The sequence below is a fragment of the Pholis gunnellus genome, assembly GCF_910591455.1.
Source record: "Pholis gunnellus genome assembly, chromosome: 22".
NCBI lineage: Eukaryota > Metazoa > Chordata > Actinopteri > Perciformes > Pholidae > Pholis > Pholis gunnellus.
In genome coordinates this window covers 13,230,088-13,473,401 of record NC_136549.1, presented here as the reverse complement: position 1 = coordinate 13,473,401, position 243,314 = coordinate 13,230,088, and the positions used below count along the sequence as shown (strand labels likewise).

General features: G+C 42.3%; 29 protein-coding genes across 48 annotated transcripts in view; 21 read left to right on the top strand and 8 right to left on the bottom strand.

Moving 5' to 3' along the window:
* The first annotated feature begins 767 nt into the window (after positions 1–767).
* On the top strand, positions 768–13,174 carry LOC306713818 (G1/S-specific cyclin-D2-like). Of its 2 annotated transcripts, none has more exons than XM_079183659.1 (5): positions 768–1,169; positions 2,057–2,272; positions 5,133–5,292; positions 7,696–7,841; positions 10,065–13,174. In XM_079183659.1, exons 1-5 carry the CDS (start codon positions 975–977, stop codon positions 10,227–10,229), a joined length of 882 nt encoding a protein of 293 aa, XP_079039785.1. In that variant the 5' UTR covers positions 768–974; the 3' UTR covers positions 10,230–13,174. The 2 variants fall into 2 exon arrangements, with proteins under 2 accessions (XP_079039785.1, XP_079039784.1); XM_079183658.1 differs by having other exon boundaries at positions 7,696–7,844.
* Positions 13,175–13,820: 646 nt separating this feature from the next.
* Positions 13,821–16,970, top strand: tigarb (TP53 induced glycolysis regulatory phosphatase b). Of its 2 annotated transcripts, none has more exons than XM_079183777.1 (6): positions 13,821–13,889; positions 14,207–14,244; positions 14,380–14,501; positions 14,897–14,974; positions 15,082–15,192; positions 15,785–16,970. In XM_079183777.1, exons 1-6 carry the CDS (start codon positions 13,858–13,860, stop codon positions 16,217–16,219), a joined length of 816 nt encoding a protein of 271 aa, XP_079039903.1. In that variant the 5' UTR covers positions 13,821–13,857; the 3' UTR covers positions 16,220–16,970. The 2 variants fall into 2 exon arrangements, with proteins under 2 accessions (XP_079039903.1, XP_079039902.1); XM_079183776.1 differs by having other exon boundaries at positions 13,866–13,889; positions 14,207–14,284.
* A 2,508-nt stretch (positions 16,971–19,478) lies between these two features.
* On the bottom strand, positions 19,479–21,129 carry fgf23 (fibroblast growth factor 23; the record flags this gene model as incomplete). The annotated part of the gene is made up of 3 exons (XM_079183783.1): positions 19,479–19,943; positions 20,693–20,796; positions 20,895–21,129. The coding sequence occupies 3 exons, from the start codon at positions 21,127–21,129 to the stop codon at positions 19,479–19,481; spliced, it is 804 nt and encodes a 267-aa protein (XP_079039909.1).
* A 4,227-nt stretch (positions 21,130–25,356) lies between these two features.
* Positions 25,357–29,382, bottom strand: LOC306714154 (fibroblast growth factor 6-like). The gene is made up of 3 exons (XM_079184108.1): positions 28,664–29,382; positions 28,068–28,171; positions 25,357–26,094 (listed from the first exon to the last, which is right to left on the bottom strand). Exons 1-3 carry the CDS (start codon positions 29,004–29,006, stop codon positions 25,918–25,920), a joined length of 624 nt encoding a protein of 207 aa, XP_079040234.1. The 5' UTR covers positions 29,007–29,382; the 3' UTR covers positions 25,357–25,917.
* Positions 29,383–41,813: 12,431 nt separating this feature from the next.
* Positions 41,814–45,004, top strand: rad51ap1 (RAD51 associated protein 1). 2 transcript variants are annotated; one of them, XM_079183423.1, is made up of 9 exons: positions 41,814–42,088; positions 42,179–42,225; positions 42,673–42,808; positions 43,226–43,317; positions 43,399–43,485; positions 43,615–43,749; positions 43,840–44,025; positions 44,206–44,343; positions 44,443–45,004. In XM_079183423.1, exons 1-9 carry the CDS (start codon positions 42,072–42,074, stop codon positions 44,565–44,567), a joined length of 963 nt encoding a protein of 320 aa, XP_079039549.1. In that variant the 5' UTR covers positions 41,814–42,071; the 3' UTR covers positions 44,568–45,004. The 2 variants fall into 2 exon arrangements, with proteins under 2 accessions (XP_079039549.1, XP_079039548.1); XM_079183422.1 differs by having other exon boundaries at positions 44,203–44,343.
* A 2,738-nt stretch (positions 45,005–47,742) lies between these two features.
* LOC306713635 (putative polypeptide N-acetylgalactosaminyltransferase 8) lies at positions 47,743–54,532 on the top strand (the record flags this gene model as incomplete). Its single annotated transcript, XM_079183404.1, has 11 exons — positions 47,743–48,097; positions 49,943–50,183; positions 50,952–51,118; positions 51,305–51,488; positions 51,580–51,777; positions 52,312–52,426; positions 53,167–53,352; positions 53,517–53,654; positions 53,937–54,032; positions 54,111–54,278; positions 54,368–54,532. The coding sequence occupies exons 1-11, from the start codon at positions 47,905–47,907 to the stop codon at positions 54,530–54,532; spliced, it is 1,851 nt and encodes a 616-aa protein (XP_079039530.1). The 5' UTR covers positions 47,743–47,904.
* A 475-nt stretch (positions 54,533–55,007) lies between these two features.
* ada2b (adenosine deaminase 2b) lies at positions 55,008–59,654 on the bottom strand (the record flags this gene model as incomplete). The annotated part of the gene is made up of 9 exons (XM_079183405.1): positions 55,008–55,095; positions 56,015–56,217; positions 56,333–56,490; positions 56,607–56,715; positions 56,818–56,908; positions 57,747–57,874; positions 57,970–58,180; positions 58,283–58,502; positions 59,354–59,654. The coding sequence occupies 9 exons, from the start codon at positions 59,652–59,654 to the stop codon at positions 55,008–55,010; spliced, it is 1,509 nt and encodes a 502-aa protein (XP_079039531.1).
* Positions 59,655–60,230: 576 nt separating this feature from the next.
* On the bottom strand, positions 60,231–65,453 carry atp6v1e1b (ATPase H+ transporting V1 subunit E1b). Its single transcript, XM_079183946.1, has 10 exons — positions 65,360–65,453; positions 65,176–65,238; positions 64,010–64,075; positions 63,174–63,283; positions 62,904–62,970; positions 62,705–62,794; positions 62,305–62,373; positions 62,081–62,175; positions 61,898–61,985; positions 60,231–60,975 (listed from the first exon to the last, which is right to left on the bottom strand). The coding sequence occupies exons 2-10, from the start codon at positions 65,206–65,208 to the stop codon at positions 60,913–60,915; spliced, it is 681 nt and encodes a 226-aa protein (XP_079040072.1). The 5' UTR covers positions 65,209–65,238; positions 65,360–65,453; the 3' UTR covers positions 60,231–60,912.
* An 887-nt stretch (positions 65,454–66,340) lies between these two features.
* LOC306713728 (uncharacterized protein) lies at positions 66,341–70,483 on the top strand. Of its 2 annotated transcripts, none has more exons than XM_079183540.1 (2): positions 66,341–66,463; positions 69,333–70,483. In XM_079183540.1, exon 2 carries the CDS (start codon positions 69,498–69,500, stop codon positions 70,224–70,226), a length of 729 nt encoding a protein of 242 aa, XP_079039666.1. In that variant the 5' UTR covers positions 66,341–66,463; positions 69,333–69,497; the 3' UTR covers positions 70,227–70,483. The 2 variants fall into 2 exon arrangements, with proteins under 2 accessions (XP_079039666.1, XP_079039665.1); XM_079183539.1 differs by lacking the exon at positions 66,341–66,463 and adding an exon at positions 66,692–66,842.
* Positions 70,484–76,464: 5,981 nt separating this feature from the next.
* Positions 76,465–77,904, top strand: spic (Spi-C transcription factor (Spi-1/PU.1 related)). Of its 2 annotated transcripts, none has more exons than XM_079184264.1 (5): positions 76,465–76,513; positions 76,668–76,755; positions 76,991–77,115; positions 77,230–77,332; positions 77,419–77,904. In XM_079184264.1, the coding sequence occupies exons 1-5, from the start codon at positions 76,475–76,477 to the stop codon at positions 77,898–77,900; spliced, it is 837 nt and encodes a 278-aa protein (XP_079040390.1). In that variant the 5' UTR covers positions 76,465–76,474; the 3' UTR covers positions 77,901–77,904. The 2 variants fall into 2 exon arrangements, with proteins under 2 accessions (XP_079040390.1, XP_079040389.1); XM_079184263.1 differs by having other exon boundaries at positions 77,227–77,332.
* A 1,998-nt stretch (positions 77,905–79,902) lies between these two features.
* On the top strand, positions 79,903–80,599 carry spi2 (Spi-2 proto-oncogene). Its single transcript, XM_079183436.1, has 2 exons — positions 79,903–79,913; positions 80,277–80,599. Exon 2 carries the CDS (start codon positions 80,330–80,332, stop codon positions 80,564–80,566), a length of 237 nt encoding a protein of 78 aa, XP_079039562.1. The 5' UTR covers positions 79,903–79,913; positions 80,277–80,329; the 3' UTR covers positions 80,567–80,599.
* A 2,092-nt stretch (positions 80,600–82,691) lies between these two features.
* On the top strand, positions 82,692–112,245 carry mybpc1 (myosin binding protein C1). Of its 7 annotated transcripts, XM_079183439.1 has the most exons (33): positions 82,692–82,959; positions 87,084–87,110; positions 88,719–88,790; positions 89,986–90,201; positions 91,268–91,315; positions 93,092–93,133; positions 93,647–93,682; positions 94,439–94,549; positions 94,878–95,026; positions 95,126–95,243; positions 95,329–95,377; positions 95,969–96,025; positions 98,879–99,042; positions 99,150–99,282; positions 101,345–101,469; positions 101,593–101,698; positions 102,484–102,650; positions 102,766–102,931; positions 103,011–103,117; positions 103,224–103,360; positions 103,939–104,098; positions 104,180–104,284; positions 104,369–104,557; positions 105,117–105,251; positions 106,027–106,194; positions 106,327–106,415; positions 106,493–106,688; positions 107,098–107,237; positions 107,330–107,489; positions 107,883–108,019; positions 108,195–108,381; positions 109,518–109,556; positions 111,366–112,245. In XM_079183439.1, exons 1-32 carry the CDS (start codon positions 82,938–82,940, stop codon positions 109,535–109,537), a joined length of 3,738 nt encoding a protein of 1,245 aa, XP_079039565.1. In that variant the 5' UTR covers positions 82,692–82,937; the 3' UTR covers positions 109,538–109,556; positions 111,366–112,245. The 7 variants fall into 7 exon arrangements, with proteins under 7 accessions (XP_079039565.1, XP_079039564.1, XP_079039566.1 ...); XM_079183438.1 differs by lacking the exon at positions 109,518–109,556; XM_079183440.1 differs by lacking the exons at positions 89,986–90,201; positions 109,518–109,556.
* An 832-nt stretch (positions 112,246–113,077) lies between these two features.
* On the top strand, positions 113,078–118,621 carry chpt1 (choline phosphotransferase 1). The gene is made up of 8 exons (XM_079184014.1): positions 113,078–113,519; positions 115,071–115,218; positions 115,343–115,484; positions 115,590–115,674; positions 116,148–116,279; positions 116,378–116,536; positions 117,000–117,125; positions 118,251–118,621. Exons 1-8 carry the CDS (start codon positions 113,280–113,282, stop codon positions 118,365–118,367), a joined length of 1,149 nt encoding a protein of 382 aa, XP_079040140.1. The 5' UTR covers positions 113,078–113,279; the 3' UTR covers positions 118,368–118,621.
* A 2,187-nt stretch (positions 118,622–120,808) lies between these two features.
* On the bottom strand, positions 120,809–134,479 carry gnptab (N-acetylglucosamine-1-phosphate transferase subunits alpha and beta; the record flags this gene model as incomplete). The annotated part of the gene is made up of 21 exons (XM_079183510.1): positions 120,809–122,354; positions 123,339–123,429; positions 124,001–124,168; positions 124,259–124,357; positions 124,449–124,534; positions 124,626–124,739; positions 124,832–125,051; positions 125,133–125,332; positions 125,416–126,473; positions 126,577–126,792; positions 126,882–127,005; positions 127,117–127,287; positions 127,574–127,753; positions 127,837–127,998; positions 131,338–131,472; positions 131,637–131,701; positions 131,968–132,170; positions 132,833–132,883; positions 133,166–133,285; positions 133,663–133,748; positions 134,318–134,479. The coding sequence occupies 21 exons, from the start codon at positions 134,477–134,479 to the stop codon at positions 122,289–122,291; spliced, it is 3,777 nt and encodes a 1,258-aa protein (XP_079039636.1). The 3' UTR covers positions 120,809–122,288.
* Positions 134,480–137,705: 3,226 nt separating this feature from the next.
* dram1 (DNA-damage regulated autophagy modulator 1) lies at positions 137,706–141,470 on the top strand. Of its 2 annotated transcripts, none has more exons than XM_079184018.1 (7): positions 137,706–138,069; positions 138,471–138,538; positions 138,743–138,885; positions 139,053–139,152; positions 139,370–139,428; positions 139,535–139,627; positions 139,723–141,470. In XM_079184018.1, exons 1-7 carry the CDS (start codon positions 137,939–137,941, stop codon positions 139,759–139,761), a joined length of 633 nt encoding a protein of 210 aa, XP_079040144.1. In that variant the 5' UTR covers positions 137,706–137,938; the 3' UTR covers positions 139,762–141,470. The 2 variants fall into 2 exon arrangements, with proteins under 2 accessions (XP_079040144.1, XP_079040143.1); XM_079184017.1 differs by having other exon boundaries at positions 138,975–139,152.
* On the bottom strand, positions 141,463–144,703 carry washc3 (WASH complex subunit 3). The gene is made up of 7 exons (XM_079184019.1): positions 144,526–144,703; positions 143,998–144,096; positions 143,821–143,886; positions 143,572–143,709; positions 143,125–143,241; positions 142,949–143,013; positions 141,463–142,851 (listed from the first exon to the last, which is right to left on the bottom strand). Exons 1-7 carry the CDS (start codon positions 144,574–144,576, stop codon positions 142,752–142,754), a joined length of 636 nt encoding a protein of 211 aa, XP_079040145.1. The 5' UTR covers positions 144,577–144,703; the 3' UTR covers positions 141,463–142,751.
* Positions 144,704–145,319: 616 nt separating this feature from the next.
* Positions 145,320–147,193, top strand: LOC306713866 (TERF1-interacting nuclear factor 2-like; the record flags this gene model as incomplete). Its single annotated transcript, XM_079183705.1, has 8 exons — positions 145,320–145,455; positions 145,889–146,091; positions 146,169–146,270; positions 146,348–146,443; positions 146,528–146,638; positions 146,718–146,835; positions 146,992–147,136; positions 147,187–147,193. Exons 1-8 carry the CDS (start codon positions 145,347–145,349, stop codon positions 147,191–147,193), a joined length of 891 nt encoding a protein of 296 aa, XP_079039831.1. The 5' UTR covers positions 145,320–145,346.
* On the top strand, positions 147,171–149,843 carry LOC306714134 (uncharacterized protein). Its single transcript, XM_079184085.1, has 3 exons — positions 147,171–147,784; positions 148,161–148,219; positions 148,314–149,843. The coding sequence occupies exons 1-3, from the start codon at positions 147,198–147,200 to the stop codon at positions 149,834–149,836; spliced, it is 2,169 nt and encodes a 722-aa protein (XP_079040211.1). The 5' UTR covers positions 147,171–147,197; the 3' UTR covers positions 149,837–149,843.
* Positions 149,844–152,494: 2,651 nt separating this feature from the next.
* Positions 152,495–153,583, top strand: LOC306714130 (tetraspanin-7-like; the record flags this gene model as incomplete). The annotated part of the gene is made up of 1 exon (XM_079184081.1): positions 152,495–153,583. The coding sequence occupies one exon, from the start codon at positions 152,495–152,497 to the stop codon at positions 153,581–153,583; it is 1,089 nt and encodes a 362-aa protein (XP_079040207.1).
* A 3,905-nt stretch (positions 153,584–157,488) lies between these two features.
* def6c (DEF6 guanine nucleotide exchange factor c) lies at positions 157,489–164,224 on the top strand. Its single transcript, XM_079183516.1, has 12 exons — positions 157,489–157,706; positions 158,382–158,522; positions 158,976–159,158; positions 159,815–160,045; positions 160,131–160,277; positions 160,403–160,511; positions 161,329–161,558; positions 161,637–161,744; positions 161,986–162,152; positions 162,939–163,137; positions 163,237–163,327; positions 163,596–164,224. Exons 1-12 carry the CDS (start codon positions 157,611–157,613, stop codon positions 163,805–163,807), a joined length of 1,914 nt encoding a protein of 637 aa, XP_079039642.1. The 5' UTR covers positions 157,489–157,610; the 3' UTR covers positions 163,808–164,224.
* Positions 164,225–164,494: 270 nt separating this feature from the next.
* Positions 164,495–166,278, top strand: mcat (malonyl CoA:ACP acyltransferase (mitochondrial)). The gene is made up of 5 exons (XM_079184070.1): positions 164,495–165,002; positions 165,154–165,241; positions 165,331–165,548; positions 165,667–165,804; positions 165,950–166,278. Exons 1-5 carry the CDS (start codon positions 164,604–164,606, stop codon positions 166,223–166,225), a joined length of 1,119 nt encoding a protein of 372 aa, XP_079040196.1. The 5' UTR covers positions 164,495–164,603; the 3' UTR covers positions 166,226–166,278.
* Positions 166,279–166,402: 124 nt separating this feature from the next.
* On the bottom strand, positions 166,403–168,883 carry bik (BCL2 interacting killer). Its single transcript, XM_079184072.1, has 6 exons — positions 168,847–168,883; positions 168,734–168,762; positions 167,617–167,719; positions 167,267–167,419; positions 167,071–167,185; positions 166,403–166,970 (listed from the first exon to the last, which is right to left on the bottom strand). Exons 3-6 carry the CDS (start codon positions 167,709–167,711, stop codon positions 166,854–166,856), a joined length of 480 nt encoding a protein of 159 aa, XP_079040198.1. The 5' UTR covers positions 167,712–167,719; positions 168,734–168,762; positions 168,847–168,883; the 3' UTR covers positions 166,403–166,853.
* A 1,290-nt stretch (positions 168,884–170,173) lies between these two features.
* ttll1 (tubulin tyrosine ligase-like family, member 1) lies at positions 170,174–176,046 on the top strand. The gene is made up of 9 exons (XM_079183474.1): positions 170,174–170,297; positions 170,624–170,832; positions 170,920–171,100; positions 171,251–171,388; positions 171,781–171,889; positions 172,013–172,156; positions 173,149–173,235; positions 174,015–174,178; positions 175,788–176,046. The coding sequence occupies exons 1-9, from the start codon at positions 170,185–170,187 to the stop codon at positions 175,915–175,917; spliced, it is 1,275 nt and encodes a 424-aa protein (XP_079039600.1). The 5' UTR covers positions 170,174–170,184; the 3' UTR covers positions 175,918–176,046.
* A 2,068-nt stretch (positions 176,047–178,114) lies between these two features.
* Positions 178,115–193,495, top strand: pacsin2 (protein kinase C and casein kinase substrate in neurons 2). 3 transcript variants are annotated; one of them, XM_079183564.1, is made up of 12 exons: positions 178,115–178,250; positions 183,895–183,986; positions 184,256–184,412; positions 184,497–184,732; positions 185,921–186,076; positions 186,170–186,345; positions 186,456–186,576; positions 187,395–187,442; positions 188,257–188,387; positions 190,334–190,501; positions 191,558–191,739; positions 191,851–193,495. In XM_079183564.1, the coding sequence occupies exons 2-12, from the start codon at positions 183,930–183,932 to the stop codon at positions 191,961–191,963; spliced, it is 1,545 nt and encodes a 514-aa protein (XP_079039690.1). In that variant the 5' UTR covers positions 178,115–178,250; positions 183,895–183,929; the 3' UTR covers positions 191,964–193,495. The 3 variants fall into 3 exon arrangements, with proteins under 3 accessions (XP_079039690.1, XP_079039691.1, XP_079039692.1); XM_079183565.1 differs by lacking the exon at positions 187,395–187,442; XM_079183566.1 differs by lacking the exon at positions 190,334–190,501.
* A 783-nt stretch (positions 193,496–194,278) lies between these two features.
* arfgap3 (ADP-ribosylation factor GTPase activating protein 3) lies at positions 194,279–200,926 on the top strand. The gene is made up of 16 exons (XM_079184029.1): positions 194,279–194,415; positions 195,057–195,175; positions 195,307–195,379; positions 195,498–195,629; positions 195,839–195,919; positions 196,010–196,103; positions 196,191–196,250; positions 196,357–196,403; positions 196,495–196,643; positions 196,761–196,892; positions 197,058–197,183; positions 197,294–197,446; positions 197,594–197,714; positions 197,806–197,893; positions 198,187–198,311; positions 198,409–200,926. Exons 1-16 carry the CDS (start codon positions 194,347–194,349, stop codon positions 198,424–198,426), a joined length of 1,587 nt encoding a protein of 528 aa, XP_079040155.1. The 5' UTR covers positions 194,279–194,346; the 3' UTR covers positions 198,427–200,926.
* A 639-nt stretch (positions 200,927–201,565) lies between these two features.
* ikbip (IKBKB interacting protein) lies at positions 201,566–205,652 on the top strand. Of its 2 annotated transcripts, XM_079183975.1 has the most exons (4): positions 201,566–201,851; positions 201,936–202,053; positions 204,473–204,694; positions 205,083–205,652. In XM_079183975.1, the coding sequence occupies exons 1-4, from the start codon at positions 201,667–201,669 to the stop codon at positions 205,647–205,649; spliced, it is 1,092 nt and encodes a 363-aa protein (XP_079040101.1). In that variant the 5' UTR covers positions 201,566–201,666; the 3' UTR covers positions 205,650–205,652. The 2 variants fall into 2 exon arrangements, with proteins under 2 accessions (XP_079040101.1, XP_079040100.1); XM_079183974.1 differs by lacking the exons at positions 204,473–204,694; positions 205,083–205,652 and adding an exon at positions 202,866–204,277.
* Positions 205,653–207,006: 1,354 nt separating this feature from the next.
* On the bottom strand, positions 207,007–210,404 carry ckap4 (cytoskeleton associated protein 4). Its single transcript, XM_079183780.1, has 2 exons — positions 209,993–210,404; positions 207,007–208,556 (listed from the first exon to the last, which is right to left on the bottom strand). Exons 1-2 carry the CDS (start codon positions 210,311–210,313, stop codon positions 207,360–207,362), a joined length of 1,518 nt encoding a protein of 505 aa, XP_079039906.1. The 5' UTR covers positions 210,314–210,404; the 3' UTR covers positions 207,007–207,359.
* Positions 210,405–212,233: 1,829 nt separating this feature from the next.
* On the top strand, positions 212,234–236,900 carry bltp3b (bridge-like lipid transfer protein family member 3B). Of its 2 annotated transcripts, XM_079184267.1 has the most exons (23): positions 212,234–212,539; positions 218,828–218,990; positions 220,515–220,553; positions 222,305–222,396; positions 222,519–222,708; positions 222,802–222,942; positions 223,225–223,392; positions 223,802–223,982; positions 224,150–224,233; positions 224,392–224,553; positions 224,962–225,077; positions 225,197–225,338; positions 225,771–225,964; positions 226,044–226,757; positions 226,973–227,622; positions 229,071–229,219; positions 229,529–229,686; positions 230,021–230,171; positions 231,511–231,552; positions 233,353–233,612; positions 234,060–234,168; positions 234,310–234,482; positions 235,014–236,900. In XM_079184267.1, exons 1-23 carry the CDS (start codon positions 212,496–212,498, stop codon positions 235,140–235,142), a joined length of 4,251 nt encoding a protein of 1,416 aa, XP_079040393.1. In that variant the 5' UTR covers positions 212,234–212,495; the 3' UTR covers positions 235,143–236,900. The 2 variants fall into 2 exon arrangements, with proteins under 2 accessions (XP_079040393.1, XP_079040392.1); XM_079184266.1 differs by lacking the exon at positions 231,511–231,552.
* A 3,438-nt stretch (positions 236,901–240,338) lies between these two features.
* Positions 240,339–243,314, top strand: part of anks1b (ankyrin repeat and sterile alpha motif domain containing 1B) — a gene marked incomplete at its 5' end in the record, with an annotated part of 172,808 nt that continues 169,832 nt past the window's right edge. For all 4 annotated transcript variants that reach the window (XM_079183999.1, XM_079183996.1, XM_079183998.1 and 1 more), the window contains one exon: positions 240,339–240,469. In XM_079183999.1, the coding sequence (XP_079040125.1) occupies positions 240,339–240,469 (131 nt within the window). The remainder of the gene's footprint in view (positions 240,470–243,314) is intronic.

Genomic DNA, 243,314 nt, shown 5'->3' with positions numbered 1-243,314 from the left:
GTCTATGATTTCCATACAGCAATGCTCTTGTTGATATTCATTGCTATGCTGCCTTTTTACAATAACCTAAACACAAGTTTTGCCATTAATATTGCATGATGTATATAGTGATTTAACCCACTAAATCTGGTACAATGGTCTCTTCTTTTTTTGTACATTCCCTGGCAAATAAATGTCATCAACTAAACTAAGTTTTAATTGTCAATGTTTTATTTCCTTTGTCGGCAAAATGACAACAAACTGGGTTTTTCAATTTTACCGGCACAGGATTAGGATTTATGTTGTATTTTTCTATCACTTAAATAAAAACACAACAAAAGAAATCAGAAATTAAATTAAAGTAATCTAATCTAACATTAGTTGTTACTTTTCTATTATGATGATAATGCTGCACAAACTTGCTATTGAATTTGATTTCTATAATAAGCAACTACCTAATACTCTCTAACATCTTGACTATATTTATCTACTCTGTCGTTAAACTATATTTCATGCAGAGGCATCTAAAGGCACCACAGAAGTAGGTTGTAGGAAGTAGGGAAGCAGATGAGACCTACGTCACAGTCCGCGTGTCTGCCTCTTTCAAAGTATTGTTAAGACTCTAAAGCGAGACCGGAAACCAAGCGAGCAGTTCCAAGAAGAGCAGCAGTTAGAAAGGAAGGGTTGGTTCCGCCGCTGCTTTTATTTTGAAAGCCGTCTCCGGATGTTGTCTTCCTCGTTGCGTCCGGTTTGACTCCGAGCAGGCAGCCGCAGAAGAAGAAGCAAAACTCAGAGGCAGCAGGACTGGAGCAAACCCAGCAGTCTCAGCCTCATGCTTCACTCTGGGCACTTCTCCTCCTCCTCCTCCTCCTCCTCCTCCTGCTGCTGCTGTCCGCTATCGTCAACATTGTGACAATATTTATTTTTTATTTGTATTATTTAGCCAAAAAAAAAGCAACAAAAAAAGTGGAGGGGGGGAGAAGGGGCGCCGAGTCATGGAGCTGTATTGCCTGGAGTCGGACATAGTCGTGAGAGCCCAGCCTGACCCAAACATCCTCTATGATGACAGAGTTTTGCAAAGTTTATTAACAATTGAGGACAGGTTTTTACCTCAATGCTCTTACTTCCAGCGGGTCCAGAAGGATATTCAGCCTTATATGAGACGAATGGTTGCAGGTTGGATGCACGAGGTTTGTGGGCATTTTATGCATTGATGTGCTAACCTAACTGCTTCCGCTAATGTATGCTTTTTATTTGTTTTGCATGTTGACACACATATTCTCGGCTCATAAACTGAGAGTTTTAGTCTGTAGAGAGTTGTCAGGGGACGGTAACCTATTTGACAATTGAATGAGAATGACTCACGAAAGGCGTGGGAGAGTCGGAAATTCCACGAAGAAAATTCAGCTTCAAAGAAATAGTTTAGCTAGATATTTACTTTGCTTAACAGCTCCAAATATGCGGTTTTTTGCTAACTAGCTAGCTCAGGCGCGAGAGGGGAAGTTAATCTTAATTTACATAGTCGAAAAACCGACAGTTCCCCTTTTTGAATAATTATTATTAATTTTTTGAAATGGCTCGTGCTCTTAGGCTTTGGGCTGGCAACGTGCATGCAGAACCACTTTCTCGTTTGAAGGTGAAATAACCAAATGTCCGCAAAATATATATGTTTTTCAACCGTCGGAAACTATTTTAACATCATTTCTTAACATTGTGCACACGTTTTAAAGTACCTAGATGGTACATTTTTATTTTTAAATATTTTTTAAAGACATCGAGCCTCAACAAGGAAGAGGAGTTTAATGGCGACGTTTTGCTGAACGACTTCCTATTGAACTAATTTGTTTCTGCCTTGCCCTGACTTTGCTATGTGCTATGAAAATTAGTGATTTAACCTTTAACCTTAAGACAAGACTGGCATGGAAAAATCACATTCTTCAGCAAAAACAACCCCCACCATTAACTGCTCCTCTGCTGCAAAGCAAAAATACTACCTCTACAGGCTACTTTTCTTTTATATTCTTTATTATTTTACTAACAACCTATTTTTTTCTGTTTCATTTTTGTCTCATTTTAGGTGTGTGAAGAGGAGAAGAGTAATGAAGATGTCTTCCCTTTAGCCATTAATTATTTGGACCGATTTTTAGCGGTGATGCCCACAAGAAAGAGTTATTTGCAGCTTCTGGGAGCTGTGTGCATATTCCTGGCCTCCAAGTTAAAGGACTGCAGGCCGCTGTCAGCAGAAAAACTCTGCATGTACACAGACAACTCCATCACGCCACGGGAACTGCTGGTAAGCACCGGACGTTTCAAAGGCCCCATTCATTCATGAGTACATAACAAATGCAGTGTCATATTTTTTGGGATGATTTTGTAACGCTAATGGCTCTATTGGTTTCACAGGAAGTATCCCATTTGCCTTATATTTGCCAGATCCTTTCTTTGGATCCACTGTGGGCTGAAGAGACCAGTGATGCCATCTAGTGCTAGTTATGCAGTATAGAATTTAAATATCTTGCAGTTCATGGACTTGCTCTGTATTTCAAATAGATACTGTATGAGGGTTTATACTAAAGAATCAGCCAAAGTGCTCTTTAGTCTTACCTCCACACTTCGATAGGAGTGTTAAACAAGAAGAGTATATTTCTTTATGTTTACAGGAATACTTTTAATTCTTTCTTACCAACTTGAGGCTGATTTAATGAACCAGAGTGTTCAACACAAACTTGCTGAGCTGTTGTTTGTACAGTAAAGTAGCCAGCACATTAGTGCTGAAACTATCATTTTCATTATCAATGGTTTTATTGATTCATCAATTGTTCTATAAAATGTAAGAACATTGTGTAAAATAGCCATCAGCGTTTTCAAACGCCCAGGTTGACTTCTTAAAATTGCTTGTTTTGCCCGATCAATAGTTCATAAACCAAAGATATTAAGTTGACTAAACAATTTGCACTCAAGGTCCACGTACAACCTTGTTCTGGAGCTTTCTACCGTAACACATGGTCCTCATCAGCAGGTTAAATTTGCTCAGTTGCAATGGACCTGTACAGTAGGTGTTTCCATGATTCTGAAATCAGTTTACTGTCACAGAGCTAAGACGAAAAGAAACAGAGCTGAGATCATTAGTCGACCAAAATAAGAAACAATTTTAAGATAAAAAATGATGGATTAAAAACGTACAATAGTCGTTTTTCACTTTATCGCCATTAACTACGTTAAAACAGTTGAGAAAGTGATCATTAGTTGCAGCCTTAAAGAAAAGCGGCATATCCTCTCATTTGAGAAGCTTTGACCAGGTCATGTTTGGCATTTTACAGTTAGCTTCTTTAATTTAAACCAAACGGCTCCACATGCTGTCGATACCTCCTCCTGTGTGGCCTGCGGCTATTGAGGGAAATGACATTCGTCCCATTTGATGCTCCATATTGTCGTTAGGCTCCAGATTCCTGGATATCCTGACAGGATGTGCAGAGAAGGCCTTAAGAGTCGGTCAAAGACGTTGCAGCTCTTCCTTGTAATGAACAGTCTGCTACTGGGGCTTCAGCTGGAGGAGACAAGCTCAAGGGGGTGGAGGGGTGGTTGTGTCGGGGGGGGGGAAGTGCACGCTCCGACAGCAAACCTCCGCCTCGTTCATCTCACAGTCAACAATCTCCGCAAGGGCTAAAATAGGTTAAATGCAAGCGTGTGTGTGGCAGGTTATGTGCAGGAAACCCACCTAAATGTGAATGATGGCTGACATTTCAGATGACAAATACGCGTTTGGTGAAGGGGGGGACTGTCCCTGTCGGCTTTGGGGTTTCAGTGTTTACTACGTTTGCTTTTTCGGGGAAACTTCTCTGTAGAGCAAGTGAGGAGTGGAATTCATCAGTGTGAAAATGTCCCATTAGTACAGTCAACCAGTTTAGCTGCTTTTACTGCACAGTTTCACTGTTCATAGATGTAATCATAACTTTTTATACACTTCAATTAGTCTTTTAATCAGCCTCGTCTTTCCCTTAATTGCTGGCACATATAGGTGTGAAAGTATGTGATGAGCTGTCGTGTTCTTATGGGTAACAGATAATCTGAAATCATAATGAATGACTGATAAGTCCTCTGCATGTGTCCGACACCATTGTCTTCAAACTGTGAAGTGACAATACATGACATCATGGCGGAGCAAAGGAGGAACTAAACCTTTACAGGCCGACTTTGATGCTTCACTGCAGCAGGACCGTTACTTTGTAATTTGATTTAAAGAGAGATAGAATCAGGACTTTACATTCTTTCTGTAGAAATTGTTTGAAACTGTGTATGGCAGTTTGCGAATGCATTACTTCACAATGCTTAGCAAGATTTAATAGTGTGTCTCTCGTCTTTACTTGTGGAGGTTTGAAGAAAAATCCCATAAATATATTGGCATAGCAAGACTTATGGAAACCCTGGAGAGGCCATTTGATTGGCTGGTGTCCCTGGTTTTTGTTGCTTGGGTGCAAATATGTTCCTCATGTAGAGTTTCATTCATTCTGATATGATTGCTCATTCTGTCTGTGCTTTTCTAACCAACGTTTGTGCTTACATTTCTTCAGGCCTGTGGTTTTGTGGTCATAAAACGCAAACTGCATGTGGTCAGTTACGCCTTTTATCATAAATACTTAAGTTGCATCCTCCTTCTAAATAAAATACTGGAACAGGGAAACATTAAGACAGTAAATGCGGAATTGTGAAAGTTGACTCAACACACAGGAAATTCAATCATGAAACACCTTTCTTGCTGCTGCAAAAGCCGACTGTATGAAGAGTCTGTGCTGCTGCCTGTGCAGAGCGAACTCATTGTAGCTGTTTGAGGCTTGTGACAGGAAGGAAGGGGCTAGCTGTCTCATTGGCAGGGCAAAGCTTGTCACATGCCGGCTTTATGAACACAAAGGATGTGAGGAATGAGAAAGGCACGCAGATAATAAGATACAGCGAGGAGAGATAAAGTGAAGAAATGTTACTCTTCTTACAGAGCCATTTCCTCTGGGAAAAGGGACGGGCTCTGATCTCTCTTCACGGTCAATGGAGGCATGGCAGCACGCCATTTAACCCTCAGACTGAGGAGACTCTGCCAAGAGACTGAACTGACTGACACTTTTTTTTTTTAATCAACTTCTATCTTCTCTGTCTTTTAGGACTGGGAGCTGGTCGTGCTGGGGAAGTTGAAGTGGAACATGGCCTCGGTCATCCCCAATGATTTTATAGAGCACATCATACGCAGGCTCCCCCTCCCCAAAGACAAGCTGGCGATGGTCCGCAAACACACGCAGACATTCATCGCCCTCTGTGCCACAGGTAACACAGCTGCAGATCATCTCATGAGCCTTTTTCCGATTTTGTTTGCTCACTCTCACGCTTACTTTGCTGCCTTGTGATTCCCACATCCAGCAGAATATTCCCACACACACAAACATTCTCCCATCGTGAGTCATCCGTGACCTCTTTTTCTTTTCTCGGCGTACTCTACTGGCTGCCTTATCCACGTTCTAGTCTCCGCCTGTAGCGGGGCTTTTACCTCACAGCTGCTTAAAGTGGTCATTTCCACATTTCTCTGCCAAGTGGCAAAAATCATATCAATGCACTGCTTGGATAAGCCATGTACATGATTCACGATAGCGATTGTATCATACTGTACTCTAGCGCTGTGTGACTCAGGTGCAGCTGAACTCAGCCTGTGTTGTTTGTTGACAGGGAAGCTTCCAGGTTTAAAAAGTCGGGGCTGTGATCCTTTCTTCCTCCTCCCACCCCGGCCTCATGTCCAAAATAAACTCTGGAGAGAAACTCAGATGTCCCCCTTAGGCCTCTCCCTGGGGGAATTTTCACGGTATTTCTTTGCCTATATGAGGAATCCCTCTAATATTTTCATATCCTGGACAAAAACACTACTGCGGGATCACCTAATGCACATAATATATGTGTATTAGGTGCAGTGTATAGCACTGCTCTGTCACAAAGCTGCCTTTCATTTGCTACCTACTTTTCATCTAATGCAATGAAGGAAAAGGGAGGTCACATTAGTGCAGTCACTTTTAAGGGTGGTCAGATCTGGACAATAAGCTCTTGTTTACTAGAAACTAGTTATTGGAACCATAAGCTCTTTCAATGAGTGTTATGCACCGTTTAGCACATTTTTAGTGTCACACTTTTTTTATATTTGGGTGTGTTTCAGTGGTCGCCTCTGCTATTCATAAGCAGCTGGTTATATCCAAGCACAAAGCAGCCGCAGTGGAAAAAAGAGAGAGGCCTGCTGTGGTCATGCAGTAATGTAAATGTTTGGAGTTTTATATGGAGTTGAGATGTTATTCTTATGATGGAGGAGCTCCTCCTATGGACAGCTGGCCCCTGGAGGAGAAGCTGGGCCACCACGACTGGCTCGCTCCGGGCTAGGTCTATGTGCTGGGCTGGACTCGTGCAGCTTTTAACGATTGTGTGAGCCAAGTCTCTGCCTTTTTTTAAGATCGGTCATGTCCGTGTGCTGAGACCAGAGGAAAGCTGTGCGTTGTAATAGCTTTGTTGGCGTGTTAGTCCTAACTTTACCGAGTCCGCTTGAAGAAGCATACAAAGTAAATAGACTTTTAAAAGCATATTTTGATGGTGTGCAAGGTAGTAAGCTCACCAACGAATAGAAACGATCCAGTAAGAGTTTGGTTACGCTGTGATGTTTAGTCTGTCTTGAGTGTTGACAGTTGCTCCGAAGAGCCACTTTCAAAGGCGAATGCAAAATGATTTTAATGAGGATAAGGGTGCACATTTGACCGTAATAATTGTCACAAGAAGAGAGCTAGAGAAAGCTGTGGAGGAAGGAGGTATCCGAGGCTATTTGACGATCGAACTAACAGAAGCCGGAGTTCATTGCAATTCATATTGAATGAACTTTGACTTTCTCCGTTGAGTTATCCATCAAACCATAAATAAGTAGATTAGGCCGATTTGTTAGGTTAGCTAGAAAAGAAAAAAATCACACTCGCAGCCTCTGTTCTATCTGTTTCTCACACTCCTATGTGGTGGACAGTGATTGGTCAAACATCGATCACATAGTGAATAAGTTCATTCATGAAACATGTCAGCCATAGAAACGGGGTCAGCCCCGCCCCTTCCCTAAACTCTGGACTTCTCTCGGTTCCTCTGGAAAAATGTTCTCTCAGCAGCTTTGTGAAAACGTTTTAAGAGGAACTTTCAGACTCCTTATGGTCCGATAAGATACTTGCAGGTTTTCCCATGAAATGAAAATAACTGAGGTGTTCCAAAGCAGCTTCAGCTCAGTATTTGCGTAGGTGTAGTCTCTATGGCTGCCTCCGCTTCCGCCTCCTCCATCCAGGCCTGTTGTCGCTTAAGCCTTTAGACTCGGATACGCACCGGAGGGAGTCGTTCCTGAAACTCATTGCGCAGCGAGTGGGAGGATTCCTACTCTGCTTTTCTAATCAGAGCTGAAGTTTCTATGAAGGAAACCACACAGGTTACACCGTGCGGCTACGTCTGTTGAAATTCACACTGTGGGAAAGTCGGGTTCAGCTGAGGAGCGTGAATACTGGGGGATGATTCAGACGTTTGCACCTCTCTAGCATCGCTCATACTTCCTCTGGATTGAATCAAGTGCTGCAGCTCTTTGCGTCACGGTTACAAATGTGATTTCCGTACGTCACTGTAGCCTGAAGCTGCTGCCTGACTAATTGCACATTAATCCTCTTTCCTCGCCAGATGACCGCCTCGCCATGAACCCTCCTTCCATGATCGCCACTGGCAGCATGGGGGCTGCGGTCTGTGGCCTGCAGCTGGACCACAGTGACCAGAGGCTGAGTCGAGACAACCTGACAGACCTGCTGGCCAAGATCACCAACACAGAGGTGGTGAGTGCAACGGGGAAGGAAATGTATACCTGCCAGAAGCAATAACATAGTTTTAGTGCTGCACAATAATGCATCGTTAATAATAATCATTGCAACATCGCACGACAGCAGCATAAAAGGCCCTTTAGTAAACAGAGATGAATTTAGTAGTGGCAGATTGAAGCTATTTACTTTTCATGGAGAGCGAGAGAGGGAGAGCCAGAGCTCTTGGCTGTGGAGCCAGACTGCTGCTATAAAGAGCAGCGGCAGAGGGAATGTCTTCTTAAAACTCAGAGCCCGCATTCTTGTGGTAGGACACATGCAATTTCTCGGCACGGCTCCCCCTTTAGCTGCGTGCCCCTCCTGGTGGAGGAATATGTTCGCGAGTGAAGTCAAGAGCAAAATCCCGATGAAGAAACAGAAAGTTATCCAAGTCGTCCTCACAACAACACTTTAGAACATTGTCAGATGACTTTATTTATTACTTCATTACTTTAATGTAATATATTAAGTCATAAACTGTACTTGCCATCTTAATGAGCTTGTTGTACAGTTTGTCAGTTTGCAATCATTAGCTTATGGAAGTTGTACATCATACAGTGTCTTTAAAACAATAAATGTAACGCGTAAGTCATAATAAACTATAAATGCCGTCGTAATGAGATTATGTACAGTTGATCAGTGTACACTAATAAACATAATGAATTAGTGTGTGTACTGCATACACTGGCTGAGATTTAGATACAATGGATCTCTATGGTGATTTGAATTAAACAATTTAAAGTATAATAAATATAAATCCAAGTATAAAATAATGCCCGATTCGACATATCAATCGCTTTTGCTGCCGTACAACAATCGCTTGTTCTTATACCATATTTCCATACCATAATACTTAAACCATATCTATCCCAGTGTGTGTGCTTTCATGGCCACAGTGGGTCATTGTTACAGCAGAGGAGCAGTTCAGAACCATAGAAATCCAAAAGGACCACAGCCAACGGGCCACAGGAACGACACGGTTTGCCTCTTAGCTTGTGGTTACGTTGCCCCAGCGACGCGGGCCCCGCAAAAAACCCAGCCGTCACAACAGGCGCCCCGACTGCAGCCCATCGGGTTCCAATTATCCGTACATTTCAAAGGAATGTTGGCCTCTTTGCGAGCCTCGGCTCATTCTTTTAAGAGTCCTGCAGCCGGCTCAGAGAGCCAGACCTCCCACATCTCCCACACAGACCTGCAGACGGACAGACCGAGGATCCCATTTCACTAGAGAAGTTGTCCAAAAACATCCGGTCTCACTGTCCTATATTCTGTTTTACACCAAACTCAGAGGTTCAGGGTGCAGTAGGTCAAAGCCATTTCCTCTAGACCTCCACATGGGACTGACCGTGCTGTAAACCCAAAGGGGGGGGGTAGGAGGAAGGGAGTCCAGATCACAGAGGTCATTTAGAAACCGTGCCCCCACACATTCCCCTTGTATTCACACCTCAGACATGCACAGGTCTCGTGTCAGAGAGGGTTCCTGTGCCCACCATGTAGCTCGCTGCCCTGTGTTGTTGGTATTGGAGCCTGCTGGTACCCATTGTTCTGGTCATGATGCAGACAGGACCACCAACCTCAACGCACATAATTCCCCGCTGGTATGCCGTGCATGTGACCAAAGCTGTTAAACAACTTTCACATCAAACGTCATAAAATACCAGTTCTTTGCACGCTACTGTCTGCGTACAGGTGCACAGATTAAACACTCTATACAGCGGGCATGTTGCATTTTTAGGAACAAAACGTTATTTGTGAAAAATTGAGAAATTAAGTTGAAAGTGTTTCTCATTTGTCTGTAGATCATACTTTTTTTTTTTTTTAGTTGGGATAAAATTCTCTTAATTTCACATGTAAAAAGACTGGATTCTAGTTTTATTTCATATATTTTTTTAATTTATTCTTAAAATAAACTATTTTTACAGCCTTTTCACATTTTTGTTTTTATAGGAGCCTGTTTAAACTTCATACTTTGTAAAAATGTCAGACGTAAAGCTGTATTTATGCTGACAAATGCTTGTAGAGTAAGAATAGTTAAAAAAGACAAATATAAAGAAAATAAGCCTGGAGTCTAGAGGATTGTTCGGTTGGTGTGCAAAAGACTACCAGGTCCTAAAAGCATTTAAACAATAGCATAGGTGTAATGTGTGTGTGTGTGTGTGTGTGTGTGTGTGTAACAACGTCTGCCCCGCTTTGTTCCAGGATTGTTTGAAGGCGTGCCAGGAGCAAATAGAGCGTGTGCTGGCCACCAGCCTGCAGCAGGGCCAGCAGTACCGGCAGGAGACCGGCATCAGAGCTGGCAACAAGGCGAGGGAGCAGCAAGACCAGTCCAGCACCCCCACAGATGTACGTGACGTCAACTTATGAACTCGCACACATCACTCACGCCTGTTTACCAATGAACTTACTGGAGCGAGGGAGGCGTGAGCTGCCAGTATCTGCGCCACATCGGCGAAGGTGTGACAATCGATGAACTTTTAGAAAATAAGAAATTTCTAGTTTTTTCTCCTTTTTATGCCCCATTCATACCCGGTTGGGTGTACTGTCACCTTTTGTACGGGCCACATGTAATCAAACAACTATTTAAAAAGAAAAAAAAAACATCTTGAGAACTTGATAGTGCCTTAGGTTTCCCAGAATGGAAACTTGAATATATTTTCATACTTGAAAAAAAAAAAACACAGCATAATTCTATGAAATATACATATTTCTTTTGATAAAACATAGTAAAAATAAATAATGTATATTTAGCTAGCATTTAGTTATGTTACTCTTTTATCATCTTTAGTGAGCAGTTATCAATTCACCTGTGCAGGAAAACTCCTATAATAGTAATGCTGATTGAGTAGATGGCATCCAAACCAAGCTGATATCCAGTCAGAGCTAGCGAGCTAGCTGCTCTCTAGCGCTATCTATCAAACTGTGCACCTGTAGCACTGCTTACTATTTATGCTGGCCAGGAGTGGGCTGGGCCTGCTCACAGAGGAAGGACATGAGGGGCTTTGAGTGGTTCGGAGCAGTGGCTTCTGTTAAAAGTCAACAGAGGACAAGGTCGGTTATTACGGTCTTGAATTCACTGCCAAATCCAGTACAGTATGCTAACTGAACGACATGTACATGTATTATAATTCAGCGAGGCGACATTATTATAATTATTCTGTTCTTGTTCTAGCTCCTACGTGTTAGCGAGTGTTTGGGAGATGGTTTGCAGGCGATTTTATGCCTCAGCTAGGTAGATGTCATGTTACCAGAGGAAAAGGATATTTGGCAAGTTTGTGAGAGGAAATGGAAGCAGGTTGAAGGTTTTCTTGTGAGAAACGCATGTGGAAAGTGTGTGGGGGTGGGATGCTAGAAGCGTAGATTGATGAATGACAGCGATTTGGCGAGGAAGTTAACTTAAGCTATGTAATGTTTCTGCAGTTGCACGTTACTTGAGTGACACACAGGAGGAGGAGGAATCCCTGGTGATGTCCGGAGGGGATCAGATTAGTTGTGCTGCAGTTTCTCCGGTTATCAATTTCCATTTCTTGGAACAATATTGATGCACTTTTAAAAACACACTCCTTAAGAACGGTAAGGGGATGGTGGTTGTGGAGAGTTCAGTGGGTTGTTAGGACCTTTTACTTTTTTTTTTTTCTGTAAGTTATTTGATTTGATTTTTTTTTTCTGGGCTGGATTCCCATGGGGTAACGCACATTGTCTTGAAAGCTACGCCCCGACAGGTGAGAAGACATAGAATAATCGGTGTTGTGGTATAATAGAATATAAACTAATGCTGTGTTCACGCCAAACGCAAAAGTTTGATTGCGGGATAGCAACTGCAGCTTCATTGGCTGGTTTACTACGGCTGTAGGAACAAAAGAAACCCAGCAGATTGTGCTGTAATTCAATGGCAGAAAGCATGCAGAGTTAACTACGTATTAATGCCCACAAACGGCTTTTTACCACCATGTCGGATTCAACAAAGTCTGAAGGTCGGTGACAGCAGGAGGAGAATCTCGACTCTTTCTCGCTCTATTCGTGTCTTTGCATTGACTTTGCGTGTTTGTGGCGTGAACACAGCAAATGGAAAACCAAGTCACTTGTAGACTTTCTTTTTTGATTCAGTGCGTTTATTTAACCTTACTTGAATTTTTGTGAATCCATAACCAAAGCCTTCCAACAGTTCTTTCAAAGAGTTACACACATACCGTGTCCATGTTTTTGCTCTTTTTATGTAAACTGCTCTCTGAACTGAAGTTTTAAAATGAGTTTTCTCCATTTGTAGACGTGGGTAAGTAGGAGTTTACATTGTGTCAACGTTTTTGACTGTATGTAACCAAATTCCCCTTGCTAAAAAATATCGTAACTACATTTTAGAACAGAAATGTAGTTTCTAAATTGTATTCTTGCATGTTCTGTTGTGCAAAAAGCCAAATGTTTTCTTCCAAAAAAAGTGCTTCAAACAGAAAAAATGTTTAAGCTTTTAAAGGTTTTGTGTATAATTTGAAAGAGATAATTCCAAAGTGAGACAATTGGATCATACACATCATTCTTTTGCTGCTATGAAGCTTTTGTTTTTCCAGTCTTACACAAAGATGCCTTATATTGATTCACTTGTGTGCTGCTATATTATGAAATGTTGTATATGTAACAAGTCTTTGCTTTTCTGTTTTGTGTGTACTGGAGGGAACGTAACCGTTTGGTGCGGGACTGGAAGTACTTGTTTTTGCCGATCTTTTTGATTAGCATGTTTTATTCTTTTTATTGTTTCATTTGTATCTTTTATATTCTACCATATTCTTGCTGCTTCTTTGTAATGTTTGTGTACCTCAGGTTAATTTGGATGGATAGAGCGAGAGCTCATCTCGCATTACCTCATCAAACTTCACATCACTCACACATTGTTTTCATTCTGAATTTGTTGGACGGGTTTCACTTTTTTTTTTTTCTTCAGTCTGGATGAGAGGAAGAACGATGCTTTAAACGATGCTTCAAATCAAGAAATGTCTGCCGCCAGATTCCACTGAGCAGTTATAAGTGCCTATACATTAAAATAGGTTGTTTCATATATCTAGGTAAAAAAAAAAACAGCCCATACTGTACGTTATACATGTATTTGAAAGACAAAAAAAAATATTTGTAATTTCATTGGCATGTTTAGATCGGTTCATTGGAATAAAGTGGAATATTGTTGATTTTTGAGGTACCCATTTAGTCAAAGTTTAAACCATGAGGATGTTTTATCATTGTTCAGTGTGGTTGGTTTTCTAAACTCCTCTCCCACTATCCCCATGTGCAACCACACAGTGTACCTCAATTTCTCCTCAATAAATTGGCTAAAATCACATGACTGGTTTGTTTGTCTTCCTGTGTACAGACTGAGGTCTGCCCATCTGGATAAATGTTATTTCTGCTGGATTGTTGTTTTAAGGGAGACCTTACCTTTATGATGCCACTAGAGGACGACTACACAACTAAAAACATAGACAAGTGAATGAAAGAGCAAGTGGTAATGCCCTCAAAATTATATATAGATCGGTGCACAGGCTGGCATCTGAAAAACACATTTTAAAACACACAGTATTTGATTTTACTAATATTTCTGTTTATTAGAGTTTGTCCAAGCTTTAGATACCATTGAATATGAAGAGCTGTTGACAGTGAAACACTCTAAATCATCTAAAACGAGCACAACTATTAACATGGGACGGACTAATTTGTACACATAAACCCAATGCCAAGAAATGCTTAGGAAAGCAGACTTTTTTTTGCAAATAACCTTAATTTTACTTGCCCAATGAATAACAAAGAAGTTAGATGTAAGATTTACTAAAAAGTTAAAATGTGTACCAAATGTATACCAATTTTACTACATAGCTTTGTTTGTAATGTTAGGTTTAATCTTTACGCAGCCCTGCAATGCGATTTGATTTGCGTCATGACGCAGAAGGCCACGTGACATATTGCGGCTGAACCAACCCGGAAGAACGTAGCACAGAAGCAGCCGTGGAGAATGTTTACGTTCAGTTTAACGCTTGTCCGACAGTAAGTGATCGTTTTTAAGGGTTCATTTCCCTTTTATATTCCCGGAGGACACGGACATGAATGAACTGATAATGTGACTGTGTTCTACAGAGTAGTAGCGTTATGTCCTGACATTTGGGTATTAAAGCAATGGCGGCTGAAGTGAGCAGCTAGTTAACAGTAAAACGAGTTCAATAACGTAGCTAACGTGTGCGTTGTGTTTCAGTCTTCTTAACTAACCTCGCTTTGTATTTAAACACATGATTACTATCTTGTCACCGGTGAAATACCGTAATGTGGTTCATCTAATTCAATGACATTGCTATGTTTTCACACAGTGGGGAAACACAGTACAACAGGGACAAGCTGCTGCAAGGTATGTTGTCTCAGATCTGACTACACGGATCTGATCACACGTGGGTGTTAGAGCATCAGCTGTTAGACGCATTCATACAAACTAACACGTTAATACGCTTGATTAACACTAACTGAGATGGTGTCTGTCTTCCAGGTCAAGGTGTGGACACACCCTTGTCAGAGACGGGTCTTGTGCAGGGTGACGCCGTAGGAAGATACCTCAGAGACATCACGTTCAACAATGTGTTTGCCAGTAACCTCCAACGAGCTGTACAGGTAAATCCGACTTCACACGCAGATTGAGGGACAAATCACTGCACCCCTCCCCTGTCACCTACATAGAGGCTATACACAGACCATAATACACTGAGATGGGATCAGATCATTCCCACAATTATGTAGCGTTGTCGGCACGTTAAAAGGAGTAGTCTTACGATATTGTATCGTCCTGTTAAACCAGTAAAATGTCACTATTGTTTTCTCCTGATTGTGAAGGAAAAGGGAAAAACAGGATGCATATAAAGAACTTTGTGAAATAGTTGTGTGAACATGCACATCTCTGTGGTCTTTGACTCACAGATGCTGACGGTGTATTGATGAACATTTTGGGTTTTTTTGGCACTTTTAAATGTGTTGAGTCAGTCATTTCCAGATTGTGTTTCCTCCAACAGACAGCTGAAATAATTCTGAAGAACAACACTCACTGTTCTGGCACGGCGATGGTTTTGGAGCCGTTACTCAGAGAGAGGGTACGATCGGTTGTCTTTATACTGCGTCCAAATATTCAAGTTTTTAAATGTATGACTACAGCAGTGTCTTTACTGAGCTCTGATTTGTGGTTTTCTTGTTAATGCAGGGTTTTGGCGTCGCTGAGGGACGTCACAAAGATAATCTGAAGAACATGGCCAACGCCGCTGGCCAGTCATGCCGTGACTACACCCCTCCAGGAGGAGAGACTTTAGACCAGGTGAGTCAGACACGTCAGGAGTTATCATTTGGAAACTGATTGTTAAGAAGTTGAAAACAGCCACGTCAAGAGAGTATTGCTTGTGCAACAGTGCCACGTAGTGCCCATTTTGAATATTGCATTTAAAACTCAGTCTGAGGACAGATAAGTGTTGCAAAAGTTAATGTAGTTGACTTTTTAAACTATTGTGTGTTTAATATTTGGAAAACACAAGGCTAATTGATGCGAACCAGATGATCTGGGTAGCGTTGTGTGGGTAATTATATTTAGTGCTTCTTAAATACATGGACCGATTTCTTTTTAAATATTTAGTTTTTTCCTTTTTAATGATAGAAAACATAAAAAAGGTAAATCCTCACACCGAGGAGCTGCGACCAGAAGATTTTGAGCACTTGTGCTTGAAAACTTCCTGAAAGCAATTATCAAAATAGTTGCAGATTTTGTTCATACATTTTTATTTATTTATATACAGTATGTACAAGGACAGAATGATTTAAAGAAAACCGTAGCTGGCAAAAGGAGACTCTGTCATTGGCTGACCGTTGATTCACGCTCTCAAACCTGCTCTGGCTCACTGTCACCTTGCTTGTAGGTGAAGCTGCGATTCAAAAAATTCCTCAAAGTCCTTTTCAAGCAAATGTCGGACGAACACTGCTGGTCAGGACCGGATGCCTCTGCGGGAGCATCAGATGCCGGAGACGCAGCAAACGGGACCGAAGCTGCTGCCTCGGGCGTCGCCGCCGTTGGCTCGGCTGACGATGGCCTCCAGGGAGTGTCGGTCCACGCTCTGGTCGTGACCCACGGCGCTTACATCCGTGTGGCCGTCAAGCACCTTGTAGAGGACTTGATGAGCTCTCTGCCTGCGGGGGTGAAGATGTCCCAGCTGTTTTCACCCTCTCCGAACACGGGCGTCAGCCGCTTCATTTTCACCCTGAGCCAGTCCGAGTGCGGCCCGGTCCTCTCTGATTGTCGCTGCGTCTTTACCAACAGGAAGGACCACCTGGCAAACCTCTCGGTGGCCGTGTAGTGCAAAGGGAACGAAATGAAGAAGAAAAAGGGTTTTATGTATTGTTTGTGTGCACATGTACACAGTCTCTAATGGATGTAATCATAAGGACTAAAGGGGAAATAAGAGGCAAAGACCTCAAAGTTATCACAGGGAGCTGAATGCACCTGGTAAATTATGTTTGCTCAATAATCAATAGTGTTTTACTGTGGACTAAGTCTAAATAAGTGCAGTACTGTATATTCAAACTGTTTCATCATCCTCCCAACTGTAGGCCAGTGAGGACTTGTGTTATTACCTCTTCTATCGTGTCATACCAAAGTCCGAACTATTTAATGTGTTATTGAACGTGTCAATATGTCCGTGCGTGTGGCATTTGATGCGTCTCCTGAGATGCTGCTCATTTTACTTGTGCAATACAACGTGTTTACACTGAATCTTTGAGTTTTATACACGGATATATATATATAACTGAAAATAATACAGGATGCTATTTACACAAATGCTGTGAAACCGTCCAACTCCTTATTGTTCAATGTGTTTTTCTTCTTCCTATTTTTAGAGTCACTTTTTAAATCTCCACTGAGCCTCTCAGCCCATCATGGCCTCATTATCTCAAGCACCATATGATCTATTTATGTTAATACCGCGACGTAAAATTTAAAAACTGTAGGCTTCCTGTTGAAAATACATTCACTTCAAATACACAACAGAATATATCAGGACACAGTGGAAGGAGAGCTTGATATGTAGCAGTGGTGGGAAAAGTATTCAGACCTTTTACTTAAGTAGTAGTAATACTACTGTGTAGAGAGAAGTAAATTCAAAATCTTACTATTGTCTTATTGATGCATTAATAAGTTAAGAATTAGCCTTCAATGTTGCAGGTAAAGGTGGTGCTAATTTAAATTTCGTTATATACTGCTGGGTGGCTTACAATTAAAAGAATATATAATAATTTATTAGTAAGTGAAACTGTCAAATGTAGAGTAGAAGTGTAAAGTACCATAAACTGGAAATACCCGATTAAAGTACCTTAAAATTCTACTACAGTACTTTAGTAAATGTACTTAGTTACATACTAACACTGCGATTTACACATTATTTGTAAAGTGTTTGTGTCATCCCTACAAACTGCATGTATAGTGCATATTGTGCTCATAGCCACATATTGATATACAAGTGAAATATATTTGTTGTAACCAGTGGTTGGGTAAAAACAACACGTGTATCTCTACTGCAATTCAGAAACCATATTGTACTCCACTACATTTGACAGCTTTACTTGTTACTTTATGGATTCTGAGTAATAATACATAATAAATTATAACAAATGTGTTAAGATAAAGATAAGACTTTATACTATTGCTACTTTTACTTAAGTCAAAAACGTGAGTACAGCGTTACCAGCTCACCATGAAGGAAGGGGTCGACATTTTGGGATGTATTAGCGCAGCCTATAGCACAAAGACTTTAAACAAGGCTCTGCCTGAGGGCAACTGAATCCGGTTACCAGCTCTTCTAAAGCAAACTGATGAACACGTTGTATATCGTTGGTTTAATATGTAACAAAACCAAGTGTAAAAACGTCTATTTTACAATTTTACGGTGGGACTATTTCTTGGCTGGGAGCAGTAACTTCCTGGAATTTCCTATGCCCCAAAATGTCGAACACTTCCGTTAACGGGTCAAAGGTTAATGGGTGACAAATTGAACAGTTTGTTCGGGTAAAAATGTCACCAAGTGTATTTTTAGAGTGAAGTGTACCTGTTTCCTAATTAAGCAGAGGAGGTGTGAAAGTGCAAGATATTCAGCTAATGAGTGGAACTGCTCAAAGTTAAACCTGCTGACTCATTCATGACTTCCTTTCAGACAGCTTGTCTTTACCAAATTAGAACACCAAAGCTATAAAAAATAAAAGAAATCACAGCTGTATGAATTTACATAAATAACACACACCACTACACCGGTTTCCTTTATAGTTTATTTGGTCCCAAACACTCCACAACTCCAACTCATACATTCAAAGACAAACCATGTTTTTTTTAATATATACATTTTAACTGTAAAGCCTCCTTATAAATACCATAAATAACAATAAAGGAATGGAATTAAATAAATAAATACTCTTTGGGACTGGTTTTAGTGTTTGCCGGTGGTGCCCAGCACCTGTAAATATCACATAGCAAGAGTTCCAATTTCATATCAAGATTGCTCTAAAAGGTCGTTTACCCTGAAGTTATATTCATTCAAGTCATGAATTAGGCTAGTTTGTACAAATACAGATACATTAACACAGAAAATGCTGTGCTTTTAGTGATCTGTAGTTTTGAAAGGTTTTTGGAATTGCTGTTATAGGTTCAGAACAATAAACAAATGTCAAAACTTCTATATCCAACTCAGAAAACGTAGGGCTTTAAAATATAGGCTAACCTTAACTCTACTAAATGCAACTAAGTATATTCATGTATATATATATATTTTGTGTAAAGTCATGCCTGCCTATAGTTTCACATCAGTAGACAGGGCCTTCAGCCCTCCAGAGGTAGGCTTCTGTCTTGAGATAACATCAACTTCACTTTGAAATGTGGGTTTCTCAGACCAGCTGTTCAAACCTCAATGAGAAGAGAAAAACTAAATAGAAACGTGCTGACTTCTCCGGAGTGTTGGGATTATTAGTTTCTAAAGCTTTGTTTGCATTTGCTAAGCAATTGAATCCTCACTGACATGAATCATGTAGTTCTTCGGGGAAACTAAAGCGTGTTTATGAATAATTGAATGATCTTTCACTGCCATTTCTCATCTAAGCAATAGCTCGGTGTGAGCAAGTGCCACTAACTGTAATGGATGGGGATGGGAAATGGATTCGGATCACTCAGCTTGGCACAAAACCAAGATTTTCTTTTTCTGTAATCTGTTTCTGAGGAGAAAATAGTCAGATGGGACATGAAACTACATTTTTAAATTCCTATACGCTCTATTTGTCACCAAACCGGCTTAGGAACGTTCTGAATAGTCATTTTTGATGAGATGAATTCAGGTAAAACTCGCATCCCTTGTTGATTTATGTTATATCTGCAGTGATCTAAAAGAAACACTAATTTTGCAAAAAGGGGCTGCAGGTCAAGTCTCATTTTTTTTTGTGAATGAGTGATGACTGAAAAGACATTATTTAACCCAGCCACTTGAAAAGCCTCTTATCAGTTTTTTTCTGATATCATGACAAACTACAACGCTAAACTCGCTTTGAGGAAAGTAAATGTATCCTAATCAGTGAAAATCAGCCCATGGTCCCGGTGCTCCGGGGGCTGGCCGGGTTGGACGAGTGCACGTTCCACGGGTCGTGGGTGGACGGAGCCAGCGGCGTCTCCCGGGACACGTTGCGCACGTCATCCCCGATCTCCACCTCCACCTCCACCTCTACCTCCACCTCTAGATCAGCGTCGTCCTCCGGAACGGCCCGAGAGTCCGAGCCCTCCTCGGTCTGACCAAAGTAGACGTTGTGCGGGTCGGAGGGATCCACCACCTGGTTCCTCTTCTCCCTGTGGAGCAGGAGGCGCTCCAGCGGCACCGTGTTCTTCTTGGGCAGGAAGAGGGAGGTCTGCGGGACGTTCTGGCCCGCTGAGAACACCTGCCGGGAGCCCTCCAGGTTGAACAGGATGCCGGTCCGGCTGGAGAAGTACACGTCCCGGTTGTTCTCCAGAAGCCTGTGGTTGAACAGACAGTCGTCTCTGAGGCAGATGGGCTGAAAGACAGAAGGAGAGAGGGAGACAATTAAACTACAGGGAAGGAATATCACATTTTCTTTACAGGAGGAAAGATAATACGTTGTTGTCATTTCCTCAGCTTTTATTTGAAATAATCTCCAAATAGGCTAATGCACTGAATGCTCGAAGTAGATAATGCAGCCATCTGATCCAATGCTATTATTTTGCAAAAACACCAGAATGTTAGAAGAAATCACGAAGGTTGGGATAATGTCCTTTTAGTTCTAGTTCAATGCAGTTTTAATTCCCTACATATCAGTGTGTAGCCTTATTCTATCTTTGTTTGGTATTAACTTTAAATATAACTTCGCTACCATTTGAAGTTTGTTCCCTTAATATCAGTGCATGCATTAAACCAAATCCAATGAATATATTCACGTGTAGACAACAGTCAACTTTGTGCGTAAAAGGATAGAAAGCTGTGTTAAAAACTATGAGTAAAACCCCACAGTGGTTCCAAATATGAAACGTGTATTGTATCTATTTAGGTCAAAGTAGAAATTAGTCAAACAAAGTGTTTTAAAATAATACAATGAATTGATGTTAAGACATTCCATATTTGCGGTACGTTTGTGCGTAAAAGGATGGCTCTTTAAATGTTATAACCGATGCGTAAAACCTCACAAGGGGTTCCAAGATAGATCAACTCAAAAGTAAAAGTTCAGTATGATGGATCGATTGAAATAATAGTAACAAACATCAGAACTGAAAGCAAGCATTGGCTTACCGAGCTGAATGGGTTGCCCTCCAAATCCATACACAAGTAACGGCTACTTTTGACGCCGAGGATGGCGATGCGCTCCCTTGTTTCAGCTTTCAGTAAAATCACACCTGTCAGGAAGAAAGGGCAATGAGCATTGGAGTGTTAAAGATAATACATCATATTGCCACAACCAAAAAAAAAATGTAACGACTAAAAGACGTCTTACTATATGAACTCCTGACTGTCGTTCTGCGCACAGTGCCATCTAATCTGATCTCCAAGTAGAAGTTGTTGAGGTCTGTGGATGTCTGCAGGTGGACATATCTCCTCGGGTTCCCCCAGTTGGATCCAACCAGCGGCGACGGGTTCGGGGCCGTTTCCCCGAGAGGAAATTCCTGGAGTACGGCGAGTAAGATCGCCAGCACAGTGTCCCTCATCCTCAGTCTCCTGTTGACGTCCATCCTGGAGCAAACCGGTGCTTTCCACTGAGAGAGCTGCTGGGAGTTTTCAGATGCTCTGTTGTCCCAAAGTTTGGAGACAGTTCCTATTTAAAGCCCCCTGAATGCCACTCCTGCTCACATCCTTTGCGTCAAAAAAAAAAGAAACTCGCCCCCAAAGCAGATGTGCGGGTTTGCTGCAGCGGAAGGGCCACTTCCACCTCTGCCTGTTTATCCCGATGCTCTTGGTCAGACTGGACTCTTATTTTTGGTGACACGTCTTGAGTCATCCACCTTGGACATTATTCTAAGACTATTTCCTGATGGTCCAACGTTTTGGTTCAGAGGGGAAACATGGTGCAATGGGCAATATGAAAAAAAAAGAAAATAATAAAGACAACAAAAAGAAAGGACATAATGCAGAATCGTTAAAAATTATGTGAATATAAATCAGTAATAAAATATACTGTTAATTAGTTGTGTTTTAGTGAAATTAGTCCTAACTCCAGAATTCTTGATGAAGGAATTAATCAGTGATTAATTGAGCGTCATGTAAAATGTTTTACAGTGTAGTTCAATGGACTGGACGTTAAGTCACAGTTTGAAGTTACTTAGGTTTTCTGTTTTTACGCACCTGCCCAACTTAACATTTTCACCATTTCACCAGCAGAGGGAACCACTGCCTTATTTAGTATAGTTTTACTGGGAAGTCGCATTTAACTGGCTAAACTATTTTTGGATGCTGGAGTTTCAGCATGAAACCCTTTAAACTATATTTCGGTGAAGAACTATCCTTCTTGCTGCACACAACAACTTTTAAACAGCTTCTCTTAAAAAGAAAATCCAGGAAATTAAACCCACTTTCAAATGTCGACAATTAAAATAATCTTCAAGTTTAATTTGCACACAACAGTGATTTTACATGATATCAAGTACTACACTTAAGTACAATTATTTTTCATTTTATGTTACTTTATACTTCTATTCTACGACAATTCAGAGACAAATATTGCATGTTTTACTCCATTACATTTATTTGATAACCGGTTACTTATCAGATTAATAATACAAAATATAATTGACAAATGAAATATGATGTATTAGTATAGATACAAATTAGACTTTTTCGATCCCTTGGTGAAATTCACAAGATACTTTGCAGTAGTAAAACATATGCCTTAAGCATTAAAGTAATTTACACATTAATGCATCAATAATTATAATTCAATGATATAATACATTATTCTGAAATGGGCCATTCTGGATTATGAGTATTGTTTGTATATTTTGATACTAATACTTTAGTAACCTTTTGAATGCAGGACTTTTACTTTTACTTGTATTTCTACACTGTAGTATTGCTACTTTTACCGATAAAACACACATTCACATCAGAGATCAGCTGATCCGACAGAGAGAACAACAACACTTTACCAGCAACCAGTTAAAAAAAAACTTTTATTGTTATCTCAGGAATACAGTGGACTGCTGTGCACAGCACATACGTACAAAAATAAAAGAAAAAACTTTAATATCCTTACTTAGCATTGTCTGTTTTCAGAAACAAATGACTGAAGTTTGTTTCGTCGTAATTTACAGTCATCAGCAAACCAAAACTAAGGCAGAGGGTGAGGTATATGAGAACAGAGATGAGAGGAATAGAGTGGAGACTCACTCCCTTTTAAAGCAGGAGTTTAAAAAAACAAACACATGAAGCACACACCCCTAATTAAGCTTCGGGGCTCAGGCATGCTAGTACATTAAACATGATTTAAAAAAGATATTCCTCCCCTTGAATTAATTCAAATTTGATCTATGATAAGCTGTGGACAGAAAAAAAAAAAAAAAAGACGACAAGAAATCTGGATAACATTTTTTGGTCAAAGCTGAAGGGTGAGCTTTTTGTTTCAGACACAGACCTTCACTCTTTTCGGGATCCAGCTCTATTTCTTGACAGAAAAATGCGAGAAAACTTGTTTACGCTAGTTTATAATCAAGTAAGGTGCCGCCTGCTACAGATGTCAGACATCTTTGATTGTGAGGTTGGCAAGAGAAGTGCTCATTGCTGTGCATGCGCAAAGTTCACTTCCACAGCTTCCTCAGCTGAAAATGCTGAAACAAGTACTGTTTTTTTTTTTTTTGTCGACTACTTCAGCCAAAAAACAAAAGATGGATATTTACTCCCAACAATAAATGTACATCAGTGTGTTTCATGCAGCCTCATCTACAGCAGCAACAAGTCCGTTTGTTTTTTGAAGCTCCCGATAAAATTTGAATCAAAACAAAAAAAGAGAGCAAGAGATTTATCTGTTAGAAAAATACTGTCATGAATCGATCTGTGCTTCATAGACAGTTGAGCAGCAGGTGATACTGATGATGAGAGGTGTTTGGGGTCGGGCAGCGTCCAGCAGCAGCAGCAGCAGCAGCAGCAGAGGGCAGGTCCTGCAGCAGGAGAGGTGAGGCCCTGCGTGACTGTGCGCTCTGCCTGCTCCTCCTCACTGCATTAACTCTGCAGATGTCCCCTCCCCAGAAATTTACCAACACAAGTTCTTGGAAAGGGGAGGGGACAGCATGTTGTGGAGCTGCATTTTAAAAGGGGCGGGGCTCTATACGTTCAGAAAAGGGAAGTAGGGTTGTTTTGCAAAATATCGCAGATTGTGACGCAGAGAACTATAAGAGCTAGCTGTGGTTTTAAGTCGGAGAGCTACTCTCGAGTCATCCGTTCACCAAATCATATTCTGTTTAGGCATAAAATGAAGTGTTTCTTGCGGGGAAAAACTATTTCAAATTCCTATTTCATGGCAACAGTACGACCCATATAGCCGACCACCCTGGCCACTGGGGTTGGGGCCAAGGCTGGTCCGTGACTCTGACCTTGAACTAAAAAAGGCTGAAAGGAGAGGAGGAAGCTCCTGGGTTACAGCTGGAATCCCAAGGTCCCTGCCTGCAGCGGGTGAGGGGGGTAAGGGACGAGCAGAGGTGGGTGGCGAGGGGGTGACAGAGCTCAATGGGGGGGGGGGGGCGCTCAGGTATGTGGAAGGCTGCCTGTCATCCTGGCAGATCCACATTCCTGCAGGGGGTCTGACGAACAACAAAGACAGCAGGGCGGCTTCCTCGCATTCGTCTTTCCTGGATTTAAATAGTCCGGCTACCTCTCCAAACACAAGAACGGATGGAGGCAGCGAGATTCAGGTTTTTCTGGTTAACAGCTGCAGAAACGAGGCGGGTAGATGCACGCTATAAGACTCTCCAACTGAGTGAAGCAAGAAAAACACACTTTGAATATGTAACAAACTATATACTGATCCACGTGATAGCATTGAGGGTATGAAGCATGGCACATCTTCAGCTTTGTAAACAATCTGCCACTATGCATACCAATTCTTAAATGAATACGGCCTTCTATGCCAACGTTCTACCCCTCGAATTGATGAAATCATCCTAAAAATCAACAGAAATGACAACATTTTCTATAGCGTGCATCCAGTCCATCAACTGTCTTTTAGTCCTTCGGGGTGAAACATGATTGGCTCATCCATAATTGCATTTAAAACTCTCTGCCTCCAGCTCCCAACGCCTCGCTGCCACTGCAGTGCTGCTGCAGAGCACACAGACAAGCGGGGGGGGAAGCGGCCCAGGGCACGCACCTACTCCACCAAACACACAAAGATCAATTAAAAGGAACAAAGGTGGGAACGATTCACGACAAAACATTCAGGCACCATCGTCGATGGCTAACTGTGCAACCTGAACTCTTTTTGCCTCGTTCAGGCAACTGCGACAAAAGCAGCGTAAAAAGCTCCTGAATTCTTCTTTTACATTTGCAACTATTTACATTGTTTTTCATTGGTTTCATGGACACCAGACATCATTTTCAGCAGCAGCTAAAGCTTTGCGATTCAAAAACGGCAACCTGCTTCGCTGTAGGAGCTCTGTCCAAGACAACGTGTATATTTCTACTGTGCGCTCAGTCGTTCCTTATGCAAACCGGGTCCAAAAAAAAAAAGTCCTCCATGCTCAGATAGATCAGTATTCCACCCTGTTTATTAGCTGGCGATGCCACACAGTCAAACCTATGGCCTCGTTCCACCGTCTATGGCTGACCGCGCTCTGGTCTCAACCACAGATTGTACATTACTTAATCGATCTAATTATGGAAAAGAAAATAAACCAGAGATAGTCAACCCTCCCACCCCCCACCCCTCTGAGGCCCTCTCCGGAGTGTCAGCCCTATTTCTGACTCCAGCAGGTGTCTCTTACATGCAAGTTTAAGTGGGCCACAAGTGGGAACACCAAGGCACCTTTCATTTCGTGCAGCAAAGGTAGTGCATTTAAGTTTCCCCCACTGCAGGACATTGATAATCGAGCAGGGAGCCATCAAGCGCTCAAAAGGTTTGAAAGAAATCATAAACTTAGCAGATATTTGAGCAGAAGTCCATGCATCCCTTAATCTAGTAGAGTGGTTCTTTGAGGTAATAAAAAGTATTCATTTCACTCTTTAAAAGCACAGGATATAGCTCATCCTCCATCTCAAAAAAGGAAGTGACACGTAGTTCAGTTACAGCAAGCACCAAGGTAAAGTGAGACAGGCAAAGGCTTCAACTCTCCCCATCCATAAAAACAACAAGCAGCACAGTACATATACAAAGATAGCTATCCAAATATACATATGTATATATATATATATATAAACAGAATAAATATTTGTGTTTTCTTTCGCAGTCCATCGGTGTGTTTATCATGACGATGCATTTCTATATTACCTGGAAGAACATCCACATGTGCAAATTACTGAGTTATTGCCAGTTTCTCTCATAGTCGCGGGAGGAAATGTGTGACGGTCATGGCGGTGGTGGCCTTGTTGCCTCTCTTTGCGCGGCCATGCTTGCTGAGGGCGATGTAGAAGCCCTTGTAAACAAAAGACTCATAGGCGTTGTAGTTGTTGGGCAGCATAGTCTCCTTGAACTTGCACTCGTCCACGAAGACTCTCTAAAAATGCCAAAGAGAGCGAGAGAGAGAGAGGGTCAAAACATCTCATGGCAGACACAGGAGGAACATCACAACGTGTGCATGGGTTCAGCGTGACCTTTTGTTTGGAAAACATTCTGCCTAGACACATTATAGAATAGAAGTTAACACATTGTAGTTCATAAAATGCATATTTCGAACCATATTTGGACCAAATAAATACACTTTTATATCATTTATTACAATCATAAGGCTAGGGCAGGGTATAGTTTGATTGAAGTTTCAATACCAACTTCAAAACAATGATTTATATACCTCAAAGTAAGACATTGAGTTTCTACAAAAACCCTTTTTGTAATTTAACGAAAGCAGCTCAACTTATCAAATGTTAAATATTGATTAAACACAAGCAAACACAACAAGTTAAACACGCACAAACAACCGAAATAAAAAGCCCAAAACTGGCAAAAATCGTATTTAAATGAGACGCTGTCTTATCAAAGAGTAAGAAGAAATGGCTAGATTTTGTTGCCAAAAAGGTATTGAGCTTTGATGACCAGACCTACATAACGTTCTTGTATCGTTCATTGTGAAATTAAAATCCAATATTGACTGATTACGTTTATTAAGGTGTTTCACGTGTGTTTGAAAAGACCCACTGCATGATTTGATGTTGATTGCTCCTAAATACACATGTACTGTGTATTTGTGAATATCACATACAAACCGTTGCCCTTTTTTGTAATCAAAGACATTAACTGGCCTACTTTTAAAGACAGGCCGTCGCTAAGCTAAACGTTTTTCCTGCTGTTGGTTTAAATCATGAAATGTTGACTTATTGTTTGACTATTGTCAGATTAATGTTCACTGGAGGGTTACGTTTATTATCTGCTTTGATGAACTTGGTGAGGAATAAACTAAATATATATATATTTTAAAAAGTACAGATACTCAAGTAGAGTACTTTACTTAATTATCTCCAGTTTGTGATACTTTATACTTCAGTTCCACTACATCTCAAAGAAAATATGTACTCTTTTACTCCATTACATTTATCTGTTATTTTGCATGAAAACATATTAGTTATTAAAATATGATGCATTCAAAATCAAACTACACATATGTGTGTAAATTAATTACATTTTGCATAAACATTTAAATAATATCGACTATTATTCACTGACTGGGGTCACTCCACTGCAGTACTTTCGATATTTAAATCACAATTTGTTGATAATACTTCTGTACTTTTACGGAAGTGTTGAGTACTGGATCTTTACTTGTAATTGAGTACTTATACTGTATATTGTGGTATTGTTACTTTTACTCAATGGTGGAAAGTTACTAAGTACATGTACTCAAGTACTGTACTTAGGTAGTTTTTTTATTTGTGCTACTGTAAACATCTACTACACTAGAATTCAGAGGCAACTATTGTCATGTCTTACTCCTTTACATTCATTTTACAATTTCACTTATGCTGCACATTGAGATTAATAATTCAAAAAGTAATCAACAAATGCATTATGATGTATTATTCTAGGTAAATATAAGACTCAATTGCTCCTGGGGGGGTAAATTCACAAGCTACAGCAGAATATAAAGTAATCAAATGTAAATATTATTTATTGTGAAATTAGCCAATGAGTACTTTCAGTATTTTTATGCTAATACGTTTGTACTTCGACTAAAGTAAAAATGCAGGACCTTTACTTGTAACTGAATATTTTCACACTGTAGTATTATTAAATAAAAGATCTGAGTTCCTCTTCCCCCACTGACAGATTCCGACACAGAAACCCTCCTATCATCAGAGCATATTAATAACACAACAGTGCCCATAAACCCACGGATGCAGCAGCTACATGAACTCATCTTACACTGAGCAGGATGTGTGTATGTGAGTGTGTGTGTGTGTGTGTGTGTGTGTGTGTGTGTGTGTGTGTGTGTGTGTGTGTGTGTGTGTGTGTGGAGAGAGTTGCGCACAAGCGTACCGTTCCGTATAACCTTCCCCTGCTGTTCATTGCGACAAACAGCTCACTGCTCACCCCGAACATGCTGATCACTCCTCGGTCCACGGTGGAGATCTCTATTAGACCTAAAGGAAACACAACGTTAGGGGAAAGCAAAGACAGTGTCACACTGCGACTGGGGGACAAACTCGAGTAAACTGGCCTATGCAGCAGCGATGGGTGTAACCTTGCAGGTGCATTGCGACTGGATGATGCTCTCTCTGCTCAATTAGCCCTTTGGAGCAGTCACCCCACTTGCAGTTTAAACAGTATGAAGAGTGTGTAGTTTACAGTGTGCTGAGGTGGGCTCCGTGTGCGTGTCCTGCTGCAGCGGGACGCGGGGTAAAAATAAGTTGGCGTCTAAACTGGGTCCAAGCATTCATGTCATGTTTTTGGCTTGGGAGGATATTTCGCACTGCACGGATGTAGGGCTAGGCGCACTGTTTTTGCCTTCGGAAACTTTCAACCATGCCGACACCTCTTATTAAATATCATGCAATCAAGACAAGTGACCCGCTTTAACTTTTTTTTTTTTGCGCATAGGGTTACGCTCCAGTGCTTTGCCGGATGCAACTCACTGTATTGGTTCTCATTGTGTGCACCGCTTATCCTGCCATCCGGGAGCACCTGCAGGTGAAACCCAATGCCCACGTTGCAGTACAGTCGCCGCACTCTTTTGATGCCCTGCAAATAGTCACTCTCCCAGTTCAGCTCCGATTTCCCCCCAGTTATACCCAGATAGGAGCGGGAGAAGAGTGTCTCCCACTTCTTTTCCAATAAAGTCGCATTAGTCCTGCTCGGAATCGGATATGATGAAACGATCCCCCAGATAGAAGTCCACAGTACAAGAACTGCTGGCAGCGTCCAGTGCGTCCTGGCCCCGCTGGACATGCTGTAGAGGCACCTTTGCGCAATGGCCATCCAGTTTACCTTTGGGGCACGTGGTCAAAGTTACCTGCCCTATAAATGCAACTCTTCTTATGTTTTGTCCTTTGGCATGGTGGTGGTAAAGGCTTGTTTTGGGATCAAGGCAGATCAGGGCCCCATAGCCCGAGATCTGAGCAGGAGGAGAGAGACGGAGTTCGTCGGAGCTTGAATTGGTGCCGTTGACGATGATCATCTTTCGCCGCTCCGCGCCTCTGTACAGGCAACGCGCTGGTCGTGGAGGGGACACCACTCACCGCAAAACCAGCTCACCTAGCCAACGACTCTCACATCCTAGTATGACATCACTGTGACTTCACGGCTACACCCCCCCATCAAAAGTAGGAGATGGGAGGAGGAGGAGGAGAGAGAGTTACAGGACCCCAGCAGCAGCAGCACTTCTGATAGCAATGATGGGGGGTGCTGCACCTTCACACCAGCGTCGAACAAGCCAGAGGGAATCAGAAGAAGCGTTTCCCGTGGTGATTTTCAAAATAAAACCCGTATCTCGCACAAGACTCTTGCACAAGTGCTCTGCATCATCTCGTCTCCCAAAACTATCAACCCTAAATAAATAAACTACACATTTAAGGAGAAACCTAAATAAATGCTTACATACAAAGCAGGATCAGTCATTGAATGGTTTAATGAGCATGACAATTATGTGAATTATAAGCTATGGCTTCCACAATTTAAAGTTTAAGTTACATCTTATTAATAATTAGTTTGTCATCGAACAGGACATTTAAAAGAAAAATTGAGTAATACAAATACAATAAGCTAAAAATAATAGTCATGAATAAATGACCTTAAATAGCATTTAAGCAAAGTTCAAGCTAAATACTCGGGGGTAGAACAAAATTGTAGTTAAAAGTTTATCAAATGAGCTGAAAAAAAGCAAATAAACGCAATGGCTGCGACTAACTTAGATTTATCTATTGATTCTTATTCCGTTAAATGAGTGATTTGTTTATATTTTATAATGTCATGAGATAGTAAAAAATAACATACGAGGCTGATGCGGCGTCTTAAAACTGCTTTTATATTGTAGCCTACAACGAGCAATTCAAAGTACAGCTTAAAAGTCAATTGACAGAAAAAGCAAAAATGACAAACCGCTGCAGGTTCTAGCTTCTCACATGTGAGGATTTGCTGCTTTTTCGCTGTTTTATAAAATTGTAAAATTAATCTCTGAGGATTGGACTGTTGGGAGCAAAAAACAAGACATTAGAAGACTTTAGGAATGTGGACATTTTATTTAATTTTTTGGACTCTTTGTAGACAAAAATAATTACAGATTGTTAATGAAAAATTGTTAGTTAGTAGCATCAAATCTCATCTCAAAGGAATTCATGGTCTCTAATATTTTCCCAGGGTGCTTTTATTTTGAAAGTAATTTAACCTACTCTCAGTTTTCCTGTGGCTAATTGTGACTGACCTGACGCTGCTCTTCCTCACATGGGAGACCTGCAGGAGGGGAGGGTGTGTGCGTGTGTGTGTGACGTTCATTGGCGTTGAGCAATCATGGGATGGATGGATGGATACTGTGTCCAGAGACCAAATCGGGACGGTGGTCATATGTCCTGGCAGCCTGCTGCCTTATTTAGAAGGAAGGTGTAAAAACAGTTACAGCCAGTCACAGGAGAGCAAGCAAATGTCAATCCTGTCTGACACTCCCTTAGCTGTTTGTTCAGGAAGTTTACACAACCAGATATTTTGCCTGGTCAGATTGCGCGTTATTATTGTAAGTAACACACCGCAACAAACAAAATAATATCGTAAATCAAATGCATGGCGTTGTTTTGAGTTCAGTGGTCATAAAGTGGTCAAGAAAATGTGTAAAAGACCTGCAGTCGATGATAAAGAAAAGGCAAAAATCACCATTTTACATAAGAACATTTTTTGTCAGTCTAAAATGTGGATCAATCAAAATTAAGTCGAAGCTGAGTGCACTGGGTTCACCCTCCTTTACATTTCTGCTAGCATCCCGTCCTGCAGGGTGCTGGTAGCAGATGAAGTCTCGGGGGAATTCCCACCGCGTCACAGAGCACCAGGCTCTGGGCCCCCGAGGTGCTCTTGGCTGCCAGGGAGCCTAAAGCCCACCGTAGCAACCAGAGAGGCCATGTTGCTGATAAACAACAGGGGCAAGACAACCGATAATGGAAAAACAACAAACAAACAAAACATTAATATATCCTACAATGTGGAGATACGTTAATGGAAAAATGCTAAATCTATACTTACATGTTGACGGTCATTAAACTACATTTGAAGCCGCGGGTACATGTTTTGATGTACTTTAAGATTCGCTGTATGTTGTCAACATTACTGCGTGTAAAAGTAGTTCATATATAAAGAATGTATGTGTGAAGCTAAAGAGACTAAGATGACTTCTTAGTCCCACTGGACCAGCAAATTAATGATTTGCTGTGTCAGCACATGACTTTGCAATCCAAGGCAACCTGAATAGACAAAACTATCGGGTTATTGACAGAGTGTAACTTCAATCAATGGCGAGTGGGCACCGTTAATGAGACGGTGCTGAGCTCTTGAGATTAATTCAGCTAATACTGTACTGGCTGAGGCTGCTTTTTCTTTTATAAAACCTGAAGCAAAATGCACAACAATATATCGCTTATCCATAAATATTAGTAAACATATTACATGAATAAATGCTAATGTGATATGGTGGCATAAGACGTAATCAACCACTGTCCACCTGAAACTCAATAAAGCTCTTGCTTTTCCACAAAGACTAGCGTACGGCTGCAACCAACTATTATAATTTAATTAGTGATTAATTAGTATTATTATTTTCTTGATTGATTGTTTGGTCTATAAAATGTCAGAAAGTCCTGAAAAAATGTTTGACCAGCAGTTCAAAACCCAAATATATAAAATGTTCTATATTTGAAGATAAAACAAAGCAACACGTTTCCACATTTTAGAAGCTGAAGCCATCACGTGCATAACATAAATAACTCTAAAGGAGACTCAAGCAATTTAGTCTCCCAAGAGACGGAATAAAACAATGCTAACATTTAAGCAGTAGAGGTCAAAAACACTGGATCCTACATTCCCCATAATGCAATAGTGTCTTCTTTACGCCCCCTTGCCTCCTAAATGCTCGCTCCTTTTAAACTCCACACCTGCAGTTTGTATAGCACAGTTATTATACAACAATACAAGTTTCCATTTAACCGACAATCCAAATAGTTGCAGATTTCTTTTTATTCTTCTGTTGATCATATTATCGATTAATCAACTAATGGTTGCAGCTTTAGACCAGAGCGAAAGAGAGTCAAGCTATGAAGACTGTACAACCCCAACAACTGAGTCACAGTGGAAACAAGAGGACAGAGGGAGTCAGATGGAAACTTGCCCGCATAACACAGCAAATTGATTTTGCCAATAGCCTCGCCTGGACTGAATATATTAGAGCTAACGTAGAAGACCAGAAACTAGAGCCCAAAGCCAGAGAAAAGTCTCTGCAGTTAACTATCGTCAGGTCAGCTGTCTTTGTTGCAATTATAGGATCTATTTAGTGCACACACACACATCAATCGGAACGTAGACCAGAGGGAATAGCCATACAAACAGCTTTTGTGCATATTACTGAAGTGTAAGTAACTGGATACAGGAGGATACAAAGCTCTTCCAATTACTGTTTTATTAACGTGGGGTTTAAAAGACGAGATTGAAACAACAGCTGGGGAGACCCGAAGATGGAGGGTGGTGGGGGGGATTTCCCTGGAATGACATAGACGGCATAGACGGGCAATAATACTCAGTCCACTGTGTATGTATGTACGACGTACCCAAGGCTGCACATGCCTTCACATTAAGATTACTGGAGAACATTTACATTATTCATAAACCATATTTATTAAAAGCAGGGGACAAAACTTTACATAATCGAGCAGCTCGCAGCGATGTCGGAATCGATCACAAACAATTGGATTTCATTTTGGACCCAATGGAGCGGGGGATTGTAAAATTAGTAACGGTACCACCCTGAAAGGAGCTCAGATTTTTGCTGAACAAGCTGATGTATAATTCAGCAGCCAAAAACTGCACCGCCCTTCTCCTACGCTGCTTTGTAAATTCGGGACACAGTGGAGAAGCAGCAAATCCACTGGGAACCTGATACTAACTGACATGCCTTGTTACAAGAACGTATGCAGTGGCTGAGATATATTAGGACATATATTCTGCTTTCTTTCCTTATTATTGTGTCAAGCTTTGAGCTGCACAGTGGAGACAAAGAGCAGCCTGTCAGAAGTTCCCAGTAAAAATACCGTTTCAAGGGTACAGCTTGTGCAGAGAAAGATGTGCCTGCTGCTAAATTGGGCGTAGAGTGACTAAGGGGAAAAGAAGCAAGGCAGAGGTGACTTTTACGCAGGTTACAAATCCCAACCAATGACACAGCAGTTTCTATGCTCATGTCGGTAAGATATGCTGTATGTTCTAAAACAAAAAGACCCTTCTATTGGTTGGATGACTGTTGGCAAAGCATTCAGCATAACATCCAAGGTAGTTAGAGTGAGGAAATATAGAAGCATACTACCTCTAAATGGCAAAATCCCAACATTTAGCTCACGGAAGCCATGTAACACCAAGACTTTGAACAACGATTAGTGAATTCATCTTTAGTCAAATGACAGAAAATGAATCTGCATCTACTTTTTAATCATCAGTTTATCAGTTGAGCAAAAATGCAAACATTTTATGTTCGGATTTTCTAAACTTCTTCGTCATATATGTTAGTAAATTAAATATCTGTTGGGGTTCTGGACTGTTTTGGACATCTTAATATATCTTCTTGGCCATTTCCACTATTTTATAGACCAATTTCCTTTCCTGCAAACCAAAGCCTAACTCTTTGTGAAGGGCTCGCAAATCAAAATGTTGTTTCGGTTTAAAACTCTTTCATCAGCAAATGAAGATGACAAAACATGCTCGACCTTGCGGCTAACCGCGTGAAAGCGATCGGGAGCCATGCAGGTCTGTATGATGGTGAATGCCTCACATCATGGCCATCGATCCCCCATTAAAGCTCAGTAATCACATTGCATCCCAAGAGAGCTGAAAGACGCGAAAACGTCTGTTTAACAAGATATGATCAAATGGTTTTGTGAGCTGTGTTGCCCCGAAGTGTGCGAGCTCAGCAAGGTTGTCAATTCACAAAACCCTGAGTCCTAAAAACTAATTGCAGTATGTTTACAAAGCAGATTTAAGGCCCGTTGATTCAGGCTCCATGAAGACCATTAGTGTAATATCACCTGCCAACAAACCAATTATTTCACATACATTTCTGTTGACATGTACAGCAAAAACGGAAGTTTAAGACTCATAGATTTAAGGGAAAAGTCATCCTGAAAGCAATGAAGCAATTTCCCATCTAGATGCCGTGTTTCTTTTCCTCTCCACTGAACCAAATATGAGATTCAGGAACATTGAGGCTGAGGTTTGGCCAGTGTCACATCCTCGCCATAACCAACCGCTCCATCGAGGCAAAGTCTGGCAGCCCTACTTGAGGCCACAGGGAAAGCTCTGTTTACGTGGCTGCCATGCCGAAAAGTCGGACAGTTTGGTTTATGGCTGTAGGAAGAGATAGAGATCAGAGGAGGTGTCAGCTGCTGAGTCGGCAGCCGAGTCCCCCCTGGCTCCTCTTCCCTCTCTCCCAGGAACCCAACACCGAGCCAGGCCACCAGGACCGAGCAGGAGAATGTGAGGAATTCTCTCGACACATTTGCTCACTGCTTTGCACGTTCTCACCCCTACGGGATGTAAAGGGTGCCGCCGGCCCCCGAGGATGCGACCACCTTGCTCCACAATGACGCCGGGCGAGAGGCGGCAATGAGCGGAGGATCAAGGCAATTTGGCTGGATGGGTTTGGAGAGCGTCAGGAATGGCACACTGCTGAGAGAGTGAGTCATCCTGGACTGAGCTGCTGTCATTCGGCCAGCACAACAAAGATCAGATCATTTATTTTTGTCACGGCCCCTGCTGGATGAAATCTAAACCCACAAGGAGTTGATCAAAGGTTCTGCCTCTCCTGGAGAGCAGCTAATACGCAATCGTGTTCAAGAAGAATCCGGAAGAATCAGTGACAAGATGTGGTTTACCCAGAACAGCTTTCTTCTGCCCTACTAGCTTGAGCTTCATATTAATAATTAATTTTACAGATTAATGATTTATTCTACAAAATGTCAGCTAATACTTAAAAATACACATCATTCACTTCCAGGAGCCCAGGGACATGTCTTTGTACCAACAGTCCAAAATTTCCATCTACTATAACCGTTTTTGCAACGCTCACAGGCCACAGAAGCAGGTCACTAGAGGCCAAACAGGGGTGGTAATAACTCTCTATTACTGGGTCAAAAGGCAAGTAGGCAGAGCTCAGAAGACGAGCAGGTACAGGCCATTTTTCATGTCACACATTTTGACCTGTCCTTGTAGGAAAAGAACAGGTGGAAATAATACAAGTAGTAACGGCTGAATTCCATTAAGCTGCTTCAGTTTCAGGGTCCTATTTATTTTTAATGGTCATGTTGATTTGTAAATAAGTCTAATTTGTCTAGCTTGTAAATAATCTGATCAATGAACTGTGTATCAGGAAACAACACCAGACACCATATCATGATAACAAGACAGCATTTCTTTGATAAAGCACGGCGCGTCGGAGAAGGGTTGTGCAACATGTTTACATTTTGAATGAACCAAAATGAAAAGTCTAGGTTGTACAACAATACTCCTGCTGCACCTGACCCCATCACTCTCACACGTGGACGTCGCCCTCTGGTGTCAAACAGATGTCATGACATCCAGTGCTGCCTTGTCTGACTGACGATAACTCACTGCATTGCAGCACTGGCATGTGGTTTGACTGGGACCAATGTTCCTTTTACTCTGAATAAAACTTACGAGAAGTACAGATTTTTGCAGTGGGAGTTACATGTGTTCACAAAACCACATTAGCTTCATCTGATGATGAAGTGCTGGACAGATGAAGTGCTGGACAGATGGTCAGCTAAACATAGTAAAGAAAACTGTGTCATCCCCTGCATTGCAGGTAGTTTGTCTCGGTGGAATATCAAAATAAAATAACCTCAGGGCCCTTTTGATTACTAATGGACTGAGCCAGACCTGTAGACTATCATGAGTTTCTTCAGTTATGATTTGTCTCACTGACTGAGCACTTCCTGATCTTACAGTGAAAAGTTGTGACAAAGATTGCATGTTCACTGAGCAGTATGAGTCCATGTGGGAAAACTATGAGTTGCAAAAAGAAAGTGCACTGAGAGCATGCTGCTTGTTGGTCGTCAAAGATGGCCGTGTGTTTTGTGCAGAGTACTTTGTGGAAAGTGCACAACAGAGAATCTGATACAGCTGATCCATGAGCAAATGAGGCAGCCAGTGAGCGCAGTGCATCCCAGGCATGACGAGACAGAAGTCGCTGAGGTCTCATGTGCTTATGTCCTTCTGCCAGTGATCTCCCCGTTAAAAGGTCGTCCTAATGAGACTGCTCCTCGTGTGCCCTTCAAGTGCCACGCTGGAGCGCAGGAAACAATGCTGCGTTACAGATGCTATTTTAAATAGTGTCACAGTGTAAAACTGGCAGCGTTGAATTATTGCCCGGCCCTTTGATGCTGTTTATATCCCTGCCGTCTTGTCAACACATATAATCATACTACAGATTCCCAATTTCGGGCCTGATTTTGTTTTATTTTTTTGTTTTGTCATGATGATTCAGCACTCAGGCATTCATAAATGTCACAATGTTGTTACTCTTTTGCAGTAAAAGTCGTTTTGTTTTACTCGAGCCCAGCAGTTTGCCAAAGGGGTCCCAAGATAAATCTAAGAAGTCACAACCGACTCACAATGGAACATTTTTGTGTTGATGTTGCAGAAGAGGAGATAGCGTCTTTTTTATTCCATGCATTCTTCTTGTCAAATCCTGGCACCTCGATTACCCACAATGCATCTCAGCCACTGATTGTTTGGTCAGGGATTTGGGTGTGTTATGCTTGTGACGGCTAATGGAGCTACAAAAGGCCTTATACAACTTTAGTCACAGTATAGACCTTGATGTGTTGAATTGGTGGAGTTCCCCTTTAAAGTGATATGAAAGAAAATAAATCTCAACATCAAATTACTTGTTTTTCTCTTTTTTTCCCCTCTTTTCCTGTGAAATACAGACAAAATCCCCCCTGCAGACATCTAAAAACCATTCAAATGAAACAAATTCAGGAAGGATAGGCAATTAATAATATAAAAATGTCTGAAAAAGAAACAATTATGACCTCTCACATCAGCCAAAAAAACACAATTCAATATTATCAAACCTATATTTCATGGACATGATTTTACATTGTAAGTATTTTAATCCAACCATCTTGATGAGGGGAATGCTCGCATGTCGTTCACATGGCAATCTTTCCCATCTCTACCATCCATCCCTTATATGACATGAACACAGCCGCACAAGGCACTAACCTGTGATGAGGGATCACAAGTGGACTGCTTAGTTTTAAGAGGTCACAAGCCAAAAAAGGTCGTGAACCACTGCTCTTGCATACTCTAAATACCTTTACATGTGACAGACTCCCTATGACTGTCACCTGCAGAATGTTAAACAATCACTTGAGCTAAAGTCAGATTTGTAACGTGAATCACATTTCGTATTACTGTGGGTTTTGCTGTGTCCTCCATGAATGCACTTGTCAACCTAAGTTTGTGCAGTCACAAGCCCACACTCTCCGGTCTCTCATCTCCCTTGCAATTAGCTTCGTGGCTGCCGCGTGTGTACTCCCAAAAAAAAAAGAAAAAGAAAGTCAGCGAAAGCATGCACTTAAGAAGACATGGTCCTGAAAAACAAACTCCGGAAGCCACTGATTGACAGATCTGTCTGCCCACTCTGGTTCGCTGGCTAAGGCCGTGGCTGTGCTGTGGCTGTGCTGTGGTTGCCACTGGTCCATGCCTCAAGACATCAGACGCAAGGCCATTTCTAGGTTACAATAACAACACCACATTGACACTGCAACGTCGCCGGATATCCGAGAAAACTCAGGAACCCATCAAGTCAGATTTAGATTGAGGCTTATAAATAACTGGTACAGAACACAAATGTATTTCCTTATTGACAGAGCATTCTGTCTTCCTGAAGAGCTAAAAATACTGCAGCATAATAACAGAGTTTATGAGTAGAAGAATGGAACAAACCACCTCTTTTGGAGTGTTTTTTTTAATTACATTACCTTTGCATTTTATTCATGCAAAACAAGGCAATCCTTTGCATCTTAACTAAAATGTCTCACTACTAAAGAACCATTCTATTTTTTTCTTTGCGCTGCATGGAATGTAAATAACAACACTGCAGTCTCCACCTGCGGAACACCCATACAAGGACAGCGGCGCTGAACTGAGAGAGCCCCACACAAACTACCACTCTGAGATGCTATACAGTACATAATGATGGCATTCACATCAGTGGTTGAGGGGGAAAACTGCCTCCTGACCACTTCCAACTAACAAGCTCAAATTAAGACCACCGATGACCTCACGACTGCCAAATAGGCCAGTAAATCCAGCTGGATGTCCGATTCCAAAATAGTCTGGTAATACTGCCTGCTGGTGCCACGGATACAAATCACAGTTATGGTTTTGTTAAATATCTGGAAACACAACAGGTGCATATAATGTAATATTTTGATCTGACAATACGAATTAAATATGTGGCAGGCCAGTTAGTTATAAAAAGACTAGCTTGTATGACGTAATTGTCGTGTGCAAATATATATAATTTATGTACTGTATGACATAAATCAAATATGTATAAATCATATGTGTACTTCAACTAATCCAGACTATTTCCTGTACGTTGCACTAATTGTCAACTCAACATTTGTTGATTGTCTACTGGATATGTTGTTGGTTATTGTATTTATGATATATAATCTTTTCATTGCAGTTGATATACATGTCCCACCACATGTGAGATCGCTTGTGTGCCGAGTTATGTTCAGGTGATCCTAAACCTCACCTTGTAGAAACAAGGTGAGGTTTAGGAAGTGTGTTTTATTGCTCATTATATGGTGATTTACAGGATACTCACTCTTGAAAAATGTCCTTTATTTCTTATTAGCAACCCAGATAAGAATACAATTGGTAAACCCAACTCCTGTAATATAATCTAAAATAAATAAAGAGATGATTCAATTAAAATGAAAAATTAAAAGTTAAAAAACATCCCCAGTAAAAGTATGGTTAATAAGAACATATTTAAAAGAGGATGTTGCAGAAATTTCAGTCCCAACAGAAATAAAAAGTACCTCATTGTTTTCCTAATATGGTCATTTCAGGCATCCAAAGGGAATAATCTGTGCACCACTGAGTACAAATGTATAAGAGCTAAACGTACAATACCCACTTCAGTTATTTTGAACATTTAACATCGCATACCTAAATATTTTTAACTCGGGACAATTTTCAGTACCTATTTTTTACCAGTCATAAACAAGGAGGGTGTTTCTACTTTTAGTTTAGTGAAACATATATTGTTTTACATTCTGTTCTCCACGTGCCTTTGTTTGGGAACATACACTATAAGAGAGGAGGCGGTGCCATTTTAACTCCAGCAACATAAATCTAAATAATTTCCTGTACCAAGTTAAAAAGAGATGTATACACGGAGCAGTGCCAGATAAATGACATCTCGTGTGTACCTTTAGTTTATGATTTCTCAGGTGGTTACGACAACAACATTGTCTGGAGGACAACATAAACATCTATATGTGTGAATGGAAGCGTGATGTTGTGACCGCGGTGTTGGCATGACTGGATCTGATATTTTGGTCATGGCTGTGGGCAGCGCTGGAGGAGTTTAGGAATGTGTGACCACAGGGCCTTTTGGCCCCACGGCTGCATGTCTTCCTCCCTTGTCTGGGTCCGAAGACACGGACCATCACTGAACGTCTCAGTCCAGGTCCACTGTGTGACAAACCACAGCCGACAGCCACCCACTCTCAAACTCTCTTAGACGGGCAGTAAAAACGGAGCGATTACTCTTTTCCTGCACTTCAGAGGAAGCCGGGATTGCTTCCGCCCTGAGAGTGGGCGGCTGGGTGGCTGTAGACATGTCATGTTCATGTCAATCAGCAGGTCAGCGTCTGTACCTCTGTGTTCTGAGACCCTGAAGCATCAGCCTCCTACTGCCATCTGCTGGATTGCTGGCTGAACTCATGCATGGGCATAAATAACACGGCCATGGCCTGCAGATGGAGAGACAGACATGTCCTCACAAAGTCAACACTTTCATTATTTTACAAGTTTGGTACATTTAAAATATGCATGTTAAGATGATGGATAAAATGTGACATGCAATCCAATGAACAAATCTGGTTTGAAGCCGTTGTGTGTACACATTGAAGAAAAAAAATTATTGAAAATACTACAACAAGACCAGAAAAGGATGTATTTCTGTGTTTATAATACTGATTTTTAAATATATTTGATACAGTTGATAGACAGTATCTGCAAGTACATCCATAATATATAGTTTATACTGTAGTTTGAATAATGAATATGAGTTCTTTCCTTTTTTATTTTTATCTCCAAACATATTTTTAAGTAAGAGATGTTTGTTTTTTCAGTCTGTGCCCCCACACACCTACATGTTCACTCATGTGAACTTAGGTTTGGCAGCCTGGTACTGCGGGTGTGGGATGAGTAACTACTTTAGACTCCATTTGGCATGCACTGTCTCAAAATGTCCCTTTTTTTTTACTGGTAAAAATATTTACTCAGAAGAACCGGAAGCACAGAGACAGGTAGCATATGTTGTCCTCGCCATTCATTTACTTGAATAAATACTGATTTTATTTTGATACTTGTAATTAAAGGTCATTTTGTATGTTAAGTAGAGCTTCACCAATAATAGATTACTGAGGAGGCAGATACTGATATTTGATTAGGTTTAATAATGATAAATCAGTTGATAGAAAATAAACTGTGCTCTCTGCTGGACAGACTGTGTAATGAAGACACTGCTAGTAAATTACCTCAAACATGCAGTATATCTGCCCTTTAATGACTGAAATGTATTGTTACTCAACATATATATACAATACAAATTGATCTGCAACAATTTCATAATCAAATAAAAGTCGGTTCCACTGAAATACAACAATATATCTTTTTTTTTTGTATTGTTCTTTGGACAAAATAAACAATTATGATAGGCATATTTCAATACTCTCATAATAGTATTTTGATGTATTGAGAAGATAATAAAAGTTCCTCTATATTTTATACATTTTAAGCTAGTGCTTAGCTGTTTACAGACACACAGCATAACAAAATTCATGAGGACCAATATACATAATGTTTACATATATTTATACTTTCTTAAAAACGTATCTAGTGTCCAAAAACACAAATTACTGACCAGATAGAGCACAGCTCTTAAGGTTTAGTCCAGTCCATTCACCTAGCTAGCGATAAATCCAAGGTATTTAACAGAACCGGATTCGACACAATTTCTTTTGCAGAAAAATATAAAACAATTGGTATTTAAGTTATTTTCATGGTGATTATATTTTTGCCTGCAAAGAAGTTCTATCAGTAACTATTTTACGCTTTAGTCTTACATTACTTTTTAAAAGCCACAAATAGTTATTTTTTTGTAATGAAACGAATCTGCTCCCAATGTGCGCATAGGTTTATACGTGATACTCGTCCGCAATACGTCACTTCCGCCCGTTTCCGCTCGGTTCAGGCGGGCTGGTTGAACGCGTAGAAGAAGCGCTCCAGCTGACTGTTGTGTAACAAAAAAACAATACAACGAAACAAACATTGATTAATATCACAGTTAAACATGTCGGAGACACATTCCTCGGTGAATGATCGGACGCAAGATAGCATTTGAAACAACTAGGCTAGCTTCTCCTGGTAACAAACATTAGCTCGTGTCTTTTTAGTGTTTAACGCTAATTTACAGCTAACCTCACGTTGCTGTGGTTAATGTTAGCTAATTAAAAGTTCTTGATCCTACAAGTAATGGACCGACCACCAAGGTTTGTAAAGTACTTTTTAAACCTCTATTCGTGTTCTTTTTGCCTGATATTGTCTGTCGAATGCTAACATGTTGTTTACTGTTGACACAGGAAGACGAAGGTCGTGAATTACTCTGAAGCGAAATACTTTGACGATGGTGAGAAACTATTGCCTCTATCAATGTTACTTATACAGCAGTATTATATATGTATTATTGGTGCGTATATATTTGTATATATAAGCATAGTGTGTAATGTGTATATATATATATATATATATATATATAGCACAATGACATTCTATACTATGACTTTATGGCATTTTTATGATGTACCTAACTGACTTTTATGACCTAGTAGTCTATGACTATTTATGACTTACTCTGCCATGACTTTGTTTACAACGACAATATAGTATTTCATGTTGCCTGCGCAAATACTTCATTCCTTACTTTATATTAAAATGTTATGCTGGCACCATTAGTTACAACACATTTGTACCGTTCTTGAGATTTCCATGAGTGTACACAAACGGTATACACTAACAGACTCGGTCTTCTTACAGCACCAACATATCTCCATGTTCTGGCTTTATGTTGTGACAGATGACGATTTTGTCTGCGTGAAGGCTCCGCCCAGCAAAAGGACCAGGGAAGATGTGAAACAGGAGCACAGTAAATCATCGAGCATGTCCTCCAAACTGGAGTCCAACTCACAATCCGCAACGAGCCAGAAGAGCAGGTACATTAGTAGACAAGATAATGCAACATAGTATGGACCAAGTAAAAGCACAGAAAATAAGTAATCAGAGTTGGTTGATTGTCAGCCAGCTATAACAAATTCAGTTTCAATCAAGATTGGTCATGCAACAGAAAACTTTGTTGCCAATAAAAAACAAAATACACAATATGTAAATAATTTTATGTTCAACAAGGCAATAGGTGACTTGAGGGAACTTGGATGGGTGTTTGTTTGGATTAAAGTCTCAGTTTGGCCTCTCATCTCTCTCTAGTACATAGACAGTAGTGCGTAGTTATAAGATCTTATTTCTATTTCCAGTTGTTAGTTCTTTTCTTAAAGTATTTGAGGAGTAAAGTAAAATTTCTAAATCTTTAAACGGCCAGACATTAATCATGGCTTGAAACTTGTATTTCACAGAAGACCATTAGAAAGAGAACTAGAAGCAGCCATTACACTATCCTTGCTCAATAATGGAGGTGGGATAAAGGACCAGTCTTCAACCCGTAACGGTATGATATATCTTTGAAAACATACATTTTTTTTCTATTTTTAAAGAGTTGTCAACTTAAATCAATGTGACATTTCTCTAGATGTCACGATTCAAGTTCCGGTAGATGAAAACACAGATCCAACTTCTGCGCACCTGTCCAACTGCAGTGTGGATTTGACAGTTTTGGGTAAATCCCCCTTATTTTTGCTCACTGTACATCTATTATTGCACATTTAATTAGTCTTCCATCTTGTTTGATAAGGATAGAAATGATATCAACATTTTCTGCAGCTGTTAATTTCCTTGTTTTCTTTAGGCCTGGATGAAATCACATCAGAAAAGGAGTCCCATTCCAGACAAAGAAAAGCTGCCAGCAGAGCCCCTGAGGAGCAGAAGAACAAGCCTCTGGATGAAGATGAAGATGAAGACTATGAGCCCAAACTGACACCAGGTTGCCATTCTGTCATCACTCCCTAAACATCTGCTTTCTGTTTAATTACCTATTTTCTGCATCAGTGCGATAACATTGACATCTTTCCAGATTCAGAAAGTGATGAAGATTTCAGTGAACCAGCCGAGAGTGAAGATGAAGAATTCACAGTGAAGAAAGTCAGCAAAACAAAAAAGAAGGAGAAAGTTGCCAAGAACGAGAAGACCAAACCTCCTCCTGCCTCTAAAGAAGAGAAGCAAGCATCAAAACCATCAAAGTCTAAATCACAGGCAGCAGGTAGCTTCTTGAAGTTCCTCAAAGAAGGTTGTATTTTTTTTGGAGGCTGTGGCTCAGGAGTGACAAATGTGTATTTGTGTATTTATACTGTATTTGTGTATAAATATATGTGGCAATAGAAATACATTTTAAGTTTTTGACCGTAACTGTAATTTAATTTCATCATTTGTCTAACAGCAGCTTCCACACCGGTGAGAAGTCCTCCAACGGCCAAACTTGCACCCAAAAAACCTGCTTCATCGTCCACAGTTTCCTCCCCGAAACCTGTATTACCTCTGAGCCCAACAGGGGGCAGAATACCCAAGTGGAACCCACCAGGTGAACACCAGCAGTGATGTTAACCTTTAGAGACATTAATGGTATATTTCAGTAAGTTGAATGCTAATTTTACTCTCTTTTTTTTTTTTTCCTCCTCAGCTCAAGTTGGTAGGAGTCCCACTTCATCCAGTCCAGCTGTGAAGTCTCCAGGTCAGGGTCTGCGCCTCGGGCTGTCCCGTCTCGTTCGAGTCAAACCTCTTCACCCCGGTGTTTCGAGTCACTGACCTGTTAATGCCCCTGCATGTGTCGGTTTGTGTTGTCCTTTTAGCTTTATTTAAAAAAAAATGTTAAAAAAAAGATGTTTGTAAATATTCAATTCTGTTTTCACAGCTATACATATAAAGTGACTCCAAGGATGTATCTTTCCATGAGGCCACTTGCATCTCCCGCTATTATTTCACCATACATTGTTAACAGGCCGAAGAGCTGGTGGCTATAATTACTTATTAATGTCAATCTTAATAACAGTGCAGCAGTTGTGTCCGTAGATTTCTTTGATGATTCCAATGGGAGTTCACTAAACTGTTGTTGGTATTACTTGAATGTGGAAAAGTAGAAATCATCCCTTTTTTAAAGTCTCATAATCTCCCTTTTTCCTATTCTGTGCAAACACTGTATATTGTGTACATATATCTATTAAATACAATTTAAAACAAGTTTAATTTTGTATGCTGTGTCTCCAGGGGGTATTACATCCATTTTAAGATGACCTTGATCTGCGGATGAGACAGTATTGGCAGCTATGCTGTATTCAATAAAGTGTTTGGCTTGCTTGACTTATTTGTCTGCTAAGATCTATTTCACACATTATTATTATTCATAGATGACTGATCGGTTCAGGAAAAGGCCATAATATAATTTGAAGTCCCCCGGTAACAACATCTGCCTTTGTTTTTGTACGGACCAAACAAAAGAGATACAATTGTTTAGAGGAGCTGGTGTGCAGATTTTATCTAGTTTAAGAGCAGCAGGAGTAAAGTTAAAGGACTGTAAGGTCTACGTTAATCTACTCTCCTTATTTTCGATAAATGTAAGAAAAGATTATGTTCTTAGATTACAAAAATTCAGCCCAGATCGTCCATTGTTGGCGTTTGATGGGGTCACTTCAGTGCTGAGCCCGAGATCAAAGTTTGATTGATATTCTGGACACTGAAGTGCTTCCTGTAAGCAGATGAAGGGGTTGGAACCTTTTACTCTTACATCATCAATCTGCAGATTCGATAAGAATGTCAAAGTAAGAATAAAGAGATATGGCTTACATGCTACTCAACCACCAAATGCAAACATTAGGTGGACAGATGGTTGGTGGTGTGTCAGAACAAGGATGCAGTGTCCTGTTTGTGGTTCAACAGCTGGTAAATGGACAACATTAACATGGGTAGGGATTAAAAAAATGGAAAAACTCAACATGATGAAATAAGACAACCACACGCTTTAATGAATAGTTTTAATGCTTTTGATTTCATTCTGTCACAAAAAAAACTAAATATTTGTAAAATTATGAAAGTAACACCAAAGAAATATGAAAAATAAACAAAAACTGATTTAATCCAACATGGAATCTGGACATGCAAAGACTATACATATGAAATTAAATTCATGTCAGGTCCTTTTATGAGAAATGAAAAATATGTAAATTCCACAAGTAATGAACACAATATTACATGTGACTGAGTGTAAAATAGATTATGTAATGACATACAATACAATTACTTTTTTTATGACATACTTTAATATGACGTGCTATATGTCATTGTTATGATATGCTATACTATGACTTTTTAAATAAGATTATTTATGACACTATAATACATTTTTTTATTGACCTACTATATTCTAACTTTTTTCGACATACAATATTATGACATTTTTTGCGACATGCTATACTACGACTTTTTATGACTTCTTTCGATATGCTATACTAAGACTTTTTCATGACAATTTGTGACGTACTATATTATTACATTTTTATGCCATACTATACTATGACTTTTGAAGTAGTGAAGTATACTATCACTTTTTTCTACATACTATACTGTACCTTTTTTTTAACGATATCTTATACTATTACTTTTTTCACGGCACACTATAATATGGTATTTTTTATACTATACTATACCATGATCTTTTTTACGATATTATGTAACTGATTTTTTTTTCACCACATACTATTCAATGATTTTTCTGAGCTATTATACTGCAACTTTTGTATGACTTCTTCATACATACTTCACTCTGAAGTTTTTACAACATATCATACTTTGACTTTTGATATTTTATGGCATACTATACATCACATTTTTTAAGATATATTACACCATGACTTTTAATGACGTAATATAATATAATATTTCACTGAATTTTTACATTACATTTTATATGACATGCTATACTATGAAGTTCTTGATAAAAACATACTACACTATTTCTATTTACATAACATTTTCTATAGCATACCACGCAATGTTTTCTTATGACCTTTTTTATGACATCCTATACTATGACTTCTTATATGACATCATCAAAACATAAATTGTCTTTTTAATTATGATGGCGGAGTTTAATTATATGTGTGAATGATTACAAAACAGAGCTATTACATTTCTTTGGGTGCACCAAGGTTGGGTGTAGTTCAGTAGGAGAAAGCAGGCTGAAAGGAAAGATAATAACATTTATTATCTGTAGACAATAATAATATGGACCTTGGTCGAGGGCGTGTGCATTTCGTTTTTCAGTTTTGTGTTTCGTGAGTAACTTTGTCAGAATGAAAGATCGACATTCGGCTGTTTGTTAACTGTGATTGCTGAGTGGTGCTATGAAAATAAGACCATACCACACCTGCGTTCATTTAGGATGGTCAAAAAATACAACTGTACAGACAATTATGTTGTATATGATTTATAAGACTATTATATGTAATATTTTTAATATGATATAACCTTTTAAAGGAGAGTGGACACTACCAACCAACAAGCCGGGAGATAAAACAGAAATAAAACTAAATAACTTACTTACTAAATATGTCATTTCTTGTGTTGTGTTGATGTGTTCCCCCCACTTTTTTTTTTGTAGATGGGAGCATCATAGGATACAAGAGAAACATGATATGGATTCGATTTTTAATATAAAAAAAAAACCTGGTTCTTAGCATTATCAAACCTAAAAAACAGTCAGCTTGTCAGCTTGATTATCTGCTGTTAGCGGAGTGGATGAACAAGGTTGTTGTTCGAGCAAAAGTAATGTTGTACTCGATTTGTCCGTTGGTCCTGTTCCTGTTACCTGCAGAGTACTGCTGGTTTTCTCTCCTTCCCAGTTAACAGCTGATTATATACACCTGGTGTAATGCAAATCTTATGTGACCCTCAGACTCAGACTATCAGGTAACAGTTACACAGCGGTTCAATGTGCTTGACTTAATGCATGTAAGAGTGTGAGTATCTGTGTAAAAAGGGTGGGGAGAAAGAGAGAGCACCTGGAATTAAAGGCAAGGAAGAACTCTCTCCTCCTTTTTCTTTTAATGCAAGAAGAAACAAAGCACATGACTTGCAGAGAAGCACCAGGATGAGATCGGGCTGGATTAAAGGATCGCTTCTGGCCTTTGCCGTGGCTGCTACTCTGTTATACCTCGGCTCCATTAAGCGGGAGGTTCATACCCATTCGGAGGGACTCCAGAAGGCTCACTACAATGACTCCATCAGGGGTAATGGAATGCTCAAAAGGATGGACAAGATGGAAACCAACATCAACAAGCTGCGTGAGTCTCAGGACAACAGCTGGTTCTGTTCTGCTTCTTTTTTTTTCAGTACAAAATCTGATTTCAACTAAATAAACTTGTTGTGTTTCAAATACTTAGGCACTGAAGTGGTGATTTGCAAGTCTATAGATGTCGATGTCGAGATTAAATCAGTATTAAATTCGTTTTTTTTAAAGTTAAGTATAACCTAATAGCGACAAATTAAGTTTCTGTTAATCGATTTATAGATGAAGTAACTTTAACTTTTCAACCAATGACTTACCTGCAAATCATCAAATCAATTATTAGGGCAATTTCAGAAAAAAAAAACAGTATGTTGAACTAGAAAATTTCGCAAGACATTTTGACAATGTGGCTTCTACTGCCCGAAGACGTCGCAATATATAGCTACACACGCCGATGTTACCGGTAGTATCGTTGAGGTTCGATTGAGATATCGCTTCTCTCTTTTCTGCATTTTAGATTCATACTCTTGGATTGAATCTTGTATTCGTGATGGACAGTCCACAAATGGCTCCCATCATTTCTGTACAAACTTCATTCTGAGCTTCATGTTAAGATATAATTACTCTATGGGGCTATTATTTTGAAAGGGTGGGACTGGGTGGGTGAGAGAGGGGGAGAGGAGACATATTCATAATGTTTGACACAAACACAGAGGTTATTAAATGACAGGCTTCATCACAAGTATTCAAGTTAGAATTCACTCTGTGGGGCTTTTATTTTGAAATGGGAGGGGGGGGGGTCTTGAAAAAAAAAAAATATAAGACCCAAATGACTGTATGATAGAGAGAGACACCGAGAGATAGATAGAGTAGAGAGAGACAGAGTGAGTGAGTGAGTGAGACAGACAGACAGACGGTCTAACAATGGCTTTGACTGAATATCTCCAAGTCGTGTGCATGTGCGTGTGTGTGTGTAGTGAGCAGTTGGTTGGAGTTCATGTCGCTCTGTGGCTCCCTGAGCCAAATGTGTAAGTCTGTTGGATTCCACAGTCACTTTTCTATGACAAGGACAAGACTAGCTACTTTAAAATCGAAAAATTATGCATGAAGAGTGAAAATTGTGGAGTCAGTGGCAAAAGACATATATCTTTTCACAAGAATCTCAAGCTCTTCTTCACTCTAGCGGTGACATCACGCACTTTAAACTGCGCAATACACACCGATTATAAAGTCAGAAACAGACCCAAATATTCCTGAAACTTAATCTGTGACTTCATGAAGACTGTGCTAGCTATCAAAATGTCCATTTGGCTCAATAACGTCCAGCGTTTTGTCTAACATAGAAAAATGATTTAAAGTTTAAAACGTAAAGTATGGCTTGTCAATATGGGTCCAAAGTTTAGTGTTTGTTTTGCTCTCTTCACGCCGAAACCCCATTCAAGTCAATGGGGCGATTTTGCTCCGTTTTTCAGGATTTTCGGGAAAACCGCTGGGCGAATCTCTTATAAAAGTCATAGCACACGATTCCCGATCGGGCCGCATGTTTGGATATATTTTTCTCGCCGCTCTTGGCAACGCTGTGTGAGGTGTGCCAAACTTTTCTGGATAAATACATATTAAGCCCGCAGGATTACAGTCGGTGTGCTTTGGCACAGGCAGTTTTACTGCCTTTGTGCCACAAAGCCACTCTGAATGAATTGACAAAAACATATGTTGCATGTTTTTGGACTGCACATATTAAACCACACCAGTGCAAAGATGATTTCTGGACACAAGGCTCATCCTCTATTTATGTTTCAGGGTGGGACACCTGTTAAACCATCTGCTAGTTATACACTTGGCAAACAAAGCAGAATAATAATGGTAAAACAAATACTCAGATTTTTTGTTTTGTCAACAGTCGATCTGATGAATAAACTTGAAAAGGAACCGGTGAACCAGAACAACGCAGAGGTGAAGAAGGAGAAGAAAGTGGTGAGGAAGTTGTACCCAAACTCGTATCTGTTCACCAAGTGGGGCGATGAGCTGTCAGAGGAGGAGCAGAAGGAGGCCGAGACGTTGTTTCAGAGTTACGGCTACAACGCCTTCCTCAGTGACCGGCTGCCCCTCAACAGAGAGATCCCTGACACCAGGCCACGCAGGTGAATGTAACTTCCTGTAATAAACTACTGATAAAACACACACACACACTGCTTTATGGGCTGCTTTATGATGCCTCATTATATGAGACACAAATAACATTACTTTTTAAAACCGTTCTCAATGGCCCAAATTAATTTGCTCTAAAAAAATATGTTTTCTGAGAGAATATTAATTCCGTTTTACTATTAAAAAAAAAAGAACATTATTTGTGACATGATAAATTAATTTGTTTTGTTGTCATAAAAACATCTGACAAACCTTTAATGCATTTAGGTGCACTTAACATGTTTAGGCTGAATGCATGTGAGGTTAGTGGACATTCTTTTTCAGTCTGTATATCTTGAATATCCTAAATGATCAGTGGTTGGTTAAATGATCAAAAAATTAATTGTCAACAATTTGATAATCAGTTAATTGTTTAAGTATTTTTAAGCAAAAATGGCAAAACTACACTTTTAGAAACGTTTCAAATTTGAATTGGCTGGTTTTCTTATTTTTTTATGATAGTAAACTAAATAGCATGTCAGAGAAAACCAGCAACAAGAAAACTTGGTTTTAACGATGGTTGCATTTGTTTGACTGATTTAATTCATCATAAAACGAATTGTTAGTTGTAGCCCTAACTCAGACAAGCTTTTTAATTTAGTTATACAAATTTATCGATTTAACATTTGAACATGCATCAAAAAAGTTAATACCTACGTTTCCCACTGAAATTTCATTGGTTTGTACAAACACAAAAACGACCACTTTTTCTCCTCTCACAGTTGTGCTGAGAAAAAGTACCCCGAGGAGCTGCCTTCCATCAGCATCGTGTTAATTTACCTGGATGAAGCTCTTTCTATCATCAAAAGGGCCGTCCGCAGCCTCATAGACAAAACACCAGCTCGGCTGCTGAAAGAAATCATACTGGTGGACGACCACAGCAGCAATGGTACGTCAACCTGCTACATCGTGTCTCTGGCTCTGTTTTCCATCCTACAGTAGATTACTCAATGGGGTATTTGGGCTTTTAAAGGGTCAGTTCACCCAAATTACACAAGATATTTACCATGGGCATTTAATGTGAATCTACAGCTTAGACTAATGTTGGATTACTCTTTACTTTTACTTTCTGCAGAGGATTTAAAGGAGAAACTGGATGACTACATTTCCTCTATCCACGAGGAGCGTCCAGGCCTGGTGAAGAAAGTCAGGCACTCGGAGCAGCTCGGCCTCACCCAGGCCAGACTGTCGGGATGGCAGATTGCTACGGGGGACGTCGTGGCCATCTTGGACGCTCACATAGAAGTCCATATACAATGGTTGGTTTAAGGGATCTGAGTTTTTACATCAGTTTCATTTGCTGGGCTTTTTCAGTATGAAGCTTAAGTCAAACTGTCATTGTGTGTCCAGGGCAGAGCCGCTGTTAGCTCGGATTAAAGAGGACCGCACCGTGATATTGACACCAGTGTTCGACAAAGTCAATTATGATGACTTGACACTGACTCCCTACATGGCTGCAGCAGATGCCTTCGACTGGGCTCTGTGGTGCATGTACGAGTCCTTCAGACCCGAGTGGTACGCTTTAAAGGACGACTCACAACCTGGAAAGTAAGTTTAAGAATTCATTCTCCCAAATCACACACAAAAAGACTTTCTCACTTAAAGGAATAGTTTGGCGTTTTGGGAAATGTGATTCTCTGAGAGTTAGATCACGACCATTCACATCTGTTCCTTTAATGGAAACCCAGTCACCAAAAAAAACGTCTTGGCATTTTACATTCCTGCAAACCACTTATCTTCTAGTGAAGATATAAAAAAAATTAGAAATCTGTGGGTTATTCTATAAAACTGGGACATTAGTTCTGAGAGCAGACAGTTATTTTATAGAACAGCAATCAAAGCCTCAATCAATTGTATTTGCCAGCATGTAAGCAACCTATTTTACTGTTTAAAAAAAAAAAAGCAGCTTTTATTTGTTTATCTGCTTGGACCTGGTGGAAGACGATATCGGCTATCTCAATCTTTGAGGAAGTGACCTGTTAACCACACTAATTACTCTCATATGCAGAATGCATTGACAATGCATGAAGTACGGTTGCTGTTTACAACTCTGGCTCTTTCTGTGTGTAATTCTGTCCTCAGAAGCCCCTCCATCATGGGGATTCTTGTAGCTGATCGTAAGTTCTTTGGAGAGATCGGAAGCCTTGATGGTGGAATGAAAATATACGGCGGCGAGAATGTGGAGCTCGGCATCCGGGTGAGATTTACAGGGTGTTTCCAAAGTGACTTAAAACGCTATCGTTAGAGTCTGAAAAACACACTTCATCTTCCATCAAGCTTGCTGTAGAGGTGCAATGGTTGTTCAGAGGGTACCTGATTTTAGCCACGCTAACGTCAACTACTTCATGGTTATACCAAATATTCATGGTCTCCAGATGATGTCTCTTTATACATCCATGCTCTAAATGACTTTGGTGATCTTCTGACTTTCCATTTAGCACCATCATTAGGTCAAAACTTTGTCAAATACTTTGCTTTCTGATCAAATCCCTGCAAAACTGACAACGTTCCCCTCAGCCTCAGGTGTGCTTTGTCTTAAGTGCTGACAGGTGAACAAAACCTGCTTTACATAATTGTGTTAGCATTGCCCTTGGGTCATTGAGGTCATCTGTGTAGCGGTTTGTTCTCTTGGTGTTTGCATGGATTTATTTCAACAATTCCTATCATACATGATAGTTGGAGGGTCTATGATGGACCTTTTGTTGGTTATTTAGAGGATGTTTACCTTTTGTCTAATGTATGCTGGGATAGGTTCAAATCAAATTGGCATAAAAGTATATTTGAGCATTAGAGAGTAGCATTTTGCTGTGAACTCTGTACAGTATGTTTACTTGTTCAGAAAATAGAAATAAGATAATCGCATACAGTATAATGCATAGTGTGTTGAATGCCCTGAAAAACCTTCATTTTAAATATTTGACCTTTGTTTTTTGGCAGGTGTGGCTGTGTGGAGGAAGCATAGAGGTTATACCTTGCTCTAAAATTGCCCACATTGAGCGGGCCAAAAAGCCTTACCTCTTAGACTTTAGTAAAATGGTGAAGCGTAATGCACTGAGGGTGGCGGAGGTCTGGATGGACGAATATAAATACAATGTCAACATTGCCTGGAACCTTCCCCTAGAGGTGAGGCATGACACAGACTTAATCACATAAATTCTGACTAATTACATGAATTTGGCTTCATAAAATAATGCTGTGGAGGATGTGACTTGTGGTAAAAGCATTGCTGTTTCTCTTACTTTCCGTGGACCTTTTCTTTGTCCCGGTTTTAATTATTTCCCCCACAGAACCATGGCATAGACATTGGGGATGTGTCCGAGAGGAAAAAGCTGAGAGAGAGGCTGAATTGCAAGCCCTTTAAGTGGTATCTGGATAATATTTACCCCCAGCTGGACCCTCTGCACAACCTGCTCGGTTATGGAGCGGTGAGTAGAAACGATATCAGATGTTGCTGCATTTGAAGTCTGAATCTGAAGGTGTCAAGTCATCCTTCGTAGGCCTCGTTTAGGTTTACTTGGAACACATTTGAGATATTTTCCACTATGGATTCTTGTTGAAGACTCAATTTTCCACGACATTAGGATATTTAAAGCAAGTCAAATGTATTCGGAAGTTACATGGCTAGATGATTATGTTTATTTTATGCCACTATTTCTAATGTTTTGCTTCAATGTGTTACTTTCTTTTCTATCTGCTTCTGTTGGCAGCTGATGAATAATGTGAAGTCAGATCTCTGCATTGACCAAGGCCCAACGCCTGGGAACACCCCCATTATATATGGCTGCCACTTCTACGGCCCTCAGGTATGTTCAGAGAGTCACTGCATGCACACAGACTGCTGTTTATGTCCGTTTGCGGATAATTATTGTTCTTTGGTTTAGCACTGTTATTATCGCAACGATGGACAACTCTACATTGGTGGAATCAAATCTCACAAGTACAACAGCAACCGCTGTCTGGTGGACTCCGGCACCGGAGTCTACCCGGGACTCTACGAGTGCAAAACGGCCAAGCAGAAGAAATTCAACATGTTGTGGGATTTTAAACAGGTTAATATTGTAGTTTTAAATATAAATATACACCAAAGGGGTTGGTCTGTTTTGGAGAAAAATAAATGTTTTATTGTTGTTATTCCCAGGATGGGCCTATCCAGAACAGAGCAACAAAGAGATGCCTGGAAATTGTGATGGCTGACCACGGCTATTACACTCTTGTTGTTCAGCAGTGCACTGGTCAGACCTGGAAGATACAATACGTCATCAAAGACCAAAGCATGCTGGGCAGGGCAGAGACGGCAAGATAACAAACGTGCCATTGTGGCACAAAACTGCATCTCAGAGAAAGATCTGGGATGAGTTTATATTTTGCACTGGGCGACATGGGTGCACGAGTCAAACTGAGCCAGAAAAGTTGTGAAATATTTTCATTTAATTCTTGTTTTTGTCTAAAATATGAGCTGCAATTGAGTGGCAAGTTCCTTTTTCTTGGTTTTGAATACAAAATGTCAACATTTGCTATGAAAGAAAATCGTTTTTTATGACGAAAAAAGATTGCATGTGGACCGCTTTGAACTACACAGACTGAATGTATGTGGATCGCATTTCTCACCAGCAAGCTACTCTAGCGTTACGTTTCTTTGTAGCTGTTTCAAGACCAGAAAAACAGTTCAGAAACTCCTATGAGAGTTTATCAATTACAAAGAAACAGTAGTTCCAATGAAGCCTGTAGATGTTTGCTTTATATTATCATTCAAGTGGGAGAAGAACTCAGTTCGGTTGTCATGAATGATTAAAGATGAAGGCGTCCCATTTTTTCTGCCACATGACGAGACCTTTGTCCTTCAGATGAGCTGGCAAGGAGCTGTACCTGCAGGCAGACGACACCATCATTGAACTACGATATGACATCTTTTGTAAAAGGTTAATTGTTGGATAAAAATAAAAAGGATTTCCACCACACACTAGAAATCACATCCTTTAATGCTATTAAAGTATACTATACGTTTTCCAACTTCCTACAGCCCTTGATTACCATTAATTTATGATGTGATAATTTGCTGAGATTTAAAATGTGCTTAAGGGAGGCAATTAATCACAAAATCAACATTTTGTCACCTATGGTTCTTCTGGAAGTTACAATATTCTTGTGCTTCTACAATTTCAAACAAGAATCCGTTTGAATTTCTCAAACATCCAATGACAAATAGTAAGCAAATATGTGTAAAAGATAATGAGAATTTGATTGTTTCTTGGAATTCAAAATGTTGCCGTTCAGGGCCCCCTTTTCACAAAAGCAATTTGAGAGCACTGCTTTTACAGAAATCGCAAATTGTGGAAGCATCACATCTCCAAATTGATGCTCTTGCATGGGTCACAAGTATGTCGCTTGTTTTCAATATGTTAAACTGAAAGCAAATGTGTAACGTTGCAAACTTGGTGAAATGGGCTCAAGGACGGAGCTCTAAATGACACTAAATTATTTTGCATTAAATTGGCAATTTCCTAAAACACCTAGTTTTTAGAGTAAATAGTGCATTTGGTTGTGACTATTTTTTGGCTGTTAAGTTTATTCTATCTCAAATTATCCTAACACATGCTCATCGTAATTAGGAACAGGTCAATTTTAGTAGGATTAATTCTTTGTTTCATGGGATTTGTTGACAAGAAAAAATATATAATATTACCTTTGATCATATGGCTGCCTGAAAAGTAGACAATACATCTGAAAACAATGCTTAATACATTAAAACACGGACATGAAAGGGATCAAATCAACTGATTGTCACCTGATGGAGTTAAGAGCCAGCTCTTTCAAAGTGCCCAGGTTTGCTTTTAATCCTCCGATGCCAACAAAGGCCTGATAGAAGTCGTAGGAGAGGCCCGTGGTGCCGAACAGAGACGGGTCATCGGAGCTGATCACCATCGGGTGACCCTCAGACATCAGCACAGCTGCAGGGTGGTTCCGAAGGTCCGATACCAGCTTCAGCACCTGGAGGTCAGAGGTCAAACACACTCAGGTACTTTATATACATGAAGACAGGCACGCCGGTGCTGAATCCAAAGGTCCAGACTTCATCGCACTTGCAGACTTAAGGTTGTCTCACCTGGTTTGAGATGGGGCACAGCTCCACAGCCACGTTTCTTTTTCTAGAAAGCTCTTTGGCAAGCGGATGATGCGCCAAAGCGTAGCCGTGCCCGATGCGCGTGGTGTTGAACAGAAGGGCGTCAAGAATGTTTTGATCCACGTCGGTGCCTTCATCATCTACAAGCAAGCATACAAAGTGGAATCAAAGTATATTTCAAAAGATGTATGTATAAGAAGTGTGCTCCGTTTTGTTTTTGTAACAATGATGTATGCTGTGCTTTTGGTCCAACCACCTGTTTCCCCTGCGTGAAAGAAATACGGCAGCGTGACACCCAGTTCAGCTGGCAGAGAAAGTGCCTCCCTGAAGTACCAAAGAGTCCTCCCGCTGTCCTCCCTGCCAACCTGCAAAACCGCAATGTTAGCTCGCAGACAAGCTAACTAAACTATCCCAGCAAATAATGTTTTAGTCCAATAAGTGGTTCAATAAGACAGATTACTTCTTACCATGTCAAATCCTACTACAACATCTGGGAAGTCCTTTTGCAGCTGAATGGCCTCTTTCACAGCTGCTTTGACCTCAGATACACTCAGAGCCCTGAAGAAAGCAGCAACAATTACAGACACAGAAATCAGGACCCTATATGACTCACAAACCAAAAACAATGTGTGTAATTTCACATTAACATTTACATTATGAGATGCCTATCTTCTTATGTGGAAGTTCAGCAGATTTCTGAATAACTACTCTGGTGCTTCTTTTTTGTATTTCTAGCTACTTGTGCCTTGCTCAAAAGTAGCTTGACAAAATAATACCAGCTGGCGAATCGGTTTGTCAAACAGAAAAACATCTTACCAACACCAACATAAAGACATTTAATGGGAGACGTTATACAACTGCTCTCAGATGTTCAGTGGTACTAAACTAGTGGAGAGGCCTGGTAATAATTCCAGAGCTCTGTTTCCAAAAAACAGGAAATGGAAGTCATTAAGAGATGATATAATTTATTATAGTTACAGAATTAGTTTTGTCCCTACGGGGACATAGTCAGAGCATTAAAATTATGGCACACGGTCCCCACTTTGTTCATTAATTAAGCAACCCACTTATTCTGTAACTGAATGTGAAAATCGGTGACATTACATCAACAATCATGCGAGTCACGGGCGGCATTTTTCTTCATAATGAGTACTTGTAATACTTTAGATACATTTAGCTGACAACACTGGTAATGAAAGAGGCTCTGAGTACTTCTTCCATTGTTGCAATTATGCCTACTGAATTGGACTTTAACTTTAATTGTTTTAGAAATATTAAATCATGACTAAAAGTAAACCATCTGTGTACATATCTATGTACAATACTGTGATGTCCGTATCAAATAAACTAAACTACTCAAACACAGAGACATGTCTTGTTGAAACCTCATCAGTACCTGTGCACAGAAACGATGACACGAGCCCCAAGAAAGTCCGGATGATCTGCTACAAATGTCCTTGTAACTTCTTGAAACGTTTTCAGAGTCCAGACCTTATCGTGAACGGATCCATCAAGCTCATACGTCTGAAACACGCAAAGGAAAAGCAGAAATGTCAGATCGACCATTGCTGCAGAGAGAAGCTGTAGATCAGGTGTGAAGAAACAAAACAATCGCAAACCCTTGAGAGACCGCTCCTAAGTTCCAGATACATGATGTTGTCACGGAGGAGCTCCTCTAGACCCCGATAGAAGTAGTCCCTCAGCACGGGTGCGTGGGTGATCAGCCCAGCAGCTGCGATGAAGGCTTTCTCAAACTTCTCCCACACTACCTCTTGGCTCGGGTACTCACCATCTGGATCCTCGGTGAACAGTGTGAGGTGCTGCATTAAACTGAAAATGTATATATATATATAAATATATATTCTGGGTGAAGTTCTCCCACTTCATCTTGACTTAAAAATGTATTTAAGGGAAGCCGATATCTTACTCAACCTGTTATCAAAGCCTGTAGGGTCTCCTACTCTGGCTCTCAAGGTCTCAAGCAGCTGCCAGTAGAAGCAGTCCCATCGAGGGAATGGCTGGCGGTCGGAGAAGAAGAAGCGGACTGAGTTGTCCCAGGTGAAGCAGATGTAGCAGTGAGGCCGGTAGGTGACGTTTTTCACCAGCCATTCAACACCGACCAGAGAGGAGGTGTGGATGTGTAGGGCTGCACCTGTGGTCAAAGCAACCGGATGTAAACTCAGACTGATGCGCTGAGCTTAGACAGTCACATCAAATGAAGATCGTGGTTATTATTGGGTGCTGTGAACACGGACGGATAATGAAACAATGGCCTCATCAGTTCTTGACAATTTGTGTGCATTTGTAGTTGTTGTGTGTCTTTTTGTAGACAATTTGTGTCTTTAAAGTCATTTTGCATTGCTTTTGTAGTCTTTTTTCCTTAATTTGTAGTCCTTTTATTAATCTCTTTGTGTCCTTCGTAGTAGTTTTGCAGAGAAAAAAAAAGGTGTCTCTTTGTAGCCATTTTGCGTAACATTGTAGTTGTTTTGCATATCTTTGTATTTGTATTGTGTAGCTTTATAGTTATTGTCCTTTTCTAGTCATTTGTGTCTTTGAGGAATTGTTCACCTCTTTGTAGTTTGTGTCTTTCTCAACAAAACATTTTGCATCTTTGTGGTCATGTGTGTGTCACTTTTTGTCTCTTCAAGTGCCATTTTACAAGTGAACCAGACCTCGCAGATGCTCATGTGATATTAGTAGTTTTACACATTATTAAATCATGCTGGAGATGAAGCGAGGCCGTTTGAATCGTATCCAAAGCTTCCAGCCACAACATATATTATACAAAATGCTACATGAAATCATCACAGAAAGCCTGAGTCTATTTCTTTCTTCTTTAAACCAAGCGTTTTTGTTGTAAAACTGATTAAAAATACGGTCTTCTATGATTACAAATGTTTCTTAATCTTAATAAAATGTCACTGTGGCCAAACTGTGCAGCTAACTGAAGGAAAACCATAAAGAAAACAAATGTTCATCCACACTTGTGAGTTGTAAAATCACCTTTCGGCATCTTCTGCAGCAGTTTGAAGATTGGACTCTTCTGGATGAGAGGCTTCGCTTTAAAGAAGTGGATAGCAGGAGGGAACTGTGCAGCAGACATCTCTCGCTCCATTAAACGATGGAGGTAAACGTCCAGCTTCTGCTCAGCCGTCGTCAGTATCACCCGGCCTCCCGTCTGTCTGGACGTCTCCTGTCGCATCAGCAGCTCCCTCTGAGCAGGGTCTGGCATCCCATCGGCCCCTCTTACAACCCACAAGAGAGTCACATAAGTGAGCAGAGCCTGGCAGATTTGGATCACCATGTCCTCATGTGCCACAGGAGGATGCTAGAACATGATCACACTACCGCCACAAGAGCAGGTTTGCTGTATTTGAAGCTGTAAAGAAAGAAATGCTCTGTGAGACATGCACTAATGACATTTAAGTCCTTTTACCTCGGACGAGAGGTCGTAAAGTTCTTTCCGAGAAGTGGGTCAATACATTTGACTTGTTTTAAGGTCAGCATGATAAACTGCTACTTGCATTATAGTGCTGACAAGAGCCTATTCAGCACTGCTTTGCTTTCAGATTTAAAAAAATTAACCGAAAGAAAAGTGACCGAAAGTGACAACCGACCTTCAGTTCATTAATATAAACTAAATTAAAAAAGTAAACATTTTGAAGGCAACGCTAGCTACTTTAAACCATAAAATACTTACAAGTAAGAGGGAGCTTCTGGTGTCCTGTGTCTCTACTCGGCGGTCTCCGAAAAGACTCAGAGCGACTGGACAATCGGGGCATTTCTGTCTAACAAATACCATGTGATAAACTAATGAATGAAGCATGATTGCAAAATAAATTGTTAAGACATTGTTTGAGCCCAAGCAGAGGAGTGATAGTAATGATTTATATTTTTATTATGTTTTACATTTCCACAAGATCACATCTCATCAGTTTGAGACACAAACGAGAAAAGAAAAAGGAAAAAGTAAAGAACAAAACACGCATACGTATAATTTAATCAGGAAACCTCATATACATACAGTGCACCCTCTGGAATGATATGAATGACCCACTCGTTTAATTCATGACAGAATAACGCACATCAATAAATTAACTCTGTAATGTCATGAGTTCCGTTTCAAGGACACCATTCATTTTCTCTGTAATTGGTTGGAGCAGACATCCATTAGCAACACATTGCCCCATGCGACATGTAATGTCGGGTAGAGGTTAATGAAACTGTGACACGGATGCTGTGTTTGTCACGATCCAATTAGGAGGACAACCTGTAAAACATCCAGCCAATCACCAGATCCCGTCGTCCCTGACTAGTAAACCGAGACCCTCGAAGGGGAGCAGCAGAGTAAACAACTGTGCAGTACCCACAATGCACATCTGTGCCGCTGAGCCACAGCGTCCATCACGTCCCTCAATGCACAGAAAAATACAGCAACACATCACACAACAACAACGCGTCTCTTTTGCATCGGAAATTCGTTTCACAGACAGAGGAATGACTTTTCATGTGACAAAATAAAAAATACAAAGGAGAGAGTTTCTCTAATACGGCGGAGCTATTTAGTCCAGAAACTTGCGGTTTGGGTTGGCACCGAAGAGAGACACTCGGATTTCAGGCATCATCTGCAAACACAGAAACACGCGGTTAATAAGTCAAAAACGACTCGCACTGTTTTCCTAAAACCTGAGGTGACGTATTCATATTACTAGTTTTGTGTGATTACAAGTTTAAAACCCGGAGGTATTGAAAATGCTCACAATTAACAATCTGCAGCTCGGGAAAGTTTGACATTTTTGCTAAAACAATAAATCAATTATAAAAGTTGCAAATTGTTTTCTTTCAATCATTTAATAGATTGCTAATTTCAGGTCTATTTAGAACAAAAAAACCTGCAAAAATAAATATGAGGAAAGTCGAACAACAATTTAACAGGAAATTGCTATTTTTTTAAATATAATGTATTTGACTTTCTTGAATTATTATTAAAGTCTTATTGAGACTAAAAATTTGTATTATTAACAGTTGTCGTAGGTTCTTATATTTATGTGTTTTACTTACATGTTGTTTTATATTATAGGATGTAAACTCTGCACACTCAATGTGTTTTTCAAGTGTAAATAAAATGTTTTATAATATAACAATAAGACGAAACAATAAATCAAGGAAACTAGCAAACATCCTGTATGTAAACCCATAAAACATCTGTCGCTCCGTCTTGCTACGAGTGGCGTCACTTTTAGTTCCTCGTGTAGAAAATGTAAAGTTGGGCTAACGTGAGAGCTACGCTAATCTCATTTCGTTAACAACCGGACCATTCCATTAAAAGGTAATTCAATTTTAGACCAATTTTATTTGACCTTTGTTTAACCAGGAAAGCCTCACTGAGTATCTCACAATAGAAGACAACAGTATATATGTCATTTGATGTGTCACTTGCAGCACCTCACATGGAAAAATAAAGTTAAATAGATCAATAAAGAGAGGCTAAATATCATCAAAGAGTGTTTATGATGCATGTAAGAAGAGGAGGATTTATTTCCCTACCTGCTGAGCCATGAGCTCCAGTCTGCTCTCCAGGGTGTTGGCCACCTTGATCTTCCCGTTGCCGTTATAGATCTCAACACCTCCAGAGCTGAAGCAAGACAAACACCAGAACAAGAGAAATCAAATCGAGGAAATACTCATCCAATAAGTTTGAACTCGATGATCAAATGTGACGCCTCTTACACGTCGGGGGGGATGAAGTTGTCCTGGTCGATGCGGACCTCGATGCTGGTCTTCACACCTGCTTTATATATCGGAATATTCCTCTGGATGGATGCCTGAGTCAAAATGAAAAGATTTCAGCTGATTCGAAGGAGCTGACTCGATATATATTTGGTTAGTAAAGAATTTGATTTTAAAATAGATAAACAATGTTATTATGAACATACAGTGGCTAATTTACTCACCTGTACCATCTGAATGTCCTGTTTGCGGCAGCGAATAGTCACTTTGGACTCCAGAAGCTGATATAATCCCTGATGTGAAAGATTATGAAAGGGCCATTAATGCTCAGTATTCGATATCAACACCTCTTAATGAACATATACGCTCAGAAACCAGTTTATTAAGTACACCTGGCTAAAACTAAAGCAGTCTGACGCAACAATCCTCCTTCATCAAGGTGAAAATGTTACATTTTTGGTGTGAAATCAAGGTCAGTTTGGAGGATGCTGAATTGTAATGAGTTGGACGTTTCTACTATTTAGTACCCTCATTGATATGAATGGGGTGGACGAAATAACAGAAACACAGGGTTTACTGCGCGGCTGTACCTGGTTGTGAAGTAGCAGAGGGTGTAAAACTAACCTGTAAGATCAATCCGTCCATCAGCGCTGGATACCTGGCTGGATCTTTTGCGACGGTACCGAGCCGCTGGCGGGCCTCGCTCAGCATTTCCTGAGCGCACAAATACACACGGGGGTTTCTATTAATTACAGACTGTATCATTTACAGAATCCACGTCTCTTCTGGAGATGAAAATCTGACCGTTAGACGATCTGCTTACCGAGATCATGTCATCCCGGGCCTTCAGCACCTTCAGTCGAGCCTGGTTCATCAGGTTAGACATTTGACTGTTAAGTAGACAAATAACACACACATTGGGGCCCTTTAGACTGTTTGGAGCAGGTTACAAAAGAGTCATTGTGGGACGAAGAGGCTAAATAAAGTCACGGAAACTCTGCGCCACACATACAAATATTTCTTTGTTCCTAAAAAAGACCGGAGTAAGGAAGGGAGGACTTGATGCGTCCTGTGATTTCCCGCCATGACTCACATTTTCTTCTGCTGCTCGATCTGTTTCTCCTTCTTCTCGTAGTACTCCATTATCTTCAGCCTCTGAGTTTGGACCAGCCGGCCTTTCTCGATGTTGAACTCTTCTTCTGCCTGCAGGAGGAGACACAGTTCACTCAGCAGAAATCCTGCATCACAACACTGTTTCTGTGACCAGTAATCGGTTCATCTTTACTTTAACTATCGATCACTTTTAAGGTTTAATTTGTTGTATTAAAGTTGCCGGGTTAATGGATTATTAATTTGTGTTGTGTCATTTAAAAAAAAATCAAACAACACAACCTGGAAAGAGACATGTTTGGGCCCTATGTGGAATATTAAAAAAAATATGTAAAATATAAATTATAATAATTTATAGACAACATTTTCAAATCTCATGAAAATTTAAATCAACAAATTATAAACTCTAATTTGCAATATAATCAAAATAAAAAATATTAAAAACCCTATTCCAGTAAAATAAAAAATAAATAAACAAAGGCCATATTTTTGTGAGACACTAATGCTTGTTATAAAAATGTCAGTTATATGTCAGGTGTCAGATAATTGAACATTTTAAAGGTTCACGTTGTGTGAAATCTGCCAGCAGACTCACGTTCATAGAAGCACTTACTGTGCTTCTAGCGCCCCTAGTGGTGAGTCTCAACCAGGAAATGATGAGGACGTTAAAACATTATACTCACTTGTAATCAATCAAAGAATGAGTTTTTTCTGGATTTCTCTCATCTCTCTACTGTTGACTCCACTAATAAATTGTCCCCAAAAACTACTAAAAAAGGACTAATTAATAATAAATAATGTCCGTCCACATTATTTTACCTTTGCATCAATTTCTTCTGCCTTCTCATTGGCCTCCTGCTCAATGAAGGCCATCATGTGCTTGATCTGTAGACAGGAAGAAGAAACATTAATAACAAAGACGACTGCCCTTCCTTCAAAATACAACACATCCCCTACATGTTTAGGGTTTTAAATGCCCACAGCTTCATCACGAAGCATTGCTCCTTCTTAAGTGTGAACTTTAAGGACTGCAACGTGTCACCTCTCTCTTAATGAAACCACAGATGAATCCTCACCCTGATGTGAACGGACTCTGCTGACTCTATCACTGTGGTGAATAGTGTGTCTGTCACTGGTGGAAGAAGTATTCAGATCCTGTACTGAAGTAAAACTACTAATATTACACTGTGGAAATACTCCACTACAAGTACAAGTCCTGCATTGGAAACGTTTAGTAAATGTATCGATTGTGCAGTAAAATGTCCCGCGTCAGCGTGTTTTACTGTAATGTTTCTGGATTCATATTGCTGTTTAATTCCACAATTAAGTCCCCAATTTTGGAGGTTCACTTTACACGAAGGGGATGAAAATGTAACAGCTGTCAGACGAATGTAGTTGAGTAAAAAAAATACAATATTTTCCCTCTTGAGATATGAGAGTACAAGTACAAAGCTGCATAAAGTACAAGTACCTCTAATGTGTTCTTAATTAAATGCACATTCCACCAGTGATGAGCACTAGACCCAAACTGTAATCACATCCATAGACTTCTGCAGCTTTGCATTCTCCCTTCCGGAGGTTATTTCCAGTGTACAGACACTCACTCCCAGTTCCTCATCAGACCCTGGCATGTGTTCATCATGTGATCATTTGGAAATATGAACCTCGGCCATAACTTCCATCCTATGCTTCCAAAACACTGGCTTAAAAATGGCGGTTTATTTCGGATTAAGGAGCATTTTTACGACCACAGCCACCAGTCAAAATCACCCTAAATAACGTATTCTAGCTTGTTTGTGTTGACGTCGGTGCTAACCTACTGCAGCTCTCTCAATGTCATTCTCACACACACACACATATCACAGCTATTATAAACACGTCTCGGTGTTTTAATAAGACGATTGGCTACGTAGAGACTCCGTTAAACGTTACCGGTGAGTAACTGATGAATGGTGACATGTTTGAAGGTTAAATCGCTTCATTACCTGCTTCTGAACGTCGGCATCGCTGAGCGCCATGGTTGCAGCTCTTTAAAGATCCTCGCGGGCCTACGAGGAAAAATAACGACAAAACACAAAAAATAAAACAACTGGGAAATAAAAGACACCTTCAATAACAACAAGGATGTTTTAATCGTGCAATAAAAGCTTTGAATATGTGTTTATTTACCCGAAAATCACAGACGAAGAGGTATGAATTAATCGCTGCAGTCGTGACTCGTAAAGATGTCTACGGAGGATCAGGTGATCTGCAACGTCACGTGATGTTTACTTCCGGCTCAGCAGCCAATCAGGTGCTAGAACAATAGACGAGCTCATTCTAGTGTAGAAAAAAATAGGTTTTGCGTAGTATTTGTCATTTTATGGCTCATTTAGTTGTACTGCATATGAATATATATATTTGAAATATTATATGTGTATAATATACAGTTTTATCCTCTTGTGTTTAATGGTGTCATTGTTTTTTTAAATGTTTAAATGTTTAATCTGGTCCTGAAGAAACCAGATTTAATTTTAATTTTGGCTGTTACAGTTTATTTGTTGCTGTTCCGTCTTTTATTGTATTTTATTGTATTATTTTCTTTTACTATTGAGCCTTAAAAATAGCAAAATCATCTATAGATAATTATAAATTTACAAACTTAAACTGTAATCTGGTGCAAAATGTTTCTATGAGGAAGTAGTGGCTATGATTCTTAATTGTTTTCATATATAGTGACCATTCTTTTTTTACATACAGTATTTTGAATAATTTCTAATGTGTATAAATAATTATCTATGTTAAGTTAGTAGTAGTATGCTTTACAGCCTTGTTGCGCCACAGCCACACTGAATAAATAAATAACAAAAACATCACATGAACACAAAGCAGGTAATAGGAAATAAATGAGTGAATGTAAGACAGGAGGAAGGGAATTTCACAGTTGTGGGCCAGTTATTGTTTTCCTTACGAAAACACTGCACATGTACACAATATACATGTCAGTGCTGTGCAAGTGCAACATATAAAAGCCTCTTGGCATCCCTCCAGTCTTGTAACACATCTAACCAGTAGAGGGAAGTAGAACTCGGAAAGTTCAACTATAGAAATAGCTCTTCTTCCTATCTGACGTGAGTTTTCCACTCAGTGTCACCGGCTCACAGCAGCACACTGTGGACTGACTGATCATCTGCTGTTTGAACAGTGGACTTAAAACTCCACAGACTTGCTTACCCGAATGAAACGCTCACCCACTGACCTCCGTTGACCTTTCAGAGACTGTGGACACACCGGGTAAAGTCTGATTCAAGAGTTCAACTAGTTTTTTTCTCTTTTTATTTACATTATAACTGATCTTTCTCATATTGAACACACAGCAAAGTCACGACTGACTGCTCTCCAGCCAACTGTTATGTCATGTATCTGGGAAGTGGGGTGGGTGGGTGGGTGGGTGAGCGAGAGAGAGAGAGAGAGAGAGAGAGAGAGAGAGAGAGAGAGAGAGAGGGAGACTTTTGCACAGCTTGTCCATCTTGTTAGTCCTGTGCCAGCTACAGCATGCATGTCTGCCTATCTGTTGTTTGGTGGCTCTGTGTCTGAATGAACTCCTCGCTCTGATCTCCAGCATCTGCTTCTCATCTAGCAGCTCGTTCAGCACCGCACCACGAGGACGCAGGTATGACAGGATGGTTTTATTCAACATCGCAGAAAGTTTTAACAAAGTCTGAAATCAGAAGAAAGAAAGAAGAATGTCCATTGAGTCAAAATCAGATGTTTTTCCCCTGTTTGAGCTTTGTTAAAAGTGTGTGATCTGTAAACATGTCCGTGTTAGAGGGGTCACTGTGGTTCACTCTGGTGTTGTGAAGGGCAAAATCTCACCTTGCAAGAGACAGAGACGCTGCCATGAGGAGCTGGTTTCTCTTATCTCCACCAGTTCTCCCATTTTGACATTGAAAGCTGACCTTTTGTGTTTTCTTGTTTGTGAAATCCCTCTGTCTTCATCACACATTAGCACATACAGAGTGCCCTAATTCTCCCCAATCATTTACTTCACCACGATGCTGTTATCGCTGGGAAAGGATTAATGGGAATCCAATTACTTAAGTAGGCCAGTAAGTAAAGGGGGGGGGGGGGGGTCACAGAGTACAAAAGGTTGATTCGTTTCTTTGAAGGCAGGGACAGAGGTGAAGGGTTTAAAATGTTTGTGTGGCAAACTTGAAGGTTTCTGGGATTGAAGTCTGCACAGGTCTACGGGGGCACACAGCTTGGGTCAGACAACATGGCAGCTAGTTGGCCATTAAATCAGTGACGTCTGCAAGGCATCTGTTTCAGTCTGCTCACTCTGGATGAGGTGGAGTAACACAACAACGGATTTTGATCATGACAGCATGAGAGCACACAAAAGATTCAATCATGAAATAAAACATTTTAAAAAAAATCGTATAATGCTGAAACAGAGACCTCGGCATTAATAAACAGGAGATTTAGCTCTTTAGGGCTTCGCTGTGTACTGGGAAGGTTTATTGAAGGCCAAGCCTTTTTATTGATTTTTTGGCTAGAGTCAGAGGCAGAAGGTTTCATTGCACAAAAGTAACCAAACTGTTGTGTAACAGTCAGGAAGGTGGTTAGCTTTCCTTTGTTTGCAAAAGAAATAGTGTTTCAGTTCACAATATAAACTTAATATCAACTGTTGTTGTGGACTCATTGATGAGCAGGTTCATTTAACTCATTTAACTCTCAGCAAATATATATATATTTCCTGTTAAACTATGACTTTAAAGTCAAAATCAAGTTGCACTTGCCAGAAAGTTGATGTCACCAGATTCATTATGACCCCAGACTCGAGTCCAAATGTCTTAAAAATGTAACGTTTTAATTAAATCACAGTTACATCGAGGGACAATTAAAAGCCACTCTGAGTACAATTTAGAAAATCTTTGGACTTTGGTGGACGCATCAAAATAAACAATTCCACCAGAATCGTCACATTGTTCTACGAACAAAAAAAACAGCAATATTTCTACACATAGTGGCTTCAATAAATACTCATCTGCAACATGCTTGTCCACATTTTTGAACAGGTCAGTGTTCTCATTGACATCAGTGAGGCCGTGGCTGGAAAAAGTTGCTCACTGGCTGCTCCGTATTGCAGCGGCTGTGACTATCTATAGCCTCGACCTGCATATCTTACTATGTTTAGGCACTATTTACACCTCCATCTGTCTCCAAAGAGTGGAAGCTATGTCAGTGATTTGACATGACGTGAGAATCGGACAAGAGTAGGAACATGAAGAAGTGACACATTCATAATGTCGGAAACACCGTCATGCCATCAGATCAACTCTTAACAAGACATTAATCTCAACTGTATAAAATCCTAATTTCTGGAAAGAAAACTTTCCAGATTGAGGATGATGACATTAAATCAGTCTCAAGGGGACCTTCTTCACCCCTTGTGCCACATTTCCACATGATTGCAGTATTTGCTTCCATGCCAGCCCCAGAATAGATCTCCTCAACACTTTCTCACCGTGTAATGTTGTATCACGTTTGCAACACGTGGTCAGTCTTGTGTTTTCTCTGGTTTCAGAATATGTCTCTTAACAAGGCGCTACAGGACGAGCACTCTAAAGTCTGAACCCCGGTTCTAGATTGAAGCCAGTTCTACATTTGTAGGAACCCAGATCTTAAAAAAGATTCTGGCAGAGTTTCTGGATGAGAGTGGTATCAATGTTCTCCTCTAACTCTTGGCCAGACAGCAAAGAAGTGACGAACTATTCCTTTTCCACAAACCTGGAAGATGAATGATGTGTTTGCCAGTGCAGATTTCTCTGATTATCAGATACAAAAGCAAGATTTTGAATGCACCATTAAATGCCACCTGAAGCTTTTTCCTTTTTGCTCTACTGCAACTGTACCACAAGTGTGCAGTATAGACTGGAGTACAGTAAGCTGTAAAGAGAGCTGTTACTTAAAGTATGAAAAGGAAAAGGTCCCTGTCAGTGTTGTGTTATTATATTATTGTATTATTAACACATTAACACATAAGCAGTATCTAATGTGATCAATCTCTGAAATGTAGAAGAACTGAGTAGTACAAAATGAAACTACTCAAGTAAACTACAAGTACTTCATAATCCTGAAGTGATCTATCTTGTCTCTGCAGCAGCCAGTCTTCATTCTGGAGGGAAAGGCCCCAGTCGAGTCCAGCAGGGGGGATGGAGGAGGTGGGGAGACTGGTTCCCTCAGCCCTGCTGCTCTGCCTCTGATCCATGCTGAGAGTCCCGGACCCTGGCAGAGCGAGAGCCTGCTGGCAGAGTCCTGGTCCACAATGGGCGACGTGGACCCCGACGACACCAAGAGCCTGGACAGCAACGACGGGGGGGTTCTGGGCGGGGAGGAGAACCACTCCTTCAACTCCGACATGGTCCACCTGGAGCGAGAGGAGGCCGAGATGCTCGAGGAGGCAGAGAAGGCGAGGAGGACAGAGGAGGAGGAGGAAGACGACGAGGAGCTGCAGACGAGCGTGATGAGTGTTTTAGGTGGGGAAAGGGAGCTGGTGGAGCTCAGTGAGGAGGAGCAGGACCTCCACGCCCCAGAAACTGAGGAGCTCCTGGTGTCAGCAGAGGAGCCTCGCGCGGAGAAGAAGAAGCCTGCAGAGTTCATGCAGGTGGTTCCCCCGATGGCGCTGCCTCTTCTGCCTATCGTCAAGCTCGACCCCCCCTCCACCACGTCCACCCCGGTCCCTTCAACCACAAGCTCTGAAGCTGAGGAGCTTTACCCCACTCAGGGGCTCCAACCTCCTTCTTTCCTTGCACAGGTGGAAGCGGAGCCTCCGTCAGAGAGGCAACTACAATTCTCACAGATTCCCCTCTCGGAAGTGGAGGAACATTCAGTCCAGTCCTCTCAAGCAGCACCAGAAAAGCCGGAGCCGCCACATCCCACTGCTCCCGAGACTCCCAAACCTCTGAGCTCCACTGAGCTGCTGTGTGGAGGCGCTGCTTTGGTCGCCGTAGTGGGAGTAGTGGTATACGGTGCTGTGGCCTACTGCCGAAAGTAGTCTCCTTCAACCCTGAATCACCCTCTCAACACAGGTTAATCTATTCCAAATGAAAATATTCCACTTAACTCTCTGAATTCGGGATTTTACTCACCCAAACTCTTTGTATTGTAGTTACTATTGAACACATTCAGATTTGTTTTGTGCTACCTCAGCTCATGGCCTTTGTTTTTCTGTATTCAGTAAATATCTGATCTCTGAGATGTAAACCTGGAATGTAAAATCATGTGAAGGTAGAATTTTAAAGAATCCTGAAACTTGAATTGTTTCTTTGTGTGATTGTGTCTGTTATTACTTCACCGGTGTTTCATATCAGTGTTCAATTTGCATGAAATCAACTGGATAGAAATCTCAGTCCAGGTCTCAGTTGGATTGTTACCATGATCACACACACAGACGTACGACAGCAACAGGAAGCGAAAAATATATCAGTGAATAAAAAGTGAATGAAGTTACAATAGCTGCTGCTGTTCACAGTGGACGAAAAAGGTAAGTAAGAGCGACTGATATGTAAATAAAGTGACTCAGAATAATCTATAATGTAAAGGCAAAGTTAGAAATAGGTCAATGTATTTTATAATGTTAATCTGTTTATGCATTTAGTATATTTGTTCTATAATTAAAATATAGTTTTACTAACCATTCTTCTACTGCTGCTCTTCACCGTGGACAGAGAAGGTGAGTGTGAGCGTCTGACTTGTGATCCACTACAGACATATATTATAGATTATCACTAATTCAAGTTTATCTTTAAAAATATATTAATAATTTTGTATCTTTGATTTAATAAATAAAATATTATTTGTCTTACTCACCGTTATTTTTATTTTTCTCTTTCTCAGGTATACCCTGCTGCACCAGACTGAAAAACTGCGATAATTAATGACAACATTTCAATATTTACAGATATTTCCTGGACACTTTTGTATTGTGACATTTCTTTGGTTTAACTTAAGTCACGTTGTTTTAATGTGAAGCTTTTTCAATAGTGAATCGGTTGCGTTTGTAAGACAGAAAAAGCAACGCTTTCTCCACACATACAACTAAAAGTCTATGGCCATGCTGGCGGAAAGGATGTGATGATCATTAAACACAAAAAATATTGGAAGGATGAAACATTGTAAAAACAAATAAACATTGCTGTTCTTGGGTTTCCACTCTGCAAAGAAATAAACCAAAAGAAAAGTGAGGTTTGGCCTGAAGGTGGAACCAGAGGTATCGCCATGCTTTTACAGAATGCTCTCAGCACTCATAAGTCTAGTCTCAGTTCGCCAAAATTCAAGGAAGACAAGAAGACATTTACGGGGCCAACAGGATGCTCAATGCTTCCTCCTGCAGTGCGGAGAGTGTAAGAGGCCCTCAACAGTCCTATGATGACGCAATACAGCACACCAGGTTAAAGAAACAAGCAGGGGGACATTTGTCCATCCTACACACAACGTGTGACCGTCTGTTCCACAAACAGCATTTCTTTAAGCCCTTGCAGTACTTGTGTCTGCACGACCTTATCACCTTACTCGTGAATGAATATTAACAGGGATGTGCACAGAAAATCCAAAGTGACATAACGTTGCCTTTAAAAACAAATTGTTTCCTTGTGACACAGTTATTTGACAAACATTAGGAATGTTCTGAGATGCAGGTTTGACTGGATTATTTTTCTCTACAGTGTAAATTGATTATTTTTGCACAAATGAATATCAGGAGTTATGGTAATCTAAGCAACAAACAGTAAAAAGCTGTTAGGCAAAGTGACACAAAAGCACTGCTGTATATATTTCCTATGATATTTAATTACAAAAAAGACCATTTTCACAATATAAAAATCATGTAAAATTATCAGTGATTATTAGAAGGTTGTGTTTAAAAAATGAAAATGAAAATAAAGGCTTTAAATATTGCTTTTAAGCCTTTATATGCAGCAAAGATTCTCCCCTGTTCAAACAGTTCAAGGTCTTGACAACTTGTTTCTCTCAAAGGAATAGTATAAGCATGTAGTGACTCATGTCTACGGTCTTTCTATTCATTATTGTATATCTAAAACAACAACAACAAAAATTAAACTGCTAATCATGTTAGACTTTACCAGAGAATATGTTCAGCCAATAGATACATTTACACTTCATGCAACTGCTTGTATCTGTGTTGCATAAAAGAAATAAACAGCAGGAGAGTAGTTATTTATTTGATACATTTATTTGTTTGTTTTAATGCTCCGTCACTTTGCATCATTCCAGTCATTTAGCAAACAAAAACAATATCAACCTTAAGGGACAACAGGAACATTTAACTAAGTAATCAATTAAGCAACTTCTATTCTGCTAAATCCCTTGTCTTTTTAAAAAATCATGCAATTTGTATTATGTACAGTATATATTCTTTAAAACGTAAATATATATTATTTTTTCACTCCAAAATAATAGAGTGCTTCACTGGGATTAAAAAAAAAGTAAATGTATCAAAAACAAATGAAGCAGTCTGAATACACTGTGCAACTTTTTTTCACGGAGGACACGAACATGATCTCATATATAATGATTATAACTCTGCGGTCACACCAGCATTCAGACCGATAGACTAATTGTGTACCAGCGGCTTTGACACTTCTTGATTTTCATCGAGTGCCAGTAAATAAAGAAGAACAATGGGGCAGACTGTGCTGCGGTTAGCCTGCCGTTCCCACATCGGTGCCAAAATGCACGCAGCTATTGAATTGAGAAGAGGAAGGAAAGTGCTTCTTTGTTTGGAAAGATAAAGCTGCAGTGTGTCTACTCTGACAGAAAACACCACCTTCATGGACAAACATGAATCTCTCTCTCTCTCTTCCATCTCAACACATAACCAGATAATAAACATGGATTTATTGACACCCTCAAAATTATAATATATGGATAAGAGCAACAAATGCACCATACTAAAGCATACAGGGATGTTAGGTTGGCTATAATGTTGAAATGTAAGAAAACGTTTCTTCCAATGTCTCAAATATACAAAAAATATATATTATTTATTTCTAATTATATTGTATTATATAAATTGTTTTTATATAATTACCACTAACAAAAAGTCTCCATCGCCAAATGAAGGAAAGTGATTAAAAAGGGAATGTTATGTTAAGAGCTCGAAACTTTTAAAACCGCGAAATTTAGATACTAAGTGATGATTTGAAGAACTATTTATGTTTGTATAGAGTAGAACAAAACATCATAAGGTCAAATAGAATAGAATAAAATAGAACAGGACAGAACATAAAACAAAGAAAACAACAGAACGCATAATGGAATAGAATGCAAGAGAAAAGAATAAAATAGAATATAATGGACCAAAACAGAACATGACAGAGCAGAATAGAATACAACATAAACAATATAGCAGCAGAAGAGAATGAAGTAGAACATACCAAAAGCAATAGAATAGAATAGAAAAGAGTAGAACACTGCACAGACAAATATAGAATAAAACTCAACAAACAATAGAACAGAATGCAAATAGAATAGAACTTAAGATAACAGAATAAAACACAACAGAATATGATAGAACACAATCAGAATAGAATTTGACTCAATAGAATGTAACAGAATAGAATAGAATAAAACAAAACAGAACACACAAAAACAATAGAACGCAACAATAGAATGAAATAAAACAACCCAATGGAATAGAAACAGACCACAATAGAATAGAGAGGAGTGCCCTTAACAGGTAGTTGAACCATGAAACAACCGTCATGCTAGCGGCTCTATGAAATTGAGCATAGGGGGCTTGAAATGAAATGCTAACATTAGCATGCATTAGCATGCATTATTATGAATCCCGGTGCTTGTAAGACCCGGCCTAATCAGCTGGTCGAGGCAGAGACAACTGGTTAACCGGTTCATCGTCCCCAGTGGTTTAAGTCCAGCAACTTTGGTGATCCCATAATTTGATAATAACGTATCAAGTCTAATCGTCAAAACTTTATTTATGATCAAATGCCTGCGAACCTGCAAACACCAGCATGTTAGGATTACCATTGAGGTGTTATGATTCCCACTGATGTCTTAGCAGGTATAGTTGTTTACCATGTGCACCATCATATTTTAGCTTGTTAGCATGCTAACATTAGCTAATTAGCAGTAAACACAAAGTATAGTTGAGACTGATGGGAATCTCATTAGCAGATATTTTGTCATAAATACAGTTTTGGACGATTCAAGACACTTTATTTACATCAAAGTTACTGCACTCCCTCCTCTGTGGACGATGAATGTTTGAGGAGACCTTCAAGCCATATTGACAAACCTGAAGCCATGTTGCTAAAAATGGGAGTAATAACTGATATAATATTATAACATCACTCATTACCTGTTACACATGAGTAGTGAATTATCTCTTTACAATTAACACAACACATAAAACAGTTGAAAGCTACTTCTTTAAGACCCCAAAGACCGGCCTAATGGAGCACGAAGGAGCCGACTCTGCATCCCACACGGTGCCAACACCAGCACACATCTGTCAGGCTTCAGCTGCAGCCCGACAGGTTGTGGTCTTTAATTTATAGAGTTGATTTGACAGAAGTTTCACCCTGAATGGAGGGAAAGACCGAGTGGGTGAGAGGACGAGGTTTGTGGTTCTTTGTTTTTTATCAGCGCGCTACACAGGCAGGAAACACACTCTCACATGCACACATGCATATTTGCATGCTTCCACAAACACACACACACACACACACACACACCCACACAATATGGTAATTTACTATCACAGGTTGTTTTTCTTGACTGATGGGAGCAAAACTGTTTTAGTGAGTAATATTACAACTAATGATGACACAAATCAGATATAACAATGTAAGTTCTGGCCTTTCCATAACCTGTGCATCTCCAATTCTTTGTTTCGTGTCCAGCTCGGCGTTCAGGCCTGACTGCTAACACACTTAACCGGGCTGAAAGGGGAACTTCAGGCGCAAGTCAGTTGATATTTAAAACTACACACCTGAGATAAATGCACTTCTCAAAAAGCCCTGTGTTTATTTGTATAAACACAGGGCTGGCGCCGTGGCAGGGGGTGAAAAGCACAGGCTGAGTTTAACAGTGATCACCACATAATTAACCATTAACGTTTACAATCATATTTATCTGATGCTGCGTTTATGGCGTTCGGGTCAATTGGAAATTCAAATGGTCATAGTTGTTTAGCCTTCAGCTCCACTGAGCTTTATACTGAGCTTCTCTCCAGGATTTGATGGTACTCTGTTGTAAAATGATTAGTAGGTGCAAAAAACTAAAATATAAACCTAAAACTGACCTAAACCTAAAAAGTCTGCAGCAGATGCATTTTGATTTTCACAGCAACTTTAAGGAGAGCACAATAAACTTCCCAGCAGTGATAAAAGAAATACTTGTTTAATGATGTCCCTTAAATTATCATGAGTGATAAAAAAAAAAGTGTAGTAAAGAAATAAAACAGTCAGAAGAGGAACAAAGTTTGTTGTCTTGATCTGAGAGCTTTGTGAGGGACGCAAATGGCTGTTAATTCAAACTACTGTACTTGTTTTTCATTAGTTTATCACTTTATGTGCAATGTTATGGCAGAATGGCAGTTTCAAATATTTTTTTAAAAATTAAATTATAATGAAAAATGTTTATACTATGGAATAATTTTTCCATTCAGCAAATATTAACATATTTTTATTGCACTGACCAGTGATAAATGTCCTTTGATTTATCAGTGGTTATCCATCCAGTTTGTGTTTCTTAACAGAGCCCCACCACCACAGGCTCACTCTTCATGCAAATATTCCTTCATTCACTTTATTAGCAGAAAACAAAGGACCACAGAGAAAACATTCCCGCAATTCTAAAGGCTCCAATTTTAATTAACAGAAAAACGTATTACTGAACAGCACGTATTATAGATGTGTATGTTAGATACATATCTCGCCCGGTATGCAAATTCTCAGGTCAGGCTGAGAATTGGTGGTATTCCTGGCCGAGTGGAGCAATAAAAGGAGTTTTTGTTGTTCGTAGATTGTGATCTCCACTATGAGAGACTGCGTGATGCTCAGATGTCTGTCTGATCTCAGCTTTTAAAAAAAGAAGAAGTGTACGGCTGCAGTACATCGTGACGTTAACACATTTCAATTGACCAGCCTCTCCACCTGTTTATGAACGGTGAACAGGTATTGGAGGTCTGCAACATATATATACCTGTCCACATACTGTACATCTGCAGTCGTGTATCAGTGTTCACCTATTAGGACAGAAATGGTATCAACAGAGGGCAACGCTCAGACATACAAGATGGTGAGTTGTAAAGATGCTGTACACATTTTCATTACAGTTGTTTGTAAGAATTAGTCTCGTGGAGTTTCATCATTTCGTGCTCTTAATTCTTGTAGAATTTAAAAGGAAAAAACAGATTTTTGTGGGTGAAATTAAGGTTTTCTATCTATTTTAGACCTCTTTGGACAACGACATCAACCAACACTTCCAGGATGCGATTGATGTGATTCAACAGCATTCAAGTAATTCATATTACGATTCAGGTACAGGAAAAAATCTCTAAATACAAAAATACTATTAATATATTAAATATTAAATTAATACCATAACTATCAAAGTTCTGCGATATGTATTTCATACTTATTCATCTTTCAATACTTTATTTTATGCTGGAAAATCTACAATCTTCCTCTCTAATTTAAAAAAAAAGACATTTCAATTTCTTTAATTAATTTACGTATATCTGGAGGGAATGAAAACTGACTTTGTTCATTTCAGAGTACACGTATTATGAAACTCTGGGTAGCCAGCAGCAATCGTCATTGCATTGTCAGATCTCCTGCTGCCTCGTCACACACCCGTCTGATGTGCCAGCTCCAGCATGTGACTGGAATGACACGGCTGTAAGTGGAGCCAAATAAATCTGCATTTGTGTATTTTGAAAATCATGGGAAAAGTTATAGAAAGAAGTTTTTATTTTTGTTGTAGATTTCATTAAATGTGTTGTCTTTCAGCAGCATTCTTGGCCTCAGGTCATCCCTGATGCCTCCTTGTGCCACTCTGTGCAAAATGAGTCACCTCATTTCTACTCAATCTTACCTCCACAGAGGAACAGCAAAGGTAATCACGTTATGGTTTTTAGTAGGAAACTTTAACTGGCAATTCTTTGTTTGTGACTAAAGCAAAGACCAAATCAATCTCCTCAGGTCGCAAGAAGCTCAGACTTTATGAGTACCTCCACGAGGCTCTGAACGACCCCAACATGGGCGACTCAATCCAGTGGACAGACAACGGCAGTGGCACCTTCCACTTCATCTCCAAGAACAAGGAGAAGCTGGCCGAGTGCTGGGGCCAACGCAAGGGCAACCGCAAGACCATGACCTATCAGAAGATGGCAAGAGCTCTGAGAAACTACAGCCGCACCGGTGAGATCATCAAGGTGCGCCGTAAACTCACTTACCAGTTCAACCCGGACATCCTGCACAGGCTCGGCTCTGCACATGTGTCCATGCCGCCGCACTGCCGCCCTGCACAAGAGGAGGACCACACCCGGCAGCAGAGCCCGGCTGAGCAGAGCTACTGCGGCTCTGCAGCGGCGGACTGGCACAGCTGGTACGGACACCACCAGCTGCAGGAAGACTATGACCTGGCCTCCAGCTTCACCTCACACAGCACACCCAAACTCTGAGCTGGAGGACGGTTTTAAACACAGAGGGGGGGGGGGGGGGGGGGGGGGGGGGATCCCTTAAATGTTTGAAAAGGTTTACAAGGACTTTGACTCTCAAACCTTCTGGGGCCACATTCAGTCCCTGCATGTTATCACAAGTGGGACTATTAATATCACTCTTTTCAGTTAAAGGTGTTTAAATTCACATGTATCCCTGTAAATTAATTGTAAATACTTTTAAACTACAAAATATGAATAAGAATATGCTAAGTTCATCATTGATGTTTCTATATCTAAATGACATAACTTATAACAATGACAAATTAGACATCTTTAATTGACAAAGTACAGTTACATTTGACATGCAGCTGACACATGATAACGTATATTGTGGACTTAGCTGGTTGACCTTTCCAGTCAGCACACCTATATTTAATAAAGCACTAATTAAGAGAAACATAAGCCACTTAAAAGGTAGGATCTTTGAGTCTGAAGAAATACATGTTATTGTACATAGAATTTAAAAGTTGTAGGTTTCAGGTGTCAAACAATGAGGACCATTTGCACGAAAATAAAATAAAAATCCTAACCATGTACCTTTTATTTGTTCTGTAAACACACTGTTTTGACTCTATGCTGTGTACAAGACAGTTGGAAAAATGCTTATAAAGATTATTTTACAACAATAATAACAATTTAAATATCCTAGTCTACAGCACCTGTTGTTACAACAAGCACCCAGTAATACGCATGATGTGATGACATGTAAATCTGAATAACTTTCTTGATAAAACATATGTTTTGTATACTTATATTTATTGTGTATTAAAAAAATGTTTTTCATTTCTTTGCTACATTTTTTTCGGAATTTGTTGGAGTCTGTTGAATACAATCAATAAATCGATCTGTGTACTCTCACTTGTGTTTGTTTTTCACTGACTTGATAACAACAGAGGCTCTTGTCTTTTGTCATGAGAAGAAAAAACGCTGGCATTATCACCATGTTGAAAGATTTGGCACTGTCTCCGTTGGTGTGAAATATTGCAACAAGCGCACTACAAAATCTGAAATTAAGACACATCCTGTGAGGAAAAATGTGGCAGCAAGTGTGTTTTTCCTGAAAAGAGAGTAGCGTGTACCTCCAGGCCAGGTCTTATCTGCTTCAGCGGGGAGGATGTGGTCAGTGCTGGGAGGCTTTGTTGATGGGTTGACTGGTGCTGGTGTCGGGGCTTTGCGGGATGGTGGTCATTGTTCCTGTGAGCCTTGGGTAGAAAACGTCTGGTGTAATTCAGAAAGCCCCGTCCTGTGGAGGGTATAAAAAAGAGTCCAGGCACTTGAGTGTCTCAAAGTCAGTTTTGTGAAATTCTCCCAAACTGCAAGGACTGTACTGCATCACATTCAGCCTCATCGGTCATGGTAAAGAGCGGACTTTGTTGCAAGGATGACATTAGAATTTACTCAAAAATATCTGCAGTATTCAAGGCTGATTTTGAAATGATTTATCTTGATCAGAATTCTTTCCAGGAGACTCAATCTGATTTGGAGGTGATCTTAGAGTTCCTAGAGGAGTACTACAGACAACACACTGGAGGAAATGGTAAGAGGAAAGAATGGGATATCAAACTATATTACTTAGAGGCGAATGTGTTCTCAGTCTCTCAGCATTTGTTTTGCTCTTTACAGTGGACAAGATGTACTGCACTGCAGTTGAGCCTGTAGATGAAAGAAGTGCACCTGTGGACGAAGGATCATGCGAGCAATGCTGGACGTGCAGTGAGCCAACTGTAGGCATTAAAATGTTTGTTTTCCCCACACAAGACACTTGTATACCACGTCTAGTAAAATGTGCACAAATAACCAAGCCTTTAAAACTGTTTCCTTCATCAAAGAACATCAAACCTGCACTTCAGCCTCTGCTGGCACACGATGCCCCACCAGCCGTCAGCCAGAACACAACAACAACATTGTCTGAGTGTGGGTCACTGCCAAACATTGTATCAACAAGACAACCAACCAAACACACAGCTGGGAGTGGTGAGTTCTCCTTTTTTTGGTCACTAGATACTGTTATTGCCCTTGTTGCTAGTAGCCTGGGGAAAACAATACCAAGAGAGCAAATAAGAGACTTTCCCTTTACCGTAAAGAAAACAATGGAGCTTGGCTTCGCTTGGCTTAAGAGCTTTTTTTACATATCTATCAGATAACCGCAGTGTTTACAGCTTAACCCTTTCCACTAAATGCCATCCAATCAGTGAAGCGATTTTCTGGGAATTGAATTTCAGGAAATGATTAACTGTAACCACCTTTAACTGTTTTGGAGAGGCCCAGCTGCTGTGATATTCCCTCTTTTCAATCCAGTCTTCAACATGCCACTTCCTGTTTGCTCAATGGTTGCAGGTGGAAAGGTGCGCCTCTTTCACTTTCTGTTTGAGGTGTTGGAGGACCCGAACATGGCCCACTGTGTGTCCTGGGTGCCGGCAGCCGCCGGCGTCTTCCGCTTTTCCTCCACGAACAAGGACCAGGTGGCGGCACTGTGGGGGCAGAGAAAGGGCAACAAGAGGCTCATGACCTACCAGAAGATGTCCCGCGCCCTCAGGAACTACGCCCGGTCTGGAGAGATCTTCAAGGTGAAGAAGAAGCTCACCTACCAGTTCAGCCGAGAGACTCTGATGCTACTGCAGAATTGAGAAGATTTGTAAAGTGGACTAGATTTTTTTTGTAGCTCATATCATGACATATTAAACTCTGAATGTGCTCTTCATTTTTTTTACTCTAAGAAACTTAACCATTCAACACTGTCTGTGACAAATTAACAAGTCGGTTTTCTTGAAGTTAGTACATTGAGTTTGTGGTGTAAATAATTAAAAACACTTTATACATCTTAAAGTGTTCATCATTTTGTTGTATTCTTTGAAATTATTTTAAGGACAATGAACGTTGCAGCAGATATAGCTAAGGGTTGACAGAGTAAAAGATAAGTAGTGGAGAATTAAAACACTGAGCTTTGAAATCAGACATGATAAACATCAATATTACAAATAGAGGAACAGTTATCATGAAAAATTCATCAGTAATTTCCCAACCAGACACGTTTTTTAAATGCGGGCCAACATAACCAGAAACCTTAAAGAAGATGTTTCCCATTGACTCTGAACATTTCTGCAATTACTAGAATACCATCTCTCCCATGAGACAAAATGAGTCATGGAAGCAGCCTCATGTGCCTCTTCACCTGTTGACAAGTGTGTTTTCCTTTTAGCTTTCACTGGCTGTTGGGAACCAGAGGGTGTCAGTGTCGTCCACCTCAAAGCCTCTCAGCCTCTTCTTTTTCCTTTCCCGGTGTGGGGTGACCTCATGGCTAAATCGCCCCTGTGATGTGAACCTTCGGTCATCCCGGGCAATACCCATTGGTTTTTTTGCTGTTTGTTGCGGACCCACATGACACTTCCCTAAGCCCAGTATTTACTGCTGGAGCCCACGGCGGGTTATAAATGGGCTAACTGAGCTATGGGTGTCTGTTACCAAGAAAGGCCACATACTTTGAACTGAATCATGAAACAGTCATTTAAGGACAGTTCTTAATTGAAAGCTTCCACATCACATGATATGTGTCGGCTTGCAGTATGGATAGAATGTTCAAGTGAAGCCAATTTGAGACAATAGAAGCTGCATTCCTACACGCATAGACGGTATCTATACCCCCTAAAATAGAGCTGTGCCCCGTCTTGACTGTCCTGTTGGGTTGTCTGAGGAATTAATTGTGCATGTTTTAAGTGCACTTCCATGTTGAGATCATTAACATGCTCAAGTGGTGATGATATTGTTAGATTCTCTGAAGGGGCTCGCAGCTTCTACATGTAGAGAAGCTTCAGCACCGGGCTTTTTGTGGCTCGTAAATCCATCCGTCAGCTTTCATTCTTGTTATTTAATCTTTGCGACCTTTCATCAGAGACCACACCTGATTCATCACGTGTGCTTGACGTGCTAAAAAGATTAATTAGGACCAAAGCAGACACATCAGTGACATAATTCACAATGAAAATCTCTTTTCATGTCAGATACACATGTCAAATGTCAAGGCGGTCTAAGAATAGCACATATTACCACCGCCCATGGCATCTCCCTAGTATGTATTTGCCAGTTCGGAAAGCCTGCTGTTCTTACGCCTGGATTAAACTGATACCAGCAGCATCAAGTCGCTGCATGCCATCTCAAACTTTTCTTTTGTAATATAGCCACAGATTCTCTGAATATGTTGCATATCATCTGGGATTGATGGAGTATTACATCGGCCTCGGACCCACATATGACAATGACAACACCTCTCTCTTTTTATATCCCACCTCCTGATTTCACAGTCTCCTCCCCCTTCCCCTACTGCTATCGTGCATTAAGGATACTCACCTCTGATGCCCCGATGACAGCACTCACCCTGATCCTGCAGTGAAAATATGGAAGTAATAATAACACATCTAGTCTTAAATTAATACTTTGAGTGGAGACACCCAACTCTCAAAAAGTCAAACCTTTTGTAATTTCACAAGAATAACCAGTCATGAAAATCTGTGCTCTGCAGAACTCTTAATATTTGAGCATAAAATCGCATTGCTTCACCTACGAAACTAATATATTGAACTTTAATCCAATAAACTTGTACAATGTAAAATGCATAATTTGGATAAACTCCACATTTACTTCTTCTCATCTAAAAAGCTGGCACAGCAGGGTTGGGGACATTGATGCAGCGACCAACAGAGAGGAGGAGCATGCCGTCTCTCTATATAAGGCCTGAAAGCCTGTCCCTCCTGGATCTGGCACTGGTCCTCCTCTCCTCCCCCACTGAGATTTCCCAGTGCACTCCTCATCTCCCATCATTCTGGTCCGAGGACTTCCAGAGCTTTCTTCTTCTTCTACCGTCATCTCTCTCCCTCCTGGACGAGAGGGCTACCGCGTCTTACCTGGCCTCCTGTAGAGTCGCATTACTCTGAAGGCACTAACCAACCTACCTGCACCTTTTGACTCCTTCAAGCTTTTTATTTTCTTGGGACGCGGCTCAAGATGCCAGAGCCCACAAAGAAAGGTAGGAGTTGTTGCCTCCAGCATGTGACAGCCAAAATCCATAATAAGCCCACTGCAGGTTTTAATGAATGTGACAGCAAAAATAAATTTAAAGTATTTTTTATTAAAGTTATTTTTTTACGATTGGCTTGCTGTATTTATATCTATTGTCATTGTTTGAGGGAAGTTAGGCGATTCCATCACTTTATGGCTCACCTGCCAGCTCGTTCATAGGAATCCTCAAAGTGACTTTCACGGTGGTATTGTATTACCAATGCATGCGTGTTTCTACCGTCCCGGGGAACACGAGAATATTTGAGGTTTATGTGCAGATACTGTTGTCGCCTGGGGTGGGCATAGTTGATTGCTGTGTGTGATCCAGCTGGAGAAAGACACGATGATGAAGCGCAGCGTAGGAATGTCAATGAGCGCCAAGCCTGACGCAAGCAAAGACCTGTGAGGGATGATGTAACTGGAGCGAGGGCCTGGCTGTATGAGGATAAATAATAACCTAATTGTGTTTGTCTTTGTGATGATCGATGGGAGCCGACCCGTCAGACCTGCCCGGTATTCGACTCCTTATTCAACCACACATAGCATCTTAACCTGTGCCCTCGTCTCCACACCACAACGTCACTCATCTGTACCATCATGTCCATCAACATTCCCTTTGAATCCCCTCTTGTCCGTCATTAGGATATGGTATTACCCCCACCCTCACCATTAGCCCAGCTCTTTTGGGGGTCCGCCGTCGACCCAGACATGCCCATGTAGAGGGAATGGGACATTTTGTTTGGATCTTTGGAAGCCTTCCTGATGAGAGACGATACAAGTTTTTAATAAATGTGATCTGTCTGAGGTTGTCCCTGACACCTCCGGCATGATTTGCACATAGACACTAAGTCCTGAAAAAGGGATTCTTCCTCTGTTGCTCTTTCTGAAGTTTCTACCTTTTTTTTTTACCATGTTTAAGTTTTTCTTTATCAGAACCAACAGTCTATGGATAGAGGGTGGCACATTCAGTATATATTATAAACCCCTTTAAGGAAAATCTGGGATTTTGTGCTATATGAATTAAATTGGCTTGAACATTCTGCCTTTTGGACAGTGGGCTGCAGTGGGCTGCTTTCAAGATTGGGTTCAAGGCCGCTCTTTTACTTTCATTGACACATTTAGGGAGATCACAACTTTTAACAGCCAGCTCCAAGCTCCAGAATCCCGTTTCTCACATTCAAATCTTATCCCAATCTCTTGGTGGGGCAAGAAAGAGTAGACGTTCCCCAAAGCCAGAGGAAACCAAGACCCTGAAATGGTGTGAAGCTCAGCTTCATCTAGATGCTCCATTGCATTGTGGACAGTTGCCCTTACAGTGTTCTTCCACAGCCATAAACATCCTTGATCCCCTCAGAGACAAAGCTGAGGGGAAATAGAGGCAACAGATTCCAGTCGGCCACAAACACTACCCATAAATAGCTGCATAGCCAAGAGCAGCAGATAAATGAGAGTAGAAAAGTATTGTTCTCTAAATGAGTCTGAACAGCTGAAGAGGAGAAGGCCAGCGCTGTTGTTTTAGACACCCCACTCTCAAGCCTTTAAAAAGTCCAAACCAGAGATGACGGACTGGCTGAGTCGCCCGCAGATCTCTTGGGACCTGGATTCTTGTCCCTGGAATAGTTCAGAATGAGCGCACTTTTAATCCCCATCCCTTGTTCCCTGCCATCTCCCTTTTACAGCCACCAAACCCCTCCTCTCCTCTTCCTGTGCCACACACCAAAACAGACTCCCCGCTGCCCTCAGTTCAGGTGGGATCGCTCAAAGGTCAGACACCTCCCCAATAAACCTCTGACCCTGTGCCCAGAGGCCTCACAGCGCTGTCCTCGGCTGCCACTCAGTTTAGGGTTTCAGTCGTGAACAAGCCCTTGTCTTCGCCCCATGATATCTACTGTCCCTGAAGTTCATCACTCTCCCTGGGCTCTGTCTTCTGACAACGTGCTTTGTGTTACCGAATACCACCTCATAAATCAAACCCTTGGAGATGCAGGGGGAAAAGCCTGTCAACAGCTAATTGAACAGTGCTCATCTCTCCTCAGACTCTTAAAGTCTCATGGAAGCTCCTCTTGTCTTACCAGAGTTAAAATAAACCTTACAACCACAGCAAGGGTAAACAGTATAATGTCAGTGTATTAAATCAATACAGGTCATTATTTGGAAGAATGAAGCTGCTGACAGTTTGGCTCACATCAGAGTCTGTATGAGCCCTTCTGTCTGCACGCCAGCAGGGGCAACAGCTGAAAATACCTACAGCCCTGTCAGCTGCACTGGGAGTCCTCAGAGGTGAAACAAAACCTTTCTCCACTCTCATTAGGAATGCTCAGAGGGAATCGTTACAATTGGAGGGATATCAGAAGCTAAGAAGCGATGGGAAGGAAAATAGCTGTTAAAAATGGTGCATAGTCAGTGGACATACATGGTCCTAGGGTTGCAGTATTCATAGACCGGGTGCAAACAGCTGCAAGTGAGAAACTGAGACTGTCTATGAAGGATTCTCTAAAGTTTAAGATTCTCAAAGAAGATATTAAAGAGTGTTTTGGATGGGTAATGTAAAAGGCTGGTATTGTTCACAGCTTTTTGGGGAGTAAAATGGGTTTGATTATGGAAATTTCATTCCTCTCTATTTTTTGAATATGTGTCTTAAGATCTCTACGGCTGCAAATACAAAAATAAATTACCAAACGCTGGCTTGAATACCGCTCATACAGCTTTTCACTGACACCATGAACTATTTGCGCTCCATAGCAAAATATTCATATACCCTTTAACTAAAGAAAGACAAGGTTTAAAAACTGACACTGAGTAAGGGTCTTTTTAACCCATTTTTGTTTTAATATTAAAGGGATACTAAATCCCTATTTAATGAACTGTACCTGTGTATTTGTGTACATGTTAGCCATCCTCGTTCAGTACCTTATGTTATCTGCAAATACTGTATATATTCTTATAAAAAAATAAAAGTATAAAGAAGAAGGCATAGGCATACGTAGGCATGTGACGGCAACAAAGCCGTTGTCACTCTAAATATGTATGTGTAAACTTTGCCACTGCATTGTCTTAGCACAGGTAGTATTGGCAAAGTAATTTGTTATTAGGTCTCGGGGATTTAATTACCACTAAGCCCACAACAGGCTACAACATAAACAATAAAAGGATGGAGGCCTCACTTTAAGTACAGTAAGCCTGAGTAGTTGCTACACCTGTTCCCGTCGTCCACTCGACTGCGTGTTGGTCCAGTCTCTGAGGTCCTTCTCTCGTTTAGATAAACGTGCACTGAGCTCATTTAGGTTAGGTTTTGATTTATAGTTCGGTGTTGGAATTTACCTGAAGACTAAACGCATTTGGCGTACATGAGCAGGCCGTATTGTGCTTTAATCATACAGAGTAACTGTGTAAGTCCTTTATTAATGAGGTTTGCCATGCCAAGTCCCTGCGTTTGTACGTCTTCATATTCCCAGAGTTTCTTTTTTGACCATCCAATAATGACGCAAATGGGTTTACACAGCAAGTTACTTGAAAGCCTGGCGTGTCTCATACAGACGCTACAGGGTGCCTCGTGCGTCGACATCAGACGCCGAGGGGCGTGACAAAGCATCGGTATTTGACGCCATGTGAATGAGAACAAGCTGGTGCTAGAGAGTCTCTGATGGGTCTGTGCTCCACTAACCCACTCATGACAAAGAGACGTTCATTTTAACCCCCGTCATTGCATGCCAAGGCAGGTATGGATGCTTTGTTCTGTTGAGGCCTCGCATTGAGTCCTGTTGCAGGTTTTGAATGTCGTATTCAAACATGTTTCTGTCGCTACCGCCCCACCACCACCATTAGTTTCATAAGTCTAGACAAGGCAGAGGGCAAACAAATGGTGTGTCATGTGGGCCTCTTTCATAATCAGTTAAGACAACATAGTGTCTAAGCACAAGGAGCTAGTCATCCGGGAGGAGGAGGATTCGGCTTGGTAGTGAATGGATATCAATAAAATCAGTCAATGTGCACAAACGGAAAGACATTCTTGAGTGATTAGGACATGCAGCGAGACATCTCGTTATCATGTTTGATACTGATGTGTTTCGTTTTTCTTTCTTTTTCTTTTAGATGAGATGCCAAATGGCCAGCCAGAAGGTGAGTGGACAGCGATAGACATCTAATCTCCCCCTGTCACCTCACAGTGTAGCAGATTGTAGCTGCACAAAGTACAGCGTGCACAACAACAGACATATAGTCATCAAAAGAAGGGTAGTTGCACAGGTGAAAGAAGGACAAAGTGAAGGATCCCAAAAGAATACCTCTGTGTACACGTCAAACACCAACCTTTGTCCTCACCAAGATGTTCCGGCCCACACACGCGTAACATAATATTCGAAGCTCTGAAATTGGCTTGAATGTGCAAACACAGTCACATAGGAGTGTAAATGTGCAGCCAATAGTCGGCAATATAGACGTGCTGCTGTGCTCCAGAGCGATCTGTGGCGACGACCAAGCTGTCAGTATCTGACATTCCTCTCGCCAGCCTGCTGATCCCTCTCTGTTGATTCAGCTGCCGCTCCCGCCGCCCCATGTGAGCAAGGTGCCGGCATGCAACTGGCTTTCTGCCACCGCTGAGGTTTGACCTTGGAGCTGCAGCATCTTCAGGCTCCAACACAGTCGGGAGGGGTGGAGAGCTCAGTGTACATAGAAATGTTCCTGGGTTAATTCAGGATTTGTCAGATAATAATTTCTCAGAGTTATTTAAGATTGTCAGTCAGATCTTAGTGGGCACTGGCTCATGATTTCCAGTGTCATATTTGGCAAGTAACTTAAATTGTTTTATCAATTGCTCAATTAATTACATATTAACTCATTTATCAACATCTAAAGTATTGAGTTAAACAACTCATTATATCCCCTTCGTTACTCAGTCAACAAAAAAATATATAGGTGAATCCTGAATGAAGGCAAACCTGCGGCTAATGCTAGCAAGCCAGCTAAAAAGACATCAAGCTAACATGTCCACGATCAGATCAAACTGATTATATCCCTCGATCAAACTCCTGTCAAGGAGAACAAGCTGACCCAAGCGTTACTGGGATTAGTAACTGTGACGTCATCCCTTACGCTACATGTTACTGAAGAAATCACACGGCTGTAACACTGAGTTCAACAATATATTATTGCCAAACACTTGAACATATAAATGTAGGGTTTATGTGCATTTCATGATCCAATGATGCCTTTTTCAGTGCCAATACATGCCGGCCTTATCTCAAATAGATTATGAAAACAGTTGTAAAATGCATATAAATACTGCCTGATGATGCATGACACTTCCAGAGGGTGTTGTGGTGATGCTACAACACTCACTGCCTACACCATAAGGCCACTGAAGCAAAACCACCACAACACCTCGATGGAGGTGGATGATTCTGCCTAAGTACTATTTTAACGTTTTTTTATGTTTTTTAATGTGAACCTCATTGACATTTGTATAATCCTAATCCTGACACATTAACAGCACATTTTCTTATATTTATAAACAGGATTTCTTTTTTGGTGTTGTTTTACATGTGAGAATGGTGAAACAAATGGTGATTTATTGCGATAATGTGTGAACAACTCCATGCAGGCGGGTTGTGTGTTTTTATGTGTGATTGTTTTGGTGTGTATGACTGAGAGAGGCATTGCAGATGCTGAAGCTTTTGTGCTTGTAAAAAGCAGCTGTTCCATCCACCAATATATTTGTCACATGCTCAGAAAGTGTTGCCCCAGACAGTAACGGTGCCCTGCCCGTACCGGAGATTTCCCTGGAGATTTCTCCACCCCCAGGTGGGTAAACCCTGACGCCCCCTTCACTTCCCCCCCAGAGTTCTTTTGCACATCACTTTCACATCACGTGTTTTGTTTGGTGTGTGCGATCACGTTTTTATTTTCTCATAAAATTCACTCTGAGAGGCCTGAAACTGCACATTTCTTGCGTGGGTAGGATTGCGCAACACACTGTATGTTTACACAATACGTTAATTAGTTTAGCTTAGCTGTAAGAGCACAACCGCACTCGCTGTGCACATATCCACGTGCATGCACTGCTCTACCTGCATTTCCCTTGACGCTTGGTGCTGACAGTATCTCGTGCTGTGGCTGTCTTTGTGTTGGTGCAACTGTGTGAAATACTGAGTCATCAACAAAGGAGGGAGAGAGGGATTGGGGAAATTGGGTTTTACTGACTGGTGACTCGAGTCAAAGGCCAGCTTACGACATAATACAAGCAATCAGATCATACTGTATGAGTCAGTAAATCACTCCTTCCTTGATCACTTCACCGTGTAAGATAAGCAATGACCAGATAGTTGCTCCACTGGTGCAACTGATTATAATATGAGACACGATGGCCATATATTTGTGCTCTATATATTGTACTATATGTACTCTATTGATATACAATATGAATTGATTTAGTTGAATTTGAATGAGCGATTTGGGTTCTTTTCGCCATATTAGCAGCATGGCTCTATGGGAGGCAATGTCAGTCCACCATTTTGGTCCAGACTGAAATATCTCAACAACTATTGGATGGATTTCCATGAAATTGTTGAAAATTCATTGTGCAAAGAGAATGAATCCTGCTGACTGGAGATCATCTGATCTTTCGCTTTTTGTTTATGACCATTAATACCAATGGTTTTCCCATCAGCTGTACGTTGGTGTTAATTAGCAAACAGCAACATGCTAACATGCAAAATTAAGAAGGTGCACATGCAAAACATACCAGTTGAACGTCAGCATGTTAGCATTCTGGCGTTAGCATTTAGCTCAAGGAACAGCTGTGTGTCTAAACTTCACAGAGCCACCAGCATGGTTGTAAAATCTACCTTCATTTGTCAAATGTCACCAATTAAGATTGTGGCTATCTGGTCATTAGCTATTTATACACACCTTGTTTGAGCAAGCATTATTTTGCAAGGCTACCGGTGGTTGTGCCAGATGCTTGCTGCTCCAGCTTAGCGCTTTGTCTGCTGTACAGAAGCAGTAGCAGAGGGGAAAGAGCCAGTAGAGACTGATGGGAAGAAACCAGAGGCCACAGAGCCTGAGCCTTTACAGGCTGTGGTGGCTCAGGAGCCGAGCCCCACCGAGAATGGCTCAAACCAACCACAGCCTGGTGGGGTTGGGGTAAAAGAGCAAACAGAGTCCGGTAACTCTGCTGTAAAAGAAGAGGGCCCTTGCCCCCCCCCACCAACTGGTAAGTACGACTTTTAAAGTTGAATGATTCCCATTTCTCTCTCCAATGCATGGTCAACCCTCTAGCTCTTTCACTTAAAAGGCAAACAAGTCCTGAAAGTCCTACTAGTCGTTTCAGTTGCACACTACATGGCTCAGCAGCATGGCAAAGTGATCTAAAACCTAGATTTAGTCTCAGTTGAAAGGTAATAGATTACCTTCACTTCCCAGAAAGCATTGGACTTCACTTGATTGGATCAACTGATAATTTGCTTTTAAAACAGTGCTCTAATTCCTACATGGCTTTAAATGCATGCAGACATCAAATAAATAAAAAAAGATATATACTTGCACCTCGGTGCAGAGTTTTCAGATGTCTAAAGTAATCAGAACTAATGTATACTAATAAATACGGACTAGATTAAACACCTAAAATGGCAAACTGAAGGTGATACAAATTGTGTACAAGGTGAGTCATGAAACTCTTTCTTCTATAATCCAGAAACACGTATAGACAAACACACACACGTTAAATATAGTGTTCAATACCAACCAGCCGGCTGTTTTTTGATTATGTATCTACAGGTAAGTTGGAATTAATTGATTTTGAGAAGGAGAATACAGCTCAGGTGAAAAGACTGAGATCATTTGAAGTTACACAGAATGTATTGCTTTTGTTGGCTTGGTCTTGAGCACCTTTTTTTATTTTTATTTTTGCAAATACAGGTTGCATCTGCTGCTTTAAAGGTTGATGTGTTTATGATATACCTGTGTGTGTTTGTTGCGCTCCACGGTGAAAGAGAGCTTGTGCTTTTGTTTCGGCGGCTTGAGAAGCTGGTAATAAGCATTCATGATCGCACACTGTTTCATCTGTGAGAGCTACAGCAGTTAGGGTCAAACCATCAGTTGATATTTTGGTCTCATTCTTCCTGTCCAAGAGCTGCATGTCATGCTCCATTCAGAGTCTTGTCTCGTATGTGATCAATGGCCTTGTTGGCCTGTCAGTCTTGTGTCTTTGTGGCCTGCCAGTGAGGGTTATGGAGCTTTTTGATAGGTGGGTCTTTTTGTCAATGACACCTTTATTGCAGATGATGATGCTGCTGCAGCCACTACCCCAACAGCAACACCCCAAGCAGGTTGGTACCCTTAGCAGCCCTTACTACTTCCTACTTTATTCCTCCTCACCTCATCCTTTGAAGACAGTTGCAATCACCTTAAGTCAGACTCAGATCAACTCCTATCACCTCACAAGTACTTTTTGGGGAAAAGCACTGTAGTGCTCTCGTTGAGTCATAGGTTAGTTTGTTTGTTGGGCCACTATATTGTGACGATCTAAAAATAGCAAAATGAAGTGTCAAATTCATCCAACAATTTGTTTTCTGGTGAGTGATGTGCCTTTCTGCTTTGCAGGTTAGTGTTTTAATCTTAAATTACAAAAAGACATTGGCTCAAATCTATGCAACTCCGCAATTCAAACGGTAGACATATTTACAAATTTTCATGTCAAATCTGTAAATATTCCGATGTATGTTCATGCACTGACATACATTTAGTAAATGTGTGATTTTTACATGCAAAATAATCCAACAAGCATATCAACCTTTATTTACTCATCTGAAAATAAAGGTATGGATGTGAAAATGATATTTCACATGTATATTCTACATACAAAATACATTAATGGTTGCTAAATGTGTATACGCATATCAGTACACATGCACATTACTGTGCAATACATTAAACTGCCTACTAAAAGGGAATGCTGTTGACGTTCAAATTTTGAATAATTATGTTCCAGGACTGTTTGATATTAGTGAACATTGCTATATTTCTTTTGTTGTAATTATTATGCAGTAACAAGTAGCTAATGTTACGTTTTAAACTTTTCTGGGCATTGGCATTCCCTTTTTTGTGGATTTCTCATTTATTTTACTTTTGTAAAATACACTTGGGAAATGTATTTACTTGCTGTCTTATCAATATCTTGTCTGTCTAACCAAAACCAGTTAGCAAACAGTAAAGCATGTATTAAGTCTAGCTTAAAGACTGGAAGCATGAGCAGGGGAATTAAAAAAAATAAAAATAAAATACAGCCAAGACCTTTAAAGCTCTCTTCGTCAAGTTTTATTTAGTGGCGGTTGTCAAAAAGGCAGCGTCTTCTTCTTTTTCTTCTTCTTTTTCTTCTTCTTTGGGGGACAGTCAATCATGATGTCACATCCTTTTTTTATAGCATCAAATAACTAATTAAAACTTGTCCAAAAAAAACACTTGAGCATACATCTGTCTGATAAGAACTACCTAAAATTACAAAATCCTTCCTTTGGAAAAATGTATTTGACGTGTACTTTGATTTTTATTAGGCTAAGCTAGGCTCAACACTGTGCTACTACAGTAAATTAACTTAACGTACAAACGTTGGTAAGGTGGCAAATAAGCTAATCTTCCAAAATTGTCATGCCTATATTTTAATTTCACTTTTTGTTTATGTAACCAGCTGTGACTCTCTAAGAGAATATCCTGAATGTTACCCATTAAAGCTTGATGAAGCTGCTGTGTGGTGGGGAAATTAACCACAAAAAAACAGTAAGACCAAATCCCTAAAGTTTTTTTGTCTTGTAAATCCAAAACATAGTAAATAAAACTACAAAAAAAGAATATGCATTTCTGTATGGTGTGGCCTGTTGTAAGTACTCCCAGCAGTTTATTTTGGTTTTACAAGAGAAAAGGCTTCAAGGATGAGGGATATGTGTAAAAGTGTAAAAAGCATACAGCTGCTTCTCTGAGCTTTTCAATGGAAAACATGCAGCAGCGAGTTAAACCCACCCTTATTCAGACACAATATTCATCAATCCGCCTACAATAGATGAGTTTATCCTCACTAATTTCCATCATAACTGTGCTTTTTTTCACAGAGGACGCCAATTCACTCAAGAAACTCTCAGTTGAGCTACCGCGTAAGATCCCTCTGTTAAATACCACTATTTCAGTCCCTCTGAAACCCGTAGCTGACCCTAAATCAGATTACCCACTGTCTGAATGAAGGAAAAGTGTTCGAGACGTGTTTATTTTTAGATATTTTGTGTGTCTGGAAGTAAACGTTTCAATATAAGACAGTGAAAATGTTCAGAAAACCTCAGCTAACATATTAACATACACCCATTAATACAAATTATGTTTCTTTTTTTGATAAGTCGACTTCTGAAGTGCTATATGAACATGTTTTTTTTTTGTTTGTTTGTCTGAACAGACTGGTCATAACAGTCAGATCTAGGCTTTGCGATCAGTAATCAAATCAAAGCATGTCATTGATTTTTTTTCAGACCTTTGAATCAGAATCCCTCGGGTCAATGCTTGCTAATCCTTAATTGCTTGTTGCTTTTACTTTTGATGAGTGTGTGCGTGCTTCAGTGGACTTTACAGTAATATTCCTTACAATATGCTGTAAATTTCTCTCTGTCTTTGTTTAGATGATAGCGTTCCAGCCATGGGGAGAAAAGACTCAGGTAATACAGTGGTAGCCAAAAAGATTATTTAGCCAAGAAAATTATGCCCTTTTTTTCATACACTCCAAGAGGAAGATCGGCATCAAGAAATTGAGATTGTGTCTCAACTATTTTCTTGTTTTCCGTCACAGCCGGTCAAATGGAAGCTTGTTAGCAGTTTAGTGTTTTCCAGGTTAACTTGTCTTACCAATATGGTGTGCAACATGAATAAGGTTGTTTTCCTGTCAATCTGTCTGCCATCACTGCATGTAGGACATGATGGGGCTTTTGGAAAATTAAATCTTTTTCATTAGCATCAGGATAAAAGATTGAAAAGTAGCATTTGACTGATCATTTTGTCAATGGTGAACTTGCGTAACATGTAAAGACGGGTACAGGATACAAACTATATGGCAACAGTGTGATTCATCCACATTCAGACCTCCCATTACAAAGAAGACTGGAACATCAGGATGATGAAAATGTCCCTTAAATGTGGCCTGTTGTGCTTATCGGACACCCTTTCTATGTTTCATGTTGTCTGTTTCATGCTTTCAATGTTGCAAAGAGCTTACATTCTGCTGCTGAATGACAAGTGATGGCTGAAAGTGAACAAATCTGTCTGTATTACTCTCCTCTGGTAAGACTAAAATGTTCAGATCAAAAGTGAAAGGTGGGTGTATGAAACCTCGAACTGTACTGCTATATGTTTTCCTTGCACAATGACGATGGAGAGCATTGTGTCATGTACAGTATGTGTTTCTCCTGGCTGACCAGTGTGGTCTGTGGGAGACGGCCAAGTCCCAGATGACGTGGAAAAGCCCGTTGACAGCCCACCAAAGTCCACCCTGATGATAGAGAGTCCCCAAAGTGCTGTTATCCTTGTGGGTGAGTGATAGCACAGCAAAGAGGAGATGAAGATGATATAAGACATCGAATTCAATATTAAGATTTGTACGAAGGTGATACATTGATTTCTCTAAGACTTAAAGAAATAGTTACACATTTTGGGAACTTCGCTTATTTGCATCCTTGCCAAGTGGTATTGATCTCTGCAAAGAAAATCCAATAAACATGTTGCCTAAAATATTGAACTATCCTCCCAGAGGGGCAATACCCGTAGCATCAACATTTCTAAATAAATGTCACAATAAATATGTATTTTGACTGTTGGACACTTTCTCTGCGATGATATTGTATTTTTCTGTGTCTTAAGGTGGAGACATCACCTTTGTTGCCAAGGTGGAGGCTAAAGATCTCCTCCGCAAACCCACGGTCAAGTGGTTTAAAGGAAAATGGATGGATCTAGCTAGCAAGACAGGAAAGCACATGCAGCTGAAAGAAACCTTTGACCGATTAACCAAGGTACTGTACAGCGAGGCCCCCACCTGTCCCGGCTCCTACATGAGCACCACCTCACAGTGAGCGCTGTTAAACCAATTCTTATATATCACTCCCTGGCAGATACACACATTTGAGATGCACATCATCAAGGCCAAAGACAACTATGCTGGAAACTACAGGTGTGAAGTCACCTACAAGGACAAGTTTGACAGCTGTTACTTTGACTTGGAAGTTAAAGGTTTGTTAAAGCATCAAGGAGCATTACTATATTCTAATATGTTAACAAAATACAGTCTAGCATATGTGTTGTTGCTGTTTTACAGAAGCTGAGGGCTCACAGAGTTTTGATATTCGATCAGCTTTCAAAAGAAGGTAACGAAAGAACTGTCAACAGCAACCATTATGAATTCAGTATGCAACAGTACAGTATTTCTTTTTCTACTTCAACTGAACAAACCAAGGTATTTATTCCAGGAAATAGCATCAATACTAATAACTGCCCCTGAAAAGTGAAGAAAACAACAAGTTCACCTTCTAGTAATATTATTGCACCACATTTAAGTGTGACAAGATGGTTGTAATGATGTCATTAACCTTTCTCGGAGGTAATTACAACTCAACCTGCCGACACAATGTGTAATTGAAGGCCAACTCTTGCATTTTACCCATTTTCCCTCCAAACAATGTGTCTGGAAAGCAATGCAAAGCGTCCCAGTTTCACAATGTTGCCACACTGTGGTAACATTGCCTGGGACCACTCTTAAAATGCCTTACACAAAACACCTTGTTTCAAACTTTTATCCGGAAAAGAAAAATAAAGTGGTTTCGTGTAAGCATTAATCGTGTGTTAGCTTGGAGCTAATGCATCGATTGAGACTTTGCTTTGTGTTGCTCTTTTAGCATTGTTTTATAGTGCCTTTAACTGTTTCAACTCTAATTTTAATCTCTCCTTGTTAACAACAGCAGTGAAGGACAAGAGGATGCAGGCGAGCTTGACTTTAGTGCGCTCCTTAAACATAGGTGAGAAACAAAACCCGACCCAGACTTTGTCTTTTTCAGTATTTTTTACTTTGATTTGTATTGGGCTACTGTATAAGTGGCACGTACATTTCTTCAGATGATACACTATGCTTCACCAGAGGTTTTCAAAGTCTGACACTGTGGGCCCGCCCGCAGACAAAATTCAGACAACTGCGCAATATCCCGGTCTAATGTCAAAAAATATTGATAGTATTGAAAAAAGTTAATCTCAATGGATTTATGTCAGTCAGTATTAGTTTTTGTTTTACGTCGACTTGAGAGACAATCGTGCTTCATCTCAGTTATTGGTATTTAGTTGTATTTAGCCTATATTTCTTCACGTTTTGGCACCATTGAAAGTATTCTGTAGTAGGTATTAGTTCCTGTTTGCAATGTTTTCATGAACATACAAACAAACATAACTGGAATACTTTGAAAATGTAAAGCTGCAATGATTCTCAGGCATATTCTGGAGATAAGGAGCGTCTTCATTCTATGACTCCTAAGCTGATTTATGGACGTTTAATTGTTGAGACAATTATATCCCCTGTAAGTGGACATCACGTTAAATCTAAAAATATGTGCATCGTGTCTGTTTAGTAAGATTTGACTGAGTTATGACTCGTGCAGATTTTGGGATGCGCCCTCACAGTTTGAAAACCTCCGGTTTACCAAAGCTCCAGTGGTGCTCAGAATAAACACCACGATGCGTTTCTCAGATGATGAAGTGCAACGTTAAGTGTGAGTACAAACAGTCCTAGGCAGGGACACAGCTCACCAGTGAAATTATACATTTACTTTGGGCTTGTCTCTTCTTCTCCCCTACATATTCAGAAATCAAAGGTTAGTAGAGAGAAAATCATAGGTTTTAAAACGATTAGACCTTACTGCGGGTGAGTACTGTAATCCTGTAGAGTCCCCAGCATGACGTGTAGCTCAAGGAATTGGACGAGCAAGAGTGTTGGCCTCCTGTAGTAAGGTAACACTTCATTTGAAGGCAACATTCCTAACCGCTCTGTCAGCAATCAGTAATGATGGAAATGGGCCTTGCGTCATAAACACTCTGAGGTGGCCGCTCTTCAACAAGTCGTGAAGTCAAACGCCACCTTCATGAGGTAGAAGTGCACCGTTTTGGATCATTATTGATGTGCTAGTGGGCCAATGAGAAATGATGCTGTAAAATAGTGTTATCTCTACATTGTCGTTTTTATTTCAACTTAAAGAAATATAGAGATATACCACCATGTTTATTTCAGCTTTCTTCGTAATTGCTTGAAAATAAACAGATGAGAGGTACAAACATAGAATGGAATAATATGTGTCACTATTCACCTCCAATCTTTCAGACATTTGGGAAAATGTCTGCGAAAGAAAGGGCTGTCTGAATGTTCTATATGTAAACTAATGAATACACAAACATGTCCAGAACGTTGTGTTTACTAACGTGGATCTCAACAAATCTAACTTCCTCGTTGTCATTATCTAACATCGTCGGAGCATCTCTGAAGTGAACACTCAAACCGACAACAAACAAAGGGATGGGCCAGTTCATGAGAGCAACATGAAAGATGTTAAAATCAGCATTTAAAATCTTTGTTGCAGGTTTCCCCGATATCCCTGCATGTTGCTCATCATGTTATTACAAACAAAAGCATTCAGCGGTTCAATAAGTTGTATGACAAACAAAAACTCTCCGTTATTGATCTGCGTGTGCTTTTGCGTGCTAGTAAAATCCTTCAACCCTGATAAAAAGTATTTTATCCAAACTAAAAGATCCCAACTTAAATTTCCTTCTTAATTCTGCTCCCATTTAATTTTTCCCATGCATGCTAGAAACCCTAAAAAGCCTTTTTACAATCATTATTGTGGATTCAATGGCAAACCTAAATCTTAGAATATTATAGAATAAGAACATTTAGTGACATTTTATGTAGAGTGTGAGATCTTAAAATGATCTTCTTTTGTCAATCTCCCTTCACTGGTTTCCTCTTTCAGAAAAAAAATCCATGTATGATAGATATTAAAAACACTCTCGTTATTGCATTTAAGTGAAGTCACTGATCTCAGAAGGATAGCTAGTCCTCCGGAGATAAACGTTGTCACATTTTGGACATTGAGGACCTAAACAAGAGGTCAAGAGAAAACAAAACTCTAATAGACAAACCCGTGTTTATTTTTAGACTGTTTTCCAATCTTCTTTTTGTTTTTTGTCGCAGAGACCGAACAGTGAACTTACAGATGTGATGGGGGGGTCAAAAGGAAGTGTTGCTTTGTATTAAGGGGTTAATAAACAGGATGGAAACCACTTGTTTAGAGGATAGATTCGTCTTTGAAGTTCCATGTAATAACTTCCTGGCATTTTATTTATGACAATTTTCGGTTAGCTGTTAAGAAACTTAAGAAAATTATTTTACCACACACACCTCAGCGATCAATCATGAGTCCTCCTGATTTGTGCTCCGTGGCTCCATTAAATCCCGTCGGATAGACTCGTGAATAGTATTGTGCAGACACAATTAACCCTCCTATACTTCTTGGCAAATTAGAGAGCGCCTCTGTGTTTTGTGTTACAGTTAACATTTGACTCCAGAGCTGATAGCACAGGTAGACAGCTCACCATGCCCATCCCTTTGTGTGACATGTCCCGAGGAACGAAATAGGATATACAATCCTAAAAATGTCAGGGCAGGAACCAAGGAATGCATTAACCTAGTAAATTAAGCAGAGATTGTAAAGCTTAAGGGTGACCCTACATCTATTCCAGAGGTTAATGAGTAGTTCCTCAGGACACGTCGCAAACACCAGCCTCTTACTCGTGCCCTCACAACTTTCCCTCGTATCCGGCTCCACTAGGGAGGTGAAGCTGGATGACACTCCAGAGGTGGATGTGTGGGAGATCCTGAAGAACGCCCGGCCAGATCAGTACGAGAAGATCGCCTTCATGTACGGCATCACGGATCTGAGGGGTCTGCTGAAGAGGATGAAGAAGATCCCAAGAGAGCAGAAGAAAAGCGAAGGTAAATCTTTTACAGATGTTGGATGTGCTCATCAGTCTTCCTGTCTTGGTTAAAAGGAATCCTGATCTTGGTGTCTCTTTTACAACATTTATTTCGTCTTTTTAAAGCTTTTACAAAGAAACTGGAGCCGGCATATCAGGCGGATAAAGGTGGAAAGATTCGCTTGATGGTCGATCTGGCCGACCCCACAGTTGACCTGAAGTGGTACAAGAACGGACAGGAAATCAGGTCCAGTCCCAAGTAAGTCACAGCGTTTTCCCTTCCCTCTCTTCTGTGTCCTCTCCCCATCAACACGGCACAAATAAAACGCATGGTTTTAAAAATGCGTTTTATTTGTGGCATCGCCTTTCTTCTTTCTGATATTATGTGTTTTCTCATGTTTTGTCACCACTCAAAAGCACAATGGTTAACATGTTTTACACCACACAGATGCAGTGTTTGTCCTCTTTTTACTAATTCACTTACTTACTTTATCATGTGCCACAGAGACATAAGATAAGTAAGATAAGATAGTATTTCTATTGTAACCTTACAGCACCTTCACTCCACACAGTCTCTCACACACACACACATCAGGCTACGTTCACACTGCCAGCTTTAATGCTCAATTCAAATGTCGTGGTGTGATTTGTAGGAGTCGTGTGATTTGTGACAAATCTCAATCTCTAGCCTTACTGTAAAAGTTTCATGAATTCATGAAATCTCCAGACTGAGGTCGCATTGCAAAATAATCAGACCTGTATCTGAATCAGAATTGAAAAGATCAAATTCCATGTGATTTGTGCTGTTCGTAGTGTTATGAGGGGGGGGGGTCTAAGTCACGTTTATGTAAAAATATTTGATTCGAGACACTTTTGCCTGCAGTGTGAATGTACCTTTAGGTACATTAAGAATTCACAGGGCTATATATACATATATATATATAAGGCCCTAGAGCTACATCTGGAGGTAAATACAGTGTATGGTGTCAACTGTTGCCATTAACTAACTGTATATGTCCTCCTTTGTACAGGAAACAGGTGGTACCTCCTTTACAGGTCTTTAACCAAGTGTGGCTTTGGAACAAATTTAATAGATGCTAAAGTAAATAAATAAATTTAAATAAAGATCATGTACTTTAACAGGCCATTAGAGAGGACATGTTTTTACGTGTTTAGCATGTTTTTTAGTGCAACAGGTATTAAATGTGAAGTCTTGGGTGTAACAATACTAGACACAGTGAAACTTATTCTAATGTTACACAACTCTTTAAAAGGTAATAAAAAGCTAAATTTTTAAAGCTGCTATAATAAATATTGTATGACAATAACTCATATATTAAAATCAACTTAAAAGTTGATCATATTTTAGTGTTTGCAACTTTTCTTCCTGCCTCCAGTTAGCCAGAAATCACTGAATGCTGTTTTAAGATAAACTGAAACTTAATAACATGTTTTTGTTCCTTCATTAAACGTTCTTAATCTTATGTGTCTTGAAATATATAATAATGACAAAATGTATACCTCATAACAGGGTAACATGTATATCTCATAATAGGGTGTAATACCAAATCAAGTGAAAATGATTCTGCAACGAATAGGGTTTGTTTATAGTATTTTAGAGTATATATTAGGGTTACAGACTTGTAAACTAAATAAACACTATGCATAACCTTGCATTCATTAGCTGAGACCTGTAATCAAAGCCATGCAAAGTTAAAGCCATCTAGGAGGTTATTGCTGTTTTCTGGTTTTGGTCTCCTGTTGCATTTTCTCCAGGGCTCTGTGTTCAGAAGATTCACTTTAAAAAAACACACACTCTCTCTCTCGTTTGACACTGTTTGCCGACTACATAAACGCGTCCAAGCATGTTGTCTCTCTGTCTTTGTCTGTCTTTCTATCTGTGTGTCATATCATGACGCTCTTTCCTGTCTGCTATAATCACCTACTGTACACTCCCTGTGCTCCGGCCCTATTCTGGCTCCACTGCTGACCTTAAGTCAAAGGAAGTAAGTCCATCCGTCCAGTCGATTCTCTCTTCTCCATGTCAGTGCTTTGGTGTGACCCCGCCCCTCTGTCCAACCTGACTGTTGGGTTTGTGAAGTGCACTTGATGCATGTTGAATATAATAATGATGTTGTTTATTTTGTCAACACTGCTGTACATTTTGATTTTAACAATGATTTTTGGATTCTGCAGCCAACTTCACCTTTCCTTCACTTAATTTCCTGTAATAAAATCCCTTCATAGAGTATATTCTCTGGTACATTGACTCACACGTAGTGTTGGTGATCAGTGATGTGACTATTGGACTTTCTTTTTAGGTATATTTTTGAGATGAAGGGCACACAAAGGATTATGGTTATCAACAACTGCTCCTTGAATGATGACGCAACATATTCTGTAGCTGCAGGAAACGAAAGATGCTCAACAGAGCTGTTTGTCAAAGGTATCTCGACCTGTTCACCTTTATATAACTTATAAAGAACTGTATATATCATACCACATGTTGCAGATCGGTCAGTGTATAAATCAGAAAGAAATGTGTTGTTTTTCCTCTCTTGCGTTACAGAGTTGCCAGTGAAGATAGTTAAAAACATTGAGGCTGTGAAGACCACAGTGAACGAGAGGATCGAGCTGGAGTGCGAGGTGTCAGAAGAAGGTGCTCAAGTCAAATGGTGAGACTCATTTTAAGATTTCATTTGTCAAAAAATGTCATATCAAACTCAAACTGGACTGCTCTGTGGCCGGCCACTGGTTTGTCAGAAGAAAGGATAATGGAAATATTAAATATATTTTTTAACCTCAACAAACTCATGTAGAATGTCTTTCTGACTGGATGCATTGTGGGTCATGTAGTCATTAAAGGACATTAGCACTAACAGTCCTCCCAGATTGAGATAAAAGCTACATGTTATTATTAAATAAATATATATAATCATTTCCTATGATGTTTCCTGGAAATAAATGAGTAATTACAGGTACAATTGAGGCATTATTTAATTTGTACACTTTCAGTTAATTAGTTAATTTAGGTAAATTGTCGTGTAGTTGAGAGAATCTTTTAGTCAGTGCATTGTAAGTCAATCAAATATCAGTTTAGGCCCGATATCAGTATCAGATCGGTGCATCCCAAATAATAAATTATGAATTAATCAATATTTACTTGGGTTCAAACAGGGTTGTTATTTCAAATAAATCCTTCTGGAAATCAACAAATATAATTCAGGAATTTCTCTCTATTTTCCCTGACCTGTAATTAGTACCAAACTAAACAGTACTTCACAGGAACCGTACAAATTACTGGGAAATAATGAACCCATGAGATAAAGTTTTCCAAATGATCTGGACAGGAGTTAATGTAACAAGGTGTAACAATGACACCCTCTGTTGATGTTTAGCTGCTCATTTAACCATGACGTGTGTGAATGCGACTAATTTCAAATGCTTCTACCCCCTTCAGGATGAAGAACGGTGTTGAGGTTCCAACGGGAGTGCGCTCCAGATACCGAGTTAAGTGTGAAGGAACAAAACACTTCTTGGTGATAGATGACGCCTCCAAGGAGGACACTGGGACCTACTCCATCATGGCTACCGGCGGCACATCTGAGGCTCATGTACAGGTTGACTGTATGTAGCATCCCAGCCTTGTTCACAATGTCTGTGTCTTTGCATGTTTTTTAAAGGAAACAGTATTAATAATATGCTCCATTCTGTTCTACACCTGTCTCATATTTTTAATTAGTGAAACCGCTGAAGGTGTTACAGGACCTTCACGATATGAAAGTGTTGCTCGGTCAGCCCATCAAGCTGAACTGTGAGATTTACCCGGGCAACGTCGCCGGTCGTTGGTACAGGAATGGACAGCTGATCCAGCCCAATGACCGCATCAACATCTTACACAAAAATAAGTATGTGATCCATTTTGAACTCCGTTCAATCAAAACCAATTTCACACAAACGCTGTCTAATGTCATTTTGGCTTTCCAGGTCTCATGGTCTTGAAATTGCGGCCGGCTCCCTTCACGATGCAGGAGACTACACTTTTGTTCCGGAGGGATATACACATAGCCTCTCTGCCAAAATTCACATTATTGGTACACGACCTGTTCTTCATTGGACTGTGCAATTTTACATTTTGACATTATACTGAAAAAAAGCAGAATAACATATATGTTTATGGTGTAATTCAATTTTCTATAGATCCACCAAGGGTGCACTTGGAGAGCATGAACTTCCCAGACAACACCATGACAATTGTGGCGGGAAACAAACTTCGCTTGGAGATCCCCATCAGTGGAGAACCAGCACCCAGGGTGGTGTGGATGAAGGGAGAACGGGTGAGCTTCAATCTATTTAGTGTTAAACTCCTTTAAAGCATACGGCTGGCATAATTTAATTTTTAATTTTAATTTTGATTTTGATAACAAATTAAAAAACAGGAAAATACTCCATACGAAAGTACTTCCCTATCCTGTGTCTTGCATTCAGGCCTTTCATTTTTGATAAAAAGCTGTTGTGCACTAGGTTTTATCAAACGCTACTCAAACAGGAATAAACATGCATTAATGAGGACTATTTCAAGACTCGGATTAATGCACGCTAGGTGCTCTTTTGAGTATTTCCAGCAGCAGGACTGTGTATGTGGGATTGACTCAAAATAAACTGCAGTGGCCTTGTTCACAGTATTGAATGGACATATCATCCAGTGCAACAGAGAGGCAAATGTAGTGGAGCTTTAAAAGAGGAATAAGTTATATCAGGCTTTGGAGACACAGACACAAGTTATGAATCATAAATTATAAAATAAATAATAAAATTGGTGGTAATTTCATGGGATTTATTGATAATAACAAAATATTCCCAGCCTTTGATTTTTACTTTACATGTAATTTTTTTTCTGTCTCATTTGCTTTAGGTGATTGTTGAGTCGGGCCATCGCGTCCGCGCTGAAACATCCGGCGACCAGACCAGCCTGACAATTGACGTCACGGAGCGGGATGACACAGGCAACTACAAGATTGTCCTGCAGAATGAGGCTGGTGAAGCCACAGCCAGCATCAAAATCAAGGTTGTAGGTAAGTGATCACAAAAACACAAAGGTAGAGAATTGCATATAAGTTTCTTCAATCCTTAACATGACGCTATGTTTTCTGCAGACATCCCTGACGCTCCAGAGGCTCCCTTGGTCCCACAGGTGGGCGGTGATTGGTGCTCAATGACATGGGAACCGCCAAAATATGATGGGAGTTCACCAATATTAGGTAAACGTCACTTATTACTTATTACGGCAGCTTAAATGTATGTGTCGTGGGTTAAATGACAAGCTTTCCGACCGTCCTCTAAAGGCTACTTCATCGAGAGAAAGAAAAAACAGAGCTCCAGATGGATGAGACTCAACTTTGACCTGATCAAAGAAACAGCATTCGAACCCAAGAAGATGATTGAAGGAGTGCCATATGAAGTGCGGATATTTGCAGTCAATGCCATTGGTGTATCCAAGCCCAGCGAACCATCCAAATCCTTTACGCCCCTCGGTGAGTAGCCCAAATGTCTCCACTGAGCAGTCTAAACACTGGCCTGTGAGCTGCCAATAATCTGTTCGGGAAAGTATTACGAGAGGCTTCAGTTTATCTAACAACCGTTTCATGATAATGGAGGAAATCTCAAAGAGTTGGCCAGTGACATGTGCATGTGTGATCTGCCCTTGGCACCCCGGCGACGCAGCTGTTCCTCCCGATAGCCCACCATCCCAAGCATTCTGACAGTGACCTCCACTGGACATGCAGGAGCTTTAGAGGATATTAAATATGTCTTTATAATGGCTGCCAAATCATCTGCGGATTAGAGGTTTAGGAGATCAGGTCTGTCAGAGGGTTCAATAGGAGTTAAATGTGATTCAGAATACAAGAATAGATGGAAAGAGCAGGGACTAATGAGATCTGACATGCAGATTCAGAGCATACCAGCCAGAGTGAGAGGCGCCTTTCTCACTTCTTCATGACTTGCCAAAATGGATGTTTTCCGATCTCGTTCATTCCCATTTTTGAACTGTTGCTATGACTCTGATCTCTAAAACCTTTCTTCTCCACTCAGCTGTTACCAGTGAGCCCACCATGCTGGTTGTGGACGATATCACAGACACCACAGTGACCGTAAAGTGGCGTCCTCCTGAAACCATCGGTGCTGCCGGACTGGACGGATACTTGGTAGAGTACTGCATAGAAGGAAGTGAGGCAACCTCAAATCTACTAAAGGCCACGACAGACCGTGTGATTTTTGTTCTGTTCCAGGCGAAAGTTGACAATTATGAGGGAAACGGTGTGAAACCTTTTACCGTGAATCTAAACTATTGATCCTAAATCACAATGTGATACACGTCCACCAGCAGCCGATTTAGAGCTTATGCATCCCAAATATAGCTTAAGAAATTTAATGCATGGGCATCAAGGGAAGGAAATTGGCATCTGTCGTCTGGTAAATTCTATATTTCTTCTGTCTGGTACCACTGACTCTGTTTACAATTATCATTCGTGCTACATAGATTTCAGAAGTGTCAGACAAAAGTGGCTTGTACAAATGTTCAGGATCAAAACTTTCATCACCTGCTGGTTATGCTCAGAATGAACAAGTTCGTACAACATGTGGTTCGCCCACGTCTGAAGGCAAACGCATTTTTAGCTGTTCCTAGCTACCACACTTGAAGGCAAGGTTAAAAACCAGCAATAATAGTGAATTATGGAGGTGATGACCAACTTTTAGGCAATATTCCTGGAAGACATTCATACCATTGAAGGTAAAAAAGGTGAAAACCCCTCAATTACAATGCTGGAAAGTTGTGGGGAGAGAGGATTTCAGAGTGACATCCATTGAATGTGTAACATTGCCGCTGTCGCATAGTTTGTCGTGGCCTTACATTGTTTGCACATGTTTGTCACAGCTCACAGAAATGTCAGTGAAACTCGTTAGCAAATATTTTTTCAGCTGGACTGATTTTTCCCTACAGCTGATGACTGGATAGTTTCCAACGATGAGCTGATAGAGAAGACCAAGTACACCATCACTGGGTTGACTCCAGGGACTAAAATTTTAATTCGAGTCAAAGCCATCAACGCTGCCGGTGCCAGCGCTCCACGGAGCATTCAGCACTCTGTCCTGGTCAAAGAGGTTATTGGTGAGCTTTGAAAACTGCTGTGGACATGAATCTTTGTAACTTTCTGGAACATGACTTTAAAGTTGACTGTTTTGAAGGAAAAGATTGAAACAAACATCAATATTGACACATTATGGTCTGGTTCCTCCTCAGAACCACCCAAGATCCGCGTCCCCCGACACTTGAAGCAGACATACATTCGAAGAGTTGGAGAAGCAGTCAACCTCGTAGTGCCATTTATGGTATAGCAACCTCCCAATCGATCAATACCTGCTGTGTCTTTGAGCAGAATCATAAACTATGTGTGTGATGTCTGCAGGGCAAACCCAGGCCGAAGGTCACCTGGCTGAAAGAGGGCCAGGCAATCGACCCAACCCACGTCAGCATCCGCAACACAGACTGTGACAGCATCATGTTCATCCGTAAAGCGGAACGCAGCCACTCTGGAAAGTATGAGATGGCTGTGCAGGTTGAAAACCACGTGGACACGGCCATTATTGACATACAAGTCGTAGGTGAGTGATGTTTTTAACAGCATCAAATATAATTCCCTCAAAAAAATGCCCTAGAAGATCTTAAGTCTTAAATTGAATCTAAAAAGTCTCTTCATTGCTGTTGACAGTAATGGGCAAGTGTCAATTTAAGAAAAAACTTGAATGAACTCTGAATAATAAATATATTTTAATCCATCCATCTATCCATTTCAGGTTGCATTCATTTAATCAGTCGTTTTATTAGGACTTATTGATTTATGCTGCTGGGAAGGACATACAGTCCTTACTGGTTTCACATCATAATTTAAAACGTTGGCCGGTATGCATATGAAATGTATATTAAAATGATTGCTTTGACATTGCTGGGCCGACTTCAAATGATAATAACAAGACCAAACCGTCCGCTCACGATCTTTTCTCTGATTGCTAGACCTACCCGGGCCTCCTCAGTGTATGAACATTGAAGATGTTTGGGGAGGAAATGTGGCTCTGGTCTGGATTCCTCCAAAAGACAACGGCAACGCCCCGATAACAGGCTACACCATACAAAAGGCAGACAAGAAGACTATGGTAGGAGATCAATTTTACATAATATACTAAACTGAAATTGCAAATGATGTGTAATAAATATTTACATTTACATGCTTCAATTTGCTTTTCAGGAATGGTACACATGCATTGAGCACTACCATCGCAACTGCATCACCATCACAGAGCTGGTGGTAGGGAACGAGTACTTCTTCAGGATCTTCTCAGAGAACATGTGTGGCCCTAGCGATACTGCCACCCAAACCAAGAAAAGTGCAATCATCGTCAAAGAAGGTAACAATGACTGCCATATTGGCAAATGTCAATGGTTACTAACAATTTCTGATGGGGGAAAATGCTTCCAAAGTCAGAACCTTGGAACAAATCACCAGCATTTCACGTGTCAAAAATGTGCAAAATCATTTGCTGACTATTCTTTTCACAGCTGTTATCTGAAAGGTACTGTCAGTGATGTTTTCCACCTTAAAGTGAGTCTGAATTGATTTACAGACTCACTTTAAAATGTCAGGGGTCGACTGACAGGCCCTTTAACAGAGGTGTTGTAGACTCAGCCGATGATAAACAAAAAAATGTTGTCTTTCCCTCATCACTTAGGGAATTTCCCACATGATACCGCTCAGCGACAGTATCATGCGCAACCCCATTCCTTTACCCTTACCCCAACAGGCATGCAGCTGAAAACGCACGAGTTCAGCGACCACGACTTCATGGAGGCGCCAAAGTTCACGCAGCCGCTGATCAACACTGCTGCTATCGCCGGCTACAACGCTACTCTCAACTGCAGTGTCCGTGCCAACCCAAAGGTAGGTGGCAGAACCTAAAAGGTTATGCAGAGCGAGTTAGATGTGGTAGTAAAGTGTTGGGTTACATTAGGAGCCGTCAGGGGGTGGGGAGTATTTGTAGTCCTTCAGGATCATGTTGTATTATAGCATTGATTCTCTTCCCAATGCTGCTGACGTTTCGGTTTTCTGACTGCAGGCCAATGTGATCTGGATGAAGAATAAGATAACTATCCTTGACGACCCGCGCTACCGCATGTTTAGCAACCAGGGAGTATGTACTCTAGAGATCAGGAAGCCCAGCCCCTATGATGGCGGCATGTACACCTGCAAGGCCATCAATAACCTGGGAGAGGCCCAAGTGGAATGCAAGCTGGAGGTCAAAGGTGAGTGTGGATCAGGATGGGAGCTCAGTGGGCCTTACTGGGAACCTGTCTGTATCGGAGTCTGGTTTCTCAAAGCCTTTCACCTTTCTTGTTTTATTTCTTCATTTTTACTGTGCCTTTGCTAAAAGAATAGTTTTTTCTTGATCTGAAAAAGAGAAACAGAAGAATCCTTTTGAATGAAAATCGTCACTGTCTTAGTATAAGGACGCAAAGGTGGCTTTGGGAAACCAACTCCACTGGAGTACTGTAGTGTTTGAACTTCGTCTGCAGTCTACCAAAGGGCTAACCACATAGGCGCTGGACATGTAAGTATCTGGATTGAGCTGCACCTGCTATTCATAAATTCATGGCTACGGTGGTGTGGAAGTCCTTCTGAAGTCCTTAGTAACTTTTAACTAGTTGGTCATTTCCTAATTTCCTAATCGGGTTGCACCATTAGAATTTAAGGAATAACATTTACATGGCAACATTTACATTTAGAAACACTACCGCTTCTGTCCACCGGGACCGCCAGAATCAACACAAAAGGAAAGTTCCTCGTAGTGAGTTGATGCTTACGACCTGCTTACTGTGAGTGACAGCAAAGTGCAGACACCGGTTGAGCAGCATATTTGTTTTGATTTGTTTTGTAAGCTCAATTAGCTGACTGACAAAGTTACATTAATCTCTATGCAAGAACTATTTGTGTGGTGCAACCCGTTACTTAATTTTCTCCACCAACTAATTGCTGTTTGAATTCATGAACAGTTGGTGCAACCGGCTCCTGGACACCATTTTCTAAATAGATACAAATAATCCGTTCATTTGTGTGCAGTGCACATAATATCTGGTGACACATTTCCATCACCACCACATGTAGAGGTTTATCCCCTGTGTTCCAGTCATCTTGTTCATCATCACAACAACACACCACCTCAATACACAGTCTGTCACCAGTCGTAGGCATAACATATAGAGCTGCGATGTTTTTGTGTTGTCTTAAACGATTCTCCACAGATTCCACTGTCCTCTTTATGCCACACAGTTAACTCCTCATATAAAAGAGTTCAGTAATAACTCCAACAGTATTCCCTGGTGCACACATATAACTCCATGTTAACATTTTGTTAACCCCTCTTCTCTTCTCTCTCCCCCAGTCTACACTCAAGAATTGTGAATGTATGTTCTCATATAAGGTAAGCTTTCATATGGTTTTGGCATATGAAGCTTATGTCATTCATTATGCATCTTCCAGGCTGCTTGTGTAACCTTGCTTTTCTCAGTCGTTGGGACTGTGGCATCTTTTTCTTCCCCATGAAAGAAAGCAGGTGCCAGAGAAAGAACATGTGAAATCGGGCATTAATGAAACAAGGTTTGCATGACAACTCTTGCCAAATTTTCCCCGGTTCTGCTTTGCTGGCTGAATTTTAACAGCCCTGTTTTGAATATGTTTAATTGGTTGGCATAGTCGTTGGTGTGAAATGGAGTGAATTCAAAGACTACCTCTCATTTATTTTGTGCCACAGATAAGGTGAGTAATACATTTTGCAAACTTGCTAACCTTTGACAAAGAATCCAGTGCTGGGAATGAGTTTTATAATATGTTGACATGACGTCGACATATCTTTTTTTTTCTGCTGTTAATTAAATACAGGATCCAAACAAAGCTTACTAACACTGGGTATTTTCCACGTTCGGTTTGGACCTGAGTGATGAGTTGTGTACAACAGTTCCTGTTGTATCCCTTAGCTTACAGTGGTGGAAAGTAACATTTACTAAAGTACTGTAATTAAAGGGATATTTTTACATTTAAGGAAGTATGCTAATATGATTTATTGCAGAGAGATGAGAAAATTGATACCACTCTCGTGTCTGTCAATTAGATATGAAGCTACGGACAGTTAGCTTAGCTTAGCTGGGGATGCATAAATACTTATCTGTTAGCAGGCCAATACAGACTCACATAGCTGGATGGTGCTGATCTATTCAATTAAATTCTATATTTATATACTATATACATTATATACTGGAATTGTTGTTCCTTTTTGAGTTTTGACCAGTTGGAAAGCAATGTTTGAGTCAACATAAAAGAATGATCCCAGTCACAGTGTGGTTTTATTAGTGGTTATATGTTGGACTATCTCTGAGATCGGTGCAGTAACTTCCTGGAGTCTTGCTGTCTTGTTTCCAAAAGTGTTTTCTATTCCTACACTTTTGAGGAACTTGTACTTCCACTTTATGCCGCTTCATACTACATTTTATGGGGATATTGAGCTTATTTTTGTATTATATATTTTAAATCTATGACATTTATCTGAGAGATTTAACAACTCATAGTTTTCTCTCTCTGCAGATTAAGATTTTATACACAAAACATGTGATCAGCCTCTAAATATGATGACGTGTTATAGGTTTACGTGCCCAACAGTGTATACATTGGTCAAAATGAGCTCCTCAATGGTTGTTTTTACGCTAATTGATCTCAAATCATATTCCAATAATTTAATATATATTTAAGTATACCACACTAAATGATTACTTTTAATGTTTGCTATTTTAAGCACATTTGCCAATAAGTAAAATGTTTTATGCATTATTACGAGAATACATTTACACTGTGGTGTGATAACAAACTTAAATACAGGATATGAACACTTCCACCACTGTTAGCATATTGTGGATGACTAAAGACAGTGTACGCTTCATTAATCTGGAATTGTATTTCAGTGGTATCAACTGTGCTTCTGGTTCTGCAAGCCTGAGCAAACGCAGATATTTACAAACTCACTGTGCATTGCGAACATGAGCTATTCCGGCCAGATTTCTTTCCTCCTCTCACTCTTTATCCAGTGGTTTGAACTCCTCTCTTCTGTGCATTCTGTTTGTTCTGTCAGCTTCTTGCTCTTCTCTTCCTCTTCTCCTTCCTCTTCTTCTCTGTTTTTCACTCTCCACTTCCACCTCCGCCTCTCCCGACAATATTATGAGTTTTTCCTCTCGTCCCTCAGGAGGCTTCACCTTCTACGAACTCATGCAACGCGGAGTGCCCCTACACCTGATTGACAAGTACATGACCGAGAAGGTTGTCGAGGAAGAGAAGTAGAAACTGGATAGAGTGCAATGAGACACTTAAGCTTTGCTGACATCTGCCGCTGATAGTGATTCTCTTCTCTCACCTGCTGAGGTCAGCGGCCTGAAGTTTGGATGGAGGAACGATGGAGAGATGGCGCGACTGATGGGGGAGTGTGGGGGGAGGGTTTGCTGGTCTTTGGTGTGGCATGCTGTGTGCAAGTTTGGAGCTAATTACTATAGAAATATAAAAAGCCAGGTCACTTTTTTGTCCACCCTGTTGTGTTCCAAAGACTGTGTCAGCTCAGATGCATGCCGGCAGTGTTTTGGTTCTAGCTTTGATAAGTACAAAAAAAATACATATATAGCACAGTGACACACTTGCCGTATTTTACATGTTGATTCTTGTTGGGAGTGTTTGCTGAAGGTGATAATTTATTTCCGGGGTCTGAAAGAAGGGAAAAGGAAGTGTATAAACAATGTTTGGGTGTTTTTATTTCATGTCAGAACTTATATATGCGAGAAAAATATAAATAGACCAGAGTAATGTTGGACAAATGATGTGCAGACTCTTCTAAGATAATTCACATTAATATAATTCAATGAATAATTGTTCATTTCACTTTTTCTGTGTGGGTCATTTATGTCAAATAAGTGAGTAAATGTAGAGGTTTACACACAGTCCATATTCTGCACGACTCTATGCTTTTTGGATTCATATTGGACTTGAGGTTTGATTGATGCTCAGTCATGTGCGCATGCATTTACCTTTGTAATTATGACCCATGGAGTACAATAAAAAGTCATTTTAAAATGTGATTTTGTTTTGAGTACTCTTTTTATTTGGATTATAATACTATGACTGTCTAAATAAAGCAATTGAAGCTTACACAGGGAGATTCCTTTATTGATTTGATTTGATTACTTGTGGAACATTTAGATTTATTGTGGTGCAAAATCCACTTGACTTAAAATGTATGCAGGGATACTAAGACTTAAAAACTTAACAAATAAATGAATATATTTATTCATCAAAAATAGCCCAAATTAATAAGAAAAGATCAGTCACTGTGGTCACATCCTTGGAATTTCTCCCAGGAATTTGGGGGGGGGGGGGGGGGGGAATCATATTATAAAATTAAACACTCACATGTGTGTGTTACATTGGATTATTCCAGTAAATTTAGATTCATTAAGATTAAGGATTCTGTATTTCTCCACCACAATTAGTTCAAGGCAGTGTGAATTAAGACTTCCATGTGCACAGAGAATGTAACAGCTAAATTTAGTGACTACAATTTGTGAGGGAAATAATAAAGTTAGTATTTATGGCTAACCTAAATATATCAATACAAACCAGGAGGAGTAACATTCAAACATGAATATGTGAATATTTTTAATTTGCTGTCATTTTAATATGATGGAATTAATGGATGAACAATAGCTTCTTATTCCGTGTTTGCCAACTTGTAGTTACATTTTTTTTTATTTTAAATTTGCCAACAAGCAGCGTTTGACATTTGCATCGTTAGTTTAGTAGTTTAAATAACCTCGCGGATGCTATTATGTCCACAGTTTCATTTAAACTTCCCGGTGCACCGCCAAATCATTCCCTTCCGGTTTCTCACTTCCGGCCGAGACGCAACTTGATCAGAAACGTACGCGGAGTATCGACATCTCATGGTTCCGCTGTGGAAATGGCCTCGTCTGGTCACCTAGCTATAAATGCCAAATGAGCGACTATTTGTTGGAGTCGGCCGAGAGAAGATAGCCCCGTCTGAGCTGCTAGCTTACCCGGGAGTGTTGGGAAGTTTGTTACGCTAATTTGCGGTTGGTGACCAGGCAGAAAAACAATGCCACATTTCTTGTGGCCAGAGTCGCTGTCAACCGCACAACTCAAGCGGCTGGAGGAGCATAAATACAGCGCCTCTGGTCGATCCTTGCTCGAGCCACCGTTTCAAATCTACTGGAACTGGCTCGTCCAACAAATACCGACATGGGTCGCCCCGAACACCCTGACTATTGTTGGACTGATGGTGAACATCCTCACCACGGTGGTGCTCATGTATTATTGTCCCACGGCGACAGAGGAGGTGAGTACATCGACCTTGGTTAAAGTTTCTACCCGGAGACCATTGCGCGAGTTAAGTGTCCTTCTCTGGTATGGAAGGAACGCGCAGTCCTCCATTCACAAATTGCGTAAATTAACGTTACGTGACCACCGGCGCGCACACTCCACATGACTCACAAGCCACAATGTAGGACATGTCCTGAATCAGCGGAGTCTACTTGTCAATTCGGCTTATGTTTGAGCCTCACGGCCACTCGTATTTTGATATTATTCCCACTTCATGAAGAGGATCAGTCACCCTGTTTGCTAACGCCCAGGGTGTGTTTTGGCAGTAGGTGTTTATTTGTGGACAAACCGTAAACCACACGGTGTCACGTCTGCATGGCCACATATAAATCAGGATTCTTTAAATTGTCGGATTAGGGAATATACGTGTCCGTCATGTGTTTTTTTGGGGGGTGGGAAATGATCAGCTTTGACGTGTTGTTGTCCGCGCAGGCTCACGTGATGCGGCAGTGTTGATGGTAAAACAGACATCTGAAGGGAGAATGTTTCACGTGCTGATGTGAAATGGCTCCACATCTATCCTTAAACCGTATACCTCTAATGCACCAGTAGGCCTTGCAACAAGCCTATGACCTATGATCCAGTTAACTTATGTCACCAGGTTCACTGTGGAGCAGTGTCTTAATCAGCACTGCATAGGTGTATGCGTTTATCAGATTTATACCTTTGTCCAATCCAATTATGATAACCTTGCAGTCCACAGTCCATGCAGCATGCTGTTACTGTCAAATTCCACATGTGCAAAGGCATTTTCCATGATTTAGCATTGCATAAGGCATGGGCTTGTAAATGTATGAATGTCACATGTCTCTGCACACAAACATGCGAATCAATGGACACAGTTCAGAGATGTTAAAAGTGTAACCTCTGACCCTAAACGAGCGGGATCGGTCCCCACCAGGCCGTGAGGCATTTAAGACGTGGACATAGAAGAATACAGCAGGATCTCCTGATATTTAGGACAGCATGGGAAATGCTTGATCTCTCCGGAAACACAGACTTTCTTTGTGTCCCTCTCTCACACACTGACAAACATACACACAACGTTGTGGTGAACACACTGTGTTGGCCGGCTCTAGTGTCCAGATGGTCTAATAACCTCCACCCCAGTTAGAGTCTCTAACTTAGAGGAACTGAGACACAGCTGGAATCCAATCAATCTCTATGTTCACAGTATAAACGCAGATACATACAGTTTTATCAAACAGGTATGGCAGGAGTGCCTGATTTCCATTGCCTCACAATATTTCTGCATCCTCTTAGCATGCACAGTCGACACTATAGTTTGCTGTAGCCGCTCGCTTGTAGAATCTCAGGTAAAATAACACAGATTTAACCAGGAACGTTGTTTCATGATCAATTTTGTAGATAACAGCCTCAAAAGTGAGTTCTCAAATCAATCAGTTATCAAAAGAGTCGCATTATTTTTCTTTGCGCTTTAACCAACAACAACAAGGCTGTGGTCCTTCTTGTCTAAATCAAGTCTCTCCCACCTCCACACCCGCAGGCTCCAGCGTGGGCCTTCATCATGAGCGCTCTGGGCCTGTTCATCTACCAGTCTCTGGACGCCATTGATGGGAAGCAGGCCAGGAGGACCAACAGCAGCTCGGCTCTGGGGGAGCTCTTCGACCACGGCTGCGACGCCGTCTCCACAGGTGCTTTACTGCTCACTGAACCTAAACTGTTATTCTTTTCACATTTGCAGAATCAGCTGCATTCGTGGCTCAGGGAGAGATGTTGATTGTTAGTTTGTCTGTTGTTCTTTATTCCTTCCTTCAGTCTTTGTTGCGGTGGGAACGTGTATTTCCTGTGGCATAGGAAGATACCCAGACTGGATGTTCTTTTGTGGTTTTATCGGGATGTTCATGTTCTTCTGCGCCCACTGGCAGACCTACGTGTCCGGGACCCTCCGCTTTGGCCTGTAAGTCACATGTTTTCCCAGTATTGATACAGATGCTGTAATATAACTGTGAAACTGCTAACTTAAATTGATTACTCACACTCTTCCCTGATACTTTCTTCACAGGATTGACGTCACAGAGGTGCAGATCGCCATCACCGTCATGTATTTGATGTCGGCTTTCGGAGGCGTGAGCCTTTGGCAGGCGACGGTAACTGAGAACCCGCGGACAGATGCTCGAATACTGTCCACACACACACACACACACGGGAACACTTTCATTTCACCTTTTTATAGTGAACGTTTTCTTCTCCATTCCTTTTTTTTTTTTTTTTTTTTACACCAAATTAATTATCTGATCAGTTCGTAGTTTTTAGTCGTCATTCTAGTCCTTGAATAGAATTTGTGTTTTACTTTTACTCTGCTGCCTTTGGAGGCTTGACTTAACATCACATGAGAGAAGTGAGAAGGTAAATATGTGTAGCTAACGCCACGCCAACAGGTCATCCATCAGACATGATCCGGCTCAAAAAGCGGATGATGTCGCTCGCATTTGTTTTATTTGCTTTGCCCTCTCATCCCGCTCGGCATGCACTGCAGCTTTCATACAAGCACCTGTCGTCTTACTACCAGGAGAGTGCCGCGTGTCTTTTGCATTAATTTGACCTCCACTTGTTTCCGTAGTTGCCCATCATCGGACTGAAGATGTACGTCTTCCCCATCGGCGGCATCATCGGCGGGGCCCTCTACTCCTGCTATAACTACTTCCATGTCATTTTGAATGGAGGTGTTGGCAAAAACGGCTCCACTGTGGCTGTAAGTCCACAAACCTCTTCACACTGTACACACACTCTGGATGTAGAACCTGTACAGCGCTATTGTGACGCATGCTTCATCACATTCCCTCCGTTTAGGACACCAGTGTGCTGAGTCCTGGTCTGCACATCGGCCTCATCCTCACGCTGGCCTTCATCATATTCAAGAAGTCGTCCAGCCAACTGTTTGAGCTCCACCCATGTTTGTACCTGCTCGCCTTTGGCTTGGTCACCTCCAAGATCTCCAACAAGCTGGTGGTACGTTCATCTTGCCTTTTAAAGTTACTTTTCAACTGGTTATGAAACCGCTGGTTATATGAATTCACATTTAGAAACACTACCGCTTCTGTCCACCGGGACCGCCAGAAATAAACACAAAAGGAAAGTTCCTCGTAGTGAGTTGATGCTTACGACCTGCTTACTGTGAGTGACAGCAAAGTGCAGACACCGGTTGAGCAGCATATTTGAGGTGTATTTGTTTACAGCCACTGCGTGTGAAGGCAATTTGAATATAGTGCTGGAATAGCAATGAAAACAACTATATACTGTGCTGGGATACTTACACAATGTTCATATATTGATCATACATCACATTAAATCCTGACCATAATATTGGGTTTGATAACCTAAGTTAACAATCATAACACCAAAGTTGTTTGTCATGTTTCCTCTGTCAGAATGTACCTAATCTGTGTTTTTATGTCCATGTTTATCTCTGTAGGTCGCACACATGACCAAGAGTGAGTTGCACCTCCCGGACACGGCCTTCGTAGGCCCTGGCCTCCTCTTCCTCAACCAGTACTTCAACAGCTTCATCGATGAGCATATAGTCCTCTGGATCGCCATGGTCAGTCTTTGACACATTTATAGTGGTATTAAAGGGGTACTCCAAAGACTTATTATTGATTATTATCAATAAAAAGTCAGGATGTTTTTGAGATATTGTTCAGTTTAGATTTAAAGGGTTGAAAACCAAGACCCCATTTGCATTCAGAGCTGCCTACATTTTGGAAAAGGCATGAAATGCTCTCCTTAGTGGCTGTTTTGATACTGTGGCTGATTCATGAGGCTGCACCCACGACTCACCCAACAAACAAGAACAAGCAAGCAATCTTTAAGCCTGTTGCAGAGAACCAGAAAAACCAACCAAACTGTTTCCTGATTAATACCTTCTATTCATTTCTTTGCACGCCAGCTTGTATTTGGAGCTATACATTGTGATGACAACTTAATTTAACCAGTTATGAAGGACATCTGCAGTAAAAACTTGCAGTGCAGGTGACAACCTTACAAGAAAAACAGACTAAGTCTATGTACACGTAAGCACAGCCTGGTTCTCAGTCCTGTTCGCTTTCACTTCAACCGTCTAATCAGCGACTCGAGTCATTACAGCTGCAGTTCAAGGTTTAGTTCAAGGTTGCTTTTAGACCAATGAGATAACTGGATACAATAAAACTATTGCAACTCCATACTAAGACGCATCTTATACCCATTTCAACCACAAATTGCACAAAGATCCGTACCACTTGTTAGCATTTAATTGATATATATATATATCTATATCTCTCTGGTATTGTATTACAGTAGCTGTAGTAACATCCTGTGTGATTTGCATGGTTTATGTGTTAAAGCAGTACTTGTAGTGTCGGGATTTTTCGGCACAACTTCACCAACATCCAAAGTGCGTGGAGAAGGGAACTATGGGGTTCTAAGGGCAGAAAATAAGCAGTTCAAGAGGCTGCAGGAGCTACAACCTTTACTGAAAGCACTGGTTTCCCTCAAAGGCCCGTCACACCCACACAGGTGTTTCTAGTTATTCTGGCTGATTAGACCACAAGTCACGGCAGGAAAACCACAGGTGTCACTAATAACATTAATGACAACCTGTTATTGTGTATGCTTGCTTACTGGGACACTTAAATATTACCATTAATGCAGCATTTGATGTTTGATCCTCTCCGTCTTTCCTCAGGTCTTCTCTCTTCTGGACCTATCACGCTACTGTACCGGCGTGTGCCTCCAGATCGCCTCCCACCTGCGCATCCGGGTCTTCAGCATCACGCCGCCGAGCCAGACACACCGCGACTGACGGCTTGCCTGGCGGGAGGAGGCGGGGGGAGACGCAGATCTCTCCCCGCTGCTGAAAGCAGACGATGACGAGGAGAAACCCTCCTCAACCCCGAGCCACTGCAGCCTTGACAAAGTGACCACTTCTGATTAAAACTGCCTCTCCCACAAGATGGAAAAAAATATAACCAACTAAACACTACAAACCAAAAAAGAAAAAAAAAAAAAAAAAGTTTTGAAAAGCATGGATCTATTGAAAATGGAAGTGTCGTGGAACCAGAGTTTCCCTTGGACTCCTCACTGGCTGTTTTAGCCAAAAAGTTTTAATTTAGACATCATTGCATGTTGTCAGAAAATAAAGTTTAGATTTTTACATCAACTTCCTGCTTAATAAACTTAGATACCAAAACATTTACTTTAACCGGTACTCTATAGTTTGGGCAAATATTAAAGCATTTTAACTGCTTTAAATTTATAGACGTGTGTCAAATATATAGGGTTATACATTTAGGAATCATAAGTGCTTAATTAGGTGAATCTCTTTGATATATATGCCCAAACTAAATTGATCACCGGTTGAAAGTTTTCTTTTAATTTGTTTTTATTCATTAAATGAATGTGACTCAATCTGGCAAGAATCAGGGCTTGAAAGCGCAGATTTAAATTGTTTTAAAATGACCTTTAAAACCTCAAATAATTTCCAATGAAGTTTGCAATGTGGACTGGCAGGTTGTCAACGTGTCGGGGCAACGGTCTGTGTTAGTGCTGAAAACATCGACAGGTTTTCTATCAGGCTTCTCTTAAAAAAAAAAACACCTTTCTATTAATATTTTATCCTCTGTTACTCATCTCATCCGACAATACTGGAAAAACAAAAACATACTCCTCCCCTCCCGCCTGTTAGAGCGCCGTCGACTGATGAAGCATTAACACACGACTCGTTCTGCTTTCTGTTCTTCTCCCTGAAGGGCTAATAGCTAATTATATGTGATTGTACAGAATTCAACTGAAAACGCCTTAAATATTTTTGTTGTAATTACTGTTTAACTTGTGAATATTTAAAACGGCTTTGTACATTTTTCTTTTTCCACTGAAGTATCAAACCAGATGCAACAATAGTAATAATAATACGATGCTACTGGAACTGTTCACTCATAGTTATTTGGTTCTTAAAGATTTGTTGGATTATCATTGAGTTATCTGGTTTATTCATTATTCAGGTTAATTTGGTTCAAAAGGGATATTTCTGTAGTGCCGGTAAACAATAGAAGGGTAAAAGACAATTGTACTCTTGAATTTGATTTGGCAAAGTGTCCTCTCACGCTGCTTCTGCAGGATTATGGACAATATAGAGGGGCATGTCCTAAAAAAAAATATGATTTTGCAAAATTTACGATGGACTTCGGAACTATGCATTGAAATGTACAACCTTTATTTCAACACCATGTTGCACTGTTCAATAACACAGTAAAACACCTTTCTACTAACAGATACTGTATGAGTGGAAAAGATTGTAATAAAGAAAATATTTTTCATGTGATGTGTTGTTACTGTCAGTGGTGAATCCTTTACTTAAAGATTTCAAAGATTTTAATTTCAATAAATGTTAAAGGAAAACTATTTTTCAAATTGGACCCTATTTCCCACGTTTGAACAATTTCTGAAACTGGTCCAGTATAGAGAAATATCTGCTTTAAATCTAATAATTCATTACACGGGTAGTATTTCTCATATTTTCATGTGAACTTCTTTTATTTTGAATGAGGACGTTATTGTGGTCTGACCCAACCTTTTCTGCTTTCTTTGATTGTTTTAATAAGTGCCTTGAAATGATTGAAGTCTCGCTCAAGGAGAAGTCTCGTTCTGAAATCTCGCGATATGACGTGCTGCCGGAAGATAACGGGGTAAACGTAAGTACCAGCTGATCAGTGATTACTGATTACTAGAGTAACGTTACAGAAAAATGTTCTTAATTTATTTTTTTAACTAAATGTATTGTTAATTAGCAACATACTAGCATGCTAACACTAAACTAGGATGGTTAACATGGTAAACATATCTGCTAAGCATCACATTGTGAGCTAGTTAGCATGCTGGCGTTAGCATGTAGCTCAAAGTAAAGCCTCACAGAGTTGCTAGCATGGCTGTAGACTGCTTTATTTGTGATATATTGGATAATTGTACTTGTTTGGGTATCAAATAACATAAAACCGTGCGAGAAGTTCATTTAGAAAACAACTTTGGTGGAACTGCTTACAACTCAGACGCTTGAAACAGAGGCCCCAACCAGATAAGATTTATATTTTAAACTTTAATCTATAAAGTAAGAATAATAGTCATGTCAATAGTAATGTTGAATAAAAAAACCTAACCCCAAAATTGTACTTAATGCGAGTATAGTAGAGAAGGTGCGCTACGCTACATTCACACATGACAAAAACACCAAGATGACTGAACCAAGCCACATTATTTTATTTAGAAGAACCATTGAACTGATGCAATCAGAGAGATGCCATGTAACTCATCGCCTCGCCTGCTAACATCATACAGTACATCAAGACTGTTATGGCAGCGGTAAAATGCTGACAACTACTAGTCACTTCCTCTTTCTGTCATTGTATTAAAGAACTTTGTAAAACTGACATTCAGAGGAAAAAGTTGGAGCAGTTGACGAGCATTGTCTGAGGCTATGTTTTCATTCAGCTGCACCGGTCATCGGGCTCACTGTCACAATAATACAATCAAAATAAGTTACAGGTCATGCTGAGGGAGTCTGAATTTCAGACAGTAGCGAGCCTGTTGAGTCCCACAGGGACACACGTACAGGAAGCTATGAAAGCTGTAGTATTACATGTAGCTCCAACAATCAATTAAATTTGTACCACATTAAGAATCACATTATCCTATATCCCATTCATTCTCATTGTAAATCACTAGATAAGGGTGATGTGGCCAACATTTAGGACATATTTATAAAAAAAAAAAAACTAAAGGAGATAAACCAAAAATGTTCAAACAAGCAGGAATGAACAAAGGCACTTCAAGTTTCCTTGTTTTTAACGACAGACCAACAACCAACACTTACACATTTTATTTTATTCATCCTATATGTACCTTAATGTCCTTAAAATGAAGCCATAGTGATAAAAGACAAACACAACCAGGGTTGCAGGTGAAAATTATTTTGATCTGCTGAACATTTTTGCAATTAATCGTTTTGTATATAAAAAAAAATTATAAAGGCCAACCCAGATAGCCGAGGCCTGAGCACCGATTTGGACGAAGTGTATTCTCTTTCCCCACATTTCCTGTCCCTCTCTCCACTGTTGCTGTCAAAAAGCCTATCACTATTTCCCAGCCCTCAAAGGTAACGTCTTCAAAAGTGTTTGTTGTTTAACTAGCAGTCCAAAACCCAAAGATAATTAACCAACGGTGATGTAAAACAGGGAAAATACTCCGATTTAAGAAGCTGGTAACAGCAAATGTTTGGCATTTTTACTTAAAAAGCGACTCAACCGGACCAGCTGCTGTCAAATGTTTCACCCTTTAACAGCACATCAATCAATAACGCGGTGAGAACAGGACACAGGGAGGGTGGTGCAGTGTGGAGGGAGTGTTTGTTCGTGTAGCTGCAAATGTGTGTGTTGTACAAAAGCCTCGGATGCCCCCAGCGGAGTAAAAGAAGTATCACAGGCTTCTTCTTTCTGGCTGCCATTCCTTTCACTGGCCAGCCCCATCCTTTATCTTATGAAAAATGCTTCATCGCCATCTCACATGAGTCTATCCACTGTACGTGCTGATGCAACACAAGCACGGAGGACTTCAGATTCCCGTTTCCGCCCAGTCCTCCGGGCTGAATCCTCTCTTCCGAGCAGGTGAGAGAGGGCGGACGACGTTGGAAGAGCAGAAAGAAGAGGAAAGGGAAGTCTTCCCTTTTTATTTTTCACACCCGCTCAGGGTTGCTGTTTACTCTGCGTCTGGGGAACAGCTTTCGCTTCAGCAGAATCAGCTGCGGGGAGAGGGAAGAAGAGGAAATGGAACAATAAGAAACTAAGGGAAGACAAAACAAAGCTTTGTGTTGTCTGTCAGCAAGAGGAGGACTGTGATGGAGATGGGTGGGGATGTGAAGTGGTATCGACGTTCTTAATTAAGACTTAATTACTCAAAAGGACTTTAACACCAAATTCCCCATAGGCCGTACATAACCCAAGGAAGCAAAGATAATCTTATAAGTAGGGCAGCAGAGTAAAATCACCTCCTCCGGATGAAAGACACTTTTGATGTCTCTGTTCTGAACTGTACAAAGCTGACTCAAATGTCTTAATGACAGCCAGGCTCATGTGGTGCCAAAAAGACATCAAAGGTTTGTGTGGTGACGGAGATACTGGACACGATCCTATCTGAGAACTCGGGTCCCACGAGGTGCTGTGAGGGAAAATTCTCCTAAGGTCACCGCACCTCTTAACCTTTTTTTAGTGTTGGCGGAGGAGAAACTGGAAACCTTTGGATTAGGGAAGCGCCTCTAAAACAGCTCAATGTCAAACCGTGGCCGAGTGGTATTTGTTAAACATTTCCTGGCATTTGTTTGAATCTCTTTCAAGTACCAAATTGGAGGAATTTGACAGGAAAGTCGTCCAAGCTCACCGTCATGATTTTTTAATTATTTGCAGTAGTGTCGTTTCAGATATAAATCCCACTTATCTGGCAACAAAGAAGTCTGAAGCACATACAAATACTGTCTGATCCAAGTCAACAAAGACTTTTTAGAGGACCTCTGGGCGTCTTTAATTTCTGTAGAGTCAGGTTCTGGCTCATACTATCGCGACACACGAGACGGATGCACCTCCGAGTGGAACTTCGGCAGCGAAGGCCTGAATCATAGCTCAAGCGTCAATCATGGAAACGGAGAGGTGTGTGAGCGAATGTCTGGGGTGTCTTTTAACTGAATGTGTAATAAAACTGGGTGTGTGTGGTCCGAGTCGGACCCACTGACCTGTTCAGCAAAGAAGGACATGATGGTGAAGACGACGAGCGTTATGAGGACACAGTGCGTCCAGAACTTCAGCTTGTCCCGATATACTCGCCTGCGAAAAAACACAATCGGTTAGTTTTAAGTAAAACAACAACAGCAGCAGCAGATGCAGAAACTATTTGGCACGTCTCCCTGGAGGGGAGGCTAGTTGTGATATAACAAGAAGGAAACATACAATGTGCAGAGGGCAGCAGGGCGACGAGGTGAGAAGGTGACAAGGTGACATCACCCAACGCCATCTGGCAGTTACTTTACTAACTCAAAGACAGAAGCGGGAGACGGGGGACTAGACGGGAGGCTCAGCTGTGTAATGATCTTGCAAGCATCTTACAGCTAGCGACTGATCTGATGCGGCGTGGTCTAATTTTAAAGCCTCTATGCGAGTCTGGCATTCTCTCGCTGAAGCTCCCCAAGTACAGGAGCAAGATCCCTGACAAGAAACCCTCCAAAGCCCCTGAAGGGTTCCCACTGCTCCAAACTGGCAACGCTCGGTTCCACGTGATGACAGACACAAAATTCTTATCTCAGGCTTATCTCACGATTGTGGAAAAAGAAGCGCTTAATAAATTACCAGCTCTCGTGCAAAAAGGACTCAAAAATGTTCTCTAAACTTCACATCCTACCAATCCTGGAGCTCTTCCATATGCAGGAATCTGTTGCGGTACTCTCTTGGCAGTTCAAACTGGGATGGCAGCGGGAACATGGACTCGTAGAAGTCTCTCAGCACAGCTTTCACTGTGGCAGCGTCCTTATGGCTGTGGTCGATGTTATCGTTCAGACAGATGAACTTCCTGTTGAGGGTACAGTTTAAGAGGGGAACTTTGGTTGCATCACAGACGGGATACGATCAAAAGAAAGGCAAAAAAACAAGTCTTTCCCACCTGGGATTCTTCCTAATGTCATCTAACTGGCCAACCACATGGGAAACATTTGTCCGCACCATCTTGAAAGCTATCTCCTCCTCCCCCATGATCTCAAACCTGTCCCAACAGAGCACATGTTAGCAGCAGCAACAGAATATCTGATTTTGAATCCATTTTTAGAATGAACAATGGCACTTAAAGATCTCACTTGTACTTATTCTGGTCTCTGAAGGCTTTCTGGATGCGTTCTGTGATGGGTTTGCAGTAGAGGACGAGGCCTTTTGTGACAGGAGGCTGTGGATTGAACAGCATTTGCAATGGATTCAAGCGATTTGAATTAGAGGTTTTGTATTTTTCCAAGCCATTTACTGCAAATGTGGCTCACCATGCTGGGGTCGTAGTAGGCCTCCTGTGTTGGGCTCACCAGGTGGAGCTGGGTCAGGTTAGTCGGGAGAGTCTTAGAGCAGTTTATCAACATCTGCTCCAGGCCCGTCAAGTCCTAGAAAGTGCAACAGAGAAATGTTACACAACCGGAAGAATTCTTGTACTCTGTTATATGAGGATAGAAGATCTATCAAAGCCAGGACGGACCTGGAGGCTGAGTGGCAGCTCGTGGATCCTTGTGGCCAGAGTTCGAATCTCTCGGTCGGAGAGGACCCCCGAGTGGTCCGTGTCGATCTCGTCGAACACCTCGGACACGTTGAGCTGCTGCTGAGCACTCATCAGGAAGTAGAAGTACGAGAAGGCGAACTGCATGTCCTCTGAGTGACGGACGCGATGGGCTGACGTCTTGTCAAACTCCTCTGGGAATCTGAAGAAAAGAGCGCGGAGCCGTTTGAGACGTCGCCTCGTCAGGAATATCGTAAAACAAAAGAATCTGTGACACACTCACGTGTCCTGCAGCTCCTGCATGATGAGGCGGTCGATCATGTGAGGCATGTGTGCGGGGACTTTGCGCGACGTGAATCCAAACTGGCCGTTGAGCAGCTTGTTGACGTAGCGCAGCGAGTCGGCAAAAGTATCCCGCAGCCTTCGACCTGTGGCGGCACCGTCGGCCTCATACGACAATTCTCTCTGCAGATGCTCCCCTTCCTGTAGAGTCAACACAGAGAGATTAATATTCAGAGAACTCTAAATGCTTGAGAAGAAAAGTGGAAGTTGTAGGCCCTGCTTACCTCGAGCAGTTTCTGGAAGTATTTCCTCCTCTCCCACGGCAGGAAGCCTCTGTCTGAGGAGATGAAGTGTTGAAGTCTCCTCCCGAAAGGAGCTCCTCCTGCAGCGTCTTCTGGCTCTGCCCGACTCTCCGCGCTCTTGGATTTGGAAATACTGTCTAGTAGTTTGGAAGTCAAGGGCCTTTCTATCGCAGCCTTCAGATCGTAATGTTTGGGAGCTAGTTTCTCATGCTCATCATCAGTATGGACGGGAATAAAATGAGTGACAGACGCGTGTTTCCTGGACATTTCCTCTTTTGAGTTTGGATTTTTCTGAATGATATTTCCCGCTGTCTCTTCCACGGGTGGTTTTCCTTCTAACTGCTCTGCCTCCAAGTCTTTATCGGGCTTTCCCTGGACCTTTTCTGCACCCTTACCAGCTGGTTGTGAATCGACGTCCTGCTGCTTTTGAGCCAGTGTCTTGAAAGGTTTTAAAAGTTCAGCCTTAGTGAGGTTATAACCCTTCATGGTAATGTCACCGATCAGAAGCTTCTCCTCCAGCTTTTGCAGCTCACTCTGCACAGCAGCTGGTAGAAGTGACACATTCAGCGAGGGCACTTCTATGACACTCAGAGGTTCACCAGGCAGCCTCTTCTGGATCTTAGGACCGCGTTTGTCCTCAGGAATATCCGAGAACGGGACCGGTGGCTCCGGAGTCGGGGTCGGCTTTGGGTCTTTGTCGTCCTCTTTGCTCGTAGCCTGGGACACGTTAGCCTGAGGCACCTCGCGGGTGTCGACAGCCACACTGAAGCTCATTATGAACTCTGTGTCGTCGTCTTTCTGGAAAGTGAGATTGTACTGGATCTGGGTGGCGTTGTGGCCCGGGTGCAGCAGCAGGTGAATGGTCTTCCACTTGTTGGCGACGGAGGTGTGGCGAAGCGCCGGGTTGTCACTGACGTGGGCCTCGGAGATTCTGCGGGCCAGTCTGTCGAAGCTGAAATACGGCCTAGTTTCACCTACCGGGAGGGTGTACAGGCTCTGATTCCTCAACAGGGTCACATGACGCAGCTCGCCAAAGTGCTCTACAACAGAAATTAACACATTACGTTAAAGGATAAGGCTATTAATTGCGCAAAACCCTTAATAAGACCAACACCAATAATGTGTGGGCTTCATTTAACTCACCTTGGCCACAGTCTCCCACATCAAACCCACAGGAGAGAACATTGCAGGCCTGGTCACAGAACTTGTCCGCCAGCCAGGAGTTGGCACAGCCTTGATTACAGTACGACGTTCCCCCAAGACCTCCTAAACCACCTGCGAACTGCCACACCTGTCCGCCACCTCCACCGTGCCCGCCACCGCCAACCCCGGCCACAAACCGACCGTTTCCCGCTGCACCTGTCGGAGAAATAGGAAAAACATACGAGACATGAATCAAACAAATTGGCATATTTGCGCAGGAGAGATGATGGAGTCGATCTCTTTACCGAGGCAGTCTGCTCCATCCCAGTCACAGGCAGAGTTGTTGCAAGCTTTGTCACAGTAGCCATCTTTGATCCAAGATCCTGGGCAGCCCTCAGCACAGTTGGGGACAGGCCAGGTGAGATACACCTGCAGGCAAGGGAGGAAAGAAAATATGTCAATTCATAGTTACTTGCAGGAAGCAGTCTTTGCCACAAAAGTCAACTCCCCGGTGAGCCCTTTGTTATGTCGCTTGCACACCTTCTGTCCTTTGGAGTGGCTGTAGAAGTCGTCCGGCCAGACGTCTTTGCCAAACATCACATCGTCGTTGAGGTAAATGAACTTCTGAGAGAGCCCGGGGATACGGTGGATGTGGGTCTCTATGGAAGGGGAGCTGAAAGTGGGAAGGTGGCTGCTGTTCTGGAAGATATCCTAAAGTCAAAGAAAAACATATTTACACTCTTTTATTCTTTTTACGTTTTCATGAGTGCCTCAAAAAGAGATTTCAGGAAATTAGTTTGCTGATTTGATTCTATAAAACATTTAAAGCTCGTAAATATAAACATAATTTAACCATATATTCTTGGCCGGGGTCTTATGACAAGTTCACTACTTTGTTTTTAAGACATGACATCGGGTTAGGAGTCGGTAAAAGTAAGCTAACCACACATCCCTGTTTGAGACTGCAGTGTGTGAGGGGCTGAGGTTTAAATTGTACCTGATGTGGGACAACTGTAACTCTGGGGCTATCCAGGTTGAGCCAGGAGGGAATCTGCCCGTTAGTGACGATGAAGATGTGTCGCACCCAGGGGGCGTGTCTCTCCACCGAGCGCAGCGAATAGCGGAGCTCCTCGTTGTCCTCAAATCGGCTGGCGGACACATCTTCGTCCTGTTTGGACTGGAGAGGAAAACCATAAAAAGTTAGCCTGCATCTGCATTAGAGCTCGCCATGAACAGGTTTAAAGGAGGATCAGTCAGCACCTGTGAGATGGCGGTGAGGTCCCAGAACAAGTAGCCAGGGCTGATGGTTAACTCTTTCCCATCCAGGGTCAGATTCTTTTTGGCCTGCTGGGTCAGATCGGTGAAGTCCTGCGGGGTTTTCAGGTGGAGCAGAGCGATGCTGGCCTCAGAGTACAACTCAAACTGAGGGACAAATACAACAGTACGGTGTTACTTCCTTGAAAGATTAATTCCAGTGATTTGGAATACATTTCCATAAAGCGAGGTGGACTTATTAGAGACAGACTTAATGAAAACAATGGTTAAAAGTATTTTGTTCATGACCAGATACCCGCAAACCTTCATCATCCTCAGCTGTACATTTTAGCCTTGCCTTTGTGAGCATGCTAGCATTTAGCCCCTTTTTAAGTCAAAAATCACCACATACAGTGGGAACATCCGAAATAGCAATTTCTCAGTTTTAAAGTCACATGCTCAGCAACGTTGTTCACCCTGGGACAGAGACCCTCATCAGTGTATCATGATGACAAGAAGATTTATGGAAGACTGACGGGGTTGACCACTGACCCTGCAGCTATCTTGATCTACGGAGATCAAATCAAAACAGTTATGATGCTTGGGGGGGGGAGACATCTACTGGCTGCTGCAGTCAGAACGTACGTGTGTGTGTGTGTGTTTTAAGAGGTGAGAGATCAGAAAATTCTGTGATGTCATCGACTCCATGAAGCTGGCTCGCAGTCTGATCTCAGGAGAATTATGTGAGGCATTGGAGGACTGTGTGTGTGTGTGTGTGTGTGTGTGATACCCCTGGCCTTTCCCATTCCAACCAATCTGTCTCACCTCTCATAAACTCTAAGCCGTCTCAGTCCATCGTCAAACACTGAACCCAAAACATCTCGCATGAACTCGACTCTTGTGTTTTTACTCTGCTCCTGTTTTTAGGTGAGGAGGATTAACTGTGTCTAATAAACTCAGTGTGGAGACGGCGAGCCCCAGATCGCATTGCCATTTTTATTACAGCTCTCTTTATAGTCCCGATAATGCTCTAACACAAGCGAACGTGTGTGGAGGCCTAACACTGGCACATGGCTGCACGTGTAAACTATTTTTATATACATTTTCTTTTTTTTATTAAATTCATTAGTTGTTCCTCACCACAGTATTTATATGGCACTGCAGAGGCAACAGAAAATGCAATTAGCCAAGAAAAAGAAAATAGTTGACTCTCTGAGCACACTGATTAACCCTGTGGTGACTGATGTGTTCAAGCAGGTGGACTGAGATGTTGTAGTGGCGTGCAGCACAGTTGACGGGTACATCTGAGCTGAAGCTGCGTCATCCTGCATCACGTGACCTTTTGCAACGCAGGGAAGGAGAGAAAAAGATGTATTTGCGGAAACAAGACATCATTTTGGGCTGTGGGAACTTGAGTTTGCCCTCTTACTGTAACATGTTCTCTCATTCTTTTATTAACTTGTATTCCAAATATTATATCACGCGCTAGCGCGTGGCACTGCACATACTTTGAATCTCGCTTCGAAGTGGAGATGAGACACCGCGTGGACAACCGCAGACACTCACAAATACACGCTAATGCAAACGCATCAGCAGTCTTGTACACAAACACGGGGGGGGCAGATGATCGGGGTTGTGGGGCAGCTTTCATCACCATAGCACTCGGGTAACACCAGCTATAAATACCGGCCGTCTCTCACACCGCTGAACCTCTCCCTCCAAACTAGGCACATCATCCCTCTTTCACAGAATCGGCAGGGCAACACCAGGAAACACCTTGAAACACAAACTGTGTATTGTGGGGTGGCCCGTGGACCTTGAATCACACACACACACACACACACACACACACTTTCCATTCTGGACTCTGTGTGGCTTCACATTAACTCCCAGTAACATCTCTACTCCCACACCAAAACCTCCGTTTTGATCCTGCAGCGCCCTTTCCGGCTTATTCAACTCATAAAAGAGAAGAACTGGACTCCAAACACGTGAAGCCAGGCGATCATAAACATGCGTAAGTTGACAGGGGCGTGTCCAAAGAGTGCCCGGGACGGTCTGTAAAATCCTTGTGACCTTTTCTGCGTGCTGGCTGGCGCTGCGCCACTCCAAACAGTTGTTCTAATGTTAACCCCCGCACCGCCAGCTAAGGTTACAGCCCGAATGCCGCCGGCTATTATCACATGACCTACCAGGCTGCACCGCAACCACGAACTTGGGGAGACAAGCGCAGGGAATGATGGGACGACTGGGTTTGGTGATGATATGCGGGTTAAACACCGTTAACCCGCATGTCATCACATACAAAGTTACAGCGGGGGATTGTGATCTTCCTTTGTGCCCTATGTGATAGTACACGTACTGGGTTGTTTCCTGGCGTATAACTTAACTAATGAGGAAAAAAAGAAGGTCTATTTTTGTTTCAGTTGATCTTTTGGTGTATATAATGTCAGACAATAGTGAAAATAGCCCCGTCATTCTTTACCAACAGACAAGTTAAACTATTTAAATTGCTTGTTTGGTCTGACCTGCAACAAAAACACAAAGATTTTCAGTTTCCTGTCTTAGAAGACCACGAAAACCTGCAAATATTCACATTTGAGAAGCTGAATATGGGGAATTTTAGCTTAAAAATGACTTAAATTGAATCCGTCAATCCTCAAATTGATTAATTTACTAATTGTTTCACTTCTAGGTTTTTAAGACAGTGACTTAAGGACTAATCTTCATGCTTCTTAAGAGTTTACGGATTCCATAAAGCTGCTGTAGAAGGACTTTTAGGATACAAAGACAGTTACAAAAGACGTTACCTAATCCGTCACCTATTCTCTGTAATCAGCCACGTGAGTATATTATTGGAAGACGGGACAAACAGTTGACTCATGCCCGTCTGGTGAGACAGGGTCACTCAGCTCCAGGCTGCACGGTTTTGTTTTCTTTGATTATTTCGGAGTAATCCGCGCTCGTTAGTGGCATTCCTGCCTCTCAAAATATGAAGCAGACTTCTGATTAGAGAAAATTATTAGATACACAAGCCGCCGAGCGAAACGAAGGCCCTTTATCCACATCACAACATAACCGTTTAAAATAGAAAAAGGCCATATTTGGCAGGACGGTGCAACCTCCGCTCCAAGGAGGATGTGACATTTGTGTTTTAGATGACGACGCTGCTGTGAAGTATAAAAAGATCTTAATTTGTGCCAGAAGCAAACTGTAAATGTCTGCAGTATGCGACGTCCTTTAGCTGTGTGATAGGACACTGTGTGAGTGACATCTGGTGGCAAAGCTCGGTTATGTTAAAGTTGCCTTTTAACACTGACAGTAGAGATGTCCCGAGCCGGTATTTGGACCAAATAGCAAAAATAAAGCAGAATTTAGACGACTTGTTTTAAGCGTCGTATTTACCTAAATGTTGTTTAAATATCTAAGAAGGACTCAGATCAGACATCCCTAGTAATAATTCATAATCTAGTGAGAGATAATAATTAACATTGAAGAATGTCTCACCTGATTGATCTTATTGGTTATGACAGAGGGCAGTTTGACTCTCAGCTGCTCCGTTTCCTTAAAGGATGACGGGAAGCCGCTCAGGTAGGCCAGAGACTGCATGCGGATCAGACCCGGAGCCTCTTTATCCGTCGTCTGCAGAACACACACAAAGACGTGCATTTCAATATACCACAACAACACCGTGTGATCTTTGACAACATCGGTCCTCTGTGATCGTGTAGTTAACATGTGAAAAGAGGACAGGAGGGAACGCTGAGGATGCAAGCTCAGAGTTAATGGAAGTGTTATAAACTCACCAGATAACATCTGGACACAGAGAACTTCTGGTCTTCTTTAGACACATCTGCAAAGGCTTTATCAGCTGTAAAGAAAACAAAGAATGAACTGAGCAAAACTAAGTCTTCAGGTGTAGAGATATAGTTTGATATTTGATTGTATTGATCGTTCATGCTGCTGCTGTTACTGGTAGTACAGATTTGTTGCCCCACCGCTGCAGCATCCCCACGTTCTGGTTACTCATTAGTCACACTTCAAATATCATCTTTTGCATTGTGATAATCTGCCTGCTTGGTTCAGTAATCACACCCGACTATGACTCGTGTAGGGGGGCGTCCTTGTGATTTTTACCCTCGGCCTGCGAATGGAAGACGACCACAGAGACGGTGGTGGACGCGTGGAAGGCTTTGTTCATCAGCAGCACCTCTTTGGCGGTGGAGAAGGAGGAAGAGAGCGACGGCAGCTCTTTGAGGGTGATGTTGGCCGGCAGAGCGGGGTCCAGGGCCAGCATGGGCGCTATGATGCAGTGGGACAGCAGACATTCTGGCTTAACACTGAAAACAAGACAAAAAAACAACAATAACACTTTACTCACTGCATCTTCACCCAGATGACCACCGACTCTAACTTTGTGGGTTACACGGTTAGAAATGAGTCAAATTCACAGGTTCAGCAAACAGCTTCCTTTGTGGAAATGTTGCATCGAGTCCCTCTTCGTGTCTGCGGTTAAAACTCACAGATGGGCTTTTTAATCTCGACAGAAAGAGCGGAGGGGACAGAGAGAGACAGAACCTAACATTTGGGTGGTGAACAAATGAAATCCCTGTCTTGAATCTTCATTGTCGCATCGCCGCCAAAGCCTCTGCGTACACTTGTTTTGCAAAAGAGATGCAACGAGTTACATAATATTAGATTAATATTCAATTGTTTTTACTTCATGGAAAGAATTCTGCACATAACAATCAATCATAAACAATCAGTTATTAACGACGCTGGGCCTCTTTCGCCTCTATCAAATAACCGACATCCCACCAGTTTACACTCTGCTTGTGGTTCAACAAACCCAGACTTCCTGTTTCAACATAGAATTCTCACCCTGCTGTCTCATTGTGCCTTTAACAGTCATTTCCAGGGGGTTTGGAAATGACTGAATGCCTATGTTAAATGTAGGTTTCTTGTACAGGTTCACACCCCATAAACATAGATTCAGACTCACCTTTCTTTTGGCACTTCAGTTGTCTCACTCGCATTTTTCCCCAGGCGTTCCCTGTGTGCATCAGAACAGTGAATTCGTATTATTTTCAGCTTATACAACCTGCAGCAGCAACACTGTATTGAGACTAATGAAACGGGGACTTTCTCCTCAAGAGTTATTCTAACCTTTGATCCCTGCTTTCTCCTCTGGGGCAATGTCTGAACAAGCCGATCAGAGTGAAAATGATAATGCTACAGCTCAACTCTGACTGTATTCGGGGGGGGAAATTGGAGTGTGTTTGCACTCTATGACAATATACTGCAGGGCTGCGAGACTTTATGGACTCATAGCTACCTCAGAGCTCTTTGTTCCTCCTCCAGTTGCTCTTTGACCGTCCTCAGTTCCTTCAGCAGAGCCATGTCTGTGCCGTTCACCCACGTGTACACCACATCAATAGGCATGGGCAGACAGAGCCTGCGAAAAGAAACACTCGCAATCACTCAAGACGGTCGTTGACAGTGCGACGCCGTGACCCCGTTTCCCTCCCCGGCGAGTCTGGATTAGTTTGTGTTCACGCATGGTTGCACGTCGTCCTTGTTCTTTCAGATTCAGGGACGGGGACACGCTGTCCTGAGTGGCTCCCACGAAGGTCTTTTGCAGAAAGTGGCCACACTTCTTGCACATTAACATTTGTGAACAATGATGTATTGTTACTTCCGACTCCCAAACAAGAATGTTTTGCTCGTTACTGTAAGTGCAGAAATTGAATAAGTGAGATTCATGTAATTCTTTTGTTGTGATGCATTCAAGGAACCCCTCATTGGAAGCATTAAATGCTGTCTCTCACTCACCTGCTTTGGAAAGATTTCCCACCCACGTTGTCTCTGTAGGAGTCAAACAGCACATGATACTGGTCCCGACTCCACTCCACCACCACCTGTGTGGAAAGGAAGGGGGCACACGATGATACAAGTAGTTGCTACACGTAGGCAGCTTCTTTGTTCACTCATTATTTGCACGAGAACATCCTGTACAATGAGACTTTCTGAATATTTTAGGGATCTTTAGTAACAGCTCTTCAGTTTAGCAAATGTTCAAATGCAACAACAACATATGATACAATCTGAACTCGAAGCTTGATATTCGTGGTATTTACACACCTTCCTCGACAAAACTGGTTAACTTACTTACAACGTGGTGGGCTGTCAGGCAGCGAGCCATATGGGACACACTTCTTGACGACATTTGAGATTTTCCTTTTAAATACGTAAAATCAAGTGATTCGTTGTAACGCCGAAGGAGTACAAACACCTTTAAGATCCACAAAACGTGAGCGTTAAAGATCTTAAACGTGGGTTTAGTACCGAGCTGGACCACTTTAAAAGAAACAGCCCGTTTACTGAGTAGACTCTGGTGGGACGGGCTCGGGACAACAGATCGCGGACTAACGTCTGCTAAAACAACAACATGAGCGTCTTGGGAGTTAAGAACACAGAAGAAGCTCACCTCTCCAAACTGAAAGGCGGAAACTATCATGAGCACGATCCCCCCGAAGCAGATGTAGAGCCCATAGCGGTGGGACAGACAGGTGTACGTCTGCCTCTGTAACAGCTTGAGCACCGAGTTCACGACTACCATGGTTCTCCTTTGCGAAGCATACCGCTGCATTCATTCACAGAAAACGCGGCTTTAACTCACGAATCAGAGAAAGTAAACATAAGCGACCCGGGTTCGTCAGCTGACCAGCAGTCAGACTTGCGTGACACATGACAAACCCATACATTCCACTCTTCTTCGGTGGTAGTGACGCTGCTGCCTCTTCTTCTTCTGCGCTTCGAGCCCGCTGTCGCCCTCTGGTGGAGAGGAGCGGGGCTTCAGGGTCAACGGTTGAAGCTAATAGCCACATTATCGTGGATTTAAAGTCGTGCATGTGTCCTCCTGGAGAATGTAAGTCCAGTATTAAAGTTGTTTCCTTGAAAAGAGGTGGATGAGAGCAGTGGGAATGAAAACAGTAAAGGTTTGGGTCGTGAAAACCAAAACAATGAGCTGAAAGACGCTTAAAAAAAGCTCCACAGAGCTGAAGTGAACTGCATAGTTGGTATATAATTATCTATGGGGACGTCGCTACTTGCAACTGTTATAATAAAAAGATATTAAAAGTTAAAATTCATTGTTATCTTTTAAACTGCAGCTTTACAATTTCTCATTAAAACAAAAGCAAAAATGTTCTAAACATTTACTTTGAGATTGTCAGAGGAAAGAAGCCATCATGAAAATGTTCTCAAAGCCCATGGTGACGTCCTCAAATGTCTTTTGCTGTCCCCAACTCAAAGATATTCAGTTTAGTCACAGAGGCGTGAAGAAACCAGGATATTCACATTTAAGAAGCTGGAATCAGACATCTTTTTTTCTTTGGAAAATAACTCCAATTAATCAATTATCAAAATAGTTGGCGATGAATTTAATAGTTGAACACTGTGTCTTTTCATCGTCGCTGCTCTAATCTCAATTCTTATCTTCCAGCAATGAAAAGTGAACCAAATGTGCTCTGTAACTAAAGCATGTTTGCGTAAGTAGAAAAGCAGAAATACAGCTGCTCAGAACGCGCCTTGTACATCCCAAAATGAACAAAGAGAACCAGAAACTACTGACAACAGTGGCGGTGTCATCACGTGATCCAAGTACAGGACTTCACGTGATAAGCTGTGATTGTATGAGGGTGGGGTGATAAAAACACTAACGCAGTGTTAGTTGTGGTGGTGTTGAATGTGGATAGTTGAACTAAACGGCCTCGGCATAATTCTATTGTGAGTCATATGACAGTTTTCCAAAACTTCTCTTTGACAAACCAAAGGTCCTTCTCTGTGGTCTCCTCTGCTGATACCAGGCAGGCTGTAGTAGCCTTCTTCTCTGAGGAGGCAGGAGTCCCACCAAGCCAGAAAACAAAAGGTCTTTTCAACCAACAATTTCTTAAAGTTGCTGCCAAGTCAGGCCCTGGTGAGCTTCAATAGCCACATCAACAGTTAAAGCTCTGAACTGGCTCCACTTGGATTCTGTGTCCCTCGGCCTTCCCTTAAAATACGATGTCCCATTGCTTTTTCCAACCATTTAATCCAATACATTTCAGCACTAGAAAGCTTGCATTTATGCAAGTATGCAGCAACATATCCAAACCTAGATTACCAACCAGGGGAAGGCGGTAACTTCCAGAGGGCCCTGAACTATCAGGGACACGAGAAAACCCAAGAATCACAGTGTGGCAAAGACTTAGTGGAGATTTGAGCCTCTTCCCAAAACGAAAACAGTACTACATTCCCGTAGGGCACTTTTTTTAAATGTACATCATAAGGAACAGACAAATAAAGACAAAAATGTTGCGGAAAATGTTGATTACTGTTACAATTACGCCTGCATAATGTATATTCTTCTATTGATTAAGATCAAGTCTTGGGCATGTATTCCAAGCTATCGGGGTTGGGAGGGACATACAGTTTATTTCTGTCCCTCTTGGAGCACAAACCAGCCGAGCAAACATCAAAAGTATTTGGCCTTGAAGCAAAATGTTGGTCTATGTCAACCAGCCATATTTCCCATAAATCTTAACTTTGCTCTCACCACCTCCATGGTAGAGATAAACATTTTAGCATGGACTATTTTAAACTTGTGTCTCTTAGTTGGAAGGTAAACACAGAGAGCAGCACCCTGGAATAGCTATGTTGTCTAGGGGATCTACGTCCATGACAACTTGGCCAACTTTGTTTCTCAGCTCAGGTTACCTTGGTGTCCCCAGATGCACCCAGCTTTAGGAACCCAGCCAGCGGCCACATGTTCTCAGTCTGGGACCAACCTTCACCACCAGAGAGCAGTAGAAGAAGAAACACAGTACACGGATCATATACTCAAGTCCCAATACCATGTTGTAGGGATTAAAACTACATTTAAAGTAAAAGACATATATTAAAAATCTCACTTAATGAAAAGCATCGGCGTATTAGCAGCAAAGTGTATTTATTGTATTAAGTTAATCTTAAAATTCAGAAAAATGGCCCCTGTAAGTATTCTATTATATGTTGTTTTTTGTATTATTACTTATGTGTATCAATACAATGTAACTAGTATTTCCCTTTGAAAGTGTGTACATTATACTGCTGGGTAATAATCTATAACAATACATTTTACAGCCTTTTATGTAATGTAATCAGTAACCAGCTGTAAAATAAAGGTGGTGAAGTAAAAACTATAATACAGCCCCTTTGAAACAAATGTACAGTATGAAGTATGAAGTATGACAATTCAAATAGAAGTACTTCAAAACTACTAAATACTTTACCGTCCTGCCAGGTACCAATCCAAGTACTGACACCTGTAGGTTTAAGAAAATAGATTAGAAAAAAGTGAATATAAAATCAAAACAAAACTACAATAAAGTACAAAGGAACAAAGTACAATTACTGAAGTACTGTACTTAATTACAACTTTACGGTACTTCTCTTTTACTACTTAGCTGACATCTTCTTGCGAAATAAATATAGTACTTTTACCCAACATGGTATAGTAGCTCCACAATGTTGGTAACAAACACCCAAAAATATACATAATGATTCAAATGTAAATTAAATAATAAAAGAATATTATAATATTTTTATACAACACAAACATTCTGCACAATGATTACTTTAAGTGTTGATTTTTTTGTTAAATTTAAACTTTAGAATACTTCAGGTGATTACTGGCACTGACACACTTAACCATTCAAAGAGTCATTTAAGTGGAAACGAAAGGAAGAAAGATGAAGAGAGAGATGAAGAGCGTACACAGGAAGCGCTGGACGATCATAAGAGGAGGTGTTATTTGCGTAAGTCGGCCCACAGGCAGTGGTTTTAATGGGGAAGAAGTTACTGTTCACTGTATACTGCGTCCTAAATCAGCTTATTGCTAGAGGCCAAGCTCATTCTTGTTCACACACCACCATGTGACTGTCGGAAACCTCACCAGACTTCACAGCAACAACAGCAGCAGCAGCAGCAGCAACGGAACGCTGATCCCGGAGCAGCATTTAAACGAGGATTCGGTTGTTGTTTTTTTGTCAAAGTCTTCTCTGGAGTTTCCGCGGTAACCATCTCTGAGATGTTTTGGTTCAAGCAAGGACTGTGCTTTCTACCAGTGTTTTTGGTCATCTGGTCCTCCAGCACTTTCATTGTTTCCTACCTTATTGCGCTTTTTAGACATGATGTCGACGTACTCTTTCCATACATAAGGTGAGTTTTATTCATGCATTTGTTTTCAGACAAGGGAAGGTATTCTTCGATCTTTATCTAGTGAAATCTGAGATATAAGAATGCATATCGATGTTTTATTTTGATTGGTTTCCGAGCGCTAGAGTTTAGTTTCGTTTTCCTCCGCGGGGACTTGGCTGGTACCCAAACTCCAGCTGCACGTAGCCAACACGACACATCTGTTACTTTGTGCGGATTTAGACCTCTTCTTTTCACTTCTCCCTTTAAAGGAGGACTTTTATTTAAAGAAGAGCCGACCAAAGTTTACTAGATGTCACAAAAAAAGGAGGTCTAGTTCTAAATAAAGGGAAGTTATGCGGTACTATCAACGCATGTCTGTGATGTGAGGGCTGAAATGCAGATCTGTCTTTTCCCCTTCTCAGTGACACAGGTGCGTACCCCCCAGAGAGCTGCATCTTTGGCCTGATGACATTCATTTCTGCATGCGCAGGTATTTCCACTCAACATCTGCAATGTCACATCTGTCTCTTTTAGGCAACTCTGGGCTTTCCCAGGGGAGGAACAAAGCTTTCCCAAGATGTTACAGTTCCCCTTTTTTGAGAAAAATGAAAGCAGAATTCCTTTGTCGGGATGCAAGAGGAATTTGCTGTTTACAAGAAGTTTGTGGTAAATGCACTCCGTCATCTTTACGCAGGAACTGCCACCATCTATGCCCGGTACAAGTATGTGGAGAAGCTGAGTGTTGACACAAGGGTGGTGAACCCGGGCCTCAATAAAATTGGTTTTGTGTTTGGGATGTTCTCCTGTCTGGGCATGTGCATCGTTGCAACGTTCCAGGTACGTCTTCGCATGTGGTGCACATTTTAATCACATGAAGATAACTTAACGTTTTAATGGCGTATTTGTTCTTCTTTTTTGATTTGCAGGAAACAACAGTGACAGTAGTTCACGACATCGGAGCTCTGGTGTTCTTTGTCTCTGGTGTCTCGTACACAATAGTCCAGTCTGTTCTCTCGTATCGAGCTTATCCATTCGGGTCCTCCATGAGTGTGTGTCGAGTACGTTCGGGTATCGCCATCCTTGCCTTTTTGGCTTTTTTCCCCAGTATCCTTTTCACATGAGTCTAATCTGTTCAAACACATTTTTAAAAAGTCTACATGCTTTAGTTTCCTGGTCTACTATGTTAACCAGCATGACATGCATTAAACCAGGAACTTCCCTTTGTGATTGCAACATCATTCTCTTGGAGTTAGCAGTAAATACACACAATTACAAGTGCCAACCGCTGTTAAACACCATTTTTCCTTCATGGATGATTCAGCTGCCATCTGTGCGTACTTTGTGAAACAAACCACGCTGCACAGAGACACAGAAGACGAGGTGGGCTGTCGTTTGACACTATGACATATACATACATTTTGCAAAAGTTTGCAATCAACACCAATGTGTTGAATATGTACTGATTGTGTGCGTTTCCCTCTTTCAGGACTATCCCTTCCATCTAGCCAGCGCTGTGTGCGAGTGGGTTGTTGCCTTCAGCTTCATCCTCTTCTTCCTCACATACATCGACGATTTCAAGGTGAGTATCACGCCATCAAACGGAAACTCTTTTTAAAAAAAAAAATTTTTTTAATTCACTTCTCAATTCTCTCTATTTTTTTTTATGTCCTACAGCTGTTTACCTTATGGGTGAAAACAGAATATGCGGAGTAACCTTGATGAGTCTGCAACTGCCAGCGAAATCAGTGTTTTCAAGTAAAATCGTGCTGCATTTTGTTTTTTGTAAAGCTTTTACGCATTTTTGTACATTTGCATTTTACACCGAGGGGCTTTTATAAGATGTGGTCTGCTGTATGACCTGACTGGATTTATTGGTGGATTGAAGGAGGAACGTTGTTATTTATATATTTTAAACAACTGGTCATAGCAGGAAAAAAAAAACTGGTCACAGCCTGTGTCTTTATAGTTTTTATACGATCTCAAATCCTTTTTTATAAGTGTCCTTATTGCGTCCTATGAACACTTTGCACTTTGCTCTCGACTGTTTCAAACTTGCCACAGCAGCGTGACACATCCCGTCCCGTCAGACCTGTGAAAAGTAATAACAGAAGTTCATCACACAGTCAACACATGACAGCTCAACATGTGGTTAAATGAGCGAACCACTCAAACTGATGTGTTTCTGAATCTACACTGATACTGTCTGTAAGGAACCAGAAGCCTGTCTGAAATATTACTTCAGAAATGGGATTGTTATTCAACAGTAGTAGTTCCTGAACCAAAGTTTCATTTTATTTTTTACTCATTTTCCAATTGTGTTGTCTTTGTGACAACAAATTAAGTAGTAAAAAAAAAAAAGTCAACTTTCTATTCTATGGATGGATGCTCTAATTCACAGTTTTGGTTCTTACTGCTAAATGGGTTCAGCTGATGCTGCTCCATACAGTAGTTCTACAGTGCAGCTGTGGGGGAGACTTAGCTTGTGTAGACAGCTCGGGCAATGGGGATTAGACTACTTAATTGATTAGTTTGCTCAGTACAACTGCCAAATGAAATTTCTGTAATAAAATAAACTTGAATTGAAGCTAATTAGGATTAAAAAAACAGTGCTTTCAGGCAGATCAGTGACGCCTTTATTTATCTGCCTTCGATCAGCGCACACAAGTTTTAAACAGTTCAACTGGAGTGACCTTTCCTTCTAAAATGGTTTAATTTATAGGAATTTCAGCGGTCTGAAGAGCCCGAGGTTTCCGGGATTTCACACATTAAATGTAATCGTCTGAATAATAAAATTATTTTCAATGTCAGAAATATAAATATATATATTTTTTAAGTTTCTTATCTTTTTAACTTTTGACAATAGATTGTTACAGATTTTAATGGTGCAAGTAACATCACGAGGGCACTGAGAAGCCCTCCGAGACAAATTTGTGAATTTGGAATGAATAACTTGACACATTGGGAAGTAAATAAATACTATGTAATACTGTCAGGCTGCTTGAGATGATTTAATTACCTTCAACATATTCCTCTCACATGCTGGGAAGGCTTGTGACACCTTATATTCGGAGAAAAATGTTTGCGTCATCGTGTTGGCCAAATTAAAGATCACTATCACATTCGAGTATCAGCTGATATGTTTCACTGGCCAGTACTGTGGTAGCATCTCTTTCTCGATACATGGTGAGGAAGCGATGGGACTAACAAAGTATTTCAAAGAGAAATGCTGTACTGTATTGCTGGTCACATGAACACAGATCATTAACTTGTCCACTACAGATACTGTATTTACAAGGGAAATTCTTTTTTTTAATTCAAATACTGTATTAGTACTGTTTTGCTTATGACATATTGTACTGCAGAGATTATGGTACGATGCTGAGCTGGAAAATAAAGATACACTTTTTTTTAAACAAACTTGAGTTTATTACAGATCTTGCTTTTGTACACAAAGGGCTTTCCAGACTTCTCCACACTCTTTCTTTTCAGTTGTCATAGTGCAAAATGCATTTGTAGAAATCGTATGAATATTTATTTATTGTGAAAGCATTCCTGACTTCTCTATTTTACATTTCCGGGCATGTAGTCACAAGTCCTGATCTCTGAAACGATAAGCTGAAACAACGAACACAGTCAACACAAAAGAAATCTGCAGGTGCATTGTTCCGACACGCGGTGTTTACCACTGATTTGACTCTTAGTGTAAGTCTGTTTGCTCTTCATTCTAGCTGAGGTTAGTGTGCAATACACCGAATATTACTATTCATCATTTATTTTCTTTCATTGTATCATATAAGGTGTTTTGCAGCAGCTTTACAAAGTGTTCAGATTTCAGTTTAGGTTCATAATAAGTTTTCAAAAACCTTCTAATAACATGTCATTTCTGCAACATTAATGTGTGTAAATTGACGGCCAAAACCATGAAATGGAATCCATTTTAAATGTATAACAAAGTTGAAAATGTTAAGAGTACTTTCTGAAGAGTACTTTCTAAGTCTAAAATGAACAGTACAAAGAACAAGAGGCCTCACACTGAATGTATTGAGTTTTTGTTCCTGCAACTATCAAAAGACTTCAGAGTGACGGCTGAATTTTAGGAAGGAAAATCACATGCTGAGCGACATGTGGTTTTCCTTCCCATTAAACTGGTATTGTGATATACAGTACATCAAAACTGAAAGTATATTGTATTTTTCCTCCCTTTGCTTAACACACAGAATTACAATGTATGTGTCAAACATTCAAAGTATCCAACATACTTGTTTTTAACTTTTAACTGATGAGTGTATCTCTTAAAGGCATTACACTGTGATAGTAGTGTGACAATCGAAGAAGACCAATAACTTTTGCAGTATAGAATTACTTTTTGTACAAAAATGACTTTCCACTGCCATGTGTTGAGATCTACTGCTAAAATACTCAACAGGGAATTATTCCCTCTTTGTCAAAAATGCTAAATGTATCAAAATTGAGGTCGCTGACCGACCGTAAGCGAAACAATTTCAGTGCTTTTACACTGAAATTACAATCACTCTGGTTGGCGTTTCCCGTTTCAGGCACTTAAATGTGCACCTTCTCGCTGGTGCTCCTTTACAAGCACACTGCAACCTACTTCTCTTTCTCAGAACAGGCGTACAGAACCTCAGAGTAGCGATGAGTGGCCTTTACAGGAAGCTTTGTGGGTGACTGGGACAGAGGAAATGTCAGTCGCTGAAAGACGACTCGCTGTCGGAGCTGGTGGCGGCATCGTCCTGATCCTCTGCGCTCCTCGTTCCTCCATCGGGCACGGGGGCGTCCGGTGTGCTGTCATCAGCAGTGGAGGCAATGTTATTGGTCAGTTTCATCAAATACAAAGATTCACATAAGATCATCACCACAACAGTAACAGTAAAACACTCACTCAAGCAAGTTAGGATCCAAACCCTCCAGGACCATTTTATTCTTTATAGCCATAACTGGAACTCCCTGTGACAGATAAAACATGCATTGAGATACAGAACATACTGATTTTTTTTTTTATATATATATATTTTTTTAATCCGTTAAGTCCATAAGCAGGTGTTAGTGATGATTTACCACTTGGACCATCTTCAGGTAGCGGGCATAACGCGGGTCCTTGGCCACTGTCATGACATTCTCTGCAGAGGCTTCTGCTTTCGGTGTCGCTGCCGGCTCTGGTGCAGTCTGAGCGGGCTGCAACATGAAATATGCAAATAACTATGACAGTTGGAAGTAAGCAGGTAGTTGAGACGGCACAGGATATCAAATGTGGTACCCTATTTTGCATTTTTAGTAGGTGGTACCCTTTCTTAGGTTCCAGATGTTGTGGTTTGCAAAAGAGTGTATCTGTTGTTGGAGTGTTTTCAATGTTTATGTAATAGGAGCGGTGGAATCAGTCTTCTCATCTCTAACAGCTAACTCACGAAAATAAAGCGTATGAGCATTCCTTAAAATCGTCTTGGCTTTTGAGCTGAGAAACACTACAGTATATACTTGTTTGTGTGCATGTTAGTGTGTATTCACCTCTGGCGGAGGCAGGGTCCCTGCTGGTGGACCGTCTGCTTGGCTCTGACTGGCGGTAGTGGGTCCATTCGTCTGAGCAGGTTGCCGCTGACTGATTCCATCTATTGTGACGTCCTCCAGCCCGGGAATGGAGGACAGCTGCTCAGAAAATTACAAACTTTGATATATGATCAGTGCATGCGCACGCCGTGTCTAGAGAGTGTAATACACTGCAGACAGAATGACCGGAGAGAGGCGCAAGAAGCTCACCTTGGCTTCCAAAATGCTCAGGGTTGTTTCAATCTGCTGGATGCGGAGAGATATGTTCGCAAGTTTCTGTGGGAAAGAAGTATGATAGAGGATTATGTGTTATAGAGGTCTTTTGTGTGGACTGATCAGGGTCAGCAGAGGCAAATTAAAGTATAGAGCACAAGAAGATGTACAAACCTCTTCGCATACTGTGGAGAACCGGTTAAGGAACCGGACCGTGTGCACGACAAACTGATTGAGATAGGCAACAACTCTCCTCTGTTGAATAGCAGGGACCTGAAGGACACAGAGATAAAGATATTTTAAGTAGGAACCCAGGAAGTGATGTACTGTAGGAGTAATTCACAAGATCCTAATGATGTGATTTCTCCTCCTTATGCTATTTCAAACCACTGCATTCATTCAGTTTTAACATAGCAGGTATTGGGAAATCCCTGATTATTTACTACAAGTTTATTATAATGTCAGTTAGTGAAGCTATGGAAGATTATTGCTGAAATATTTAAAATAATTATATACACAAATATAGCAAAAATATATGAACTACAGCTGAGCCACCTTGTACAATATTGCAAAGGGGTGCTAAAGGCAGTTAATTACATTGAAATAGTTTTTGGTAAACTAGCGTTACTGTGACTATCTGACTTGCTAACACACACAATGTCAACTCTCTTGTGATTTCCTCTTAGCATAACGTTAGCCAACCTTGGTGAGATCGACACCAGACCCAACGATCGGCAGCCCGTCCTCGTCCATGTTGGATTCTTTAAACTTCCTGCAGATTGCAGAGCAGTTTCAGGTCTAATAGCGAGAATGTCGCTGCAAAAACGAAAGAAATGGCTACATGGAGACGTTTCATGTGACTCGGGACTGTTGTCTGATCGTTTCGTGACGTCACGACGTTAGAATCAGCCAAACGGGACTTGTGAGTTGAGCTTTTATTTTGAAGTCCCATTTCCTTGTCAGTGAAAAACATCAACATCCGGTTCAATCTTGGAGCCACGTTTGACAATTTCCGGTTTTAAAATGTTTATAAATCAATACACCATTTCATTATTTGTTAAAATAACATTTAATAAATAGTGACGTTTTTTAAACATACATATAAGACATGCATTTGTAAATGTTCCCCTCTTATATATTAATGTATATTTATTATTTTTCGAGAGATCTTCTCTAAATTAATTACAGATTGAATCACTATCTTAAAACATATGTTACAACTTCAGTTAAACTTGCGAATGTGTTGTTTTGTGTCTTTGGCCACAGCAGGATTGATTAAAACAAATTCTAAATATATATTTGATCATAATTACGACCTTGTCTTCAATAAAAACTATTAATCCCTACTTGTTTTACTTTACGAACAGATGCTAGACTTAACGTACCTGTATGTCATAGATTCTTAAGCATGTCTTATTACAGGAGGACAGGAATTGAATGTGTAGAGCAGTCACGGGGGACTTTTATTTTGAAAAGAGGAAACGCAAGCGTTGAGGAAACGGGTGCTTGCGTACTAACAGCGCATGTTAGCCATAACAAAAATAATCAAACATTATTTTACATTTATTTGTCAGCGCCACAGGATAAATATTGCACTAATGGAGGTTGTTGGGTCAATAGAGAAAATAAACGGTAAGTGTATTAATAAATAAATCCCGCTGTAATTTAGTGCAGGCTTTGTTTATGTTAGCGGGATCCGTCTATTTAATGGAAACATGCAGTCAGAAACTGGTTTTACTGGGTTAGAAATGACGTTGATAGCCAGATTCCAAGCAATAATATGAATAAATAGAGTTCGTTGTGGCACAGCTGCAGATACTTTTCCAAGTTGCAATTTTGAAACTCACATCAAGTAGTTTATCCAGTCATTAGACGGGTTCATAGGCTTATGGCAGGTTTTTAGTGGGGGTAGTTATAATTCATTATATTTCCAATGTGAAAGATTTTTTTTTTATATTTTAATTTAAATGAGTATTCTGGTATGTCTGGAAGTGCTGCCCTGAATGAAAAGCTCATTGATGCCCTCTCAACAGACCACCTCTCACACTACACCTTCATGTTTCAGACCCCAGCCTACCTCTGGCATCTCTTCGCCTGCTGGTGCCCCCACTGCAGCTTCTGTCTGCAGCGATGTGGCAGCTGGCGAAGCAGAAAGATGTCGTGAATTATGAGAAGCTCCAGGAGTTTGTGTTCATGGTGACCGAGGCGGTCCCTGGACTGATCAACCACAGACAGAGAGCCCAGCTCATTCTGGGTCTGAGAGCCAGGGTGAGCAGAAGTTGTGTCATATTGTACATTTGTCTTTTTCTCATGATTTTGCGCGTGACAATTTGTTGGTATTTCAGTTGATTCTGGAGCTTTGCAAAGGCTCGGCTCGAGGTTCTGTTGATTCTCAACTGATCCAGAGCCATTTGGATAGACTCCCAATAACCAACACAAGCACAGATGTAAGTACAGCAAAGGAACACCTTTTATATAACAAATAATGATAATCCTTAAGTGACGTGAATTCTATCTGTGGCAGTACAGGGACGCAGAGGTGAAAACAACAGAGTCCACTTTCATTGCTCTTGTTCAGAGCCTGCTGAAAGATCCAGTCGAGAGAGCGTATTTCTTCCAGGTCAGACGGATTTAAATACTTTCTTCATGTGAGAATACTCTCAATAAGTCCTACAGTGAATTGACATTTAATTATCTCTTCCAGGAGGTGTTCCCAGTGGAATATGGGCCACAATACGATGCTGCGCTGCACGTCTTATTGTGGGAGCTGCTCTCAAAATTGGAAAAGCTGCTTCCGGTACCGGATTTAAAACAGGTCAGTCTGTCCATCCAGTTGTCTCAGGTTGTTTATCTTCTGCAAAGCGTGCGCCATTTATCACACACTGTGATTACAGACTGCGGCCTGGCTCGGCTCGGCTCCTTCTGTGCTGGAGGAATGTGTTCGGTCCTCACCTGAAGAGCTGAGCTTAATCTTCGAGCACTACAAAAGTTCAGGATTACTGAAAATGCCGCGTGAGTAGAGCTGAAATGACTAGTCGGTCGACAGAATCTTTATGTCAATTTAAGTAAAATATATAGCAAACACACTCTGGTTTCAGTTTCAAATAATAAATTGCCTTAAAATTACAGTTTTTCAACCAGCGATTCCGTTGTTTTCTGTCCTTGTAGACGGCCCTTCGTCCACCATTGGTAGCTGCATCATGTCTGCTTTATCCATTCCTCCCTCGCAAAAGACGAACATCTCCGTCGGACTGGAATCCATCCACAACTATGCTAATGTCCTAAACCCCGTCACTTTTGTGGGAACAGACCAGTACAGCGTTGTGGCCGTCTACACCGAAGTCGAAGTTGCCGCGTCTGAAGTCGATGAAGAAATGATCGAATCGGCTGAAGTGCAAGTGCAAACGGACTTCTATGAAGAGGAGATAGTGGCTGTGAGTGCAGATAACGCCGGCGGCGAGGAGGCTGCCAGCTCGAGGGCAGAAGAAACGAGTGAAACTGTGGACGTGGCTAAAGCTCTGGAGACCTTGACGAAAACCTTTGCACTGAGGAAGGAGAGCCTCGGTCAAGATGTACTGACAGGAAAGAGTAATGATTCGTCCCTGAATGATGAGTTTGTGTTAGGAAATGGACTAGATGAAGGAAAAACACAGGAAGGACATGAAACAAGAGACCAAACTGATGAGAAAACAGAAGATGTTGAAGAGGTGGAGGAGGATTTCCAACCTGGAGGCATAGAGAGCAGTTCGAACTCTTGTGCAGATTTAAGGGATGACCACGAATCCTTTTCTGTCCATGAAGACACGACGGATGTCCTCAGTGAGGATCCAGTTGCTGAAACTCAGCAGTCTCCCGGTTCACCCAATGTGCGCCGATCCACTCGTCTACAAATGAAGATCTCACCCAGTTGGCAGGAGAAAATCCAGAGGTCTTCCAGAGAAAGTGGGGAAGAACCGAAAATGTAATGTGATCAATATATGTGACCAGTTTATTTCCTTTTTTGTCACTCACATTTTTATTAGGAAGAGTTTTACAACATTACATAGTTACAATAACAAAGAACAGTCTGGGAAATACATTTATGATAACAATTCTTATCATTCATGCCCTCCTGTTGGTGAATTCATAATGTGTTTTACTGTTATGGATGTGCTGAATTTCAACTTATCCCACTTCATTTTGGAGATTTCTTTTTAGGAATAAGTTGCATTTTGTTAAATCAATGAGACAAGAACTAGTAATTGTTGTAACACTTGAAATATTACTTCCCAAATCACAATTATTTCCAAAAATATGAGTGATGTACATTTGACGATTCCACATTTTTACTTCACCAGGAGCACAGCTGATGTATCCGTTCCCCACTCTGTTATCGCCATCAAAGGAATCAACAAAGGTAATATTTTGATCAGAAGAAGAGAAACATCTTGGAGTTTATTAAATTATAATACACCTGCTTTACTCCCACTTATGTCTTTTCGTATTTGCAGGTGATGCGGACGAGATGACATCCATCATCTTTACCTGCTCTCAGTGTCCCTTCCACAACTCGGAGGAGAACAGCCCTCCTCACTTCCACATGCAGAGTGTTCCCACTGAAGTATACAAGACTCTCTCCGGAGCCAAATTTTCCCCGTCTCCTTCTAGCACGGATGAGATTTTTACATCCATTAAACTTTTCCCCAAAGGAAACAAAGAGGAGAGCAAAGCAGAGCAACCCGACGCTCAAAGCAAAGTAGACGTGCTTCAGCCCCAAAGCAGACGGAAGACCCTCGCGTGTGAAACGTGCGGTAAGACGTTCACCCGCTCGTCAGACGTGAGGAGACACCAGCTCACGCACACCGGAGAGAGACCGTTTCACTGCTCGCGGTGCGATCGAACCTTCCAGCACTCGTGGGATCTGGCCAAACACGAGAGCAAACACCACGGCGTGGCCATTTCCTTCTCCTGCCAGCTGTGCGGGAGCTCCTTCGCTAACCTCCGCACGCTGACGGTCCACCATAAGAAGTCTCACTCGCGAGACAGCCAGCTTCCTCAGATCTGCTCCATCTGCAGCCACAGCTTCCCAACTTCCTCGGAGCTGCTCGAGCACAGGAAGTCTCACGTCTCCGCTAAGCGCTACATCTGCCGGCAGTGCGGCGAGGGCTTCGACTCCCTGCTCGCGCGCTCCCAGCACCGGCAGGTGCATCAAGTGAAGAGTCAGTTCAAGTGTCCACATTGTGACAAGACGTACACTCGGCGCTCCGACGTCAAGAGGCATATGTCCACCCACACTGGGGAGCGGCCGTACCAGTGCAACCAGTGCAGCAAGCGGTTCTCGCTCCGCTTCATGTTCATGAAACACCTCCGCGTTCACACAGGGGAGCGGCCTTTCCAGTGCTCCCACTGCCCCAAGAGGTTCACGCTGGTGTCTGTGCTGGCCAGACACGAGAGGATGCACACGGGGGAGAAGCCTTTCCTCTGCTCTCAGTGTGGGAAGGGCTTCTTGTCGCAGGGAGAGCTTTCAAAACATCACCGGTCTCATGTGGACGACAGGCCCTACTCCTGCCCTCAGTGTGACAAACGGTTCAAGAGCAAGAAAACCCAGCAGGAGCATATCGTCTCGCACACCGGCGCCCGCCCGTACCCCTGCACCTACTGCGGGAAGGGCTTCACCAAACCGTACGCGCTGACCAGACACAATCTCATTCACACGGGGGAGCGGCCGTTCCCCTGCGGACACTGCGAGAAGTCGTTCCTCACCCTCGGCGAGGCGCAGCTGCACCAGCGCATTCACACGGGCGAGAGGCCTTACCCCTGCAACGTCTGCGAGCTCAAGTTCAAGAGCTCGTCGGAGCTGGCGCGACACAGGCGAAGCCATTCAGGGCTGAAGCCGCTGAAGCCTTACTGTGAACGCTGCGCGAAGACGTTCGCCTCCAAGGCCAAGCTTAAGAGACACATGGAGAAACACGGGGAAGAGGCGGAAGCGGCACAGTCTGTGGACTCCATCCAGCCTGAGGAATCAAATCAATAAGTGACGAATGGAGACTAGCTCAGGAGAGTTGTGAAAACGAGTGTATGTGGTTTCAGGATGCTTGTGTTCAGATATTTAGCTTTGTCAAATGTATTAAGTGTTTTATCAGGAGAGAAGCGTGTGTAATCCCATGCAATAAAACGTACCTTTATGAAGTGTATAATATGGTGTTTTTGCTGCAGACATTGTTTCTGTAGTGTCTGTGCTGCAGCGTACTTTAGTGGAACAGTTCTCAACTTGAGGCCACGTAACGAGGAGTCACTGATAAGACGATAGAAAAGTAGAAAAACACAATTAAGCTGCACAAAATTAGATTTGAGCGCCACTATGCGGTTTTGCTTTTGAGTGAAAAGTCTCAACAACTATTGGATGGATTGCCAAGAAGAATTTCAATAACTCACCCTGCAGCAGCGTCATCAGGTAAACTTTGAATTTGTACAGTACTTTGATGTAGGTCTATAAATACCTGCATAGAAATAATGTTATTCCCATTACCCTCAGCTGTATTTTGTGTTCAGTGCTGATTAACAAATGTCAGCGTGCCAACACGCCAAACAAAGATGGTGCTCATGGTAAACATTATACCGGCTTAGCCTGTTAGCATGCTGATGTTAGCATTGAACACAAAGCACACTGTGCCTTAGTACAGCTTAACAGAGCAGGTAGCAGGACTGTTGACTTTGGTTTGATCATTTCAGGCTTGTAACAATTATCAAATATGAGCATAGCTTTGTTTTCAGGGTCACCACAAGCCAGAGAGGTTGGGGAACTCTACTTTAAGGCATTGCTTTTGTTGTGTCTGTTTCTAAAGGGCAATTCTGCAGCCACCAAAACGAGGGTCCCCCCCCCCCCCGCCCGGCTGTATTTCCAATGTCTTGGAGTTGACTTTGAAATCTCATCCTGCATGTGTGAGGTGATGTATTTCCTTCATTTCTGTCCAGAGTGCACATAAAACCCAGTGAGCTGATGGTTATGGAGCAAAAATTAATTATCAACATCGTAAACACGGCTCACATTTCCTCTACAGACCTCCAGCTGTCTGTGGTAAAAACCCTTCTGTCTTCATCCTGCCTTCAGTTGTGTTCTTCACACACTGGGTGTGGAGAGCAAGCTCCTTTAATCCGTCTGTGTAACCCGGTAAACACTTGAGAAATCGATATCAGAGCTATTTGTGGCCAGTCACACCTCATTGTTGAGCTGCGGCCTAAACATAATTTAAAGCGTATAAGGCTGTATGTGTGTTCAAGTATGAGACTAGATTGCGGTTCTGCACTTCCCCAGCCAAAAAAAAAAAAACCCTGATTACCCCCCTCTCTGTCATCATGTCAATATCATGCTTGTCCTAAAGAAGGAGCTGTATGAATGTGTTTAATTACCTGAGAGGCTTTAATCAGCTCTGATTGGAGGGAGGCAGATGCCGAGCAGGAATCACCAGGATTAAACTGGCTGCGTCATTTAAACAGGGGAGCAACAAAGAGCAGTTACATGGCAGTCTAGGGGGGGGGTATGAAAATCTATTTTTAGCGTTGCATCTTTTTTTCATGTATTTTAAATTGTTAGTGACAAAAAGAACGTCGCTAGATGAGACAAACCACAATACAGTAACTCAGTTTAGCATGATATGAAACAAAATGGTCCATTTCTTGCGTCATTCTATTTTATCAATACCACAGTGAGGAAAAGTCTATTTTTTTTTAAGGGAGATGTGGCCAAAATCCACTAATGATTAATGCTTTCTTGGTTTGTAAGTTGCCTGCACTGTTGAGACTTTGCTCTTTTCATAGAAGAACCACGAATGTGTAAATGCAAGTTCTTTAGTGAGCATTTAGTGTGCATGATTTATGTTTTGCATGTCTTTATATCTTAATAACTATATAGTAAGTAGTTTTATAAGTATATTATAAAATAGCTCCATTACTCCATTAATACTAAAATAAAAATAGATGTCACACTTAAAAATTCTTTATTGTCACATCATCTTTAGTCGTCCTCGACTGACACTGTTTTGCTACTAGTTTAATATTTGCATTTGACGCGATATACAAAAAGTTAAACGTGGGTAAAGTTTTTACATTTTACAAAGACACCACACACACCGTAAAGACAGTAGTATAGTTTCCCCCAGTTCACGAATTCCACAAATGGAAGTTAAAACTCACAGTAAAAAAAAAAATTTTAAAACTCAAAGGGATGTCTCCTCCACACCGAGAGAGGGTGTGCATGGGTGGGTTTCAGGTCCTTCCCACTGCAATCACCTCTCGCTTTGACCAGAGCGAGGTGCAGCAGCGAGCAGCCAGATGTCTGGATGTGACTATCAGTGGCGGAATTAGAAGAGCTGGTGACCATGCAGGTGGAAAGAACGCCCGAAATAAACGCATAAATACGGTGGAGACAACGAAGCTGTGGATGCAGATAACGGCGCGGTGCGACACCCACCAGTGTGATTTACAGTCCGGTCGGCGTTTGTGGTGTTGATGGCGGATTAATGACCAGTCATAAAGAAGTCGGGGGGATTGTGTGTTGCAGGAGAACGATAGTGAGGCACTGATAGAAGAAGAAGAAAGAGAGAGAGAGAGAGAGAGAGAGAGAGAGAGAGAGAGAGGAGGAGTGTGTCGAAGAGAGAGAGAGTGGGGAGTAAATAAAACCAGAGGCGAGATCATGAGCTCCGCATTGCCTTACAACTCGCTGTCAGCTCGGCCGAGTCCCAGCAGACAAGCTCTGGACTGGGAACACCAGCAGCTGGCTGTGCGACGACTTTCCTCCCCGCGGGGTCTCGACCTGCTTTCTCCACCTCCTCTTCCTCGCCGACCCTCCGCGATCCCCGGCTACCTGCTGTCGCCCTACCAAGAGCAGGAGGAGCAGCTCCACGAGCAGCAGCAGCGACTGTCCTTGTCCATGTGCTCAGAGGCCTCCCTGGCGCCCCCTGCACCTCCACCTGTGGGCGCTGCCCCACCCTGCTGCCGCCCAGTGGGAGTCATGCACCTCCTGCGCCTGGGTCTCCTGGCCTTCAGCTGCCTCTTCTGGGCAACCGGCTTGGCCATCCTCACCCTGGGTGTGTGGGCGCAGATTTCCCTGGCGGACTACATGCTGCTGTCTGCCAACCGCTACCCCAACGCCCCTCTCATCCTTCTGTCCACAGGTGCGGCCGTCACTGCCTGGGGCTTCCTGGGCTGTCTAGGGGTGGCTGCAAACCTGCCCACCGTGCTCAGGGCTTACGGTTTCTTTCAACTTGCTGCACTTATAGCCGGTTTGGCAGCTGGACTCTCGGGTCTCTTCTATCGCGAAGACATTGCCGGGGGATTTCGCAGCGGCTTACAGCGAGCGGTGGCCGGCTACACCGAGGACGAAGGGCGTGCTGACGCGTTAGACAGCTTGCAGAGGGCCCTGGAGTGTTGTGGAGCGGAGGGTTGGCATGACTGGCTCACTTCAGACTGGGCTATCCAGCATATGACCTTCCTGCCCAACGAGAACGGCACCTCGGTGTCCCTGCCGGACAGCTGCTGCGTGAGGCGCAAGGGCTGCAAGAATCGACCTCTTCTGTCGGATGACGTTGAAGGAGTCGCAGCAGCGGGAATCCATCCACACGGCTGCTTCCGCAAAGTCTTCAGTTTGGTCAACGACAACGTCTTCCACATTGCCGCCACTGTGATGGGATTGGCCTTCGCCCAAATCGGGGGCATCGCCCTGGCCTGTCTGCTGGCCAACAAACTGGCACCAAGACAACATGGGCGTGTGGTGGCGCATTAACGGTCTATTACAAAAATGTAGGCAACCTACACCAAGGATTGACCAATTTGTAGATAGTTAGGATTGGGAATGAGACGCTGCCCTTGAAGAGTAATGGAGTTGTAAAGTGTTGGGAGTTATTTCAGGCATCCAGGTTTCCAGGAAACATGTCAGGTGATCAGTATTTGGAGGTCCGCCATGGCTTGGATGGGTATGAAAACGTTCCCTACACAAAATCAACAACTGCTTTATGAAATCTATGGTTCTTTGACAAAACGTTCAGAAGTAGTACAGGCCTGTTTAAAACGTAAAGAGAGAAATCAACTACGACTCCTGTTGAGGATTTAGTTAAGAAACATTACAGAGCTCTACATTTACTTCACGGGCATCGCTAACAGCAAGCTTTGTAGAAATCTGATCTTGATATCACATCCAGCAGTTGAAATCAAATTACTTTCAGTTGCTTGATGAATTGAGCAACTACGGTGTGGTGGAAAAGAAATTCCTGATTTCTCAAAAACTATGCTTAGATAATTAAAACCGATGGTCATGACATAAACCTTTAGTATTGTTAAATTATCCGGACGTTGAAGTTATCATTAAAATAAAATGGGAATTTAGTGGTTAAAAAAAAATACTCAAGGAACCTGCAACTCCTTACACTTCACAACTCGTTTACACTTTTGCCTGGTCTTCTGCACAATTAAAAAAAACATAGCAATGAGTGAGGTGGGAGGTGTGTACATTTGATACCAGCAAAGGAGAAGTCTGACATTTTGGGGTGGGACCACGTCGGGCAGCACACTGTAAATCTCAAAAACTAGATGGAAGTACAATGACAATTTATTTCGGTAATGTTTAAATATCGGCATGGATTAATGTGCTTCATGTAGAATGTAAATAAATATTATTTAGGGTCAACTGCTGGAATTTGGTACATCTCACCACCGAATGCACAGGAATGTTCACCAGCAGTTTTCCACCTCAGATGATTCAGTCTGGCTGTGTTCAACAGATGTTCGTATCCACACCATTTAGTTCTTCCATCACAAAAACAACACTGTGCTAGAATGGTGCGCTTAAAAAGAGCTAAATAAGCTATTGCTGTCTGTGGTATTTTGTGCTGTTTACATCTGACAGGCTGTAAATGTTGAGGTGAAATAATGACTGCTTTAAAAAAAAAAAAAAATGTTCTCCCAGATGCCTCTGTGTTGCTAGAGTTTGTATATTCTGAAGCACAAAGTTGATTTAAATCACTGAATGTTGGGAATAACGACCCAGCTGTGTAACCCACAGTTCGCATGAAACTTCTCTTCTTCAACATCAAACTCAAGTTGACAGATAAAAAAACTCAACATTTTGGGAAATACCTTCATTCGCTGTCTTGCGGAGAGTTAGATGAGACGAGACTAGCTGTTTCCACTTGTTTACAGTCAGTCTACGCTAAGCTAACCGTCTCCTGGGTGTAGCTTCATATTTGACCAGGGTTGCCAAGTCTCACATTGGGGACATTTCTGTCCTGAGTAAAAGTCAGAACGCCGTTTCCTCGTGTCAAGTTTAATATTAAAAGGTTTTTCTTTCAGTTTTGCCTCTGAAAAGCAAATGTCATTACAATATTTGCAGAAGGCTTTAGTTGCATTATTGCACTCATAGATGTGTTTCCAAATAGGCTACTGAGTGTACGTTCTTTAAGTTAATGGAAATATTTTTACAGGTTGGAGTCGTACACATTTTAACTGCACAATTAGTTACTGGAGTTGTGTCAATGAACACATTTCTGCGTTTCTCAGGCTTAATCATAAATGATATAAGAGATATTGTCTGCCATCATATTGTCGCGATATTTAGGATTATGTAGCCTGTATTCATATTTGGGTGTTGTATTATTGTGTTTTGAGAAACGAAGGTGAACTTTTTTTTGTTCCTAAATTACACCATACGGGTCAGATCGTCCCAATTAAAAATATCCTATCTATGCACAAAACAACTAAATCTGAATGTTATGAGTGGTATCGATCTTTTCAACTAACTCTCTGCAAGAAATCAACTAAGCATATTTCCCAAAATGTCTAGCTATTCCTGAAATGAATGTAAAAGTGTTTTTCTCAAATGAACTTATTATTACACGTGTTTTAAGATTATTATAAGTACTGAAGATGATACAAATCCATTCGCCTTCCTTCCAGCCTCAAAATCCCTTTCCTATTTAGGATAGGCCTTTTTATTGCCATTGTAATTGTAATGTTGTCTATGATGATATACATTATAAATATATATATATATATATATATATATATATATATATATATATATATATATATATATATATATATATATATATATATATATAATGTCTTCTAATAATCACCAACAGTGCGAACATGCATGACTGAAACTGTAAACTATGTCTGTCAAACAATAAACAAGAAATCTCTGCCTCATTGCACGATGTGATATTGATAAGTGGCAACAGTATTCTTGTACTTTCATGCATGTGTAACATCTTGTGAATCACTGACGAGCAGTTTTGGGGGTTTTAATGTGAGCATTTTCCTCTTAGAGGTGGAAATAAGTGAAGATTGTGTCCCTCGTCCTGACAGCTGGTAGGTTTGCACCTCCTGTTTTCATTCTAATGAGCTTTAGAAACAGCTTTAGCTCTTTACTTTATGAGGAAGGCCATGTTGGAAGTGTGCCAGAGTGGTAAATTATCAGCGCTGGGAGTGGTCCATCCTCACGGAGACCTCTGGCTGGGCCATTCTGAATTACGGCTTACCGAACGACATCTCATTTCTACACCACCTGAGACAACGGTGATTACATCTGCCCTTGAAGGGAGAGACACAGACGCACTGCTGAGTGTGACGAAACAAAGCAGCGTGACCCAGCATTGATTAGTTTATGGAGCAGAACATTATGAGCTACATCATCTGCTCAAATTGGGCAATATGAAGTTCACAATTCATCACAAAGATTACCTTAAAGCCGCCATATATCTACATTTAGAAACATAAAAGCTGTGGGCGGTGGCCGCTCAACAATGAATTTCATGACCTAATTATAGTATTGATTAGCCTACATTATGTTCTAACAAGGCATGCGGATGCTTTCTATCTGATTACACTGTCCTTATTAAAACTATTTTGCCTGAGGTTGCTACATCCCCACCAGAAGTTTCATCACACTGAAGAGGAGCTCTGCGAGCAGCACCTTAAGTCAGGAAAACCACAAGAGGCATTTTCCTCTTAACGCCTCTGAAAACTATTTTGGGTTGGGTACTTTAATGTGCACTATTTATGACTTCTACTCTACCAAAACAAATGCTCCAAGGAAGGGACATAAAATGGCTGCAGAGTTGTGCAAATATAAAATCACTATCACATTATTAAGCATCACATTGATACATTGAAGGTTTTTGCTTGTAAACTCATTTATATTACAACCTTAAAAACACACAAATCATATAAATCATGGAATTATTTTGTATTTTGATTGGTTTAAACCCCTTAAATATGTCTAACCAAAATAAATATTGCTTTAGGCTCTTTGCCCAAATGGGTGTGTCTTTAAAGCCACGGTGAAAAGTCTCCTCAATCTGATAACACGGTGTCCTCTATTTGTTTTAAACTGGCGTCACTTTGAGGCAATCTAGTCTGGGTAAATGTCTTATATAGCTTGGATATCTGTAATTTGCCCTGTAAGTCTGTACATTGTATTCAGATACACGTTTTCAAGAATAGATGGCAAAAAAAATGTATCCAGAATATATTGAGAAGAATGTAAACTAGACTTGTTTAAAGTGTTTGACATTTGCAAAACAAAAATCGTTTTAAAAACATGTATTTTGGAGTAAAGTATAGGCCTCTAGCTTTACTCTCCGCCTCTTTAAGTCTGTCCTACATCTGACTCCGCAGTTTGCTCAGCAGCCTGTACTCTGCCCCACATTTTATTTGGCAATTCTCACCACCACTCGCTTCGCCCGTCGCTGCGTAAAAGCCGCCGCGCTGCGCTTGGAAATGTACTTGTTTTTGCGCACAGCGACGTCTCCAACATGGACTTAAAATCTGAGCTCCTCAAATCCATCTGGTACGCTTTCACATCTCTGGACGTCGAGAAGTGCGGGAAAGTGTCCAAATCGCAGTTGAAGGTAAGCAGGACTGTTTGTGGTCATTTTAAGATCAGGAAACTGAGCGAGGGGCGTGCGCTGGACACAGAAACAGACTTTAACTGTGCTATGTTTTATTTAAATCCCTTTTTTATTGTGGCTGAAGACAAACCAAAAAGTCACCAGTCTCAATGGTAGTCTGTCGTATATGTTGTGAAATACTAACTTGTAGTCCTATTCTATGGGAATGAACTTTAACTCTAAACACACAAACGCACTACAAGCTCACACACAAGTCCAAATATTTGAAAAAGCTTTACTCTTTATAGCCCTGCTCATACTGGCGGCCCATCTGAAGCTTCAAGCTCAAAGTCCAACCTCTCTCTGTGGCCCAGAAACACACAGTAGTGAGATAATACCCTCACTATGAGTGTTTCAAATAAAAGGCAAGACAGAACAACAAGTACAGATCTTATTGAGCTATTTCCTCCCTCAGTGAGTGTTCTTTTTTTTGTCTGTCATGTTGCTCTCCGTCCAGTTCCTACATGCCCGACTGAGCTCCCATAGGAGAGAAGAATCCAGGGAAATAGCAGAAAGCTGCCCTGACATGCTATGGACCAGCTGTCTGTGGTTATGTGTGTATGAAGAAACAGGGATGTGCACAGACGAAACCCTCAATGCTGTGTGCTTATGTGCATCTGTATGTCTGTTCTTCAGGTGCTTTCTCACAACCTGTACACGGTGCTGAACATCCCACACGACCCCGTGGCTCTGGAGGAGCACTTCCAGGATGATGATGATGGACCTGTGTCTAATCATGGCTACATGCCATACCTCAACAAATACATACTGGATAAGGTACTGTGGCTGTGACATCATCGCCTCCAGCAATTAAATAATTATTAATTAAATGTTTATATTTATATTTAATATGTTAAACAATAATTCGTTTTTTCTATGTTCTGTAAAAACAAAGCATTGGAAAGTACTATTTTATTATTATATTGATGTTATTTTGGAGTTAGGAGAACAAAATAATTTCAATGGTTGAGTGATTTATAATACCCATCATGTCCTGGAAATGTATTTGCTTTGGACAGCAGTCTATTAATAATATTGATACTGATATGATATTAATATTGACATTAATATCAATATATTTGGTGCTATTTTGGGGTTAGGAGAAAGAAATAATCTCATTGGCTGAGTTATATATAATACCTATTCTGTCTGTTGTTAAAACCGTTTCCATCAGATGAAGTTTGAATCCAGGTTTATTACGTTTCAGTCATTAAGACTCTTTCATTTCAGGTCCAAGAGGGGATGTTTGAAAAGGAGAAGTTTGATGACCTGTGCTGGATGATGACCATGAAGAAGAACTTCAAGGGGTTACCACCGGGGGCGCTGCTATCGCAAAGAGACTGTTTCAAGCTCTTCTGTTTATTCAACCTCCTGTCTGAGGACCGCTACCCACTGGTGATGATACCGGAGGAGGTAAAACATGTTGATTTTGGTGTGAAACAGGAATTTGACGTAGGACTCAACGTCAAGAGCGACTTGATTTCAGGGAATCGATTGAGACTCAAGTTCATGTTCATTTTATTTGATTGCATTATTTACACCTCAGAGTATAAAATGTAAACATTTTAACATCAAGCAACCAAAGAAAAGGGGCACATTCTGATAGAAAATGCATTAGAAAGTGGCAGAAATTCCTTCCTTAACATTCACTAGGCAGATAAAGATCAATAGAGTAAATAACCACACAGGGAAACAAGGAAACACAACGGGTTTACAGGCAGTCACACGAGACACTCTGTAATCTCCTAATTGCTAGAAAGACATATAATTCTCTATATAAACCCAGCTCGTGTCCCAGCAAAGTCAGTGTTTCACATTTTTTTTTAACAGCGGAAAAAAAGTAAGTGCAAGTAAGTTAATGAGTCTCTTCCTTCCGCCACTTCCTTCATAATGCTTTTGGTTTCCTGTCGACAGAGACAAAAATAAACGGCTGTTGTGCTATCAGCACAGTAGCTTTCCTCTGTAAAGGGTTACGTCACAGAAATACACTGATAAAATATGTTCTTGATACTCTCAATATTTATTATTTGTGGTCTCTTTTGCAAAACGCTCGCAATATTTGCTTTTAGGTGGAGTATCTCCTCAAGAAAATCTCCACAGCGATGAGCCAGGAGTGGGACGGGAAGCCATTAGAGGACTTCTTATCCCAGGATGCCACAGTGTGGGAAGGCGACATGTCTGTATGGACCTTCCTGGAGCACATGGGTGCAGGCCGGCTGCTGAGGGTCACCAGTGCCGAGGCCTTCGGTCTGGCTTTGGATGAGGTCTTTCTGGAGATGTATCACAACGTCCTCAAGAGGGTAGAGAGTGTTCTCTGTATCTTCCTGTCTCTGTTTGTCGTCTTCTTCTTCGTCGCTCTTCTTAAATGAGGTCCCTTGTTTCCAGGGTTATATGTGGAAAAAGGGGCATGTACGCAGGAACTGGACTGAGCGTTGGTTTGTGCTGAAGCCCTCCTCCATTGCTTACTACGTCAGCGAGGCCTTGAGAGACAAGAAAGGGGAGATCCAGCTGAATAAGAGCTGTATCATAGAGGTGGGTGAGGAAATGCAAACACTGCATGTTTAATTATATGGTGCCCAGGCAAATGTTAAGATGTAGTCCTTTACAGCACTTAAATCCCATAATCCCTGTATTTGAGTCTCTTCTTTCTGTTTCAGCCTATTGTAGACAGGGAGGGGAAGCGCTGTATGTTCTGTGTGAAAACTCACAATAAGACCTTTGAGATGAGCGCGTCTGACCAGAGGCAGAAGGTGGAGTGGACTCAAGGTGTGTTGGTGTGTATAAGAATAAGCATACAGAGTCAGAAACTACATTTTGACTGCAGTGATTTATCGTGTGTGGGGTCACCGGTACATTCTAGTTTAATTCACTGGTTTCAGGTGAGACATTGTAAAGGATTAGTTTTACATTTTGGGACGTTAGAGGAGAAGATAGTGATAAATAAATATGAAGCAACTGCTAGCTTAGCTTAGTATGAAGACTTGAAACAGGGTGAACCAGCTAGCCTGACTTTATCCAGTCTTGCCATTGTTGTTCGGTTTCCAGGCAAACAATAGAGTCTCCATGAAGTTACCAAATAACCGCCTGTAAAACCACAACTTGTCATTTGTTGCTTCTGTTTTTGTAAAGATTGAACAAACAAGATATCATCTGTAAGCTTTTATGTTGCTGGTAGGTAGATTTTGTTACTGTTGGGCTAGCTGTTTCCCCCCCCATTTCCAGTCTTTATGCTATGCTAAGCTAATTGACTGCTAGCTTCCTATTTACCGGACAGACATAAGAGTGGTATTGATCTTGTCACCTAACTGCAAAAAAGCAAATAAGTGTATTTCACGAAATACCAAACTGTTATTTTCAGTATATTGATGTTCTATATTTGATATTTGATGACTCAATATTTGATTTGACTCATCATCTTACACCTGGATTAGTCACTGGCAAAACCTACTTTATTGGCCATAGTTTATTTTAGGGATTTGTGGTGGAGATAAGCTATTGAACCACAAAGAAACACTCTAAATAAATAAAACACCATTAACAGTATCTACAGTACCTACAGTGTGTATTTTTGCTACCTCTCCAGCTATTCAGACAGCCCTCCGTCTCCAGAGCGAGGGCAAGTCCTCCCTCCACCACGAACTCAAACTGAAGAGACGCGTCCAGCGGGAACACAGCCACCGGGAGCGCAGCCGGAGCGCCCGGAGCAGCTGCAGCAGCCGGAGCAGCCAATCGGACGACTCCAACATGCAGGAGATGGAGAAGACGGAGAAGGAGAAAGACAGACAGGATTCAGAAATAGAAAGCATCATACAGGTAAGATGCGGAAGGACTCAGTCGAGGGACGATTGGTCATAGCTCAGTTTTAACCTTTAATCTTCATCCGTCTTGCAGCATGCACGCGAATTAGAAACCAGACGAAGGGAGGCCGAGGAAAAAGAGAGGAAGAAACAGAGGGAGGTGCAGATGGAGCTGGAGAGACAGCTGAAAGAGGCCGAGACGGTAAGAGAAAGGTTTTTTTTAGATGACAATGGTTATTTACAATTTGCCGAAATTGGATTCAGAGTCCTGAAAACAGCACAAAAACATTGGCATTATAAAAGTCAGGCTTAACCTTCAGTGATTTCTAGTGGTGGAGAAACGGTAATGACATTCCTGGAAAAGGTGATTCAGGAATAGGTCAGTTCTTTCCACCCAATTGGTGTGTATTGATGTGCATGTGTGTGTGTGTGTGTCCTCCTAGTTGAGAGACAGCATGCAGGCAGAGATGCAGGAGAAGGAAAAGGAGGCTGAGCAACAGAAAAAGAGGATCCTGGAGTTGGAGCTGACGCAGCGGAAACTGGAGGCTGCTCTCAACATGGAGATCCAGGCCCGGCTGGAGGAGGAGAGGGCCAGACTGGAGCTGGAGAGGTAATAAACAAACACCCACAATATTCCCACTGAAACTCCAAATCACATGTTTGACACCTTCATAAAATTGTGACCCATATTTTATATTGTTGACTTTTATGTCGATGTATCCACAGATTTTCAACACAAATATCTGTAGGACTTGTAGGAGAGTGTCACATAAGCACTATGTTGATGGGACATTATGGACCTGAGTAATGTCGAAACAATATTCATAGTGCAACATGAAAAAGTCAATGAATTTTAAAACTTTTTTTCTATCTTGGGGATATTCATTCTCTAAGTTTTGGGACTACTTACCCATAATGCTTTGGGTATTGTAAACAGGAAGTATAATGTTGCCAAGGAGTTAATTAGCAATGGGTCAAAACTCTGCCTGTATTTGTTTACATTTTGGCAAATTAGCACTATTAAAAGTATTCAGAATTACCTCTTAGCGGTCTCTTTTTGCAATGTGCCCATGAGTGTATACATAGATATCACTGGATTACTTTTATTCACGACAAACATACATACAGATCGTGATTTCATCAAATAGAAATCACACTGAACATACAATAAAATATGTGTATCATGTCTATGTGTTCAGATGTGATTGAGTTATGATTCAGAGAAAGAGCATGATTTTTACACAAATTGCAGCAATTGGACACGTCAATTTTGTGTCACAGTTGCTAATGCAACTGCTGCCCATGAAATTTGAGTGGGCCACGTCTCTCCCTCTGAGGACCAGCAACACGCAATTTGAAAACCTATTCTAAACCAAACCGAACTTCTCCTCTCCAGGTTGCTGCAGGCGGAAGAAGCGAAGAAGAAGCAGTTCCAGCAGCTCCAGGAGCAGCAGAGGGCCTTGCAGTGCCTCAGCCCCATACTGGAGGCCTCAGACGACAGTCCAGACGATCACACCCCCTCAGCTCTTCACTCGGCCTCTCAGGAGCTCCAGGATCTGCAGGCTTCTCGCCAGAGGAGCCACCAGCACCTGGAGGTAAGATAGAGACAGTGTGTTTGGATTGCCTCAGTTTGCAGCATGTTTAACCCTTTGAACAGCCCATTCGAAACCACTTGTTCGATTTTCTTATTTCAGGAGTTACAAGAGAAGCTGAGGTATGCCAGTCAACACGTACGACACTGGAACGTCCAGCTGAACCGCCTGATGAAGCCCATCGGTCCTGGAGGTGCAGTAATGCTCTTAGTCTGATCAAAATAACTTTTTTTAGTTTAAAAATCCTTCAACAATAATCTGGATCTGCATCAAAATCGAAGCATTTGTTCCCTGAACTATGGTCTAACTTTCCATTCAATTTGATTGAGATATTTTGTTCGATATTCAGCTAATAAAATAACAAATAACTCCTAAAATTACTACTTTTGCGATCCTGACCTAAAAGTCAAATGTTTCATCACAAAGATCAAACTCTGTTTTTATTGGGGTTTTTCTTGCAGAACGTTTGGAACATCGCCTATTATCAAAAAACATGTGTCCCAAAAAGGAAGGAGCGCTGGCCAGTAATGAGTTCATCTCCAAATTCAAGATCAGAGCGGATCAGAACAGACAGACACCAGAAGACCGCGAGACGCTGGAGGAGCAGATGGAGGCTGTAAACCTGTCAGATGGATCAGACGAATCGCAGAGAAAACCCAACGGACAAATGTGATCCGAAAAGTTTCAAATATAATTCATCATTTGTTTAAGGATGAGAGTGGAAAGGAGAAGGAGAAAAGCTATTTACAATAAAGAAACGTTGTATTATATTTATATTTTTAAATGCAGACTAACATCAATGATGACAAGCACAATGTGATGCATGATTTGACGAAGATCGACTGACATTTACAGTTCTGTACAATACATTTTATTGGTTAATAATAAAACATCATTTTGTGATATTGGTCATTTCTGTGGGCAACACATTTGAATTACCACAACATCTCTCCCACAAATATCTCTCTATTGTATCCTGATAACTGAACTCACAGGAAGTTGTGTTTGTAAGTAATAAATCTGGCAAAGTTATTGTTTCTACTGTGTCTTAACTAATACAGTAGGGCAACTAATTAGAAAAAAAGACAAATGTCCTTCCCTGGTGTGCCAATTAAGTTTTATTCTTCAAAGATACATAACATATTAGGGATCATAACAATAAAATGAGTTATCATGAATTGTATTACATGTTTTATAAAGTTATTTATTTAAAGAATGTTAAATTAATTGTATTTTATACAATGTCATGATGACATATTGTGACCTCTAGGTGGCGCTGCAGCAGGAAAGGACCGAGACGTGAACCGGAAAGAAAATAAATTCAACCCCACCAGTGACGTCAATAAACATGGCAGCTCTCAGGACCGTGTCACGCTGACCGTTAGCTACGATATTTTTTGTTTTAAGTTCATTCATTGCAGTTTTTCCAGGCAGATTATGGGTCTTTATTGACATCATCGGGTGACGCCATGTTGTCATCAGTGGTCCCCAGAGGGACGGTCCGGTCGCTGGTCTCTCTGAGCAGGAGACTGTCCACCAACCAGGATGGAGCTCACCACCCTCCGCCGGAGACCTCCGCTCCTCTCCCGGACAGCGAGGAGCGGAGACCCGCGAAGGACCCCAGCGGCTGCTCCGTGCTCCTCTTCCCCGGCCAGGGTAGCCAGTTCGTGGGCATGGGCAGAGGGCTCCTGAAGTACCCGAACGTGAAGGAGATGTTCTCGGTAGCCCAGAAGATCCTCGGGTACGACCTGCTGTCTCTGTGCCTGGAGGGACCCGAGGAGGAGCTGATGAAGACGGTCCACTGTCAGCCGGCGGTGTTCGTCACCTCACTGGCTGCGGTGGAGCGGCTCAACCAGGAAAACCCAAAGGTGGCTGATAAAAATAAATTATACTACAGTATAAAAATGTCGGTTATAGTAAAAAAATACAATGTATTATACTTGTATTAAAAGCAAAAGTACTTAATAACAATGCATCTTATTTAGATTTCTATCTGACTCTTTACACTTCTGTCCACAGGCCATTGAGACGTGTGTTGCTGCTGCAGGGTTCAGCGTTGGAGAATTTGCTGCCCTGGTATTTTCTGGCGCCATGAACTATGCAGAAGGTAAACGTGTTTCTTAGCTCGTGCATGTCAAAGATGTTGCTCGGGTTTAAAGTTAACCTGTCATATGTTACCCGCTCCGTGTCTTCCAGCTCTGTATGTGGTGAAGGTTCGTGCAGAGGCCATGCAGAGAGCATCAGAGCTGGTTCCTAGCGGGATGCTGTCGGTCATCGGTAGACCTCAGGCCCAGTATAAACATGCGTGTGTGCAGGCCAAAGAGCACTGCAGCAGCCTGGGGGTCGAGAAGTCGGTGTGCTCCGTGGCCAACTATCTGTTCCCTGATGGCCGAGTCATCGCAGGGCACCAAAAGGTATGGAGCAGTTTTGAATCCAAAATACAGCCATGAACAGATATGATATGATAGAACATTCAGCACAACTGATGCTGAAATAATAATCTCATTCAGCGTCACTGTGTTGTCTTCTCAGGCTCTGGACTTCCTGCAGGAGAACTCACGGCGTCTCCAGTTCGCGAGGACCAAACCTCTCCCGGTCAGCGGGGCGTTTCACACCGAGCTGATGCAGTCGGCTACTGAGCCCCTCAGAGAGGTGCTCAGACAGGTGGAGGTCAGTCAAACTTTTTTCTATTGCTTATTTCTTCCATTTTGGGCTTCCACAAGACACACACATTAGCCGCCGCTCTTGGAAAGGTTACACACCGTGACTGATCGAGTGCTTGTCGCCTAACTCGTGGATTTCTCATCCCGTTCAGGTGCGTCGCCCCGAAATCAACGTGTACTCCAACGTGGACGGCAAACGCTACATGAACGAGAGCCACGTGCGCCGGCAGCTGGTGAAGCAGCTGGTGTCGCCCGTGAAGTGGGAGCAAACTCTGCACGAGATCTACGAGAGGACGCAGGGGAGGAAGTTCCCTTACACCTACGAGGTCGGGCCGGGGAAGCAGCTCGGGGCCACGCTTCAGAAGTGTAACCGGAAGGCCTTCATAACGTACGCTCACGTGGAAGTCACCGCTTATGAAGACTTATAAAATGGGGCCTCTGTGCTCATTTTAGTGTGGACATGACCAGCAAGACCTGTTAAACCTGCAAGCTCCTGTGGTTGCTTCTTACGGTCTTGTATTATGATTATGTAATTAAATGTTTTTTTTATTAATGAAACTACAAAATGTCGTTATTTAGAAGTTTATTTGCATGAAAAAAGAAACAGAAAGTCCAGCTCCCTTCATTTTTTTTATTAAGCCAGGCTGCATATTTGTAAAAATCTTGGCCTCTTAAACCAGTAAGAAACTAATCTGGATACAAAAGACTGCAGGCCAGCAACAGTCCGGTCATGGGAAACATGCTTTTTGACATTTAATACATCTGTGAACCAACAAGTCACTGCTACAATACGCTGGCTAACTCCCTGGGGCAACACTGGAAAACCCTTTTAAACAATTCCCACATGCCCCGACAAATTTAACAGTATTATTGTTTTGTTTTTAAATATTAATTACGGTCGTATAGCGTCAAATTCAAAACACCTTTCAAATAGTATAAAAAGAGAAGTCAAAGTAAACGGCAGAAACAAACATTTAGCAATAATTGTCATTAATTTGCAAACATATTTTGGTCAAATATATAATGGCCTAGAAGACCTGCTCATGGCCCTTCTTTTTAGGCTTTCCATTCCATCCATAGTGCCCCGAAGATGGTCACTGCAGCCACCAGTGCCACAGTCACCAGTGCTCTTCTGGTCCAGCCAGTGCAGGTCGCTGGTTTCAAACTGGACACCTGTGAGATGAGAGAATGTCACGTTATTCTTTTGATAATTTAGCAGCAAAAGAAAAACAGCGATCAGACACGTTGTACTCCTATGATGTGTGAGTGTTACCCAGGCTGCCCAGGCGTCCACTCTGAGCATCCCCTGCCCAGGCGCAGCGCTCGCTATCCAGGCCTTCACCGCAGCAGACAGACCCTGGAAGCCCCATAACTGACTGTGGATATCTCTGGACGACAACAAGTTACAATGTCTTAACAGCCAGTCATGTAAAAAGGTAAAGATGTAGATTTTTATCCTGATTTCATACCGATATATGGTCCTTGTCAGTGCCTGAGCGGGTCTCAGCATGCGGAGAGGAGCTGGCAGCCAGTTTGGCAGTCTGCCGGTCCACTCCTGGTCCAGCTGATCTCCGATTACAGCCAACTGGCGCCCAAAGGCCCGTGCGGCTCTATCATTTATCCTGCACATACACAAAATTACAGTATAGTGTGTACATTTTGTGTTTTTTTATATTTATGAAATGTAGAAACAAACTAAAGACTCAAACTAAAGCCTTTTTATACATATTGTTTGTTTCTGGTACTATGGATCCCACATGGTCTGTTGCCTGAAGCTGCTGTTGTTGTGACTAACGCAGGTGAAGGGCCGGTGCTGTACCTGAGGTTCACGTCAAACAGGGTATCCGTGTCCACCTCACCAGGTCCAGCCTGGAGGGACACGACACGACTCCGCTGTCTTGTTTGTTCCACCATGTTGTTTGCTGAGAGGAGAAACCGGTATTATTCAAATAAGTCACATGAGCCCACATAAGAGAGAGAGAGAGAGAGAGAGTTCCATGGTTTGGAAGCGTTATCGCTGCTTGACTCCCAACGTTCATAAACAGGCTGTGTAAACACGGGCTCGTGTGACCAGGATAGGTGGTGGCTGTATTACGGGGGGGGGGGGGAGGTTGGTAAAACAGGCTCTCCCAGGTTTGAAGAGATGACATCACCTGTTGGATTAAGTCCATTTACTACTGTATACACCAACACAAGTGTGGTTAAGTTCTCCCTTGTGTGTCCAGAACTCGTGTATACACGAAACTGCATCTAATCTACCTTTTATTACTGGATTTATGACTTGTTATTTTCCCCCAACTGTCAGGTGTGTTCCCTGAAGCACGCACCTGTCCTCAGACCAGTTCCTGGTGTACCTGCACTCGTGCCTTAATGCAAATGCACCATTTCCATAACTCAAATCAACCAAACTGCCATTATTAGCTCACCAAGAAGAAATAAAACACCCATGGCTCCGAATAATGTTCTCATGGACTTTATATATACATTTACTTGATATAAAGTAGAGAACAAAGTTTGTGTAAAAAGTATAATTACATGGATTTATGTTTATTGTGTTTATATATATTTAAAGACAAGAACGCCATCATAATATAGCCCATAAATGTGGGAACCGTAATAATATGATCATGGCTTAAGCTCCAAAACAATATCCAGAGGACAGTTTTTGAGCAGCCTGTTGTTCTCAGCCATACTGTATTGTCATAACAAAGAGATGAAGTCATCCTTCACACCCAAAGCAAACAAAGGTCGTTTTGAAGATCATAGATTGCACATTCGCAGATATTAATTCATCCTAAAATGACTAACACCCTTTACAAAACAAGTATATAGTATGTTGGAATAGTATTATGTTAGAAATTAAACAGATATCTATGCTCCTGCTCGGACAGTAAAACAGGTGCATGCGCAATAAAAATAAATAGAAGTAAACCTACCTTCTGTGTAGATTAAAGTGGACGCCGCCCTGTAATACATACAAAGACATAATTGAAACGTTTTGTAAGTAATAAAATAAAGAAATATTTGTGTGGTGTTTCCCTGTACTTACAGCAGCGTCCTTTAATCTTGTTGCTCTCAGGTAACTGCCACAAATATGACTGAACACGCCTTTACATGCTGCGACCAAGAGGCTGCTACCAGCAGGGGGCGACAGGATCCCCGTCGAACAGAAGACAGCTTTATTCCAGTAAAATTCATTTACATTTCTGAATTCTCGGTTTTTATTTTCTCTATTTGCTCATACTAACATAATCTTTGTCTGCAAGGGAAATACAAAAAATGTTCCCAACATCTTTCAGTGTGGAAAGTTATTTTGCATTCCTAAACACTAATATATTCAATCTATTTCCAATACTGTCCGGTACAATTGTGTTGCTGCTATGTTGCCATTTTGTGTGATATTCTCCTGTTCTGCATAGTTTTATTCATTTATTTTCCAACTTATGTAATATGTTGTACTTATTTCTTTACACTTATATATTATAATAATATATAATATATGTATATCATTATATGATAATACAAGATCATGTCCCTTTGATTCAATCGTTTTTGTAGAAATTTTAAGTCACTAAATGTTTTTGTAAACCTATTTGTTTTTATTCACAAATTATTTTTATGTCAAATTAGTCTGTAAATCAGAGGCACAGATACAGATATTTAAAGATATAAACCACTCTTCATTTATTTCTGCACTGTGCTTTAATACTGTTTTAGCAAACACTGCCCCCTGCTGGTCCACTGACGTAACGACGTCGAGCAATGACATCACCGCGTCCTCCGTTGCTAGGTTATGCTTCCGGAAGGACCAAGCCCAGAACCGACGTCGTTTAACGAGCGTGAGACATTTCTTGATTTAAGAAAAATCCTTTCAAAAAAATCGCAATTAAGTCGCAATTGAATTCATCGCGTGTGTATATGTCATCAATTTTACAACGACTTTTATTGTGAAGAGTGGTTTGACCGCGGTGGGCGTCTCATCACCGTTGTGCAGCTTTACGACGCTGGGGATCGATGCATGTAGTCTGCCTGCTTGCAATCAAACCGCCAACACGGATGCTGCTCATTTGATGTAAACCGGTGCTAACAACGATGCCGACAAAGCTGTCGCCGTGTCCCGCCAGCTAAACGACAGGCTGGTGAGATTGCATCACTGATTGGGTGATGTCCGCCCTGCAGCCTCTGCAGCAGTCCTGGGAGGAGGATCCAGCAGCCTGCTAACAGAGCCAGCCCCGGCTAGCTGATGCTGATGACTGGCTGTTTCCTGACATTGATTTGCAGGTAGGTGCACTGGTGCACTGGTAGCTGCATGCTCTCTTGAATCTCTTTGTTTCTATCTGTTTACCTTGTTGTTGTTTTTTTGTGCTCCACCCTGGTGGGAGGCATCATGGCCGGTAAGGTGAAGTGGGTGACAGATATTGAGAAATCGGTGCTCATCAACAACTTTGAGAAGAGGGAATGGGTTCAAGTGACAGAAAACGACGACTGGAATTTCTACTGGTGAGTTCACACCTTATCCTCACTCCATGTGACTCCCTACTCCATGGACACTATCCTCTGCAAGCCCCATACACAGTATGCTGTGTGAGAAGTACTTGAAGAAGTACCAACAACACCATGTACAACACAAGCAAAGGTCATGCATTTAAAGTCAAACGAATGTAGTGGAGTAAAAAGTACATATGCCTCGGAAATGTAGTATAGTAGAAGTATTAAGTAGCATAAAATGGAAGTATTCTGGTAAAATACAAGTACATATATGCGTATTTCTTGGCTCCAGACTCCTCAGATCACCATAATGCAGGTTTGTGTGTACCCACGTGTAGGATGAGCATCCAGACCATCAGGAATGTGTTCAGCGTGGACACCGGCTACCGCCTGTCAGATGACCAGATGGTTAACCACTTCCCCAACCACTACGAGCTGACCAGGAAGGACCTGATGATCAAGAACATCAAACGCTACCGCAAGGAGCTGGAGAAGGAAGGCAGTCCGCTGGCAGAGAAGGACGAGAACGGGAAATACAATTATCTAGGTGTCCATTGATGATTGGAGAAATTCACACATTCTTTTCCTATACAAAGCGATATATATGTTTATGTATTTGTTTCTATGTTTCTAGATTTTGTCCCTGTGACGTTCATGCTCCCCGCCGATTATAATCTCTTTGTGGAGGAGTACCGCAAGAACCCGTCCAGCACCTGGATCATGAAGCCCTGCGGGAAGGCTCAGGGCAAAGGCATCTTCCTCATCAACAAACTGTCCCAGATCAAGAAGTGGTCCAGAGACAGCCGCACCTCCACGTGAGTTACCGTGTAGTTACTCTTTACATAGAATTGCATGGCGCTGTACATTCTTTTTCAGTAAAAATAACCAAAAAGCGTAACTATTTTCCACATCTGTTGATGATGGTTTTTGTCAGAGGTTTGTGATTTTTGTGTTTCTGCCCTCAGGTTTGTAGCAGCGTCTAGTGGCAAGGAGGCCTACGTGATCTCCCTGTACATCGACAATCCTCTGCTGATAGGAGGGAAGAAGTTTGACCTGCGTCTCTACGTTCTGGTGACAACATATCGGCCTCTGAAATGCTACATGTAAGCCCTGAACAACATGTTTGTCCTGATTGATTCACTCGGAAAAGATTTTGGTATAAAATCAATAACACTTTATTTTAAATGTATTCTGTTGTTGAACTCGCTTACGTGTCTAGAGTTGCAACAAGTTGTTGATTTATTGATTAGCTGGAAGGAAAATTAAATGTCATTTGAGACTTTAATGCTTCTTTTTGTAATAGGTGAAAGTAAACTGATTATCTTTTGGTTTTGGGCTATTGGTAGAATATAACAAGCTCTTTGAACACCTCTGGCTCTGCTGAATTGTAACAGGCATTTCCCACTATTTTCTGATACGTTATAAACGATTAATAGAGAAAATAGCAGGCGGCTTAATCACTAATGACAATGACCGTTTGTGGTTTGATCCTCAGGTACAAGCTCGGCTTCTGTAGGTTCTGCACAGTCAAGTACACGCCCAGCACCAGTGAACTGGACAACATGTTTGTTCACCTCACTAATGTGGCCATCCAAAGACATGGGGTAAGACTGATGAACACCATTCCTCTCAAAGCTGACCTGTGCATCTTTTTGCAACAAAACTTCATGCAAACTCCCCCCAAAAGTGTGAAAAATGTAGTTCGACTTTGTACCTTTTCACCGCAGGATGACTACAACCACGTCCATGGAGGCAAGTGGACGGTCAGTAACCTCCGGTTGTACCTAGAGAGCACCAGAGGGATGGAGGTGACCAGCCGACTGTTCGACCAGATCCACTGGATTGTGGTGCAGTCACTGAAGGCCGTGGCTGTAAGTAGACATGAAGACTTTTTTACTGACATTGCAACATTATAAGGATTTTAGGACGTTTTGTCCTAATTATGACACCTATAATAAACTTAGTGCCTGCAGTGGAAATACTAGACATCCTTAGATCGCAGGTTCAAATCCGGCTCCAAGGAGTGATTTTTAACTGTAAAATATCCTCTAGCACTTGAAACAAGGAAGTAGGAGTAAAAGGAACTGAGGTGGATAGTGAATTCACTCCAATGCGGAAAAAAAAGTGAATACTTCATACTTTTTATTTAGTTTTTATTACTAACTCATAAGATCTTTTTACTCCCAATACATTGATATTGAGGCTGATCATTGTCCCAGACTTAACTACATTTCAGAGGAGTTCATGTTTTGATATCATTTGTTACGTTAAATCAATATGTTGTGAACAGCTGGTTGAATACAGTCAGTAGAGATTACGACTCCTCGTCTCCCTTTGATAGCACAGCTGGAAGATCTGGTTCGAATTCGTCTGAAAACAGTAGTTTATAAGTGTTTCAACCCACAGTGTACCCATGGAAAAAGGGCCATGGGTACTTTGTGGGTGGTTCAAAACCCACTGCTCCACACATGTTGCAGACTCCAGTCATTGTGTTATTACTTTGTTCCTGTTGGCAGTCTTGTTTTTTAGCGTTCAGTAATGTGGGCTATAGCGCTTTTAAACACACACCTGTACAAACCACCTCCGTGTGGGGATTTCTTTCTGTTTTGAGCACACTCAACTCAATGCACACTTCCCTTTCTTAATAAATGATCTGACTCATTTCCCCTCTCTGGCCTCGACACACAGGTTACTTTGTGCGTCCTCTGGTATATTTTTACTCCGTTCGCTCACACCCTTTCCTGCTGAATCATTCTCTGTTTCACATCTAATATGAAATGAAAAATCCCCGACACATCACGATGAGCAACGGTCTAGGTCGATTCCTCTCCCTAATTCAGCCTCTCTGTTTTCTCTCTCCCAGCCTGTGATGAACAATGACAAGCACTGTTTTGAGTGTTACGGGTATGACATCATCATTGATGACAAGCTCAAGCCGTGGCTTATTGAGGTGAGTAATCTTAACAGGAGAAGTTATTGCACGCACACACATCTACAACTCCCATGAAATGGTTTGAATTTACTAAAAGTTAACCGCTACTGTTTCAGAACATCTTGTTCCTGTGGTGTACTTTGCCGAACCCAAAACACTGAACATGCTCAGACGCTAACTCCACGTTCTTTTTCCTTCAGTGTTAAGCAACTTTAAATGCCCCTGAGGTTGATCTTTGTGTGTCTGTGTTTGAACGTGTGCCTCTCGGTATTCAAATGTGTGCTGAAGGTGTGTCTTTAACCCATTCAGTGCATTGTTGTTTTCAAACTGAGTCTGCACCAAGTGATACAGGCTATTTGCCTGTATGCCTCTGTTTTAACATTTTAAATGTTGTGCTTGTCGTGTGGCTGTCGTATTTTACTGCACTCGCTTTGACCGACGCGCAATGAGTTGCTGGGTTTCCAGGTTAGGCCCGAACTATTTCTGGTAACAGAAACCAATCTGATCTATTTCAGGCGACGTGAAGTTGACTCTTTAAGTGAGGGACTGAAAAAATATGTGCCACATTCTGCAAGGAATACTATACTTTGTTCAATATTCCTGCAAGTATGTATGCAAGCAGCCAACTGTCATTAACAGGCAATGCAAAACAAAAAGGGAGAAGCTAAACTCTTTACTTAAGGGATTAAGTGTGTGTGTTGCTGCTTCATCTCTTGCCACTTCTTCTTCTTCTTCTTTGAATGTATGTTAATGAGCTCAGCTGTACAGGTGACCGTCTTTGTCTGTGTCCCTCTCAGGTCAATGCCTCTCCCTCGCTGACCTCCAGCACAGCCAACGACCGCATCCTGAAGTACAACCTCATCAACGACACCCTCAACATCGTCACGCCCAACGGGGACATCCCGGACTGCCGCTGGAATCGCAGTCCGCCCCGAGAGGCGCTGGGCAACTATCAAGTCCTGTGAGTGACGTTAAAATCTATTCGGACAAACTCAACGGCCTGACTGCAGCGTAAACATGAGACATCCTTAGGTTCAAATCCGGCTCCAAGGAGTGGCTTTTGACTGTGCGTTGTGGAATATACTGTTCTACAGCATTTGTAATAAGCTCATATTTCACTGATGAGGTTTGTAATACAGTATGGTAGCAAATTGAGTAACTCCAATAAGGCTATCAAAGGTTAAAAAAAGATCATAGAGTTGGGGAGGGAACTTGGAGATTATTAAGTCCTAAATATATTAATACTTTATTTATAAATATTAAAGAATCTGTATTGGAAAAAATACTACTCAGATTTTGTGACAGTTTGTTTCTGTGCCCTTCGATAGCTCAGTTGGTAGAGCGGAGGACTGTAGTGGTGATAACAGAGATCCTTAGGTCGCTGGTTCAAATCCGGCTCGAAGGAGTGACTTTTAAATTTGTAACTGGTAGTGCAACAAAATCTATACTGTGAAAATATACTGTAACCGATACGTTGTCATCATACTTTATGTTAGTCTCTGACTTAAGTACATTTCAAAGGAGGGGCTTTTATTCAACAGAGTTCATGACTTAGTATATGTGAGGTTACAACAACAGGTGATGAACAGCTGGTAAAGACAGTAAAGATAGCAGGTGCCCCATTCTGAACACAACAGTGAGGGTAATGTGTGCTTTGGCACCTTGTTTAAATATGATTCCTATGTGAAAACAACCAGAGGGAGGAAATGACTACGCTACTCTCCGCCTCGACTGTCTCTGACTCCCTACACTACACCACTTTATCAGTGATTAATTCTGGACAGGAAACAGGAATGCATTTTGCTCCTGTTGCATTTGGCAACAGAGCGGAGGACGGTAGTGGATGTACCAGATTTAGTTCTTTTCACAGGAATCTAGTTCCAATCCGGTTCGAAGGAATACCTTTTAGTAATAGTATATTTTTGCCACAGATTTTCCTGATATAAAACCCATTGAATAATTGACACAGTGTAAACAAGGTGCTAAAGCACACACTACCTTCACTGTTGTGTTCATAATGGATTACCTACTGTTGGACGAAGACTCTCACGTCGTGTTGATTCTTGATACTGAAGTATCACTCGATACTCTATGGACCTCCAGTTCATTGTCATAGAAAGACACGCATATTGTAGGCTATGTACTTGCTGGTCATCAGCTTGTAACATGACAAATTCTGTCATAAACATTAAAGTTATGCTCCTAAAACCTGCGCATTTGCAACTAGCATGAACACAGAACCTATAGTAATAACTGAATTAGCGTTCACATCATGTTGAGTAGAAATAGTGCTAATCATAGTTTTTAAACACTTAAAAGTCACTCCTTCGAGCCGGATTTGAACCAGCGACCTAAGGATATCTTGCATAGACACTACAGTCCTCCGCTCTACCAACTGAGCTATCGAAGGGTTGAGAGACAGCCACTGTAATGTGGGTTTAACAGGGTGGTATTGTTTGAGTAAAGCCCCTTGTTTACATAATAGTCCATGTGAAGGCAAAGAGCAGGGCCAACAGGAGGTCCCTCACTCGTATAGTCCTCCGTCTCTGATTCCCTCTGTGTGTCGGCAGGTACGACGAGGAGCAGGCGCAGAGCGAGAATGCCGAGCGTGACCTGCGGAGCCGCTCGGGTCAGTCCCTGGGGTCTAAGGGCACCAAGGGCAGTGCAGGTGTTCGACCCGCTGCCGCCACCTGGAAGTGAGGTGACACTGCAGACTCCTAATGGCTTCCTGTACATCATGACAGGGTCCAACAGGGGATTAAAAAAAAACAAAAAAGGCGGCTCCCTGTCTCCACATTTCACTGACTGAGTTCACAGGGGACGACAACTCTGCTGCTGGAGGGGAGGAAAATCAACAATGTGGTCATATTTGGGGAGTTTGAAGGCCGGAGTTTGTCTCTGTTTGTATGAATGAGTAACTAAAAATGTAGACATTATGTCGGTGGTGTCAATAACTCAACAGCAGTTCCCACCCACAGCCGAAGCTCCCAATGAAGATGAGGAAAAACCTCCCAAAAAAAATGGATGACACCTTGGGAGAGGACAAGATCCCTGTCCTTGGATGGCTCGGGCGGCCAAAATTGCAACTACACGAATGAAAAGAAAGTTGTATGTTGTATACATCAATAGGATTTAAAATCCACCGGAAGGATTACGAACGACCTGAACTATGCATGATTACCGAGTCCTGACACTTTGACTAGACCAACCACACAGGTGCTATAAAGAAGGAGCTCTGTGAGATGAAAGAAGAAGACAGAGGAACAAGAGATCTCACTAATAGAAGATATAATATACTGATAGGCAGAATTTACAGTACTAAATGTGTATAGACCGCAAAATAGAATTGAATCATGTTTTTTTACATGTTTATTATCAATATGTGTATGCAGGGGGGGGGGGTCATTATGAGTGATTGTACCTCATTACTTTGCTTGAATAAAATAATAGATATGTTGGACCGCTGACGTCATATCTGCTGCTCATCTACAATCTTAAATACTAACGTGTTGAGAATGTGTGCATTGTTAGCTGTCAGCCGAAATATTGAAACACCGACACACTGAAGGTATTTCAGTGTTTTATAGTCATTTTATAGTATTTTTAAACAAAGTGTCACCAGATAAACTTAGCTTTTAGAGCCATTTGGAAATAATGTGTTACTTCAGTAATGATTAGGGTGATTTTAAAGAAAAGAGAGGGGCCATATGCTCACCCATCAATCAAGGCGTAAGTCTATAATTAGGATTATCATGAAAATCACTCTGTTTACTCTAAAACAAGAGGCGTCTTTTGTCAATAGATGAAAGAAAGGTGGTGGAAGGTTTCCAGAGTAAACAAGCAGATTGTGATTAAATCAAGTTCTTGCTGTTGCTTGCAGTAAAGTCTCTGCGTGGCACCATTCCTTGAAAGTTTGACACTCCTGATCTGTATATAAGTCGTCGTTGATTTATACTAATTTATTGAGAGATTAATCAAACTCTGAGGTGTGTCGAGTAAGGAACAGGGTTGGCATGAGAAGGTTCCCACCTGATGGTTTTCGCTTCTTTATTGTGGTTATAGACAGTGCAGCGTTTGTTGTGTACATGACATGAAGCCTTTCTGTTTTTGGCTTCTCTTTATGAGAAGTGCATCGATGTCTTTTAGTTTATGTCGACCTTTTAAATAAAATATCTATAATGGTGCTGCCTTGACAATAAATAAATGCTCATTTTAGAGTGAGTGAATGTGTTTTTGTGGTTTCAGTGAGCTGGTCCTTTAAATTATTACAGAAATGTGTTATTTAAAGTATTTTTAAAGTGTCTACATTCCAGTTAAGAGAAAGATTTGATCTAACAGCTCTCATCTAATTTCTCATGAAGCAAAAATAGCGATGTAGATATCATGTTATATATCTCTATACAGATGTATTATTACATGGGGAAACAAGCTATCCTACAGCTCCACTTTAGTTTGCAGCTTAACATGCCCTAGAAGCCTCTCTAGGGCCCCTGGAGGGCCCCAGACCTCATAGCGGGAACCAGTGCCCATGGGTGCCTCACGATAAAGTCACCAGAACAACTTTTTTAAGGGATGTGACGTCAGACAGCCGCGCCTCTCCCTATTTCGCATGATGAAGCTAGCGAGTCTTACATATTGCAAGGGCGGAAGTTAGGTGAATGAAAATAAAGGTAGGTGTTTGGCCCTCGCGGTGACACTGTGGTGCCTCTATTGATAATACAAATGTAACCTAATTAAGTTGTTAGGGATGAATTCGATTTTATATTTAGGCTACATAAAATACATTTGTCATTTTATCACTCTACGTTTACTTGTTTACTTTTCACCCTTTCGCTGCTGGTCTTATTTTGAAAAGGTGGACAGGATGCCCTGCGCCGTGCTGTGCTAACTGACGGTGGTGTCAGTCAGTTGGTCGATGGTGCTGCTGCTGCGGAGCAGAAAAACGGGCGAAAAGATTTGGTGAATTGACACCACCAAGAGAATTTAACTCTTCACTTAAACACGACCCGTGAACGGGAATAAACCGGTGCCAGGTGAGCTTAAACAAAGACTTTCTACGTCTTATCGGTTAACTTTTTAACCAAGGGGGTTTGTGGGTAATTCGTCAACATTTGAGCTGACGTCAGGGGGCTAACTTTAAAGTTAAGGAGGATGGTACTGTGGTCAAAGTTTTACACGATTTAAGTTAGTAAAATACATGACAATGGAAGTAATTCAGTGACTTATGTTGTGTATTAGGATATAAGGTACAAGTTAAACTAGTTCGCCATTGACTGTCTGTATCAGAGAGACTAGTGTTTCATTGCCTGGAGTGATAAAGGGCGGGGCAGGGTTTCGCAAGTAAAGATAACCTCCTGGTCGATGTCATATATCATCCTGCATGCTATGTCTACAATATTACATACTTTTATATAATTTCCTATGGAGAGAAATGGCTCAGTTCCTGCTGCTCCGTGCTCAGTCCAGCCAGTGGGTTTTAAATTGCGCAGTGCCAACTTGCTGCCAAGTTCAGTCCTGACTCCTGGTACTTCTGCACATTTCACCTAAGTTACAGGTGCAGAAGTATATGTTAGGTTTCTCATCGGAGTGGCTGTAATGTTGGGATAATTTACAGAAGTCAACACGAGGTTATTAATCACTTGGAGCAGGAAGTAGGGAGCCTGGCCTATCTTCTGAGTGTGACAGTCAATACTCATGACAATGTCATGAATCAGTGGAAGTTGACAGTCATGCAGCTGAGTATTTAGATGTGCCTAGTGACTGCAAGCTTTTATATGTTGTGTTTGTTGGGTGAGTATTGTTGTCAGGGCGAAGCAGTACTGAAAGCTCTGTGGTTCCCCTTTTTTTTCTGGGGGGCCATGTGAAGTGATCGCGCTGCTCTGTCACAGAACACAGCTAAACTTAGACTGGGTATCCCAATTTAGGCTGAAGGCTCTGCTCTTCCATTTCCAGGGATCTTTATTGGCATATTCTCCAAAAGCGCGCACACACACACACACACACACACACACACACACACACACACACACACACACACACACACACACACACACACACACACACACACACACACACACAAAGCAACCAAAAGGATATGAGCCATTGTCCTGCAGAATTGAGTCATGTACTTCATGTAGCCGTCGTCATATGAGCGAACAACAACTACATCCATCATAGCTAGAAAAACAGGGTTAGAGAGAATTGCTGCATGTGCACACATACAGTACAGAAGAAGACACCATGATAGGTCACAGGGCTAGCAGATGACTCTTGTTTATGGCACTTTCCTGAAAGGTCTGCAGCTTTAAATGCATCACATGTGACCGGGGCTTCCACAGGAAAAAGGGCACAATTTGCCCGTCGGTGACGTCAGGATCTCCCCTTCCCTGTCATGTAATACTGAATTTCCCTCTATTATGTTCCTCTCTATGCCGCTGGCCTGTCCAGTGGAAAATGCTTGAAAGTGTGGAACAAATGCCATTGTTTTTTCCCCCTGACCGTGGAGCAAAGGGGTTCCTGATGAGGCTACAGTGGACCTGGTGTTGATGGACCGTCAGTGATCTCTATAAAAGCTGGAGTGAGTTATCGAGAGGTTTGAAAGGCCACGCTGCCGTCCGATCAGCAGTCCTGTGCAGCTGTTGAGCTCACACGAGGAAGGAGGGCAGAGGTGAATGACTGACGGGGAAAGAAAATCAAGGTTGTGACCTGCGTCTGCCATGGAAACTTTTGACCTCCAAGCTTGTGTGCAACCGGAGAGAAAGAAGCAAAGGAATGGTCGTGTTTTTCTCTCTCCCTCACAGCCCAGTCGGGATTTAGCAATGTCCTGCTGGGAAAGTGCAATATTGAAGGGATAGATCGGCTCAGCTGCACTCCCTCCCTGTGAGATATTGCAGTTGCTTTATGCAACAAAGGAAGGAAATGGAAACTAACACAAAAAAAAGATCACCCCTGCTTAGATAAGCAAGTTTCATGTGATTAAGACATTGGCAAAGTAGAGCGCTAGAGTATTTTTAAAGCATGCTTGTTATGTAATCGCACCCTCAATCCCCACGGTTAGCTCTTGTACTCATGATTGTGAGTTGACTGTTGCTGTGTCTTTTGAGAAACGGTTGGTAAATCATTGCAAACCGAACATCTTTGGGTTTTGAGGACTGCTTGTTGGTGTTACGTGGGCACACTGACATTTCACACTGACATCCGGACGGTCAAAATGATTTTTCGGGATGGAAGTTTAACTTGTGCATTCTGCTTCAGACAGAACCTGTGAGCGGTGTTGGTTCTTGTTTACACTAACGAGGCTGAACCTCAGGAACACTCACCGTGCACACGTTTCCTCTCTCCAGCAGGTAGCGATTAGGAGGCCGGCCAGAGTGAGGCGGAAACAAACTGTTGAGATTGTGCGACATTACTCTGATGTCCTTGCTTTATTCTGCTGATAAGCGTTTGTTCTGAAGGGACTCACCTCAATCACTACAGTTTAAATAACACGACCCCCCCCCCCCCCCCCCCCCCCCCGCATCTTTATGAGTCAAATGTGCTAAAAATAACAGAATTGATATAAAATGTGTGTGCAGTCTGTGAAGAAATACCTCTCAGGTTGGTGTCTCTGGTTATATTTTCCACTCACTAAACAAACTGCAGGGCAGGTATGCGTGCGCCTGTCAGTTGTGTGTCTCTGCTGTTGTTTCCTGCTCTTCAGCCATGACACCAGAGCACTCTGGGAAACATAGACACAGTCTAGTCTCTTGCACACACACACAAGGGTCTATTATGCCCCGACGTTTTGCACGTTTGGTTGCGTCTTCTTCACCCATCCTCCGATGCTCCCTTTCCTCACGGCGGTCGTAGAAGGTCATCGGCCTCTCATGTCGATGTCTAACAGCAAAGCACATGAAGCTTTCATGTGCTTTTAATAACGCACACCGTCATCTGTGGCCTCAGCCGGTCACATGCAGCTGTCGCTCTGAATCACCGCTTGCAAATTAACAAACTACGGATATTTGTGAACCCCTTACTTCTTTACTTTACTTTAAAGTCTGCCTCATCTGTGGCAAAATTTGTGAAATGATTTGTGAGCCGGTTCAGACATGACAGCGCTGAGGAATGCATTCGTTTCACTTCAATCTTAAGGCTATCTTAAGGCTATCTTAAGGCTGTCTTAAGGCTGTCGTCTGCGACCGCATTCCAGCTTGCTCGGTGCTTTTACTTATCAGACTTCAGTGAATATCACTGTTGTGTTTGATTACGTCATCACTAAGCCTGTAATCTAAGAAGCCCTGTTCCAAGTCTCTGCAGCCTTGATGAAATTGTGCATTTGTCAGCAAGACGGTTGTCTTTGAATTTATGTTGACAAAAAAAAACAATGTCAGATGGATTGACATTCTGTACCAAACGTCCTCGTTCCCATGTGTTTCTTTGCTTGTGCATAGTAGCACTCTGTGTTCTCCTGTCGAGGGACAGATTAAGTGGACTTCAGACCTGGCCTTAGTCAACAGCATTGTTTACAGTTGTGGGTCAAGCTGCGTTCAATTGTTTAACGCATTCCCCGCGTCCTGCAGAGCCGAGGGTGTCCAGACGGCTGTTCCTGTTCGCTGTTGATGACATCAGGCCTGGGAAATAGCTTCTGTGATGAAAGGAATTCCAAATAAAGAGATCTTTGGGCTACGGAAAGTCATTTTCCATATCTATATGTATATGTGTGTCCTGGTAGAGCCACTTGATTTAATAGAAACGTGTAGATCTCAGGACTACGAAACATATGGAGGTTTGTGCTCAGCAGCGGTCGACGTCTGAAGACTTGTTGCCATGTTTAGAGCAGATATTTGTGTCCCTCTCTTGTGCTGCAGCAATGATTGGGGAATGTGGACAGCTGGTGGGGGAAATGCCAAAGGGACGAGATGACAAGACTGGGCTGGGTCGTGTGTGATGCTGACAAATAGGCTCCCGTGGTTTTTTATTTGTGCATTAATATTGTTATTAATGGTTGTGAAGCAACACAAAACTCTGGACTCACTGTGTGTGTGTGTGTGTGTGTCTGTTTGACTGACCTGATTGCAAACTACAAGCACAGTTAAAGGGAGGATTGTTCCCAAGCTAGCAGTGACCACAATACTGCCCTCTGTCCATGTCCTGCCCTGGAGGGTATGGGCCACTGACCACTGACCACTGGCCAACACACACACACACACACCAGCCATCATCCTCTCGCTGTCTCTCTCAGCTGATAAAGGCCTCGTGTGTTCACACTTGGCACTAAAATGCAGCTTGTATGATCTGATCACAAGGGGACAGCTCCACATTAGAGATGAGTGTTTATCAGATATCATTGATGATTGACTGAGTATCAGACTAGTCTAGAGAATAACAAGTGACGAAGGCTGTACCAAGATGAGTACCAAAACATATCTTAACAGAAAGATCAACAATACGTACGATAGGATTATTACACTATTTTACCATATCTTCGTCACAACTCCTCAATATCCAATTTAAGGGATCCTTGTCAAATCTGGTTGTTTCTATTATGAGTTTATGTTAAATTTAAGCCCTGAATCCATCATTTAGTCTGTTCATTGTGTAATAGAATGACAGACGAGCATCACTGATGAATTCAAATGTATTTCGCTCCTAATAGTGGTCTCAGAGGTGCAGTTAAATGCGAGCTGGAAAGTGAAATCCGATCTTGAGTGGTCACTTGAGATGCATTTTAGATGAGTTGTGATGCTGGGAATCCACTGCAGTCGATCTCAGCTGTGCGTGACCACAATCTGAATATATATAAATAAATATATATATATATATATATATATATGGCTATGAGATGGTAGATCTGAACAGGGCCAGTCAGGCTGTAGAGGAGAGGAGACGCTGAGGGAGGAGAGGAAGAGGACGGAGGGGATGAATAAAGGGAGCCTGTTGAGTTTTGAAGTGATGGCTGTGAGGAGAGTAACAGAGGAGTGTCTGTGGTACCCGTCCGAAGGCAACGGAAGCTGCCCACTGTGTGCTTCTTCAGCTCAGACTCTGTGCTGCCAGCAACCACTGTGGTTCAGCTGGTCGTGTGTTGAGGGATGTGAGGTTATAGAAATGGATGAAAAAAGAAACCACCTGCTGCTTAGATTATCAAACCAGATCACACGCTTCAACTTCCCCTTCTATTTCTTTCTGTATTACTCCTCCGAACTATTTATTTTCTTAGGCACCGTATTATTCACCCTCTTATCAATGTCTGAGGAATGTTGCTGTGACTGAATGATATTGTTTAACGTGATTAAAACGCATGTTTCCCTTCCTCTTTGCTGTGTTTGTTTAATAACTCAACGACCTCTAATATTGGCTCACTCCATGCTATATTTGAGAAGCTTACCCTGGAAAGAAAATCTAATCATACATGTTCATATAATCTACAATGAATCTGATCAACTGTGTTCCCTTTAATTAACAATGAATACAAATTAAGTTTCTTTTTATTGTAAAGCTGTAACCAGCAAATAAAGATAAATTACTAAAACTGAATTCCTTATCAATTATTTACTTACTTACTCTCTCTTGAACATAAAAATAAAAAACTATTCATGACCTGAACTTATTTATAGCTTGAATATCTGATGTAGTATCAGGCTAAGCGGCTGTTTTTAATCACATTCACTGACACTCGTTTGTTTCCCTGTGTTCTTCCAGACCCCACACTCTGAGTGGTACTGAGGGCAGCAGCGATGTCGGGCTCCTACGATGGCTCCATGATCGATGTCTCCAGTGATAGCTTCTGGGAGGTGAGACGCATGAATTCCTTCACACCACCTGCCCCTAAACCCAGGGTCATAATTCTTCTGTAGTGTGTTGAGATGACGTTCACATCTGATGAACTTGCAATAAATCTAGTGATTTATCACAACGTAACCGCAACACTGCACTATAACGCCGCTAACGCCGCTATAAATGTATTCAATGTTTTCTAAATAAATACATATCCATAGCCGTAGCTAACATTTTCTATCTCCTTTTCAACTCTCTCTCTGTTTTCTCTGTTGCTGGTTTTCAGGTTGGTAACTACAAACGATCGGTGAAGCGGGTCGACGACGGCAATCGGCTCTGTAATGATCTGATGACCTGTCTTCACGAGCGGGCGCGTATTGAGAAGTCTTACGCACAGCAGCTGACGGAATGGGGAAAGCGCTGGCGGCAACTCATAGAAAAAGGTAGAGGCGTCATTGGTGAAACCGGGTGTAATCCTGAAAGCATGACTGTCACAGACACTGACTGGTCGATATCTCTTCCCTCAGGCCCTCAGTATGGCACGTTGGAGCGGGCGTGGACCGCTCTGTGCACGGAGGCGGAGAAGGTGAGCGAGCTCCACATGGAGGTGAAATCGGCACTGATGGGGGAAGACTACGAGAAGCTGAAGAACTGGCAGAGAGACTCCTACCACAAACAGATGATCGGCGGCTACAAAGAGACCAAAGAGGCTGATGACGGCTTCCGCAAGGCTCAGAAACCCTGGGCAAAGAAACTCAAAGAGGTGTGGCTCACTGGATACCAAAATAGTATGATGTGTATGTAGTATAATGTTTTAATCTATAAACAGCCACAAGCAAGTCATTTTTCAAGTCACTGATTACAGCCATGACAATCAATTTTACCCTTCAGTTCGCATGATTACATATTACTGACTCGCTAGCTGTTGTTTTCCCTCCATGACGACCTGCTTGCTAAACAACAACAGAGCCGAACCACAGTCGCAACCTCTTGATATTGAACAAGAAGCTATTGCCAAACGTTAGCCATCGTGTGCTAACTGTGTGCTGTAGTTCTTTGACTGCCTGTAGAAGGGAAGGAAACACTGAGGGACTACAGGGAGGCTTCTTAGTTCAAAATCAGGTCAATGTATTTCCTACTACTGCTTTCATTTTAGAAGCCTGTTTACTTCGGCAGCACGCACATTCCTTTCTGTTTCTGTGCACGCATATGAGAACGTGCACATCCAAGTATATTGTATGCTCGAAGACACGAAACGTTTCACAACCTCCAGGCTCCTTGCCCCCATTTCCTGCGTGTGTGATGTCAGCAGGGGGTGGCGACATCCTGGCCTTGTCATTGAGCGGCGACAGAACAATGCAGTTTTGTAGCTCTAGCGGTTTATTGATGGACCAGACAGACGGGGACAAGTGGGTAGAGGGCAGAGAGGAAATTAGGCTAATTAACTGGTCTAGAGAATGAGCAGCTGACAGGGGCAGTATGTCAATAATAGACACATACAGTCTAAACGGGATGCAGTATTCAACTCATGGTCCTCATGGGTTTTATTGGATTGACACACAACCTCCTGCTTTATCAAATTAGGGAGGATGCTCTCGTCTACTTGTGACCTCATGGTTCGGTCCGCTCTGGCCTCGGCCCCACTTACACCGAGACACTCCTCAGATAAAACTACAAGGGATGAGTCCGCATCCATAGTTCATATTTGTTCAAATACAAACAAAGTGATAGAGTAGATGAGTGCATCACATGTCTAACATATCAAGCACCAGTGTTTCCATGCTGCCTCCCTCACATGAGTTGGTAGGATATTAGTTGTAATGATATTAGGTTTATCAACCTCACTAACAAAGAGAAAATCAATTCACATTTCACATTTGGTTTGCTCTGAGTCACACCTTAAAAGACTGGCGCTGTTGCCCGTATTTTAATTGATCCTTTGAATCTACAGATGGAGACAATGAAGAAGTCGTACCACTCTGCCTGTAAAGAAGAGAAGCTGGCAGCCAGCAGGGAGACCAACAGCAAACTGGAGAGCAACAACAACCCCGAAGCCCAAAAGAAGCTCCAGGAGAAGCTGGAGAAGTGTCAGCAGGAGGCGCAGAAGGTAGGGCTACCTTTGGAAATAGACCAGGTCGAGTGTCAAGATTGTGTTTTTATTGTGTTCCAAATGTCACCTCGTTCCTCCTTTTTCTCCCAGACTAAAGAACGCTATCAGAAATCGCTGGAGGAACTCGACAAGTTGACCCCTCAGTATATGGAGAACATGGAGCAGGTGTTTGAGCAGTGGCAGCAGTTTGAAGACACACGAATCTGCTTCTTCAGAGAGCTGCTGCTGGAGGTGAAACAGCACCTGGATCTCTCAACCAATCACAGGTCAGACACCGATCATTCAATGTCTGAATACTTAAACGTCGCAGCTCATGAACAAAGCTGCGAGAGATGCTTCTCACCTAGAAATATAATGTACAACATTGTCTCCATAGATTCCAGACGGTCTACCACACGCTGGAAGACACGGTCTCTGCCACTGATGCTGAAGATGACCTGAAATGGTTCCGGTCCAATCACGGCCCCGGCATGCCAATGAACTGGCCCCAGTTTGAGGTATTACAGCCTGGATTCATACGAATAAAAGAGCAGAAGATAGAGAAGGAGAACTGTGCAGAGTAATAGTCTTTTTACATTATTTAGTGAGATAAATAATTACAGAAGAATTAATTACAGTCCTTACTTACCTTGAAATGCTAGTCTTAAAGACTGGTGCTCTCCCAGGCCCAACTGTAGGAACCACCAGTAAAGAGAGCAGAGGAAATGGTCTAATACGTCATGGGCGGTATTGCAATAGCTCTTTACAATGTTACACGTAGCCCAAACCGGAGTTAATGCCCAGTGTCATTTTTGTCATTGACGTATGCCGTTTGGCAGCAAGGGGTGGAAGTAAATCTTTCTGAGGAATTTGCTTTATGGCATCTTCCCAACAGGATGTGAAATAAGAAAAAGAGGACGTGAAAGCAAAGAAAGCTTAACGCGCTTGCAATGCCACAATTTACAGTTCTTTTGAGTGCTATTGACGGCATGGCTGATGGGATGGGGCACTTTGTTCCACTTCCATCATGACCAGGCTGTTTGTCTTTCTGAGTAAAGCTCGGTTTTAGAAGGTCTTTTCTGTGACACATGCACAACAACAAAAATGAGGCTCCAACTTGGTAGATATCCAAATATTCTGCAAGCCACTGCCTCTTTAGTTCATGTTGTTTGTTAAAGAAGCAATCCCTCGAGTAATTAGCTGTTCCAAGTCATTTCTACATTCACAAACTAACGTTTCTGCACTTTCAGTTTATACCGCACAGCCTTAGTCTTTACACTGTGTGGTCCACTTTAACCCTTTTCCACACCACCTTCCCTTTCCTCATGTCTGACAGAATTTGGACTGGTCCCATCCTCGCTCCTTTAGAAGAAGGTCCATTTTAGTGAGTTCTGCATGGGAGGGCTGCTCCTTTTCACAACTCCTTCTACCTCTGTGTGTGTTTGAGGTGGTTGTGTTCATATCAAGATATTAAGACACTTGGTACATGCGGACACCACAGCGTTGAAGTATGTGGACATATCCTCCTCTGTTCCCTTTACCTGGTAACACCAGGATGTTTACATACCTTTTCCTGGATATCAGAACTTCTAGAATGACTCTTTACCACTAATACCGCAGCTCAGACTCTCTGTTCTTTCTAACCCTTGAACGCTGACCCGTCTGTGGCCCTTCCAGTCTTCCTTCTGTCCATGTGAACCCTGCAGTACGTCACATGATGCCACCATGGCTCAGCAATGTCACAGCGTCTCAGGGAACATGAGCCAGACAGGAAGACCTGATGTATCAGAGGGCCAGACAGGGACTAGGAATGAAACCAGTCCGTTTGTGGGCCAAAAAAATATATGTGTATTAAAAACAACTTTCTTTTCTATAACTGTGTTGTCATGGTCTCTCTTTTGCTCCACTCTCGCTGGTTAGCCTCTGGTAGAGGGGAGACTCCTCGGTGTTTCTTTCAACAGGTGATGGATTCTGTACATGGTTGTGTGTCTCATCTTCTCAGGTCTACACTGTGCTGTGCAAACACTCTGTGTCACGGCCTGTGAAATGTTTCACAGATCCCTGGACTGTGTTGAAGTGTGTGTGTGTGTATAGTGCTGTGTACATTCCTGTGACTTCATCTCCCACTTTTTCTAGCTGTGAAGGCATGTTTTCCACCAAACGGTAATACTTCTAGTGTGTGTGTGTGTGTCTACCAGGACTGGTCCATAGACCTGAACCGAACCCTCAGCAGACGAGAAAAGAAAAAGCCATCAGAGGGTGTCACGCTGACCGGCATCAGTTCAACTGGGTCAGACCAGCCTGTCCAGCCTGCCAAGACCAGCAGCAGGTAGATATCTGATCAGATATTTCTGTCTCTAACAAACACACACGGTTCACTGAGCAAGTGTTCATAACGCGGACACACTCGCACACACACAAAAACAAAAACACACTCCCTCACTCCCTGTCTTCCTCATCCAAACCCTCTGACATCAGAGATAATCCAGCGCACCACACATGGCGTTTTCCTCTTCAGGAATGCATGTGAAGCGTTACATGAGGGAAGTTCCGGGTGTGACGTCTAGGTGTACTACAGCCGTCTCTGTGGCAACAGTAAACATTTTGTCAGAGTTTGTTGGGAAAGAATTCATCCCCGCGAGACTCGAGTCGGCTCGTACATAGTTGAAAGCGATCCAAAAAAAGTAATGTGGAAATACATTAATCACACACACACACACACACACAGAGAGAGATTTTTATTGCATGAATATTACTGGGAAGTTCAAAGAAGGCTGGTTTAGTGAAACTTGGATTTGGCAGGTTTGTGATTAAAGGGAAAGAAAGTTCAACATGTTTTCATGAGAGAAAAAGAGGAATTCACAGGCTCGTTTGAGACTGCTCTGCAAAGGTTTAGAGGCTCTCCGTGTTTGATTGGCAGTCTTTATTAGCGTGATGTAATCTTTTTAAGAGGAGATAAGATAAGAACTTAGCTGTCCCTGCAGTGAAACCTGTCTCTAGTGTTGTGGCAACAGCACCAAGGACATAACAGTGGTTCGTAGAAACGACAGCAAACTGCTCATGCGTCCGTCATCGCGGTGGAAAAGCAAATAACAGTTTTGCATGGATGAGCAAGTTGCTATGTGTGTTAAACATGTTGTTTTGAATTTAAAGTGAGGTTAGTCGTGATTTCCCTGTGTTCTGGCAGCTCTCCCCTTGTTTCAGACTTCGGTAGGAAGTGGTGTGTAAGCAGGATTCAGAGAGCACTGAGGAGTGTGTAGAGGAGTCAACAAAGGGAATGTCAGGCACGGAAAGCATTTGACCCCTGAACTTGAGACTGTTGACGTGACTCTCCCCCATCCAGCATTTACAGCACGTTGTTTTCCTCTTAATTTCCTTCATAATTGGGTCTGACTGTAGTTTAAGTAGTTTATTATCAGCATGATAAAAACAAGCCCTCATTCGTAATCGTATCACATATTTGCCTTTTTTTGATCGTCTGAAGCTTCAACGACAAAGATGTTAACGCCCACCGGGTACGACGCTAACACAGCTCTTAGAATACATCGTAGCTGTAAAGGTTTGTTTGTTGACTGGAACCGTCCAAAGTTACATTGTGCCAGACGGTGTTTGGTGTAATAACTCCTCAGGCTCAACTCAGAGAGCATGACTATGCAAACAAAGGCGTTCACATTTCTCCGCTTCACACACTCTAGAGCCAACTGATAGCCAGAGCTGTTCATGGTCCGGTAGCTCAGTAAACAGGGAGTAGAAGCCCTGTGTTTCCTCTGATGCAGGTGGAAGGCTGCTGCAAGGTTTGTTCCTTGATGCGGAAAAGTGACAATAGGAGGAAGTAAACAGCCGTCATGTGACTTCTTCAGAGAGATTTAGCACCTACTCGAACCGGAGCTGACAATTAAGTGTTCGATGTGTCGCTAGGAAAGATGTTTTTATAGCTTTGTACTAATTATGATTTCATTTTTTTTAGTATAAGCAGTGGCACTCAAGTCAAACTGATTGTACAAGCGTGTTGATGTTATTCAGGTTCATTATTACACAGAAATACAATCACTTCTGGGTCATCTATCGAGTGAAACAAAGCCACACTTTACTGTTCACTAAGCTCCTTGGCGACGCCCACTACTGTAGGAAGTACACTCGTTAGCCGGCTGTGCTAACATGTGCAGCGTACGTTTAAGCATGTCTGCAGGCCGTGTATGTGACAGGTGTGTCTTCCTGTCTGTCTGTGTGTGTGCAATGCAACAACCGATCTCTCACTGTGTCCCATGCTGTCAGCCTGACTGTGCCCACTAACACAGCGCCAGTGGGCTCAAACCCCTTTGATGAAGAAGACGAAGAAGATGAGGAGGAGGAGAAGATGGAGATGGAGGAGGAGGAGGAGACGGCCGTGGAGCAGCAGACCACAGTCAACCACATCAGTGTGAATAAAGAGGAAATAAAAACGTTGGTGAACAGAAGAGAAAACACTCCCGAACAACCTCCCCTGCCCCCTTTTTTTTTCTTGTTTCTATCTTTGTTGCCACGGAATCGCCGATCGTGCCGCGTCTCTTTTCGCGCCGTTTCTTTGTCTCGGTTACTTTGATCCCTTCTTCCTTGCGTCCCTCTCTCCTCCCTCAGGTGGCAGTTTGTTGTGTTGCTCTGCATGGTCGCTGGAACGCTGGCACACAACGCCAATATGTGTGTCTGTCCCTTCTCACTTCTTACAGTGCCGTGTCTTGCAGAACATTACATGTCATGCGCATGGGGGGGCCCATGCCTCTGCTGTGGGAAATGTCTTACAGTCAGATCTGAATATGGACACACTTTATACACTCGTGTGTGCGATTGGTCTGTAGTATCAGTTTTCTCACAATTGCCTGAAAATGTACTTGCTGTCTAACTTCAAAAGAAGTGTACATAAAACCAGGTCTGACTGTAAATACTTTATATATGTGCTGGTGTGTGTTTATTGTTTTTTCCACTTATAACATTGTCAGAGCCAAGTTCTTTCTGGTGTTTAGGTGGCTCCCTCTGTTGGCCGCTCGGGTTAAACTCCAATCATGCCTTCACAACACTTGATTTGTCTTGCTTGGTCTCATGTTTGCTGTATTTTTTCTGTGTCTCTTCATGTGTGGTCATGTTGTTTTGTTGCATTGTGTGCCCTCTCACTTGAAGCTGTTGATCTTAAAATGGCATCAAAGAGACTTTGTCATGCTGCCCGAACCAAACGCTTGCTTTGTAGCATTGATGCCGAAAGTAAGCATGTTTCTGCACTAAATGGAAAAGGAGTTTTCAGGACGAATCGCAAAGCTGTCACTGAATCTTGAAATGCACTTTTGGCTTTTTGTGTGTTCGACTTAACTGTACTTGGTGTTACATTTATCTTTCTCGCTTTTTCTAACTTTGAATTTTGGTCCCTGCTTCCGCCCGGCATGCTGGATTGTCCCGTCGATGCGTAAAGGCCCTGAGATGAATGTAAAAACACATTTTTCTAAGTGACTCTTTTGTCCGTCCGTCCAGTGCGAGCAGTACGGAGAAGACTCCAGACTGGTCGGATGAAGACACGGGTGGTAACCCCTTCTCCACCAACGGTGACGGGAATCCATTCGAAGACGAGCCGGCTTCTCCGGTCGTATCTGTGGCTGTCAGAGCCCTCTATGACTACGATGGACAGGAGCAGGACGAGCTCACCTTTAAAGCAGGTACGTGGTGTGAAAGACTGAAAAACAACAGCAAACGTTTTGACGTGTCTGTCGGATCACAGTAGGGTTTTTGCAATACAAATATTCATCCCTTCCTCCTCCTCCCTCCAGGGGAAGAACTAACCAAAATTGGAGAAGAAGATGATCAGGGTTGGTGCAGAGGCCGGCTTAAGGATGGAAAGACCGGCCTCTATCCTGCTAACTATGTGGAAGGCATCCAGTAATAAATGATCACAAATTAACAAATGTGAAGAAAGAAGAAAGTGGTTTGTTTTGAATCGACAGTGCGGCTGGAAACGAGAACACACTCTGCCTTATTTTTAACCCTTTTTCTCCCCGACTGGTGTCTGAGAAGGACGGAGAGGAGAAGTTGCAGATTATTAAAGGACCACTTGAGATGTTACTTTCCACAGATCGACAGTTCGAAGATGGAAATCAACAACAAGTTTCCCGACGATTCCAGAGGAAAAATGTCCGTCAGTGTAAGATATGTTACGTTACTTAGAATCCCATTTACGCTGTTACAAAAATAATAGCCTTTCAAGTATATATATTAGATAAAAAATCAATTTATGTGTGAATTTATATATTGTTTAAACGAAACACTGGGATGACACCGACAAATTGTCTTGCGACGTTACATGCAGCCGTAATATGCAAGCCACTGCGTTCTTTAAGGGAGATGACCCTTTTATAAACATAATGATCTGTTTTAGGTTTGAACCCATTTCTACCTGCTAGAATCCAGTCCATAACTGTTAATTGTTCGATTTTTCTTTGACAAAGTAGACCCTTGTGTTGAGATTAGTGTGACAGGTTTGACCTGATTTTCTTTAAATTTGTGTTCAAATTGTTCGTTCCTTTTCAGGGTTCTGTATTTACCATTCAGTTCATTAACTGTTCTGGTTATTTTATAAGGAATGATCAAATCAATTAGAGCCTTATGCTGATGGGTTGGTTCCTCTAGTCATTGCAATTGAATGTACATTCACTGATTGTATTTTATCACTTTTGATTGTTCAGTTTTGCTGATGTTAGGTTATTCAAACTGTCCTGAAGCTCCACACAAAAAGCAATCTCTGTTCTTTCTGTAGATTGTTATACTTTATGGGTTATTTTTCATCCAACACTGAAAGTTTTTCACAAATGTTTATCACACTTGAATCGTGTTGTAATTGCTCTTACTTCTTGTTAAATGTCAAGTTATGGGAGAATATTTTAAGTGCTTTTTTGGGGGGGGGAGGGGACATATATTACAATTTATAGCAATAAAACCGCAGACAAGTGTGGCATTACATACGTGCATGTAAATAGCCTGGATGAAAACTATTAGAACAAATTAAGCATCGATATCGGATGTAGTTTGAAATTGATTGTTAATTTATGATGCCACAAGTGCTTTTGTTCTACTCTTGTTAGAATGTGACTGAGAATTAGTTTGTATGGTAATTGTATGTTTTATGGCAAATATCCCTTGAATCTGTTATTTTGATATATTTGTAAATATGATTATTTTTCCCTTACAGAGGGCCATATTCATTGAATTAATCAACAAATATGTGACTAATTGTTTCCCTTAGTAGCTATGATATGAGTGGATCTACCTGATTTAATTACCTGAATACATTTGTTTGAATCAAGTATTTTGTCGGCTTGTATTTTCTGCAAGCTCTAAATTAGTTGCCCAGTGTATCGATGAAATAATCGAAAAAAAAGAAGCTATTTGATGCCTTTTAACTGCAGCACAAGAAGATGAGTTATGTTGTCTATAATAATGGTGAGAAAGGAGACATTTGCCATGTTTTCAGGGCATGCTGACGTCAAAACGCAGCAACAGCTGTACTTGCACAGTAAGGTTTGTAAATGTTGTCCCATGACATAATAAATGAATTTATTGGAAAGAAAATATGTTGCCTTTGTCTTAAGTAGTGATATTTCTATTCTTTGAACTTCAACTTATGATGTTGAGGTATTTACTGGATGTAATAAGAGCTTAATCTTTTTATGTGTGTGCACGTTCAGTTAAATTTGAATATAGTTAATTTAATACTTGACATCAGTAGTTCAGGTGTACAGTTATTTTGTTTGTAGAGTGTCCTGCCCAACACGTAAAGGGTCTTATGATTTGCATGTTAGTGTCCCATATTTTGGCAATAATTGGCTACCAAAAATATTACCATAAGAAGTGTGTATTTTGGTGTAAGATCACGTTCATTGTAGGGATATAGATTCCTCTAAACATATATTTAAACATATTAGCTGATGCAGAAAGTTTAATTGAATTAATTAAACTTATCTATGGGTTAAATAAACCAACAGTAATTTAATTTATATCAAATGTGTTGAACAAAAGTGCTTTGACTTCTAATACTTATGAGTAAATGATCTCGATACTTACTCAGCGTCAAATGTATAGGTCAACTACATTACCCAGAAGCCCTTGCTACAATAACACAACCACGGGTCACTTCTATCCAATCACGGCTCGCCCATGGTGTTGTCCTATTGACGTGTCGTATTCGGTCCTTCTTGAGGAAAACACGGGGCTGTTTTTCATGCCACACAAACTGTCCGTCTCACCGTCACTTGTGTCCAACAGATAGAACAATGTCGGAGCCCAACAAGCAGGATATCTCCGCTATTTTTAAGCGACTCCGCGCGGTTCCTACTAACAAGGTGAGCGTTTCAACCGGCGGACGGTTTAGCTGTCTTTAAACAAGGAAGTTGAGTCGGACTATCTGACACGTCGCACTTTGAGAAAACGCTAAAAGCTAGCTTTACTTTCATCAGCTTAATGTGACACTTAGCTGCTACGTGTCGTGTTTAAAATCAGTCGGTGGTGTTGAAGTGTGCCGTGGTGACATTTGAAGGTGTTTTCTGTCAGAAAACATGTGGTCTGTGACCAGATGTTGCGTTAGCTAAGTGGCTGACAGCCTAGCTAAGGCTACATTTTGACAGTTCACCTTAAGCTAGCTGTGTTTGTTAAGGCTTTAAGCCCTCCGACGACTTGGAGATGTAACACCGCAGTGCATACATCCTGAATTACGCAATGAAACTGTGTTTTAAGAGGTAATCTCTTTGCGAAATTCAACCCACTGCACCAACAGCTGTTTGAATCAGATACATGCACAGGCAACGTGCACTTCAGACCTTTATGGTTACAAACTTTTTCTATTTTAATTGTGAACGTGTGATCTGCAACGAGGAGGGAGTTTAAACACAACGTCTTAGCCTCTTTCTTTAAAATATAAATTCACTCTGTTTATACATTAAGATTATTTTATGCGTCTCCTCCTGTGCTCTCTTCTTCCTCCCAGGTTTGCTTTGACTGCTCAGCTAAAAACCCCAGCTGGGCCAGCGTCACCTACGGTGTGTTCCTGTGTATAGACTGCTCTGGGACACACAGGTCTCTTGGTGTGCACCTGACCTTCATCAGGTAATACAAATAATCTAGTGATGTAAACACACAATTGCACAATTAGCATGAGTGGAAAAACCCAGACTAGAGTCTAGGGGGATAATTGTTGTGGAACCTGAGATGCTGTTTGTCCCTCTGTGTTCACACAGGTCCACTGAGCTGGATTTCAATTGGTCGTGGTATCAGCTCAGATGTATGCAAGTGGGAGGCAATGCCAATGCGGTCAGTACCTGAAGGCAGCTCATATCGGCACGCTGTCGACAGATGTCAATGCCAGCGTTGCTTCACACTGGCATTATTTAACTTCGAGCGTCGTCTTCCCCCCCCCCCTTGTCTGCAGTTTTCATTTTTCAGTCAACATGGATGCACAACCAACGCTGCCAACACCAAGTACAACAGCCGGGCTGCTAACCAGTACAGAGAGAAGATAAAGAATTTAGCCACACACGCGACCAGACACCATGGCACCGAGGTAATGCTGACATGGCGGTTTACTGTCTTAAAACGTCCTACGCTTGCAGGTTGCTTCACTGATTGGACAGGAGCCAGAATGGAAGAATCAGATAAAAAACAAACTTTGACTTCCTGCATAGTTCCTCTTTGCTTATCACACTTTGCATTAATTGCACTGTATCTTTAAGTGCGCAGCTGTGTCAGTTGTACTGCTCTTCTTCTGTCCAGTTGTGGCTCGACAGTCAGGCTCCTCTCTCCCCAACGACACCAGACGACAAGCAGCTGGACTTCTTCAGTCTGCATTCACAGGTATAGAAGTGTGATGTCTGCTTGTTGGGTACCTACTTGGAGTGACGGTGGGATTATTAATGTCGCCACGTGTGTCTCTTTGATGCCCAGACTCTTCCTGACAACCTGAACATGCCCAAATCGTATCTCAGCTCCTCCACGTCAGAGAAGCCGTTAACCGGGGAAACGGAGGAAGACACTAACGGTATTCACAAAATGCAAACTGCACTTTGTTGTATTTATCTCAATGCCATTTAATTTGCCTCATCACATGTATATTAAACCTCCTCAGGTAATCTAGATGAGGGTCCTAGTGTGGACATGCTGAGTGCTTCTCCAAAAGCAAATCCAGGTTGGTTTATATTCGTCACTTTTCGGATTTTAGACCTTTTGTTTTTCCAACTGATTTATTGCTAAACTGTCGGCGATGTAACTTTACTGTTCCTCAATCTCTCCAGAGCCCTCCTCTCTTCTTAGGAAGAAGCCAACTGCCGCCAAGAAAACGGTATGTACCCATCTTAACTTTTGGTCGGAAGTATGTTCGTTCACAGACTTTGCATTCATGCCGTGTTTTGTAAAAACGCGTCTGCCTGTAGTTGGCCTCTAAGAAGGGCGGTCTGGGCGCTCAGAAGGTTAGCAGCAAGAGCTTCTCAGAGCTGGAGAAGAAGGCTCAAGCTGCCGACAAGCTCAGGGAGAAAGACGACGGCACCGGTGCTGCCAAGAACTACCAGCCCGAGGAATCCATGTGAGTTTCTTTGTCTTTCCTTATCGTCTTTCACCTGTTCCTACCTTTACCTTGCTGCTGTATTCTCCCTCTGTTTTGTCATTCCTTAAACTCGCCTCCCTTCTCCCCCCCCCTCAGCTCTCCATCCCTGCGACTGGCCTGTAAAGATTTCGAGCAGCAGAGGAAAATTGAGGACAAGAAGTTGAAGGGATTGGAGGGGAATAAGAAAGTGCAAGCAGAGAGACTGGGCATGGGTATGGGCATGAGGAGGTATGATGATGAAGAGACTAGTGACCCTGTTGCTGATAGATCTGTATCTTAGAGTTCCCATGTAAACCTAAACCTAAAATCAAATGTATTAATTTCAGGGCCTTGAGAAGCGTCCTAATCGTCCATGAAAGCGTGTGGTAACCTTGACTCTCTCTCCTCTGTTAGTGGAGTGTCTCACTCCGTGACGTCAGACATGCACATCATCCAGCAGGAGAGTCCGATGGGAAAGAAGACCACCAAAGGACGTCGGTTCACTGAGGACGATGAGGACGAAGGGTCCTTCAGCTCTAAGTCAGATAAATATTATTTGCTGTTTCTGGTATAATTCGTGTTTATCGGCTTCATTTTGTGTTATTTATTACTCTGATTTTGTAACATTTTCATCTGACATTATTCTCTAGGGTCTTGTCCCGGTTTGAGGAACAAACAGAAACCTCCGATACCTTCTCCTCGAGGTGGGATGATAAAGGTGAGGAAGATGGCTGGATGAAGGAGAGCAAGAAACCAGAGCCGGACTTCTTCTTGAGCTCCACTATAACATCGCTGAATGACAGGTACGTTAAAACAGTTTTAACGTAATGTTCCTCCGGAGTGTTCATGACGTTTTGCTACTTATTGTAGCTTGAGACAACAGCTGTTGATTAGTGCTTATTTCTGTTGTTGTATCATAGTTGTTTTTCATTTGTAATGTTTGTTATTAGACCCACGGGCAGAAGAAAACCTGAAGCCGTCCCAGACACCGGAGAAGCTCAGAAAAAGTTCGGCGGTGACGTGAAATCCATCTCTTCTGACACGTACTTTGGAAAACGAGATAACTCCGAGGTACAAAACGCATCCTGCCCGTCCCACATGCTGTGGATACATTGTGTTATACTCTGTGATTTTTGTGTTCATTTCTTTTCTTTTCTTTCAGTACGAGGCCAAAACACGACTGGAAAGATATTCTGGGAGTTCCTCTATAAGTTCAGCAGACCTGTTTGATGATCCAAAGAAACAAGCTGGTGAGAAACAACTCTCTGTTTTGAGAACTTTGTAATCAAGACTCACAAAATGTATTTTTATTCTCTAAAGATTTTACACCTGCAAGCGGGCAACAATCACTTCAACAGTCTACTCGTATGTCACTGCATTCACAATGTTTACTCAGGTTGAGGTCACTAGTTATGTCAGAGTGTTGTCTGTACTTTCTATCTTACAGCATACGACAGAACCGAATAATAAGGCTTAAAACGATTGCCTCATACCACTAACTGAATGTTTTATATTTGTCTTTCTGCTCGTCTTGCGCACACAGCGGGTTCGTACCGTCTGACCAACGTGCTGCCCAGCGCTCCCGACATGTCGCAGCTCAAACTGGGAGTTCGCTCTGTCGCTGGAAAACTCTCCGTCATGGCCAGCGGCGTAGTCAGCTCAATTCAGGTGGGTCAGAAATACGCCCCCGTTGAATCAAGATCGTATGAACATCTTTTCTGACAAAGCATAAGTTCTAATAATGCATATTTTCTTTTTTTTCCAGGATCACTACAGCACCTGAGTCCTGATGCGCCTCCTCTTGGATTCAGCGCCCTAATAGTCGTCCTGTGTTTAACAGAGTCACACGCGTTTCCCAGTGGAGTGGCGGTCGCTCTGGGAGCTAAAGAGGTGCGATGGGGCCAATCTGTTCCACGAAGGCATCCACATTGACGCCCTGTATACATCTATATCTAGTTTTTTATTAGGTCGTGTACATACAACGGTTGTTTGAATCGAGAGGATCAAGCACAATATTTTCAGTGGAAGTAACGTCTTGAAGGGAGACGTCTGTGTACAGTTCTCTTATGAAGTTTAGTTTGCGGTTTATTGATTGGTTCGCTTTGAGGTCTTTGTGGGTTTACATATTTAGAAGTATTATATGTAGCACAGGGTTTATGGTGTTTTGAAGGATGGATTTGCGTTTTGATTCCTTTTTTAGTTGATGAGGTAATAAAATAAAGCAGTGGAGAAATTTCAGTTTGTTTTTAATTGGTCAACATACTCTTGCTCATCACAAGCACTCTGTGTTGTGCTGTTTTGCACATTCCCACGGGTTTGAAAGTGTCCTTTCTGTCCCCAAAGTGCACTTATATTTGCTCCTCCACAGACGGGACCAAACCCTGATATAGAGGCCGCGGGGGACCAGATATATATATATATATAAATATACATTTCTTTAGTCAGGCATACTATCAGTTGTATAAACTGAAATTGGCCTCATTAGCACAGAAGCTTCATTATCTTGCGAATTGTTATGATGTTGTGTTTTTTTTCGTGGGCCGAGCATCGGTTATTCTAAAAGGACGAGATGACATGAAACCTAAGCAGCTATGGAAAACTGAGTATAAAGGAAAAGTTTGACATTTTGGGGAAATATACTCATTCGCTTTCTCGCCAAGAGTATGTTGAGAAGATTGACAACACTCTCATATCTGTCGGTTAGCTTAGCATAAAGACTGGGAACAGGGGGAAACAGCTAGCCTGGCTCTGTCTGAAGGTAACAAGTATTTCTACCAACCAAAGTGTAACAAGTTTGGGTTAAACAAATAAGATATAACTATGCTAAGCTAAGCTAACTGGCAGCTGGCTGTAGCTGTGTACATATATATTAACAGAAATGAGTGTTACCAATCATCTCATCTAATTATATTCATTAAGCAATCTGCATAATAGCATTATGATGAGCCTGCACCATGCGGGTCAGTTGCACCATGCGGGTCAGTTGCACCGTGCGTCTTTGTCTCCATCCTGTTGCTTTGAATCAGACACTTTTAAGACGTCGTAATCGATAACGTGGTCGACGTTGTAACCTGTAGATTCATGAATTTTTGACGGGTGCCTTTTTGGTGATGTTTTGGTTTTAATTTCTAGATGTTTTTTTGTTGGTAGTTGTGTTTACATGTCTGCTATAACTTTCCATGTTGCCCCCCCTTAAATTGAACTGCACACACTAAAGACTCTTGACTAGAATCTCCTGATGCAGTGGGACTTCTTTGTAGCTTTCAGGCCCCTGTTGTACAGCAACTTATACACATATATATACATATATGTGTATATATATAACAATATGAATGTAAACAATCCCTTTAAAGCCCTCTTTTTTTGTTGTTGCTGTAACATACTGCCAGAGTTCAGGTTATTTCTTTAATTCTGAGCTGGTAATTGGGTGTGATTTTGGATTTGACATTTAAAAGCAATAGAAGAACCGGATGATGTCCGTTTATGGCTCTTGATATGGAATAACCACGGCTTTAGCGTTGGCCTTCAGTGTATTAGCATTTAGGTAGAGTTGTGCCATGATGCTGGAAAGGCTTCTACAGATATCTAATCGTGGACTAGAGTTTATAAAAGCCCTGATCGGCGACAGGATGATTATATTACTGAGTGATTTCGGTACTGTTTCTGCTTCTCAGGAGTTTGATTGGAGTTGTTAAATATGGAACACTGAAAGAGAAAGTCGTAGATCCTTCAATGACCAAATATTTGTTTACTCCATCACTCTATGCCTTAGTCCAAAGATCTCTGATTAACGCGCCCTCGTATTGCAATATTGTGGATTCGTCTGGTTGCCGTTTTGCACATTGTTTGTTAGAAATTGCATGTGGCAGCTTTTGCTTGAATGTACTGTATTTACAATTGAACCGTTGCCTCTCAAGTTGATGTTGCGTCCACAGACTTTAATTTGTGTTGATCTTTGTAAGATTGTTTGTCTTCTGCCGTTTTAATATTGTTAAATGTTACGTAAGCGAATAGTAGCTTGTGTAAGTTGCATGACCCTTGTAGTTGATACACGCTGACACATCCTGGATACAGACAGCATACGGCTGTTGGGCCCTAATAAATAACGCTATAGAGTAACAGAATCGTTCAATTAGAACTGTATAGTACTGCTACATGCAATGATGTATAGGGCTTTGAATTACCGTTTATAGAAAGCTACAGATAATCAAGTTTTGACATATTTTGACACTCAAAATGTAAGTAAGATTTTTTGAAACATGCCAAATAAATGGCTTGTGCCGAAGCTCTCCTACCTGGTCATTTCTTTGCCAACACTGCACAGACACTGTTTCTCTCTGTGTTTGATTACATTCTTCTAACCCCCAAACTAGTCAATTTACAGTCAAATAAAACAGGGATAAGCAGCAGATCCACACATTGGAGAAGCTAAATTCTCTATCCGATGTCTAATCAATGAATCGATTAGTTGTTTCAGCTTCTACCTAATGTTAATCCAGCATGGCCCCCTTCAGGACCGATGCTGCCACCCCGCTTACGTGGCTGGCTGAGGCGTTTAAGGTGCTTAGTACGCTGTCGGAGCTATGAGTGTTTAAATTAGAACTCCGTTTATGGTTTAAAGCATAGTTTTTACAATGAAAAAAAATATAATGTTGTTGAAAACAATTGGTTTGCTTGATGTAACAGACAAAAACATCCAAACAAGGGCTAGATCTAACCGTTTTTTGTGTTTTAATTTAACAATTCTGTTAATAGTTGTATTTACGACTTTAAGTGGAGGACACGAAAGCGGCATTTTCCCAAGGAACAGTGAAAAGCGAAAAAGGGTTGCTTTTTATCGGTAACAGTCGTTAATTACACACTTCTTACGTTACTTTAGCATCCCACATTATGACCGTATCTGTGGGAGACGTGTTGTTTTACTCTGCAGCCTAACAAATAGCTGTTTAGACTTGTTTGTACCGTTAGGGCCTGCTGAATTCATTCAGAGTAAAAGCTGCTAATAGTGCGCTGGTGTGTTAAAATGCGTACTGAGTTCAAACAAAGGAAGAAGTCACAAAAACAAAGCGACGAAGCGGCCGAAACGTCGGATGCAAACTGCAAAAATGAAACGCATAAAGCCAAGATTCAAGCTGGAAACAACGCAGGAGTGAATAAAACGTCTATAATGTGCTTATTGTCGCTCGCAGCGTGCGGAGCTCTGAGTTGGTAAGTCATCAGCAACATCTGTGTTATAAATGTGTTTTTATTTGTTTCTCTCTACTAAAGTCTTTGTGTCTCTCTTGGGTTCAGGGTGGTGCTGCAACAGAATGAGAGGTTTTCCCAAATTGAGGAAAAGTACAAATCTTTACACGGAAAGACTTCGAGTCTGTTCGACATGGAGGAAGACGTCCTGAAGGTTTCTGAGAAGGTACGTTTGACGCCCTGTGTTCATCATATGAATACACAGTGAACATGCTTTAAAGGGTCAATTCACCCAAATTACACCCTAAAAAAATGAACCCCATGCAGAAAATGTTGGTATTATGTGCCTGTCTGAACCTCCACCCCTTACACATTAGAATGAATGACATTCGATTAGATATATTATGTATAATTGCATATATTTCTACTACAAATGAAAGTCCCTATATACTGTAGATATACAAATATATTCAGTAGTTTGTGCACCACAAATTAAATTCCATGCATCTCAATTGTATTGGGATGGAGGCAGAATTCTCAGAGACGGATATTTAAAAACCTAATGAGATAATACCCAAAATAAAGTGATAGAATACATGATTTGACTTTGTGTTATTTGTGAAATCGTACAGATTTTTTTTCTATGCAAAACTTGCACTTGTGTCTCTGCTTTTCTTGTGAAATTCTGGATAGTTTTACACTTTCAGCCCCATAAAAAATATTCAAATAGAGCAACCGGAGGACACAAACCCCCCCCCCCCCCATACAATCCTGTGACGATGTGGGTCGCTGTACTTTGTTTGTTTGTTTTTTGACAATTGAAGAAAAACTTGTCTTTGTTGCATCCCCTTTCATCTCTAGTATCCACATTTATGTGCTCTTCCAACACTTTCTATCTTTCATGCATCACTTGTATTGCAAACACTACCGTTGTGTGTGTGCATGCTCATTGTTTCCTGCTCCGTCTGTAACATATGAATACTGAGGACCATAGAGCTCCCACAGAAACAGCCCTCCTGCTTTGTGTTGCGGCCGCAGCTCGCCGCCTCTGAAGATGACCTACAGGAGGCGCTCTCCGCCGTCTCCTTGGCAGCGCGACTCCAGCAGGACATCTCCACCCTCCACGCCGTCGTCATGTCGATGCAGGCCGATGAAGACTCTGCCTCTCGGGACCTGCAGACGGTCAACGCCCACTTCCTGAACGTGACTGAGACGTGGCAGGAGCGCCTGGCCGCCATCGCCTTCGACCTGGCCACCCTGAAGGCCGAGTCTCGGGAGGCCCATGTCGGAGCCACGGAGCGGGTGAACGAGGCCGAGCGGAGGGGCCGGTCGCTGGCCGAGAGGTTGGAGGAGCTGGAGGACAGCACCAGGAGGAACGCCCGAGCTCTGGAGCGCACGGAGGGAGACGACACCCAGCGGACGCAGGATCATCTGGACTGGAACACCAAGCAGATCCACAAGCTGGAGGAGCAGATCGGCAGCCTAACCAAGAGGGAGGCCGAGCTCGGCACCCAGCTCCAGGAGCACATTCCCCGGGCGCAGCAGTGTGAGGAGCACCTGCCCCAGGTGGAGGAGGCGGTGCGCTCCATCCTGAGGCTGACGGGGGATCTCAGCGGGGCGGAGAAGCGCCTGGAGGAGGTGACGTTACAGGTGTTCGGGACCGAGGACAGCATGCTGAAAGCGCTCAACGAAATCCTCGAGATCAGACAGGAGCTGGACGCCCTGCAGGCTCAAAACAGCATCCTCAAGATGAAGAACGAGCTGTCCGTGGTTAAAGAGGCGGTCCGTGAACTCACCATGGTGCTGCGGGGAGGAGCAGACGACAGCCAGAAGGACCCTGATGCTCTGGAGGAAGAAGGATGGAATGAGGAAGAGGAGGAGGAGTGGGAAAAAGACGACATGGATGAGACGACTCAACTTCTACATGATGACCTCACTGAATGATGTCATTGTTTTGAAGGAGTTGTGTCTTACTTTTAGCTGTAAAAAAACTATCAAAGTTCAGTATTCATGTTTTTCTAAATGTGTACCTCAGTTTAATGTCAGAAAATGTTGACCATCGTTACATGAACTCTGGTGTACATGCACTGTATTATATGATGAAGAATATTTATTTTAATATTTGTTCAATGTGGAGTGACACATTTTTTTTGTAATGTATAAAACAAAAACCAAATACCGGTATATGAAGATATCTGTGCCGCTCTTTCCAGATAAAACTACATTGATTAATCTGATCGACAAAAAAACTATTAGGTTTGTTGTTTTTCTTTAAACTGTATATTTTGGGGAAAACACATTATAGGAAAATACAAAATTTTTCCCAATTCCTGAAATTCTTTTGACAAAACAATTCATTGATGAATCCATAAAATAACCTTTGAATATTTGTTTGTAGATGTGTAACAAGTCTTGATATTTTTGATGACTTTGGTTTCACCTGTTGAAAGCATGGCAATTATTTCATCACTGGACTCGTTTAATAAAATCACCTTTTTTTTACTGAAAAGGTTGTATTTGTGTTAAATCCTCTCGTTTCTCTCCTGTGTTTGTTTGTTCACAAAGGATAAATCATGTCTTGTAACGTGTGATCGCTTTGAATACCCTTCACCTCCTGAACACACAAACTCTTCGTCCTGTTTCAGTGTAAGAGCGTGCAGCTGATGTTGGAGGGCCTCGGGGGTGAGCGGGGGGCTCTGCGGCCCCGGCTGGAGGCTTTGGAGCAGGAAGTGAGCCGGCTGGACGAGTGGTCCTCTGGGCTGAATGAGAAACGAGCTCAGCTTCAGACCAGCCAGACGTCACTGAGAGACGCCGTGGGACAGATCGAAAAGCGCACCTCGGCCATCGCAGCGGACTTTACCAACAAGGTGTGTCAGACTGTTTTCATTTATTGCCCAAGTAGACGATTTAATCAACTGTAAATAACATAGTTGTTCTACAAAAAATGCAAAATTTAAAAAGTGTGTTTGTGTACACCACAATGGAAAAGATGAGACAAAATATGTATGACTTGATGCAAAACTACATGAGGCAACTTGTACCTCTAAATACCTAATTACCTTCTGTGGCCGTAGAAGAGATCCCATCTAACTAATTATAATTCTAATAATAATTTAATCTGCTCGAATATATTAAATCTAGAAAGATTAATTTAGCTAAGGTGAAGCCCTTATTCTTGTTGTAGAAAACCATTTTTCCTATTTTATTTTAGAAATGGGTGTCTGAGCCTCCGTCCCTCTGTATTTCCCCCACTAGGTGGCGTCGGTGAGGACAGACGTGCGCAGGATGGACGGTCTGCAGTCCGAGCTGGAGTCTCTGCTCACTCAGGTGGCGGAGCTCGAGGACAAGACCGCTCAGTTGGAGCACAGCATGGTCAAACGCATCGGGGACGTGCTGACCGGCAGCATCGACCGAGTCGCCAATCTCCGCGCCGCGTGTGAACGCAACACCAAGGCCATAGAGAAGCTCCGCGGGCGCGTCCCTGAACTCACCGCCGCAGACGAGCAGATCTCTGATCGCCTGCGGGAGCTGGAGAGCGGCAGAGCTCGCATGATAAGAACGCTGACTTTCGCCTCCGACCTTAAACCCAAAGTTGCAGCCATTAAGAGGGACTTTGGGGCGTTTGACCCTCAGCTGTCAGACCTCACTCTGCGGATAGGGAGACTGGCAGAGGAGCTGATGAAGAGAGAGCAGGAGGTGGCTGAGGTTAGACAGACACTGGCCAACCTCACTGCAGTGGAGGGAGATTTAAACGTTACATCTAAACAGGTTAGTGAAATAGCTGATATTTCTGATATTAGAGAGATGCACCGGCCAACATGAGCAGCACACTTCAACGTCCTCGAGATCAACGTTTTCCATACTACTGTTTGAAGGTTTGCCAAAATAAACCTTTTTTTGACACCAAACTTTGACTCAGTGAGAAGTATGAATGACTCAGAGTGATGTCTGAGGATGCCAATCAACTGCAACGTCGCGGGTTCGATTCCAGCCTCGGGCCCCTTGTTGCATGTCTCACCTCTCTCTCTTTGTCTCCCCTACTTTTACACCACCACGGGTAGGGGGTGGTGGTTTACAAACATAAGAAGGTAGCATGAATGTGAACATTCTGGCACCTCTGTGTCCCTTTCTAAAGTGTTTTTGAAGTTTGCTTGTGGTTAAGCAAGCTCAGCAAGTGTGTTTCCTTTGTTGACTCCTGTCAGCCAACATTAGAGGCTGAGATTTCACTGGTTTGTTGTCGTTTTGTCACCTTTTTAACTGATTTCTGAGCCGTAAAATTGAGGCTGGTGAGTTTGCTTCTTGTGTGTCTGTGGACATGTTGTGTCCACTCTATATTGTCACAACTGTGCAATAATAATTATAGTAATCATCCTTGAATAGACCGTTTTTTTACGTAAACAAACAAGATAAAACTTTTTTACGAGGTTATGTTTCTGTGCTTATTTTGTGTTCTTTGGACAGAGCCGGGTTATTGCTGTTTTCCAGTCTGTATGATCAGTTAACTGGCTCCTGGTATCTGCTTCAGGATCAGAGATCTTGACACAAAATATCAGCTTTCAATAATAAACTGAGGAAAATCATGCAGCCAGGCCACAAGATATTTATTATTAGTTGACTGATGAAGCTTCAGATTAATGGTGAGACGTCTTCAAGGCCTCTTACTACAAAAAGTCCCAGTTTTCTCTTCCTCAAATCCTGTTTGTGTACTTTTTAAAGCAGCTTTTTGCTCTTTATGGATCAAATGTTGCACCCCAGACAAAAGCTCCTCCCCTTTACCGATGAGGTTTTTCAAGACTTGAGATTCCAGTTGTTTTTGAAAACAAAACTATGTTTAAAAAGCACTTCCTTGCATCCCCTGGGCGCTCTACATTACTTAAGGGTCCATTAGAGTCCAAATGCTTTCCAGCAAATAACAACTGCAGCCACAGGTGTTCAACAAGGAAGCACATTTCTGCAGAACACCTGGAAGAAGGTCAAACGTAAACCTCAAAAGAGATAAATTACATGTTATCTGTTACCGCAGTTTGAAGATGAAAGAGCTCAATGTATCACTCATGATGTAATAGTAAAGGCACCTTAAGCACCAAATCATAGTTTTAACCGGTAATGTAATGAAATGAGAAGGTTCCTCACAGCTTTAGGTCAACAAACGTTTTTATTCTTGTAATAAAAAACATGGAGTGCTCAAAAAGAGCTTATTATTGCATTTGGTTGGTTTAAAAAGAACATACGGCCGTGGCACACAAAATTACTCAAAACAAAACAGAAGAAAAAAAAGGAACTACAGTGCAGAATGAGTGTGTATTTGAATTCACAGATCAGCAGCAGGCTACAGCTCTGCCCCTCCCCCCGTCCTAACTCCCCACATTGGCTACATTTCTACGAAAATGCGCGACACCGTGACATCGACCATCAAGTTTGTGAAAAAATGATTCGTCAAGAAAACAGGGGAAACGTGGGTTATGGTCAGCCTTTGGGAATCATTATTGTCATGTTTTGGTGTCCTGATGTCACGCTGCCAACTCAAACTCCCTACTTTCCTTTCTTGCCCTTGGATAAGTCCTCCAGTGTCTTCGTGGTTGCCTGCAGAGTTTTCTGAAGAGCAGAAATGGCCTTATCGTGGCCTTCTAGCTTGGCCGCCTTGTCTTCCAAACCAGCTACCACGCTTCTTAAACTCTGCAGCTGCTCTGGCTTTATGCTGCTGCTGCTGGCCTCCAGAGCAGCGAGCCTCTCCTCCAAGACCACCACCTTTCCACCCAGGCTGGAGTCCTTCGAAGACAGCTTGGTCTGGGAACTACCCAGAGAGGCCATGTTGGACTGGAGCTCCCCCAAACTGCTCTTCAGCGCCTCCATGTCCTGCTCCACGCCAGATTTGGCTTTCTGTGCGGCTAGAGTGCTTTCATGGGTGTCGTACTTGGCGAACAGTGATTCCACTTTGGTGGAGATGTCTGACACGGACGCTGACAGGGAATCCTCGATCTCCTCCGATGTTTTAACTCTGGCCTCCAGGTCCTCCGATCTTTTCTGGACCTGAGCAGCAGCTTCTCGCACCTGCTGCTCCACGTTACGGACGGCATCGACGGCGTGCTCCACGCCGCTCTCCAGGGTCGTGCTTTTGTCCTTCAGAGCCTGGACGTCGGCCTCTGCTACAGACAGTGACTGCCTCAGGTTCCCAACAGTGTCTTGCACCACTGACCTCACTGATCCGACTTCCTGAGACAGCGAGGCTACTTCCTGGTTACGGGTCTGGAGCTCTGACCTCACAGCGCCTATCTGCTCCCTAAAGGAGTCAGCTGAGGCATCGGCAGCCTCTTTGGCTGTTTTGATCTCAGCTACGGCTTCGACGATGGCCGACAGCTCCTGTTTGATGAGCGAAGGGTCTTCCATGTCCCCCAGACGGGCCTTGAGATCAGCCAGCTGGCTCTGCGCTTCGCCCTGAGCTTCGGTGAACTCGGCCACGTTGGCCGTGATGGACTGACTCACTTCAGCCAGACGCTCCTCCACAGTCTTCTCCAGAGAGGCGAAGTCCCTCTCTCGGGCCTCCTTCAGCTCGTTGATGCCGTCTGAAAGGTCCCTCAGTAGGTTGTTCTGGAGCCTCTGGAGGGCCTCCTCCACCTTCCTCGTCTCCACCTCGCCCCTCTTCATCCGGCTGACTGCCCCCTCCAGCTCCACCCGCGTGATGCCCAGGGATGACTCCAGCCCGTCCACAACGCTGCTCAGGGACTCCACCTGTAGGACAACATCCATTTTAACATCTACAGATATGATTGAACACGTGTAGATCCTAATGCACTCCAATAACTGCAATGTGTCACTCAACATCAACTGTTCAGGAACTAAGAAAGTTTTAAGATGTGTGCATTTTTCAGATGATGCAGCGAGTTTTAAAATAGTACATTTTCCTATGAAAAAAGCCTTTATAGAATAAAAAGCTTTCAATGGCATCTCATGGTCTTCATCAGTGAATGAAGTTGTCCCATTTGTAACAGAGTTACAGAGTCGCATTCATTCACTGATGAAGACTGATTTTGTGGAAAGCTCAGTAAAAATGATAGTAAGTGGATCTTGAGTTAACATTACTTTGTAAAACTACTACTAAGGACAAGAAAGAACTTTACCTGTTGTCTCAATCTTGTAATTTGCCCTCAAACTTTCAATTATTACACTTCCTAAACATGCTAAATTAGATATATAACAATATTTTGTTCCATATTGAGTTGGTGTAACATTTTCAATTGTATGGGAATTTTCCAAAATTTATATTAGCATGGAACTTCGTTCTTGATCTTCAGAAAAGTATGGCAAAAGTATCTTGACTAAAGGTCCACTTACTAGCTTTTTCCATTGAAAAAAAAAAGATAAAATCAAAAAGATGGTGAAAGAAATAGTCCACATAATTTGTTTTTATTCATGGCAGTGGAATTTAACACCTTGGTAAATATTCACAGTGCAATCGTTGATCCCCGGTGTCACTATTATGAGCACTATTGTAGAAGTGTGCTCACACCCAAAGTAAACTTGTACAACAAACACGTTCCACTACATCTGCATGAGGAAAGTCGAGTCTCCACATAGCTGAAGCATGTGGAGGTAAGAATGTGATAGAGTACTTTCAGGAAGTGAGGAGAGAATGAATGAAAGGGGGAGGGCTTCAGTTATATAAGCCAGTATGCTTTATTTTGCATGCTATGACACTGAACAATGACATTTTTATTACTGCAAAATGGTTTGATGATCAGACATTACTAATCTGTCCTCCTATAAAACAGAGGGAGGCGTGAACTCGTCCTTATATGTTGTCCTCAAACAAAAGAAAATCAAACAGAAAACAATGAAACAATACATTATATATTTACACAGGGTCTGAAACTTTTATTTGTACTTTTTTGGAAGTTTTCTGAATGTAAGGAGGTATAAAGAGGAGGAGTTCACCAAACCCATCACTGTAGATGACCAAACCTACCCAACCCCCACCAGTACACCCACCAGTACACCCAGTACAACACCTATACGGACAGTTATGTAATGTCTGACAAAAACAATGCATTGCCTATATATAAAGTTTATATTACGATGGGGTTTGTGGTAAAGTTTGGGACCCCCTGCTGATGTCATTCACACTCAGTTCGTACTTCTCCCCACATTGATTCGTGGCTTTCTCTTACCTGTTGAACGACGCTCTCCATTTTTCCGCTCAGCTCTGCGTTGTGCCGTGCGCTCTCCTCATGTCTGGCACCGGTCTTTCGGATTTCCTCCACAACCTGCTGTAAATAAAAAGCAGCAAACCCGGCAGCGCCCAATAACGCGATGTAGAACACAGTGGTCGCCAAAAGGCCGAGGCAGCTCCCTGATCCTGGCCCCTGAGGTTCGGGGCCACTCACCCCGTTACCGGTGCTCTTCGGGCTTTTCTTCGACGCATCCTCTTGGATGGATGCGGCGGCGCTCTTCTCGCTCGAGCTGTTCTTGTTTCGGTTTTTCGCAGTCATCGTCAATTGGGAGCTCGCTGAGAGAAGTGTGTGTAGGGGTGTGTGTGTGAGAGAGAGGGGTGTGTGAAGGGTGAGAGCTACTGCTGTTTTGCAGTCGTGGATGGAGAATGTTTCCAGTACAGTCCCACTAACCGGCCCAGTAGCGTATCAGTGAGCGCGTCGTGTCTCTCCATGGGGCTTTTTAGCGTTGAGGTATGCGGATGGGGGCTGTCCCATGTTAAACTTCAGGCTATGGGTCCACTGTAATGACAGAAAACACCAGAAATATGAATGCACCAGAAACTAGATCCTCCACATTCTTTTAAAACAATAATGAGGTTTCTGCAGAAGCATCTCTGGTGCTACAGCACTGATTATTCCTAAAATATGGTTTAGACAACTTCAGTGACTTTTCCACAGGTGTTGTTCCTACAGGTTTAAAATGAGCATACGTTTTATTCATCTTTTAAGTAACTTGAAGTGAGCAAAATGTCACTGTGATCTACTGAAGGACAAAAGATGCTCTAACTTGGGACAAAACGCTGCAGCCTCCCAACCGTGCATTGCTGTCTGCCGTCTATCATTCAATGTTAGTGACATAAACGCGTCTGTTATTACTCTGTTTTTACTGTGACACACGTTCATAAATGCTGTAATGAATCCAAAACACTGAAGACTGATGCAAACTTCCTGCAACCGGTTTAAAGTGAGGCAGAGCGGAGCAGGGAGGGGCTGTTTCTTCCCCCCAGCTCGCTCCTCCTATCATACGTGGCAACTCCAGGCTGCTGCTAACTCCTTTGGTTAGATCTCTGCACAGAGAGAGAGGCTCATCAGAGCCAAGTCACAGTTTGTATATGCCCACTGACAAAGAAGTGAAAAGTCCAAGAGGTTTCACTGCATTTCAATTACTATACACATGAGTGAGTCATTTATTTTTTACGTCCTTTAGATTGTGTTTGCAAGTGAATGAACACAAAGTTATTTTCATAGAACTTTTTCTAAAGAGTACATCCAAGAAAAACAAACACTGATATTACAACATTGTTGTATTCTCAGTCCATTCATAATTATTGCTTATTATTATGTCACCATTTGTAGTGTTGTAATATCCAAGAATATTTCTGTTGGACTTTTTTGTATATCCTCGTCTTAAATAGAAAAACACTTTTTTTCCTTGTTATTCTCATTCTTGTGATAATATATACAAAGTATATTAACATCCTCGACTTGAACACCAGATGTCACTAAAAGAGCGTTTTATGGTGAGAGCAGAGAACGCCCTGAAGCCACAATGCAGTATGGACACCATAATGTCAAACTGTAACAATGACTAAATATAATCTATTTACATTTAATTATCATAGCATCTTCCTCAAAAAGATAATTACTGAGCAAACAGCAGAGTTAACATTGTTCTTAAAACTGTATTTAATGTCAACAAAGGACCAAGAACAGTTTAATATTTTATTTTATTTATTATGGGTAAAAAACATATGCAATAGGCAGAAGAGTTTGGTAAGACATTAAGATAGTAGTGTTTGGCTTTTGTTGTATGTGTTTGTACAGAATTCTGCTTATAAAGAAATAAGAATAAGTGGGCAAGTTATACTTCCAGCTGTGTTGTGAGAGGGAATTAACATTTAATTTACATAAAATCATAGCTGAATTAATAAGATAACATCTGCAGTCATTGAAACTATAACTTTCAGTTTTTTCCCCGAGTATATAAGTATTCAAATGATACCAGTATCTTCGTGAATATAAGTACTTACAGTTATCCCATCATCATCTATAAGTTCAGGGGTTTCCCAGCGGATCCTGAACGCACCACGACGCCCCGCCCTGACGCCGTGACAACAGACGCTGATCGTCCCTCGCGCTGTCCAGGTGTTCGCTGTATGATATTGCAGAGATCATCTGGGACCGTTTTTTGGAGCTTTATCAGTGTCTCTGCACGACATGGCCTAATGTGGTATGCATTGTCCACAAAACCCGGCTGTCACTCGGACCTCTGAAATGCTGTTTCTCCGCCTCAACTGTCAGAGAATGAAGCGGGAACACCGTTAAAATGAAGACTGACACGGAGATGAGAATTTGAGCTGTGTGGTTATACCTCGAGTTGGAAAAAGCTAGCAGGGCAGGCTAGCCAGTTAGCTCAGAAACACCCCGGCCGACCGGCTCGGATAATCGGATTCGTGCGACCATGGCTGGGCTCATCAAGAAGCAGATCCTGAAGCATCTCTCCAGGTCAGTCCCGAGCTGTGTTAGCAGACATGCTAGCTCGCATCCCTGTTGTCTGTCAGACTGTCAGCTGCGTGTTCAGGTGACGTAACCCTCACTGACCCGACGCAGCAGCTAACTGGCTAGCACTAGCTAGTTAGCTAGTGAAGGGCTAATCCCTCAATACCTGCTGTGTAGCAGGTTGAACTGGTCGAGTGGTTGAGTCAGATTGTTAAAACGACAAGCTTAGCTAATGGCAGAGTATCCCCGAGTAAGTGTCAGCTAATAACACACCGACGACAACAATAAACCACACAATATTGAGATAATTAGACATTAATATGACATTAATATGCCGATACGTTGTTTACGCGTGTTTAAACTACTGCTTATCTGGTCTTTTCGCAACTGTGCCTCCCTGTCAGATATCACATGGACCCTCAACGCACCACACAAGATCATTAGAGAAGGAAACCTCCTAAAACATCAGTCTGTCCCCTTAATCATACACATTTGACAGCATGTTGTAGCACCTGCAGGCCCCCATTTATGGATCTAGAGATAAATGAGCCTCATATTGGTTCAGGGTCTGTTTAATGGCGCCACCACTTGCTGTATAAAGCCCCCCTATTTTGTTAAAATGTTTTGCTGTTATAGGCAGCATCAGCTGGACACGCTTTACATGCATTATTCATTCTTTTCCACTGTCCCTCCAAGGGACTTTCAATGGACTACTTCCTTGTTTTGTTCCAGAAGCAGAGCTCGAAACACGGAGCCTGCACTCACCTGCTGCTGACCTATAACAGAGCCCCTTCAAACAGAAGAGTGCGTTGAATGATGATGAGCTAAACTCAAAAAGAAATGACAGCTGTCACGGTCACATTGCAGCTCACAGATGACTGATGTCTTTTGAAAAGCTCGTCGGTATGCAGGTGGACCGGCTCGTGGTCATGAAAAAGCACAAAGATGATCGTGCTCTGGGAGAAAAAGTATTTGTGGTGACTCGGGTTGTGATTTAATTAAATACCTTAATGGTGTTTAGGCTTTGTCCTTCAAACACTTACACATTTGTCAATTTTGCCTGTTTTGTCTCCAACACACAGCCTGTGAGTGGCATGCCCTTCGTTGTCCTAGTACCCTAAATTGTGTGTGTGTGTGTGTGTGGCAATGCACAAGTGACTGTGCATGCCCTCAGCAAGCATTGGCGTCGACATTGACAGGAAGTGACCTGAAGAGTCGCGATGATGTCATCCTCGGAGGTCTTCTCTGATCTTCTTTGTCACGTCCTGAATGGTCCGGCACCAAGCGGAAGCTGGACCAGTCGGCCAATCCCGCGACGTCACTGCAAAAAAAAGTCAGAAAGCAAAATCAGCACCACCATATATATATATACCAGATAAGCAGTAGTTTATACCACCATATATATATATATATATATACTGTACTGTACGTCTGCAGATACAGCAGAGTGATACGCAGGCTTTGGATGATTTAAGTTCGAAGATGGGTTAAAGATTTTGTCCGCTCAGCCGCTGCCTCGTCAGCACCAGCCAGGAATAGTTAAAGCCCCGCTGGCTAGATTACTCACACACACACACACACACACACACACTGCTCCTAGGTGTGCTTTGACAACTACAGGTTATGTTGTGGGTGTCAACACGTCCGCTCAATGTTTGCAGATGACACACGTCTGTCCCAATACTTGCGTGGACCGGGACGAGCCATCATTGCAGCTCATTGTCTCAGTAGTCTGCAGTGTCTGTTCCTCCTCCGGGCCGAGAACATGTGCACCGAGGCATGCAGGGCGGGTTTTTTTCCTTTTAGAAGAAGCATTGTGTGTGTGTGAGTGGCTTCATGTGTAGAGTTGTTGGATTTGCTCTGTGGTATCCTAATGTGACGGTGTATCGATGAAGACAGGTCGAACTCTGGGAACCCCATGGAGTGATTAGATGACAAGGTGTGTGTTTGTCGTCGTTACAGACAGACGGGTTTAGATTATCGACAGGACTAACAGAGCTCCTGTTACATACACACACACTCACACATATAGATGGATGGATCTTTATTCTCTCTGCTTTGTTCCCTGTCAAAGACAGTTTGTGTTGCTTTCACAGGGAGGTTGATAGGCCGCAGGCTTAGCTGGTAGATATTTTGACACAGGAGCTTAATTCCAGACTCAAACTTTGTATTAATGACTGGTCTTGTGACGGAGATAATGCATTCCCACATGGAGCTCTGCAGAGACAAGAGGACTTGGACATTTATTCACACTCCTTCCTATTTTATTGAACCACAAAAAATGCCTCCCGCCTATCCATACCATCCTGACTACAGACTGCTTATTAATGTCACAAGACCACAGCCGTCCCACAAACTGTAAACGGCGTAATCTACATCCTCAGTCCCAGAGAATGTGGAAATGTTGAGTGGTGGAGGGAGCATAAAGCAAAGCTGTTGACAGACAAACGTACACAGAACGGGGCCCTAAGTCAGCTGAGTTTGAGCACCAGGACCACTGTTAGGAAACGTGATCTCTATTACATGTGCACATAACTCGACCGTTGTGAAGTTTAGTGCCCGCTGCGGTGTGAGGGTTGAGTGTATTTCTGCTGCTGTGTTTGTGGTCATGGGCCTCTTTAGGGCCGACTCTTCCCGTCCTGCAGCAGCAGCAGCAGCAGTGTGATGATGATGCACCGCGGTGGTGATGAACTCCATTGTTTCCAGCGTTACGGCTCACTGCTGGTGGGGAGGCCATTAAGGCACGAGTCACGACTGAGCGCCGGGCTGTGGGCGGCTCATCAGTGCGTAGCTGTGACGTACAGCTGCGTGTTGTTGTTGACGTGTGTGTGTGTGTCTTTGCACTTGTGCTGGTATGTGGGCGGGAAAGTAATTCATATAATCCAGCTTGATGATAACTTTGAGGTGACGCAGTCTTTTTTTAATAACCGTTCTGTTAGTGCTGCTTAATGTGTTTTTTGTCTGTCAACACATGTTTAAGCTCAAACACTTTGCAAACAGCTTTGATATCAGAACAGTGTGCTGTGCTGGAACGTTGAGACGTCATCAGCATGTTTTTTGCAACATGCTGTAGAAGACTGCTGGCACTACTCGGGACTATCTGAAACCAAACCAACAGCTTTGGCACCTTTGACCAAAGAAGCACTTTGTTTCTTTTTATAGCTGTATCAATAAAACAACAGAAGGATTTCCCGATAAAGACACCTGGACTTTGTTATACGCTCTTTTGATAAGCAAGACAGTCCGATCATATAGTTGTAAGTGGGTCATGTTACCCACCTTCAATCATACTTCAGCAGAACATTCCTCAAGAAGGTGTTATTTAAAGTGAATATTGGGTTAAGTTGTTATTTTTAGACGGCCTGCAGACACTGCAGTGCTGCTGGCCTCTCACAGAGTTCATGTAATTTGTTGGGTTGTCTTAGTGTGCCACATTTACCACAGGCGTCTCGTATCTGTTGGTTTTGTCAACTGGTCGCTAACTGACTAAAGTCCCCTGATACTCATTACACTCCACCGTTGACACTGAATGAGCTGCTGAAGGATTTAGAGGCCAATTTAAATGTCACGTCCTCCATTCTTGTCGTTGGGCCAACGCCTGCTGCTTGGTCTAATGAACACTGGCAGCAATGAATGTGCTAACACATCAGATCTCCTTCTCGGGGAAAAAAAACACCATTTTCTATCCGTAGTTTCTTTGTCTCCCTTTCTGTTTGTCTTGTCTCTCTTTGTCTCCTTGTGTTGCCCAAGTCTTGGTCGCCATAACAAGCTGGTCGTCAGTTTGAGTCACTCTCACCATCTTCCCTCAGGCTCCTCTCTCTCTTTCTCTCTCTCTCTCTCTTTCTCTCTCTCGCTGGCACTGATGTCATCAGGCTGCGCCACGAATGCAGCGTCAGGGCAGGAAAAAGTGTCTTTGTTTCCATTCACAGGATCCACAGACATCAGCAGAAAAAGAGTGGCGGACTGAAGTCTGCGTCTCACTGTTCTTGTGGTTCAGGGGGGGAAAAAACGTTGCAAGTTCAGCCTGCTGTTGCAGAGATCTTTAAAGTTGATTTACACACAAACACCTTACAAAGAAGACGGTACATTTCCACACTTCTCTCCAGCCAGCAGCTAGTCCTGATCTCTTTATTGGTTCTGGCTTTGGTCCGGTGAGCCGGAGACGAGAGGGAAAGATGCCGGTGTGTGTGTGTGTGTGTGTGTGAACTTAATCCCCTCGGCCTCTTGCTGCTGTTCTCAATGCACGAGTCCGTCTGTGTAATTCGCCTCGATATTCGACAGCGGATCAACAACATGTTATTACAGTGTTGGTTTATTTATGACTTTGGAAGAAGGAGAGAGGAAGCAAAGTGTGGCCTAGGGGAGACCGAGCAGCCAGATAAGGAGAGAGAGCGAGAGAGAGAGCGAGAGAGAGAGGGACGCTAGCTGGTGGATACTTGATCAGCAGCAGGAATGAATATTTCACTGTTTACAAGGCTGAGCAACAACACCCATCTCTCAGAGACAGACTGTGGTTCTGTATGCCCATGTGAGCGCATGTGCACAGAATAATATCTGTTTATCTCTGCTGCTGCTGAATAATTTACAGGTTACACGTTGAGTTGGAAAATCATCTTAACACCGAAAAGGAGAAGGTGTTTTGGAGGAATTGGTCAAACCGAGTCATAAACGGCAGAATCGTAAAGCATTGCTCATGGGGCAAAGTGTCTCTTCACACTCAGAGTCTCACAGTACATCTTGCTCTGTCTTACGTAAGTGAAGACGCAGAAAAGCTTTTGTCTACCTGAAAGGATCCAGTGTCAGACAATCATACATCACTGCTTTTAAACAGTCGATAACCAATCACCTCATTATGAAATGCAGTGTTTCCAGCTGTCGGTTACATATCTCACTCAGTGTTGACCCTCATCCCTCTTTGGTACCCACTAAAGTGTGAGCGTAACACGTAGTACTGAAGTGTCATTGAAAGCTTTGTGAGGTTCTTACTCTTTATTTCATGATGTAAATTGTAACTTTGCTTGTTGTTGCATGGTGTCTCGTGTCAAAACGTCATAAAGGTGGGGTTTTTTTAGCGCGTTGGCACACATATCTCAGTCAGTAGGGCAGTAAAATACTATTGTCTATTGTCTCTGCCACGGCAGTCAGGCCACTCTGTCGGTAATGTGTGTGTGCGTGTGTTGGCTGTGAAGCTCTGAGCTTTGAGCCGGACCCGTTTACAGACGCATACTGTAAGCGTGTGAGAGATTAGCTCGTAACAAGATTAAGCCGACTTGTACTGCACACAATGGCCGTGTTCATGGAGCTCAAACTAGGAGGACGTGCACGTTAAAGGACGAAGGCTGTCAAATCAATACCGTCCCTGTTTTTAGGAGATTCCGTCAGACTGGACTGCGGAGATTCACGGGTCAATGATCCATTCAGTATCTGCCCACTCCGCTAACTATTAACCCGTAATCAGAGCGTGAGCGTGGGCAGAAAACACTTAGGTCATAGACGCTGGAGTTTGTGTGTTCAAGCATATTTACTGAAGCTAAAGAGCAAATAGAGCGAACACACAGAATCACCTCAGCACACACAGATGTTATAAATATATACATACATGCGTAACATTTCCTGTGAAATTGAGGTTGTAAAAATGAATCGTACCTTTTTTTAATTAAAGGGGTTTATTGGCGTCTGACGCCGTGAGTTTGAGTACACTTTGTCCTTTCTGTGAACACAGTGTCAGACTGAGGCCCACTGTACCATCCTCTCTGCTCTCTGTATTTAAATCCTCTATATTATAACTCAATACAACTCTTTTTAGACCTTCTGTACCTTCCTTCCGTCATTATCGTATTGAGCGGAAACCATAGAAGCAAAGCAAACAAGTACAGTTAACAACTAAGCTTAAATGAAGAGAAAAACACTCTTTTCTAAAGGCAGGTTTGAGTGTACAGTACGCAGTATTTATATCTACTTGCTGGGTTAACTGTCTCATAGTATGACTTCAGAAGCTATGTATAACCCTAAATTATAGGATTATTTTTTGTGTGTTATTAAAATTATTCTTAGATATAAGAACAAAACCCAGCTTGCTTGAGAAAATACAGTTTATTGCCGGACACTCATTTGAAAAAGCAATGTGTGTGTGTGTGTGTGTGTGTGTGTGTGTGTGTGTGTGTTGCATTGGACAGACATCCCTCTGTTCACATCCAATACACCAACCCTAACAGTTGGGACCCTGTAAATACTAAATCTATAAATATTCCCAGGCTCAAAGCTGCCCTTTCTTCTCTCCCCGTGCGTTCGTAGGTTTGCGAAGAACTTGTCGCCGGACAAAATCAACCTGAGCACGCTGAAGGGCGAGGGCCAGCTCACCAACCTGGAGCTGGACGAGGAGGTCCTCCAGAGTCTGCTGGACCTGCCCACCTGGCTCGCCATCAACCGAGTGGAATGCAACAAGGCCGCCATCAGGGTGAGGGAGCCATGTGTTGACTTTGTGGCCTTTTTAAAGGGATAGTTCTGCATTTTGATTAAAATACGCTTATCCTGCAGGTAGCTGGATGAGAAGGATTGTTACCGCTCTCATCTGTACATTAGATATGAAGCTCTATGCTAAGCTAAGCTAACTGCCTGCTTGCTGTAGCGTCCTATGTACACATAGATAAGAGTTAGATAAGAAGATTGAAACCACTTTTTACAAGTGAATAAGCATATTTCCCAAACATTTTTTGCTTTGAATCTTTATTTCTTTGACGGGGACTGTTAAAACAAAAGTACAAAGATCTGATTTATTTACAAAGTCATCTTTAAAATAATACACACAACTGATTGACGTGATTTTATTTCATTCCTAAATGAAAGGAAACCCAGAAAACGACATATTTCTCCTCTGTATAGAAACAGACATGCTGACGCATGATTCAAGTGTATCGTGTACACTTCCATTGAGTCTTTTCACCACACACACACACACACACACACACACACACACACACACACACACACACACACAGTCTGATGCCTGAGATGTGGTCACGGTCATCATGGTATAAGAGACTCTGACACACCCTGGAAACAGTGAATGTGATTTCCTTCGTGGCTTAGACGTTTCTTTTCCTCCTCCACCTCCTGTTCTTCTCTCGTTTATTTCTCCTCCCCGTCTTCACACACATGAATCTCCATTTTGTTGGTCACTACCCTTCCTGGCCTTGAAATATTGTCATTGCTGTGTCATTGTCAGTGTTGCAACGATAACAGCCACATCATTTTCAGTAAGTGTGTGTGTGTGTGGAGCATCAGATGTCTCCATGAACAATGGAACTGTTGAAACCTGCTTAAAGCGCATTGTGTTGCTTACTATTGGTAAAAACGAGAACAGATGTATATCTCACTTCCTCACTCGTTAGATCCTCTTCTTCTTCGCTTCCTGTTACTGAGTAGCAACACGCTAACCTCTTCATTTTAAAAGACACAAACAAATGAAATGAAATAAAAGTACATCAACGTTCCTGCTCTTTAGACTTAAAGTGACAGGTCTGAGCTGACGCCCCCTACTGGCACCTTCTAGCATTTCTATGACAAGGCGAATAAAACACGTCTCTAATTCAATTAAAGCCGCAAATTCTTGATTTACGACTTCTCGGAGTGCGAGTCGCTCTGCGGAGGGAACTGCAAAGTGATCATGAGTGTTTAATCTCTTTTGCTCTATAATTTGACACGGACTTGAATCAAGAGGCGGCATGTTGAGGATTAATGGAGCGCCTGTCAGTCCAGACTTATTGATTTATTCTTCTTCCTTCGTCTCTGAGCTAACTGGCCTGCTGCTTTTGACTTGATTTGATTCAGTAGCATTTAATTTGATTTGTGCGTCCCATTGATTTGAATGGTAATGTAGTTTAGGCGTTTTTCGGGAGCAGTAAAAGGCCAAATGCTTGCCGACTGGATCAGAATACTGTGAGGCTGAGAAGCTAAGCCGCTGCTCTGTTTTCATTCACAGATACCATGGACAAAGTTGAAGACTCACCCCATCACTTTGGTAAGTTTCACCCACAACACCCCGACGCTCACGTAATCAAAAGAGGTAAATGAGAAGTTTTTAATTCCACGTTTGTTGTCATTCAAATCAGCAAAAATCTCCAATAAAGCCATTTACAAATAAGATTTGTTTCTTTAACGTAATGGTGCCGATGGATTTGGGTCCGTCGCACGTCAAACGACGCAGTTCATCACATGGTGAAGAGCAGGAAGCCGCTGAAGGTGTTGTAGTAATAGCTGTCGTCGAAGACCGCCCTGTTGGCGTAGAGCTGCACGTACACGCTGTCTCCGGCCACCAGCTGCACCACGGCTGCGTTGGTCGCGCTGTCCTGGCTGTCGTCGCCCACCGTGTCCCACGTGGACACCATCTTCTGGCTGTTCATCATCAGGGACACCACCGAGTTGGGCTGTCCGGAGTTGTTGTTGTACATGGTGTAGCTGAAGTAGTACATCCCCCGGACCATGGCGGTGAAGATGCCCGTGGCCGGGTTGTAGCCGCTGCCGATGTTGGAGAGGATTCTCTGGTATTTAAGCGGCGTGTCCTGTGCGAACGGACCGATCGAGGTTCCCAAAGCGACGGAGAAAGCCATCCTCGATGCGGTCGACGACGTGAGGTCTGCGAGGGCCTTCAGCTGCTCGTCCTGGGCCTGGTTTATCTTCTGGAGCTCCTGGGACTGGCTTTTGTAGGACTGCAAGGTGGCTTCGACGCCGGCCATCTTCTGCATCATAGCGCCGAGGCTTTGCTCGAGCTTGCCCTGTGTCTGCGTCATGGCCTCCAGCTTCTCCCCCATGGCTGCCACCGCGGTGAGCAGGGCGCATGTGTCGGGTTGGCAGACCGCCATGCTGGTCCCGGTTCCCAGGTGGCTGTAATTCCCAAAGCACAGGCTGCTGGAGACCGACAACAACAAGAGGAATAAACGCTCCATTTTTCTCTGACGCTCGTCCACACAGACCCTGAATGTTGCGTGTGGTCCTCGGCCCTCATTTATATATGCTCCCAGCACCGCCTTGATGTATTATATAATACACTTCAACAAACATATCAGGGGAACACAAAACTATCGCTACGCTATTTATCAGACATGTATCATGATTATCAGGACCACATAATACAAGGGCATTATTATAAAAGGTAGCACAATGGCACTTTGTTGTATCCGCTATGAGTCATTATACTGTACAACACAATGTTATCACACCACCAACAATAGCATGGAAGTATTCTACAACAGCGAGAAAGGGAAGACGGGCTACTGCATGAAGGCGGTAACAAAAGAGTGTCTAGACTTTTATTAATTATCCTTTGCATTTCCAAGTGTTATCTCGCTGGACAGGCTGCTGCTTGTGAACAATATGTAGGCGGCCTCCACACCTCCAGTGGCAAAGGGCGAAGCTGGCCGCAACGACCCATTTTTATCAACTTCAAATCTCAAATCTTCTCCACTCTAATGTTTTATTTGGCGGACGAACACGTGAGGCGCAGAGTAGATGACTAACATCTTTACAAAACAGGAGTCAACACGCTGATGGAAACTGCCACAGCAGCACGACAATGTTCATGTGAATATTGGTCTGCTACAGTATAATACTCACCGTATAAGTGGAGCCTGATCTTAATTTAAACAGAATGAATAGACATGCAAACAAACTAAATAAAAGAAGCGTTGATTTAGAATTCGTATCCGGACTATTCGGTACAGTCCTGATGAAGACTTTGTTGGTAGTGAAGCTAAGCCTGTGACTTGGTTGCAGACTCTGGATAAAGTGGTGATGGAGATGAGCACCTGTGATGAGCCCCGTCCCCCTAATGGCCCGTCTCCCATAGCCACAGCATCAGGACAAAGGTGAGCGCCGCGGCTGTTTCTTTTGTGCTTCCTGTGACGCAGACATTATTGAACTCTGACATCCTTTTTAAAGCGGTTAAAAGGGTTAAATATTCAGTGCGTTTACCTGACTTTCTCTCCAGTGAATATGGCTTTGCTGAGAAGGTGGTGGAGGGCATGTCACTGTCCATCAACTCCATCGTCATCCGGATCAGTGCCAAGGCCTTTAACGCCTCCTTTGAGCTCTCCCAGCTGCAGGTCTACAGCGTCAACACCAGCTGGAGCATCAGTGACCTGCGGTTCACCCGCATCCAGGACCCTCAGAGGGGAGAGGTCCGTGTTCATTTATTATTTTTTATTTAAAAGACTTCTAGGATGTTGTGTTTTTTTTTTTTTTAATGGCGCTTTTACTCCTGTTTCGTTCAGATCCTGACGTTCAAGGAGATCAGCTGGCAGATGATCCGCATCGAGGCCGACGCTATCCAGAGCGCCGAGCATGAGATGCTGAGCGCCCCCATTCGCCTCATCACCAACCAGTCCAAGATCCGAGTCACTCTCAAGAGAAGGGTCAGCATCACACACACACACACACACACACACACACACACACACACACACACACACACACACACATCTCCTAAATATGTTGTCTGTGGGGTTTTAGTTCATATTGTAGAAACGTATATTCTGCTAGATGTACCTGATGATAAAGAACATGTAATGTGCGCTTCGGCTGTTATAAACAAATAAAAGAATTTCCCTACGAGTGTCACGTTCCATTTATGGGAGCTCTCAGGCTACCTCCACCTGCATAATGCATGTCTGTGCCAATGGCTCTGCCTGACACAGATTAAGGACTGTAACGTGGTGGCCTCCAAGCTGATCCTGATCTTGGACGACCTGCTCTGGGTGCTGACCGACTCCCAGCTCAAAGCCATGGTGCAGTATGCCAAGTCGCTCAGCGAGTCCATGGAGAAGTCTGCGCAGCAGAGGAAGAGCATGGCCACAGAAGACCAGGTGCGCATGTCAATGCCCGAATGTCCCCCTCTGTGGATGCGCCGTGTCATGGTCTGATAGTTTGCCCTCTCTGCCATCTGTCTGCCTCCACCATCTTTGTCTCTCTCTGTTGCTGTCAGTGTCTTTCAGAGTGCCCTAGTTTTTGCTTCTGAAATGCATACACTCACTAAATGTACATACATTGATCGCCCACGCAAATTCACACCACCAGAGCTTGCATTGGTCAATTTTTATGTTTGGGTCTGATGCGCCATCTACTGGAGGAATTGAGTATTGCACGATTCAGCAGTTGATTGAACCAAACAGTCTGTTCAGTCCCTGTATGCCTAACATTGACATGAAAACACACTACAAACCTCCAACACTGATCCTAGTATCTGCGGTTTTTTTCCGCGTCTGTGTTCACCAGGTGTCGTCGGCGCCGCCCTCGGCCCAGCAGGTGCGTACGCAGCAGGCGTCCTCGGCGGCCGAGCAGAGCGCCACCATGGCCAAGCTGTTCAGCGCCTACGACGTGTGCGAGACTTCCCACCACCTCCAGATCACACACCTCGACCTGCACATCTGCGACGACATCCACGTTAAGGACAAAGGTAGCATATGCACGGATCTACATGTGCTGTACATGACACGACACAGAAAACTCTTCATGAATACACACCCGCTCAAGCTGTGGCCTCAATTCCCTTCTTTTTTAATTCAACAGCATGTCACTAAAAAGCTTAGACTTGACTATTTCTCTTGTCTTTCTTCTGTGCAGTGAGCAATAAGAGGATAACCGGTGGAGCCATGCAGCTCTCCTTCAGCACCATCACTCTGGACTACTACCCTTTCCACAGAGCAGGTATGAATCCTGCAACGACACAGACACTACCAGACACGTGAGACCGTGTCTGTTTTTGACTTCTACGTCTCTCCTTTACCTTGGGATGCAAAATCCAAACTATTCACGTCAAACAAACGACTACCTGTGCCGATTTTCCTCCTCTCCGACCTCTCCAGGTGACAGTTGTGACCACTGGATGCACTACAGCGAGGCCACCAAGACCAGAGAGGGCTGGGTGCGGAACCTGCTCGATGAGTTCAACTCCAACGTGGAGATGTTAACGAGCGCAGTTCGAGACCACCAAGGCACGGCGCCCGCGCACACTTCCCCACAGCACGGTAAACCCCGCGCGCCTCAGGGTGTCGCACTTTTGTTGCATCTCCTCGCACGCAGCACATCATCCCTGTGGATTTTCTGTCCTCCAGTGTCCCTTATGGACGATGTGTATGGGCCTCTAGGAAGTCAAGAGAGAGCAGGAGGAGTAGGGCTTAGGGAGGCAGAGGGAGGACTCCTAGAGTGGAGCGCAAACCCACAGCCTCCGGCCCAGTGCTGCTGGTGCCTTGAGCCAGGTACCTCGGGTGTGTGTGCGCACAGCTGGGTGCGGTGATACACACCTTCTTTGAAAGGCACAAGGGTTTCTTATTGGTGAACTGAGTGGTTTCTCTGTTTGTCTCCCTTCCTCCCCTTGTCATTTCATTTTTGTCCCTCCTTTCTCTATCCTTCAATCTCTCGTTCTCTCTCTCCAGGTAAGATAAACACCTCCTCCAGCGCCTCCTTCAGTCCTCCTCTCCCTCAAAGCCCCAAGACCCAGCTCATGTCCAGCTCTGTTGTTCTCAGGATAGCTGACTTCAGCATCTATCAGGTCACCGCAGACGCACTCTGGCTCACACACCTTCATGTTTGGAATCACAGAGTACTACATCATCTTCACTGCTGACTTTTAGTGACTGTTTCTGTGTCTTTTGTTTTGTGTATTTGCAGGTGTCGACAGCGGACCAGCGGCGCTCCAGCCCCAAGACCATGATCTCCTGCAATAAGAAGTCCTTGTACCTTCCCCCAGAGATGCCAGCCATTCATGTCGAGTTCACGGAGTACTACTTCCCCGATGGAAAAGACTACCCAAGTAAGACTTCTGTGTTTAGCGTCGTATTTTAGAAACATTCATCTTTATAAGTAGGTCGGTTTTACACACCAGGCACACTGTCCTGGCTTTCTTTCTCTTCTCCTGTTTGGATCTATTCAGCCCATTTATTCAGCTGTGGGGAAGTCACTGGCTGCTGTGTGGCTGAGAGGACATTGATTTTCTGAATAACGCCCAGTGTTCTGAATGAGGAATGACCCAATTAATTCATGTTATGGATTTCACACAAATTCACTTACAAAATTATACGTACATTAAACACTTTTATGCTTTTTCTTCTTCTTTTTGGCAATAAAGCGGAGATTATTCTTTCTCGTGTTTTCTCTCTCTGTGATTTCTCTAATGTCTCATTCCTCCCTCTATGTGACTAATGCGTAACGCCACATCTCTGCCCACTTCCTCCCGCCCCTCTAGTCCCGTGTCCTAACCTGTACGTCCAGCTGAACGCCCTGCAGCTGGTTCTGGACCCTCGCAGCCTGGTGTGGATCAACCTGTTCGCCCTGGACCTCAGGCAGAGCCTGGAGCAGTTCATGGAGATCTACAAGCTCAGTGACTCGCAGACACCCGAAGAGCACGTCGACATCAAGGTTGACGGCCTCATGCTCAAGGTGAGGTGGAATGCAGAGAGGTAGACATGTGAGCTGGAATGAGTTCTCTGGTACTGATTTGTTTTCTACGCTCCATTAGCTGGTGATTCCCATCGATCGGGACGCCTCCTGTCCCGCCGATCTGCCTCGCTCCATCTCGGTGCAGACCTCAGAAATGGTGGCCACGAACACGCGGCACCCGGCTAACTGCACCCGCTCCCACCTCGAGGCCCTGCTGCAGGCCTTCGAGGAGCAGCCCTTCTTCTCTCCCTGTTTCTCCTCGTTCCCTCGCTCCTCCTCCTCGGTACCCCTCCTCCACCCCGTCTTCCAGCGCCACGCTCACGAGCAAGACACCAAGCTCCACGACATCTACCGGGGCCTGGTGGTGCCCACGCTGGGCACGGACGCCCTCAAGATGCCGGCCGCCGCTGACTTTTGGGCGCTGCACTTTGCCCAGTTCTGGGTGGACTACGAAGGCACCCGCGGAGGCAAAGGGCGGCCGCAGCCCTTCGTGGACTCCTTCCCTCTGACCGTGTGGGCGGGTCAGCCTGCGAAGATTGTCCAGCACCAGGAGAAGCTCAGGTGTGGTTTGTCCAGGAGCACATCCGGAGACGCTGTCACACGGCTGCAGAGGAAGCGGTTGTTAAAAGACTATTACAGCACCGATGCACACGATGCAACACCGCCTCCCAGTAACGGACTCCACAAACCCCTCTCATTGGACAGTCTGCCCTCCTCCTCCTCTCTGTCATCATCGAGTAAAGATGCAAATGTGCATGTGTTGGTGCACGTGCAGAAGCATTTGAGTGCTCAGGTATGTTTTTCATTCTTTTGGCTGTGAAAACTGCTCAATATGTGAGAAACTCTTTACTCTGAATGGATGAAGCAACAACGTGATGATGAATCTTAATTCATCAAAAATAACCCATTGCACCTGTAATTCGTTAACATACCTTTTGATAACCGCTCTGGTCTGTGTGTGTGTGTGTGTGTGTGTGTGTGTGTGTGTGTGTGTGTGTGTGTTTGCAGGTGAGCCACCGGCAGTATGTGTTTCTGATGCAGCTCCAACGCAGCATCAAAGCCCTGCAGCAGACACTACAGCAGGATCTGGAGAAGATGGGCTCCAAGAAAGACCGCAAGGATCCCTCTCAGCATCCTGCAGACCACCAGCCCTTCACCGTCTGCCTGGGCCTCCTGCTGAAAAGCGCGGAGGTGTCGATGCTCCTGAAACCCGTCCCCCGCCCCGAGGGTTCCGGATCTCCCCTGGGGTCCGAGATGTCCCCCTCAGAGAGCCGAGGGACTCTGGATGTAGGAGACGGAGCGGAGAAGGGGAGCGAAGGTGCCGGATCGGGGTCTGAGGGAGGAGCCGCCAAAGGGGCCTGCACTGTAGACCAGCTGCTATGTGGTGAGGGATCAGAGGGCGGAGCCACGCACGGTCCTGCCCCTCTTGTCCCCAACTACACTTCAACTGCACGTCCTGACTCCAATCACAAAGCGTCAGTGGACGAGAGGACTTTCGCTAAGAACTCTGGGAGGCGGAGTTCAGATGAAGGGGGCGAGGATGGAGGAGAAGATGTGGGAGGCGGACTAGACTCTAAAACCCAGACGAGTGACCCGCTGTCTGACTGTAGTGACAAAGACAAGTCTGCAGCCGCCAAGATGCCTCAGTCAGTATCCAGGTATTGAGTTTATCACACAAACACGTTTTATATCACTGAGAAACAACAGGACTGTACTTTGTTATATGACTCTGTTGTGAGTAAAGTCAGTGCTGTACTTTAAATCTCGTGTTATCCAATCGCAAACTCAAAGATATTCACTCTATAGTGACATAAAAGCAGCAAATCTTCTGATTTAGGAAGCCGAAAACAGCAAATATTTAGTGTTTTGCCGTAATTAATTAAATTAAACTAATAAAAGTGGTTGCCTTTGACATTTTATAAACTAAACAAATAGTCATTTCATTTAATCAACAGATGGATCGATACGTTGCAGCCCTTTAAAGATCACACGTGATCATTCGCTACAGTTTATAGATTTCATAAATATTCCCCTCTGTTCTTCACTGTGGATGATGAGTGTAAGGAATGACTCTCTCTAATTGAATCTGTCTCTTCCTGAACACAAGAGCTGTGTGTGTGTTGAACTCCCGTATGAGTGTTTGTCAGTGTGAACGTCTGCTGGCCTCGAGCTGCCCTCTCTCCCTGTGTGTAATATCTCATTTACTGTCTTCATATCCAGCACGTCATCTTCTCATTCACTTCCTTTTCTGCCTCTTGACCCTTGCGAGTGTGTGTGTGTGTGTTTGTGTGTGTGTGTGTGTGTGTGTGTGTGTGTGTGTGTGTGTGTGTGTTTTCTCTCTACCAAGGAAAGGAAGTTTGTCTGTGGTTTCTGATCTCCTCAGCTCCTCAAACTCCAGCAGATCCACCTCCCTTTATTCCATGTCCAACATGTAAGGCACTGGATCTGTGACTAGCCGTGTTAGTGTGTGTGTGTGTGTGTGTGAGTCTGTGTGAGTGTGGCTTTGTCTTTGTGAACCCTGGATGAGAACAAATCAGTTAAAAAACGTGTGTGACGTGAATCCCCCAGTGGGCGTGCATGTCTGCATGCGTGCATGACACGCTCGTCCTCGTCTGTGTTAAATGAGTCTTGTGTTTGGTGTCTACCTGTTGACTCGTGGTGGATGAATATTTGTGATTATGCTTTTTAAAAAAAGAAATGTCTGCCTTGTGTTCTCAGTCTTTTGGTAGCCACTTTGATTTGAACCGTTGAGTTTCTCCGTGGATCGTTTCTTGCACTTGGAGGGATTGCACACTTGGTTCTTCTAACATGACCTTAAACAACACCACACTAAGGACTGAAGCGATATTTAATTCATGACTCGTCGAGTAAGCCCCGTCAGCTCTCCGAGAGCGCAGCAGCCTCTGCTCCGTGTCAGCAGAAGAGGAAATCTTTATCAGATATGTCAAAATAAAAGCACCGGTTTTAATTTTTCTCCTCTTTTCTGGCTCTTAAAATCTAAAAATCAATGTCACTGTCGATCATAAATCACTAGCATGCATCGACTGTTACCCAAGCAGATTTCAAACTGTACAGAAAGATCTGATGTCTTGTGTGTGTGTTGTAGTGGTCGTTTGATGCGGGACCGCTCCCAGTCCAGCTTCTCTGTGTCCTACAAGAACATGAAGAAGAGCCCGTCCCTGCAGTCGCTGGACAACGTCTCCATAGACAGCTACCTGATGGAGGACGGAGACACGTACAGTCTGCTGGAGAGAGGTGGGGCGAACATCAATGATTAATAGCCTTTTGTTATCTTTTAATCTTTGAAACGATCTCTTAAAAATATGATTACTGCACATTTACTGGTAGGTAACTGTATTGACCAGAAGGTGGCAGCATTGTGCTGATACGGCAGTAATGTACAGTGTTACAGGAAGCTTCTTTAGTCATTGTTCTTTTTACAATTAACACTTGAAATGATGAAGGCACTTGCGAATGACAAGTTAGTACAAAACGTCAAAGTCAAATGTGTGTCTTGTCCGTGTAAGTATGTATATAATGTGTTTATTTCTACGTGCGGTACAGATGACGTGTCCATGTCGGGCTTCAAGGATGGCGTCAGCGAACAGAGTGCCACTGAGAGCGCCACCGAGGCTGTGATTGGTCAGGAGCAGGAGGGAGGCGTGTCCCCCGACACCGTCAGCGCTACTTCCCAGAGCATCGACGATCCCACCAAAGACATAGTAAGAGACCAAAACATTCAGACGTCTAGAAAATAGGTTTGGAAACAACACAAAACGTCTGGAAAATGTATTCATAACTCGATATTGATGTTGTGGATCCATATCTCATCTCATATAATGTTCTGCTTCTCACTGTGAAGATCAATAACTACTGTAATTATGGGTTCATAATCTAAACAATAGATCTGGTGTAAAAGTATTCTATGTACAATGCTAGAGTCAGAAATTCACATTCAGTAAATGTGAAAGTATAGTAAAGAAATCCCGGTTTGCGCTCACAGAATATGGCGCTGATTGTTCTTCTTCTTCGTTCCCCCCCCCCCCCCCCCCCCAGGTGTCGGTGCTGGTGTTGAAGGTGCAGTCGGTGTGTGTGGCCATGGAGGCGTTTGGCGAGAGCACGGCCGTGGCTCTGGAGGTGGGCCGGGTCACACCCAGCCAGCTGGGCAACGTCAGCCTGAGACAGTACCTCAGCAACCGCAGCCTGGGTAAGAAGGAGTCCGCGATACACTGACTCGGCACACATCTAGTCCAAAAGTCTGTCTACGTTCTCAACCCAAACGACAATCTCAGAGACACATTTCACGTTTGGACTCGCATTTCAAGGTGTACTAAACGTTATAGATGTCATGTATAGTATACAACGTCAATGACACACTAAGAAAAAACAGTACTCCTGTAATTACGGAGAACAAACAAGACCGACATACTTGTTCTTTGCAAATAGACCTGAGGAAAGCTAAAGAAAAGGCCAACAAGTGCATCACCACCTTCCATAGAGCAAAGTAGAAAGAGTCGTAGTTGGAACACCATCTCTGTGATGGAGGTGACACATCTTGTAGATTTGACTGTAGTGGTGTCTGAACATGCTACACAGCACTTCTATTTATTTGATCATATTCCTAGCTACACCAAACTGCCATGTGAATATTATCAAAGTTATGAAATCCTCAAGTGTCAAAATACTGGAGTAAGAACAAGCTGCGTCTGTTTTATCATCGTGAGCTGCTGATTATATAAAATAAGTCCGCTAAAATAGATTCAGCAGAAAGTAGGCTGCAGCCTATTTCTTTGGTCCAAACTAAAGCGGAAGATGAAAGTGAAGAGACGTTTGTCAAGATTCAAGCTGGGGCAGCTACCAAACAGTGTGTGTGTGTGTGTGTGTGTGTGTGTGTGTGTGTGTGTGTGTGTGTGTGTGTGTGTGTGTGTGTGTTTAGACTAAAGCCGGTCACATAAACAACATTTAGTTCTTTTGTAGATTCTTTTTAGATGATCTTTTTCTGGTATTTTTCCTGATTTATAAGAGTGAGAGGATGAACAAGGACGTAGAGAGGAACTCCATGTGCTGAAGGTCCTGGAGCAGACTGTGATCTGTTCTGTTGGGTTTAAACCACCAGGACGCTCCACGCCTGACCCCCTCCAGCCCTGTTTTCTGCGTGTTCATACTATAAACAGACAGACAGACGGGGAGACCAGCAGCAACATTAACATGTTCCTGCTTCACCAAATATGTTGACAATCGATTGATTTTAGTCCGTTTTCATGCAAAAAATGAAAAACACTTGATGGTGCCAAAATCTTAAATGTGAGAATTAATAGCTTTGCTTGTTATTACATTACAGTAAATTGAATATTTTTGACATATTTCACTGTTTTTTCGATGTTAAATAACGATTATCGGATTAATTGAGGAAATAATCATCTGATTAATCTAAAATGAAAATATTCACTCGTCTGAATCCCTTAATGTGTTAACCATTATGTCAAGTACACACACACACACAGGCACCCCCTCCTTTTTATTTACCTTGCCATAACTCCCCACAGGTATGGTGTGTTCAGTAGCAATACCTGCTCAAAGCAGCCAAGGTAACTGCTGTGTGTTAATTCACCATCTGTAACTTAACATGCATGCTTGCCTCCGCGTGTCTGTTTCCACCTGTGTGTGTGTGTGTGTGTGTGTGTGTGTGTGCGTGTGTGTGAGTGAGAGTTAGAGTATATGTGAGTGTGTGTGTGTGTGTGTGTGTGTGTGTGTGTGTGTTTCTTTCTTCCAGTTTGTCTTCAGTCAGATCTCATTTCCAGACTCGGGACTTTTGCTCGACAGCATGCACTGCAGATGCACATTGTTGCAATTCAAGTGATGGCATGAAGAGAGAGAGAGAGTGTGTGTGTGTGTGAGACTGCTCATTTTCCAGAAGCAGCGGGTGTTTATGTGACATTGAGATCTTATTCCTCCAGTGTGTGTGTGTGTGTGTGTGTGTGTGGTACTTAATAGAGGTTAAATTTGTGAGCAATCGAGTGAGTGGACCCATTATTTGCCACATTAGGCCATTACACACACATTAAATGTGTGTGTGGGTGTGTGTGTGTCAGCCACATTCAAATGAAGTGCAACCATTTGTGCAGACTGGCGTTAACCCCTGATCTTCCCATTCACTGCTCTGTCTAATTCGTCCTCTCTCCTTCCTCCCCCCCTCCCTCCCTCCTCTCTCCACTGCAGCAGACTTTGCAGTTTCAGTCCAGTGATTCAGGCAATGAGAGAAACGCCGGCTTTCCCCCTCGCTACCTCTCCTCCTCCTCTTCCTCCTATCTCACAAGAGCAATCCCTCCTCCTCCTCCCTCTTTTTCTTTCTCTTTTTCCTCCACCTTTCCTCCTCACTCTTCCCTCAAGCTCCTACTCCATCTTCCTACTAATCCTCTGTCATTTAACCCCCGCCCTCTTCACCTTTTCTTCCCTTCATCTCCTTCCCTCTCTAGGCCATCTTTTCTCTTCCTCCTGTCTTATCACAGTCACTCAGTCCCTGGCTGCTTGCTCCCTCCCTCCATTTCCCCTCTCTCTCTTTTTCTCACCCAGGATGGAGAGAGAATATGTCATTTTGTCTTAGAAAAGCTGACAGCATTGTGTGTGTGTGTGTGTGTGTGTGTGTGTGTGTGTGGTTGTGAAATTGCTCTATGGTATTAATCCTCTTCCTTCGGAGTGCACATTAAAGGGATGTGACGCACTTCTCACAGTCATAATGAGAAGATTTCTCTCTCTAAGTGGCCATTTTCATGCCTTGCTGAGTGTTTCGCCTGTTTAAAAACGTGTGCCTGTAATTGTGCGCTTGCCGGCTCAATTTGTGTGTAAAGTTTGTGTGAAATGAGGGTTTTAATTACCCTTAATTACCCCCCCCCCCCCCCCCCCCCCCCCCCTCTCAGGTTTAACTCCTCTAAACCTCGACTTTTATCAATTTCTATTTCTCCTCTTTCTCTCTGTCCTCACTTCTCCTTCTTCTCATTAAGCAGGAATTGTTTGATCACATTTTGTGGTGCTGAGTCATTCTTTATATAGTAGGACAGCGTCAAGCCTGCCACAGTTTTCAGCATCTGTAGAGTGTCTTATTCATGAAAAGGCAGAAAAAAACATGATTCTCTTTGAATCCTCAGTACTTAGGTGGGAGTTTCCACTGAATCCTCTAATCCCCTGTCCTCGGAAATAATTAAACATCACTGCAGCGAGGAGCCCGTGGGATTGTACAAAATCTTAACTCTCCACCTTTCTGTCTCTCTTTTTTCAGCTCACTTTGCTTTTTCTGTGTCTCCAACTTTCTCTCCCACTCCTCTTTCTGATGCTCTTCTGCTTCCTTCTAACTTAATGCTAACTGCAGCCTTCCGTCTCTTCCCTCACAGCCGGTGGCGACGTCGGCGCCGCGTCAGTCGGCGGCCTCCACAGTCCAGAGGTGCGGGCTCGCCTCGAGAGCGGCCCGTGCGCCGCCACTCACTCGCCGCTGGCCGAGCGCAACGGCTTCCTGCAGCTGCGTCTCTGCGGCTACCGAGCCAGCTTTCTGATGTCCACGCTGCGTAACCTGGCTCACTTCCTGGAGGACGACTCCGCGCCGCTGGTGCTGCCCATGGAGATCAGCGTCAGGGACACGCACGTCAACCTAAAGGTGAGAATCCCCGGCGTTAAGCAGCGTGGTGTTAGTCCGTCTCCCTGCATTTAGAGTTCAGAAGCTGATGTTTTCCCTGCCGAGGTTATTGTTGCACGACTACAGTATACCTGCATGATTTCAGCAGGATATTTGTCCTGTGTTGCAGTAATAGACCCCATAACTCACTGCCACACAGTGCAGCAGCTTCTATAACCAAGTTAAATATTTTGAACCGTGGCCTAATTGGAATTTGGATTTGAACTGAATGTTTAATGACATAGAAAGGCCTTTTTGCCGTCTCTCTTGGGTTCCTTCACGGGTGAGTAGATGTGCTGTGGAACTGATGTGGAAACTTGGATGTGGATAGTTTCTCTCTCACCCTCCCCCTCTTCCTCCCCCCCCACACTCACTCACACATGTCAAAACTTCTCCTGGCACACTCAACATGTGCCGTCTCTGCTGCAGGACGACGGCCCCCGCGACAACACCACCGACTCGGAGCCCTCGCCCATCACCCTGCATGTGGACAGCCTCGTCATACACAGGAGAGACGACGGCTCCTTCTCGATAGGAGGTGAGAAACACGCATTTTTATCTGCCAGATCATTTCCACCTCCACTTCAGTTGCTGATTCACCGCCGTTGCATAACTCGTCCACTCGCCGTGCATCCACACCTCCAAACTCTCCTCTTGTCGTCTCTCCTCGTCCTCACAGTGGACACGGCGGCAGAGAGCAAATCCAGGGAAGAGGGCGCGTCGACCGACGGCGCGTTGACCGACGGCGCTCTGACTCCGGTCCCGGAGGTCGTGGGCGGCGTCTTCGGCATACCAAAGGCTACACAGACCCAAGCCCCGCCCACCAGCCCTCCTCCGTCCACCAGAGAAACGGTGAGACGCACACTGTGGCGGGATATGAGGCGTAGAAGTATACAGGCACAAAATGCCGCTTATAACATTTTATTTGTAATCTTTTAAAGGTGAAGATTTCAGCGAATCGCATTCAGCCACATATTTTAGTTTTTCTACAAACTAAAAGCTGCTGAACAAAAACCCGGAGGCCGATTTATAAAAGAGATGAAGTGCCAAATGTTGGTTTTGCCAAACTATTCCAGTTCAATGCTTGGCTTTCTTTCTGTTTACAGTGGGAGTGATATTCTCTAATTTATGCAGCATACAAGTATTATATTTTCAAACGGAATATTCAAAGTGAACAGATACATAACGCTCATCCGATCGAAACAACAAAGCAGGTTTTTTTGCTCATTTGCTTCCAACATGAGTCGTCCTGTGGCCCCTAACTGTGGGAGGAGTTGGGCGGTCTACATCTGATGATGAAGGCTTCAAGATGAGGCTGAACGCTCCTTGAAATATCCAGAACAGTGAACGTTATCTGAGTGACGCCTCCCTGTTTGTTTCCAGATGCTGGTGGAGGAAAACGAATGTTTGAAAGTAGAGCTGTCCCGAACCAAGATGGCGCTGGCCGAGGCTCAGATGGAGAAGGACTCGCTGCTGCACCGCATGAAGACCCTCAAAGTCAACACCAGCTAGTCGGTCATTCAGCCCCCGCTGTCATGAAGTCTGACACTGATGGGAGGCAAAAAAAAAAAAAAGTAAACAAGCAAAGAAAAAGGCTAAGACGGCTCCCTTCACACGCTTATTTGTTGAGCGAGCCGCCGCCTGACTTCAGACTTCAAAATATTTCCCTCCTAAAGCAATGCAGAGTCTGAGTTAAGACTCAAAAATACTCGTTTTTACGTGCTTGTCGTCTGTTTTATGTTCCCCACTTTGGACCGTGGAGGCTCGGAGAGAGTTGAAAAGGGACATTTAACGTGACTAGATGTGCGTGTGTGTGCGTGCGTGTGTGTGTGTGAGAGAGAAAAAGAAAGAGGATGAGGATCTATATCCGTGGTCGTGCCTACAGAAAACCCTTCCCACACTATTCCTGTTGTGCAAGTTAAAACACAAAAGAATCACAGCTAACCTTAGATGAGCTTCATTCAAACCTGTACGTATGAAGGGAAACTGAATGTCGTATCTTCAGAGGAATGTCTTAAAAAAAAAGAAGAAAAAAAACGACTTATTTTGCACCGCACAGAAATGAAACTTGTAATTTAGTGCTTTCATACTCAGAGGGGACGAGACAAATCATGCTCTCACTCGTCCTCACAGTGTGTACAGTGTATATTGTATAAGAATGTCAACACATGACTATTTTCTTCAGAACTTTGAATGGTTATGCAGTGTTTCAGTTGATTGTGTGTGTGTGTGTGTGTGTGTGTGTGTGTGTGTGTGTGTGTCTCAGCCTGAACAAGCATTTCATTACCAGTTTCTATCTCTCAGTTCCACAGCTTTGCCAGCAAAATGCCCCACAACAATGTCTGTACCCCCCCCCCCCCCCCCCCACCCCACCCACCCTTATTTTTCTATGTGTAAATAGCTACTTAACTTGTGCAGCACTTTTAAAACGGAGGCACTGTAAATACAACAACCACAACTGTGAGAGGACAACGGTTGAGTTGAAGAGAAATGTAGAACTTGTGTGCTCCCTTCTGAAAAAAGTTTAAAAAAAGAGAAGGAGGATTAAGGCACATTGAAGCTGCCTGACTACATATACACACACACATATATATATATATATATATATATATATATATATATATATATATATATATATATATATATATATACATATATATATAAATGTGTGTGTGTCCTTATGGTGATTTCTGATCTACCATGTGTAATTCCTTCATGGAGAAGTGTTGACCATATCTGCTGCTGTTCCCTGCTTCATGACTTCGGGGGAGACCCCAGAGTAAATGTTAAAAAAAGACTAAAATGGACTTACTGATGACAGCGCAGAAGACTATTACAGGACATGTTCTCCAAACTTAACGATTTAACAGTAAAGATTGAGTACAGTCTAAATATGCAACTGTCATAACTTGTGCTTTAGCTCGGCCCAGTTCATTTCAGTACCTTTCTTTTTAGGAAAAGTTGTTCTGTTTACTGTAAAAGACGTGGAAGACGACTCGTTCTCTGCACAAATGCGGTTTCAAGACTTGAAATGTAAGAAGTAGGATTTTGACACGATTGTATGTGAAGAGTTTTGTTTTGGAGGGAGAGGAAAAATGTTGTGTTTCATCTGGTGTGTTTTTTCCTCATTCATCACAGCCCTCCTCTTCCTCTCCTCTCTGGGAGGCTCCTCCCCCTGAAACCCTGTGGAGGAAAGAAAAAAACACAAACAGTAATGAGTTGTATTTTGTCTGTCAAAGCTGCTGAAATACTGATGAAAATAAAAGGGTATCCAATCTAAAATGTTTCATCATTCAAATCATGAAATTTCAATGTTCTCTACATTTTGACTATTTTCTCGAAATGCAAAATATTTCTTTTACATTTAAGTCTACTTTTCCAGGTTAAAATCTGTGCACACATGATGTCCCAACGGATGCAAAAGCTCACAAACACAGCAAGCATTCATTTCAGAAAACCTTCAAAGCTTTCCAGGGTTTTAAATCTTGTTTAAAGCTTTTATTTCCGCATTCTGAATAAATAAAAAACAATGCTGGAGTTTGTTCTGCGATAAGCGGAGAAGGTCTTTAAAAGTCTTTAAATGTAAGTGCAGTCTCTCAGAGTGCTCAAATGAGCCGCACTGAACCGCTGAAGAGTGTTTGGACTTTGTGCACATAAATGGTCATGACATTTTACGGCTGGAGTAGTGCAGTGAGTCATAGAAGGGCATTAAGTGTGTGTGTGTGTGTGTGTAAGTTTGTGAGGGAAAGTTCTGCTCTGCTGCTATTTACATAAACGCCTGTTTACATATGTAGCTTAATGTGTCTGTGATGACGGCTATGTCACAGACCTTCATTTATATGTATATAGGTGTGTGTGTGTGTGTATCCCAGCACCATGTACAGCTGGATTGTGGGTAATATGATGTAAGAGAGAGGCATCAGGTTGTGTGTTGGCTCACTGTTTTATTCTCTGGTTCCTGCTTTATTTCTCTGCAGCCTCGCTGCAGCTACAGTGATCCGGTAATACTGTTGTAATAAAAATGAATGACGGCTGAATTCCATTTAGCTGCTTCAGTTTCAGTCACGAGAAGAGGTCTGGTCTGTTCAGGGCCTGTAAAGGCATTTTCTGCTTCGTTGTTCTTATTTGGAGTTTTGACCAGTTTTGTCAACATTTCTGTCTTAATGAAATAAACTTAAGTCATTAAATTGTAAATATTATCAAAGAAAAAACATATTTTTTCCATCTTCATGGCAAGTTTGACTTTAAGTTAAACATTTTACAACTGAAATGATTACAAAAAAAATCAACATAATTGATAATGAAGAGCAGTAAATCAGTTAAATGTCACTGCGTGTTTGATTTCCTCACTCAGCCATCATCATTCATCATCTAAAATCCTTCTGTCAAAATAACTTCCGCTGAAACAATAAGTAATGATTAATGTTGTTAAATGACAGTTTTGATAACCGATTAATCGTTTAATGTATTCTCAAGCACAAGCATGTCACCAAATTCTCTGGTTGCAGCTTCCTAAATGTGAATATTTGCAGCTTTTCTGTTTTACAATTTGTCAATTCTGTGTGTGTTTTTTCCACATTTAACTATGTGTGCAGCATGTCACTGCTTTCTCACATTTATAGACTAAACGATTAATCGATTCAAGGAAATAATCAGCAGATTAATTATAAAAGGAAAACAGCTGTTTTCTGCTGTCCAAAATCAATAACAACTCGTCTTTACAAGCTCAGACGTGGGAAAACATCAGCTGAAGGTGGAGCACCTGAAGGCAGCACTTCTCTTTGAATTACAATTAAGCAGCGAGTGGAGCCATCAGGCGTGTCCCAGCATGCACCGGCGGCATGGGGGGGGGGTCGTGGAGAGGAGGGGGTGTGTCTGTTTCCCAGGCTGTCAGTGGACAGATCGGAGCACGTTAAAAAAAATCCATCTTCATGGCAGGCTATTTTAGGATTTCACCCGTTTTCCAAATCCTGCAGCGGTGAACACACCTCCAGCGAAGAGGGCAACTGCGCATGCGCGTGTGTGTGACTGAATAGATTGATGGTCACAATAAGCACAGCTGGTGGATGTGAGTGAGACTTTTTGAAGAGATAAACAAAGGCATTGCCTCCTGTTGGTGTTGTGGCATCACCATCATCCACGCCCAGACTGTACGCTGTGTGTAAACCAGCGGAAGACGGCGGCTTGGCTTTCAAAATAAAGCTGTTGCTTAGAATGTGTGATGATGCATATTATTACACAATATTCACTTTTGCCACATACATACAAAAGCATTAGAGTTAAACGTCGTTATCTCCAGAAATGCATTTAATGAGTGTATGGTGAGGCTTTTAATCAGACAATGCAGGCAAATAGCCCAGGGGCCTCCAAAAACCCAGGCTCACCCTGTATTCAACTGTTTCTTTTAATTTAATAGATGTTTTGGGGAGATATGCACCACTTAAACAGTCTCACAACAATATGAGTGCCTTCAGGTGGGATCTTGAAGGGGTTCTAGTGTCAAAATATAGGTTTTGTGCATACATATTGCATATTACTGATTTAATTTGTAATTAATCACACACAGCAAATCTGGGACTATGATTCCAACATATAAAAATGGTACATTGCACCAGATAGAGAGGTTAACTGGGCCCTAGCAGTTATTTATTTTTCTCCAGTGACCACATAGTTGGTGATTCTGCCCATTCTGCTCACAGATTTTCAAAAATACGACATTTTCTTTAGTTTTCTGCACTTAGTAGTTCATTATTTGACTATTTGTTTGTTTGATTTGCATCTTTTTTCCTGCCTTACCTGTCTTGAGATAGCTAGCTGTTGTTAGCTAGGCTTGAAATTGCAAACAGTACCCACAAATATGAAGAAATATGTTTTTGTAAATTGTGCATTTTTGCAAATTGTGTGAAGTCAAGGCAGTTTATTGGACTGGTACACATCAGCAAACAAGATAAAAATGAAATTATAAAAATACAAAAATACAAGATATAAAAGAAACAACATTTTCAATGTAAAAAAGAAACACAAACCAGCTTTCTTCATATCTTTATTATCCACGTCTAAACTCGGTTGGTCAAGTTTGTAATAAATCGGCGCGTGAGAGTTTATTTTGAAAGCAAAGAACAGGAAGTGTACAGTTGTAAACACGGCTAACTTGACACCTGTGTTCTCATGCGATTTCAGAGAGGCACCGGCCAGTGCGGTAGGTTCGAGGGTAGAGAGGAGGAGAGTACAGCGGGACTGAAGAGCTTCCTCACCTCCCGCCTGTCAGCTGGAGCTGCACACCGGACAGGACGGAGAAGGAGTTTTATTTTTCATTACTCCTTACTTCACACTTAAGGGAGTCGCTTCAGAGCACCCCCCCCCCGGCTCCCCCCCCCAAGCTGCGTTTGTTTGCACTGAGGTTACGCTGGGGAGTCGTGCACGTCGGCGAACTCACACGAGAGGAGATTACGGGGCCGTGCGTGTGAACGGACTGAGGTTAGAAGGCACCGGGGGAGCAGTGCACGTCAAAACGCGCTGTGCAGCATCAATAACACCTATTTCACCGTTCAGCAGCAGCAGCAGCAGCATGCAGCGAGAGGAATCCTGTCAGTCGCTTCCCCACTCCAGACGGTGAAGGAAGGGGGTCGGAGGCGAGGAGGCAGTTTGTGGATATATGGGAGATTTGTTGGATTTTCATCACCCCGTCGTTGCAAACTTGTGTCCGGGATGGGGAAGGAGCAGGAGCTGCTGGAAGGCGCCCGGACCGGGAATGTCGCCCTGGTGGAGAAATTGCTGAGTGGGAAGAAGGGGATACTGGGGTCAGGCTCCGGCTCCATCCCTCTGCCCAACCTGCTGAGGTAAGAAGCCGCTCTCACCTCCTTCTCATGACCGCTAGAGTGTCCAGGGAGCCCCGGGGGGGGGCTTCCTGGGGAGGGATCCCATGCTGCAAAATTAGACATAATTTAGCTTCACCATATGTCAGTGCACTGGAAATGAGCCCATGAACCACTCCTCACATCTGCAGAGTGTATTCAGTAGTATATCATTAGCACATTTCTCTCCTTCCATATGGTGTCCATGAGATCTTTGTCCAACACGCTGCCTTGACACAGGAGAGTAAAAGCAAGTGAAGTGATGCAAAGTCAAGAGAGTAGTGTGAAGCGAAGTGCACTCGGATAGTATTGCTGCAGGCTACAGGCTAAACACACATAAGGCACATACTGTATCGCTGTCAGAGTATATCAAAGGTTAGTCATCCCCCTGTCCTCTCTGGGTGCTAGTCTTGGTTTGAGTGTTTTCTTTTTTTTTTGGGGGGGGGGGGGGGCACTGCTGCTGGCTGAGCACAAAAAAGAACAGACAGTACCTTCAGCTTCTGGACTCTGACAGCTGTTCAAAAATGTTGATTTGTTGAACGTGAGGACCACAGAGAGCGATGCTTGCACGGCGGATGCATTTGTAACGACTCCAGAGTGTCTTCCTGCTCGTTTTCAGAGGAGCTTTGTGTGCAAGGGTTCACAAAAAGCCACCAAACCTTCCTGTCTGTATGTGTTTATATAAGGTATTCTCGTCCGTAATAGCATTCGTAAAATGATCTTACAGGGACATGGCTGTGGTGTTTGTATAACACCGTGTCTGTTCACATGATGCTGGGAAGGCCTGGCATGCAGGACGTCCAAGTTGGCTGCAAAACGAGCTCTGCCTTCGTGTGCACGTCTGTGTGCCAGAAGACAAGCAATACACAAACAGGGATTTCCTAAAAAGGTGACGTGGTTTTGGCTCAAATTGGCTGCTTTTAGATTTGCTTCATCGCCTCCACGAACAGGGATGAAGTGAGGGATTGTTGTTCGCTTATGTAACAGCAGCTGGCAAAATGTCTGATGACTTTAAGATATCACCTTGAACCCCTGACCCGTGGGTCCGGTTCCTATGATGAAGTGAATCGTCCCATTCTTTTTTTAGCATCCCGTGATGCGAGTGCTGTTCATGATCCACATAAGATATCTTCCCAGGAATTCGCCTGCTTCCTTTTTCTTTCCAAACTCAAACCGCACAGGCTTCAATGTGGCCACGAGAACAACTGCTGAGGTTATTATTGTCCTCCTCCCGCCCCTGCAGCCTCTCCCTCTCTCTGCTGAGCCAGGTGATTATGAGATCAAAGGCGGGGGGGGGGCGTCCGGGAGGAGCACCGCCTCGGGCCCCCGAGCAGAGCGTCTCACGACCGGGCCGTGGTGGCACACTGGCAGGGGACGGGCCCAACCACTCGTGCACTTATTAAGCCAATGGTTCATAAAGTCTGGGTACTCCTGTGGGACATTAAGTGGCAATAAGTAAACTTGTTTCATTGGGAGTTGGCTCAGGAGGCAGTGATCAGGAGCTTCCCCCTCCAAACACAAGAAGCGACAGTGTTTTAAGAACACAGAGCCAGAAAAAAGTGCAGCAGCAATGACAAATGACAGCTGACGATCATTTCTGCAGCCTTTGTTGTGCACGTTCCCCACCGTCTGCAACAAGTGGTCCAGAACATGTGGCTTATTGTGTGTGTGTGTGGGTCACCACCGCTCATGGCTGCTGCGGCCTACGCTGTGTTGACTGTCTCTCAGTCGTGTCCGTGTGTTTCTGTTCTTCTTTTCCCGCACATAGTTTCCTCTCTGAGATATGAAATTGTTTAGATGGGAAGGGATCATTGAAGCCACATGTTGGTTCCCACATAATCTTTTATAAAAAGAGAAGTAGACTAAAAGCTGTGCTCTGTATTTCGTGCTAATTGTCAAATGTTAGTCTTAATGTAGTGCGTCAGCATGCTATGTGTACATGGTACCTGCTAAACGTTGGCGTGTTAGCGTTGTAAATGTGCACATGTCAGCATCTACCGACACAACCCGAGGGAACATGTTGGAAGGAGTGAAGCTCTCAGATCGATTATGCTGTAGTTCAATTTCAAAACAGAACACAACTCTAAAAGCAGAGTGACACGGAGGGTGAGGACGAGGTCAGAGTGATGCATTATGGGTGGATCTGCTTTTGGCGTTTGTGCTGTTTGTCAGTGAGTTATGTCGACTGTGCTACACGCACTTGGCTTTTATTGGGTCGACACACCGGCCCATGAGGAGAAGTCTGTAAAACACTGGGTGGGCCAAACACGCACGCACACACACACACACGCACACACACACACCTTTTTGTGTGAGTTCATGTTTCTCTGTGAATGTCCGACAGAGACCGGAGAGGTCACAGCGGAGGAGTGTGTGCAGGCCAACGTTATGAGAACGATGTCCGGGAATCAATGCATAGTTTCCCATCTTAAGGCCTCCGAGCCATTCATAGCATTCCTGAGTCATGAGGGGCGTCTGTTTTTTTTCGCTGAAAGAATCGCACCAAACCACCAAGTGGGACATGAACATGCACACAGACACACACACACACAGACATATCGTATATACACACACGCATGCATAAACACAGGATGTAGAGAAGACGATCCCCCGGCTGTAACGCTGTGGTGTGGTGTGGTGCGCAGCAGAAAATCCATACTGGCTGATCTCAGGGCTGTTTAATGAGTCATATTCTCTTGTAGATGACCCGTGCTGACTTAAAAGACTCAAACACTTAAAAATGCCGTGACATGGTCACCCACACATCCAGCTATTAGTCGGGTGTCAGTTCATGTTTTTGCATATATTTTTAGTGGGCAAATGTAGATGA

Excerpts from the sequence above, each read along its gene's own strand:
- mcat (XM_079184070.1), top strand. The coding sequence starts at position 164,604 with ATGTTGTCATCAGTGGTCCCCAGAGGGACGGTCCGGTCGCTGGTCTCT. Across the intron at positions 165,549-165,666 it reads TCATCGCAGGGCACCAAAAG|GCTCTGGACTTCCTGCAGGA; the intron begins GTATGGAGCAGT and ends TTGTCTTCTCAG. Across the intron at positions 165,805-165,949 it reads AGGTGCTCAGACAGGTGGAG|GTGCGTCGCCCCGAAATCAA; the intron begins GTCAGTCAAACT and ends CATCCCGTTCAG.
- LOC306714134 (XM_079184085.1), top strand. The coding sequence starts at position 147,198 with ATGATCGAATCGGCTGAAGTGCAAGTGCAAACGGACTTCTATGAAGAG. Across the intron at positions 147,785-148,160 it reads AGTGGGGAAGAACCGAAAAT|GAGCACAGCTGATGTATCCG; the intron begins GTAATGTGATCA and ends TTACTTCACCAG. Across the intron at positions 148,220-148,313 it reads CATCAAAGGAATCAACAAAG|GTGATGCGGACGAGATGACA; the intron begins GTAATATTTTGA and ends TCGTATTTGCAG.
- bik (XM_079184072.1), bottom strand. The coding sequence starts at position 167,711 with ATGGTGGAACAAACAAGACAGCGGAGTCGTGTCGTGTCCCTCCAGGCT. Across the intron at positions 167,186-167,266 it reads CTGACAAGGACCATATATCG|AGATATCCACAGTCAGTTAT; the intron begins GTATGAAATCAG and ends GTTGTCGTCCAG. Across the intron at positions 166,971-167,070 it reads TGGACGCCTGGGCAGCCTGG|GTGTCCAGTTTGAAACCAGC; the intron begins GTAACACTCACA and ends CTCATCTCACAG.
- LOC306713728 (XM_079183540.1), top strand. The coding sequence starts at position 69,498 with ATGGGCGACGTGGACCCCGACGACACCAAGAGCCTGGACAGCAACGAC.
- ckap4 (XM_079183780.1), bottom strand. The coding sequence starts at position 210,313 with ATGACTGCGAAAAACCGAAACAAGAACAGCTCGAGCGAGAAGAGCGCC. Across the intron at positions 208,557-209,992 it reads TGGAGAGCGTCGTTCAACAG|GTGGAGTCCCTGAGCAGCGT; the intron begins GTAAGAGAAAGC and ends GTTGTCCTACAG.
- LOC306714154 (XM_079184108.1), bottom strand. The coding sequence starts at position 29,006 with ATGGCCATTGCGCAAAGGTGCCTCTACAGCATGTCCAGCGGGGCCAGG. Across the intron at positions 28,172-28,663 it reads ACACAATGAGAACCAATACA|GTCTAATAGAGATCTCCACC; the intron begins GTGAGTTGCATC and ends TGTTTCCTTTAG. Across the intron at positions 26,095-28,067 it reads GGGGAAGGTTATACGGAACG|AGAGTCTTCGTGGACGAGTG; the intron begins GTACGCTTGTGC and ends TGGCATTTTTAG.
- spic (XM_079184263.1), top strand. The coding sequence starts at position 76,475 with ATGGTATCAACAGAGGGCAACGCTCAGACATACAAGATG. Across the intron at positions 76,514-76,667 it reads ACGCTCAGACATACAAGATG|ACCTCTTTGGACAACGACAT; the intron begins GTGAGTTGTAAA and ends TATCTATTTTAG. Across the intron at positions 76,756-76,990 it reads TAATTCATATTACGATTCAG|AGTACACGTATTATGAAACT; the intron begins GTACAGGAAAAA and ends TGTTCATTTCAG.
- ikbip (XM_079183974.1), top strand. The coding sequence starts at position 201,667 with ATGCGTACTGAGTTCAAACAAAGGAAGAAGTCACAAAAACAAAGCGAC. Across the intron at positions 201,852-201,935 it reads GCGTGCGGAGCTCTGAGTTG|GGTGGTGCTGCAACAGAATG; the intron begins GTAAGTCATCAG and ends TCTTGGGTTCAG. Across the intron at positions 202,054-202,865 it reads TCCTGAAGGTTTCTGAGAAG|CTCGCCGCCTCTGAAGATGA; the intron begins GTACGTTTGACG and ends TTGCGGCCGCAG.
- ttll1 (XM_079183474.1), top strand. The coding sequence starts at position 170,185 with ATGGCCGGTAAGGTGAAGTGGGTGACAGATATTGAGAAATCGGTGCTC. Across the intron at positions 170,833-170,919 it reads CGGGAAATACAATTATCTAG|ATTTTGTCCCTGTGACGTTC; the intron begins GTGTCCATTGAT and ends CTATGTTTCTAG. Across the intron at positions 174,179-175,787 it reads CTGGGCAACTATCAAGTCCT|GTACGACGAGGAGCAGGCGC; the intron begins GTGAGTGACGTT and ends GTGTGTCGGCAG.
- rad51ap1 (XM_079183422.1), top strand. Across the intron at positions 42,809-43,225 it reads GCAACGAGCCAGAAGAGCAG|AAGACCATTAGAAAGAGAAC; the intron begins GTACATTAGTAG and ends TGTATTTCACAG. Across the intron at positions 44,344-44,442 it reads ACCCAAGTGGAACCCACCAG|CTCAAGTTGGTAGGAGTCCC; the intron begins GTGAACACCAGC and ends TTTCCTCCTCAG.
- chpt1 (XM_079184014.1), top strand. The coding sequence starts at position 113,280 with ATGCCACATTTCTTGTGGCCAGAGTCGCTGTCAACCGCACAACTCAAG. Across the intron at positions 113,520-115,070 it reads GTCCCACGGCGACAGAGGAG|GCTCCAGCGTGGGCCTTCAT; the intron begins GTGAGTACATCG and ends CCACACCCGCAG. Across the intron at positions 115,485-115,589 it reads GGGACCCTCCGCTTTGGCCT|GATTGACGTCACAGAGGTGC; the intron begins GTAAGTCACATG and ends CTTTCTTCACAG.
- spi2 (XM_079183436.1), top strand. The coding sequence starts at position 80,330 with ATGGCCCACTGTGTGTCCTGGGTGCCGGCAGCCGCCGGCGTCTTCCGC.
- mybpc1 (XM_079183438.1), top strand. The coding sequence starts at position 82,938 with ATGCCAGAGCCCACAAAGAAAG. Across the intron at positions 88,791-89,985 it reads GGAGATTTCTCCACCCCCAG|AAGCAGTAGCAGAGGGGAAA; the intron begins GTGGGTAAACCC and ends TCTGCTGTACAG. Across the intron at positions 103,361-103,938 it reads TGTGGATGAAGGGAGAACGG|GTGATTGTTGAGTCGGGCCA; the intron begins GTGAGCTTCAAT and ends CATTTGCTTTAG.
- atp6v1e1b (XM_079183946.1), bottom strand. The coding sequence starts at position 65,208 with ATGGCGCTCAGCGATGCCGACGTTCAGAAGCAG. Across the intron at positions 62,176-62,304 it reads AGGACATTCAGATGGTACAG|GCATCCATCCAGAGGAATAT; the intron begins GTGAGTAAATTA and ends ATTTTGACTCAG. Across the intron at positions 61,986-62,080 it reads AACTTCATCCCCCCCGACGT|CTCTGGAGGTGTTGAGATCT; the intron begins GTAAGAGGCGTC and ends GTCTTGCTTCAG.
- tigarb (XM_079183776.1), top strand. Across the intron at positions 14,502-14,896 it reads ACCTCCAACGAGCTGTACAG|ACAGCTGAAATAATTCTGAA; the intron begins GTAAATCCGACT and ends TTCCTCCAACAG. Across the intron at positions 15,193-15,784 it reads GAGGAGAGACTTTAGACCAG|GTGAAGCTGCGATTCAAAAA; the intron begins GTGAGTCAGACA and ends CCTTGCTTGTAG.
- LOC306713818 (XM_079183658.1), top strand. The coding sequence starts at position 975 with ATGGAGCTGTATTGCCTGGAGTCGGACATAGTCGTGAGAGCCCAGCCT. Across the intron at positions 1,170-2,056 it reads TTGCAGGTTGGATGCACGAG|GTGTGTGAAGAGGAGAAGAG; the intron begins GTTTGTGGGCAT and ends GTCTCATTTTAG. Across the intron at positions 2,273-5,132 it reads TCACGCCACGGGAACTGCTG|GACTGGGAGCTGGTCGTGCT; the intron begins GTAAGCACCGGA and ends TCTGTCTTTTAG.
- arfgap3 (XM_079184029.1), top strand. The coding sequence starts at position 194,347 with ATGTCGGAGCCCAACAAGCAGGATATCTCCGCTATTTTTAAGCGACTC. Across the intron at positions 195,630-195,838 it reads CCAGACACCATGGCACCGAG|TTGTGGCTCGACAGTCAGGC; the intron begins GTAATGCTGACA and ends TCTTCTGTCCAG. Across the intron at positions 195,920-196,009 it reads TCTTCAGTCTGCATTCACAG|ACTCTTCCTGACAACCTGAA; the intron begins GTATAGAAGTGT and ends TTTGATGCCCAG.
- dram1 (XM_079184017.1), top strand. The coding sequence starts at position 137,939 with ATGTTTTGGTTCAAGCAAGGACTGTGCTTTCTACCAGTGTTTTTGGTC. Across the intron at positions 138,539-138,742 it reads ATTCATTTCTGCATGCGCAG|GAACTGCCACCATCTATGCC; the intron begins GTATTTCCACTC and ends ATCTTTACGCAG. Across the intron at positions 139,153-139,369 it reads CTTTTTGGCTTTTTTCCCCA|CTGCCATCTGTGCGTACTTT; the intron begins GTATCCTTTTCA and ends TGGATGATTCAG.
- def6c (XM_079183516.1), top strand. The coding sequence starts at position 157,611 with ATGGACTTAAAATCTGAGCTCCTCAAATCCATCTGGTACGCTTTCACA. Across the intron at positions 161,559-161,636 it reads AAATAGAAAGCATCATACAG|CATGCACGCGAATTAGAAAC; the intron begins GTAAGATGCGGA and ends TCCGTCTTGCAG. Across the intron at positions 163,138-163,236 it reads GGAGCCACCAGCACCTGGAG|GAGTTACAAGAGAAGCTGAG; the intron begins GTAAGATAGAGA and ends TTCTTATTTCAG.
- pacsin2 (XM_079183564.1), top strand. The coding sequence starts at position 183,930 with ATGTCGGGCTCCTACGATGGCTCCATGATCGATGTCTCCAGTGATAGC. Across the intron at positions 184,413-184,496 it reads GCGGCAACTCATAGAAAAAG|GCCCTCAGTATGGCACGTTG; the intron begins GTAGAGGCGTCA and ends CTCTTCCCTCAG. Across the intron at positions 188,388-190,333 it reads CCTGCCAAGACCAGCAGCAG|CCTGACTGTGCCCACTAACA; the intron begins GTAGATATCTGA and ends CCATGCTGTCAG.
- washc3 (XM_079184019.1), bottom strand. The coding sequence starts at position 144,576 with ATGGACGAGGACGGGCTGCCGATCGTTGGGTCTGGTGTCGATCTCACC. Across the intron at positions 143,242-143,571 it reads GGACCCTGCCTCCGCCAGAG|CCCGCTCAGACTGCACCAGA; the intron begins GTGAATACACAC and ends TTCATGTTGCAG. Across the intron at positions 142,852-142,948 it reads TTGGATCCTAACTTGCTTGA|CACACCGGACGCCCCCGTGC; the intron begins GTGAGTGTTTTA and ends TGCTGATGACAG.
- bltp3b (XM_079184267.1), top strand. The coding sequence starts at position 212,496 with ATGGCTGGGCTCATCAAGAAGCAGATCCTGAAGCATCTCTCCAG. Across the intron at positions 225,965-226,043 it reads TTGACGGCCTCATGCTCAAG|CTGGTGATTCCCATCGATCG; the intron begins GTGAGGTGGAAT and ends ACGCTCCATTAG. Across the intron at positions 230,172-231,510 it reads CCTCAGCAACCGCAGCCTGG|GTATGGTGTGTTCAGTAGCA; the intron begins GTAAGAAGGAGT and ends AACTCCCCACAG.